Source organism: Dendronephthya gigantea, unplaced genomic scaffold (genome assembly GCF_004324835.1).
Source record: "Dendronephthya gigantea isolate DGI-Jeju-01 unplaced genomic scaffold, DenGig_1.0 000009F, whole genome shotgun sequence".
Taxonomy (NCBI): Eukaryota; Metazoa; Cnidaria; class Anthozoa; order Malacalcyonacea; family Nephtheidae; genus Dendronephthya; species Dendronephthya gigantea.
The window spans coordinates 744649-1033006 of NW_021163019.1; the positions used below are offsets into that span (position 1 = coordinate 744649).

Consider the following 288358-nt stretch of genomic DNA (forward strand, 5'->3'; position numbering starts at 1 on the left):
ACAGGGTGTCTCAAAAAAAAAGAAAACTATTGAAATCACTCATTGTTAAAATTTGAATGCCGTGTTAACGAATTTTAGCCCGTGGGGATATAATGCAACTTATAAAATGCTAAACACGGAAAATTTAAAATTGTGTACATGATTAAATTTAAATTAGCCTTATGATTGCTTCGAATGAAAAAGGTACAGCTGACCGCGGAACAACGAGTGTTTATTGTGATAAATTATACGCGCACCCAAAGTACAACGGAAGTGCGAAACGCTTTTCGACAAAGGACAAATTGTAAATTTTGTTAATAAATATTTTTGCGTACAAACAAATTTTACTGCATCGTGCATAAAAATGCTAATGGAAAACATTTACACGCTTGTGGGTCCCAATAGAGTGCTTAGGCATTCAAACTCTAACAATTACATTGTTATGGTTGATTTCAATAGTTTTCGGTTTTTTTGAGACACCCTGTATATTATTCTAGACAATACATGCCCGCAACAAGGAACAATGCAGTGTGCAACAGCTGTTAAAACCACCATGATTAAGCATAAAATATTGATTGCTCTCTTTTCATTTAAGAAACTGTTATACGCGGTTTTCTTGCAACTTGTGATGCTATTCTACTTTTGAGAGATGCAAATTTACTGACAACTACGAAATTTTATGTTTATTTCACTTTTGCTAGAGATAGTCAAATGACATGATAAAATATGAGCCTTCTAAACTCGTACAATTCGCATCTGTACAAACAAATATGCAGATTTGGTGTTTCAATTCACTGACTAATTTAGCCATCGCGTCTTTCTGCTGCTTGACGTTTCCTATATGAATATTAATAGGTGACGCGTCTTAAGTTGTTAATTCCGACAACTCTTTACAGTTGTATCACGAATGCTTTGGCACTATGGGCCATGGCATTAAATCGAATTTTGTTAAATCATAATATTTTATAACATCAGTCGAGATCGGTAATTTTATTTGGCATGGGAAACTGGAAAGAGATGGCAAGTAGCTGTTACAACCACCATTAGGCATAAGATATTGATTGCTCTCTTTTCATTTAAGAAACTGTTATACACGGTTTTCTTGCAACTTGCGATATAATTCTACTTTTGAGAGATGCAAATTTACTGACAACTACGAAATTTTATGTTTATTGCACTCTTGCTAGAGATGGTGAAATGACATGATAAAATATGAGCCTTCTAAACTCGTACAATTTGCATCCGTACAAAACAAAATATGCAGAGTTGGTGCTATTTTAGCCATGGTGTCTTTCTGCTGCTTGACGTTTCCTATATGAATATTGACAGGTGACGCATCTTAAGTTGTTAATTTCCGTCAACTCTTTACAGTTGTATCACGAATGCTTTGGCATTATGGGCCATGGCATTGAACCGAATTTTGTTATTTTATAATATTTTATAACATCGGTCCAGAACGGTAATTTTATTTGGCATGCGAAACTGGAGGCTCTAAACGCTGAACCATCCCCTCTTCCTTCCACAGCCCCACTACACAAGGGCAATTATTCTAGACAATATTTAATGAACGATGCAGTGTTGCGAAACGCTAAAATACCACAATAATCAAAAGAGATGTTGTGTTCCAATCTAAGGATATTTCTGTAATGAAATTATTATTTTTCTATGAATCAACTGGCAAATGCTATAAAAGTGGAAAGAGTTGGCGAGTGGCTGTTAAAACCACCATGATTATGCATAAAATATAGATTGATCTCTTTTCATTTAAGAAACTGTTAAGGCCCACACCGTCAGGACGCGAATTGGCAACGCGCCGCGAATTTTCATTGCCGCTTCGCGTCCGGTCTGTGCCAACCTTTATACACGGTATTCTTGCAACTTGCAATGCTATTCTACTTTTGAGAGATGCAAATTTACTGACAACTACGAAATTTTATGTTTATTGCACTCTTGCTAGAGATGGTCAAATGACATGATAAAATATGAGCCTTCTAAACTCGTACAATTTGCATCCGTACAAAACAAAATATGCAGAGTTGGTGTTTCAATTCACTGACTATTTTAGCCATGATGTCTTTCTGCTGCTTGACGTTTCCTATATGAATATTGACAGGTGACGCATCTTAAGTTGTTAATTTCCGTCAACTCTCTACAGTTGTATCACGAATGCCTTGGCACTATTGGCCACGGGATTGAACCGAATTTTGTTATATTATAATATTTTATAACATCGGTCCAAACCGGCAATTTAATTTGGCATGGGAAACTGGAGGTTCTAAACGCTGAATCACCCCCTCCACAGCTCACTACACCAGGGCAATTATTCTAGACAATACATGCAATGAACGATGCAGTGTTGCAAAACGCTAAAATACCACAAAATTTAAAAGAGATGTTGTTTTCCAATCTAACGTTATTTTGTAATGAAATTATTTAGTATATATGAATCAACTGGCAAATGTTATAAAACTTAAAGAGTTGGCGAGTGGCTGTTAAAACCACCATTAGGCATAAAATATGGATTGCTCTTTTTTCATTTAATTGGCAAGTTGTTAATTCCGTCAATGGGCATCGCTCTCTTTTCATTTCAAGAAACTGTTACATGGTTTCGTGCAACTTGCAATGCAATTCAGCCTATTCTACTTTTGAGAGATGCAAATTTAATAACTAAGACATTTTATGTTTATTTCACTCTTGCCAGAGATATGCCGGGCGGGAAGCAGTGTATTTGGATGATAAATATTAATCCGTATTACTCTCATATCAAATGACTTGGTAAAATACAGCCTTGTAAACTTGTAAAATTTGAATCCGTACAAAACAATAGTGTTTCAATTCGCTGACTGTTTTAGCCATTGTGTCGTTCTGCTGCTTGACGTTTCCTATAGAATATGAAAAGGTGACGCATCTTAAGTTGTTAATTTCCGTCAACTCTTTACAGTTGTATCACGAATGCTATGGCATTGAAGCAAACTTTGTTATGTTAAGGATTAGGGCACTCTGTGAGTGCGTTATCTGGTTTTGCCATAGGCGGCCCAATGGTTTTCTTTGAAGTAGAAATGTACTCTTTGATGAAATTCATACATATGTAATTTATTTACTTGCTGATATACTTAAATCCTTTACTTACAACGGGCGACTTGCATGTCCGACAAGGCAATGTAGGTAGCTATTATATGGTATAAGACTAGACGTTACTATCGCAAGTGAAGTGCTGCCTCACAGGCAAAGGGTATAGCCACAGAACACAAGCAGATAGAACTACAGCAGAACAATGTACACAAAAGTGTTTACTGTGATGTTTGTTCAGAGTTATCAAAAGGAGTATTAAGCTCTGAAAGTACCATCCATTCTTCTTTAGTATTTTCTTGCCCTTCGCAAGGTTCATCTTCTGGATCTTGTTGATTCTGAATAACGTTTTGAAGTTTGTCAAACCAATCTGGAAATTTTTGTAACTATATGGTGTTTGTAGGAATTCGTGCCAATGACTTATAAAGATCTCCTTGACTTATAAAGATCTTGGTCCTTTTGGGTTTGGAGATTAAGTTGGAAATAAACATCACAAGTGAACATTACCGTAATTGTCGTTGAAGACCTAATATATTTGGACTATTAGAGGAGTACTCCAAATGTTTTTATAATTGCCACTTGGGAAATTGTTGTGTTAATTTTAAAAGTAGTTAATTAAAATATGTATTATAGAAGTTATGCTATATTTTGATCCACTTACGTAGTATTCGGTTATTTGTGCAAATGTATCTTTTCTCCCTCACTATAATGATTAATACATGTCTATGCGTCCAGCCGTGACGCCGTCCATTACGCGTAAAAGAACTTGCAAGTTCATTGTCAATATACAATACCAATGATCTCGCATAAACGCGGAGAGACACATTTACAAATCGATATTTTGACTACATACACAAATACATACGAGCTCATGATCAATAACAATGATAACAAGAAATGTGAGTCGTGTGACGTTATGCAAATGGTTGCATAAATTTCGCATAAATTTACGCGGACAGACAGACAGACATTTACAAATCGAGGTTTTGACTACATACACAAATACATACGTCGCGCTAAAGACTGGGTCGAATGAACTCTGGCGAAATGTTAGCCTACCCTGCCAAGAATAGGAAGCTGCCTTCGGCAGCAAATATATGTTTTATATCCTCTTTTAATGCTTCAATGGTCAAATGCTTTTCCTATGTAAAGTTGCAAGCATGTTTCGTGCTCATATACAAACATTAAACAATACAACCATTCTTTGGTTATGATGTCAAATATTTTGATATGGATAACCACGCTGTTTTAATGGTCAAATACTTGTCCTATGTAAAGTTTTAAGCATGTTTCGTGTCCATATACAAACATTAAACAATGTAACCATGCTTTAATTATGATTTCAAATATTTTGACATGGATAACCACGCTGTTTTAATGGTCAAATACTTGTCCTATGTAAAGTTGCAAGCATGTTTCGTGCTCATATACAAACATTAAACAATACAACCATGCTTTGGTTATGATGTCAAATATTTTGATATGGATAACCACGCTGTTTTAATGGTCAAATGCTTAATTGTCCTATGTAAAGTTGCAAGCATGTTTCGTGCCCATATACAAACATTAAACAATATAACCATGCTTTGGTTATGATGTCAAATATTTTGATATGGATAACCACGCTATTTTAATGGTCAAATGCTTGTCCTATGTAAAAGTTGCAAGCATGTTTTGTGCACATAAATAAACACGAAACAATATACCTATGCGTTGGTTATGAAATCAAACATTTTGACAGGAATAACCCTTCACGCTGTTTTAAAGGTCAAATGCTTGTCCTATCAGTCTTAGTCCAGTGTGAAGGCAATGGTCTCCTAACTTTTAGGTCGGTGATTTGAATGAGACGAATATAGCTATTTTCACTATGACTTTGAAAAGGGATTTAGGTAAAAATAAATAAATGTAGCCTTTAACACCAAGTGCTGATGATGCTCTAGTAGCTAATACTTTTATGGTAATTAGAAATTTGCAGACATGCGTCATGCATGTGCGCCCACTGTTTTTAATTATCTACGTTTGTGATGTGTGCACGTGGTTCTCCCCCACCATGTGAACTATTGCACTAAATCAACGAAATTTTAAATGTTCTTCATTCGCTTCATTTCTTAACTAAATCAACCTTTTTTAGCTTATAGTAAATAGTAAATGCAGTGAGAGAAAAAAACCACTTTACTGTTATTAAACATGCTTAAACGCTGTTGCAAAAAAGATAAAAAGTCAAATTTAGTATAAAGAAATCTCGGGCAGTCGCAGTAAACGAATATTAATCCCACAATCACCACATAGAGCAATGTGATTTATATTAAGCCTTCGGCCTTTGCGTTCGCATCCACCGCGTGAGTTGACTGGTAAGTTGATGGTCCGAATCCATAACCGTTTTTCATTATGAACTTCGTGAAAAGGATAAAGTATATTAAATAACCACTGCCATTCAGCACAAGATATCGTAGTCTCGTGGCGAAGACAATCGTTTCGAAAAAATTCAAAATAAGTACTAAGAGATACTGCGCAATCGCAGTGAACAACTAATAATCCCACAACCACCACAATGAACAATGTCGTATATACTAAGCTTTCGACTCCTTGGCGCATCTTAATCCGTCGGTTCCGAATCGCTGGAAGAATGTTTTTCATTACAACGTTGAAAAAAGTGTAGGCAAAATAGAAAACACTGGCCATGATACCAAAGGCGAATAGTCTCGGGGCGACGACAATGGTCTCGCAACTGGGAAATTGAGTTGGAATCCTGCATGAGAAAAGTGTTCTCATCATGAACCTAAAGGAAAGATTCAGCTAAGATAGAAAAGCAATGCCATTAGTCTTAGGATCTGTTGGTCTTGTGGTGAAGACAATGGTTTCGCATCTTTAAAGTTGGTGGTTCGAATACGCGCAAGAGTTTTTTTTCATTATGACATTGAAAAAGGATAAGGTAAAATAAATAAGTGTAGTTGTGATGATGGTTCGAATCTTGGAGGGGTAAAATGTTTTTATTACGCGTATAACCCAAAAGAAAAGATTTAGGTCGGAAAAACAAACAAACAAACTGTGAATCACAAAGACTCCTTGGTCTAGCTTAAGTCGGTGTTTGGAATCCCCGGAAGATTGTTTTTCATTATGATCGAAAAAACGATTTGATAGGAAATAAATAAAGGTAACCCTAAACATCAAGTGCAGGTGGTCAAGTGGTGAAAACAACGGTATCGCAAACCGTCAGATTATGGTTCGGGACGGAAAGCGGGATGTTTTTTATCATGCTAACTGACTCCCAGACATGCGTCTTGCGACTTGCATGTAAATGTATTGTTTTTAATTATCTACACATATGATGCATGCACGTGGTCATTCGTGCACTGTGTGGACTATTTCATGATGTCAACAAAATTTTCAATGTCCGTAATTCACTTAATTCCTTGAAGAAATCGACCGGTTTTAAGTTGAAGTAAAAGCAGTGAGTGAAAAGAATACTTTACGTTTATGAAACATACGCAAACGTTATTGCAAAACGAAAAAAAAGCCAAATTCAATGTTAGGAAACCCTGCGCAGTCGCAGTAAACGAGTAATAATTCCACGATAACGGCATTGAGCAATATCACATATATTAAGCCGATGACTCATGGACTCATACCGATTTTCAGTACCCACTTTTTTGTTGGGTTTTGTAAATTAAATAACCATAGCTGTTCAGCAGAAAACCTCGCTGTCCAGTGGCGAAGACAATGGTCTCCCAAGTGGTACGTCGATACTTCGAATCCGAGTGTACCAGTTTTTCTTTATGCCCTTCAAAGAAAGGATAAAGTAAATGAAATAATCATAACCGTTCAGGACAAGATACAGTGGTCTAGTCGCGAAGGCATTGGTTTCCAAAGTGGTAATTCGGTGGTTCGAATCCAAGTGTCGCTGTTTTTCATTATGTCTTTCGCGAAAAGGATGAAGTAAATTAAATAACCATACCTTTCAGCACAATATCTCGTAATCTAGTGGAGAAGTCGATGCTCTCCCAAGTAGTAAATGATGGTTCGATTCTTATTATAACCGTTTTTCATTATAAATTTCGTGAAAAGGATAAAGTAAATTAAATAACCATAGCCGTTCAGCAAAAGATCTTGTAATCTAATGGTCAAGATGTTGGTCTCTTGTGTCGACCGTCAAAGGTTCGAATCTCGTTTTAGATGAAAATTTTCGTTATTAATAAAATATGGTAAAGTTATGGTGAATAAGTTGGTGTAGGCTTCCAACAATCACCAGTTAGCCTTGTGGTAAAGTCCTGGACTATCAAGTTCAAGATCGAGGTATCAAGAACTGCATGGTAAAAAAAGAAAAAGAAAGAAAAAAAAGAAAAATAATGGTAGGTATGTTGGAGGTTTATACTCGGTTAATCTTTGCGAATCAAAGTTAATCTTTAGGGAAATCAGGGAATAGATAGGGTGAATGAGGGGTATATGAGTACAAAAAGACTTAGTAATTGGGCGGCCTCGGCTCCCGGGGCAAGACGGTCTCGGCTGCCGGGGCAAGGAAAAGGGTATAGGTGAGAAAGCAGTATATAAAATGTTTAAGTCTTTTTGTACTCATTTAAACCTCTTTACCCCTATTTATCCTTCTATTTACTCCTATCTATCCCTACTTTTTCCTATCCTCACATACCCCCAATTATCCCATAACACAATTAAATGTTTGAAGAAAGCTTGCTTTGAAAGTCAGGAAAGCCGGGGGAAAGAGAACCCCCCTCAGTCTACTCCTCGCCCAAGGCGAGGGCATATTCGCCCTCTCGCACTACTCCTCTCACACTCACAAATTCTCACTTTATTACCTTGTTCTTTTTCGGTTTATCCAGGGCTTGAACCATCGACTGTATACTTGGCAGATCATCGTCTTCACCACTACACCACCAGTTCTTGTGGTGTAAGGCTAGAGTTTTTTAATTTACTTAATCCTTTTTTGAAGTATCTCTGATGAAATAGAAGAAAAAAACATTCCCATCTGGGGCGCGAACCTCCGCCTTTAAACTTGGAGAGCACTGCCTTTACCAGTAGACCACACGATCTTGCGATGAAAGGCTGTACTTTTTTATATTACTGAATACCTTATGGTAGGATCTCAAATGAAATAACAATTTAAAGGAGTTCTCTTTAATGTTCATGATTTATTTTCTCGTCTAAAACACGCACACAACTGCATCTTATTCGTAGCTTGTAACCTCATTGTAGCCATTTGTGTTCTCGCTATAATATCACATGCAAGGTATGAAGTGCCTTAAAACACTATTGTTTCCATAAGTTAGTTATATGCAGCGCGAATGAAGCTAATGGTTACGGTTCCATTTTTTTGTATTTTTAATGAAGTGAAGTCAAAGTAAAGTACAAGAGTTAACAATGCATTTCAAAATAGGTTTAAAAGAAAAAAAGTACAAGAATTAAGAATGTATTTCAATGTGTATAACACGAATAATCATGAGGCAACAAGCATGCACCTCGTACTTCCGTAGATTACATCAGTCTGAAATCGCAATTGAAGCAAATATCCAGTTAAACAGATATTAACTATTTATCTCAAGACTTTGTTGTATAAAGAGTCGAAATACTAGCTTGTCTAGCATGCAGGTTCGTCGAATATGAAATACGTTAAGAAAAATGAAGTTCAGTTCTAAAATGCAATTTCCGCAGTTAACCGCGGTAACAAACAAACAAACAGCAGCTCTACAATATTACGGCAACGAATCATAATTATTCATTTAAAAGTTCTTCGAAGAAACGATTAAGTCAAATAGAGAACAATAGCTTATCGACAAACGATGTGGTTGTCAAGCAGTTGTTAAGCCATTTGTCTCTTTATTCCAAAGGTTTAAATATTAGATTAGTGTATTTTATATTCGACGAACCGGCTAGACGAAGCAGCTACAAACAGTGTTGAAATAAATATTCAATGTCAGTTTAACTGGATCTTTGCTTATTTGCAATTTTAGATGTAATGCTTGTTGCCTCATGACTATACGAGTTATATACATTTAGTCGAAATCATATACACGGGAAACTCATTAAAGACGGGACACTCATCGAAGACGGAAAACTAGTCTGGAAGAGAAACTCGTCTTAAATTCGCATTTAGACGGATCAGTAAATCAGACAAGTTTGAGAAATATCAGCACGGTCAAGGACGGAACAAGGCTACGGAAAATAAACACAATTATTAACGCAATGATTACGCATTACCCGAACCATGCATGACACGTATAAATTTTCCAGATCCCAATTCACATTCAGACGGGTTTTTATGGTTATCAACTTCCAGTCTCAGTAACATGAGTATTCGGCTTTTCTTAATTCTTGTACTTTACTTTGAATCTACTTCATTAAAAATACAAAACAATCGCACCGTAACCATTAGCTTCACTTGGGCCCCATATAACAACTAACTTATGGAAACAATAGTGTTTTAAGGCACTTCATACCTTGTATGTGATATTATAGCGAGAACACAAATGGCAACTATGAGGTTACAAGCTACGAATAAGATGCAGTTGTGTGCGTGTTTTAGACGAGAAAATAAATCATGAACATTAAAAAGAACTCCTTTAAATTTTTATTTCATTTGAGATCCTACCCATAAGGTATCCAGTAATATCATCGCAAGACCATGCGGTCTACTGGTAAAGGCAGTGCTCTCCGAGTTTAAAGGCGGAGGTTCGGGCCCCAGATGGGAATGTTTTTTTCTTCTATTTCATCAGAGATACTTCCAAAAAGGATTAAGTAAAATAAAAAACTCTAGGCTTACACCACAAGAACTGGTGGTGTAGTGGTGAAGACGATGATCTGCCAAGTATACAGTCGATGGTTCAAGCCCTGGATAAACCGAAAAAGAACAAGGTAATAAAGTGAGAATTTGTGAGTGTGAGAGGAGTAGTGCGAGAGGGCGAATATGCCCTCGCCTTGGGCGAGGAGTAGACTGAGGGGGGTTCTCTTTCCCCCGGCTTTCCTGACTTTCAAAGCAAGCTTTCTTCAAACATTTAATTGTGTTATGGGATAGTTGGGAGTATGTGAGGATAGGAAAAAGTAGGGATAGATAGGAGTAAATAGAAGGATAAATAGGGGTAAAGAGGTTTAAATGAGTACAAAAAGACTTAAACATTTTATATACTGCCTTCTCACCTATACCCTTTTCCTTGCCCCGGCAGCCGAGACCGCCTTGCCCCGGGAGCCGAGGCCGCGCCCAATTACTAAGTCTTTTTGTACTCATATACCCCTCATTCACCCTATCTATTCCCTGATTTCCCTAAAGATTAACTTGATTTGCAAAGATTAACTGAATACAAACCTCACCAGAGCAACATTCCTACCATTTTTTTTATTTTTTTTTTATTTTTCTTTCCACCGCCATGAGGAACGTACCATGCTGTTCTTGATACCACGATCTTGTTCTTGATAGTCCACGACTTTACCACAAGGCTAACTGGTGATTGTTGGAAGTCTACACCCATTTATTCACCATAACCTTACCACGTTTTATAAATAACGAAAATTTTCATCTAAAACGAGATTCGAATCTTTGACTCTCAACACACGAGACTAACATCTTGACCACAACACTACAAGAGCTTGTGCTGAACGGCTATGGTTATTTAATTTACTTTATCCTGTTCACGAAATTCATAACGAAAAATGGTTATGGCAGGATTCGAACCGTCGATTTACCACTTGGGAGACCATTGTCTTCGCCACAACACTTTAATGACTTGTGCTGAACAGCTGTGGTTATTTAATTTAGTTATCCTTTTTACGAAGTCAATATTTTAAAAAATGGTTAACGTGGGATTCGAACCATTGATTCGCCACTTGGTAGACCATTGTCACAACCACAACACTACAAGATCTTGTGCCGAAGTTCTGTGGTGATTTATTCACGAGTTAAACCATCGACTGTATACATACCAGATCACCTTCTTCGCCAGGATCTCAAATCAAATAACAATTTTCATGCGTTCACTTTAATGTTCATGATTTATTTGCTCGTCTAAAACGCCCACAACTGTATCTTATTCGTAGCTTGTAACTTATTAGGCTTCCAATAAGTTAGTTATATGCGGCCAAAGTGAACCTAATGGTTACGGTGCGATTTTTTGTATTTTTAATGAGAATTAACAATGCATTTCGAAATAGGTTTAAAAGAAAAAAGTACAAGAATAAAGAATAGCCAAATTCATATTAGGGACGGAAAACTCATCTTAGACGGGAAAGTTGAGGTAAAAGCCATTCCGAAAATGAATGGAGATATGGATAAATTTATCATCGTTGTCGATTAACCGACCCATTATACGTGGTCATCAAGCTGTTGTTAAGACGTTGGTTCAAATACAAAGGTTCAAATATTAGATCAGCGTATATTATATTCGACGAACCGGCGAGGAACAATCTTGAAATAAATATTCAATGTCTGTTTAACTGGATCTTTCCTTATTTGCAATCTCAGATGTAATGCTTGTTGCCTCATGACTATACGACTTATATACCTTTAGGCGAATTCATATACACGGGAAACTCATTAAAGACGGGAAACTCATGGAAGACGAGAAACTCGTCTGGAAGAGAAACTCGTCTTAAATTCGCATTTATAGACGGATCAGTAAATCAGGCGAGTTTCAGAAATATCAGCACGGTCAAGAACGGAACAAGGCTACGGAAAATAAACACAATTATATCGTAATGATTACGCATTACCCGAACCATGGATCAGACGTATAAATTTTCCAGATCCCAATTCACATTCAGACGGGTTTTTACAGCTATCAACTTTCCAGTCTCAGTAACATGAGTATTCAAATGACCCATGAAGATTAAAGTGAACTTATATTTAAATTGTTATTTCATTTGAGATCCTACCAAAAAGGTATTAAATAATATAAAAAAGTGTGCCCTTTCACACCGCAGGTTCGTGTGGTCTACTGGTTAAAGCAGTTTAGTTCTTTGAAAAGGGTCAGGTCAAATAAAGAACAGTAGGCTTTCGACAAATGACGCGGTGGTCTTGGGCTACTGTGTCAAGCCGATTTACCACTTGAGCGGCTACGGTTATTTTATTTCCTTTATCTTTTTCTCAAAAGACATAATGAAAAACGGATATGGGCTCGAACCCACAGTTTGAAACATGGGAGAGTATTGTCTTCACCACTAGACCAGCAGAACCGCTGGAGAATTACTGCACCATTTTATTTTACTCAACCTTTTTTTCGAAGGATTTTACATAAATTTATATTTTACATAAGTTTACTTTGATGATGATGATTTATTTTCTTGTCTAAAACGCACAAACTGAATCTTATTCGTAGCTTTAACCTAATAATATCAACATTTGTGCTGACGCTAAAATATCATATGTATGGAGTCCATTCAGCAAAGGAGCAACATTACCTCGGCTCGGAATAAGCTAGTTATATGCGGCTCAGGTGAAGCTAATGGTTACGGTGCGATAGTTTTGTATTTTTAATGAAGTCAAGTCTGTTTTCTCAGTTCAGAAATTAAAATTTGAGGAAAATGGTAATTCAGATTCATTAGAATGTTTCAACATTTGCCACTTGTTTCACAGCTGAAATTGTACTCCAAATCTGATAACAGATATGCAACAGATATGAAACAACTCTACTTCTCTTAAGCTGCGTTTACACGGTACCATCCGCTGGTCACAACATCTTCGTTTCCATTATGAAGCAACGATTAGTAAATGCTTATTAGTTTGATAGATTTGGCATATTTATTCAGGAAATTCAAAAACTGCACTGTCATTCATTAACTTCAAAATTTTAGCCAAAATGGTAAGGGCCGTAGTTCATTTTCTGCTTGTTAAGACATTTCAGAAAATTTTCGAACATCGTCAATTTTGGCCAAAATGATAGTGATACGTATCCGTCATTATTTTGCCGAAATTATATTCTTGAATTTTTCAATGCTCCAAAACAAATATGCTCAAAAACGAAATAGATTCGAAAATCGTTAAATCTGGTGGAATCTTACAAATTTTTCAATGTTTAGAAAACAAATCAAATGCGTTTAAAAAACGAAAAAAATCGTCTTAGTAAACATTTTAAAGTATTTTCAGCATGTTAACACATTTTAGAAAATTTTGGAAAATCATTAATTTTGAAAGTGAAAAAAAACAACTTATTATGGCATTATTATGGAACATTATTGATAATTTGATATTATAAACTGCTTTAATGCCTTAAAAATTACTGCCTTTTCTCGATTCCTTTCCTGGAAATTTTATGAAAATTTATTGAACCATAATAATTATATAGGCGAAGTAAACAAAGTAAGCGCAAAACGCGCGCGAGATCACACACGCAAGTCAAAGTCTGGCCTTCCTATTGCATAGGCCTGAGCCGTTGCAGCTAAAGACAGGAATCTAGCCTGGGACTGACTGCAGAGATTCTTAAAGGCTAATACAATTAAAAATAAGCCTGTCCCACACCGTAAACCCTAAAACTAACCACGAGGTATTGTAGATTCAATAATGAAAAAGTAAAAAAAAATTTTAAATGTGAAAATAATAAAGACAATTCCAAGGACCAATTCCGACCAAACCGAGATATTCCGCAAACAGGGCGGGTTCGTTACCTTCCGACCACCGGGACGCTCCTAAATCTTCCCGTAGTTTAGCTGTATTTCATAGTTCTCAAACACAAAAAAGGGATCAAACACACGTGGTTACAAAGCTAGACAATAACAAGCCGGACTAGATTCCTGTCTTTAACTCATTGACATATTATATATACCTGGTCGTCATTAAAAATGCGTGATTCAAAATGGCGGCGATTATGAGAGTGTTTGCTCATGAAGTTGACCATTGACCAGTATTTTACTCTCATATTCGTCAGCCGATATGTGTAATTTGCCAAGCTCATCGCTGATAATTGCAAGAAGCAAGCAAAGCCTACCTTGTTGGTCTGTTTGAAGACACTAAATCTGTGTACCATCCACGCTTAGCGAGTCGCCAACATGCCAAGAGCTCCCCCCGGTTTTCTCGTAGCTATTACTCAATTATAACATTTCCCAGGAATCCTTAGTAGATGCAATATAGTGTATTAATTACAATACATACCGCAGTCGTATTGGGTCGGTGAAGCGTAGGACTGATGTAGACCATCGAGTTCAGGAAAACAAAAATTTCGCGGAAAGTCTCTACAATAAGGTAGTGTATTAATATTTTCCAAATTCTTACTCAGATATGGCTGGGAAAACCAGCCGAAATTCGCGTGATTGTTGTTGACCTCGTTGAATTAGTGCAGTCCATTGTCGCTAGCGCATCAATTGGAGACTTTGAAAGCTAACCTCGCCGAAGCCCTAGTCAAGCTTACTAATAAACAAGCCACGGATATTTGTGCAATAAAATTCTAAAAGTCTGTCTTTTATAGAGTTGTTTATCCTAGAGTTGTAAACATGCGCTACAGACTGACTCGGCATGTTGTTTTCCACAGCTGTACGACATATGATATCGTAAAATTTTTGTAGGGACATGCCAAATGGCGAGTTACAAAATATTCCCCCGAACATTTTCGCTTGTTTGTAGATTTAGCTCCTCCGTCAAACTTGAAGTTTGCTACTTTCCAATAATATTGCTCTCTAAGCATACCCGTTCACTGACTAACTATAGTCCATTTTCCTGATTGCCGATTGCCTGTCAGACCTTGATACGCTCATAAACTTAACTTGACCTTTTATATACGATCTAACATATTCCATGTACTATTACAATTTAATTTCAATTTTTTCCAGCAAAACACGGAAAGAGCATCACTTTGTATGCGTAATATGTCATCTGAGATTCTGAAATCGTCGAGTTTCGAAAGTATACAGAAATTCGCATTCAAAACAATGTGTGTTATTATTAGCCCATTGTAGAAATTGCTTCCCCTTTTACATTTAATAAAATTGCCTCATCTTTCAACGCCGATTGGGTGTAATGAAAAACAGAGGTTACTCACACAGCCAGAGTTTCAGTGATGACGCAAATACTTTATCATGAAATACAATTGTTGGATCTCTGCATGGAATAAATTTTTTTAACGCCTGTATAGATCAATAATGAGATTTTTTGTAAACAGATCCACAAATTAAAGTGATTTCATACCCGTGATTTTATACTCTTCTGACAGTTAATTATCAGGTATAAAATCGAGTTAAATTTATGAAAAGCTATTGACATAAAACAAACAGAGAATACGTTTTGAGTCACTATAAGTATATTTTAATTATTCCGGTCCCAACACTAAGAATAGGAGTTCTAACGTTGATAAACAAGCGATTAGTTTAGGTCGAAGTTGAGTTTTTGATTCTTGTTTAGATATCTAGACACAATTAAAGGAGGATTGATCGTTACAGTAAAAGAGAAATTGCAATCATGCTTTCAAATATCCCATGCAAAACGTTGGTATTTCTGGCTTGTTTGGTGGCCACATCCTCTGGTTTGCCAGTAAATGACGCCGAGGTGAGAGTTAGTACTCTCTTTGTTAGATTTTATTATTATAGTTCTGGATTATTAGCTCAATTATAAGTTCTGGATTGTATCCAAGCCTGAGCGTGCGAAAATTTCGTGTTCTTTCCAGGAAATACCCACAATATATCTGTCTGTCTGTCTGTATATAACGCGTATGTTTCCATTTACTTCAAGGTTGATAAATTACAGAAAAAAGTTGAAAATATGGAGATGACTGTCAAAAATCAACAAAATAGCATCCAAGGTTTGGAAAGCAAATTTCAAAGTCAAGAAAGAAGAATCCAAACACAAGAAAGCCAGACTCAAAATCAGAGCAAGATTATTCAAGATCAAGGAAATGCGATTAAAGAGCTTGAAAACGAATATAGAGGTAATGGAGTACAATAATTCTTTCAAGATATTTACGAAGTTCAGCTAATTTCATACTTTCTAGCCATTTTTTAAATCCATTTTCTGTACATCAATACAAGGTAATTCGGTTCACCTCCTCCTCTCTTATAAGCAAGATTGTAAACGAAACCGTCATAGTTGCAGAGTCTACATAAGAAATGGTTATTTTGTAGGTATTCTCGACTTCATTCATACATCGCATTATGCGACGTGTGCAGTATTGAAACGACAATCATCTTCAACCTCAAATGGAATGTACAATCTGTACCCCACAAGCTCACGTTTGCCTGCCAGAGTCTACTGTGATATGACGTCAAAGGGTGGTGTTGGTGTGACAGTGATTGCACATGACAGTCAATCGAGGACACTTGTGAAAGGATACGAGGCCGCGGGTTCCTACAGGCGAAATATTACATATGATATCTCAATGGAACAGATTGTTGCCATTATGAAGCGGTCGAAGGGGTGCGAGCAGTATATAAAGTACGAGTGCTATCGTAGTATGCTGCTGAAAGAATCTGACGGTTGGTGGGTATCACGTCAAGGTTTAAGGATGAATTACTGGGGTGGAGCGCCAGTCGACAGTGGGAAATGTGGCTGTTCGCAGGGACGTTGTGCCGGCTTGCGAGGTTGTAACTGTGACAAAAATGATGATGAATGGCGTCAAGACAGCGGATACCTGACAGACATGAGGACGCTGCCTGTTACTGAACTCAGATTCGGAGACACTGGCGGAGGTCCAAGAATATCGTGGTGGAAAGATGAATCGGGCTATCATACATTGGGAAAATTGCGTTGCTGGGGTTAAGATTTGAAATACGAGACCAACATATTAAGATTCTTGACTTTCTATATATCAAACTGTTACTTTTTTTATAGTGATATAATTAGATATAGAAATACGACATAAATCACAGTGTATTCAACCGTTTATTCAATCGTGTAACATTTGGTAATTGTGTAGTTAACGAGGCTTTTCAACTATGGTCTAGGTTGTTATAATTAAAAAGAAGAGCTTAAACACGTTTTCTGTAAATTTGGTTTTAGAGAATTTGTCTACACCGTGTTTAGTGTGAAGAAATAAAACCGTGCCCTTTGGAATTTGAAATCATTTTAATGATTTGCCCTTGCCTGGAGAATCTCAGCTCCATTAGAGCCTAAAACTTCCAAATAATATTCGACATTTGAAAATTTCTGGATGCTGCTTTCCTGAGAGCAGTACAATTATCGACATATCTGTAGTCTATTCCTTTTCAATCTTCATGAAAATGCAAAAAAAAAACAATGCCATCGTAACCAGTACTACAACATTAGGCACCAGGCACCGGCCATATAACTAGTCTAGGGCAGTGTTTGCCTTCGCTTTCTCTGTATTAACTTTCTCTAGTATTAAGTTTGACGGATGAGAAAATAATCGGGTTTTGACCGAATTAACAAGAAGCCATGTTTAAAGTCCAGGAAAAAAGATATGATATATAACATGATATATTAAATAGATAGCTTTCAAGCTCATGAGCTGACTGTCTAGTGGTTAAGAATATGGGCTCTAAATTCTAACTCGGTGGTTCGAGTTTGGGAAAAAATAATTTTCATCATGAACTTCGCTGAAACGGTAAAGTTAAAGAAATAACCATCGGAGTTTGGCATAAACAATCAAAACCTCGTTCGTTTAATTTGCTAAAATTCACTTTAATTTATCGTGATAACTATTTGGTCCATGTATTTTAAAATTAAAAAAGTCAAAAGTTTGCGAATAAATCTTTAGAAAAACAAAACAAAACAAATACGCTTTCGCTTGAGCATAAAATATAGGATTCCGGACCGTGGTCAGATATGGTAAAATTCCGCCCGCTGCTACAGCCAATCAGATTGCAGAAAAGGCTAGGATTCCGCCCGCTGCTGATTTGTAAAAAAGTAGCTAACAAAAATTACGTATAACAGAATTTAGCGATTTTTGATTTAGCGATGCGTGATCGATAAAATTTACTTTCACACAGTGCCTTGTAACAGTAAAATCCCTCAGAGTGCATGTCAGTATAAGAGCATCGAATTTTCACCGCCATTTTTTTGCATAGTGCAATTGTACTGAATGCGTTTTACTAGAAATGTTTTTGATAAATTTTACTAGAAATGTTTTTGATAAAAATTACAGATACCCTCTTAATTAATCTTGAATGATGATAGAACTGCATTAATTTTTAAAATTACTTTAAATTAAACAAATTAGCTTTTGAGAAACATGATATTATGATACTCCTATTGTCTTGATGCTATATATAATTGTTATCATTCGCGATGCGTCGATGAGACATTGGCGTTATCAGATCAGAAAAATTCTTCTCTGGAAAACTTGAAAACAACAGGTTAGTCGAATGATAGGATTTAACTTTTTAGAATAACAGGATAGACAGCATTGCACTATACGGTTGATTAGTGAGACCTACCATTTCTTGTCGGTCTGTTTTTTGTTCCGTTTGTTATTGACAGTGATAATGTTGACCTTTACTGATTTCAGGCAGTCGTTGTTTGCCAAGCACGTAAAATTAGAGAAACTAGCAGCTCGGCAGCCAATGTCAAGCTTAATAGTAAATGCGCTATGGATATTTGTACAATATGCTTCTAAAAGGTGATATTTTAGCCTGTAATATATCCCAGAGTAGAGAACATGGAAGCTTTATACAACTGAGTGCTCCCATCAGAACGACATACGATATCTATGAAGTTTGACTAATTCACACATGTATACGAATGACCTACGCTAGGGTTTTCTCGTCTATTTGAGCATTCGTCTTTCGAAACTGCTTTTAAACTCAAAGCAACTATAGGTTCAACATTACCTATAATACTTCCGAATCCTCAATTTACAAATGATAAATTTACCCAAATGCTTGTCAAAGTCATTTTGTCAAAGTGAATTTGACCTAATATTTATTAGTATGGTTCAAGTGTGATTTTATCCGAAACAGATGCTGTTTACTGGACATTCGATCTACAATTTGTACACGAATTTTTTCTCCTCTTTTAGTTTTTACAGTCTTTATACAGAGAAATAGCTTAGTTTTCGACTCATATTGCTTATGAGAACTTAACAGAAATGAAAGATATGGCACACCGTTAAAAATTTCGGCGACAACGCAAAATATATATATATATATTAATATATATATATATAATTATATATTATATATATATATTATATATATATATATATATATATATACATAATACATTATAGATCCCGATTGTATTAACCGTTTCCTCATATGGCAAACGGTCACTTTATAGAGAATTTGGTGCAAGTTTCAAGCCATGCTGGGTTCCACTGAGCTAACCAACTGTCCCATATAAGATATTTAAAAAGTAATCAATATTCTACCGTCGTCGTATTGGTACATTGCATTAAAAGCGTACAGATTAATCAAGTCGGTTTTCCACTAGGCGAAACTTTTCAATCGATCGAAAAATATCGCCTAGTGGGCTTCACCCTGCACTCCTACATTTCGATGGAAAACACTCAAATCAGAACGCAATTTATTCTGAGAAAGCTCATGCACGTCAAGTCAACTGGGACAAGGTTCAATTTTAAACGCAACGGGCACGGAATATTTCTATGACCTAATCACTAAAAATGATAAAGAGAGGCATATTATATACCACAGCGAGAGGTGTGGAAACGTGGTAAGATTTACTCACGAGTAAACCCAAAATTGCCCTGCCAGTGTGAACTAATGCAAGTTGGGGTGAATTCAATGGTGCAAATTGCAATGCGCAAAAAATATTTCACTACAAATTCGATTTAATGTTGATATTCGCGGATGCAATTGAAAACAAAAAATACTCTTTACAAATTTCGTTAAATATATAAACAGATATTCTATTAATATTATATTTTACTTTCTTCAAGACGGTAAAGGGAGATCAATCTTAGGTGAGAAGGAATAATCTTGGTCCAGAAGAAATTGCAGGAGAATCATGTTTTCGAATGTTCTGTGGAGAATTCTGATATTTTTAGCCTGTATGATTACCATGAGTACCACGACCAGTTTGCCTAAGAGTGACAAGGTTAGGTTCTAAGGTGCATGTTCTAAAATTACCTAATAATATGGGCATCAAATGTATATGAGACCAGTTATGTGCAATGGAAATGGCCAATGAAGAAACCTATATTCCTTGCTTATTTCATCATTGGCATTGTTAAGTGATACAGGCTCCTTGCCCTTGTATTTACACATGATATTGAACCTGTATTTGAAATAATTTCCGTAATTCAATTTACACCAAGGTTAATAAATTACAAAAAAGAGTTCGAAGTCTGGCAACAGTCATTGGAAATCAACAGAGCAGTATCCAAAGTTTGGAAAGCAAAACTGAAAGTCAAAGAAAAACAATCCAAACACAGGAAAGCCTTGCTCAAAATCGGAGCCGGATTATTCAAAATCAGGCAAATGTGATTGAAATGCTTGAAAACGAATATCAAGGTATTAAAATAGCATCGCATTTATAATTCTTAAAAGGCGTTTACTTGTCACGTTCTGGACTTTTTTAATGCATTTCTCTATGCAGGGTACATCAAAAAAGTTTGCACATTTAATGTATTACTTTTTAATGTATGCAAATTCGTCGTAACTCACATGCCGTAATTCGTTGTTGTGCATTTGCAACTAATTACAAGATATGAATTACGACAAATTTTACTGGAATTTTTTTTCAAAATCCATATCGTGGAAATATGATGGTATGGTTGTTATAGTTCGAAATAGTATGGAAGTTTATAATATCCATACTAATTGACATTTCCATACCAGTAGATGTACTACATATACATAGGCCATAGTACATATGCATAGTCCATATGCCGAAAACGTCAGGTCATTATATAACAATTAGGTTAGGCACATGAAACATTCGACGTCTGAAACAGGCCTTATAAAATGAATGCATATTTTGTAGATATTCTCGACCTTGTTCAGTCGTCACATTCCGCAACATGTTCCATGTTGAAACAAGAATTCCCTTTAACACCAAATGGAATGTACAAAAGAAACCCCTTGAGTCCAAGCAAACCTGTTAAAGTCTACTGTGACATGACTTCAAGGAATGGCGTTGGTGTGACAGTGATTGGACATGACAGTGAAATAATAGCGCATGTTAAAGGATACGAAGCGGCCGGTTCGTACAGACGAAATATTACATACGACATTCCCATGGAACAGATTGCTGGCATTATAAATAAGTCCGCGAACTGCGAGCAGTTTATAAAATACGAATGTTTTCGTAGTGGGTTGCTGAAGAATTCAGATGGTTGGTGGGTATCACGTCAAGGTTCTAAGATGAATTACTGGGGTGGAGCGGCAGTCGACAGCGGAAGATGTGCCTGTGGAATGACCAACAGCTGTGCAGGTAGGAAGGGATGTAATTGTGACAAGAATGACAATGAATGGCGTGAAGACAGTGGAAACCTGACAGACAAGAAGACGCTGCCTGTTACACAGCTGAGGTTTGGAGACACTGGCGATACGGTACCGGAGAAACGGAGAAAGGAATCTGGCTACCATACACTCGGGAAATTACTTTGCTGGGGCTAAAAGACTGCTAAACTTATGTAATTGATAATTATATCTTACATATTCGTTAACTCGGTTTGAAATGATTTATCAAATTTGTAATATTAGACACAATTAGACTGATGCATGCAATATTTCATAGACTGTGTATAAAACCTAGGATGATAAACTAAGTATATCTTTTTACCATTATATCCATAAAACTATAGGTTATACGTTGAATACAATTGCATTATCTGAATCTCTCATCTATTTCATTCTTTCAACCAATCTCTCTAGCCTCTACAAAGTCTTCCTTTGAAATTAGTCCTTCGCTGTAATCTACAAACTTGCATCTTCACCTTTTTTTGTGTTTTAACTTCTGGTTGTGTGAGACAAAAGTGCAGGTTATAGGTTTCGTATGCTTGAAATGCCAGATATTCAAATCTTTATTTTGTTTTAGTGTTTAGTAACGCTGTATATTTTAGATCCTTCGCCTGTTAACCGCTGAAAACTGAGCCTGCTGTGCTGGAAATTCAGTAGTTCTGACCGAGTGTGGCTAGAAATCTCATATGGCATCAGTGAAACTGAATCACTTCACGATGAAAGCGCTAATAAATTTATTTACTAAAGGCCATGTTACACGGTGCAATTTTTCTTGCAACTTGCAATGCAATTCTACTTTTGAGAGATGTATATTTGAGAACAACGAAACTTTTGTGTTTATTACACTTCATGCACTTTTCTTCAATAAGACTCTTCACTAATTTACATCTCTTAGAAGTAGAATTGCATTGCAAGTTGCAAGAAAAATTGCACCGTGTAACATGGCCTTAAATGAATTAATAAAATGAAAATATTTTTCACAATCATGAACGTTCATATGAACCTGCTTGTTTTTAATACTTTCACCACTTTATATACAAACATTCAGCCCACAATTGTCAATGTCGCCATGAAAACATAACAACAGGTGGAACAAAGAGTTAAATATGGCATTACAATAAAACCACAGCATAAATTATTACCCATTTGTGTGTTTGTGTGTTATTCAAAAACACAAAAAACATTTGTACCACCGGAAAATTAACACCCGAGATTTAGTAATATAAAAAGACCTCTGGCAGCACTGGAGTCGACAACCCTGAGTCTATAAATGCTATCAACGCCGGCCGGATGAAGCAATGTCCGTGTGAATAACAAAGTGTACTATGCCTATGATGATCTATAAAACAACAAATATAAACAGGTGGTAAACCATAACAAAGTATATGCGCTCGCAATGTACAAAGTTCGTTACCAAGCGTCATATATGGCAAACGTCCCAACACTTTGGAAGTAACAACATTCCAAAGCCCAGCTGCGTACAGTGTGCTGAACATTTGATGGTAAGTGATACATTTGATACCTTTGCAAGTCTGAATGTACAGTATAAAGAAACATTCAAATCATTTTAATGCGCTTGCTTTTTGATAAAGAACGTTATATTCACGCAGCACTAGCTTAATGATTGTATTAATCTCGCGTCGTAGCCATCTCGATTAAATTCAAATCAGGGCAAGTGTTCTTGTATACAGGTTTGAAATATATGATTCACAGTTTAGTAAGACTTCACAAATGTATATAATTATATACATTAGAAGTAATCAAAGATTAGCAAGTGTTTCAATGGTCGGGTTCCTCATCGTTAAAACACTGCAAGATACGAATGTTTTGATAAGAAACCTCAGTCATATTTCAAAATAATATATACAATTCGTACAACTTCTTAATAAGCAGGCGAATACGAAAGCCCAAATGTCCAGTTCCAAACGACAAAATACGGCAAGCACATAAAATTAGGACGTGACGCGAAATTCAGGAGTGGAAGCAAACGCAAAAACACGAAAGCGAGGCAAATGCTAAACAAGTTAGGAAGTGATATAACTATATACATAAAGATTCAACCCTTTCTTATACAGAACGAAGAGGATATATAATGAATGGTTTCGCATGCATATATATTTGATTTCTATATACGAATGATGCCGTTTATTCTTGCCCAGAAAATCCGACTTGATGCAGGTCACGAATTTTTTGGCGCTTTAATTTTTGTGGCCAAAGTCGTGAAATTTTTTTGTAGAGGAAATAACTGATTCATGATCGATCCATAAAATTTGTCATATAAAACCTATGATATTTTTGGGGAGTTAAGTTCGCACAGGGTAAATCCAGAGCAACTGAGGGTAGATGCCTGCATGAGTCCACTGTCTTTGCACATCTAGAATCAAGCTAACTTTGCAAAGCAAATTACGACATCATGAGCTTGGCTAAAATAGCTTTAAATAGAAGATTCTTTTGACTAAACACGATGTCTGTTTTAGTTTTTAGATAAAGAACAAAATGGCCAGCTTATTTTTATTGACATATCTTCTCAAAGTTGTAATTGTACTTTGTCATTCACTCTATGGGCAAAGTTCTGCGGCTGGCGGCAGCTGTGGTGAAACTCTTTCCACACGAATGGACCGGCACGTCTTCCATAAACACAGATTCTCATCACGGGTTTTTGAAAGTCGGGCAATCAGTACCCCGCTCGAATGCTATGCCAACTGTATGAAAAGCTGTCGTTGTCTTTCCTACAACATTTGCAATGGCGGTAAATTGTGCGAATTGAATTTCGAGACGAAAGCCAGCAATGCCTCTCTTTATAAACAGCATGAAGAATGTGATTACTACGAATACGAATTTAGCAAACAGGTGCATCTTCAGGTTTTTCTTCTTAAGGGCTTCTTCAAGTGAAGTGGTAAAATTTAGCCTAGAAGTATAATTCAACCAGAATAATACACCTAAGTTTGATATAACCTTTATTACACCCACTACCACTGCTATGCCTAGGAAACATAAAACCAACCAAATTCTATAACTGTAACAGATTAACCAAAGGCAATGACGAGCGCGATTAGTATGCTCAAAATAGGTCAAATAAAATTAGTGTTACATATATATATATATATATATATATAATATATATATAATATATATATATATATATATATATATTATATATATATTATATATATAATATATATATATATAGGCAAAAATGTTCTCCGTGTTTACCATACTTACCCTTGACGGGCATATTCAAACCTAAGAATGTAAATTTGTCCCTTTCCCTCACCAGCTCACTCATTAGGAGTGCCTAGGCCTTGGGACCCTAGGAGGCGGTTTAAAAGGAGAAAGGAACAAATCGATCTCTCACATTCAGCTGATTAACGCTTTGGACGGACGTATGGCTTGGGTTGTGTGTGTGTTCCTTTCTCCTTTTAAACCGCCTCCTAGGGTCCCAAGGTCCAAATTTACTTTGGAGCAAATCATGTTCAAAATATATATATATATATATATATATATATATATATATATATATATATATATATATATAATATATATATATATATATATATATATAAGTATATATCAAATTTGTATTTAGAATCATATATGAGTAGAGTGCTCGATATACCAAAGTATAGAGCTAGTATAAAGATAAAATAAAATAAACTTGGTTTACTTCATAAGATTTTATTCACTACAAACTTGTTTCGTATGACTTGTTTTGTCATACGAAACAAGTTTGTAGTGAATAAAATCTTATGAAGTAAACCAAGTTTATTTTATTTTATATCTATATATATATATATATATATATATATATTAATATATATATATATATATATATATATATATATATATATATATTACTCAAATGATTACTAGGATGTTTAAGGCATACTTTCATTCTCTCACCCCTCACGCTAATGCATTTTTTCCACTTCTCTTTCTTTTCTTAGTCACCGTCAGGAGAATGTTTTGATCCATGTTGTACAACATCTAGCACTTGTTTAAATGGCGGACGATGCCAAGCCAGTTGTATGAAAAACAATAAAAGATTCAATTGTGATTGCCCCGATGGTTTCGGGGGCGACAATTGTGACATTGTTGCCACAAGCTGCGCCTCATACACCCAGTCCTCAGACAAGACCCCTGGTCTTCGCACCATCTACGGTCCAAACAACCAAAACTTTTCAGTATTTTGTCATTTCACTACCGAATACGCTATGACCTTGGTGATGTCGTACTCCAGAATTAGCAGTTCAATCTATCGAACTAGGGGCTTAGGAAAAGATTATCCAAGAAACGAGGATAGGCAAAATTGGGGAGACTACAGACTGTCTTTACCAAGGATGAAAGGCATTCGAGATGATGGATCTACGCATTGGATATTTACTTGCACCTACCCGGAACGTGGTGTGAGTGATGTCGACTACCTACGCTCGAAATTCTCCGAGACGGATATCATTACCTTTAAAAGTGCTAGTGAAACACCGTGCACACAAAAGTTGGAGTATGTCAACATCAGAGGAAAGTCTTGTGAGGACTGCAGTGTTACACTTCTTCAAAGTGATACAATGATATTCTTTGTGAACGCAGCAAACATCGACTGTGGAGGTCTAACAGGACTGGATGAACCGAGTTGCCCGCCGGTAGCTGCAAAATACTTTGGGTACTATAACTGCCGAACATACACACACAAATGCAGTGAGAAAGATGATTCTACAACACAGTTATGGTTCGCACATTATATTGGCTGAGCCTGCAGTGACTCTGTGCAGCTCCTAAAACACACATTGATTTACCACGTTCTTATAGCTATCAAATTACGTCGACATAATTTGAGCAAAGAGTATAGTTAAAGAAGTTTAAAATTGATCTGGACTCTTCATACGATTTAAGTTAATTAATATTACTATAAAACTGTGTATATATTCTGTTTTCAATTTTCCAGTGAAATGAACAACAACATGCATGTTATACGACGAGCAATTCAGCGTATTAGCAATTTTAGGCGTTTGGCTATAAAAAAAACTTGATCACCTTCGTCTTGGACTATTTTTTACACAAAAGTTTACAAATTGATGCCTATGGGCGACTATTATGACCACACACGGGTCTTTTTATAGCGGAACTCTGTATAGACAAGAAATAAAGACAAGCATGGCCATATTATGTTTTGAGTTTCGGTTTGAGAATTAGCAATCAGAAACTCCATGCTTTGATTTTTAATTTAAAAACACAGATTTAAAAGACGGATAGAAACTTGAAAATTCAGATCAAAAAAATATTTACGCGTAAATATGGGACTTCGTTGCAAATAATTTAGCCAGAGTACATATATCTCATAGTGCCAATGCAAATATCTCTCGGTATCATATGAACAAGCTTGTTTGATTTTAAAAAGTCAATTTTGAGCCATAGTTATGCTCAGTCTTCTTTCCTCAAGTAACGAAACTTTTGTGTTTATTACACTTCATGCACTTTTCTTCTGCAAGACTCTTCACTAATTTAAATATCTTAGAAGTAGAATGCATTGCAAGTTGCAAGAAAAATTGCACCGTGTAACATGGCCTTAAATGAATTAAATTAATAAAATCAAAATATTTTCCACAATCATGAACGTTCATATGAACCTGCTTGCATGTTTTTAATACTTTCACCACTTTATATACAAACATTTAGCCCACAATTGTTAATGTCGCCATGAAAACGTAACAACAGGTGAACAAAGAGTTAAATATAGCATTACAATAAAACCACATCATACATTATCACTCATTTGTGTGTTTGCGTGTTATTCAAAGAACACAAAAAACATTTGTACCACCGGAAAATTAACACCCGAGATTTAGTAATATAAAAAGACCTCTGGCAGCACTGGAGTCGGCAACCCTGAGTCCATAAATGCTGTGAACGCCGGCGGGGAAAAGCAATGTCTGTGAATAAAAAAGTGTTCTATGTCTATGATGATTTATAAAACCACAAACATAAACAGGCGGTAAACCACAACAAAGTATATATACGCTCGCAATGTACAAAGTTCGTTACCAGGTCACCAGGAAGCGTCATGTATGGCATAGGTCCCAACCAGTGAACTCATTCCAAAGCCCAGCTGCGTACAGTGTACTGAACGTTTTATGGTAAGTGCTACATTTGATACCTTTGCAAGTCTGAATGTACAGTATAAAGAAACAATCAAAACGTTTTAAGGCGCTTGCTTTTTGATAAAGAACACTGTTCACACTGCACTAGCTTAATGTATTAATCTCGCGTCATAGCTATCTCGATTAAATTCAAATCAGGGCAAGTATTCTTGTATACGGGTTTGAAATATATGATGCACAGTTTAGTCAGACTTCACATATGTACGTTTATACTAGAAGTAATCAAAGATTAGCAAGTGTTTCGGTTTCATACTATTTGATAAGAAACCTCAGTCATATTTCAAATACTTCAAGATCAATATAATATATTACAATTCCTACAACTTCTTAAGAGACAAGCGAATACGAAGCCCAAATGCCCGGTCCTAAACCACAAAATACGGAAAGCACATAAAATTAGGACCTGACGCGAAATTCAGGAGTGGATGCAAACGCAAAAACACGAAAGCGAGGCAAATGCTGAACAAATTAGGTATAAGTGTATATAAAGATGAAACCATTTCTTATACAGAGATGAAGGGGATACACAGGGTATCCCAAAGTCCGTTTTATTGAAATGAAGCTTTTGTTGGAATTTCAATGCATGATCAACGCAGTATATGTGTAAATAGCATAGTTATTAGGTTGAGGCATTAAAATAGAGCTTCTTGCTTTCAATTGGGTTTATCATAACATCAAGGCAATCAGATTCTAACGAAGGCTTGATTTCAATGGAGGGGACTTTTTGGGGACACCCTGTATAATGAATGCTTTCTTTATGAATGATACCGCTTATTCTTGCCTAGAAAATTTGACTTGATGTAAGACACGAATTTTGTGGCGCTTCCATTTTTGTGACGAAAGTCGTGAATTTTTTTTTAGGGGAATTAATTGATTTATGATCCAAATTTGTCATATAAAACGATATTTTGGGGGAGTTGAGTTTGCACATGCAGGGTAAATCCAGAGCAACTGAGGGTAGATGACTGAGTCAACTTTCTTTGCACTTCCTGCATTAAGCTCAATTTTCAAAGAAAATGACGACATTAGCGTTGACAAAATACGCTTTAGGTGGAAGATTCTTTTGACTAAACACGATATCTGTTTTAGTTTTTAGATAAAGAACAAAATGGCCAGCTTATTCTCATTGACATATCCTCTCAAGATTTTAATTGTACTTTGTCATTCACTCTATGGGCAAAGTTCTGCGGCTGGCGGCAGCTGTGGTGAAACTCTTTCCACACGAATGGACCGGCACATCTTCCATAAACACAGATTCACATCACGGGTTTTTGAAAGTCGGGCAATCAATACCCCACTCGAATGCTATGTCAACTGTATGAAAAGCTGTCGTTGTCTTTCCTACAACATTTGCAATGGCGGTAAATTGTGCGAATTGAATTTCGAAACGAAAGCCAGCAATGCCTCTCTTTATAAACAGCATGAAGAATGTGATTACTACGAATACGAATTGAGCAAACAGGTGCATCTGCAGGTTTTTCTTCTTAAGGGCTTCTTCAAGTGAAGTGGTAAAATTTAGCCTAGAAGTATAAATCAACCAGAATAATACACCTAAATTTAAAATAACCTTTATTACACCATGCACTACCACTGCTATGCCTAGGAAACATAAAACCAATCAAATTCTATAATGTAACAGATTAACCAAAGGCAATGACGAGCGCGATTAGTACACTCAAAATAGTTCAAACAAAATTAGTGTTACATATATTGGAAGTCAAACTTGAACGCTAAAAAGCCATACTTGAGAGTCCGGTGTTTCGGAACATAGCTACTTGGTAGTAGGATGTGAAGGGACATCAAGTAATATTTTCGATATTTTTATAATCGAGTCATCAATATATTTTACGACAAAGATACGAACCCTTATTTGAACATCAGTAAAATATTCACTCGTTCACATCCATCAAAAGAAGAATCTTGCACATAAAATCGCAGTAAAAATTGTATACAGGGCTAAGGATTATACTCAAATGATTACTAGGATGTTTAAGGCATATTTTCATTCTCTCACCCCTTTCTAATGCATTTTTTCCACTTCTTTTTCTTTTTTTAGTCACTGTCAGGAGAATGTTTTGATCCATGTTGTACAACATCTAGCACTTGTTTAAATGGCGGACGATGCCAAGCCAGTTGTATGAAAAACAATAAAAGATTCAATTGTGATTGCCCCGATGGTTACGGGGGCGACAATTGTGACATTGTTCCCACAAGCTGCGCCTCATACACCCAGTCCTCAGACAAGACTCCGGGTCCTCGCACCATCCACGGTCCAAACAACCAAAACTTTTCAGTATTTTGTCATTTCACTACCGAATACGCTATGACCTTGGTGATGTCGTACTCCAGAATTAGCAGTTCAATCTATCGAACTAGGGACTTAGGAAAAGATTATCCAAGAAACGAGGATAGGCAAAATTGGGGAGACTACAGACTGTCTTTACCAAGGATGAAAGGCATACGAGATGATGGATCTACGCATTGGATATTTACTTGCACCTACCCGGAACGTGGTGTGAGTGATGTCGACTACCTACGCTCGAAGTTCTCCGAGACGGATATCATTACCTTTAAAAGTGGTACTGAAACACCGTGCACACAAAAGTTGGAGTATGTCAACATCAGAGGAAAGTCTTGTGAGGACTGCAGTGTTCCATTTCGTCAAAGTGATAAAATAATATTTTTTGTGAACGCAGCAAACATCGACTGTGGAGGTCTAACAGGACTGGATGAACCGAGTTGCCCGCCGGTAGCTGCAAAATACTTTGGATACTATAACTGCCGAACATACACACACAAATGCAGCGAGAAAGATGATTCTACAACACAGTTATGGTTCGCACATTATATTGGCTGAGCCTGAAGCGACTCTGTGCAGCCCCTAAAACACACATTGATTTACCACGTTCTTATAGCTATCAAATTACGTCGACATAATTTGAGCAAAGAGTATAGTTAAAGAAGTTTAAAATTGATCTGGACTCTTAATTCATACGATTTAAGTTAATTAATATTACTATAAAACTGTGTATATATTCTGTTTTCAATTTTCCAGTGAAATGAACAACAACAGCATGCATGTTAATACGACGAGCAATTCAGCGTATTTAGCGATTTTAGGCGTTTGTCTATAAAAAAAAAACGTGATCATTTTTTACACAAAGTTTACAAATTGATGCCTATGGGCGACTATTATGACCACACACGGGTCTTTTTAGCGGAACTCTGTATAGACAAAAAATAAAGACATGCATGGCCATATCATGTTTTGAGTTTCGGGTTTAAAATTAGCAATCAGAAACTCTATGCTTTGATATTATTTAAAAACACTGATTTAAAAGACGGATAGAAACTTGAAAAATTCAGATAAAAAAATATTTACGTGTAAATATGGGACTTCGTTGCAAATAATTTAGCTAGAGTACATATATCTCATAGTGCCAATGCAAATATCTCTCGGTATCAATTGGACCAGCTTGTTTGATTTTAAAAAGTCAAATTTTAGCCATAGTTATGCTCAGTTGTCTTCCCTCAAGTAACGAAACTTTTGTGTTTCTTACACTTCATGCACTTTTCTTCTGCAAGACTTTTCACTAATTTAAATATTTTAGATGTAGAATGCATTGCAAGTTGCAAGAAAAATTGCACCGTGTAACATGGCCTTAAATGAATTAAATTAATAAAATCAAAATATTTTCCACAATCATGAACGTTCATATGAACCTGCTTGCATGTTTTTAATACTTTCACCACTTTATATACAAACATTTAGCCCACAATTGTCAATGTCGCCATGAAAACGTAACAACAGGTGAACAAAGAGTTAAATATGGCATTACAATAAAACCACATCATACATTATCACCCATTTGTGTGTTTGCGTGTTATTCAAGAACACAAAAAACATTTGTACCACCGGAAAATTAACACCCGAGATTTACTAATATAAAAAGACCTCTGGCAGCACTGGAGTCGGCAACCCTGAGTCCATAAATGCTGTCAACACCGGCCAGGAGAAGCAATGTCTATGAATAACAAAGTGTGCTATGTCTATGATGATTTATAAAACCACAACTATAAACAGGTGGTAAACCACAACAAAGTATATATACGCTCGCAATATACAAAGTTCGTTACCAGGTCACCAGGAAGCGTCATGTATGGCATACGTCCCAACCAGTGAACTCATTTCAAAGCCCAGCTGCGTACAGTGTACTGAACGTTTTATGGTAAGTGCTACATTTGATACCTTTGCAAGTCTGAATGTACAGTATAAAGAAACAATCAAAACGTTTTAAGGCGCTTGCTTTTTGATAAAGAACATTGTTCACACTGCACTAGCTTCATGTATTAATCTCGCCTCATAGCCATCTCGATTAAATTCAAATCAGGGCAAGTATTCTTGTATACAGGTTTGAAATATATGATGCACAGTTTAGTAAGACTTCACATATGTACGTATATACTAGAAGTAATCAAAGATTAGCAAGTGTTTAGGTTTCATACTATTTGATAAGAAACCTCAGTCATATTTCAAACACTTCAAGATCAATATAATATATTACAATTCCTACAAATTCTTAATAGACAGGTGAATACGAAGCCCAAATGCCCGGTCCTAAACGAAAAAATACGGAAAGCACATAAAATTAGGACCTGACGCGAAATTCAGGAGTGGAAGCAAACGCAAAAACACGAAAGCGAGGCAAATGCTGAACATATTAGGAAGTAATATAACTATTTATAAAGATTAAACCCTTTCTTATACAGAGATGAAGCGGATAGACAGGGTATCTCAAAGTCCCCCTTATTGAAATGAAGCTCACTTTGCAAAGAAAATGACGACATTAGCGTTGACAAATAACGCTTTAGGTGGAAGATTCTTTTGACTAAACACGATGTCTGTTTTAGTTTTTAGATAAAGAACAAAATGGCCAGTTTATACTCATTGACATATCCTCTCACGGTTTTAATTGTACTTTATGATTCACTCTATGGGCAAAGTTCTGCGCCTGGCGGCAGCTGTGGTGAAACTCTTTCCACACGAATGGACCGGCACGTCTTCCATAAACACAGATTCTCATCACGGGTTTTTGAAAGTCGGGCAATCAATACCCCACTCGAATGCTATGTCAACTGTATGAAAAGCTGTCGTTGTCTTTCCTACAACATTTGCAATGGCGGTAAATTGTGCGAATTGAATTTCGAAACGAAAGCCAGCAATGCCTCTCTTTATAAACAGCATGAAGAATGTGATTACTACGAATACGAATTTAGCAAACAGGTGCATCTTCAGGTTTTTCTTCTTAAGGGCTTCTTCAAGTGAAGTGGTAAAATTTAGTCTAGAAGTATATAATTCAACCAGAATACACCTAAATTCAATATTCAATTCAACCTTTATTACACCCACTACCACTGTATCAGATAAACCAATGACTAGCGCGATTAGTAGACTGCAAATAGTTACTATTGTCTATTACAAATCCTACATTCTGCTACTCAACCATTGTCTATTCGTGATGGTGAACGTTTGGGAAACATTCGCTCACACCTTCAAGCTAATGCATTTTTTCCACTTCTTTTTCTTTTTTTAGTCACCGTCAGGAGAATGTTTTGATCCATGTTGTACAACATCTAGCACTTGTTTAAATGGCGGACGATGCCAAGCCAGCTGTATGAAAAACAATAAAAGATTCAATTGTGATTGCCCCGATGGTTACGGGGGCGACAATTGTGACATTGTTCACACAAGCTGCGCCTCATACATCCAGTCCTCAGACAAGACTCCGGGTCCTCGCACCATCCACGGTCCAAACAACCAAATCTTTTCAGTATTTTGTCATTTCGCTACCGAATACGCTATGACTTTGGTGATGTCTTACTCCAGAATTAATTATTCAATCTATAAAACTCAGGGCTTAGGAAACGATTTTCCAAGAAACGAGGATGCGCTAAATTGGGGAGACTACAGACTGTCTTTACCAAGGATGAAAGGCATTCGAGATGATGGATCTACGCATTGGATATTTACTTGCACCTACCCGGAACGTGGTGTGAGTGATGTTGACTACCTACGCTCGAAATTCTCCGAGACGGATATCATTACCTTTAAACCGAGTGGAAAAACGTGCAAAAAAAAGGTGGAGTATGTTAACATCAGAGGAAAGTCTTGTGAGGACTGCAGTGTTCCATTTGCTCAAACAGATACAAAAACATTTTCTGTGAGCGGATCTGACATCGACTGTGGAGGTCTAACAGGACTGAATCAACCGAGGTGCTCACCGTCGTTATATGTAAAATACTTCGGGTTCTATAACTGCCGAACAGACACACACAAGTGCAGCGAGAAAGATGATTCTACAACACAGTTATGGTTCGCACATTATATTGGCTGAGCCTGCAGTGACTCTTTACAACCCCCCCCCCCAAACACACATTAGTGAGCTTAAGCAAGTGACGTTTTTGACAACACGTACGTTCACCGGAAGTAAAGTTTTTATTTCTCACCAATCACAATCCTTGACCCAGTCTTTTTATGTTACTCATGCCGTTTGTGTAGTCAAAAACGTCACTTGCTTAAGCTCACTATTGATTTACCACGTTCTTATATAGCCATCGAATTTAGGTCAACATAACTTGAGCAAGGTGTATATATATAGTTAAACAAGTTTAAAATTAATCTGGATGCTTCATATTCAAAGATGTCAAGCCGATTTCAGTTAATTAATGTAACTAAAACTGTGTAATATATTCAATTTTCGGTCCTTTTTACAAACAAAATTTCGACTTTAAATTTTAAAAATTAAATTATGAGATATCCTGTGGAACTACACCACAAGATTTAAAAAGTCTTTCTATTTATAAGTCTTTATTAATTTCGATAAAGCATGCAAAATAGGTAATATAGGCACTATATATATACTATATTAAAAATAATAATACTCCCACGTAACTTTTAAAAAAATATACGTTAGTTAGGCTCACTTTTTGTGTGTGAATTTAAATAATTCATTGAGTGTTCGAAGATGAAAGGGCTCGAAAGATATCCAGCATTTAAACAATAAAAGTTGTCGTTTAAGCTACACGCTTGTAGAACTATCTACAAGCAATTTAGCTAAAATACCCACATCAATTCTAACAACAATAATATAAGCCCGATGCTAGCGATATTTGACTGAATAAACAGCGTGCAATGTGAGGCAAAAATACGCGATTCGAGCTTCTGAATCAGCCCTCCCCGCTACCCCACTTCCTGAACAGCGCAAATAAACATTTGCAAGTTCCTGCATGCTCTATAGTTTTGGAAGCTTTATAAAAAAATTGAACTATTCCGTCTTAACCAACCCTCCAATTATTCGACTTTTTAATTATTAAGCTAAGGTTAATTCCACGGGATAAAATGTTTAAGCGAAACACGAAATATTTCACCAGGTTCTTTTCAATGAAGCAGACTGATGAATTTATTCAAGTAGTCGAAATTCAAAAGAAACAGGCGAAATATTTCGCATTTCGCCGAGAAAAAGGGTCCGTGGAATTAGGCCTTTAAGGTTTTTATATCATGGTCGGGAATTTTGATGTAAACCGACAATAAACTCACAACAAATAAAAATAAAGTATAATTTTTTTCTCTAAAAATATCACGTGAATATATGAAGATTGCCAAATTAACCATCTTCCGCGGCCCTGCATGCTTGCCTGGATTGTGGGAAAAAAAAGTTTCATGTTATCTATAGGCCGAGTAAAAGAAATTATTTTTATAGTGCATGGACTCCCTAGGGGTTGTCAATTACTATAGAACTCGTTCGAAATATTAGGTATCCAATAGAAATGGTGGGATTTTCTATGACGACTTCCGCGTATGGCGTCACTTGCAAGTGACAAACCGGCCGTAAATTATAATCTATACACAAATATCTGCATCGCCAGTTTAACAATGGCTGTCTTAGTAAGCATATGTGCGTTAATTTTTATCTCAAGAATACTGCAGCAAGGCGATTGTTCAACCGTCCAAGTCTTCTTTCAGAAAAAACCTGGAGAATATTTAGCAAATCATGTCATCGAAACAAAGCAAGCTGAAACCGAGCTAGAATGCAGTAGTCATTGCGTTGACCATGGATTATGTGTGTCGGTTAACTACAAAACCTCTGGAATCGGCAAAGGTCGATGTGAGCTCAACAGCAAGACCCTTCAAGACGATGATGGAAATATCCGAAACACCGACTTCGACTTCCTTTATATAATCGAAAAGGTCAGAAAATATACAAGCAATTATTTTTGCGAATTTCGCGCAGGCTATTGGCAATTGTGATCGTTTTAACTGCATATGGTAAATATAAAAATGAAAATGGCGCATATAGGAGTATATATAGGAACATTAATAATTTTTTATTAACCAAGCGCGAGGTCTTTACCGAGAAATATCGGACCGAGGTCTTTTTGAACAGACCGAGCTCGAAGAGCGAGGTAATTTGTACAAAAAGATCGAGGTCCGATATTTCTCGTTAAAGACAGAGCAAGCGAGCAGGGCCGTAACTAGAACGATAATTGGGGGGGTGTTAATTCATATATTCAGTTCTGCCCGACGGATTTCTTTTGTAAGTGCAATAGCTCACAATGGAAATCCGTCGCGCAGAACTAAATATATGAATACACACCCCGCCTCCCCAATTATCGTTCTAGTTACGGCCCTGCAAGCGAGGTTAATAAAAAGTTTATTATATAGTATAAGTCATGTATTTGCACTTGAAACAAACAAGAAATGCATGAATTCGTAATAGTAGCCGGGTACGCATTTGATAAAAACAAAATATTGAATTATTTAGTTTACCTAAACTGTCTGGAGACGTCTTATTAATTTCAATAGCAATTAAATTGTTTCCTGACATTTATATGTGCCTTATTCATACAGAATTTCTTTGTTTTTCACTCATAATGGATCGCCGGTAACGCGGGTCCATTATGGGAAAGTGCCGGTCTATTACGGGAAAGTAATGACCGCTGAAAATTCTTCTCAGCCAATCACTGAGCTCCATTTCACCGGAGGTGACGCTTCCCATATGATAAATTGTAGTTAATAGGGAGTTTACGATCTAAGACGCGGTTAGCTCGACGTCGCTAGTCAATCATTTTGCTTGAAATGAGCTACAGGAAATTGATTATGCTGCTAGGACTCTGAAATAAATCATACAAACGTTTTAATTGTGCAAAGAACCTCCTTTATCTGCTGATATTGCAGTTTCATTTAAGCTATCACGTTGCCGCTGCTTTCATGTCATTAAGAGGCCGTGAAAATGCTTCATTTGAAGGCGTCGTACGAATGACAATGCTGTTATGGGACCACAAATTATGCATAGCTATTGTCTCGCGTGTGGAGTTTCTTTGTTTTGCAAGCGCGTCGCCGGATCGAGCTGGCCGCGTCGTGAATCGTAAACTCCCTAATATATCTCTGCCAACGATCTCGCGGAAAAATGAACAATTTTAGTATAATTTTAGTTTTACAATATGCAGATCTGAATTTCGGGAACAATAAGTAAATTATATTAATATCGGAAATATCATTTTATAGTGCTGCATGTTATTTTGAGTAATTTCAAAATAAATATTTCAAAATAAGAGTAAAGCAACATTCGCATCAGCCTCCCGGTGGCTTTTGAATATAGGCTTTCAAGAGGTATATGTATAATTACTTGCAGTCACGTTATAGTTCCACGCACAGCTTCACGCCCACTTTGATAAATTATCTATATATACCATATTTATGGAATGTTAAACCATTGCTAGAATTCTCATATGTTTGTCGTTATCCATGCACTTTACATGCACAATTTGATTCAGTGTATGGTTTTTCAACACTGATATCATAAATAATAATTTAACGAGAAAGTGTTCACTGTCACGTTACAGGTGCACGCACAGCTGTCTACTTTGATGAATATTACATAGGGTATGGATTATAAGAGATGCGAGAATTTAACAAAGTTCTATATATCGTATTACCGATATGCATGTCAATACCGAACAGATGAATAAGGAATTGAGGAGAATTAAGGCACGTTCAAAAGGTACACTGACACTGCACACTGCATGATCTGCATGTCTGAACGATTGTGAAAATGTAATTCTAATAAAAATATACTTAGAATTCGCAAAAAGGTATTTTTTCCCTATATATATACTTTATACAATTTGATTCACTGTATGGTCTCTAAAAGCTGTTTTCAATAGAAAATTCTAACGTACTTAAACATCACGCATTTAGGGGGCTGATTACATGGAGTCTTTCAGCCCGGGCTGCGTGAGTCTCAGCTGAAACTTAGAGTTGTTGTCATGTAATCGTCAACAAACTTAAACGCAGACAAAAAATTCGCCTTGACAATTCTTTTTGGTTTGATAATAATAATAATTATAATAATTTTAATAATTTGTAAAGCGCTTTTTACATTAAATGATCAAGAGCGCTGTTATATTACAATATAAATATAAGTATATGACTAAAAATATATTAAAATTATATTAAAACTAATTTATGTAGGCTAATTTAAAAAGATGGGTTTTTTGACTAGTTTTAAAAGTACTAATAGATGTAATGTCACGAATATCTTTCGGTAACTCATTCCAAAGTCTAGAGGTGTCCATCAATCGGATGCAAATGAAAATATATACTATGTCCACGAAATTGTTTGACTCCCTATAGGCCCAATAGTCGCATCGGGTGGAAATTCCCTAGACTGCATGTCCCAGGAGTCATATTCCCCTAGGACTTCAGAATGATCGTCTCCGGGGAGGTAAAATGGAGTGATAATCCACAATGTACGGCACTGTAAATAAAATGCGGTATATACATGCATAATATGAGCCATAACTAAATTGCGTACTTGAGTCGGTAGATTGATGAGGCGTCTTCGTCTGAAGCATGCATGCATACTCCTCGGCCCCTTATAACTCTATGGAAATCTTTGCAAGCAAAAACATGATGCATGCATATGACCACAATACATAAAAAGGAGAAAATTGAGCTTCGGACTAGACAGCTCTAAGGTTAAGTTGAGTTTGGTGAATTTATGTTCGTATTTTTTATATAGATATTTGAAGAAAGAGTTCCTGATTCATGCACAAGTTTACGAACCGAAAATCGTTCAGCTGAAAGTGGAATGTGTTCTATAAAACCACAAGGATTTAACTTCACGGTTCGAGTGTTTTGTGACATGACTTCGAAGGGTGGTGTTGGTGTGACAGAGATTGGACATGACAGTGAATCGAAAACGCTTGTTAAGGGATATGAAGCTCCGGGTTCTTACAAGAAACCCATTAAATATAACATTTCCATGGAGCAGATCGTTGCCATCATAAATCAATCAAAAGGTTGCGAGCAGTTTATTAAATTTGACTGCTTTGCTGTCAGACTTTTTGAAGAACCGTCAGCATGGTGGGTATCACGTCAAGGTTCAAAGATGAATTACTGGGGTGGAGCTGCAGTCGACAGTGGGAAATGTGCCTGTGGAATGACCGACAGCTGTGCAGGTGGAAAGAAATGTAATTGTGACAAGAATGACGAAACATGGCGTGAAGACAGTGGATACCTGACAGACAAGAACACGCTGCCTGTTACTGAATTGCGTTTTGGAGATACAGAAAGCCATGCATTTGAAGAAGGGTATCATACACTTGGAAAGTTGCGATGTTGGGGTTAAGATCGGCAAAGATATTTCGCAGTTTTTAATAGGACTGGCTTTGCAGAAATAGACTTGACATCTAGACATCAATTGGGCGAAAGACTTGTAAAGCATTTAGCATTAATAGTAGTCAAGCAGTGTATAGATGTATGACATTCATCAAGTAATGAATGCACATTTTGTAGAACTTAAAACATTAAGCAAACAATCAGGTATATACCTGTAGGACTTTCGGCAATGCATTGTAGGATAATTCCTGATCAAGGTAAACACGAGGAACATTAGTGAGCTTAAGCAAGTGACGTTTTTGACATCACAAACGGCATGAGTAACGCCAAAAGACTGGGTCAAGAATTGTGATTGGTGAAAAATAAAAACTTTACTTCCGGTCAACGTACGTGTTGTCAAAAACGTCACTTGCTTAAGCTCACTATTGATTGTATATAATGCATACTGCATTGTAGGATATTAATTGATCAAGGTATACACGAGAAACATTGATTGTATATAATGCATACTGCATTGTAGGATATTAATTGATCAAGGTATACACGAGGAACATTGATTGTATATAATGTATACTGCAGTGTAGGATATTAATTGATCAAGGTATACACGAGGAACATTGATTGTATATAATGCATACTGCATTCTAGGATATTAATTACTCCGCCTGCGTATGCGCAGCGGAGTCTTAAAATGCCATGGTCTTTTTTCCTTTTCGTAGTCGTAGTTTTGGGCGACAGAAGTTGGCATTTCCACAGGTAACCCAAAACAACTTCATTTTTGACCGAGAAGCCCTAGGTTACACGGTCCACGGATGAATTATGTACATCAGTTGGCATGCAGGCGAAGTGAACGCCTTGAGCAGGCGTTTTGTTGATCAAGGTTTACACAGTACACCAGTAATCATTGTATATACATTATATAATACACTATGCATGCTACATTTATCATTGAGCAATCAATGCTTACTTGCAGGACTTTGGACAATCAATTCTGCATGTATATACTTGAAGAAATGCATACTACCACATTAAATAATAGTATATTTAGTAATATTTGGTATAGTAGAGCTATCATTGTATATTTCTAGGACATTATAATTAATACTTAGCAAATAAAGTTGTCTGTTCTCTTATAGATATTCAATAAGTTGACTACTGAAGATTTTTATTTGTCAGTATATTCGTCAGTAATGTACCTGCAAGTCAGCAAGCAGTCAGCAGTGTTATTTTGTTTGAATATAGCAGCAGTTGCGGCTGTTAATTATTTTATATATCCGCACAAAGGCTGGGTTCAAATTTCAATACCCGCACAATGGCTAGGTTCAATTTCAACACCCGCACAATGGCTAGCTTCACTTTTGGTACGTGGCCTTTCATGTAAATAGTACCCTGGTCTATGATGACGACCAGTGCGAGCAACAATGGCTCCGGGTTTTTTGAGTTTTTCGATACGTGCACTCTGACACGTGGAGCGCCAGACTAGATGATGCAGTGCAGGCAAGATTGCCCCGTATACAATGAAATGTACGCTTGTAAAATCTGATTGTAGTCGAAATTGCTCGACCACAGTAGATAAATAAGCGATTAAAATAACAAAAACCAACAAAAAGCAATATAGCTCACATAGTGGTTACCCGCGCATGCGCAGCGGCTACCCACAAAAACTGGCCACAGGCGCCAGAAAGAGTCAAAATTTTGCAAATATCACGCGTGCATGATCTTTAGGGTTGAAGATATGCTATTAGTTAGCTAAAACGTGATGTGCTAAAATGTGATTGGCTATAGTTGAAATAGTTCATTATAATTTATAAAACAGGGCAACTTATTACTACCATTTGCCGAATTATAATTTATAAAACAGGGCAACTTGTTACTACCATTTGCAATAAGGCAATTAATGTATTTAGTTTAATACCTGCTTGTTAGTTTAATACCTGCTTGTTCACAAGCAAGAAATTGACTGGTGAAACATTGCATTAAAATTTATAAAACGGGGCAACTTGTTACTACCACTTGCCGAATTATAATTTATAAAACAGGGCAACTTGTTACTACCATTTGCAATAAGGTCATGTATTTGGTTTAATTAATAGCTGCATGTCCACAAGCAAGAAATTGACAGGTGAAATATTGCATTATGATTTATAAAACAGGGCAACTTGTGACTACCATTTGCCAAATTATAATTATAAAACAGAGCAACGTATTATTACCATTTGCAATAAGGTCATGTATTTGGTTTAATAGCTGCATGTCCACAAGCAAGAAACTGACACGTGAATATTGCATTATAATTTATAAAACAGGGCAACTTGTTACTGCCATTTGCCGAATAAGGTAATGTTTTATTTATTTTCTATTAGTGTAACTTTGTAGTTGTAGATTCAACGCTCACCGATCACCGCTTTTTCGTCTTTAAAGTACTCACCTTCGCTTTAAAATTTTGCAAACGTATTAACGTGACTTCGGTTGCTTCCGTTCTGCGAAAACAACGACATTTTCCGGAAGTAGAAGAACCATATGCAATCGTAAAACGAACGTACCGTTCGTCATCTTTCGTATATCCGACGATTGCCGAAGATGTGGCACCCACAAACATACATCCGGACACTTTTTCGACTACATAGTGGTTAGCCGCGCATGCGCAGGCTACCCACAAAAATTGAACTATTCCGCACGACTTTTTAAACTTATTATTAAGCTAGGGCTAATTCCACGGGCTAAGTAAAAGTAAAATAATTATTTTAATAGTGCATGGACTCCCTCAGGGTTGTTTATTACTAGAACTCGTTTGAAATATTAGGTATCCAATAGAAATGGTGGGATTTTCTATGACGACTTCCGTGTATGGCGTCACTTGCAAGTGACAAACCGGCCGTAAATTATAATCTATACACAAATATCTGCATCGCCAGTTTAACAATGGCTGTCTTAGTAAGCATATGTGCGTTAATTTTCACCTCACAAATACTGCAGCAAGGTGATTGTTCAACCGTTCAAGTCTTCTTTCAGAAAAAACCTGGAGAATATTTAGCAAATCATGTCATCGAAACAAAACAAGCTGAAACCGAGCTAGAATGCAGTAGTCATTGCGTTGACCATGGATCATGTGTGTCGGTTAACTACAAAACATCTGGAATCGGCAAAGGTCGATGTGAGCTCAACAGCAAGACCCTTCAAGACGATGATGGAAATATCCTAAACACCGACGTCGACTTCCTTTATATAATCGAAAAGGTCAGAGAATATACAAGCAATTATATTTTTGCGAATTTTGCGCATGATATTGGCAATTATAATCGTTTTAACTGCATATGGTATATATAAAAATACAAAAAAATGTGCAATTCAGAATTTCGGGAACAATAAGTAAATTATATTAATATCATTTTATGCATGTTATTTTGACTAAATTCAAAATACATATTTCGAAATAAGAGTAAAGCAACATTCGCATGCATCAGCCTCGCGCAGTGGCTTCTGAATATAGGCTTTCAAGAGGTATAAGTATAATTACTTGCAGTCACGTTATATAGTTCCACGCACAGCTGCATGCCCACTTTGATAAACCGTAATGTGCATGTGCAATGCCTAGTTTGATTAATTCTAATACAGAGTATTATAATGTACCCAACAGATGAAAAGTAAAAATCGTTGAATTATACTTTCGTTGCTTTTACCAACGCATTTATGTATTTACGTAATTATACACTGGAAATATTTTTCAAAATCCATATTATGGAAATATATGGATGCAGATGGAAATAGGATGAAAGTGTATAACATCTATATTAATTATCTATACATTTACCATATTTATGGAATGTTAAAACAAAAGAATTCTCACACTTATGTTTGTCACTATCCATGTACTTTACATGCACAATTTGATTCACTTATGGTTTTTTAACACTGATATCGAAAACAATAATTTTACGAGAAAGTGTTCACTGTCACGTTACAGGTGCAAGCATGCACAGCTGCATGTCCACTTTGATGAATAATATACATATAGGGCGTGAATTGACGAGATGCGAGAATTTAACAAAGTTCTATATATCGTATTACCGATATGCATTGAATACTGAACAGATGAATAAGGACATTTTAGGAGAATTAAGGCACGTTCAAAAGGTACACTGTACACTGCATGATCTGCATGTCTGAACGATTGTGAAAATGTAATTCTAATAAAAACATACTTAGAATTCTCATAAAGGTATTTTTTTCCGATATATACTTTACACAATTTGAATCACTTTATGGTTTCTAAAGGCTGTTTTCAATAGAAAATTCAAACGTAGTTAGACATCACGCATTTACGGGGCTGATTACATGGAGTCTTTCAGCCCGGGCTGCGTGAGTCTCAGTTGAAACTTAGTGTTGTTGTCATGTACAATGGTAAACAAACTTAAACCCAGACAGAAAACTTCGCCTTTACAATGCTTTTTCGTTTGTTTATTTCATTTTTATGTGCAATCATAGTCCCTTAAAGGTCAAGTTATTGTCATTCGGGATTTTAAAGCGCTCGATGAATTGAAATAGGTCTACTATACCAGCCTTTACAAACTCATGCAGCCCGGGCCGAAATTTCAGCCTGGGTCTTAAAATATTTCTGACTTGTCATAAACACAACACGGGCTGGAACCTGCCATGTAATTGAAAAATACTTTAGGCCTGCTTTGCCTTCCGGGCTGAAAGTACACCATGTAAGGAAATACTTTTCTGCTAGAGATATGTCTACGATGTTAAGCCTCCTCAAGTCTTCCTCAAGTTTCTCTAACAGCCTCTTAGCGTTGCTATATACACGCTTGTGTATTGCTGATTAGAATTCGCATTTTATAATATTTGTCTGTTCACACAACAGCAATATATGTGCAGTATGTTTTATCCCTGGATGTGTTCTCTTGCAAGTAGGTCTGCATGCATAAGTCTGCCCCATGCTGTACATTTCGCAATGGTTAGGCAGTGTATATTTCGTTCAGCTGCTGCATGCTATCAAAATTTGTTGTCAGTGGAATTCAACGTTTCGAAGTGAACAACGTCTTCTCATCTGTACTTTTATATCTGTTGTTTGTAAATTATGTATACATATTAGAACGAAGATGATAAAACTTTGTGTTAATGAATATTTCTTTACGCTAAATGTCGTTTGATTTATTGCTATTGTTGTCCGAAAATTTAATGATCAATCAGCGTTATTGTAGTTCTTTCAGCGGTATTGAAATACCAATAATTTTAATGTTCTTCTCATTTCTTTAAATGTCATTGCTGTCATATTCAAATGGCAAATGCTGTAATGCACTTATAATCATTTATGTCTGTTGGGCTGCTTGGAAAAAGCATGTTATACATATGCTTACAATTTAGGCCATAATGTCATGCAAAGAGATTCCTAATCCCCACATGACTAAATTTCATTATTTATGGCCCGTTTCAGTCTTTCAGACGTCGAGAATTTTTCACGTGTCCATTAATCGGATGCAAATGAAAATATTGCTACTAAGTCCACAAAATTGTTCGACTTATAACAGGCCCAATAGCAGGATCGGGTGAAAATCCCCTAGACTGCATGTCCCAGGAGTCATAATCCCCTAGGACTTCAGAATGAACGATGATAATCCTGTTTTAGTAAAGGGGTAATCGTCCCCGGGGAGGTAAAATGGAGTGAAAATCCACAGTATATGTCAGTGTACGTCGGTCTATAAATAAAATGCGGTGTAAATGCATAATATGAACCATAACTAAATTGCGTACTTGAGTCGGCACTTGAGTCGGTAGATTGATGAGGCGTCTTCGTCTGAAGCATGCATATTAATCCACAGTGTATTGTACGTCGGTACTGTAAATAAAATGCGGTATATACATGCATAATATGAACAATAACTAAATTGCGTACTTGAGTCGGAACTTGATGAGGCGTCTTCGTCTGAAGCATGCATGCATACTCCTCAGCCCTTTATGACTCTATGGAAATTTTTGCAAGAAAAAACGTGATGCATGCATATGACCACAATACATTATGCATGCTCGTATTTTTTATATAGATATTTGAAGAAAGAGTTCCTGATTCATGCACAAGTTTAAGAACCGAAAATCGTTCAGCTGAAAGTGGAATGTATTCTATAAAACCACAAGGATTTAACTTCACGGTTCGAGTGTTTTGTAACATGACTTCAAAGAATGGTGTTGGTGTGACAGAGATTGGACATGACAGTGAATCGAAAACGCTTGTTAAGGGATTTGAAGCTCCGGGTTCTTACAAGAAAACCATTAAATATAACATTTCCATGGAGCAGATCGTTGCCATCATAAATCAATCAAAACGTTGCGAGCAGTTTATTAAATTTGACTGCTATGCTGTCAGATTTTTTGATGAACCGTCAGCATGGTGGGTATCACGTCAAGGTTCAAACATGACTTACTGGGGTGGAGCGGCAGTCGACAGTGGAAAGTGTGCCTGTGGAATGACCGACAGCTGTGCAGGTGGAAAGAAATGTAATTGTGACATGAATGACAAAAAATGGCGTGAAGACAGTGGATACCTGACAGACAAGAACACGCTGCCTGTTACTGAATTGCGTTTTGGAGATACAAAAACCCCTGATTATGAAAAAGGGTATCATACACTTGGAAAGTTGCGATGTTGGGGTTAAGATCGGCAAAGATATTTCGCAGTTTTAAATAGGACTGGCTTTGCAGAAATAGACTTGACATCTAGACATCAATTGGGCGAAAGACTTGTAGAGCATTTAGCATTAATAGTAGTCAAGCAATGTATAGCTGTATGACATTCATCAAGTAATGAATGCACATTTGTAGAACTTATAGAACATTAAGCAGACATTCATGGGTATATACCTGTAGGACTTTGGGCAATGCATTGTAGGATAATTCCTGATCAAGGTAAACACGAAGAACATAATTGTATAGTAATGATAGTATATAATGCATACTGCATTGTAGGATATTAATTGATCAAGGTATACACGAGAAACATTGATTGTATATAATGCATACTGCATTGTAGGATATTAATTGATCAAGGAATACACGAGGAACATTGATTGTATATAATGCATACTGCATTGTAGGATATTATTGATCAAGGTATACACGAGGAACATTGATTGTATATAATGCATACTGCATTGTAGGATATTAATTGATCAAGGTTTACACGAGGAACATTGATTGTATATAATGCATACTGCATTGTAGGATATTAATTGATCAAGGTATATACACGAGGAACATTGATTGTATATAATGCATACTGCATTGTAGGATATTAATTGATCAAGGAATACACGAGGAACATTGATTGTATATAATGCATACTGCATTGTAGGATATTATTGATCAAGGTATACACGAGGAACATTGATTGTATATAATGCATACTGCATTGTAGGATATTAATTGATCAAGGTTTACACGAGGAACATTGATTGTATATAATGCATACTGCATTGTAGGATATTAATTGATCAAGGTATATACACGAGGAACATTGATTGTATATAATGCATACTGCATTGTAGGATATTAATTACTCCGCCTGCGTATGTGCAGCGGAGTCTTAAAATGCCATGGTCTTTTTTGCTTTTAGTAGTCGTAGTTTTGGTTGACAGAAGTTGGCATTTCCACAAGTAACCCAAAACAACTTCATTTTTGACCGAGAAGCCCTGGGTTACGGATGAATTATGGGAACGGATGAATTATGTACATAAGTTGGCATGCAGGCGGGCGGAGTGAACGCCTTGAGCAGGCGTCTTGTTGATCAAGGTTTACACAAAGAACACCAGTAATCATTGTATATACATTATAATACACTCTGCATGGTACATTTATCATTGAGCAATCAATGCTTACTTGTAGGACTTTGGACAATCAATTCTGCATGTATACTTTAAGAAATGCATACTACAATATTAAATAGTAGTATATTTAGTAATATTTGGTATAGTGGAGCTATCATTGTATATTTCTAGGACATTATAAATAACACTTAGCAAATAAAGTTGTCTGTTCTCTTATAGATATTCCGTAAGTTGTCATAAGAACAAAAAACTGGCCACAGGCGCCGGAAAGAGTAAAAATTTTGCAAATATCACGCGTGCATGATCTTTAGGGTTGAAGATATGCTATTAGTTAGCCTAAACGTGATGTGCTAAAATGTGATTGGCTGGCTGAAAGAATAATAAAGCTATGTATGACTGATCAAATTCTATTATGAAAACAAAGTAAAAATGGAGCTAAAAATACAAATTTTATATTACAACAACATCAATGAAATGTCGGAAACCGTTTAACCGAAACATGAAAATCAAATATTTTTGCAAATATTCAAATAATTCCGCTATTTGTTTGTAATTTTGAACAATAAATTTTTGTGACATCTTCCGTGCCTTTGTCAAGATCGTGGCTCTCGATCAGGCAGGACATTAATAAAAAAATCAGTCTATATATACCATAATAATAATAATCATAATAATAATCAAACAGTTTATAATACTTGTAACACAGGAAAGAAATAAGAAAAACTTTTAAGGCGCATAAAAGCGATTTAAGGCACCCGTATAGCAGATTAAATAGGGACCTTAAGGCTGGCGCACACTAGAGCTATGTGCTTGGCAAAAAGTCATTCGTGGCCATTGGCGTATGCCAGTTGCTCTCGTGTGCGGGCGACTTTTCCGGCGACTTTTGGCACGAATGACGAAAGTCACTGGAAAAGTCTCCCGCACACGAGAGCAACTTGCTTACGCTAATGGCCACGAATGACTTTTTGCTAAGCACATAGCTCTAGTGTGCGCCGGCCTTTAAGCATGTAGGACGGCAACACGACGACGACGTGGTTGGAATACTCTAAAACTTTATACTTTACGTGGTTGGAATACTTTAAATAAATGTTATGGTAAAGCGTTGTTCTATATTATTAACTGTACCAATTTAATGAGATATAAGACGTTGAAAACATTGTGTTTACGTTTAGGGACAATTCTATAGGGCTAATTCGAGGTAACGCTCACTGGGTCCTGAAATGCAGACGTTTTACATAGGACGTAATAAATGACGTTTTGCCGTTGTAAACAGAACGTAGATCACGTCTAAAACTCCCATAGGTATTTAATAATTCATTTACTTTCAATTAAGCATTGTATTGATAGCTGCCGTCGTCGTGTTGTTCCCGTCCTACATGCTTAAGGTCCCTAATCTAACCGTACAGAGGCCAGCATAATTTAATAAACTGACTTTAAAATAACTTCAAAGTTTGTCGGAAAAACTTTAAACCACATTGAGTCAAATAACGACGACAACGCGGACGATGTTACGCGAGGCTTTTTCATTATAACGTCAAGCGCAAAAAGCCCCATGTCACACGCACGCGTGGTATTAAAAACGTGGGTACATAAGAAACGTCAACGAAGTCTGGTGGAGTGTTTAAACACAGAATCGTCGAGACGGTCCGTGAAGTGTTTGAAATTATAAAAGCAACCCAGAATAAAAAAAATATATATAGTACATCGATTATTATCTTTAAAATCTTTAAAAGATTTTTATAATCAGTTCGTCTTTTTTCTGAACAAGTTTTGCTTCGAAAATATTTTTAGCGTTCGCATTAACATTGAAAACTTGAAGATGCATGAAGCACTTGAATGTTCGGTACACCAGAATAGGTTTTCAAATGTGTGTGTCTTCTTTACAAAACAAATTTTGTAAAAAAAACAATTCGCAACTGTCGCATTATATAATATATATATAAATTTAATACTAGTATAATTTCAGTATTGAAGAATGGCTTTCGAGCATTCTGATCGGCTCCCTCGCCAGTAACTATGAGGCAATAGTTGCTGCTCAGACGGCTCTCAGCAGCAACTATTGCTTTTCAAGTATCCCAGCATAAAAGAACCAGTTTAGCCAAAGTAAATGAGGTATAATATCGGTTCATTTATGTGGGATTTCAGTCATTTCACAGTATTTTCTATTCAATACAAATTGAAACGTGTTCTGCAGTGGGGAAGCAGAATATAGATAAAATATTAAAATATTCTATTCTCTCGCACACCGCAATAGTGAAAGAATACTTATCGTCCAGTTAATACGAGATCAATTGTGACGTCATCTTCCTGGTTGAACCATGCTGAATCGTTTCACAGTCCCGTCATCTGATGACGTCATGACAATACTGCTATCCCTGATATGATACATACAAAAGAATTAGGGTGACAAATAGTAAATGTAGAGAACAATCCGTTGATTCACATGCAAAGCTTTGTATTTAGTGGCGCAAATCTTTTGTTAAAGAAACTAGAAATATGTGGTAAGATTTTTGTTGTTGCAAAGTACGTGACTACCAGTGCGATTACAAGTACAAAGTTCCTGCACACACCTGCAGAATGCCGTATTGTTTTGTCGGACACAAAAACATTAGCAAAATACAAAAAGTGAGACTTCTGGTATAATGTCTATTCTGTGCCCAAAAGCTCGACGACTACGGGCTTTCACTGATGGCGTAAGCAAACAACGCGTGAGAATGACGAATCTTGTACTCGTTGTCATTAGAGAGGTTAAGATACCCCGATTTCGGTATACGGGTACAGGTAGCAATATTTTGTTCATTGGAATTTCTTGTTGTTTGCACGTTTCACGATACAAATAATACTTATCTCAAGAGGCTAAAGTCTACTGGAAAAGAATTGTCGAGTTAATCTTCGAAAAAATTGAGAAACATGCACTGATGGAAATTCATTGAACAAAATAAAGCTACCCGTACTCGTACACCGGAACCAGGGTATCTTACCCTCTCTAATGATAAAACTCTCTAATAAAGTAGATGCTTCTAATGCCCTATTTTTACCCCTCAAAACAATTCCAGGACTCCCTGGGAGGAGATAAATAAAATTTAAAGGACCATCTAATTTTTTTATATTCCATGATTAAGCACTTTTAGAAATACCTGTGAATTTGTGCTTTTACAAAATTACCGCCATACCTGCTAACTGCAAGGTCTAATATGGGCGCTCTGTGGCCGTGCCATTCCCGTTCGCAATTTCCCGACCGCGCGTCCCACAACCGTAAAATACCATCCAAGCATGCTGTATAAATAAGAGAGTCGTCCCAGTGAAGTTGAGTAACTCCAGCCTTAAAACGAAAATAAGATCCCGATGGTTGATCCTCATTTTAAGTTTTGGTCGAAAACAAACTAATACTGAATTCAGATATCTACTTCCAAGGGAATATTATAATGTATCTATTAAGTGGCAACGATTTAACACCAAAATACTACACTTAGGTAACTGTAACTGTAACTTTTTGATGATTGATTTTTTTACACAGAGATTTCTATACGTGTGAAAATTTTCATATAGGTGAACAAGAAATGGCACCATGGCTTGTTAAGCTTTCTAACCACGTCTATTCCCCATAAATGACAATCGGTTGTAATCCCATGTTACGGCCACGAAACACTATCGCGGGTTCAAGAAAAAACCGCTTAACATTTCCTTGCCTGTAACCAACTGATCTGAAAATAAGTGATTTAACATTAGAATATAAATACCGGATGTTGGCATTGATGACGTAATCTCTGCGACGCGACATCCCAGATTCCTAGATTTCCAGACAATGAGGCGGTTGCAACAATCGGCTGCCTTGAGAATGACAACAGAATATCAATGGTTAACACAGACGACTGTGCCTGACTGCACCTCGAAAAGATTTTAGCACGTATAGCATTGGGCGACTTACTTCGAGGAGAATCCTACGGCTTCAATAGAGACATCATTCTCTTCCTTGGTTAAAGCCGCTTCAACGCTTCCAAGAAGCTTCAGTCAAATGGAGAGAAAAACTATTAGATGTCGAAGTTATGATACGCTGTGGAAACGAGTACATGAATTATTAACTCCAGCGAAAGTTGGTTACAGCCGTCTCTTCCTAAGGGCTAGGGAAAATGTAAAAATCCAACGAATAGAAATTACATGGGATTTCTTTTCATTGTGAGGAAGTGTCATGGTAACAGATAGACTTCCGTTCCTCAAGACATCAATTAATTTGCACTACTCATGTACCGGGTGTCCTAAAAAAGTACTTCGGTTCGATTCAAAATAGCCCCTTATCGAGTAAAGTTATCGAAATGAAACAACTTTCATTAGTAAGAGGAAAGACTAACTTTCATATGTTATAATTGTATTTTTAAGAAAATTTATGGACATACTGCATTACCTTTCAAAATCGGTACGTAATTCTTAACTGAAGCACGCACTATTAACAGTAGACACTTAACAAACTGTTGCAATATGCTATACCAAATTCGATAATTTATTGACATGTAAATTAGGATAATGTTCAAATGTTTCTTAAATTGCGAGCAATGCTTTTCTCATTGTTTGTTGCAATGCCACGATTTTGCATAATTTAGACACATCTATAAATTAATGCTATTAACTTTGAACACTAATATCCCCGTGAATTCTTAGGTAAAATTGTGAATATAAAATTGTAATATACTAAAATCTAAGTTACGTTCCCTCTATCTAATGAAATTTATTTCAGTGTAATGGCTTGACTGGTCAGAGTTGCAAAAAAGCTGCGGGTACACGATGTACCACCCGGAGGAAGGTTTGCTTTGAATGAGGTTTGTGAGGAAGGTTCAAAGTTGAACACTCTAATTGATCACATGGATGTACCACGTAACAAATATTTCTTTATGCTGGTTGCCACTTGACTCGGTGAGGTAACATCATTTTGAGGAAGGCTTTCAAAACTTGAAATCCTACTGGAGGATTTTTTTTTTGGAACTCTGTGACTGGTTAAAAAGTAACAATCAATCATAGCGGAGTTCTTTTTGGGGACACCTTGAGCCGGTTGTTCGAAAGGCGTTTAGCTTAAACGGTGGATAAGTCAAAAATAGAAAACCAATTTATCTATTTATTGAACAACTGAGCTGAAATATTTCGATGCAAATAGTTTAATTGTCAATGGACGTACATATTGAATGAATAAGGTGAAGGTTCAATCACTCACAAGATATATAAGAGTATCTTTAAACTTTGGCTTATCCACCGTTTAAGCTAAACGCCTTTCGAACAACCCGCCCCTGGTAGCTTTTACAACTTTACAACGTAAAAGTGCGTTTTGTCTGACCAATATATCGGTCTGCAAACAATCTCGGAAAAACTACCTTCCCGTTTCCAATGTGCGTCAGTTTCAGCACTCCATCCTCGGATCCACTGGCGAGAATAGTGTTATCTTCATTCACGTCAACAGAAGTGACTGAGTGATCGTGTGCATATGCACCTATGAGGAATATGAACATGATTACATTTGAACTGGAAGCCGTGTTCTTATGAGGCAACATCATACACTTAATGTATGCTCCCGAGGGAAATAGTGAGTTTTGTTTTCCCAAAAGTATGAATTTTGAGACTCGAGGGAAAACAAAAATCACTATTTCCCGAGGTGTAGCGAACATTAAGTGTTTTGTTATACATATAGGAACAAAAACATACATGTTACACGACAATTTCATTTCAAAAAACTTTGTTATGATAATATGCGGGCAAAAATTTTTCCACTTGTTTCCCTGGCGGGAAACATTGCATTTATTTAAAGTCATGTGACTACGAATGAACCAATCACATGTAAAATACACAGCACCTACGTATGTATATAAAAAAATTATTTAAACCACCTGTTACATGGAACTCGTGAGTGCCTCCTTTCAAATCCCACAATTTTAGGGTTCCGTCTCCATAACCTACGCAGATTCGTTTACCTTGAAAAGGAATAAGTTGCAAGATTGGTTACGCATGCAGTAAAGGTGGTGAGGGGCATTAACGGCCGTCACAACAAAAAGGCCTGCGAATACGTAGTGAAGTCAATGGAAAATGATAAACTCGTATGAAACAACGAATTCAGAAATGATTGAGTACGTTGTTCGGACAAGTTTAGAAATTATTCATCTTAACATAAAATGATTCGATTTATTGTGTTATAATTCGACTAGTTTTGCGTTCATTTAAAGAATAAAATGTGAAACAACCCGTGACATAATATTTTTGTAAGTTTGCATGGTGACATCAAATAGGTAAATTAGCTTGTACGTAATTAGCATGATAGCATCAAATGTGGTATAACAATTGCCTAAATAGACAAAACACTTCTCGACGTTTCGACCTGAGGGCCTTCGTCAGGAGAGTTAGTACTAGTTAGAGCTACTAACTCTCCTGACGAAGGCCCTCAGGTCGAAACGTCGAGAAGGGTTTTGTCTATTTTAGGCAGTTGTTATACCACATTCGATGTTAAGTTGTTTGAAGATGCTGCCACGCTGCTCCTTGGTTATATTGTACGTAATTAGTTTGTATTGCGCTGAAGAGGCAATTGAAATGGCTTTATTAGTTTGCAAATGATACATTGTGTTTTAAAGCCGTTGTCGGGTTCTGAAAAAGTCCAAAAATCATGTGACCACATCCCGCGCTGAGACCGCACAAATTACATCATTGGAAACATGTTTAACACTGACCTATATATATATACTATATGGCTCACTGAGAAAAACGGGGAAAGCTAATTGACCATAACGAAAAAGATGGCGGATGTACATCTAACCAGAAATGCATTGCCGTGGAAAATCGTTTAAAAACGTGCATGGACGTCTTTTAAAAAACATGCATAAAACAGGAGGTTATTTTCTTCCTTGTGATAAATTTCTACGTCGTTAAGTGCTTTCTTACCATCTTTTTTCTGTCATTTATTCTTGATGCCTGCAAGCTGCAATGCATTCTGGTCAAATATACATGCAGCCATCTTTTTCGCTATTGTCAATTAGAATTGATGGACATTTAGAGTTGATAATGATGGGTGCATGGATAAAATGTAGTTATTCATACCGTCTTTTAGGAGACGTGAGCATGTGGTTTTAGGTCCATGGGACTGGTAGGTTTTGCACGCTCCATCGGGAATCTTCCACATCCAAAATTCCCCGTCCGCTGTACCAGCAAATAAAACGTGTGCGCTATGATGCCATTTCAACCACTGGATGCATGTAAGATAGAACATAAGATTGTCTTGTTTACAATATAACCTCATTTAAATCGCGTGTTTCTGTTATCCACGCGGCTATGATTATTATGTAGAATTAAGTTTACAATAGGGGGGGGGGGATCTGAAACATGCAGTCTTCTCCTTTTTCTGATATAAATTTGAAAAATATCCTGATATGAAAATGTTGCATAATTATATGACTCTCTAGTGGGTTTTACTGTCGGTAGTCGAAATATTTATTTCATAATCATCGAAATATTTAATAATAACATAATATCCAGCTGACATTTTGAAAAGTTCAGGTATGATAAATAGGCGTTCAAGATTTACACTGAACAAGATATGCAAAGTTATCACTTCAAGTAGCCTTAGTGTATATAGTTCTGTGTGTTTGCGTGTGATGTGTGATCCAACATACACACTATGGTGTCACTAGTGTCACTGCTGGTTTACCAACCTCTAAATCAGATGTTTCAAAGGACCAGACTTCAACACCACTTTTAACAGACCATACTTTGATGACGCCACTCATATCACCTGTTGCAACGTAATTTGAATCATGGCTAAACACAGAGCAGGTAACAGAATCTTTGTGACCTTGGAAAATAAAAGTATATCCTCTTGTCAATTTCATATTTGTATATAAGTATTACATAAAGTACACTGGTGAGTCTTCACAACATCTCAGCTTTGCACAATGATTCACTGTGGACAAGAACAGCCCTAGCATTTCTGGAGATAATTATACCATTACCATTGCATGTGAATTCAATCTTTCCATCAGATAACTTCCAAAAAAAAGCCTTGTCATCTTCACCACCTGATACAACATGACTGCAGTTCAAAGGATCCATGGATACACAAAATACCGATGCTGTGAAAAAAGAAAGTATTTCATGGCTGACTTTCTACTGTTCCAGTACTATATAAATGCATGGTCTTGGGAGTTGGGAATATTTAAAAAATTCTAAGGGGTACATGTTCTCACAACCCAGTTTTGGATTCAATGTAAATTTCTGATAAATGCAGTTTTGTTAGTCTCTTAGCTTGAGGTATATTATGCAGGGGCCGGTTGTATCAAGCCCGTTTAGCTTAAACGGTGGATAAGTTCAAAATAGAAAGCAAGACTGCCGTTTTATTCAAGAAGCAAACAAAATGTTTTTAACCTTAATACAAAGATATTGTTTACAACTACAAATTCAGTGCATAATATTCAAGTTGACTCATTCAAGAGAGTTGTAAGAGTGTTATTTAATTTTGACTTATCCACCGTTTAAGCTAAACGGGCTTGATACAACCGGCTCCTGGAGGATATTGTTGATATAGTTGATATTGTATTCACTGTTTTTTTCACTTTACTTCCAAACTAAAAGGTAAATTAGATCACACAATTCCAAATATTTCATAAATAAATGCAAGAACAATAGGCAAAACACAAAATGACTAGTCTATCTGTTTTTGTTTAGCTTATAGTTATATCAACCTCATACCCAGATTGTAGTTATATTCAAGTGATTGCCATGGTTAATGATATGGAATATTATTATAAACTGCAAAAAAACTTCTTGGTTTATAAGTCACTGGCTACCTTAATTTGATATGCTATTTATCTAGTTATGAATATAATTTTAGTTCACATATGAACTTAACATCCTCTAAACTTCCCAATATTTTGCTTCCTAGCTTCCTTTTCAGAGCAATGCCGCACCTGGATTATTGCTTGTTATGTACCTGCATGCTGTGAAAATGTCAGATCAGAGTCATCTCTTTCCTCATCTTCGGCATCTTCATCAAATTCTTCTTTAATTGGTTGATCGTTATCAACAGTCATCTCTTCAATGTTGTATGCCAACTCTAGATTGGAAAAACAAAGCATTGAAAAATTATGCTTTATTTCATTGGTCGAAAGGCCTGACTGGAAAATACTGAGATTGAAAAAAATACTAACTCAAAAAATACTAGTAAATATATATGGAAGACATGAAAATTGCATGCCCGATATTGGTTGTGCAATGCAAACTTTCCACACTGGTCGAAAAGTAACCCTGATGACAGTCAAGCAATAGACCTTTTCATATAATGATGTCAAACACGGAAAGTATGATGTTACAGGTTTGATTGGCTCGATAGTTTTGTGGACCCAATCAAATTCTATGTAACATCAAACTTTCTGCATTTGATGTCATTATCATTGGTGGAGCCAATCAAATTCTATGTAACATCAAACTTTCTGCGTTTGATGTCATTATCATTGGTACAACACAAGAAGTTGTTTAGTAATTAATGTAAAGATAACCACTACCCATATACACCGACCTTGTTTATTTCACAATTTATGGTTGTTTTGCAAACTGCACGTAATTCGACAGTGCTTCGCATATGACCAGTTACTAATAATGAGCAATTAGACTATGACTAATAGTTCATTATTAGTACACGTGAGTAACAATTACTGAATTACATTATATTTTTACTACATACAATTCTTTGAAAAATACCTGCGTTTTCTCCTTCATCTTCAAGTTCAATTTCCTCAATAATTTCAAAATTCTCTTCACTGTCATCATAATCTTCCTCCATGGTAAAATCCGAGCTATTTAAACAAAATAAAATTCAAATTTTGAGCGATTCTTTTCATTTCAAATTTGAAATTTCTTGAACATTTTTTTATCCCGTTCCAGTTTCTTAGGAATTTCAGCGCGACCAAAACAATCAATCGCAAGATGGCCGACAAAAAATCATCAAAACAAGACGAACTGACTAGTTCGAGGTCTGAAAAGTCGGAAAGTCCAGGGGATTTTTTAGGTAGTTCTTAATTATAATAAATAACTACTATCACACTATTTGAAAATAATTTTTGCCGATTTATTCTGCTGAACTAAAGCCAGGAATACGCTATTATAAAATGCTAAAAAGATAGACAAAAAATATAGTTTTATTTAAAACCTACAAAACAATACAGCAAACTTGGTTTTTCAGGCTATGTGCACACGGGCGTTGTTGCTTCTAGAACGATTTCGTCCTTTGAATCGTTTTGACGCTACGCTCGTGGTACTTAGGAAGAAATTATTAGAGGTATATATTTCCTAAATATTAAATTAGCTTCAAATACAAATGTGAAACGTAGTATTCCGCATTTTCTTCCTTTTTTTTCGTAAAAACACGAATGAAAATACTCGAAAGCATTATTGTGTGCACTGTGCACGTAGTTCTAACGTTTATTTCATTTTCAGCGCGGGTCGGTGTAACGCGTCAGATGCAAGAGGTTCTTTCTATAATATTGGAAAATAGGCCAGATGATCCTGTAGCCTATATTGCTGAGTAGTGAGTGAATAACTTATATATATTGAAATCAGTACAGCCTAATTTAGGATATGGCCTACATGACCACGAAGGGTGTATAGCGGGACAAAACTTTGTTTGGCATTTCTTATATAGTGCAGTATTACTCCATTCAGCTAACTGCACCAGTGCACATTGGGTTATTGTCCCTATTAGGACCATACTTTTTTTACATGTCTTCCACCCACTTGAATATCATAAGATTTTGTGAAGTGTTGCATTTAATGATTGATAGCGAACATTCACTTGAAGATGAACCATATATAAGAACAGTGCTTTGAAAACTAAAATTTCTGAATGTGTTTATGGTCCAAGATTCAAATTTTATATATTATATAATTCATAGTGTCATAGTGTCTGCTACTAACTGGAACTGAAATTTAACTTCTCTTACTAGTTTCTCAAATGTTGCTGAGCATGTATCCAGTGTTACTCAGGCCTATCAATATTTGTGTCTGAGTCACCACACCAAGCCTTCTTATGAGAATAATCTCTTGAAAGCCTACACTGTGTTGAACAGACAGAAATGTGGTCAGGGTCTGAAAGGACTGATTGGAAAATCATACAACGAATTGTTGGCTGTGTTGTGCAGGTACATAATTTTTGGGCACTGGCCCCTAGTGCTACTTTTTACACTTCAAATTAACAGAAAATCCCTCCCCCCAAAAAACCTTCCCCAAATCAAGTCCTTCCACCCTGTTATATACAGGAATGATGTCCAGTTTAGAACATTGGTTTAATCACCTTCACTAGTGTAGCTAAAAATTATCTAAATCACCAAATCTGAGCAGAACTAAGTACCGTATTATTTTCTTATGCTATACAAACAGAAAAGGAATTGGTTTTGGCAATTCTTGTTTATCAGAGTACTACCTGCTATTTGAAAATTTGGGACAGTAAGGATTTTGCTGATAAACAAGACATTGTCAATATTATATATCAAATATATTTGATGTTGTACGGGAGTGTATTAAGTTATGACCACATGCCCATTCTTAGGGATATTTCATCTAATGAATCGGATACCTTGTTGCAGTTGCTACAAAAACGAACACACGAGTTGGTTAGGTTTAACGATTTTTCATCTGGCGTCACATGCTGCTTTTTGCTTAAAGGTAAGTTGCAGGATCGTATCATTGGAATATTGTCAAATCGAAACACTAAGTCTAATCCAGCAAACGTTCAGCCCGAACCAAGGATTAAGCCTATAAAAAAACTTTATTAAATCATTGATATGGTATCCTAATAACCTGAACTATATAAGTAATAAGGTTCAAAATTCAAAGTTCTTTCCTGGTAAATTTTTCCTATAAATTTAAATCATGTTCATTATACATGCAAATACTAAAGCTACATCATTAAAGTTAAAACTATGCTCATCATTACTATCGATATAACCATAGACAATCCAAAAGACATGTCATAGACAATGATATATAGACTATGATAAGACATAACATTGTAGGAACAAATTTTTCGAGGCGAAATTAGATATCAGACTGTAAAACATCGTCCTCACGCATCATTGTCGTCATCATCTTCATCGCCTCTCACTTCGGCGATAAGTTTCTCAGTCTTAAAGTTATCGAAATTCCGTTGTTGTTTGTAATCTTTGTGAGTTACGATGTCGGCGAGTAACTCCTCGGATTCAATATATCCTTCCCGGCGAAGAATTCGCTGTGCTCTTCCGACGAATTGGACAAAGCGGGCAGGCGATGTAATCTTATATGTAATGGCAGCAATACTGATGGGCGGGTGATCGAAGCCTTCTAGAAGTTTTCTTGCAACAATGACCAGACTCAATTGGTTGTCTTTTAGTCGACTCATAACATCTTCTTGTCTTTGTCTTTGCATTTTAGAGTGGTAGCAATCGGCTGATTCGTTAGGGTAGGAACTTTGCCAAAGTTCAAGAAGTAGCTGTGCTTGTTTAACGTTGTTACATATAGCTATGGCCATATGCGGTGCATCGCGAAAATTTCTTCTTTTATCGTCCAGCAACTCTTTTACTTTGTCGAGGATTGCAACCGTTTTACGTGCGCGACTTTTTTCGGCGTCTGTGTAAGCTTCCGGATTCCGAAACCTAGGCTCACCTTCTGCATCAATTTCATGGAAACTGCTCTCACGTATTATTCTTCCATTAACTGCATCGTTTAATTTAAGATGATAAGCAATACCAGTCCCGTTTTGTTCCCCCAACACTAACTGCCCGTCCGTTCGAAATGGCGTGGCTGTAAAAAACACAACGGGGCATTCTGTGCTGCGAAATTTATCAACAATCCGTTTCCATGTGGCAGCCGGATAATGATGGGCTTCGTCTACTATGAGAAGGCGAAACAAGTTACTGTCGAAGTCGTTCATCCAATCTTCGCCCACGAATTTCTGTGCATTCGTGATGATTAATTCCTTGTTTCGGAGATTTTGTTGGTCACTCAAATCATCTTTATTCTCGATCTTCATCGCCGTAGGAAGAACGTCGTTCCGATCATCCGGGACGATGTTTCTTCGTTTTAAAAATGGCGTTTTAGGCGTCAATAGGGTTAACTCTTCTACCAGTTGATTTTGTATTGCAAGGTCAGGAGCAACTACTAGAATAGGTTTGTCGAATGGGTACCGCGGTTGACCGTCCACTTCATAAATACAGCCAAGACAGTATGGCAGGCAAGCGATAATTCCAGTCTTACCTGAACCGGTAGGCATGCATACCAAAGCTATATCGTTTCTGATATTTTCCCCACCAAACCATTCATAAAGCCTGTGGAGGGCCGTAATTTGATGTTGCAGAAGGCGACCATGTTCCTGACATTCTATTTTAAATTGGCCACTCATATAATTTATTTTCGGCTGTACTCTTGGATAAGGCATTATTGCTAACGATGTTGAGTATAGCGAACTTTATCATCTGATGCACAATATATGCGAGTGCAAACTGGGCAGGAAATTTGTGACTGGTCACACGGATCATACGCAGATCGGATCGAGGTTGTCGAACAGCTGTCACGTGAATATAATTATTGATAATGATAATAAAACGAATGGGAGTGCAATTTACCATTGAAATTCCGGCTCAATTCGTTCTATTATTTATTAATTATATATCTTCTGTAAGAAAAAAACTGATAGGTATGCATTGCAACGCTGGCCTTTAAAGAATTGGCCACAAGAGAGCTAAGCCTTGGCAAAAAATGTGCAAGTTCTGTTTACTGTTATACAACTATATCATATTACAATTGATGCGTTTACTACTAAGGGCAATTTGCATTATAGCAATGCATCATGGGGAAAGTGGTAGGCATCACTTGCAAGCGAAATGGCCGCCGATGAGCGAGCATTTTGAATGCGAGGGAAATTGCTTGTTTTTAGCACTTTGTCGCACTTTAATATCGAATTGTCGATTTGGTGCAAAACGAAGATAAATATGTAGCTTCTTCTCAACGTTTTCAGGTGAGTACGCTCGGCAATCGCCCGTGTCTTCACCATTTTTCCTACATATATGCGTGTGTAGTTTTTGGATTTCGATCTCATAAGATGGCAAAGATCGAGCGGTTCGTAAGGATTTATTCCCTTCTTGAAATCGACAAACGCAAGTCGCGATGTTCGTTGCTCGTTCGATCCAGCATGGTTTCCAATGCAATGTTTATATATATTTTGGCGCGAAAAGAAACTAAACCAAACCAACCTATTCATAAAACCGGTTTTTTGAGGCCCCGGCTCTGTTGCATTATATAAACGCCAAGTAAAAAAGCGTTTGAGCTGTTGTTTTATATTTCTGCTTCCGTTGTTGTGCTAAACTCGCTTCCTGTCAAAATAAACAGTAGGTTTAGGTTGTTAAATTGTATAAAATTTTAATATATCGGTAACTTAATAGTTTTTAGATCAATAATAAATTTGTTTTAGGCGATTTTTATAAATAAAGTAATTATTAATAAACTTGTATATATATATATATATATATTTTAAATTTAGCAGTAGGTATTTTAAATTAAAAACAGGCAGGTCCTTACAAATTTAATATTGAAAGCTAGGTTAACTTAACATTAATAAAATTTGATGCCTATTTGACTTGGAAAATGAGCCAAGCACTTCTTCGGAGACAGATAAAAGTTTAAGAAAAAGAATGTTGTAAAAGAAAGCAAAAAGGTGGTGGTGGAACAACCTGCTGTATGCCAACCTGTAATAGCAATACTAAACGAAATCCAGAGCTGTCATTTTATAAAATTCCATCAGATAAAAACCTGAGAAAGCAATGGTTACATTGGATTTGTAGAGCAAATTTTGTGCCAAATAGTTATCATCGTGTTTGTTCGGAACATTTTGTGAGTGGCAAGAAAACTTGTCTTAATAATCTTCCAAAACTTATGGAAAAACCCTACACCAACGAAACCCAGAACAACATCCAAATGCAGAGAAAGAGATTACACTGGCGAGGATATTCCGCAAAATGACCAACCAAATGAGCTTACACTTTTAAGAGATAAAACTTTAGAACTTGAACATATTGTTCAAACACTTGAGACCAAGAACAAAGAGCAAAGAGATGATATTTCTGTTTTAAAGGAGAAGGTTCAGCAACGTAGTTTTTCAATTGATCGTTTTAAAGATAATAGCACTGATTTTGAGTTCTATACTGGATTCCCTAACTACAGTACATTCAAAGCTTTTTATAACTACCTTAGTCCAGCATGTGAAAGGCTTTAATATATTGGGTCATGTAACAGCACAAATAAAGGAGCAATGGATGATAAATGTGGGCCAAAGAGAATGCTTTCCCCAGAAGAGGAACTATTTATGTGCTTGACACGACTAAGACTAGGCTTGTTGGAGAGAGATTTGGCCAATAGGTTTAATCTTTCAGTATCCCAAGTATCCAGAATCTGGGTGACATGGCTAGATTTTTTGTATAGATGGGTGAGGACCATTCCTATGTGGCCATCGCAGAAGTATGTGAAAGAAAACATGCCCCAAAGTTTCAAAGAAAGTTATCCAAACACAAGGGTTATTGACCGTACTGAGGTTTTTATAGAAATGCCCTCACAACCAAGAAGCCAAAGTGCTACATTTTCGACGTACAAAAATCACAACACCGGTAAAGGTTTGGTTGGGATTTCTCCACAGGGTGACTTGACCTTTTTATCTTAACTTTATGCAGGCAATACATCATACAAGCAACTGACAATTGACTGTGGGATCTTAAAGCTTCTGGAGAAAGGGGATGAAGCCATGGGTGGTAGGGGTTTTGAGATTGAGGAGGACCTTCCCTTGGGTGTTTCATTGAATGTACCCCCTTTTCTTGGTGACCAGAGGCAATTTTCTGAGGCAGATGAATTAAAAACAAGGCAAATTGCCAAACATTGAATTCATGTTGAACGGGCTTTACAAAGGATCAAAAGCTTCCACATCTTGAAACAACCCTTGCAAATATCAATGGCTGCAGACCTAAACAAAATATGGGTTATTTGCTCATACCTTAGTTTATTTTTCAGGCCATTGATAAAAGAACATGAGGAGTAGAACTGGTAAAGTTTTTACTAATTCTCCAGTTTCACTTTTTATAGTATGTTATATTGCAAAATATTGTTGTTTAACATTGTGTTTTCATTCCACATGAATGAACAAATACTTAACCACTTACAACATATTGGTTACAACAGCAAGGAAACTATTAATTGTTAATTGTATTATTCATTAAGTAAGAAAAATAAAATGTGGTTAGCTCAGATAACCTATCCTTCCTCCATTCCTCATCATTGAAATAAATTCTTTCCACATGCAAATCACACACTGTATAAACCACAAAATCCAAGAAATTTAACTGGCATATTGCCATGACACCTTGACATTGGTGATAATAATTGACATGGTTTTCCATTTACAATCTCCAAATAGAAGGATTTGTCTTTGCATGCTTCCATGACATTCATGCTGGCTTTGGATGCTGGGCATTTTACTTCCACTGCTCCATACATAGACTCTTCCTTCTCATAAAAAATTAGGGCATCAGGACTTGTCCCAAGCCATGGCCACTTTGGATTAACAACTAACCCACAGGACAAGCAAATATTAACATGCTGTTGACGTCATCTTTATATTTGTGATATTTCACCACGCATTTTGTTCATTCTTAGTTCCCCATACACTGCTTGCAGGCACAGATTGCAGGTTTTATTTGGCGTGCGGGTACGTGGAAAAGCAGCCATTGATACGTCTGTTCGACTTTTGCACTCACGCTTTTGTTTTGCTACTCTTCGGCAATAATGGCTTTTCCCCTGTTTTAGTATACTTTCTATCTTTCACTATTCTATGCAGCAAACAAATGATAAACTTTAGGCATAGCACTTTTTTAAATCTAGACAGTCTTACAAATGTTCGTTCTGCAGCCAGTGTATTTCCGTTTGGAAGTTATTTTTTAACAGCATGCACCTGGATCGTACTTTTCTTTGCATTTCTTGTTGTGGTTTCGAATGTGAAGGCCATCTAGTGATAGTTCCAAGGCGGTGACCATGGCAACTCTTTCTTGCAGCTCTCAAACCAACCAGTGACGCATATTGTCATAGGAAAGAAATATTTGCATCAATTCACTGGGTTGATGGTTTTTCAAACTACGCAGAGCCATGTCATGATAATGATGATAATTCACCTGACTTCACCTTGTATAGATTTCATTTCTGAAGCCAAGTCACTTTTTCAAGAATTAGATCTATCAGGCAAAGGTAGGTTGTCTTTTTTTCAATTTTGGATAGCTAGATGTGCTACCTGTTTTCATCTTTACCAATTAAGTGGCTGTCTATATCACTACTGAAAAAAGCGTTGAGTATAACCGACTTTCAGCTTCTTTTTTCTGCAGATTAATTACAAATGTTTAAGCTGTTGCAATGCAATAGCTGAGCCTAGATATAGTCAAGCTATGAAAAACTTTTCAAATTTTATATTCTCAGGTCATGCGGATTACACCCTTTGTATAACAATGCTATCTCAACTGACGACTTCAGTATCGCGTACAAAAGAAACTTCTGGTCTCAGGTAAAATTAGGGCTGCTTGGTTTACACTATAGTGTATATAATCTGAGATCAGCCTAAAAAGTTTACTACAGTCATAGGAATCCCAATAAATCTTTTTGAAATAATAAAAGTTAGCCCAGTTGCGTTGTGAGTTCAGTGCCCTATGAAAAATTCTAATACAATTTCCGATAAAAACCTTTTCCTGTTTCTAGTATTTTAGAAGCTGGCGTTTCTTTGAGCGCGCAGAATGTCGATATAGCAATGAAAAGGGTAACTATTTATAAGTAATAGCATGGCTTTGAGGTCGATTAGCGATTAAATGTCCCCGAAAGCCGAGGCAGGTTTAGGGCGAAAGCCAAGGGACTTTTACTATAAACCTGCCGAAGCTTGTGGGACATTTAATCGCATTTAATTTTATTAAGGCGGATTTCCACTTACAGCGAAATCGTTCGCTAGCGAAATATTTGCATATTTTCTTTTGAATTTTAACAGTATAAATAAATTAATTCGACTTGACTGTTCTCAATTCAAAAGAAAATATGCAAATTTTTCGCTAGCGAACGATTTCGCTGTAAGTGGAAATCCGCCTTTATACAGGGTGTCTCAAAAAAAAAACGCAACACTTAATATTCTAAAATTCATATTGTTCATAAGCTCAATAGATTTTATGCCCCTGGGATTTTAAAATGGCTTCTAATCGTACAGTTCAACTGCTAATAGTCAAATCAGCTAAACTAATAATGGTGCAGCTAACAACCGAACAACGAGTTTTTATTGTCGTGCATGATAACTTGAATGCTAACTGTCGACCTTGTAAAATAAATTGTAAATAAAATCTTACTCGTTAAATACTCTCATTTCAGCTCGTTGGTTTACGCACCCGACTTTGTTTACCGACGATTGTGCCGCTAGAATATGATTACAAGCTTTCTCGCATTCCAGGGGCCAAACGTCTTTTGTGTTGTGGAACAAAAAGGATATTCATGAATATTAAGTGTTGCGTTTTTTTTTTATACACCCTGTAGTTTGTAATATTATGGCTACCGAGACAATAGGAATACTTTTAAAGTTATTCGATGTGCTGGGAGATAAATAAATAACAAAGGCGGGTATTTGGCATAAACATTAGGGACGATTAGTTAGTAATCGTTCCTAATGTTTATGCATCGGGTTATTTAGTTGTTAATCGGTACTAGTAAAACAAAGGATTTCGAGGCAGCCATGATATTAATATGTGTAAACAACAAAATCTCAAGTCATGGAAGTGTTTTGTTATTCTAAGTTCTGAAATGTTCCTTAAAACTTTCATTTTAAGGCGCTCGCTGACAGTTTCTCTCAAAACACTGGGAAAACGATGTCGTTGGACGAATTTGTACATCAAGCTGGGAAAATTTTCTTTTCAAAGGTTTCCAGGAAATATGTGATGCTTAGACTTAATTTTTATAAATTTTAATATGATGTGATCGAGGTCGAACAAAATCTGCAAAACAACGATTATAACCATGGCAACACTGAAACGAATAATTTTTTTCAGCTACCGATGTCGAAGAACCAGTGAAATAACTTGAAGAATGATATCCAAACAATAATGGATTCAATGTTGTTAACCATTACCCAAGCGACAAAGGCAATTAAAAAACTGTAAATGTGTAAAAATTGTATATAGACTATTCCATGTTGTAAAAGACCCAATTACAACTAATCTTTTATTATTTATGATTTTTTTTATAACTAGCCTATTTCCAATCTTCCTCATAGCTAACTACAGGCTGCACATGTTATTTTTGTCTGGACACAAACATGCACGGTTTTCTAACTGATTTGAACATTACTCCCCTCATAGTCTATAGGGTGATTGTTTTGACCTAGATTCGCTACCATCTCGGAAATCGCAATTCGCCACTTCCATGCAAGGGCCTCAATAGACCTTTCTTATAATGACGTCAATTCGTCAAATGCGAAGTCTGATATTACACGAAATTTGATTGGCTCCACAAAACTCGGATAATTTCGCAACAATCACCTAGGCGTTATTAAAATTTGTCCAGTCACCTGTTCATGTTTGTAAAAAATATTTTTCAACAGGTTGGGTTTTCTCAAATAATCAGCTTTGTAGTGACTAAATGCAAACTAATTTTTTGCCCCAAGCTTGGTGAATGAGAACTTCGATTTCCTCCCGTTTTCAATTCAACGATATTCAGCGAAGGCAAATTGTTGGCTCATTAGCCACTGTCTCTCCTCCGTTAACTTAGGCCCTGTTTACACCACAACTGATTCGCATGATCACGACATGAAAATTAGCTATGCCAAAGCGAGTTTTAGCCCTAAAAGTATGATAGCATGATTGTTTTAACATGAACTGCCGAAAGGAAAAGTTCTGGAGACAGAGTTTCCGACCGTAAAACAACTTATAGGGTCTACTGATGTCGTGACCACGTGAATTCGATATAGTGCGAACGGGGTCATATTTGCTTGTCTACATCTACCAAAAAAAGAATCGCAACTGAACAAGTGCAAATGAGCCTGCATGAACTATATATGATCTAACTAAGCCTATACACAACCTGCAAACATGAAAACTAAAAATCAGCTATCAAGCAGCCGCGGCAGTGGATGTACTGAACCCTATTAGTATATCAGAATACGCGTTCTCCCAAATCGGAAACCGCACGGAACCGTAAAACCAACTCCGGTTATGAAATGGTAATTTCATAAACGACAGTACACGAATAAAACCACTAGCCAGCAATTCATCATCATATGACGTGTCATTTAGCGAAAGGTCGCAATACCGCGATCCCAAAACGCATCCTGGGAATTTAGAACTAAACCGGTCCGCCATGAAAGATCCTTTGCTACCCCAAGTCATCATAGTCGATCCACATTGGTCACAAATATCTCCCTTGGTATGATTTGTCTGATTAGGTTTCAAAGCGTTAAAATTGTCCTGTTTTGAGTTCAATTCATTACCCGGTAATCTCGTTCTCCGTTTTCGGACAGTTTGTGAGATTTTTAAGGAATATTCAGAGTGTCCTATTTTCGGCATAAACGACGTGGATGATTCCGATCTCGGAGAGAAGAAAGCTCGCGAGTTTTGACGTGAATGATGGTCTTTTGCCAAAAAGCATGCAGAAGCGGAGAAAAGTAAGGCGACAGATAAGGAATAGGCCACAGTGCAACTGAGAATTGTCTGGAAGAAAGAATTTGTTTCCATTTTAGACATACAAAGAGCAATCAATGTTTACAAAGACAATGTTTATAACACTAGTTTAAAGGCATATAGATCATAACAAAAATATCTCTTTTACTGTGAAACAAATATTTCAAAGATTTGAAGTGAACAATGCTGATACGGATTAATTTGTGCATTTAGGAAGTCCCAGAGAATTTTACCCTTTGCTGACATCATGGGATTGAAATCAACCTAGATATACTATTAGGTTTTGTGATCTGTTTGTTATAATATTCTTGCACCTGTTTTGTTTTTGATCTGTTTATTATAGCAATAAAGTACATGCATGCATGTACAAACTACACAGGCTACAGCTCATCTTAATTTTCGAAAAGAAAGTCGTCAAACCGATCAATCTGTCTTTAAAGGAGGCGATCAAAAGGCCCTAGCAACCCTAGCACTGTCGAAGTTAATCCCCAAACACCACACGCCGTAAAAAAAAAATTTCGCGTGTGCACGGTTAGAGGATACGTAAGGACAGCGGTTATATGCCATCAAAGAAACCGCCATAACGAGGGCCTTAATACTTTATCGGACAACCTTTAGCAACGCTTATCGTTAAGCTTTAGCTCAGCAAGACTGTGTGCGCATTAGCGACTGAAGGGGCGCATGTGCAACTGAGGCTAATACGTAGAGAAGACCGAAATAGTTCAATCTACAGCTTTCTGTATTTTCCAAAGCGCACCTGTAGGAGTATTTCATATGATCAATGACTTTGATAATATCACATATAGCTGTTATAAATCAACCACAAATTTACATTCAGAAAATGACCGGTAAATTCGCAATGAAAAAAAGATCTCGAAAATTCAAATAAAAACGCATTCATTAATTAACTTTCCACGAAATTTTGAAGCTATCTTTGGAAAGAAACCAGAGTTATGAAGAGGAAAAAAGGGTAATATACTAACCTTCCCAGTTGATTTCAAATATTTAGTGAGAAAATGTCGAAACATCAAGTTTTCTAAAAGAGTGTTCATGTCCAAATACGAATACCAACCACGTTCTTGTCCTTGATCCAGCGCCACCCTGGAACATGAAACCAATATCATTTATGTAACTGCTGGTATTCTTAATAAGCCAATAAATAAACCATTTGCAAGCAAAGAACACTTGCTTACCTTGTTTCCACTCTGTTAACAAAGTCGAAAAATTCCTTGCAGCTAACGAATATTCTCCATTCCTTTAATAAATGAAATTAATGAACACTCTGTCACCACGAGTTTGTGCCTGTTCTTACAAGCAAGGTTTTTCGTAGCGGAGTGGTAAAGCGCTGCCCGGATTCACACATGCAGGCTTTTGTTGGATTCATGTCGGGGAACCTCACTCACAACCACTCGGTTTTTATAACGTAAAAGTCAATTTGTATATTTTTCAAACAATCGGGGGGAATGCTGGGAACACTGGTTCAAATTTGCCAAGGGTCAGTGTCTTTTACCATCGCCCAGGGCCCTACCATGGGTTCCAGTACATCATTAAAGTTTGCTAGTGTAACGAGACAGTATACTGTAGTTTTACTTACAATTGAGCTCAGGAACTCTCGCTCCAGTCGGTTCAGATCGCGAATATGGTAATTGCCTAAAAAATGAGATTCAAATTAATATAACTATTGCCTGGTTTTTAGGGGTTGGAGCGCGGAGCTGCAAGTCCTCACTAAGATTCCATTGAACCTCTTCTGGAAGGCAAAATACCTCTTCCACATGAAGCATGCGCCTTCCCAAGTGAAAGCAAAGTTTGATGGTTAGTTTCGTATTGAAAAGCCTAACGACTACGAGTTTCGTCAAATGGCGTAGGCAAATGCATCGAGTTTGGCGGGAAAATGACGAATACTCGCAGTCGTACTCATAGTCACTGCTAAAGTCACCTTTCGGAAGCCCACCCACAACAAATTAAGACTTCAATACAAACCTGCTTTACACCAGTCATAGTTATAGGCATCTTCATCCTCGCCATCATCATATAGATATTTCGAAGCAACAAGCTTTAAAATACAACACAAATTTGCGAGTCAACATGATTACTGATTGAATTTATAGTATCGATTAGGAATGGAGCGCTATCAGAGTTGGTCAAATTCTGTCAAAAGGAGACTGTTGCTACGATTTGGGTTCGATATCTGCCTAAGAAAAGATGTCAAAGAATGAATTTGGCTGAGGAATCATAGCTCAATACTTATATAACTTATCAACTCGTTCATCCTTTAAAACACGACAATCCTGAATTCATTTAAATATACGAAAAACGCAGAATCGACGAAGTAGTGACTTCATTTCGAACCTAGTTGGGTTACTATAAATACTTTCTTTCTGAAAATTAAAACTACACACATACCATGGACACCATAAACAGGTCAGATGAAGAAACCTTCTTAAGGTAGCTTGGATTGCTCTGTGCAAGTCTTTCTGTGTACAAAATGCCCATCATCAGTGCACATGGAGAAATTCTAGCACGTCTATATAAAAAATACACCTACAAGTCAATACACACAAAATACCAGTGTCACTTGTATGTACTATTAAAATATATGTTATCATATATGTTCTAGAAAAAGATTCTGCAGTTATCAAGTAATGAATTGTTTGTGCTAACTCAGAGATAGACAGGACATGCTATTTGCTTGACACCTCAAATTTTGTAGGCTAAACATTCTTCACACCTTGTTATCCTTGTCGCTTGGTGTTTATCCAAAGATTTCTTTCCACTTGTTTTGGAATTGATTAATCTCACAGCAACATCTGTTAGAACAAACAAGATACATCTTCATACATTGCACGCTATTTAGGAACTAAAACTACGACTAGGTACAGTACAAACTAAAAAAAAAGCTCAAAATGATCCTTTGGAATCATCCAAAAAGTGATAAAAACTGATGAAATGCAGAATTTGAATACCATAAATTGATGAAAATGCTGCTCTCATTGTGCCTAATGAGCGACATTGGTAAATTTAATAAGAAATGAAGGATATGTTCATGCCCGAATCCCAGTACTACAGCTTTGTTTATGGTGTCTTTCTAACATGTGACATCAATTTAAATGCAGTCTAAACATTTTTGATTGAAAAATTGGGTTGTGCAATAAAGAAAGTAAGAAAGTTTTGTTATCTTAAGCTGTTTGTATCCTGTCAGGTTATGAAATGACTAGAAGATTTCCCATGGTCAATGTAAAGACTTTAGAAAGTTATGTAATAGCACGACTTTATTTATTTGTACTGTGGTACAAGCACTCGTATCAGTAGTATAACAAACTGTTGACAAAAAACAGAAGTAGTCAAGATTAACCCCTGAGAATTATACTATGCAGATCTCATAACAATGATGTATTCAACATCAAGAAGGTTGAAACAAAAACAACATTTGGGCCTAACTATTCAGCCCTATGAGCGTTTATATACAAATCAATTCATGGTACATTATCTTCAAGAAATATCCTGGTTTCTGTTGTGATGATAGTGTGGATAAAAATGGTGGTTGCATGTAAGAAAGTGGTCTATGCACTACTAAACCCCAATCTTACCTGTAACAATTGGTGATGGCAATGAACCATCAGCATATTGACCATAGTATAGAGTTTTCCTTAGTCGTTGATGAAAATTAATGTGACTGTCATCTACATAGATCTGTTGTGAAGAAATTTTGAATTAACAAATCTTGAAATACTTCATTTTTATAATAGTTTTACAAAAGATATAGCACTGCAAGAGGCTTTAAGTTAGTATTTTTTTGTTCCAAACATATTTAATTAATTTTGTAATAGAAAATCAAATTCAATCACTATTGCCAAATAGATTTACAGGCCAAATATTATTGCTAGCTCAGTCTAGCTGGATAATTGGAATGCTTAAAAGAAAATACCAAATTTGGTTTCCTAATAAATTAATCACAGAATTCCTGACTGCTCAACTGTGCATGAACATTTCAATGATTTTATACCTATGTATTAAAGCACCCCAATCCATGAATGATAAATCTGCACATTTCAAAAAGCAATAACTTTAATTTAGGCTTGAGAAGGTCATAGGACTGTGTTATCATTCAATGTCCACTGTCCAATAAACTGTTTAGTAAGCATATTTACCAAAAATATGAACGTGCACCCATGAGACATGACCCATGTAATTACTGACATTTTAAAAGAAGAATACAACGCGTTTTCTCCATCAGAAACTTACTTTATCGCTAGTATAAGCATTATTAACGTCTTGAAAACCTTTATCTGTGAACATCTTGAAACTTTTCAAATTCATTTCATGAAATATTGTTTTAAAAAATTGTTTTGAACATAATATGCTGCAATCCTTGTTTTCTGAATAAACATTAAACAAAGCCCGATAAGTCTTATGGGAAATACCTCAACGGAAAGTGAAAGGACTGGGCACGAATAAATATTTAATAGAGACGAGGTCACGAGAATGGGAAATATCGAGAAATGGTACCGGCGTACCGCCCAGAGTAAAATACAAGATAGCACTGTAAACATTTACGATGAAAACGGTCCTATCAGGACAAAAATGCAATATTCCTGTAACTAATCTGTATGATTGTACTCACAATTAAAATGTTTTCGAAGTGCAATCTAGCCATTGTTATATTTGTGGCAGCAGCGTTTCACCTTGCTGCGACACATTCCGTTGCGTTCGGCGTTTTTCTGGACACCCTTACAATGATAACAGCGGTAAATTTATTATACACTTCTTATCAGTTTATAAATGCGAATGTGCAAAGAAAGATTCAACCTATTCTAAGGAAACTGCTAATATTGTTTGAACTTTTTTGTTCTTCGCTTTGATTAGCCAATCTGAAAACTTAAAAACAGTGTTCGTAAAATTGTTATAGAACCGGAAGGCAGAGCGTTACAAGGTGAAGGAATAAAATTACAATGTGTCCAAAATCGAAAAAGGAAACATTTAGATATCAAGCAAATCAATTGTTCAAGTCTTTTTCAGTGACTAATCGAGAATTCATAATGATTATGAATTCAATGTTCAAATGCTAATCAGCAACAGTTGACGTTGTGGTACGAAATTTCAGGAAAATCCTGTTTTCTCCGGGTAAATTTAAACTATTTTAGCTATCTATATTCCATTGTTCATGCTTCATGCAACACGATTTTATCCAATGGCTAACTATATCCACTGGATAGCAGATTTATCCGATAGATATATAGGATTTATCCATCTTCCAAACAACTGGTCCTGATCTATTCTATAGGCGTTTTTCACGTATCTACAGGTTTATATGTTCAGTTGACCGATGTGGAAATGTTAAAAATTTCAATCCTGAAAATTCAAGCGATTGGCGAGTCATCCTTTCGTCGCATTTCTAATCGCAAAAAGCTAGGGCACCTTTCTTAGATTGCGCAAATTCATGCCAACCTCTCAAACAGTGATAACTGTTTCAGTCTGTGAAAAAGGCTGCTCAAATGTTCATCAACAATGTTTTGTTGTAGCATGATGAAAAAACATTAGCGGGGGGAGTGGAAAATGGCAAAAAATTATAACTGATATCGAGTAACTGAAGATTTAAGGCGGGTTACAGTCGGTGATGTAAACAAACGCTTTGTTTTGATACTGAATTGCTATATCTCTAAAATATCCTGTCGGAATATTTATTACCATTTGAATTTACTATATTCCTAAATGAATAAGAAATTGAGTTTATGTTCAAAGAATTCAAAACAGGTGAAACTTGGGCAATTTCCAAATAATGGAGTCCCCTATGAGAAGAGGCGATGCGCAGAAGCCGATTTAGTCCTCTGAATCTGATACAGCATACGGTTTAATCTAGTTTTAATCCATTATGCCAGTGTATTGATATGTCTTTCAAAGACAGGATATAATGTTTGTATTATTATTGTAATACTGATTGTATTATTAAGGTTTTGTAATAATACTGATTGTATTATTATTCAACTTTGCGGAGTATTTGGACCCTCAGGATAAAATCTAGTTATTTCGCCATGAATTAATTAATTTCTTCACCGAAAAACACTGATTGTAAAGAGGTAGTTTTGAACGACAGATACACATACATCACATACCTATTTTTAGGTATAATTTATTAGTTGGAAGACTTTTTATTGACTGAATGACACAGTGTTATTTCTGCGCAAGTGAATTCACCTGTTACATTTGTTTAATAGTGATTAGTCATCGATTACCCCAGGCTACGTGAACGACATCTCGCCAGACCAAGGAAGCAACAGACCGCGAGATATGAAGGTTATCTATTACGCAGCGACTTTCAGCAATCAATCTTGAAAAACACACAGCAGACATTACGATGGGAAGCCCTGAAGTCGATAGCTTTAAAATTGAATTAAAAACAGTTTAAATCTCTGCAGTGTGTAAAAATCGTGAGTTCCTGGCGCCCCGCCCAGGTTAATGTTCTATTCACTTCATTTTCACCTCGTCAGCTTTTCAGAATGTGTTATGTGTAATGACTAATTTTGTAACCGCAACAACCAAAGTCCGTGCACTTTAAATAGAAGATGACTGGACTGCCTTACGAGGCAAAAATCTTTCCTATTATATCACAAATAGTCACATATTGCGCGCCAAATATTTTAAAACTAGTCTTTCATTGTGAGAATATTGGCTGTGGGGGGGGGGGACCGAATGCCTTTACAGATCGGACGCCAATTCGGTCAACAAACTTTTTCGATTTTATCAGTTTTTCAGACACAAATATAGCTAACCCCTTTCAAAATATAAGGATCTTCAACGATCGTATGAAACTTTAATGATAAAATAAATGCTCTTTTAGTAAGGAAAAGATCTAGTAGTCATAAATTCGCATCAGGGTCGTCTTTCTCACAGCCATCTTGATCAAAAACACTAGTAACCGACTGTTCTTCCTACGAGCTTACGAATACGGCATTAGAAAGCCATCTAATATGGCGGCCAAAGGTTTAACTCGTATGTCTAGCACATCATCATCATATAGATGTCACCGTTTTAAGTGTGCTTTTAGATAAACAAAAAGACTATGATTTGTGATTATCTATTGGGCTATAGCATGCAATTGGGCACAAAATACGCCCCTAGAAATATCCATTACGAGCGGCAACAAGCTGCTAAGAACCATGGTTTCCTATTGACGTATTTTCGGGGCAATAATAGGGAAGAAAATATCCTTCTTCGGAACAGACATCAATTGAAATAATGGCGGGACCAACCATTCATCTTTTTCAAGTCGTCTTTAAGTATAGATTAGCGCCTACACAATAATTACGCTGGAAACCGTAGCAAAGGGCCGCAAAGTGTAATCATCTTAATATCTGGAGTTGCATCACCGTTTCCCGATAGTATAAAAAGGTCTCGAACCAGCGCAAATCTACATTGGGGAATTTATGCAAAATCGTCTTATGCCGTAGGTCGATTAACAAGCACGGGAGATTTATAGCTAAGTTTATGACTTGCATAATTACATACGCATAATGGTAAGTAATTTAAATGTACGTATATACAATTATCATTTTATATATATGCTATCTTAAAGGCAAAAAAAAGTGTGACAGATAATGAAGCAAACATTCTCCAACCGTTTTTAGGTTGGATTTCCCAACCATCATCCAACATGAGGTATCTGGTCGGTAATAATCAACTTGTAAACAATTTAGATAATCTCAGGGTTTAAAGATGTCTGAATGGTGCTAGTCTTCGACTTGCATGCAAGCGTCAAGTGTTAATTGAGTTGAAAAACCTTTAAACCAGAGTCTTAAAGAGAAAATCTTAACTGTTAACATAAATATTTCTCTTCACGCTTCTATCGCCGGTATTTGAATCTTTTCCGTAAAAAACTATCAACATGCATGTTATATGTTTAAGACTTAGTGAGCTGCGATTAAGTTTGGTTGATATAGCATGTGCACTGTGTTAAAAAACTGAAGTGATCTTATAAAATATCTATTGATTCTGAATTAGAGAAAAAACCCTTAACGAATGAATGTTAGAAATAAAGATTTGCGAATTTATATCTGAGCCTGCAGCCAAATTGACCGCAAATTTCGTTTGAAAAACAGGCCCGTAACCGAGCACGTGTCCTGTAAACATGCAATCTAATGGACGATGGACTTTGGCAACAGCGCATAGACATCTTTTCCCGTGTAATTGCAGCCGTTTGTCTTCAGATATTCAAGATTTGTCATGCACAGCTCAACAGCCCAGATTGGCAAAGTATGTGATGACATCGATTGATTTGCGCTTCAGCAAAACTGGCATGCATTCGGCAATTACGATCGTGAAATATACTTTTCCGAGCGCTTTCAGTCTCCTCAGAGCATCTGGATGTAATTGAGAGTTCATGTTGCCCGACCTGAACTGGTTTTGAAAATCGTCAAAAGATCCTTGAGATGCTTTGCATATTTTTATATTGATTCTGGTGAATAAAATCCCGCGGGACGGGTTACATATATGCAACAAACTATATGTATAAATACTTGATATGTATTTCGTCCGCAAATAGGGTGGAAACCCCAGAAAAATTTGATGATTATGTAGTTTTTATTGCATAAAATATTATAAATATTTGTGTGAAGATACAATTATAGAGTATATGCAAACACATCAAGACAATTTTGCTATAAAAATTAGGTGATGTGGGAAGTTTTCGTGAAAGCTTGGGTCGCAACCGAATATATTTAGCTACTTGAATTCTTCGTTCAATAAACGAATATACATTTATCAGTGATCAAAACGTCTCATTCCATACGACAGTTAGTTAAATCCTTGATTCAAGTATATTAGCCGACTACATGACACCGGCGATTATATGAAAAAAACTCAAGTCACATTTACGGTCTCATCAATGTCTGTCCGCGTCGAACGCAAATCCGAGTGTGCGTGCTATTTAGAAAACGGGTAAAGTTAGATTTATAAATATAGGCGCATCAAAGTGACATAAATGATTAAGACAAGATAATTAGGTACTGGAGTCATTCAAACCAAATGTTTTTTTCCGGAAAAAAAAACAAACCTTCATATCTTTCGAGCAATCTCGAATGAAACACGCCGGAAAACTCAATCGCGAAGATTTTGTTGTTTTAAGACAACAACTTATTGATGAGATAAGCTTTTGTGAAGAGATAAGAGCTGCCTTGAATGAAAGCCTTGAATTGATTCAGCGAAGCAGGGCGCGAGCCTCGCAGATACGTGTGTATGGCTTCTTAATTAGCAAAAATTAAAGAACTCGTAAACACATGTCCGTTGTAGCCACCCATGCAGGTGAATCTTGAGCAGTTTTCAGCCAGGTCAGTCGAGGTTAAACTAAACTCCTGGCTGAAGATAGGGTAAAGGAAGCAGAAACGCTCGCTAATTGTGATGAATCTTGTTTTCCGCTGCGGCAAAAGTTGGTTAGCCCCAAAAGGAAGTGTAACTCCCGACATATTTTGAAAGTGTTTTGAATTTGTTAGGGCACAGAAATCACCTCTTGTTTACTGTTTTTGTTTCTCTAATTATTCGAAACGGCCGAAAAATTTGTTTTATGTTTACCGAAAAAGTGGACTTTAGATAAAGTATGCTCGACAAATATTGATAATATACGGACTTGTTCAAATATTCTTGCATAATGCAGCTACACGGCGATTCCCTCTTTCTAGCGTATGTTATTGAGTGAGTTATGTACACGGTTGTTGATGCTTTGCGAAGCCAAGGTAATCTACTCTGGTGAATTTACTCGATAGCATACACTGGGAGGAGGCTTAATGTTTAAAAGCGCACATGCTCGAATCATCAATAATAAGTTTCAAAATCTGTACTCGATGAAAAAGGGGTCATGCTTATTTGCATGGGTAATTTACAAAGAAGCACTTGCGTCAACCTGCGTATTCTTTTCATCACAAATGGTATCACAAATCCTTCTTTTATCAGGCTGAAATCTACCAAGCAGTGGATCAAACAAGGATATCTTTAAGCCGATGACAGATGACACAGATAACTTGCTCGTAGCCTCGTAAACAAAAGTCAATAGAAATTAGTCGTTTAGCTCTATCAGAGTATCGCCAGATAAGAAAAGAAACTCGCTCGAGATCTGATCAAAATATGCATACAAGTCGTGCAGACGTGAAGAGTCTACCCACTACCATTTATACAGGGGCTGCATATTCACATATCCAGCTTATCGATCTTATATACAAGATTAAATCTATAGGAATTGAATGATTTGGAGGCATTAAAATAAGATTTGTTGAGGTATAGAGAAGGCAATTAAACGCTGTCGAGATCAAACAAGTAACATTGGCCAATATACCTCCCTTTACGAGGCTTTTAATCTCGGGTAAGAGATCAAGATCACGTATAAACAATTAAACCCTTGCTTTCGTATCTCACTCATCAACTCATTCGTCAAATCTCATTAATTTTTTGAGCTGCATGAGCTTTTGAAAGAAATGTAAAAGTTGATGACGTCTGGTAATGTCCAATCATTGCCTGTAGCCGGGTCCTTATTTGGATGAGTCGACGGTTCAAAATGAGTTTTCGAACAGGTAGGTCTTTAGCCATCCAAAGATCAAATAAAATTTTCGAATAAAATTTTCTCCGTATCAATCACACTGAAAGGAATATTACACCGATCAGAATTTTCCTTCTGTATCGATTGGTCATAGTGTAAATTACACGCATGACTAGCCGACACGTGGAAGCACTGTTAATAATAATAACTGATAATAAAGATCGTTTGTTTGCCATCTTATATGCACACACAAATGATATTTGGTTGAAGTAAACCACAGTTTTCTAAGATCATCAACAAACGTTCAAAAACAAGGAACGAAAGTAGCTATCAATTAATACAGTCAACGTTAGTTTATCAGCATACACAACAGCAAAGCCATGACTTGGACGTTTATGAAAAGATGACGAAGCTTTCTATACGTTTTTGGGCGTGTTCGTTTGTTTATTCGCCCAGAAACGGATGCAAACACTCTAAATTTACGACAGACATGGGAAACAAATCAATATATTGCAAAGATATTGATTTAAGGAGTAAATTGTGAGTTTGAAAGTGTTATAGTTAGTTATAGCCGGAGAAACAAGAAGACCACAAGACTTCTCTGTGATTGATACTAGTGCGCTGTGATATGTTAAAATGTAGCTATAGTGCATTGCAAATTATGTAATATTTAGTGTAAGCAATCATCATTATAGTCATTGCATGCTGTGTCAATAACAATGAGCAGGGACTAAAATAAAGGACAATTCTAGATTTAAACGAAAAGAACAAACTTGAAAGTGTGTCTTATATACAGAATAGGTGAAACTGCAAAATTTGGTTGCAAGATCCGTTGTAAAATGTTGGAAATATCGATAGCTCTGCAAAGTATGCTACAGTGTAGAAGAATGCATTTTAGACCCAAAACTGCTTCGATCTCATCTCGTGGACGCTCCACATCTTTTTATTGGAGCTATATTAAAGATCTGTTCACACAGTTCACTCATTTTTAACACGAGCGATTTGAATCCTGCTTGTTGACACAATCTATTTCATATAGTCCATACCCATCGAATGGAATCGCAAATCAAGGTTCATTCCGACATGCAGCGAACACTGAGCTTCAGGAAAGGCCATGCAACGGATCTCATTTTGAAAGGACCAAATTGCCTTTGTCCTTGGGTAATTGTAGATGATTAAAAAAACACGTAGCTTAACTTACAACAAACCTGAAATAGAATACCTGACAAAGCATTCCTGTACCACGGACGCCAATGAGTCGAAGAGCTGCTGTGTTGAAACATATTGACTCTTTTCTCACGTCATTTAGTGATTTAGGAATTCCAAGGCCACCTAGGAGATATAAAAAAAGGATCGTCTCTTAGTTAAGCATTAGACTGAGGACATATCTCGGTCAGCCGGCAGTTTGAAACTTCCTAAACTCGGAAAAGCAAGGAAACGTAACGAGATGAAGCAAGTAAAAGATTACCATTGTATTGAGTTCATGGAAATAGAAAATACTTTCCAACCATAACTTTGACAACATCCGTTTTTAATCGTTAAGCTATATGCGAACGCCATGTAAAAACCTGTACGTGTTTATATACAGTGGTACAATGAAAAAACCCCGGAAAAATGTACACGTTTTTCCAAGGATACAACTTGTGTTAAAAAAATATTTACTCGCATGTATTCAGTATAAGGTTATAAGCAAAGTCGTATAATTCATGCAAGAGTAATTGTATATACTCTATTCAGTGGTACCTAATTATTGCAAGGCCGAAGAGAAAGCACCACGCTCAAAGCCGGCTTGTTTGCAAAGGCGGCCTTTCTGTGACTCTCCAGGCGGGGGCATAATTAGCGAAAGTCGGGCATTATTGACTCACGGTTTGGAAAGGCGCATCGTACACCGACTTTATTGTGCAAAAAGGCCGAAGATGGCGACAGACTGTTTGTGTCAGCAAATGTCCGTGCTAAATTCACTCGCATTTCTTCGCCATCTACCCCTGGTTAATTCGCGCCCTAATCGCCTTTCAACACCGTTTTAAACACCTTCGGATGGTAGATTGCCCGAAACAGGTGTCCACGGGAAATGTGGACGGGAAACTGCGCGATTTTATCTCACGTTTTTCGGCCCGATTTAAGCTAAACAAAAAATTGAAAGGGCATTTACTTAATTGGAACGGTTATCCGTTTGTTACAGCGTACTACGAACTTGGTAATTCTTTTTATATGTGCATGTCTGGAAGTCACCTTTTGAAGCTTTGAATTTTTATCGTTTTGACGACTTAAAAGAAACTAGTGTATATAACCAGGCTGTATATATCGAATCCTATAGTTATATACAGTCGATAGTATTATTATTATTCAAAGCGGTTTATACCACACATGTCTGAACTTATTTCGAAGGTGTAAATTATCGTGTAGATCATAGTTGGGCAATTTTTTTACATCAATAAGTTCGGCACATTGTTTACGAGGAAAGCAGGCGGAAAATGACGATCCCGCTCGATTTTCCCAGTTTGAAACAACCTGTTCGTGGTGAAGTGACGAAAATAGGCCAGTTTTAATGCCAATTAGAGCCGTAATCGATCACTAGAGCACTACCTTCGCGCACGGCAAAATGGACAGAAGTTGTATAGTAAGGAAACAATTAATTAGTCACGCACTGTGTAATCACTTTAATTTTGTCTTGTCATTTCATGCCGATCGCGAGAAACAATCGCCTTTGAAGCACGCTTTTTGGAGAGGGCAAACTTGGCGAATGGACAGCGCGATGTGTTAAAACGTTTTCGAAAACGCGATGATCCTAGCGCTCGCTCGAACGGCCAACAGCCAATTTTCGGGCGTGTTTATGTTTGCTGTATCGGTTACGGCAGCCATCTTCCCTTCCCGTTCCCGCGGAGTTCGAAGGGTCTTTAAACAATTACATGCAATTAACTAATCATAGGTTTTATTTATAATTATTTGACGTTACCCGTTACGCACTGCATGGGCACAATTAAAGAATGAGAATCGGTGAGTGTGCAAACAGTTCGCACTGAATATCTGCCCTGCCGTTTCCACATCTCGAAGGTGCCGAAAGACCTCGGTTTTTACAACAAACGAGTTGCTTTGGTGAGAAATTTTAACACAATACCAGAGCGAGAGAGCCGCTTTTCGACGGATCAAAGGTTTAAGAAAAATTAAAAAGGCGATATGACGGCACTTCTAAAAGCTTTAACGATCTTCCTTTTCGCTGCTACGCCGATCTTGATCGAAGCAACGGCCGGCGGATGGTGGTGAGTTAAATCTACATCAAATATTTGGATTGTTGTGTTTTCTTTTAATCAGCATGTTTGAGATTTGTTAAGATAACCGTTGAAGATAACGATTACGCCTTATCCAGTGAAAGCCCGCGAGGTGTTCCAGATGGTTTGAACGCGGTCAGTTATACCAGAGAGAGAAGATCAAAATGTTCAATAATTTCATTTCGCATTTTTCATTTGATGCGGTCTTGTGATAGTGGACGATTTAGTTCTGGCTTAGCTGGATAAGAAGGGTTCCATCCACTTTCCTATATAACCATATATAACACTGTGGTTGTACGCGCAGTTAAGTTGTCGCAAGGACTGTTCATCAAAATCTTTGTATTTCAAACAGGGTCGCAGTTTCTTTCGTTGCAAGCTCGACAGAGGACAGGCCTCAAGGCCCAGTGAATATCATCAGCTCTGCTTTATCGGAGGCGCAACAGAGAATCATCAGGAATCAACGTTCCCCTAATCTGGTTGAGACGATCGCAAGCGCGGCACAAATGGCGATCAATGAATGCCAACGACAGTTCAAGGATCGCAAATGGAATTGCTCTTCGACCAATCCGTACAACGTTTTTGGTCAGATTCTACAGAGAGGTAGGTAATAGACTTGGATATGTTTAGAAAACTTGTCGTCTTTCCTTTCTGAGTTTCTAAATGTTAAACCTGATGGGTGTCGGTCTGGTTTGCGTTGCGCGGCCGAAGGTTGCTTGTGTAGTAGTGAAGATTTTGCCTGGACTTAGATTAGTATAGATTAACAAACTATAAAAATATCTCTGCGCTAGGATCTTGCTCATATTTGCTTCCAGTTGTTGCACTCCGTGACAAATATGCAATATTCTTATTTTCATTCAACCTTTATCTAACCCGCGCGATCAAGTCCTTGCTGAGTAGTCACCAATGATTACTTTTAGTATATCGCCACCACAGAAACTATAAATGGTATACCTATCAGGTTAAATTGCTTATCTATCAGTCGATTGAACATAAAGTATTTAAGTATAGTTCGTTTTCCGCTTCGAGACCGCAGCAGCTTGACCAAAATCCCGACTTCATGAAACCTAGCTGTCAGCAATATTTGTGTTTGTATATCGTTTTTCTGAAGGAGCAATATTGTGCCTATCAAAATCAAGTGTTTATCAATCAGTCAAGAGGGTATTAGATTTTGAGTGTTTATAAGTGTAAATATAATCTCTGTATAAATCTATAATTGATTGGCTAATCAGGCTATGAGCCAAAAAGCGTCGTGTTAGGTATACACAAGCGGTTCATTTTATAAACGGATTATAGCATCATGGATCATGGCGAAAAGGTGTCGCTAACTTGTACACAGTCCATGGTAAAACTAATTGTATATCTTTTTATGATGAATGATATGGTTTTGAGCTGGAATTTCGTCTAGTAATATATGGGAACAGTTTGACTTCTAAACATTGCGAAGCTCACTGACATTAAACTATATATATAGCTGTAAGGTTATCCAACTAAATCTAGATTCAGTCTTCTATTTCGCCGATAAATAAGACAACTCGAAATGCTGGAATCCGAAAGCATGTATGTACGGTCAATATTTACAAACTTGAATAACTTCAAAGCATGTTTATGTTAATTAAATGGTTTGGTTACATTCAATAACGCCCCATGCAAACACACCAAGGCAACATGACATGTATGTGGTGTTGTGTGTAATCGCTGCGCTGTTGTCACAGGTCAAATATTATTTAAAAAACAACAACAAAAGCCTTCGTAAAACTCCTTCGACTTTCGTCAGTAATAGCTTCTGAATCTCCTTGTTTAGATTGGTTTGCCGCAAAACACACCCATGCACTATGTTTGCGCTGCGAATTTCTAAACCGGCATCCGTAAAATTCGTGACAAAGCAGATTTAAGTCGCCGAACTGTGTTTTGGTAAAATTATGGACGGATGACTTTGCGATGTGAGATAGCTTTAGGAGAACGTATCGCTCAAAAGGCGCTTGCAGATATACAGAATCTTGCATGTAGGTTTCACTTGAGCTATCACTTGAGCTATATGACGAATGATTTTTTGTAACATCAGACTAATATCGAATCGTATAGACAGTTGGTTCAGAACTTTCCAGTTTATCGAAACAATTGATTGTAACCGTTTACATTGTATATGTTTAGTTTTGGTTTCAGCCGTCTGAGCGGTCTACCCACGCATACCGATAAAATGATGTTGAAATAAGTTAATAAACTATGTAGTTCGTTATCCTTTCCTTACATCAAGCCTGACAAACCCTAAACTCGCGAAATATATTCGCTCGCGGTCAAATACAGTTTACTCAACTAAAAGACTACGAGCTATGGACAATGCATGGCTACTCTTAAAGTTATTTTTTATTCATATCAAAGTATGATTCGTATAATTTCGGGTCGATGCGAGGCTTTTCATACCGCGGAGTAAAACCTAATTTGTTGAAAAGACTGCTCGCAAACAAATTGTACGAGAACGACGAATAGGCAAATGCTTTGAAAGTTCGAATTCTTTCGAGAAAGACAATATTTTGTCTCTGGAAAGCACTATACCAAAAGTTACCGTCATTTGATACAAAACTTTCGGAGTTTGGATTGACAGAATGCGCCAGAAATTAGACGCCATTTTTCAACTCACACCCTAAATCGCTTATAAATTCAAAGTTGAACACAAGGCTAATAATATGTGTGCGCTGGTCGGGCACTGCTGATGTTGCGCTTATAAGTTGATATAAAATCTTAATATCCTATTCATTTACATATATACACATATATAGGCTATATGCTACATATTTCGCGGTTACAGAGAAACCAGAATGTTCACGACAGTCATCCAACGTCAAAAAACATAGAAAATGATGCCTTTTATTCAACGTTTCTGTCCACGTAGTCGTCATACAGCAGAAATGATTGGGTTTATTTACGCGGAAATCATCCCAATGATGACTAAATAAACTCGAAATGCCAAAAACAGATGCCTTAAACTTCATTCAAAGTTAGATATCCTTGTTTCGTGTTTTACCAAAATATTCAAGTACTAGAAATTTTGATTCAATTTAAAGTGGTGGTGTTATATTTTAAGTATTCACTTGGCTATATTCCCGACTTTGGAAAATCAAACTGAATCATGCATGCAATAATTCGATTAGGATACACTAAAATTTTACTCGCATGTAGCTATTTTATATCTTTTGCTGTAAACATTTCAAAATGACGGGATCTAATTTCTTATAACTCAAATGGAAGTAAAGACGAGCTCGAAATGAGGGTTTCGCGATGGCCTAACGCCGTATAAAAAAATTGCATTTACAGTCGACCACCCAGCAAATGAACAAATTAAACGTTGCGGGCCCCAAAGTGCTCTGTAATTGAGCGCCATTAGAGGACGTATACAGGGCTATTAGCTTTTCAAAAACCCGGTTAAGCAGTAATTCTTAAACAATGACGGCAAAGTAGCCGAGGGTCGCCTTCATATAAGTGAAGCACTTTTGTAGAAACCGCAGCAGCGGACGCGAAATTATGTGTGTAGAGGTCTAGAGTTTGGACTTCGAGGTACATGATCAAATTGATACATTGGCGCGATTTGTGTGTACTATAACTAATCCATACAAGAATTTATAGGTGAAGCTTATGTTTGAACACATATTCCCTTGAAATACCAAACGCAAACTGATCCAAATATCCCGGAAAGTGGCTAAAAGGCTTCATTTTTAGCATAGCACTTTTGTAACAGATAAACTGAGCGAATTAACAAAGGATATATCTTGTGAAAACGCGTTATTTGAATCTTTTTCTCCTATATGAAATCGTATTTAATCGAAACTTTATCGATCACAAATATTGTTCCCGCGGCTCTACTCGAAGCACACCATGATCAACAACCATAATTTATTATTCTAAGATGAATACGAATCGTTTCTAAAACAGTTTCAAATGTATTTAATCTTTCACGCAATGAAAATATTACTGAGCGACATATATAATCATTTAGATATCAAATAGTAGTTTGAGAATCGTGCGAAATTTCCTAAAATGGTCTCCATCCAGCAAAAACCCACTGATAGTTATCTTCATCAAGCGAAGTGCCGAAAAGTATATTAAAATAATTTAGATTCACATTATATTTTGTAACTCATAATGACAACTTGATAAATTATACTGTGTCACGGATAACTATCCTTTTCGAATAGATTTCCTGGTATTTCAAATCAAGCACTTTTATAATTGAACGCGTCCGCGCTTTAAGTTCCTGTTAGTGAAATCGGCACGAGCAGGCTATTCAAGGCCGTGATATGCGCGGCAAAGTTGCCTGTGCCCTTGCCAAATTTTAACAAAGCAATGTTACAGTTTAACGTTAAACAGCGTAGGCACCAACAGTGTTAAGATCAAAACACCTTGTACCGACCAGACACGGAATTTTAAGAATTTCAGAACTTGCACGCGGAATGTGAAATTCTGACCACATCATGCAAAATGATGTTGTTCAATTTGGCAAATTCGGTAGGTTTTCAAAGAAAATATAAACGCTATGTAAAAGCGATAGTTGGTGTACGGCTAAATGAAAAAAAGTTGCATGTTCTTCCAAAATATTAGACATTAAACCCCAAGCTGGAACGAGGTACTGTTGTGGATTTCCTATCGTTACTCGTTAACTTAGAAATTAAGCTTGTAAGAAGACCCAAGATTTTTCTAGACGCAAATTTATAATTAAAAAGAGCATAACGGGTTACAAACAGTCAACATTTAGCGCTTAAATTCGTATCAAGGCTTACTCTCTTGACAGACGGTTTTAGTAAATCGCTGTATGATGCAGTTCAAAGTGGCTTCCCTTTAAACCACGAAAAAAACGATCATGTATGTTGTAGCTACCTTGTGTTTTTAGCATTGGTTGATTTAAGTATTTATATTTACTTCCATTCATCGAATGGGTAATCAAAATTGCCTCAAATTCATGCGTGTCCAACTGGTTTAGATTTTTAGCAGTTCACGCACATGTAAGGCTGTCAATGTTTCCGTCATGAGTAAATCTTAACTTAGTTAGAGAATTTTCAAACATATCAGGCAAACAGCACAGCGTTAATTACACTTGTAACTGTGAAAAATAGACAGTGGTCCTTTCTGTTAAATCACAATTGCTTGATTTCATAATTCATAACCTAGTCTACCGGTGATTTTACCAATTTTCATTGCTAAAACACCGATTTTAACCACAATTCATTTATTTTCTTAACATATAGCATGTCGTGAGACCGCATTCGTCTACGCGATAACTGCGGCCGCGGTCAGTTACTCCATCTCTCGGGCATGCGCAGACCGTCAGCTTAGGTCCTGCACATGCGACAAATCGAACGAGGGCGTGGTCGACAAAGATGGATGGCAATGGGGAGGATGTGGAGACAACATTCGTTTCGCCGATAAATTCGCGAGAAGATTTCTCAACTCGGCGGAAATCCACAAAGACTTTCGCGCCAGAGTGAATATGCACAACAACGAGGCTGGAAAAGCGGTATGAAATAGATTTTCAATCATTTTCATGTCATGGATGTGATTCCTGCAGTTTAGTCTTGCAGACTTTTCTCAGTATACAGGATAAACCGAAGGATTAATTTCTAGGTCAATGGGCAGGGAAGTGGGGTGTCAAAACGTCCGCGGCAGTGGTATGAAGAGCAGGGGGCGAGGGTGGGGAGGAGTTGCAGGGTGTGACTTATGATGCATTTAGCAAATCCTTCTCGGTTCTTTGGCCTTTCGGCTACGTTTTGTAGAAACGTTTAATGAGACATATATAATGCATTACTGGCCAAGTCATATTGTAGTTGCCCGTCTTTGGTAGCTGAATGCGAAAGATAGTGGCGCCCCTAGAGCCCTTCGCTCCCTGCTCATGCACCTGTCCGCCATCCCTGACACACCCAGGCCGGGCAAAACTTGTGTTGTCAAGTTGAAACACTTTAAATCGTCTCCCATCCCGCGTTTAATCGGCAGAGAAATTATAATCACACAAGTATTATATGCTACTAAATGAAAACTCTTGACATAGTTCAAGGTGTATTCGTGGACTAACCATTAATAACGTTATACTAACCAACCCGTCCGAAGCATTTTGCAGTGAAAAGAGTTCTAGATATTTTTTCATGCAAACGAAATAGATTTTGCCACTATAAATAACCGCAGGAGCTTTTTAATTAACTTGGTATCGGCTGGCCGACTCTTTATAGAAAAAAATATATGTATATATATTGGGCAACGTGTTCGACAGGAAATCGGGCTCTTGAAATTGATCGTTGTTTAAGCATGCGGTGCTCTGTTTACAACAAAGCAGTGGTTCTGGGTGGCCGTGAGCGAATTTGCAACGTCAAAACCGCTCAAATATTGCGTCAATGCGACAAGGTTGACGAGAGCATTAGTGTCAGATATTGCATCAAGATTTAATCAATTTAACTGGTAATTCCTTAGAATTACTCCGGTTTAATTTTTCCGTATACAGGAAAGCCATTAAGTTATCTTAATTTCGTATTGTGTTCACTTAATACAACTGTTCCGTGGTATTTTCATTTATTTATCTTCATGTTAATTAACCACAAGTTTCGGGTGCCGACACACCAAAGTTTCAAAAACAAGTCACAAAACAGTTCTGATCAAATTCAGACACCAAAGTTAAGCGGGTCCATGCTTGCTCGCAACTTAAACACTTTAAACCTGAATGAACTTTTTCGAACTAATACGATATATGCTAAGTTATCATTCGAGATATAATCTTTTGCTAATTGATTGTTGATATGATTGGGCTGTCAAAGCCGGGTCTGATAAAACGTATCCGAAAGAAGCTGCTATTCATGATGGTGTAATGAATCGATTCTCGAATTTACGAGTCTATTTTCACCTTAGACAAATCTTGCGACCGACATGCACTGTCAAGAAGATTGTCATTCATTTAATAAACCACTTGAGCGTGTCGCTATTCATCGATTTTATCTCAAATCGCAAAGGTCTCGAGTCTACACGCAAACAATTCAGGGTAGTTATCCAATGACTTTCCATAACCGAAAACACGTGCTATAACATCCAACTATATAATGTACGTTACGATATTACACTCGGGGAGCAAACAAGCAGATTAAATCAGGCCTAGACAATGTTGTATCGCACCCCACGAACACGGTTGTATAAACAAGTTGCAACAAATTGTTAGGCTTCAACAAGTTTTAACAGCACTGTTGACAATCGTGTTCGTGGGGTGCAGCACAGCATCGTTCAGTCTTTTTTATCAATCGGGAACAACTTGTTCGCTTTTATTCGTGTATAAGCGCCGTACATTTTCTGGAGTCGTTTGTGTCCTGTCACCTCGGCTTCTTGGTCGTCAACAAATACTTTAATCAAGTCAACACTCGTTACTTCATCTTGTAGGAGTATTTTGTATGCGCGCGAATATGACCCTAAATCGCTTGGCCTGACCAACAAGACTTCCAACACACTAATAAACTCGTGCTTGAAAACGTTGCTCACCAATTTTGAAGTAAAATGCGATTTCTTGGTCGTCCTTTGGCAAAGTAGCACGCAATGAAACCATATTCCTACCAAAATGGATTAGGTCGAAAGAGTCGAACAACACGAACATTTTATTGACACTGCACATTCCATAAACAGTGGAAGCTCTAAGCCGGCTATTAGCATGTCCTAAAATTAAAGACGGAACGTTCCAGCGTTGGTTAGTGCTAATCATTTCAAACGCATACGACAAATGAAAATTCGGCTCGTTCTATTATACACTGCATGAAAATCTCGCGGCACTTCGGACGTGTGAATTACCACACTCGGCGAGATTTCTATGTAGGTGCGTCAAAGGTCTTTCGAAAACGTTTTCTCGAAGATTTTTGTTCTACAATATCAATATTTAATTGCTTAAAACATTTCTTCTTCAAATCTTTACACTGAAATAAAAACACCTTTTATAAAGATGGCATTTACTCGAAAATATATAGGATCTGCTGAACCCGATAAGGATATACGTGGCCAAAACATCAGTGACCAGTTTTATAAAACTATTTAACAACACGTTGCATAGTTAAATCCTAGTTAAGTCAGAAATACACAACTCTGATTGGCCAATTCTTCCCTTAACTACAGTTAAAAGATAGCCTAACTAGCCCTTTATACAACTGGCGCAAGTTCAACTAACTATAAAACTATACTTTTCATGATCCAAGTATTAATGTTTATCTGAAATGATATTAAAAGCGCAGCAAGCAACACCCATGCAATCAAGCCTTGATTTGAAGGAAAGGAAATAATTTCAAAGAAATAATATTTCACTAGTTAAATACATGAAGCATGCAGTCGGCTGCAATGATATACGGGACCAATGATATACGAGTCCGGCACAGCGCCATTACACGCAACAGAATATTAGCCAAATCAAATAAAATCAGCCGAAAACAAGCGGATGGCGAGATAAGAATGAAAATTAAAGTCGTCGATTTTTTTATTTTATATAATTTGTCTCTCAGGTTTTTGTCTATTAAAAGGTCAGTATTATGAGTTATTTTTACTGTGTAATTAGATCTGCTCAACTCACTTTGTGAACAAGGATCGCGGAGCCTGTTTAAAAGTGGACGGGGGTGGTTATCATGAATTTTATCCGATAATCTTTCTGTGCGAGAAAAAAGTGGGAGTCTTCTTCCCCCCTCGCACCCCTTTCCTACGCCCCCCCGGTCTTGGCAGTCTATAGTCAAACTGCAGCTATCAATTTCACAATGTTTTATGTTTCAATGCAGTCTATTATTTTGAAATGGAGTATAACTGAACATATTCGATCTTAGTGAACATATTCGGGACTGAAGAGGCTACCCCTCCCATACAGTTACAGGAAACAGTTGAAAAGTTGTGTGATTGTTAGAACCGACATCAATAATTGCGGCTGGTCAAAAATAGAGATAATAAATAAAATAAATTAGGTCCTATAAAATTTTGTACATAGATTTTTATCATAATCAAACACTTATGTTTCCGCTTTTTTTACTTTTTGCTGTGTTCGAGCCATAAAATAGTCCTCGAGCGCTGCTAAAGTACGAAATGGTCGAGCTTTTAGGCTACGCGTTTCACGGTTAATCTAAAGTAGCCATGACCTAAGGGAGTGGGTATACGTACTTATGAATACTAATTTAGCACTAATATAATCATAACACTATGAAACAATTCAGTCTTTGGGCGAGCGTGAAAATGCTTCCCTTAATCAACTCCTTAGCAACAGGGTAGCAACGGTGAGGAAACAAATACTGGACATATAATCCTGAGTTATTCGTCAATTTCACCAGCTTTTTAAATAATAAAAGCGAAAGATTCTTCTAACCGTTAAGGTTCTTTGTCACGTTAGACGAAGAAGAAATCGTGAAAATGCTGTTGCTAAAGACTTGGTTAATCGCGGTACAATGTCATGATCTGATGTGAAATTTCAATTACTTTCATAGGCCGTAAAAAACAACATGGTTCGTCGTTGCACCTGTCACGGTATTTCCCAAACGTGTACAGTTAAAACATGTCGAAAAACCATTCCGGACTTTGAAACTGTGGGGAGGATCTTAAAGAGAAAGTTTGACGGTGCAACGCGAGTCGAGTTAAAGCAAAACAGTTCTGGGAAAAAGATTACATTCACGCCTGTGAACAAGGAACACGCATCGCCCACAAAGAGTGACCTTGTCTACTACGAAGATTCGCCCAACTTTTGTTCCAAGAATTCGAAAGTTGGCTCGCTGGGAACTGTGGGACGGGAGTGCAATCGCACTTCACAGGGCACAGACGGTTGCGACTTGCTTTGCTGCGGTCGGGGATATCGCAGCGAGTGGAAGACACTCCTCAAGCCGTGCAATTGTAAATATTTTATTAAATCCTGGAAGGTGAAATGCGAATCATGCAAGGAAATTAAGAGTGTTTATCTGTGCTTGTAGCATAGACACGTGGACAGTAAAATATATCACGTGGGCACAACAAGGACGGATGTGAGAATCCGGGGGGCATGATGGACCCCGCTGTAATTTAGAGCAATCGTTAATATTTAGATGCTTTAGGTTAAATAGCCAATTTGTAATTATAAGTTATTCTATGTATCTTAATTGTATTATAGCGTTTAAATAGAGCACTGATTGTTAGGGCTCTTCCTTTCTATAAATTTTAACAACGGGCAACTGGATACTTGGATAGCGTGTCTGATCACATCAATGAGCCAATTTCGAATAGGGTTATGAAGCGAATACACTTTCCTACGTAGACTTAACATGACAATTGTAAAAACGAGTTTAACGTATTTAACAGCATTGAGGACCTTGATGCAAGCGACGTTTCCAACAAGAAAACGCTGCTTGCTTTATCTCTACGTTTGCCGCGGCCTGATTAAAGTGGTTTTGCGTAAATTCGAATCATTTAGAAAAGATCGACCTATATAAGTCGCTGATTATTGACCACCAAAATTTCAGAAGTGACATTTAAGAAGGAATGGTTTCATGAATTCAGTCATACGTCATCTAACGGTCTTACAAAGAGATTTCTGTTCTGATCGTGGGCTCGCTCATTTACGCATATCAGATGCACTATCCAGTTCGCCTTTCGCCTGGACCCAAGCTTTGTTTACTGGACTGCTTTGCAGACTTAATTACGTTGACATGCGCGGATGTTAGCATTGTTTACGCGCCTCAATAGATGTATAGATGTATACCTAGCCAGAAAGATTCAATCAGTTAAGTTAAATCAAAATAATATACCAGGTTTCGTTATCAATAAAAGTATTTACGTGAAATATTTCTTGTGCGTCAATATAGTTTGTTTTCATTTTGACTGAAAAAGCAACGGTGAACTCTAAAAGAACTTGGACGATTGCCTGACCGCCTTCGTCCTTTTTTATTGCTTTTTGACTACGATGTTTACAAAAGCGTATACCAAAATTTCCCATGTTTTGCGTAAATTGTCGATTACAATTTAAAATATCGACCAATAGGTAGCTGATTATTTTGGCGACCAAGACTTCAGAACAGACACTTACAAGGCATGGTATATTCTCATTTGGAAACGGTTATCCTAAAAACCTGATTGCTTCATTTTATTCTCCCTTCTGCGCTGCATGCATAAATGACCTTAGATATCCAGTCACGGGTGCAGTGGTATTTCGGGTATTCAAAACGAGCCGGAATTAAAAATATTAACCAATCTTTGAGAAGATTTACTCAACTCGGAGCCGTAAAGGCTATTGCGCAGGTCAGAACGAAAATAAGTGAGTGAGCATCATTGGAATCACAATGATCACAATAGAACTCCTTGAAGCAACTGCCAGGCCTTAGCAGTCGCTTGTAAAAAAAGGTAGTTCACCTCAGGTGCAATTTGTAAAAGGTTTGGCCAATTAGGGCCATGTATTTTAGGTTAAACCACAATTTAACAATCAAAGTGTAGTTTATTAACAGATTTATGCAAAGAGCACTAAAAATGTAACCGCTTTTTGCGATTCCCTTTAGGCTGTGAAAAACAACATGCTTCGCCAGTGTAAATGCCATGGTCTTTCCCAAGCCTGCACGGTCAAAACATGCTGGAATAAAATCCCGGACTTCAAAGTCATCGGAAGAGTTTTGAAGCGAAAATTCGACGGCGCATCGCAGGTGGAACTGGAGCAGAATAGCCCGGGACGCAAGATAACATTCACCCCAGTCAACGAAGACCACAAAGCGCCGACGAGGGCCGATCTAATATACTACGAGGAGTCACCGGACTTTTGCAGCAAGAACTCAAAAGTTGGCTCGCTAGGCACTGTGGGACGGGAGTGTAACCGCACCTCATTGGGCACTAATGGTTGTGATTTGCTATGTTGTGGACGGGGTTATCGGAGCGAGTGGAAGGCTGTCGAAAAGCCGTGCAAATGTAGATTTGAATGGTGCTGTAAGGTGAATTGTCAGACTTGCAAGGAAACGAAGAATGTGCATTTGTGCTTATAAAGCGATGTAAAGTATTACAGAGTATATCGCGCGGGCGGGATTGAAGACGGGCGCTAAGAATCGGGCAGGAAAACCCGCAAAGAAATAAAGTAAACTTAGATGCCAAATACTATATAACGAATCTATTTATGTAATAAGTTATTCTATATATATAAATATATGCTATGATAGTACGATTAATATTAGTTCTAGCATAGAGATAATTTAAAAGGTGATGACGGTTATCCACTGACCTGAATGAATGCTGTCGCAGATTCTATTAGACGTGCGCGGCAGAAGACTCTTGGGTCAGCGCCAAAATTTCCGGTTATATCCAGTGACATCTTAGAATAAAGGATTAGCATTTAGTGCGGTAGTTTACTACAATAGAATAGAACTGCGTAAAACCTGTATTTATAAAAAATCTATGTGCGTGGAGTTTGTGAGTTTGAGAGTTCACTAAATCTAAAGAAACTGGAACAATATGATTTGGTATAATGATTCCATTTTTCAGAAAATAGCTTAGATATAGCTATGGGATAGCTTCTGTTTGTATAGGGTCTAGATCAATCTTGAAGTTGCACGATATAATATTTACTCCAGAAAGGTGCAGCATTTCGCTTAAGGGCTTGGCAATCTGAATCAATTCGAAATCTCTGAAGCTTTTTCATGGGTATACGGTTAAAATATATACAGCTAGTGTGTTCTAACACCAGTGTCTAAAAGCCAAAGATAGTGACTCAAATTCCGTTTGCTCTCTGCAATGTCAGATTAATATTATGATTTCCTATTTCATATCTCTGATAATGGTTAATAATTTAAAGAAATGACAGCCAAGAAAACTTTTCTTCCAGATCCAGTCTTCTTGTAATTTGGATGTGAACCAGTGATTAGATTTTCGGATCGAAACTTCATAAACATCAATTCTTGCAGAGTTTTTGCAGTGCATATTTTAGAATAAATTGAGGGGGCGTTGTTATAGGTAAAGAGAACAAGGTTTCCACAACTTGTTTGCATTCGACTGCCCTCATACGGGGATAGCAATGACAAAAAAGAGAAACAAAGAACTTTTGAAAATATTGCATAATATATCCTATTAAGACAGATCCCTCCCTCCCTTGTTGTTGTCAATGGACGACTTGCGCTTTAGACTAATTTCTTACCTCGGCGACGAAAAGGACATTTTCTCAAAGAGCTTACTAAAATTAGTAAAACTGCCAAGTTTGGCTGCGAATTGTGTAACTAAAAGTGTGTAATAATCAGTTACACATTTCCGCACGTAATACAAAGTATACAAAATTTGCCAACTTCGCGTGGCTATATTTTCCGTATGTTACAAAATTTCGCAGCCAAACTTTGCAATTGCACTAATTTAAGTAAGATCTTTCTAGCTGTGATGATTTATTTTGTTCCAGTTACTTCGATCAAAAATTAGTCTAAAGCGCGAGTCGTCCATTGCATTGTGGAAACCCTGAAAGGCTGAAAGAGAATGGAACTAAATGGTGAGCATTTCGGAGCAGTGGCATAGCCAGCCTGACGATTTAGTCATGCTATGGATATTATCATTATTCATTTCTTCTGAAATTCATTGTTTTCACAATCAATAAACACCAAAATATTAGCATAGCATGATTAAATTATCGGGCTAGCTACGCCACTGCTTCGGAGTCGTAAAAAATAGGGGTAAGTAACATAATCTGGATCCGTGAAATCAATTACTAAGCTTTATGAAATTGGCAATAGCCTGATTTTCAAAGGTCTTTTTGATTAGATTGTCTATGTAGTTTGAAAAACCGGCACCTAGAAAAATTGTCGCAGAATATTCGAATATCCTTAATATATCTATTTAATTTATTACCAAGATATTTTATATCGATTCAAACGTATTTCATATATATATAGAGATATGTATATACTATTTACAATTTCAGAATATCAGCTTACTGCCAAGGCGTGGTTACACAGTTGCAATGGTCAATCATATTTTAGCTACGGAACGGTGGTTCAAAATAAAGTAAGTTTTCTAAAATAGTAAATTAAAACACAAGTACATTAGGCAGTATTAGAAAAATGCGATCATCTGCTATCTTGTTAAAACACAAAACTAAAATCGAAATTAATATCATCTTCTCTTTTAAAAAGCGACCTGTTAGGCTGACCGCATAAATAGCGGGCTCGATAATTATTACTCGCGTATTGAGCCCGTGATAAAATATTTTACTGTACAGCGGTTATTTTTTCTACTCGCGCCACAGTAATGGGAGACGATCACTACTGTGTCGGGGTACCGTAGATTTTAACTGCCATGCTATCAATGATATATTTCGTGCACGCCTACATAATATTATAACAGAACCATCAAAATATTCCGTTTGCAATAATCTAAATCAAAACTAAGCTAAACAGCGAGAATGCCAGCACTAAAAAGAGCTTTAATGATTAACTACAGGTTCATATAATAGGTTAGTTTTCGCGAAAGTTATATAAAATTTGACATTAAACTGAATGAGATTTTCAAAGTTAGTCCATTGCAATAAAAATGCTTTCAGCTATATGTTGGCTCATATTCTTCAAAAACGTTTAAAACTACACTTAATACTCGAGACTCTGGAACTCTGGCTTTAAGCCTGCGCTTGCAATATTCACACAACGACAGAGAGGTTTGGTTCACCTCAACTTTTTCACGAATAAAATATTCACTCGAGCGCGAAGCGGTTAAATCCGAGGCAGCTCCGATGGTGTATATACACAGAGGACCGTATAGTTCTATAGACACGTGTTTACAGTTTTCCCCTTTCGACATGTCTTGCATTTTACCTTGCAACACCAGCGGAACCTGCAGTTACAGGACGTTTTGATGTATTCAACACTTGTTTTGTAGCCTCGATCACAGCACATGATATCACAGCCGTCGGTGCCCATCGAAGTCGCGTTGCAGTAGCGCCCTTTCGTCCCAAGCGAGCCAACGGACGGATCTGGGTTGCAAAACGTTGGCGATTCACTTGTGTAGACAAGATCCTCTTGTGTCGGAGGCTTCATGGATTTGTCGTAGACTTGAAAAGACTTGCCTTTGTTGCCGAAGGAGACTTTTGAGGCAGAGTCGAAGCGTTCTTTCAGAGCTGCTCCTACAAGGCTGAAGGATTGCGGTAGTAAGAGCCAGCAGGCCTTTTGTGTGCAAGCTTGACTGTAGCCAAAACATTTGCACGTCTTCTTCATCATTTTCCGTAAAACCTAAAGGTACAAAGAGAAATTTCATCAGCAAAGAGAAGGGGGTTCTCAAAGGTAAATATTACCATTGCGAATGGGTAACGATTGGCTTTATTCAACCCCAACCCGTTATTCGAAAGGCGTTTATAGCTTAAACGGTGGATAAGACAAAGTTTAAAATACTCTCATTCATCTTGTGAAAGACTGAACCTTGGTCGTATGCATTAAATACCTACTTCCATTGAAAACTAAACTATTTATATCAAAATGTTTCGGCTCAGCTGTTTAATAAATAGATAATTGTGTTTTTCATTTTTAACTTATCCGTATAGTTTAACCAAAACACATTTCAAACAACCAACTGCTAATATAGAACAGATAATAGTTTAGCTTGAGGTTCTAAAAACTCATATTTAGATGTTAGACTTATAGTGTTATCTATTGTAGGGGGCCCTATCCTAACCATGTAAGGGGCGTTGGCTCAAATGTCAAAAGTTACGTATTGCTGGGTAAACAAAGCAAATAATCGTAGTCAAATTTGAAGTTCATCAGCTATGTTCTTTAGTCACCGCCTGTCTGGGTATCATCCTGTAATAACACTGGTATATTAAGACTGACCTCATAACAAGAGTCTAAAGTCTGCATTCCACTATTGCATTTTTCAGACGCGAGAAATATTCAAAGTACTAAATATTCTGTATTTATAATGTTGCTGTTCAAAAACTGAACTCGATTCGCATTTTTTTCGTGTGTATACGCGGCAATGGAATTAAAGAAAGTTAATTAATATTTTTTTAAGTGCGTATTTCTCCAAGGTCACGTCCGAAATAACTGGGCGTTGCAGTCAAGGTTAAGAATAACCCATACTAAGTAATAAACGATTTTCCATACGTTGAAATTTAATCTACAACGCATATGGGAAATGACATGACTAAAAAGCGATGAAAATACTTCAAGTAAAAGGGAGGCTCTCACTGAAAACCTCAAACGTATTGTCTTTAGTATTCTAGTGCCCATCAATACAGATTGAAAACTGAAATTAATTAATTTGAATGCTCTCAAACGAGACTTCTCCATTTCACTAAAGGTCCAGTAAGGTCAAGCTTCCTATACATTGATACTACATGAAACCTAAACTAGTACCACACTTCAACGAAACATCTGGTTTAAAAAATCTTCTTACAGTGAGAGCCGGCCCACCCGTGTAGGGAAGTAAGAAAACTTGAACATGAACAAAATTCAAAATTGATCGACTATTTTCATCAGTGTAAACTATTTTTTTTTGTACTGAACAGCGCTTTCTTTATCATTTTTATACACGAATGAGGTGTCACATATTTATACCTTGGCCTATAGGTCGTTACCTGTGTATAGCTGAAATATCTTTAAGTAAACTTAAATCAATCTTATTTTACCGTTACCGGAAAGTTTTAATTGCCACTAGTAATTGTTATCGATAGTGGGTCTTTGTTTTTCGTGCGACAAAGTTTACGGATGTATAAATGCAGATGGAATCAATTATACGTTAGTCACGCATGCAGTGAAGTGTTAACTGACCGACTGTCCTTCCTACCAGTTTACGAAACAAGGATTTTCAACCTTAACCTTGGACATAGCATGTTGAAAGTATATTAAAACGGCGGCAGGAAATTATGAAGAGTTTAAATGTTTATTCAAATTAGATTTTAAGGACTGCACTGAAATACCGGAAGAAGTCTGGTCAAATTGTTTGCAAAAGGAAAATGAAGAGAAAATGATAAAAACATATGAAGGAAAGTATAAAAATTAGGCAAATAAGTAAACACAGGTAGTTATAAGGTCTGTGATTAGAGTATCGTTTATATAGAGATAATAAATAACTCCAGAGGGGGTACCTAGAACACAATCTAAGAGCGTGGTACTAAGAAGCAAATTCAGTTCCCGGATGCGAAATCCCCACCCACAATGCATGGGTGGGACAGCAAACACATCAACATAAATACGCAATCAAGGCGCAAAACGTAAGCGCTGTTTTCCACTTGGCAGAATTTTGCGCGCGGAGATGAATTTTTCATCGTCTTGCGCGCTTCCATGCAGAACAAATGTGAAAAAGACAAAGAAAAATTCCGCTCCGCGCGCAAAATTTCGCCTAGTGAAAAACAGGCTTGATGAAAGTCTTCATTTTAGGTTTTTCACTTTAAATATTTTTAGATTTTGAGATTATGCAAGACAGTTTGTCTTTTCGTTATGATTATAAATTGCAAGGATAAGTGGCAGCACGAGATATATGCCCTTATAATATATCAAGACAAGAGCCTCTGTTGACAAGGTATTCTCGTGTACAAAAGACGATGAAATTTATAGTAAACTATAAATCTTACTTAGGAACCCACAAGTGGGTTTTCGTGTTTTTTTAGACCCTTCAGTCATCATAATTTGCAAGGAAGTCATGATGGTTCGCGTTAGAAGAAATATTTGAGAGCATAAAGAATAAAAAACCTAAAATATATTTTCTTATTTAATTGAACTTTCGGGAGTCCACTTTTAAGTTTTCAAAAGCAATGACCCTTCCAATGTTATTTACAATCTCAAAGGTGCCGAGAATGGCTAATTCGCCATAATAAAAAATTGAGCAACTGTCAATCTTCGAAAATTTTCTAGCGAGATGCCGTTGTCAATATTTCCGTCAGTGCATTTGTTGACAGTTTTTGCCATCAATACTCAAGGTAACTCAAGGTAAACGACTGCACTACCTTCCAGACGCAAAGCTTGCCAAAAGCTTAGCCCACAAAATTGTGATAACTTATCGATGACCTTGAAAATTTCTATCGCAACCGATTTAACTGCCGAGGGGCAAAATAATACAGCCTACCCTCCGACCTAGGTAGTGCATGGAGGTGTCTGTTCTCGCTATGGCATCAGTACACACACATTTCCCTTAGCCTGACAATGCATCGGATAATTTAGAGTGCACAATTCATGCGTGCCTGCAAGGCTTAATTTTGCTGTCAAATGAGCCGAAAATATCATCGTTCTCAACTATGGTCTATTTTTTCCACGTCTGAGGCGATGTATCAGGTCAGGCAATATATCAAATTTAAACCCTGGGTGCTGTTTGTCAACGAATTGACATGGCATTCGCAGGCCAGATAACCATATTATTCCAAGAATTCACTTGAGATTACGGAAAAGATTAATGATTTCGAAGCTTAATCTCATTAATTGATTAGTTCTATCCCAGCGTCATTCACGCCCATAAATGTCGACCGAATTACTCTGGGAAATATTCAATGATTAGTTGAAGTGGGTGAGAAAAGATAGAGCAAATATGGCCGATGTTTTCCCAAAGATTATTTACATTGGTAATTGTATGAAAGAATTCAGAAAATCAGGTAATTCTAGAAAAATGGTCGATCAACGAGCCAGATGTTTTAATAACAAAAACATAGACAGATTTTATAACAAAAACATAGAAAGTGCTGGTCGATTCTAGCGCAGCCAATAGGAAACAGGCCATTCCTTACACAAGCCCACTGTCTGTCAGCAAAAAAGCTTTATGTCTAGGAATGTGTTTCCTTTATGCGTCGAAGTGAAAGCTCTATGGAAACTTTACGAGCAAGTAATTTAAGCTATAATTGCTGTTATTTGATTTGAACTTCTTTACTTATGATTTGCACCAATTCAATCACGAAGCACGAGCTGCCATATTTTGAACAGAATATAAATAACACAGGTAGTTGCACAAGCCTGCATCTTATAAGCTATGATCTACCTTACGTAGTTACGAAGTATGATTCGGTCACATCCTGCATGAATCGCAGCAGGTTTATTGCCTAACTGTAAAAGCTCTGAACTTAAAGTCAACTTTTTTTCAGACTAGAAATTTAACACCACAGCGTGAGCATATAGCACGAGAATATAACTGTCAAGTGTTGTTGCGAAATAACCAAAGAGCTATTTTAACGCTATATCATGAACTTTCCTGATGAAGGCCCTTAGCATAGCCATAGGTCGAAACGTCAAGAGGGTTTTTGTCCAATACAGGTAGTGCAATACAATATTTGACATGGGATGTTGCGAAATGCTGGGCCTAAAATATGAAAGCATCGCACTCCAAATTTTCGCAAATTCTGATTATCTTATAGTTAGTTTAAAACCACTTCTTGTTGAAAATAATTGCGTTTATCGAAGTCAAAACAATTTTGTGAACCGTTCGCAGGCTATACACAGTTGAATGCACTTTCTTTACTTTCTTAACTTCTGTTTCAGAGCTCTCAACTGCAACCATCTGGAACGAATTTCTCAAATACAAAGCAATAAAGTCGCTTCGCGCGAAAAATATCGCTAGTGGAAAACCGGCTTTACTTGTTCTTTTACTTGTTCGGTTACTTGGGGATTTTTGTCGGCCATTTGCTTAGTTCTATCCAGGGTCTATCCTCATTGAGTGAATTATGTGCACAGTTGACTACACGTTTGACGAAATAAAGTAATGTACTATATGTAGTACATCGTCTAGTATACTATGCTCAAAAGCATACACCAGGAGATGAACATCATCGTCAAAAATCGCGTGTGTGGACAAAGCTTATGCTTTTTTCGGTTTGCAAGTGCACGGTGTTGGATGTCGTGGAAACTGACGAGCCAATATCTGGAACTATCTATTAACGTTAACTTGCAATTTCCTAATTAAGAGGTATCAACTACAGGCTGTTTGCCAGAGCAGCTGCAAAAAAAAATACAGGAAAAAAACCTAATCATCAAATATCCGGGGAGATTCAGTTAGAACACATCCCTACAACATACAGATGTATCTTGCACGAGATGCGAAAATCTTCTCTTTACTGATTTTCCCCAGATATTAACTTCAAGATTACTGAGATTTCTAGTTATTTTTTTGTTCTCGACTTACTACACGAAGATATTTTTTTATGGATATGCCAATTACTATATAGATAAAACTCGCTCATAAAATGTGTTTTTCAAGATAAGATGTTTGTTAATCCAGAAAATCATGTTGTTTTCGATACATAAGCTGAATAATTTCATGCGGACTCTTCCGTAAACAGGCGTAAACTTAGCCAAATGGTGATAAGCCATGTTTGAATGAGCCAAAAATTCGTACCTTTCACGATACCCGTGTTCAATTAACCTGAAGAAACGATATCATGTCCGGTTTCGCAATTTTAAAAAACCACCAATTTTTTTATGCAGCTTAAAAGCAAATATGGGTCATGCACTTGTTTCATCGTCTGGCCATGGTTTCAGCTTAATCCAGCAACAAATATTTCAGGAATGGCTGAAATACACTCAACTGTTTGTATGCCATGCGGCGAATTTGCGAATGATTTTTAAAATATGCATGTTAAATAGCTATTTGGCGTAGAATCAGGCACTACTGAATCGTTGGTTTAGTCGAGGTCTCTTTCGTTTTAGTTTAGTTCAGCAAGTGTTTTTATTGTATAGAGTTAGCTCAGTTTACTTGTCAAATATGCGTGCAGAAATATCTATCAAGTTGGTTTGGTTCAGTTTTTTCTTTAGTTAGTTCAAAAACGTTATCCAAGAGAATTATAGATTAGCTTAAGGTTTTTACGTCATCACAGCGTTAAGCTCAGTTCAGTTTAGTAGCAGTAGTTTACTAGTTTACACATCACTTGTCTAGCGGAGGCATCTAGTGTAATTAAGGTGGCTCCCTACAGTTGCTCGAAATTTTTAGATCCATATTTTAAACAAGGATATTCAGTATCTAAACGTTTGACTAAAGACTAAAATTTTATATACCTTTCTGGCAACTATTCAGAACTTGTGCTTGGCAGTCGTTGCTATAGCAACAGAGACGTTTCAAAATGGCCGCTAAAAAGCATTTAATCAAGCATTGAAAAAAATTCTGTCTAGTGCGATTTTTTCTATTGCAAACTAACGTCATTTCAGCCCTTTAAAAAAATCGCACTTGACAGAATTTTTTTTCAAACTTTACTATCGATAAAGCAACTATAGTGTAAAATTTTGATGAAAAAAAAATTGGGGGTCACCGAACTCGCTTGCGATAAAAACTCAATTATATAGATGCTTTTAGCGGCCATTTTGAAACGTCTCTGTTGCTATAGCAACGACTGCCAGGCACAACTTCTAAATAGATTTCGGCTCTAGGTATGTTACCATTTCGGCTCTAGATATGTTTTGAGATATCGGTCCTACTACTATAAGACAGATCCAGTAGGCAGGTGCCTGCCCCTGGGGAAGTAGTACGATGCGGAGGGGCAGTCCGGTCTGGAGAAGGGATGCTATGTTTTCCTTTGTAATAAAATTAGATGAACGATGCTCATGCGTCGGCGGAATTACTAAACATTCACACTGAGGCAAACCCAAGATATATCTCACCTTACGTCCAGCTTCGAAATTCCATCGTATGAGTAAAGTCCTTGCGTCTACAATTGCGGTCTTATCTGTAAACGCGATTTGCGATATCTCTTCTCCAAAATTAATATTCCTGTCGCACACCCCCCTGTCGGCGAATCTTTGCGCAATTTGCCTGCTGGCTATTTTCCTCGATGCTGTTGTCATTCCTTGCCGATACTTGAAAGCGTCGCAACCGCATAGATCCAAATCACCGAGCGAGCATGCGCGTGTGACGACATAGGTAACCCCTGCAGCATGGATCGCAGAAAAGAACGCCGACTCGCGGAAATCTGAAAGAAACAAAGACCATTAACCGAACTGCTGTCTCAAAATATAGTAAAGCGCATAGCGATTTTCAGTGCGATTTTCGTCTTTTGGCAGATACAAATGTGTAAATATTCGATCTTTTGAGACTGATGCGGTTCTTAACGTCTAGGGAATGAGATTTTCGTCAAAAATCACGCGTTTCCTGTGTCAGACAAAGATTTTAGTCGAGATGGCTTTTATCTTGGCTGTCTTGGGTAAACAATTTGAATTTTCTAGAGCCATCTATTAGAGCAGAAATTCACTTAGTTTAGTATGATCCTGGCTGGATTTCCCGGAGAAACAGATTAAAAACTTCACCCAATTTTCGCTGAGTCAGTGCTCGGAAGAGATAATTCAACTCGCCCATATCAGAGCGGAACAATATATTGTATAACCGCACGACTGTTGAATTGTTATGTTAGTACAAGAGCGTGCGTAAACATTGCTAAACACACAAACTTCGCAACAAGGGAAAATATAGTTTCAGATGATAATTGTTCAAGGCGACACGAGAATAAACACGAGTGTTTTTGTGTGTGTGCTTATGATTTAGAGATATGGTGCATATTTACCCTTCGTCTTAATTTGGCGCAAGCAAAGGTTGATATAAGATACGGAGTTTTGACGGCCACTCAAAGCCGTCATTGTGATATTTGACAAACGCCTATTTGTCCTACGCGTTCGCTGCCGCCTACATCGAAAGTCGAAGTGATTCTTTCCGAAGGCTGCTCTGTTTAGAAGTATGGAGTACCCGGCAAAACCTGCGGTAGCCAAATATATCAGCTAGACTGACTTCAATCGCGTGAGACTAAGCAGAAATTATTTTAAGACAACAAGCGTAATAAAGGTTTAGACACAGGTGAGAGGAATGAATGACTCAATGGTCATTATAGTGGGGGAGGGTTATTGCGAGGACAGGATACTTTTTATTAACATACTGTTATTTAATAATAAATAATTTGCTGGTAAATGCTGCGAGGTTTTTTCGATTATTTTGCTTTACAGGGTTCCTTTATGATCGATGAGTGGCTTTTGTTTAAGATGATATTATCACGCAGCTTTAATCCCACACCGCTGGGGCTAATATTGTATAGCACTCTGCTAGAGCATTCTGTGATGATTAAAGTGCAACTGTGAACTATGTTTCATGCGATGGGTATAATCGTTCAACCTCGAATGCCGTAGAAATGCATTCCTTTTAGGCTATGCTCCATATCAGAACACTAATTGTGATGTTCGAAGCATTAATTGACTTAACAGCTTACATCAACTTTCATTACCGGCTTCCTAAAGTTATCGACCACCCGTTCCTAATTAGAAAGCTAATTGCAATTAGTCAAACTTGCTTGCTTCGGCTTTATCAACTTCACAGCTCGTAATTAGTTCGTTGCGCGTATGCAGTATAAGCTTTACGGGACGCCAGATGGTGGCCAAATCTGTTGAAAAGATTTTCGGAATGGCAAAATTAAAATACACCTCGAAATTTCGATCCCCATTAATTTGCGATCACTGTTGTCAACCTCACTACGGTCGGTAAGGCATCTGGTGCTTCAGCGAAGCTTCCATTGCACGCAAATGTCTGTGCCGTCCGTTGATCGAAATTTTTCGCATGCTTCTCAGACCGTTTAGACAGAAAGCGTCAAAATCTGATGGGATTAGACCAAGTAGATAATGTTCTTCGTGTATACAAGATTGCATGGCTAAACTATTCTCGTAAAGTGGCCACAAAACGCGTGAAAAATTCGGTGTTTTGGCCTTGTGCGGAAATCTGGAGTATTTGCATGCGGACTCGCGTTTTCAGTGCGACGTGAAAAGGTTTAAAGGATCGAGGGGTTAAGTGGATTTACACATTTACAGACTAATCTTCGCGAGCTAACGAATAATTCCCCTAAAAACTGCCCTACGAAACTTAGTTGTTCGCAACACCTACATTTGGACACCTACATTTCGGTAATAAACAAGTCTTATTTCACACGAAGTATAATTGCTTTATCAATGTATGCATGTTCCACGGGGCAATTGAGCTTGGTCATCTTTCAACTTCTAAAGTGGGTTCGAAACACAATTGATACTGATACACAAGTAACAGGTGATTTGGAAAACAACACCCTTATTTTGACCGTGAGATCAAAGTTACAATTCTGCACGTGTTTTCGGACGTAATTTCGAGACTTTTCAACCGAAAACTCAGGAATTCTGAATTTCATTCAAGAGCATATTCTTCCTTAGTACGGAACTCGGCATGAATGTTAGTCACGTTCGCCTAGAAATCAAATCTAACCCGCTGATATTTCTCTTGAGTCCGGCTGTTCGGTGTAAATATGCTGGTGATATTTAGGCATAGACATAGATAGCATTGCGCAGTAAATATTGCCGTGCCCCTAGTTCGGATCCAAGTTCGAGTGCTGTTCTTTTAATATTTTGACAAGATTGTTCGCGTGATACTGCGTATCAAATGGAAAAACAGGACGAGCTATAGATTGCGGTTAGATAAATAATTACCGTGTAAGGAAGATCTATATCGCTGGATAATATTGACCTTAGAGTCTTTATATATACTCAGAAATCGAGATTGTTTTCAAAAACATAGAACATTATATTTCCCCTGCGCAAGCCCAACATCCGATAAACGCCTCGTCTTGTTTACTTGGGCGATCAAGTTTAAAAAGGATTTCGTTAAACCCACTTCAAATTTCAAGATGTTTTCCGTTTGTGATTTATAATAGGTATTGAGATTTATACAAGGCCAATTGGCTCTTAACACGTTTGTGTAAGAATTTAGCGCTTTGTGAATTATTACAGCATCCTGTATTCTTAAAAATCTAAACTAAGAGGAAAGGTAAAAGCGAGAGCAAAAGGACATTGCCTCAAGGCTCAAGCGGTTATTTACCTAAAACGTTCGGGGTTTCCGTAAACTTGTACATCGTGTTTTCCCGTTCGACAAGGCGGCACGTTTAAGAGGGAACATTTGCCTTTGATGTGTTCAAAAAGGTGTCAAGCCGGCAAAAGACAGGGTTAAATTACATTGTTGAAAGAAATTTTGAATATTTCGGCAAGAAATTGTAATTAACTTGAACGTAAAGTTAATGCGATTAAACGTGTACCATATCTATCTACACACCTAACCATAGGTCCATGAAAGTAGTCTGAATTAGCTACATTAGACTAAGCTCCGCTTGAAAAGGTTAAAATATTGGGCTAAGGATGAACTGTACGGTTTGAATATTTGTATGCATGAACAAGTAGCGACTCAAATGCTGGTCTCATGACTCATGTTGTGAAATTTAGTTTAAAATAAATCAGTTAGTACGTTGAACGTTGAACCAGTTGTGACTACATTCAAAACGGCAACAAATAGAATGGGCAAAACATATATTTTTTAAGATAGAATGTTCGAAATTTTATACTATATATCTTGACGCACATCTTTTGTCGACAGAATTTGACCCGCGTCCAACAATTTTGTCGACAAGCGAAGTATATTTACCTAATCATATTGTCAAACAAAAAAATATATCGGTGACACTTTGTAAATCACTTATCGACTGAAATTTTACGCTAACTTTATGTTGAAATGAAATCTACCAAATCTGACTCGGTAAATAGGCATGTACATTTTCGCCAGCTGTATACGCAAATTCGTCAATATATACAACACACGAAAGAGATTTTTCACGGAAAATGGTCGAACGTTATTGACAAAGACCAGAGCTTGTGCGCCAGACACGTATGAAAAACCGACTAAACTGCCATCGTATTTTTAATTCATAGCGCAATCTATGTGGTAGCACGAAGCACGAGCAGACAGCGACGATAAATGTGTATTGCTCATATTTATAGCGTAACCTATCTACGTGTATAGAATATGTGTAGTGTCTGTCGAGAGGTTTTTCGCTGTCGCACTCAGAAAATGCATGTCAAGTATGTTTATAATTAAATTCTATATATATATAAAAGCCGCCGCGAAAACAAAGACGAATCTTGAACTGTGGAAATGAAAGGTAGCCTTGTAACACTGGTGTAAAAAATTTACAGGGAAAATTCGAGCAAGGAAATCCCGCGGTTCTAATTAGTTTTAGAACATGGCTAATCTAACATGGCGATAAAATGTGTGATTACAACCGACTTACCATATCGCATGATCTTTTCAATCGAGCCACCTTTCTCCGTACAATTCCATCTCCTATTTTTGAACTGTTCTTGACATTCGTTCAGCGCGACTGCGAGGCCTTGCTGCACATGCTCCATTACTGAAGGCTTACTTCGACATATATCGTTACGACAGATGCTGTTCTTGCTAAATTGCAATAGACTACGAAGAAAAAGTAAAGATAAATGCTACATCAGACAGCCAGACGACACAGAGGGCGGCCGATTGTTTAAATAAGGCGAAATGTAACATTTCATTCATATACCGTATCACATAATATGATTTATCGCTTAACAGGCAACCAACTGTGGTTGAAATTATATACACAATTATACAAGAATAAAGTGGGACGAACCACACTTACCTTGTAAAGGGATAGCCGTCGTTGTCTGTAAACAGCAGCGAGTAAATAAAAGCGACAAGGAGATGTCTGATCTTCATTCTTGTCTAATAGAAATGTTTATCGTGGCTTCTAATTACAGGTTGTTAGCGTATGGTAAGACCGTCGGAGTTTGTACAAGTCGCATATACCAGTCACGTTTGAGTGCTCGCATACAAACACGGCAATCAGGCCACAAGCGGGGTGCCTCGCGATGTCATTTAGAGCAATTTTAAAACTGTCAACAATTATTGAAATATTTAAGCACATAAAGAGCAAGAGGAGAGGGTCTATTTATAGACTCCTTACTCAACACCTACGAAATTATCAAATTGCTTTGCCATAGATAAAGCAGGAATGTCGAAGCGCGGTGCCGTACACTCGTCGCAACACCAGAATATCACCCAAGGGCCATGTCAACCCCGTTCAACTAGAACAATAGCACTGACACTTTGAATATAGTTATGTACATGAAACCTTAGCATAAATATTGACGGATATGACGGATTGACCGCGATATTATTAAAACATTTTATTCGAGTTTTGGTCTCAGAAAAACAACACAGCGCCCACTTATTCTAAAAAGGCTGGCGGCTTACTTTACTTGTATATACAGGGGAATATGTGGAACATTTAAAGTGGTTAATATCGAAAATACGCCGAATTCGGATTGGCTAAAATAATTTCCCATATACAAATAAGACTAATATTTCAAAAACAGCAAACGCGAGAAGATTGGGGACATCCTATCCTGTGATTAGGATTTCCTTCGTAAGTAAGCCTTAAAGTTGCAACACAATGAATACTAATAAAACTTCTTTTGTCTTAAAGTTATAAAACTATCATTTCTGCCCCTTTGTAGCGTGATACCTTTTATGGAGCCTTCAAACGAATAATAGCACGTATTTTTACGCGAAACCGATTTGGTCCGGAAATGCGACTAATATATTTCAGATTAAAATAAAAAAGTACAACAGTTTGTTGTTTTGCCGGAGTTGTTAGGGCCGTTGGTATGGTTGCTTGCAAGCTGCCGGGTAAGTGAAGGTGGGTGTATTTTTTAATTTCAATGTCGGATTCCGATTCAAATAACTTTCAAATAATGCTTGAATGTTAAATAATAACCGGCACTGCTGTTTAGTGACCAACCTGGTCTGAACCACACCTAATATGTAAGCGTGAATAATCATGACTGCATCAAATGAGAATTGAAATAGCAAAATATTTAATCTGAATATCGACTTTTCATGTATAATTTATACCACTCAAGTAATGCTACTGTACTATATACGGTACCTTTCCTTACCATTTTTGCATTTTTCTACTGTCATAAGACCCACCTAGCTTTACACATGCGGCGGAAATTTTTGATAGTTTCAAATTGAAAAAATTGAGAAGTTTTTAATGGCCACTCCCACATGCAGTGGGCCAGATCAGCGAGATCGCGTAGGCCAGTAGGATCCACAGATTAGTTGCAAGATAACCGAGAAAGTTGTACAGATAAGGAATGTTATGTGCTGATCACAGCCGACTACATGACATTTGAATTGGTTTATTGCCTGTGTCTATCACTCTGTGGAATAATTTCCCATGCAGGCTTTTGTATCTTGTGTTACAGGTCATTACCCAGAATCGCTAACGGAGAAACGTTTAGAGGATTCACGTCAGCCGAGACAGTTTTTTCTCATATTTTTCAGACTGGGCGTTCAAATCGATCGAAAAAGTCTGGCTACCGAACACAGCGGGTTCAGCCCTAACAAAACTTGCGCTAATTGGCTAATTGAGACTCTAAATCATCGGTACATGCAAACAGTCGCGTTTCATACGAGCACAGCCGTCTTTAAATTTATTCCGTCCACTTAGGGTCACTGTCACATACAAAAAACGGCAGTAATAAAACGTGTAAAAAGCCACACCAGGCTTTATATATAGAACATCAAACATAAAAGAAGCTACTTTAGGCCTATTTTAGAACATTTCCAATAATGCTCAAAAATTTTTAGGATCAAGTATTGGGGTTTCAAATGGAGAAAAAACGTTGTCAAAAAATAACTTTATATGGTAATGTACTGATGCTTACCTCGATGTTTAAGCAAGGTACTTTGAAAGCAAAATCTTTGCCAGTAACAAAGAGAATTTCGGGAATGAATGCTGAAACTTTAAGACAAAAATTTGAATTGAGTAATCGACAAATAAGTGGCATACCAAGAGCATATATTTATGGAAGGTATTCCTCTTAATAGCTAGGCTCTCTGGCTAAACGACTTCCTGAAACTGTTATAACTTTATTGCAGATAATTATGGTTTCCGTGCATCAAAGATGGTTACGTTAAGTTTCGGCAGTAAAATGTACTTTTATTGTATATTATTGTGCCTGTTTTCAGAGTTCTATCCAATATCACGTTAGAAGGATGCAAGTTATCATGCGTCTTTCAGTGCACATTTCGTTCAGTTTTTTTATGCAGCGAGTATATAGCCTATATTTCATTTCCCAATTACCTGATGGTCTTTGGGATATTCTTTTCTTCAATTTCCAAGTGTGACTAGTCACGAGACTAGTCATGCACTTGGTTCGAAAGTTGACTCAATTAGGGTTCGATCACGTTCTTTAAAAATGTTCAACCTTGAACTTTTGAGAGACAGGAAACGATGGGTTTTTACCTGTAAGGTCCCAAAAGTAGAAAAGATCTTTTGAGAGATTTCTTTGCTCGCATGTGTCCACATTATTGCTACATTCTTGCAATGTTACATTTCCTCTAAATTACTCTAAATTAGCAATATAAGCGTGCTCGAATATAGATAAAGCTGATGTTTTGGGGGGACATCCTCGATTAAATTAGCTTTATATCGGTCTATAAATCATTTAAGTGTACAGGTTTTAAATATAATTTCTGCTATAAGGCTTGGTGAATTGCACAACACGGTTAGTCATGTTTTTGGCATGGCATCAATGATGCAATTACGGCATGAAATGCTATGTGACAAGGTTATTTGTTATCAGTTAGATCATTAGACTACAAAAACAAAAAAACAACATGCAGTATGCAACTATATAGTTCACCATCACGTGCAGATATGGCATATAAAGACTCGTATAATGGCCATTAGAATATCCGCTTTGTACATTACAATTCCCTGTTGTATAAAATACCGCCCCCCCTCAACAAATTCACATATATATGAAAGAATATATATTTATGATAATAAATGTACCTCTTTCACATAACGGCATATATGAACACATTAAAAACTTAATTCTTAATCAACGTTTACATGTATTGGATGAGTTCTTTCAATTTCCGCTATAAAGTTATCAAATAGTGTACTACAGCCGTGTGTATCGAAAAGGCAACACTAAATATTGATAAATACTCGATCTTTTGTCCTAGAATATAAGGCGAATATCCACGAATACTTGTTGACTGCGTTTCTCTATATGCACCTTGTATACGATATGACTTAAGTTCTTTTGAAAATCGTTGCACAATAGCTATTATTCAAATGAATGTAATTTTAGCCACTTGTAGTTCTATTGGTTTGTTTAGTTATATAGAGAATCTTAGGTGAGCGAGTGCATGCCTTTCATGAGGGTGTCCTTGACATGATTACCAGAGAAGCGTGGGAACATTAGAAATAAGGAATGTTGAACTTAAGTCCAAGAGGGTCATAAAGTATGTGCACATGCATATCTGTCAGGCGAAGATCGTCGTTTTCGATAGACACACTTCATGTAACTGCATGTGTTTTATTTATATTTAGATTCGATCGTGATGCAAACGTTTTATTAATACAATGAGATGTAAAAATGTTTCATTTTTGAACTGTTTCCAAAATTTGACAAAGAGGGAATCTTTGAATCTGACTTATCTGAGGGAATCAAGGGGGAATTACTTATTCAGAAACTTTAAAGTATATATGTATAAGCATGCAGCTGCCATGATGTCTGAATTTTTTCAACGTTGCTACGAAACGCCTAACCAATGGCCCATAGAAAATTGTGCTTTAAATATTTTTTATAAGTTGAACTCTTGTCTTTCTCATGTGAACTTATAGGAAATTTAAGTTTCAATGTGATTTATTAATGGTTATATAGACATGGTCATACAGTCGTGTTTGAGATTATGATCAGCGGCGGAAACTGCATGTATAGGCGACTGAACAAGTCGAAGGAAATGGAGTCGCATGCAACATGTTGTACTCGGCACGGGAATTCTTCAATTAATTGATGATATATCTCAAATTCTCATTCTTAAATAGTCCTTGAAATGCATGTAGATACAAGATGTCAGACGGAACACTTCAATAAAGGAGCGTGCAATTCATCACAGTCCTATGTTATTTTAAGTCTTCTTTTTGTGTCCTTAGAAACTCGCAAGTATGTATGTACAAAAGATTTAATTGAATGTGGGATGTACCGAAAGTTAGCAAACAATTGTGGTATAGGATCTGAAATATATATAGATGAGCAATTGTCTATTTGTATGTCTAGACGTATGTATAGCGACGGGAGGGAAATATAAGTTCTGAAAATGCAACGCCTACGAGGAATCTAAGTTTCTATAGGAGGTGCGATCATGCCGCTAAATTAAATATAGTTTAAGTGATTAATTTTTCGGTACTTGTACGTTTCGCCTATAGCCTTACTTCGAGGCATCGAGATTATACACAACCTGTTTTATGTCAGGTCTTGAGTAGCGTTATACGAAGTATGCTGAAGCGTCTACGCCATCAGACGGGGTATAATTAGGTTTATCGATGTTGTTCGAGGTAATTGAGTTTGATCAAAAGATTTTTAGATACAAATCTAAAACAATGTTGACCATGCAAGCTCAATTTCAAATAACAGTGTCTTGTAATTCTGCACACAATAGAGCTATATACAGCACGGTACAAAGGCTTTTAGACATTCCAACAAAAAATACAATACAACAATCTGCTCGACCGTCTGACTGTCTCTCTTACTGCATCAATATTTTGATTTTATAGGGAATGGAATGAGCTTCTTTGGCGAATAACTCTACAAATTTGAATCGATTCACAGTTTATTTAAAAGTGGCACGCAATGAAAGACAACGGCAAAACATCGTTCTTCAACACATACATATAAAAATGAATGTATTTGGATGCATGAGCATCGTTTGAAGGCTACACAAAAAGTATCCTATAGAATATAATTCATGTATCAGCCAGAATTGTTGAAGCTGGTTCTATGCAGACTTTGCACAAGTTTCTTCGCCACCATTTTTTTGAAAAACCACTAAGTAACGATATATTTCTCAGCAAACACTTTTCATTGCATTTTTAGCAAACTAACTGCAAGACTGTGGAACTTGTAAGTCAGATGAAGTTGATGTTGCACGACCCAGACCCCGAGAGATGTGCTCCGTCGAGCCAGGATAATCCTAGTTTTATCTGTTGCCGTGATTCTCAAAAATCTGGCAAAATTTTTAAAATCACCACTATAACAAACCACGTAAAAAGCTAGCTATCTAAAATCAAGCTGGCTATCTAAAAGACCTTGTCATTTGTACTGTATATTGGCAAATGGCACGCATTTTACAGTAGCTAAGACTATCGAATGGGAATCGTATCGGGATATCAGTTGACGAGTGAATGTATACAAAATGGAATATTGTACAGATAAAATTTAGACAAAATTGGTAAAGCGTTCATTTTTCTCTAATTCCTGTAATAAAATGGATGAAATATGAATTCAATATTTAAATTGATGTCTGATTAAGCTGGGCCAACTCATAGAGGATTTCTAAGCAACTTATATAATTACCATGTACGCAGATTTGTTGTGTCGCGACAAATATAATTTAGTTGAAAATATAGGACCGTTTAACATCAGCAAATTTTGCGTAACTACACTGTTTAATTGGTATTATACATTATTATGCATAACGATTGATACAATTCTCTCGAACATAGAAAAAGTTTAATTTCTTGCTAGTAATATCTAAGACTCCAACATAATATATAGGTTTTTCTACATTATACAATATCTCGTTTCTAGATGTTGCTAGTTAATAATTGGAATGTTTATAAGTTAGGCCAGTTAGTGAGCTAAACTAAAGTCTTTGTTTTAAGTTAATTTGCATTCGATTCAGCGCATGAAAACGTTCGACGTCTGAAACGGACCTTATGTGTGTTCAAATGAACAAGTTATCACGGAAATGTTCCAAAGTTATGTCCATAAGTACGCAATATGCATGGCCCATGTATCATGGAAATTAGATATACACCCAAATCGGATTTACAAGGTGTAAGATGGGATAAAATCGTTATATGGCCACGGTGGTCTATAATTCTAGAAAAAAATTATCGCGTCCACCTATATATGGAGTTAAAGCTTCGCATTCACGCAACAGCCTCGAATTCGGCTTAGCCTGAACAAAATAGATAAGTCCAACCATACTGTTTGTGGAACTGAAATATCGTGCAAAATAACTTGCAAACAGGTTTCTTTTATTGTATTTCTTTGGTTCGTTTGATGCATGAGTGAACACGCTTGATGGATATTTTCGCCTTATTTGCGGTTTTGTCTAAACGGGTTTCTAGCATATAAAATAGCGTGAGAAAGGAGTGCTGCAAAGTATGCTAAGTCGCTTTAAGTCGCATTAAGCCTAATACGCTGAAGTTGTTGTGAATTGATAAGGTGGTTTAAGCCGGAATATGTTGGCGATATAGACAGTGCATGCAATCCTTGTGAAGTATGCTAAGGTGGTCGAAGTCGAATGGCGATAGCACACTGAAGTTGTTGTGAATTGATAAGGTGGTTAAGTCGGAGTATGTTCATAATATGTTAGCTAGCGGTATAGACGGTATCAATCGCGGTTGCAAAGGTGGTTTATAAGTCGATTTAAGATATAGTTATACACTAGCTGAAGTTGTTTTGAGGTAAAGCGTGGTTCAAAGTCGGTATATTTGGCAATAGACAACATACAGCCATGCATTGTAAAGTCTTTATACAAAAATGGTCTAAGTTGTAAATGCTTCATGAGGTGGTTGAATTTGGGATAAGTCGACGAAAGACCTGCAGCATGTCGTTTTCAAGTGCATGGCTATGGGTTAGAGCTTTCTTTTTGAAAGTTGTCGTAAAGTGCCTACAATTTTGCAATTGGTGGTCGATTGATCAGCTGAATGGCATAGATTAATGTTATTCGACACTTATAAGCTATATCATGTAAGGTGTGGCTAAAAAAATAGATATATGGGCTATGTGACATATCTACTAGGTATACGCGGGTTTTAAGGTATATATTGATCTTGCGTGCAAGGAGTCTCTATAGGAGAATAAAAATTACTCATAATGTATCTATTTACGTTCTATATATTAAAATTTATAAATATATAAAGATTTCATATTTGCATGTGATAGATGTTGATGTTACAGTGGCAACAAACAACCGATATGCTATATTTAGGACGGCGCACTCCTGAAGAAAGCCGTATTCGGTAGATCATAAAAAGGTAAGCGAAAATATATAATATCTCGCGTGGGAACAACTGCATGTCTAAAACATAGACAAAAAAGTCTGATGTTTCCACCCTTCCGCCCTTATACGTCACGAGACTTTTTTTTGTCTATTTGACGCAGTTGTTATATTACAATTATTAAATTGATGAGCAGTCGCCTAGTTGTGCTTGTTGGTTATACTTAAATGCATGTATCTACTCTATAAATAATGGTATATATAATATCTTTATCTGGTCAGATATTGACAACCCTCAGGGGAAATGGAAACAAGTGTACGCGCAGATATTCAATTATCGTCATGCAAGCAGTGAAATCGTTGTACACACATCATGATTGTATGGAAAATGCAGCAAACCGCGCATCTTTGCCTATGGCACTATTACGAATACGACATATACACAGGGGTAAAATATGACGTTGTGGCAGGTCTATTTATATTAAGATTCCGCATCATACCCACTTGAATACACAGTATTCAATTCAAGTGGAGCCATGACCTTGCCATTTATTCCCTAATTTTAGAACTTTGTTCTGAAGATGTTCAAGAGTTAAGGAAATTAAATCAACCAGTGGCTCGTAAAATTGCTATAGTGGCAAAATAGAATCGACGTAAGTTTGGATACCCCATTATGAGAAACCGCTCGATGACAAAAACAAGATAAATAAATGACTTAAATAGCTACCTGGTTCGAAATATAAATAGAACTTATCTTAATTCATACCTTTTTTTATAGGTCTGATAAAGAAACTCAGGCTTTGTCAATTGAGGTTTAAAACAGCACAAGAATATAGTGCAGAGGCTGGTGGTGTCACCTTGAACGGTGCCGGAGAAGTAAAAATTATAAATAACACTCTGACCGCATCTCTCTTGAATGAGTCGACTTGAATATTATGCACTGAATATGTTGTTGTAAACAGTATCTTTGTATTAAGGTTAAAAATGTTCAATTCGCTTGTTGAATATAGACTTCAGTGCTTTCTATTTTGAACTAAACGGGCTTGATACAACCAGGATCAGAGGCAGAAATCTCTTGGACAAATTCGGAAATATCATTCCTCAGTATAATATCGCACCAGGACGAAATTGAAAGAATATTCCATTTTACATGTCTTTATAATTGCTATAATTTGACCAGTTGCTATTAGATCTAATGCATGCATGTATGTATATATAGATGCTTCACTTTTAACTTATTATGTATATTTATAACAAATCTTCGGTAGTAGAACTCGACGATGGAATCCGTAATAAGGCCTTGATTCGAGTGACGTTTAAAAAAAACCCTAAAGCAAGATATCTTTTTGCGGTGTTCTTCTTCACTTTGTGGCTGTGAAAGAATGCTGAGAATTTCATGATGACGCTATATCCTGACACAACGATAAAGTTTCAGTTAATTGTGGGAAAATTGGGTGTACCCGTAAGATAGCGATTAGTGAGGGGCGGTGCGGTATAATTGTGGATATAAAAAATTGAAAGAGCTTTATCTGATTTCTGTCACATGCTAAACATTTCTCACCTTTCTGGTAAAATCGGATGGATTTCGTGATTTTCATCTGTATACAAAGGATGATTAATTGTTGTGCAATATGTTATTGGGGAGTTTAAGAGTGCGTGGATTTCGTCTCATTTCGAAAGACGCTTGTTGTGCAATCATTTATTTCAGGGTTAACGGATGGTTTTCATCTGTAATACGAATTACGTGCAATATGTTATGAGTGAGTTCAAAATGCCCGCAGAGAATTTATGGAAAACAATGTCATCGCTAGAAATTACGAGAATGAAGCCTGTCACGCGCCAGCAAACGTTTCTCTGAAAGAACTGTACTTTCATGGCGCAGATGAAAAAAATAGTATTCTGTATTCCACGCAATGCCTTTAAATGCTTCCAAAACCCAATTAACAACAGCCAACGTTGCCACAATACTTTCACCCATGCGGGGTGAAATTTTTAAGCAAATTGTGTCGATTTTAAAATTAAAATCGGCTTAAAGACAGTCTGATGTAAACCAAAATATATCTAAATTATAGTGTTTACGTTATTCCCTTGGGAAAATTTCTTACGCAGTGCGCGGACGGCCGATGTTCCTACTGATTTCGTACTGATTTCTGGCGATGTCATTTCGAAGACATTCGTATAAAATGACTGTTTTGTTCTTTTTCAATATCCCTATTCACTGGTGTGAAGTCGATCACATACGCCAGGGTAAGAATCGTTCGTATACGACAATAATCGCATCATCCGCATGGTAAACGGGGCCATATTAGGATCCCCGTTTCCCAAAAAAGTGTTTCAATGATAAAGTAAAGTATTCGTATGGAAAAGGTTAACCCTCGAGGCTCGTGAATTAAAATAATACTATCATTATTATATACTCCTGATAATCGATACAAGTTTAAATGAGCTCCCGTTGGTGTCTCATGTTGATTGGCTGCTGTCTTCGATTGTTTACCAATAATTAGAAAATAGTCTTTATGCAAACAATGCTAGCGCGTTCATATTCTTTAAATGAGAAATTATAGTGCACTCCTTAGCACCGACGATAGGAAAAACAGTTTTAGGAAACTGTGCTAGTTGGAAAAACAATTACCGAACTCTTTCATCGACGTGGAAAATATGGAACTGAAGTCACGCATATGAATAATTTAAAAAAAACGTATCTATGTCGGTAGCAAATGTGTGCACGGTACTATGATGAAGATAACAAATGTTACCATATGTAGAAATACAATTGTTCATGAAATCATATAATTTTTATTACGTGAGAAACAAAATATAAAATAGATTTGTGATTCTGTTAATCGATATAAATGAAAAATATTTCCCTTTCCATAACAGAAAACACCAGCATACAGCTGAATTTCGGTTGACACTATTTTGCCTCAAAACACATTCATCATCACACCCTATAATACTTAGTATAATTCAAGGTTAATTTACGCAAATATAACCAAGGAGCCGCGTGACAGCGTCCATGTATTCAAATACCTTCGCATTAACTGTGGTATTTTCCGCCTGAAATAGACAAAAACACTTCTCGACAATTTGACCTAAGAGCCGTCGTCAGCAGAGTAGCTACATATGAAAGTAAATGAGAGAGAGAGGGCATTTTGTAGAAGGCTAAAACACGTTATCAGAAGGATATCCACCAAAAATAAAAATTCTAATTTCATTTGTTTCGTGCCTCCTTTTTGTCTATTTTCATGAAATGTTTTGCCACCAAAACATATGTGTTTTTTCTTTTCTACATTTATACTAACTCTTCTGACGAAGGCCCTTATGTTAAAACGTCGAGAAGTGTTTTTGTCCATTTTAGGCAGTTGTTATACAACATTTGAAGCGTTATTTGCGAAACTGAATAATATAGTATAATTTCTCAAATCGTTGGGCTATCCGGAAATAGTACCTACGCATGGCTCAAGTATTAAGCATCACTTTGAACCATTTTCGTGAAATCATTGCATGTTTAATGATTTGATGAGAAAATGAATTAAATTGCAGGGTGGGACCCTCTCGAAATTCCGTCTACTTGAAATTATATCAATTACTTTATGGTATAATATTCTAATTTTTTATTATAATGCATAATAGCAATTAAACACACCCATTATGTATTATTTAAAACCTTACGTGGCTATTCAAGGTCACGATCGTAAGTATGGCAATGTATAATGTTTGCAATTACATACCGGGAATTATATATCTAGAAAATCGCTTCAGGTTATAATCTAAGTGACTGAGATGAATGTAAATGCATGTGACAATATAAAAATTACATACCATCAAAATTAATAACGATCCAACGGATACGAAAGATATGATTTTCCTAGTAAGCATGGCAGCACTTTCTTATGTTTCCTATAAACAAATAAGATTTTCGTGAACATAATGGTCTACTCTGTGCTATATTAAAATTCATCTCAAAATTTGGCTCTTCGCCTGGTGATATAATTATTTAGTTAGCATCAAATGTGGTATAACAACTGCCTAAAATAGACGAAACACTTCTCGACGTTTCGACCTGAGTGCCTTCGTCAGGAGAGTTAGATCTAGGTCGTTTTGTAGTTTAATTATGAAGCATTATATTCTTTGAAAGCATACAGCGTCATGCACAGCTAATCGACAGGTATTATCTACTGTTTCACGTCTGAAATTAGTATTGCTGGTATCCTTAAAAGTTCATTTGAACTCACTGAATGCAACTCAAAAAGTGCTCGTTAATTAATGTTGTGAAATTTATGAATAATGAATGAGTCTAATATGCGCAGTATTGTTGTGATTCTCCTTAAGGCCCGATTTTTGCTGCGATTTTATGTGCAATTTTCTTCTTTTCATAGATGTTAACGAGTGAATTAGATACTGATATTCAAATAAGCGTTATTCAAATAAACCAGGGGCTGCTTACATGATCCCGCTTAGCCGAGGTTCAAAGAAGCGTGAGTTAACTTTAAGGTACTGAAATAAGTTTTCATGACACCAAACAAGCACATTCATGCAATTGCTATGATAACAACAGGATTCCCAGAATCATGTTATATACTCAATTCATACCTAAAAGTCATCTCGCGCTTCGCTAGCTGAATCTCGGCTAAGCGGAATCATGTAAACAACCCCTTAGAAGCAAGCATGCTTTCTCCCAAACTACGTCTCGATGCAGACTATTCACTGAAGTCAATAGGTTCGCATAATATCCAAATACAAGCAACAACGCTTTATGAAAGTAAATTTAATAACTTATTCCTCGAGGTTTGATCAAACAATTAACAAAATAACTATTTACTACATGAGTATAATTATTACAACGGTTGTGAAAATAACTTAAATAAATTATAATTAAAATGAGTAATAATTAGAATTTACTGATAGGTATCACATATATACATCGTATTTTATACAAAGTGAAAAGATTTTATCTTATATATTTACAAATGTCATACACTTCTTGCAACTTAAGTTAATAGATACAAACTCTCTAGTGATCCCTCGTTTTCTTTTACCAAGGCTTGGACAATATTTCACTTGCATCGAGTCACCAATTTTCGCTGACTGCATTTTTTACACCGCACAGAACAGCACCACAGAAATTTACACTCACAATCCGTTTCCTCCGTCACCAAGAACTGGTCATATCCCTTACCACAGCACAAATTTCTACAACTGTTCGCATGAGAGGGATCCTTGCTACATATCCTACCAAAAACCCCCGGTATCCCTAGCGTAACATCGCTGTCACAGAATGATGGAGAGACTTCAGTGTACGTCAGTTCGCTTTTCGCTGGAGATGCCCTGACCCTCGTCGATGATTTATCTGTTACGTCTTTTCTAACATCCACAAGAACCAGTTTCAACTTACTTCTTCGTTCGTTCTCCGGTTCAACTCTTTTTGCATTTTTGAACATGGTTTTTATAGTATTGCCAATGACACGTAAGCCGGAAGTTGTTTTCATACAGGTTTTTATACTGCACGTACCAGTAGGGCCGTGACACTTACATATTGTCTTTAATGTGTCGGTGAAAACCTGAAAAAGACGAGACGGTATAGAAAGAGAATTTCATTGTGAGATTGATTTATCAAAGTACATATGATTGATATGAAAGTAATTCTTAATAAATGAAAATTGAAAATGTGAAAAAGAGACTGAACTTCACAATGTAAAGATCAATTTATGTAAGAAATTACTCATAATTATTAACATGTGAATTTCTAGTTGTATAAAATTTCTAGTTATATGAAATTTCAACTTCATAATTTATGAAATTCCGATGTAAAAATTCATGTGAAATACCAATTATTAATGAAACTCGAATTTTGTTTTTATAAACGTTAAAAAAAAAAAAACTATAGGCAATAAACTCGGCCATCGTTATAACCGAGTCAGTTTTGATTAAAAGTGTATTACTATACGAATAGACTTGAAACAGAAATGAATAAATGGACTTCCACCATTACCGTTCGTCCAGCTCTGAAGTTATGCCTGTTGACCACGCCTTGGAGGTCGTAGCTACTCTTCATAGAATTAAGAAATTTCTCAGAAAAATATAAACCATGTGTTATCGCTTCGTCGTGGATAGAATGCTCCTTCAATTTTGCTCGTCGTCTTTCCTAGAGCCCAGCCTATCACACGAAGACATAACGCCCTTGGCACAGTCAAGGGACACGGACTGCGCCACGGCTGCGGCAACTAATGCGTGAACGAAAGCGGCTTCTTTAAAACCTATAAAAATCAAGTTTTTCAAAGCTCAGTTCATTATTTTACAATATTTTTACAATGTTAATATTGGCTTGCGAATTTTGCAAATTTCGTACGGAACACGACAAAGATGACAGAACAGATAAAAGAATTTCGTTTTAGACCAAACAGCCAATTTGTTTACATTATCAATAACCCAATCAAAATGCAAAAATTTACTACTTAAGGTAAAAATGTACATTATTCACTATTCACACCTAATATTTCAAAATTTATGCACCATTTGGCGTAGCTTAAAAAACGTAAACGTATACAAGATAATCTATTCCAGTTTTTTTTTTCAAGACCAAAATCCTCTCACTGCTTTCCAGTGTACAATTGCATTATAGTCATCTTAAAAGATTACTATGAGGTTCATTTGCACACTAGGTTCCCATCAATTTGGCTGAATTCTTGCAGATGGTAATGACGAATGTTGTTAGTTGACGTCGATGTCATAGCTTATGTCGGAGCTTATAATCAATCCACGTCAATCCACCTGCTTGCCAATAAACTCTCTAAACCTTTAGCCCAGTACATGCACCAAGCCCGAAGGCATAGCTAAGTTGCCATTGCCCACCTATTGAATGATGCATTCTGATTGGCTAAGCCTGAAAAATGTAAACCAATTTGCCGATTAGTTTGAAACGAAGTTCCTCCTTACTGGGCGCAAAAAACCTGATACCCCTCGTGGCGGGAAAAGTGATACCAACACTCTACGCCAACCACAAAAAGTATGCAAAAGGCTCCGAACTTTGTTGGACTATATATTTTCCTTAAGCTGACCGCAACACTTTGCAGTGAAACTTTTTTGCATACTCAATTTCGAATGTTCTTACCACGATTCATTAATTTCGTCGCTAACGGCTGTACAGCTCCTCCACGCATTCTCACAAGTGAGCTGCAGTTCCATCGCTCATTACGAAACTGGTATTGGCACTCTTCTACTGCATCGCGATAAGCACGAAACACAGCGGCAACTTGCAGTGGGAATTTATAACACATTTCTCGTTGTTGTCCAACCAAAGCATTATTCATGCAAAGCAAGGAAGCTCTTGCTTTCCTGTCCTCTTCTGTTTCGTTATTTTCTAGCCCAGATTCATTCGTGGGCTTTTCCACTTCGTAAAAACGTTTCGTCGTTATTGTCCCCTTAGTGTCGATTCTAAATGTATATAATGAGATAATTCATATGGCTTTAGATGCTATGCACCTGGTTCGACTATTAATTTTATTTATTATTGTATCCGACAACTACGAACTACATATTAGCTATAGAAAAGTGCATCAAGGCTAGTTCAGTTTAAATATAAAGGGTCAAAATATAGACTTCTACATATTCTTTGCTACAAAAATAGCGTTTATTACTTTCAAAACATCTTAGTGCACGGTATTTAAACTCACTATATAACGTTTGGCAAAATCAAGCGTTGTTTCCATTTTGCCGATATTGTCATGAACAGGTTATTTTCCCTGATGTAAAATAGTCGAGATGAAATTTTGCTTTTATTTTCTGGATAGTGGATACTCAAATTTTTCATTGTTAACTGCGTATACAGCAATATTCTAATACATTAACCAACTTGACATGTTCACGACAAGAACGACAATAAATGGATACCAAGGTTTAGCTACAAAAGTAGCTTTTAATAATATCCGTAGTAGCGATATTGTGCAACTCTATTACAAATAAAATATCTTATTTTCACCAACAAAAAATGAAACATTTTGAAGGAATGTGAACGAGTAGGCTAATATAATAATAACTATCAATATTAATATATATTTACATAAATCGTAAATATAATACACAATTTTCTATGCGATTATACTTATAGTTGAATAGTTTTAAACCTCATTTCACAAACTAAGAAAACATTACAAATACAATGTTGTTTAATCAATACTTCAACAGTAAGGAATTGTTTGTCTAAAATAATGAACTCTTTTGTCCTAAAATTGTTAAAATCTTGCATTTTTTCAGAGAAATAACGAGACCAAAACGTAATTGTCACTATACTAACGGTAATCGGACGTTAATTTTGTGAACAATTTCTATATATCATTATATAATTATGTTCATTTATGTGTTTGTGCAGTATAGGGCAATTTCAAATCAATCTAGTCAAAATCAAGATTTGGACACATTTCACTGCATAAAAATTGTTTGGAGTCATCTTAATTTTTAAAAATTACTATATAAGGTTAGTTTGCACACTATATTCAGCGCATTTTGGCTTCTTGCAGATGGTAATGACAAATGTAGTTAGTAACTGACGTCGTCATGCTGACTGTGTTAACACGAAATGATTATCAATGTTCACCTGAATCAGTCTAACAAAGATTTGCTTATAACCGGACCTAGATTCAGCGTAGGCATCGGAAAGGATAGTCAAGAGCATTGACGTCTCGCGTCTTATTTCAGATCAAACATGCATGGTTCAAAACAGTGAATTTTTTGTAATTTCAAGCAGCTTTTATAATACAAGGTCAATCCAACGAAACTATCTGCTTGACCAAAAAAGCCTTCAATAATCGATTCGCCCATACAGCTCATGCACGAAGGCTCCAAAGAATGTAGAAGAGTTTACAGCAGGGGGTCTCAATGAAACGGACATAATTATATAGATATTCCAAATTATAGCTTTATGTTGTTGAGAATTAAATAACAGCTATTGAATTTCTATTGAAATTAATCAATGAACAATGTTCCGTTTCTTCAGGACACACAGGATATTATGCACGTAAACTTGGAAACAAATAAGGCTATATATAAACTTAATGAAAGGCAAATTCACATTCCTTGGCACGCCAAAATTTAGGTGGTTATAATGCACCATGGTCATAATTCATATTAATCGCGAATAATCAGGCATAAATTATAATTCATAATAATAATTGTAGCTATACGAAATTATGGATTTGGATCATAGAATTACTTAAAAATGAATTATGGATGAAAGTAAACTATACTAAACCCATGACTACACTTTTATATCATGCTTGCGTTATAGACCATTACCGGGTTATACGGAAGAGTTTAGAGTTGTAGAATGCACGTCGAATATAACAATAGAATTGATGTTCTGTATTACTATTATATTAACTTTGGAGGGCAATTTTTGTATAAAACATTATGCATAATATCTTCTGATTGGCTTAGATCAGTGGGCTAAAATATATTTCAGCCCGGCAAATTTATCATTCAAACTAGCTTGCAAAATACACCGCAGGGCCAGCTACAATTGACTGCGCATTACCATTAGGGAGGCTAAGGGAGCTTTGCTAAGTACGAGTGCAAGTACGAGATTCGTATTTCTGGCTTGTTCTTTGCTTACGTTAGCAGCCAAAACTCGTAGTCGTCGAGCTTATGAGTACGAGTTCGTTGTTAATTTCGTATCGAAAGGTCCAACGACCACGAGTTTCGTCAGATGGCGTAGCCAATAGCACCGAGTTTGGCGCGAAAAAGTCGAATCTTGTACTTGCATGTACTTGTATAGCCGTACTGCTAAAGCTCCCTATCAATGCAAGGTTTCAATACCAATATATGGCTACTGTAAGGCGAGATGAGAATTTTTGGTCTTAATGCTATAAAATATGCTATATAATTGCTAAATAATAGAGTTCAATATCATTCGGATTCAAGTTATTAAACATTCCTATCATATATGCACACACTTTTTTTACAAGTGACGTCAAGTCAGTTTTAAAATAACGAAAGCTAGATAACAGACATAGATTGAGTTAACCCAATTACTTCAAGCTAATACCATTATTTACTGACGTTATTTACTGACGTTATTCACGTCAGCTGTCAATTGAACAATGTACATGCGAAAATACTTCTGATGGTGAGCCGAGTACCATTTTTCAACAGTAAGCACGTGCGTTCGAGTTCTAATAAACGGCTTCGCAAGTAAATTGAAATTGTTTAATTTCCTTGTCTGGTTCTCATATCGAGAAAATATAGTTCTATAGACACGACAATAATCCAAAACTATAAGACCTGTTAAGAAATCTTTAAACAGAAAGACACTAGTATAAGATGGCTACTTAGCCCAGCACATCTCTACGTAATTTGCTTTGCCATTGACTTATAAATAATCCTTACTCTTGATAATATATACCAATAGTAATTACATACATCAAAGAATGGTAAAGTACATAAAAGCTAGAGCTATACAGTATACAAACACTTACCCTATCGATTCCCCTCTGTACACCAAGCAAAATACCAAACACCATATAACATTGCAGGAATGATGAAACATGGCCATCTTCGCAACAGAACAAGTCTTAATATGATTATCATCATACTCTTGCTTCGGGCTTTTATAGGTAACGAAGCATGCGGAATTCGATCTCTTTTTAATTTCTCGAGAGTTTAAAACAGGAAACGCGCGCCAAACAACGATAGTGTGTGCTATGACCTATAAGCCAGCTAATATATTCTCCATCAAGATGAAAAATCGATTAGTGATGTAGCTTGGCGTGAATAAAAAATGGAGACCGTGAGAAATGTTGTACATAACTTTCTATTTGTGGTATAGCGTTCAGAAGCTGGATAATTTATCTGGCTATATATAAATAAATATCTCGCTATAGAGTCAATTAAGGAAATAATATCATGTGGCCTAATTTCTATCACAACTTAACATTTCCTGTATTTGAATGCTAATTGAGATTAGGCTTATTATGTTGTTATCTTTGATATTGGTAGAAGTTATATATACAAACAAAAAACCACACATTTATTGTGGGCGGAACAGCGTCTAAACCCCCATATACTATTCTAAAAGTGCTGCATGTATTCACTGCATTGTTAGGCTTCCGCATTTACTGAACATGCGTAGGGATTGGTACAAATTTTATTCAATGATACAAAGCAATTAAATCCTTTTGAATTGTATCCTTTTTGAATGCAATTAGGATCTCTTTCCTTAAGGCGAGAAAGCATTTATATAGCTAGTCTATAAATACTCGAGTTAAGTCTGTAGAGACGACATGCGATTACAATAATGCGACACCTTCGCAATACACCTTCGTCTATCTTCGGGGTCATAATTCAGTATCGGCCTCTGCCGCATGACTATGAATGTTTTTGGACAAAAATTGGCTTTGCTTCCAAAATTGCGTTCTCTTTAGTACTGGTGGAAAACAGCTGCAGGCATATAATCCATGTTCAATCCATCAATACGTGATGGAAAGCCGGAAAATCGTGGTGGAACGGGCAAAGTGTGGTTTTTGAGTGTTTTTCAACTCGCCGGATATCACAAAATTCGCCCACTCCTTGTTTGTAATAAGCTACCATATCCTTGAGTTTTTGTAAAAACGTATGGCCACCCCCACAATCATCAGAGTACAGGAACATAGGAAGATTATATAACGATATTAGTGCGAAAAGATTGCGAAAATATCATCCGGTAGAAAGTTGGGGGAGACGGGTGGAATATACCGTCGAGTTTCATTCCCCACTCAACGTCGATGAAGACACGGTTGAACATGAATTATCTACACCAAGGGATAAAAATCCGGCTACTTTATTTTAATAAGATTTATCTCATCCGCTTTGAACCAAATTAGTAAGAGTAAGTTCTCGCCAAACCTGATACAAAACAAATGAACTGCTTAAAATAGACAAAAAAAACCTAATCTCGATGTTTCGACCTAAAAACTCTGTCACGCTATCGTGTATCGCACTAATGATACCTCGTCTCAGCCAGGGTTCCGCACAAACATGCCTCAAAAGGTTAATTGTCGGTGTGCATTCGTTGGGTTCATACGACAAGCACTAGGTTCTCATATGCTGCGTGGTATTTGTATGTTTTTTAGGCCGTGTGAAAATTACTATATCAATCTCCATCTTCATTGATTGCCCGTGATCTTCATACTTATCTATGGGCGTACGTAAAACGTCTCGTGACGAAAGCCACGAGTTGGAAACGTCTAGAGATGTTTTAGCCTATTTTTGGAAGTTGTTATGCATATTTCATTCGAAAACGCTGCCACGCAGTTCCTTGGTTACGTGTTACCACAGTATGTGTGACTCTTAACCTAACTCTTCAAAAACAGAGAACAAATTCATCCTGATAAAATGTATCGTGTAATCGTGGTACTCAAATGAAACAACAGTTCCCAGCTGGTTAAGTGCAGCGTTTATTGATAGAGAGTTTGGGCGCGTTCCAACGCATAGGGCTTTGATTGGGCGGACACTGGCGAATAGTTCATAGTAATTAACCTGGGGCCGGTTGTTCAAAAGCCGGTTAACGGTAACCCAGGGTTAAAAATGCCTAACCCAGGGTTAAATTTTAAACCTTGGTTGATTTGCGTTGCACAAAGCTCGGTTAGCGTTAACCCTGTGTTAAAATTGACAAAAAAATTAACCCTGCTAGCTAGGTGGGTTAACTTTTTAATCCTGGGTTAACTTCGATTCAAAATGGATGAATAAGGAGCTGAAACACGTAAACACGTATAATTCGTCATGAATTAAACACTTTTGAAAGGTTTTACGAATAATTTCGACAGCAAAGAATTATTTAAGTTTGACTTCGTTCGATTTCAGCTGATGTATTGATTTATTTATCTTCGCTTCAATGCAATACACGATGAATGAATACAACCGTACAAATTGAAAGATCGTAATCGAAATATTTGTTTCGCATACCAAAATTTGATTCTTTTGATTGGCAGCAAGTGGTAAGGCTACGTTTGTTCCTGAATTTGAATAATCAAAGAATGCCTAAAATTTTCAAAATAGATTGTTTATAATATGCATTGCTTAATTTTGCTTCACATCGCGACATTGTTTATCATACAACATTTGCGAATTTCGAATCTTTCTAAAATTGCATGCACGGAAATTGCGGTTCAAAACAACGTCCCTTCGACCCTGCCCTCACGGCATATAATCTTTCGACTGACAATATATCCTCGTCGGGTAAAGTTTTGCCGCTCGTTTATTGACCAATTGAAAACGTTCTTATATCCAACTTAGTCGTTAAAATACATTTAATCTTAGGTTAAATATTTTAACCCTGGGTTAACTAACCCTACCGCTAACCCAACTTTGAACAACACAGTTTTAACCCAGGTTTAGCTAACCTAGGGTTAAGGATTTTAACCCAGGTTTAGCACTAACCCAGGGTTAAATTTAACCTGCTTTTGAACAACCGGCCCCTGCAGTCCAGTATTAGATAGAGTAATTAATCTGCAGTCCAGTATTAGACAGAGTAATTAATCTGCAGTCCAGTATATTATTTTGACAGAGTAAAAATACTTAAAACGATATTCACACGAATGATACTTTGTGTGAATGACTTTGCCAAAACAACTGCCTAAAATAGACAAAAACGCTTCTCGATGTTTTGCGTTCGTCAAGAGAGTCAAACTTTTTGTTTACGCTTGATATTTTGGTGTTTATCATGTTTATTTGTTGGGTTAAGAAATCTAATCCTGGCACGCAATCAAAATGCGTACATGCGCAGATGGCACATTATATATGCATCCTATCACACAACATTTGCACTAAATTGCAATATATTTAGGGTGTGTGACGACTGGGTTGAAAGAGAGGATTCATTAAGCCATATAATCAGCATTGAGGCTTAACTTATTATAACTATAAATATAGTTGTAGCAAAACATCCAGCGTAACATGCGATTTCTGACATAATCTTCGGGCCAAAAAACTAAACTAGATTTGTGTGACACCTTTCCTGACTAACTTTGATCTGTGCTTTAATTTGTTAGCTATATGGAATGAATATTCCGGCTGAAAAAATTGCATGACTAAATAGTTTGCACGCCACGGAAATTTGAGATTGGGGACAGTCGAGGGGACAGTTTTGACCTCTCAGGGACCCTAGGAGGCAACTCTCATCAACGCTTGAATCTGTCTAGTGTTGTTGTTGAAATGTTGAAGTGGCAAAAAATGATATAAAGGTAATATATCTCTCTCATGTAGTCGGAAAACTTTACTATACCACCTACTGCTGCTGTCTCGTGCTTGTTCAAGAGAATTTCAGGTAGCTAACTCAAAAACAGGAAATTACAAAAACAAAGTGCTTGAAACAATTGCGGTCTCGGTCACAATGTCCCCCAATTAACGAGCCAATCCTAGGCAGCTACGAAAGAGATGACATGTCGTTGCGGTGAAATAAAAAAACGTAACACTGATAAAGCTACCCCTGATTATTTACACGCGGGTGTGAAAATTTGCACGTTCCAAGAGATTTTTCCCGAATACACGTCCTGCACGGGGTATTTCCCATTGGCTAATGACAAATAGCAACATACATCTCGATGAGTGGATTAAACGAAGGAAGCCTCAAGATGTACATCCGTTCTGTTGAAGTGTTTTTCCTCAGTCTGGCAAACTCTACAACTTCCCAAAGGTCTTATTAAGCCATTTCTTTATATATTATGTTGGAAGGTGCATTATCATCGGAGCATTTGTTTGCTAATCCTGCACATGCGACTTGACGCGTAACTATTGTAGGTACTTCGTTATTCGTATTCAAAGAATGCATCAGTTCAAAAGGTCGAAGAAGTATATGAGGCATTTACATGCATATGCACTAACCTGTCATCGAGACATAATCGATTGCCGTCACAATTTTCTACACAAATGAAAAACAGCAAGTTATATAGGCATGCCGTCGTCCAGAGTTCATGCAGAACTATATAGTAAGGTTGCAACAGTCTCACAAAAACACAATTAGAGAAATAAGAGGTTAAATGCTCGAATCTCTTTGAGATAAACACATTCAAAGGCATAATGTGCAGTGATACATGGGCATGCAAGTAACTTAAATCTTCGGAATGTTTCAATTTAAAAAAAATCCTCGCGATCTTTCCGCACTTAATTTGCAATTTTTTAAAAAAATAAATAAATCAATTTTTCGAACTCACAGTCTCACACTATGGCTATGTATGGCAATGTAGTTTGTCTCGTGGTGCAAGGCTCCAAACCCATAACATGTCGGTATTAGGTAATATATAGAATTCTTGCAACTAATCTTAGTTTGTTGGTGCTGTCGTGGTGCTCTTGTTAATGCACATACTTCTGGTGTTTGTCTGTTTCCTATCATCTTGTTGATTATTTGGTATGCGTATTCGCGAAGCGATTAAAACAGAAACTAGACATAAATGTCAGACTGCTGATATAGACCACCGTGTGTCTTAAGATTAGGCCATCGTGTGTCCTAAGATATATATCCATGCAGGGCCGTAGCTGGACAACTTCATTGGGGGGGAGGGTGTTGTTGTATATTCATATATTCATGTTTATATACCGTAGGAACAATAGCGTACAAAAGAAATCAGTCGGGCGCAAGAATATTAGAGGAATATATGAATATACCCCCCCCCTCCCCAATGGACCGCTTGCATGATAGATCAACTTGTGAACTAGGTTAGAAGAAGCGAAAATATCAACACAGCTAAAGAGAGCATACTGAAATTAGTATAATTGCCAAGTTTGGCTGCAAAACATCGAGTAGTACGGAAAATGTAGCCATGCGAAGTACGCAATTTTTGTATACTTTTGTATATTACGGACAGAAGTGTGTAATTAATTCAATTACACTCTCCCGGCTATGATACAAAAGTATACAAAATAGACGAACTTCGCCTTGTTATATCTTCGCTTCTTTACAATATTTTCCAGCCAAACTTGGCATTTTTACAAAGTTTAGTATGTTCTTTACGGAAATCTTCTTTTTGTCGCCTGAATCAAAAGCTGGTCTATTATGCAAGTGGTCCAATTAAGCTTCCAGCTGCAGCCCTAATATATCGTATCGAGTGTCACCTCATCGTGACGTACCAGAACAAATGGAACACGGCACGATTTTCGTTAAGACTGCTCAGATATGTGATGAAACACGGCTTCTAAAATCTCAAACTAACAAGTAAAAAAAATTGAAAGAACTTTAAAAAAATTGATCATGAAACTCGGCATGACGGATAGATGTTTTTCATATACATCCGGTAAGATCATGCATATATGATGGGTTATTGACCTCCCTTGTGTTTATCTCATGAGCTTAACAAGAAAAAAAACGAGTAACAACTACAACGTATGCAGATAATATCCAAGATGATGATAGAAATGTGCAGAGGTTTTGCTTGCAAATGTTTGCAGTTTGGGGTATAAAACTCATAGATTAGTCTATTTGCACTGCTTTCGACAGTTTCCAACGGAATCGCGTGTAGATGCTTTTAATAAAATGCTATTCTAGTACTCAGACATAATATAAAGCGCCTATGTAATCTGCTTACAATGTGAAATTATCAACCATGAGCAAATCCAAGGTTTAGAGAGGACGTCACAGAGGTGATAAAATCGGAGGTCGTGAACCCAAGACGCACAATAAGCCAAGAAAAGGATTTTAAATCAACTAATTTGCTTTGTAGCGCATTCCGCGTTTCCACCGAATGCACTAATGTAGGCTATAAGCCCACATTACGGTAGTTACATTGACAGCGTATAGCCGTTGCACTTCTAATCCAATCATCAAACGTCCATCTGCGATATTTCGTGGGCAAGCTGCATAACAAGGGCCGATTGACCCAAATGGCTAATGAGGATGTTTTTAATCAGGAAGCAATCCATTTTCTTAGAGAACACTTCTGGAACAAGTCATCTTACACAATCCGATTACACTTGATGGCGTGAGCAGGAACGACGTGGAAAGCACGAGAGTGTTTGACTGTTTCGACTGTTTTGCCAGAAATTAATACTTTCGAGTCTTGTACTGTTATTCTAAGTGAAACTAAATGGGCAAACGGAAATGATATTCAGATGTTCGACTATATTTAAAACGACTATATTTTCTATTACTAAAACACTAGGAATTAAATGTTGCTCAATTACAGGTATAATTAGTTTGCAAGCCCAACTGAGTCAAGTTATATTGACATATCGAAACGGATTCTATAGTTCCACGATTATCTGTAAAAACGGACACCGCAGAAATTGGTGTTTAAGACGTTTCAACCCGAAAATCTAATCGCTGGTTCACAATTGTGCATTTCTGTATCGCCCTATCAAAGAGAAACCTTTTGAATATCTTAAAAAAGTTCAATTTTTCTTCTGAATACGCATTCTGCAATCTTTTGACAGCTCATCATACACATCTGACCGCTGTGAAATGGCCATTTTGAGGCTTAAAGTATACACAAGGTTATTAATTCAGACGATTCGTTTTTACCGTGAGCAAGCTTCAAATCTTTTGTGCAAGACATATTTTCTTGAATATTTATAAATCTTTTTCCTCACCAAGTTTGAAGTCTAAGTATCGAGAATTGCGGCTAAGCCTATACCAATTTCCGCGGTGTCGTAAAAACTGGGATGTTAAAAAGTTTAAATGCATGGATAGACGTTACCCCAATTACAAGACACCGCTTCTAAGAGCTTTGCTCGAAATCTCCCTCGTTAACGATAATAAAATAACAGCTATATCAGCTATAGATTTTTCTAGGGCTGCACCGAAATATGTATATATACATGTTATGATAATTCTATATAAATATTTAAACATAATCCTCCACTATATTGGCGCATGCAATTCTGGATGAGGATAGAAAAAGTCGAAGGAATTAGAGCGCTTCATCGTAACGCATTCCTGTCTGAGGTTCTAATCCAAACCATTAGTTATCCCCAGCGCCTGCCATGGGTACGAGAATGCATGATAAAGAGTTTTAGTTAGAACGAGGAGAACACATCGAGTACCGTTTGGAATCATACAAGTGTTTCACTTTGAGGTATAGAACCTGTTTAGGCTTCGCAAATGACGCCTGAAGCTCTTAATAGGATATATTTAGATATTCAACTTACTATATATTACAATTGAGGCCCGATTCACGTGCACGATCCAGTCTTGACGGATCAAATTCACTTATGAGGTGAGGTATTCAGTCTGTTGATTAGTCATAATCTGCTTTACTCACGATTTGATGCATATATGTATACAACATTACGACTTTATGTATATATTTATATCACTACAAAACATCCATCAAAAGTGAATTAATTAGAAGTCCATATTTTGGAAATCAATTAATTCATAAAAGAAATTTCCTATATCTCTGGAACTAATTAGGCTAAACGAACTATGAAGCCATCAAAACTAGGGGACATGCATGGATTCGAGTTACCAGTAATAGGAACTGAATGCTATAAAGACTCTATTAAAAATAGATGCATGCTTTTATAAATTGGTATATATTTTTAACAGTGTTTTATATGTAAATAATATATGTAAATAATATATGTAAATAATATAAGTATATTTCATAAGTGTCATGCAAATATAGCAGCAGCGAATTTTACTATATTATTTTTAAAAACTCACTGTAAACCCAAACGTACGTTTTGAGTATCATTTTTCTGTTATAAATAAATACTACCATGTGTATCTATGTGTAAATAAAAATTACTATTGACTTTGATGTTCTTCCTTTACCACAAAAAATAGAATTCAAAAGGCAAAGCTACATTTTGTTTTATGAGCACTTTTAAGCCGCGTTTACACTGCGCGTGCTTTGACCTGGTCTGGACCAGGCCTAGGCCTAGGCCTAGATGTAAACGTTGTTTATCGGTTTATCCCCCTAAAACCAGGCCTGGACCTCCTCTAGGCCACAAAATCCAGGCCGACAGTAAAAGGTGGCCTGGACCAGACCTGCACCTGTCTTGGACCACGATTTTGGTAATGTGAGCGAGATTTACCTTGTCCTGACAAACTTAATAAACTCAACTTAATAGTATATGATTTCTATAGGATCCAAGCTAGTATTAGCACTCAGTTTCGGCGTGTTTTTGGTCTTGTTCCAAGTATTTTGTCAATTATTTTGGCTATCCGATATCATCCATCAAGAAATATAGTCTTAAACCTGGCCAGATTTAGGCCTCTAGGGTATAACCGAGAGACTCCAATGCACTTGACTTAAAGCAAACATCAGACTCATATAGCCGATCAGTATTTAAGTCCAATATGGAAAACCGTGTTAGGGAAATACCCGGTATATTCACGCTATGGATGATGAAGATAATGGAGGCCTCAGTTAAAATACAAATATAGTCATCCAACATTTGGCTGTCATGGAATATTCAAGTGATAACGGCTGTAATCATATTAATAAAGAACTCGATCAGCGCGAGGCTATATTTTCGCGACAACGTATAATCGAATTACTTCAAATTCAAATATTGTTTGCAGCAATTATCCGTAATTAAATATGCTTTCCACTTGAGGTTTCTTCCCATAGGCATAGGAGTGTGTGTGTACACGCATGAAGTTAGAACTAAATTTCTTCGTAAAACTTTACATGACTACATAATATCTCAACTAACGCACATTAGATGATACAGAGAACTGAATTCGGTCAATTTGTTCCGTTAGGTAAATACGAACAGTTTCAATTGAATTGCGTGCGTTCGTCAAGCTCGCTTAATTACAGTGTATATTGAATGCAATGAAGTCCTCTTAATTGCTTTTTCAAAACTGCATGTTTGTTATATGTATGAGAGTATGAGTTTATTTTTACACACACAAAACTGTGGTCGTTCGGTTCGGAAAAGACACATATAGTTCAGAATTCTTTGCCAAAAAATACGATCAGCCATCGCCCCTGGACAAATGTTTTTCAAACCTCAACTTAATTTTAACTGCAAGCGGTGTGAATACAGGGGTAAAAAATACATGACTATATGCATGATTGATTATATGCCATTTTGTCGAACAAATAGAATGTGTAATTTACCAATATTGACTATATATACGAAACGTGCTTTCAATACATGCCAACAATAGATAATTATTTAACCGTAGACCGTTGTCATCAACACCTTGATCGCTCTTGTTGACCACTCCACCGTACTAAAAACGTATCACGCACAGAAGTAAATGATCGGAATATTTAGTCGAAAAAGCAAATAAGGTATGCTATCTCATCACGGTTATAATGGGTGAAGGTGTTTCTTCATGCAAGTGACGTCGAAGAATTCTAAATCGAATCGCAGTTAATTGATTGATGAAGTTATATTTCCAGTGCTTAATTTATCATATCAGTCCAGTCGCGTCATTCGTTTGCTTCGCGTCTTTTGCATATTTACTTAAAGTGAACTAACGTGATAAAATGATCAAGAGAATAAATTTCGTTTCATGCTTCCTGTGTTCATTTCCCTGCCCGCTGTTGAAAGCGATGGCTGCCTATATATAAGAACGAAATCTATCGTTTCAGTGTCATTCACAATTGTTGTTGAGCTCGTGAACTAGTAAAGGTATATATAGTTACTAAAATAATGTTTCTCAAACACGCTTTAGGTATCATCGTGGTATTGTTGATCGTCACAGGTGAGTTGCTTATAATACTTTGATTCTTAGGATAGGAGTGTAAAATGTTGAAATATTTACGGCTTTTACTCTGGTTACGAAAGACAGAGAGGCCGGAAAGAGACACCCATTAAAAAAGTGCTGTCGATCAAACTAAGAAATTGAAAAATTTTTCAAAGCGCTTGCAACCTATAGTTTTAACTTAACCTATAGTATTTGACTTGTTCACTGCGATCAATATGACTCAATTCCGAGAAGCTTGCGTTTCAAACGTCGTGCTTCTAATGTGCCTATAGTGCATTAAAAACACGTGAACACACGAGCAAATAATACTTCACAAAGAGTTGTTGTCAATCAAAACTTGCTCGCTGTACAGTTTTCAAGGCAAACCTGCTCGCGTCTGTATACGGAGCTTTATGCTGTGCAATTAAAAGCAGGTGCTTTTTTCTCTGAAGTTTCGTGTTCACTTGTCATGCCTCGAAATTATTCGCTCCGTTAACTGATGATGTACATATACAGTACTGGGTAGAAATAACTTAACAAAAACCGCAGTTAACCTAGGTCAAACCTCGGTCAGATCGCGGTTGAACCGAGGTCAGACCAAGGTCGAACCGAGGTGAAACGGTTGACATTTCGTTCGGAAGCGAACGGCCACTGCGAAGGTATTTTTTCCCTTGCGGTCGGCTGCGGTTCCTATCGGTCGACCGCAACCGAACCGCGACCGAACCGCAACTAAACCGTAACCGAACCGCAAACCGAACCGCAAACGCAGTTTTAGGTTATTTCTGGATAGTACTGTACTACTGTAGTATTACATGCTTAAGTACTTCGCCATCTATAAAATATACTCTTATACAGCACATTTTCTCACTCATCAAAAAAACCTACATGCGAGCTCACCTGCACAACGAATGTTTGCTTGCATCTAAAGTCAACAAAAAAGCATATGTTTGTATAAGGAGTCTTGGCGATGAATAAAGCGGTTTTCCAACTGGGATGATTTTCGTATGAAGCGACATTTAACTTTCGTTTCAGAGCTGTCAACTGCTACCATTTGGAGCAATTTAGCTCAAATACAAAAGAATAAACTTGCTTTGCGCGAAAAATATCGCTACTGGAAAACCGGTTTAAGGAAAACCATGACATTTGTCTCGTGGAACTAAGATACATAAAAAAATTTTTTGATATCTTTTCAAGGACCTCTTGCTGAAAGCATAACTGTCGAAGAACTTGTAAACACATTTTCTAATGACTGGAATGGGGAAAATGACAAATGGACCACGAGTGAGGAAGATGAATATGGTACTCTACAGCAAGGTGGGTCGACCCGACCTGGGAAACTAGATGGAGACAACGAACCCCCAGAGGAATCCGATGTTTTGCCGGAGGAAGATGAGACTTTAGTACTTGAAAGGTCAGATAATGAACCTCTAGAGGTGCTAAAAAGGCGACTTGGACTATTTGATTTCCAAACAAGGCGACCTGGACGTTCCGAAATGCAGACAAGGCGGCCTGGACGTTCAGAGATGCAGACAAGGCGGCCTGGACGTTCCGAGATGCAGACAAGACGGCCTGGACGTTCCGAGATGCAGACAAGACGGCCTGGACGCTCCGAGATTCAGACAAGACGACCTGGACGTTCCGAGATGCAGACAAGACGGCCTGGACGCTCCGAGATGCAGACAAGGCGACCTGGACGTTCCGAAATGCAGACAAGACGGCCTGGACGGACGACCACTCTCGCCAAGGTTTTAAAACTATGAAAAAGATCGATAAACTCCGAAATTCGAAAACCCCGCACTAGATTTAGGACAAGACATACTTTGGAAAAATATTTCACAAAATAAAAAAAAGGCCAAAGTAATATCATTATAAGTAACCGATAATTACAGCTAATATCACAAAATATTAATGTAAAGTTAGAATATGAAATAAATATAGCAGCATCATAATAAATGATTGGGCATTTAACTATATGGCTGGGCATTCAACGGGAACCAGATGCAATTACATGCAAAATTCCATTCCGTTACGGCAAAACCTGAGCTCAGGCTGCAAAGGCTTGGGTCTAGTTTCCGCTTTCCAACTTTTAAAAGCCTCCGAGAAGTGAAATGTACATAAGTGCATGTCAGTCAAAAAAGTCATGGAATTCAGTCATCTGTTGCACGCGAGAATGTGTAAACAGTTTTGCATATTCAAAAATGAGTAGGTAAAAAGTCATGCGTGCGTGCTGTAGCTTTTCCCCACGCTAACATTGGCAAAATTTCTTTGATGAAATTACTATTTTTCGCAAGTGCTTCCACACAAATCTAAAAAATGCAGAATAAATCCGGTTTTCCACTACACGGCATTTTTCGACCGAACGAAATTTCAGTTCGTTTTATTAGACAAAAAATTTCGTGCGGGCGAAAAATTCCGCAGAGTGGAAAACCGGCTTTAGTGTGGATTTTCATTTGTGGAGTTATAGTTCGCTAACGAAATATTTGCATATTTTCTTTAGAATTTTAACAGCATAAATAAACCAGTTCAATTACTGTTCTCAATTTAAAAAAAAATGCAAAACGAACAATGCGAATTATGTCTCCACAAGTGAAATTCCAAACTAAAGATGCTTGAAGATATATTAAACTAGACTAAAACGGACCTCCAATTTAAAGAAACCTTATTTCAAAATGACATATGATTATACACGGCCTTTTTGGAAGCAAAAAGTCACAATCACAACCGACCCAGGCAAAATTTCAACGATATAAACGTAAGCGGGGTTAAACATGAAAGAGCTTATCTATCACAGCCTCGTCAACAACGTGTTTCACTTGGATACTGCTTTAAACAGACACCTGCTAAACATGCTATAGGCGACCGCGAGTTTGATAAATTATTAATGCCTGTCATAAAACAACATTCTTCTATAATATGGATGTTAATCCTACTCAACCCGTCGGTTTTCGGCGCAATATATTTTCCTTATTTAAATAAAGATCCCGTCTACTAAACAGTCGTACTTTCTATGCGAATACGATTGACAACGGAGCCTTATTTCACGGTCAAACAAAATTTAGTTGACATTAAGACATTTTTGTTACCCGGGTAACTAATGCAAAAAACGAAACAGCTGTACTTTGTTATCGCATTTAAAACTTTTCGGGCTTTTGAAACCACTCAAAATCGCCCAGGACGAAGATATCAGAGCTTAGTTTGTTCTAGACCTTGATAATGAAGCTGTCTGTTCCGTATAACCGTCCTTATTTATACGTTTCGCGGTTAGGCAAACTCATTAGCATAAGTGCAGAGGTGTTTTTAATATGCAAACCTTCATTAATATTTAACAACGGTAACATTTCGACGTGAGTGAAAATTGGAAGGTTGCGACTTTTGCGTTGAAAGAAAGCTTCAAATTTCTTCAGCGAGTTGTACAGAATTACCCTAGAAAATTTATATAAAGAATCGGACGTCATATATCAGAAGAATAAAGCCCGTTGAAAGAATCGAAACGTCATGAACGCGTGGATATTCTTCGGCTTGCTGGCCTTCTTCTCTTCAACTACGTATTCGGCAAATATCACAAGTAAGAGCTATTGTTTTTGTGTGTATCTAACGAAGGCCGCCTTTAAATTCCGAAAGCTCTGAACGTACGTTTTGATTCGAACGAACCGGTTTTTAATTCTCGTATCTCTTGGTTAACTACATGCATGAAAATTTAACCTTGAACATAATTATATACAAGTTTAGCTCGAGATTTAAAAATTATCAGTTTGGGGCAGCTTTCTGAACACATGCACTCTCGTCGACACAAATGAAAAGACACCGTATTGTAGTGTACGATCGTCAGCGCTGAGATGTCATGCCGCTGTTACCGAGCTGAACGAAGCATAGAGAGCGCAACCAAGTCATCATAATACAGCATATGATGATATGCATATTCACGGTGTATCAAGTCGTAGTTCTATATTTAAGTGCTTACTTTGAATAATATTTGACTCTGTTATACTCATGTAGTGTTAATCCGGTTCTGCATGCATAGCGCCGGAGCCATGAAAGGTGCTATGAACATAAAGTAGTACATACTATCAAACTAGGACTAATATGGATGCAACTAGCGGTTTGCCGATAGAATAGTCAGCTCGCCGGTAGAGTCGTGGAAACTAAATCTTCTAGATACAGAATCTGCACAAGATCGCCGTGAAATAAACCTCTAACGCAAATGCTATATTATAACGGAAGGCTCCGATCAGGGGCAAAAATTAAAAATATCTATATTACCTATATCATATTGATAGTCGAAATTAACAAACATTGGTTTCTCTAGCTCATTTTATACGTTCTGCACGCAGAACGTCTTTCTGAATAATCACTTTTAGAGCGTGCAAACACGCAAAGCTACAAAACTGTTCATAGGGAACTTAGGATTTAGGATGTAAACGCGACGTGAGCCAAAATAAAGCCCCTAAAATATTAGGCAGAAAAGAACTGTGGGCTGTATAAAACTTTTATGATGCCCTTTTGTGGACGAGGGGAACTCAACCAAACCGAGTTTAAAGTTGCACTGCTTATATAAACCTATATACTCCTTAGATTTTATGCACGCGTTCAACACAGTATGCGATTTTGTGGTTTAGCGTTTCGTAGCATAGCGAGAAACTACGTTTAACACTCATTGGAAGTTTAAATATTTAATTCACTCATTATTAGCTGCCAGTCTTTTACGCATGTCGTAGGTCTGTAAATTTGAAAGTTTAGCTGGAAAATGTTGGAAAGTTGACTAAAATATTGACGTGCGTTCAGATTTCTATTATTAATTAGTATTGCGTGCGAAAAAAGCGTCACCGGCTTTTTGAAAATATTTACTAATGAATTTTTCCACAAAAAGATCATCCCAAATCTTTATCCGGTTCGACTGATGATGCAAACGTGAGGAATCAATACAAAATACATGCTAAAGACGTGTAAAGTTGATTTATGTTTAAGTCTTCGCTCCATTAATCAATATGACGTCTGTCTAAACTGTAACCTGTTCCTTCTATTATAAATTATTTAAATTGTACTACGTCTAAATCCGACGAAGGCACATCGCTTGATATATAATTTGTACAACGTATTTGCACGATTATCAATAGTATAATCTGTGAAAACATTTCACTAGCTTTCCTTGATGTTTTTGCTTTAAAGTTATATTGAGGAAAAGTTCGCAGGCTATAATTAACTTTATTGTGAATTATTAATACTAGGATAATTCGAGATCTGTAGAGCGGTGTTTGTGAACGTCAGACCTTAGCTATATATTAACAACAAATTTACTAATAAATTTTAATCGCTAATCTAAAAGCTGCCGCGAAGCCCAGAGACCTAAATGAGTTTTACCGCGTAGACATTAGTTTAATTTATGACAAATGAATTTGTGACAAATCGTGCGTAAATTCCTCGAGCCCTGTTATAATTACACAGTAGTGCATGCGAGATGCATGAGTTGCGTGAGCCAATTAATAACGTATACAGGAAATTAACAGCCAATAGCAACGCGCGTATACGTGTTTTGAAACGGCGAATTTCACATGGCAACGGCATCCAACAACGACACATGGCAATTTTGTAAAAACGTATGTTTGCATGAAAAAACCGTTGCATACAAATTCAGTAAAACCATCTACCTTTAAAAGCTGACTTCAAATTTGATGAGCAAAAAAGATTTATAAATGATCCACAAAATATGTCTTGCACTAAAGTTTTGAAACTTGCACTCGGTAAAATTGTCTGAATTTATAACCTTGTGTGTATATTCTCAAACTGGCCTTTTGAGCTTTTAAAAGATCACACAGTACGTATTCAGAAGAAATTTGAATTTTTTTATCTTATCCAGTAGGATTTTCATTGAGATCAAAACAGAAATGCACAAATGTGAGCCAGTGATAAGCGGTTTTTCGAGTTAAAATTTCATGAATACCAATTTCTGCGATGTCCTTCTGTGTCCTATCTATAACCGTCCTTCTGTGTCCTATCTATAACAGCCCTACCCAAGCCATCGTACTGCAAGGACGACACGTTAAAGGCGCAATGGTGGAGTATTCCTCCGTACATATACAAGGACAAAGATGGCAACATAAACGGAATCTTCAAAAGAGTTTTAGACGACATCGTTAAGCACTGCTGCAATGGCCACACAAACATCACGTACGAGCCACTTCCACTTAACGACTCTGAGGTTGTCAAGGACCACATCGGTGAAAACGGAACAGTCATCAGTTTTCCAATATACGGCGAGATGAAAGATACAACATTCCAGAATTTCCCGTACATGCCTGTGGTGGAAGCACCGGGAGTGGTGTTCATCATGACCACCGAAGATTCTGCGAACGCCGCAGAAGCGGTGATGGGTGCAGTCTTTCAGGGATGGCCTGTACTCGTGCTTACGTTGGTGATGGCTGCATTATCTGGGATCATCATATGGGCATTGGTAAGCACCGCTTTGGGAGGGGGGGCAATAAGTGTGGTCGAGAGGGGAGAGGGTTTTCACTAGCGTCCACCTGAATAGGGCATTAAGAATGATAAAAGGGGGAACAAAAGGGAACAACAAAGAGGTGAACAACCACCTCATTGGGTTGGGCGTGCTAATAGGGAGCGCATCCTGAGCTAAATTTTCCGTCATTTTATCCTTTCAGGATACTTATTGGAACCCAGACGAATTTCCGCCATCGTTTTTCCAAGGAGCATGGGAAGGATTCTGGTGGGCTTTCGTGTCGATGACAACAGTGGGGTAAGTGTTTAACTGACGGTAGTAATGACAGCGTTACCACAGATTACCACACATTACCACACATTACCAGGAGAGGGTTTACCATCACAATAATGCATTAAGCTTTTGAGAGCACCACTAGTTGCTTCAATTGGCCATTCCCCAAAGTACTGGATGGAAGTACAAATCTCTTGTTGCATAAAAAGACATGAAATATGCCCGCCACAAAATTAAATGGCTTATTAATTGTTTTTCTACATTCTTTTGTAGATATGGCGATCGTTCACCTCGTTCATTCTTCGCACGGGCTTTTTCTTTTGTATGGATTATGATTGGTCTCGTAATCATCTCGATCTTCACGGCCACCGTGACCACATCATTGACAGCAATCAGTTTGAGCAACGAAATCAAACTCTATGGATCCGACGTGAGTATGACGTAATGTTGTATGGTTCTGCGGGCACAACATTTGATGGTACTTCTTTCAATCAATACTGACTTTGAACCAAACTTTATCAGGTTGTCGCTCTCAAGAACACAGAAGAGCAAAGATTTGGTGTGCGAAATAACGCTAAAGTTGGAGGTAGGCAGAATAAATATAGGAGAGAGATCGTGAGTCACGTATTCAAATAGAAATATACAGTAAATTTGTAGTTCCAGCAATTAGGAAGCTGGCACAAGCGATTTTCTTCGCCTAGAGGATGAAACTTCTTGACAAATTCACAGTAAATCCTCGCTAGTTTGACAATATAAACAAAAAGCTAAAAGCAAAAAGTCACATGTATGTACTGTCAATAGTACGTCTATTAAGAAAACAAAAGCGCATTTGCAATTGGTTTGAAGGTTTTAGAATGTTTTAAGATAACCCGACTTTTTCTTCTTGAGAATATTTCGGGCTAATAAGACAACTTCTTCACCAGCACACTAACCGCTATGTCAACTTTTCATTTTAGTCCGTTTTACAGTGGAACAAATGAAGAACGCCATAATCAATAAGGAAGATGACACGATTGGAGGCTTATTGGACAGCTACGTAGCAGGGTACTGGGCACAAAACAAAGACAACGTGGCACAACCTTTGGCCGACCCGCTACTGCAAGTTGGCACAGTTTTTGATCATCAGTTCGCGTACGGATTCGTAATCGCGGCAGGGTACGAGAAAAACGAAGAATTTGAGAAGTGCACCCGGAAGAAGTTGAACAGCATGGAAACAGAAATTACGAAGATTATTCAGGATGATGCAAAAACGATGGAGGTATGGACACTTCTTACCAGCTCCAAACACAAATTAATTTTCTAGGTCTGGTGGCAACCGTTGATATACTGCAGGGAAGTTGGGTTGCGCAACCATACACTAGGCCAGGGTGCAGGGGAGTGCAAATTGGGAGTGCAAAACCGCACTGCCCATGCAGGGATGGGCAAAGCAACGCAAAGAGCATAGCCATTAGTCTGGATTAGAAAGCCAGAAGCAAAATTTTTGTGATCTCAGTTGGAATTTTGTTTTGCGTAGGTAACTCGGACGTTTTCACAAAATGTAATCTAATTTCAAACTGACACTGCGAAGCTTTACTGCTTTAGCATTGTCAGCAAGGCTACAATGTGTAGCCAGAACCAAAAGCGGCTTACTGCGGTATAAAGAAAGATATACTAACCTCTGCTAAGTTCGGCTTTAACCATGGATCCTCGTCATTTTCTCAGGAATCAGGAGAGAGTGCCGCAGTGCAGAAAACACAGAATCTCTTTGACCCAGAATCTCCAATATTCCAAAAAGCAATATTCTGTTCGCTTGGTTTGGTCGTAGGTCTGACCTTGCTGGGTTTGATTTGGGAATATGCATACTGGAGACCAAGACAGCCAAAACCTAAAACCACAGGTGAACAAAATCGTTTTACCACAGACTCTGATCCCCATACCCTTGCAATTAATGCTCGCGTGGGGAACTTACTGGGCCGACACCCACATCGTCAGTATTTATAGATACTTCTCGTGTACCGATTAATGATCTAATAATCAACTGTCTGACCACTAATCGCACGCGATTCATCATTGACTGCATCGACCGAAAACGTGCATAATCTATATGATTGATTGCACAGATTAATGACTTTAATCAGTATGGCTTTGGTCAATTGTTTCAAAAGGATATCAATCTGATCCCTCGAAGATAATTATTGATTGAATAATTGATTGTATCAGTGACCGATCAAGTGTTTCTGATCTCTTTCTGTATTATCCATGTTGAAAAAATCATTAAAAACACGTGTATAATTTATATTATCGATTGCATAATTAATTGATTATATCAGTGCATGATCGGTCAATTCTTTGGCACCTTTCCAATCTCTCCCTTTCATATCCAAGAAGTCAAAAAGATCATTTCACACACACGCATAATAGTGATCGGTCGGTTTGGCATCTTTCTGATTTCTCCCTTTTTTTCCAGAAGTCGAAAGGGTCATCACACCTCACACGTCCTATGAAGAGCTAGTGGCCCAACAAAGCGCGGAGATTGAAGAGATTATGCGCAACGAAGTGCAACGGTTCTACAACAGCTGGAACCAGAAGCTGGAAGATCTGAAATTTAGAAACAGCAAGCTGAAGGCCGCGGATGAGCTCAAAGAAGACCATCATGAAAGGTACGATGAGGAAAAACAGAGGCTAAGTGACGACGAAGCTGAAGAGATGGAAGAGATGGATGATTACAATGATGTCAACATGCAATCAAGGAAATCTCCGTTCTCGGCATCAGATATCTAACTCTTTTCTCTCAAACAATGCACTTTTTAACGTTTATGTTCTTTTTGCAAACTTTTCGAAAACCTCAAGCTACGAATTTCTCAGTTTTTTTTTGACAGAAAATTTTATCTTACTGCGCAAGTGTCTTATACTTAATATATAATCTCTCGAAATTTGAAAAGAAAGTTTCCGATTTCTCACGATTTGTGACAAGAAATACGTACATTTCAATTTGAAAATTTGATCATTTAATTTCGTTTCAAAACACTAGAAAGCAGTACAGATATTTAGCACAATATCGCTACTTCGTTGATCTTTTGCGAATTAAGGTAATGCAATGCATGGATGATTAATAGATCGTTATATAATCGTACCCCGGAAGAAATACCCTCTCTAGTGCCAGTGTTACCAAGGCAAGGTGACGATACAGCACAGCGTGTCAAAGAGGCAGGTGAACAGGAGATTTTCGGAAGCAGATCAAGATTGTGGCGATTTGAAACGGTTGTTCGGTTTGGGACTTTCGGCAACCCTGGTAGAATTTTTTTTACCTTAATTTATACGAATTTTCAGGATAGTATACTATTCGCACTGTATTATCCGTAATTATCTAAGAGTGTATCTGCTATGTATCTTATATGCTTGTGTATATAGCTGTAATTAAAATAAGTGTGAAAAAAATTTCAGATTACAACTGCATGGTTTATCAACAGAATTTATCGACAGGTTTATTGAGAGTAGCAGTTATACTCCACTTGTTAAAAGTTACCCCCGAAATTTGGCCCTATTTTTGGACAGAAAAAGAACCCCCTGTTCTGTGGTAAAAATGAAACCCGTAAATTTATTCTTTTATTGGGGTAAGGATTTTATCCCTTCTTTGAGAGGAGTAAAAGTACCATCAAAATACCACTAATTTTTTCGAATAAGCGCATTACTCCGTGAAATTAACTGCGGAGTTTACATTATCAATCTTGGTTGGACAGAAAGGCCTATAATTCCTGGTGTGACCCAATCTACACATGCAGATTCTGTGTGTTGCTTAGGTCCAACTTGGAAAAAGACTATATTTTAACAGGGAAAGCTGTAGCCCTCAAAGTACAGGGAAACCAAAACAAACTTAAACTTGACGAGTTTGTCAAGCACATCTACAAGTATAATGTGAGATCCAAATGGGTACTCGCTTGCCCAATATATAGATCAAAATTGCACGGCAGAATTACGCAGAATCAAATGGTAGGGGTGAGGGGTCTATCAATTTTTTCACCTGCGTTCTCTAGTGTGTCGTCAAATCTACAACATAACTTTCTAATCCAGTCAAGGGTCGATAGACTTTGCTCTTCGTTTACATCAAAACAACTTCTAAAAGCGCTTAAATTTGTACGAAATATTTGCACCAAAAATTGCTAGCCATATAGCTCTTTTATATAGGTTAATAAGTTCAAAGTTTACCAAATTTCAATTTTAGCTATATATACTTTAGCTCCCAACTGACTGAACCGGACAGTTATAGTGTACACATGGATTATTTGCTGCGGTTTAACGCTATTGAAGGACTAATCCCTCACACTTGTGAAGTGTTAAAATGCTAAATAATCTTATTTATGAAGATCAGTCGCCTTCTTTTCTTTGTGGAACGGCTTATGGTATTTTTTGCAGTACGAATTCCCAGTCAATTATGAGAGTAATTTATCAAGCTTGTGTACGGTCAACCGCTGAAGCTGGATCAAATAAGCAAATGGATTCGATCATTAGGCTCGTAATCGTCCAATTTTGTTTGGAAAGGGTATTTTTCGTTCATGTTATCGACTACGAGGCATTTACGGGTATTAGCACCCTTACTGGATCAAAATTACAATGTTTGTTTTTCCGCTCGAAGGCTTTATTGCGGGGGAGAGCAACTTTTGAGCGATGAAATTTATAACAAAGTGGCGAGACCATGGATGACATGCGTTGGAGGGGCAAAAAAAAATAATTAGAAAAAATTATCGGCTCTATGTAATTAATAATATCTGTTGAGGCTCATCGAAAGGTCTTCCAGGCTGTATTTAATTCCTGTATTTAATACGATTGCCATAGTAACGGATTACTTTTAGATCCTGTAGTGGGGAATTGCCTCAGACATTTTTTTCAAATCTCCAAATAAATATATTATACAAAGCAATTATTTATATGCTTTTGTTTCTACTGTACTCGATCAAATACTGTAAAGCGCCAAGATATTTTGCTAAATGTTGCTAAGGGTAACTGACTACAAACTGATGCCATGCGACCATCGACTCTAACTTAATCGTTTCTAAACAGTCATTCAAATCGAGTCCATTGAGTGGCCATTTTGAGTCCGTCCTGCGTCACTACAGGGGTAAACTTGACTTGATCGTTCAGTTTCCTGACTGCACATGAAGTTCTTAGTTAAAGTACGGTAAGGGCTTGAGTTGGTTCAATATTGCATATGCTATAGCAAGCCGATCAAAGGCTTAAATGAAAGAAAAAACGTCGATACTTCTAATAGATTATTCCTTTAATTGGCTGGAAAATTAATTTCACAACAATGCTATATAAACCTCTCAACAAAGAGCCAAAACTGGCTAGTCTTAACCAAGATTAACCTATCAAATTTGTGTGCAGCCTTAAAGTGATTACCACCACATCATTGCATCGACAATAATAGATGAAGCGCCAGTTTGTCTGTGGTATCTCTATATAACTATCCTACAGGATTAGCTCTGGGATTAACGACGATCAACGAGCTATCAACCTCAACACAATGACACAATTTTCAGCTTAGTGTCCGCTGGTAGATAAGCTTGTGTCCCATTCACCAACTATAGTCTGGCTCCTGCGTGTCTCTAGGAGAACTCGCTATAATACGAAAACGACCTATTGATTTATAAGATGGGCCAAGCGATAAAAAATCGGTTGAAGCGCCGCGCGCGCTCTCTGGAACAAGGTATTCCAACTGACAGGTTAATATGAGTGTTTAAACACGAGCATAATAGACGCAACCGGTCTGTTTGCGATACTTATTTCTCTACGTGGATTTTGTGTAAACTAATTCGTCGATGCGCACGGGTTTATATATTTAACACGAACGTATTTACGCGCCAAGGTGCCCTAATGGGCGTAGAAATTCACCTGGCCCGGTAAATCATCTGCTCCGCAGTAAAGCAATTATCTAGTGTACCCGTTGCGCGCTTGTGACATCCAGTTGTGGCGTTGGACGGACAAGAGAAGGACGTAGCATGGACTCTTTGAAATGGATTACTGATGCGCATGCATCAATTGTTTGCCAGCCGTAACCTCTGCATACTGCTTTTGATTATGTCTGATGAGTGTTCTTAAAATAAAACTTTCGTCAAAGACTCGTGTAGTCAATCTCGTGTAGTCAGAACTCAAAACATTCGTTATATAGTCGTGTTTACAAAACAAGCTGTTTTCATTCGATGATTTTCGGGAAGGTTTGTCAAACGGCTTTCTGCTCAAAGAACCGGCTCAATGAATAAGCAAACTAAGCTAACCAATCATATTTCTCACTGATGACTTTGTCGGGGCTTGAGATGTTCTGCCCAGACATTCAATATAAGCCACAATGTTTACACCTACCGCGACATTTGCAGTTTGATTGTTCTATCAGTAAAAAATTACTTCAGAGGTCACGCAAAGGCCATGTCGTTGCTATACACATACATGCAGCTAGCTAAGTAGAACTTGGAAAAACGTATAAATTAAACTTCTAGAGCAGCTTCACCTTTTCATTTAATATATAAAAATTTGACAGTGTTAATTGCAGCCCTAAACTGTTCCCGTTAGAGATCTAGTCAGCGCCTGTATCCGATTCCCCTAACATCTAAGAGGTTCTAGTGATGTCCTTAAACGCTGAGCTTTTCTAATCTGTGCTTGAAAGATCTAGGGAAGTGGATTATTCAAAGAAGGAAGTCGTTGAAATAAATTTTGGCTTTTAAACTTTAGGATTAGCCAAAGACCTTCACCATGCATGCCTAACTCTTACGAGATGATCCATATTAGGCACATAATCTACACTGCCAATTTGAAATGCCTCTTGCCGGAAAAGAGAAAGCAGGAAAGGTCTTGGAGAGTCCGTTGAACAGTCCATATTCCAGTCGAATAATCCAATCGCACTGAGGTTTTACAGCGCGCCACGAAGGAGACGGGAAGTTGGAACATTGTTTACACTAATGAAGCTGTCCATAAGTAAGGAATTATGAAATTTATACCCTGACAGCTATTCAATTGTGTAAACACTACTTATGAAAGCTAAATACAGTTTTCAGATTAACAGTCAGATTGGAAAAACGGACAACTGTGGTGCGCGCGTGGGGAGGAAAGATTATAAACTTCTCGGAGTGAGGTAGCACTAATCCACTCTGGACACTGAGCATGACACAACAGATTGCTGAAGGCATTCGAAACATGGTACTCATCTCCAAGCTAGCAGAAATGACATCCGACTGCCAAAGTGAAATTGCAAAGCCCTTGTCTGATTTCTCCATAGATAAAATACTAAATGGGCATTTTAAGACTGAAGAGGAAAGATTAATGAAGAAACATGAAATGAACAGCCGAGGAATTGGGGTCTCCTTACCTGAGTTTAATTGGTTGAAGTTCACCAGGTACAATCCGCCAAAACTGCCAAGTAAGTTGGGTAATTCTCTATATACTGGCTGCTTCGCGATGTAGAGAAAAACCTAGAGGGGTGCATGTACATTAGTGCAGAGATGTAACCGAGGTATATTGGTCATAGTGCTGGCAGTGTTTCAATCCAAATTCTATAGAGAAATTGTGACAAAATCGTCAAGAAAGTGGTTCATTTTGAATTATTTGAATTATACATTGTAGCATAGAGGCATAGCTTTGCACGATGCGTGTGTACTGAACAGTGGTGTTTGGGAGTCATTATTTCGATTACTTAGCGAAAAGGCGACGTCAAAAAGGGCTACTGACAATACATCTATAAGCTTGGAACTGTATTCCGATAACTCACGGGCACAGTATGGATGCAAGTTTAAATGAGAGTTCTGATAAGCGTGAATATACGTTCAGATTACACAACCTGCATGCCAAAATAAATACGAGTTACATAGCGTTGTAGATCGAAATCATAAATTAGGGATTGTACAAATGTACACTCTGATACACGGAACTAAAATAGGATGCACTGGGGGTCGAATCTTCGATCAATGGAAGCCTCAATATAACTATATGATTAACTATATGTCTATATGGGACGAATAAGCAAATTGAAAGAGCCCATGCAGCTAACCGGCACGACTCAATGGAATTAGACTTCTCCAATTCCGTCTGACTCCGTGACCGTTGTCATGCTCAACTCTGCCGATCGAATTATTGGCAGCAAATTCGTAAATTTGCAACAACTTTGCTGAGGCACTTGAACGCGTTAAAACGACCGGACGAGGATTAAAACAACGGGCAATAAAGGAAGTACGCGATGAGGCGATAATGATAATCGTCTTTATGTTGCTTTTCTTTCACGAGCGAGAATGAATATATTCCCCGATATATAAACATACAATTAAGAAAACAAAGCCGTGAAATCTAAGCCGGGTATGGATGTGTTTGTGCAGGCGAATGATTTATACAGAGCAATCAATGAATTAAATCAAGCGGAGGCTGTTATTCTGTGCATTATTGAAGTGAGTGATTAGAGTGGAGCCTATACGTGCGATCTTTATAAACATTTCAAAGCTAAAAGCTAGGACTAGGTATAGATACATCATCCGAAAATTATAGTCGCATGTATGAAACCGATTAGCCGGTATCCGATTAGTACTCCAGTAGATATTAGCTTTTAAGGAACGGTTCTAGCAAAGCTGTAGAACAGAAACGACAAGAATAAAGAAATCGGGCATTTCTAAGTATCTTCAGAAGTTCTAGCAGTATTTCGAGTACGTTTTTACAATCGCGTTATACAAATTTACTGCTGGCCAATTGAACCTATATACAACAATATATGAATATAGATGTCTTGAATGAAGCTCTCATATTATACAACCCCTAGCGATAGGTTCGGTCAACAAAGTCAGCACTGAGGTTCGCTTTCCACAATGCACGCGGACTGACAAGGCGGAAAGCTGACGCGGAAGTGATGCTCCATGATAAATTGCTATCATCGTAGACATTTGCGTTAAAATATTGCCTGTTTAATAGCCGCCAGCTACAGAAAAGTGGTTCAAGCGCAACAGTTGCACGCTTAAAAACTTAACCACGGCCGACAATCCCATCCGACAGATGCAGTGACTTATTAAATTATTCCAATAACTCAATTCATGCGAGGTGCGCCAGGGAGACAAACGCGCAAGTAAGCCGATTCTTGCCGCAGTAATCAGCACCCGACATTTCACCGACTTGTTCCGACTTTCATCAAGCGTTCCTTATCGTTGCAAATTCTCTTCGCGTTTTGCCGTTATCGCGCCGAAACTGATCGTATCGTATGGTCGACAATCTAATTAACATTGAAAATCGCGATGAAATGTATCATCGAGCGCCAATAGTGCACTGGAGACTTCAGCCATGTCAATGATGAACACTTTTCATACAAGTCATATGCCGTTGGCAAGTCTGCGAGATAAATGTCTACTCTAACATGTACATACAGTCATACAGTCATACACCGGCTAAACAATTCATAAATAATGTCTACAAACGCTTCCTTAACTATATTATATAGCTACATTAAAGACTGCGAGAAAGAAAACTCTAAAATACTAAATAATGAAATGAAATTTCTAGCCGATGATATTGTAAAATATCATTAAATGAGATAAACTCCAACTGGTTATCTATATGTTGGGTTGAAGTTACTGCATGCAGTTGGAGTTATATTCAGTACTCTATATATAGTGTTATGCCTGAATGAATGTACTGTCTAAGCAAGGCTATGTAAACCAAAATCCTACAGCTGACTTAACACAACCCGAACCGGTTATTGAAAGTAGAATCTATAGAATTGGGACCGCTATACCAATATATTATTACATGTGATTAACCCCTAGATAGAGATTTTTTTTACAAAGTGTCGGAATTCCCGTGCAAAATAACCTTCGCGCAAGTTTTTTAATATTTTCAAACAGTCCGTTCTGTACACACTTTAATTAAAGATCCTCATACAAGGTAATGTCTATGGTCCATACGCACAGTTCGGCCGCCAGAATGCTTAAGATTTAATCATAATATATCATAAGTCACGAGATTTAACTTCCGCAATTTTTGTGTTTTGTCAATCTGCGCTTTATTGCAAAAGTTTATATTGCTTTGAATATGAAATTAACGCCGCAGTGTATTGGATTAATTATTGCTCATAAGAAATCATACAATTATCATGTACAGCTTATGAAACTTGAAACTTCAAGACAGGCTAAAAACTCTTTGAAAAAATCACATTTGCTCTAATACTGCATGGCCTTTGTAGTTCAACATCATATAATGTTTTTATCACAAAATGGATTTCTTAAAAAGAATATAGCGGCACAGATGTTGAGATTGTTTGCATTAATAATTCAATTTTTGCACACTCAATCGAGCAGATATATAAATTTTTCAATTTCGCCCGGTAAATGTTTAAATGACGTGTATATACAGCGGCGTTTCTGTCACAATCGAACTTAATTAAACTTTGTCGTTTTCTTTTTAAGTCGAATAATTATAAGACTAAACAATAAAATATCATCCTGCTGAAACACTGTTGTTTGACACTGAGATTTCAAGCACCTTTCAAACAGAGCGCTAACTTCAATAATTATACATAGATATATCCCCGTCAGTATGTCTTAAACGGTTTCTTTAAAATGCGAGTTATTTTTTATTTTATTTCACCGGTCCGCGAGACCGCGAAGATTTATTGCTCGTCAAATGAAGTTTCTTTCAAATTAATATGAATCTCCAAGGACGAAGCCCCTTAAATCGCTAACCATGACTGGAAATCTTAAAAAGATGCTTCCATGGAATGAAAAAGCCATAAAATCGGCTCCCACACCCCGGGAATTCAGAGATGTTAGGTTAGACCAGTGGGTAAGACGCATATAACTATACCTAGAGAGAATTAAACTATAGTATAGCTAACTATTGCAAGCTATAAGTAGTCGTCTCCCACAAACCTCATCGCGCTAAACCTTAAAGCTAAGCCTGAACCTTAAATCAAAGCGCGCATGCAAAACATTGGGAAATACTGATGTTTAAAATGTTTGCATTGAATGTTCTGACATATAACCGTCTTAACGCGCGGCTGAGGAGTTCAATGTCCATACGCATCATAACCATCTATAATAACTATACAGTTATCTCGAACGCGATTTGTCAGGATTTTTGTAGATTCTTTGTTTGAGGCGTGGTATATAAGCAAACGAAAACTGACATCGATGCCAAATATTCTACTGCGGTAGCCCACTCTTCCCTAAACTCCTAGTATGCATCACAATGATATCTTTCATTAGAAGTTCAAGAATTATACACCCGATGAGACATGTATTAACTGTAATTACTGTATAGTTATAGTTGTATCTCCTAGTAGGAACAAACGGGTCCCGAGAAAAAGCATGCATCTGAGAGTCCCACTATGCTTGACCCATACACGGCTGCAATTATTTTAAAGGTAACTATATATAGCTAGTCTTGTTTGGTACAATCAGCTAGGTTGTCGTGTATAATGCACTATATATAGCTTGGTCATAAAAATTTTTAATCATAAAATCTGCTCAGTAACTGCTGAAAATATACGCTGAAGAAATCTTCTCACCCTCTTGGTGGCAAGGGCGTAGTATGGTAGTATCGCATGCCAACATTCCTCACGAGGCCCTTAAATTTGAAGGCCAAAAATATCTTAGTTAGGCCTATTTCCTGAACCACGTTTGATGTGGAAGAGACAATAGATAACTTAGACCGCAGTGTAGATATCCGAAGATGCGAGTTCAAAGCCGGCCATATTCAAGTTCAAAGCACAACATTTTTCGTTATTCTCTCTGCAGTGTCAGATTATGAATATGATATTTCATATATATCTTTGAGCATGCATGTTCTGATAACCGTTTAGATAGCACTTATTGATACATCATATAGCTATTTGATTATCCACTCCATAAAGCTCTGTATCCTTTGTATAGGGTAGACGATACAGAAAAAAATTACCATTAGGACAGGCATGTTACATGCGCTTCCAGTATACTAAAATAGTATATTTCACTGAACCTATGTGAGGTAAGAATGCAATTCTACGGATCGATTTTCGAATCGTGGTTTCTTTATAGAAACCGAAATATGTCTATGAATCCAGATAAAGTTAGATAACCGCGTCAATTAAGTGTCGAAGCCCGAACACAGATTTATATCAGTTTACAAGATAATTACTGAAAAGCATCATACCCTAAGTTAGACGTTAGGAATCAGGGAGAAAGTATATGCTTAAAATGGTTCATATAGTCATGAACAAATTTTACAGAAAAAGGAATGAAAATTTTCCTTTTATAATCTACAATTAAATAAAGAAATGGTTCAAGGATTTTTCTAGAGCCGGGAACTTGAGCCTTTATACATACGAATGAATGTTATAGAGGTTTTAAACGGTCTTAATTTCGAGTGGAATGATACACACTTCAAATTCAAGCCAGGAACAGTTGATGGAAAAATGAGTCAACTATAGGTCCTCCGGCAGGAATCGAACCTACGCTTTTGCGACGCCGCTGCAATGCTCTTGCCACCGAATGAGTGTTAGTTGTAGTTATAGGCACAATCCTTGCAATTATATACATGCATACTTATATGTATATGTTAATCATATAGTGACATAAATATGGCAATAGTTAAAAGGTGCTCATCTAATCAAGCTGTTGTTCTATTAATAACGTTTTACAAACTTGTTTCAGACAAGTTGTAATATTCAACTGTTCCGTCATCAGGGTAATGATGTGTGAATCTTATCTCGCAGCTCAAGAACATGTTGATTACTCAGTCAGCGTATCGCGATTACGTAGATTAAAATAATGCAATTTGTAATATAGCGCAATAAACACTGTTGATTTTATAGTTATTTTAGGGTGTATGTCACTATAGCGGGGAGATATTACCTGCAGAGAGCCTTCGTTGCCTAGGATTAATCTATTCTGCATGTAAATACTCTTGCTGGAATTACCACAGCCCCGTGTTTCAAGGGCAAGATGGGTTAGAGGGTTAAATGTGTTTAAAATAGTCAAGACGCCGTACTAGACACACTTGCTATATACAATACACGGTCAACATCAGTACGCAGTAGAGAAGTTTTACTTCACTGTATCAGAATATCCACCATTGTATGAATCTGAATCAGTGAGTTAAAGTTACATATGAACAAATATCACGCGAAGTATGGTTGTCACTCGACAACTCTCTTGTTATATCCGATATCAATTACAAAAGAGATCAGCCAAATGCCGCATGACCGTAAAATGGATTTTTATGTCTCAGTCCTGGTAATCCGAAGTATAATCGCTATAAAACATAACCCGTAAAACAAATATAATCTATATAAGCAAAAGATTCTGACATATGTATAATTATAAAGGTATGTTAATGAAAACAGCCATGATAAAGACTTTGTATAAAGGTATGTTAATGAAACAGTCCAATCAATATAATTTCACGCGAGCGGCCTCTGAAAAGACAATCACCTTTAATTTATATGCAATAATTATTCGTAAGTTATAAACATTAGCTATTGCTAGTATAAAGTTCTTGAAAACACGAATGCAACACATGAAATTCCGAGGGAAACTTGAATTATAGTAGGGAACACGGATACGTCTAGAGTGGGCGAAGCCGCGATAGAGAGTATGTTATATCGATTTTGAGATGACAAAATGATAAGCGTCCTTAATGTTGATATTCTGCGCTCATTGAGATAAGAGAGAGCAATATCATTACATCAGCCGTTTATAATTGGACGACAATTGAGTTCATTCGTAATCGTTCTATAAGACACGCATTATTGCCGATCAGTCGCATGTGTTGAATGCTTCCAGTCTGACGAAGCTCCAATCGTCTCGCTCGGTTTTCACCAGGACCAGAATTCATGCATTATGGAGGGCACCTTTAATGGCAAACGCGGAAGCTTTCCGCAATGTCACTTATTATGGAGTTGCACGGAAAATCCTACTTAATGCTTTCCCTTCAAAATTCAGTTTGCTACCTTAAAAGGGAAACTAAGAACTAAAAAAACAGGTCGTGGTCGGAGTGCGTCAATGTTTTTCGACCTAACCCCTATATTGGCATAGCTTTTGACACGTTATGACTTCGACACGAGAAGAAAAACACTTCATAGGTTGCGTTATTTACAAAAGCTAATGATCCCACGAACGCTTGTCACAACGATAATGATATATGGCAAATTCATATGTTTTTGTTTCAAAACATCGGGTCTTTACGTGTAAATAGGGATACATCGAGATGGCCCTGCAAGCACCTCTGTCGACACGTAGCAGAAAATTCAATTATGAATTGGAATAGGTTTGGGCTGGCACGCGGTTCCTCATTAAGACGATTGCAACAGTTTATTATTGTAAAGTAATAAAACATATTTCAGTCGACAGGTTAAGAATCGTAATTATATATTATCAGTCATGGGACAGAAATAAAGCATGAATATTTAGCGAAAATATGTTTTACCTTTGGCTATGTAACTTAAGTACAGAGCATGCAACTATTGATCGAATCACTCTCTAAAATGTTGCCAGCTATGTATATATAATTTCTATATTTTTGGGAATTCCATTTTGGGAGCTGACACATGCAGACATGTTGGAAACCAAGGAAATTGCTTGTAGTTTTGACTGATTGTGAAAATAATATTTTTTGCACGAGTACAAATGAGACAAACGAGACGTAATATTAATAACACCACCCAACTTCCTGAATGGAAGAACAGTTTCGAGGTAATGATTGACTTTCAAAGATTATCACAAAAATCCCCAGCAATTTGCATATGAAATGGAGCAATAGGAATTCAGCAGTTTTGAATCACAAAGACTCTATATATGCACGTTCATAACGTAACTGCCTTAAGAACAACACTGTTTTAACATTAATCAAAATTTATCTTCAGACACCAATTACTCTGCATGTATACTAATAAATCTAATGTTTAATTTAACTCCTTTACACATGGAAGTATTCATCGCAAAATTAGCTGGATTAGGCCAATGACAAATGTTCGCCCAGCACAAATAGTCATTGTTTAGGCGTTCTTAGCCAATTCGGCATAATCCCACATACAGACACAGAGGCTGGAGGTGATATTTTAGAAAAGTCCGAAGTGTTTGCGGAACACACAGGTTAATCTCTCATAAAAAGCCAAAAAGCAATTCATAAATGGATGTTAATCGCATCTCAATGTATAAACAGACGGCTAAACCACCCAAAGCGTTGACGCTTTTACAAGTATAATAAATCAATCTGGGTCACTGCAACTGTTGACTTAGCCAGAAATCAGGCACGCACAGAAACACATACTGTATTGCGCTTATAAAGCAATGTAGGAGGTTGAAATTTAATATAGCAGGCAAAAATTTTGACAATAAGATGAACTATTTGTATGAATTCTTAAAGTGGTACCAGGGAATGGCACATTTGAGCTTGCCATGCATGCATGGTATATATTTAATGTAGCCTACGTTAGCCGGTTGTATATATATATACAAAGAGTAGTTGACTTTAACTAGTTGGTGGCAGGATTAGGCCAATTAGATTTGTGTATTTTGAGGTTAATCATGATTTGACTCCCTGAAATGCAATTCCTAAACTGATGTAGTGAGGAGTACAATTTGGATTTATCTGAGATGTCATCAAATCCTATTTCCAATCGAAAATATCAATGAGCAACACTTGATTACTCGTTCATTTTTATGAGGGTCAGTTTTGGGTAACTTTCCTACAAGGTCCTTCACATGGGTTAAATTGGCCAATAACCGAAATCAGAGGCGTGGGTTCAGTAAGCATTAGGAGAATCAAAGTTGAAAAGTTTTTTTAATTTTTCATTAAACTGAGATGAAATCATGTCAGCGAGATATTGACAGAATAATAAAACTTGCGAAGCGTTAAGCGTGCTATGGACGTAGGACCGGATACATTACACGAGGTGGCATCCATCGAAGCATGGGATGGATGCTTGGCAACGTCTCTGCGTTTACCAACATAGCATGATACGCCAAACAACGGCCACAAACCAATTAGCAGAATAATACATCATGCACAAGACAAGCCCTTCAAACTGTAGCAAAAGCTTAATCGTGCTGTAACATTGGAGCTTGTTTTCACACGGAAGTTGGACGCAAGCACTTTCATATCATGTTGTTAATCTTTTTGAATAAACCACATCAAGTCTTTTCATGATATATTAGCTTTCCTAGAGTTATTTGGATTTTGTCTGCATTTCGAGTAGTTGCAGTCGGGTCATGGCATAAGAATCATGTGAGAATATTTTTGCCAAATATGTTGGTGCATGGAAGATTGTGAGGTGTGTAAGTTCCGGACAGAAGGGCGAGCCACCTAGGAAAAGGTCAACTCACTTCCTTTTTTCGTTTTTCTAATGAGAAGCGTTGACAACTGATAAAAGGATTCTAGATGTTTGAAAGCGTTGTGGACTGATTCCAGTTTCCATGCACCCAGCGGAGTAAACTAATGCATCAATTTAGAATACGTATATAACTGGAAAATTTTTTAAATAAAAAACTAGTAAATAAAGTTTAGGCACAATTCCATACCAAGACACATTTCTCATCGACGCAATAGCGATAATAAGACCAAGATAATCTTGTTTTTCAATTTGAATGCAAACTTTTAGGTTCGAGACCTTGGTAGAGCTGTGTACGCCTTCCATGATATGAGCCATATAGGCTTGACCCACACATTGAGACATAAAATAAGAATAATTCAAGTTTGATATATGACTATAGAACCAAAGCTTTGGGAGTCTATATTTAGTTGAGAGGAACAACAAATATTTTAGATTGGATGATTAAGGTTTTAACTATAAATCTGTACCTTACAATAATAAATCCTTTATTAGCAGTTCTTCGTGAGAACTGCTTGTAGACAAGCTACCTGCACGCGTGGGTGTGATTAGTCGACAATCTCTTTTTTAGCAAAAATGCGATACTGGGAATCAGTTTGTCAAGCCATGATATATAAACAATAATTTGAAGTCGATAGGACAGTTTGAAAAACTGTTTCAAACTGATAAGCCATTCAGTCATTATTTTGAATATTCTCCAAAATAGTAACAGCTGATGTAGCAAAAGTCAGGGAAGACTTCCAGAGGAATGGTTCGGTAGCGAAATATTTGCATAGTTTCCTTTGAATTAGTTCAACTATATTGAGACTGTACAAATAATCTTTAGCAACCATGAATTCCTCTGCAATTGCAAATCCAGCCTTATGGAATAATTTACTGTGCACTTTTTTCGCTGCTTTCAGTTTTAAATTTTTTACAATTTTCCAAATGGTTCATTAAGAAAACATGGAATTAGAACTTAACGACTTTTTTTGAACAAAAACTCACCATCCATCTTTTTTTACTTCCAGAATCCAGCAAACGGCGGCCAAAGCAGAAACGAAAACCAGGGCGCAATCCCAGAGTGCCTTTCACGCCGAAGCAGTTGACCACACTAGAGAACAAATTTCAAGCGATGAAATACTTAACAAATGACGACGTTAGGGCCTTGTGTAATGAGCTGGGCTTGCCGGAAAATAAGATCAAGATATGGTTCCAGAATCGCAGGGCGCGCGAAAAAAGAAAAACGACACAAACTGAGGAGTACATCGATGTCATGACCGTTGATGGTCTCTGAATCGTTCAAGACTGGCATTTAGACTAAATTATTCAGAGTAAACATGCTGGTCCCCTTATCGACACTTTCATGTCTTCAAGAGCCTGTTGCTGTAAGGAGCTTTTTATTTATGAAGAAAGAGTTAAAATGCTTTTGGATATTTTTCCTCCATATTGCTAGCTAGCCTAGTTAGCGAGAGTCAAAAGACCAAATGACTGACGGAAGAGTGAATAGAGAAAGATTTTGTCGGGAGTTATTATTCTGTGTATATATTGATTTAGCAAAATTTATAACATTCTCAACATTTATTTTTGGCCAAATATTTCATGCATGCTTCCCGTGACAGTATGCAAGTGTCGTAACAGAGACAAAAATGCACCAGCATAGACCTATTCGGAAGAGAGCAAGAGACCTTTTGCAAGTTACATGAAACCGAGGCTTTTAAATTCTGATTGAAAGAAACTTTGTTTTTGTAGCTTGTGACAGTTCCAGCGAAAAAGTGTAAATATGTTTTTTTAATTCGAAAAAAGAAAATCTGACTAGCCTCGCCTTCGTGTACCTTGCCACAGGCCTCCCAATTTTTCTTATAGACCAGCAGGCCAGTTTATGAGCAAATTGTGATTATGTGGCGGGAATATTCTTATGCAGCTTGTCGACAAGTAGTTATAAGGCCTTTCACAACTTGCTGCAAGGTGCTTAACTGTCGAAGGATTTGGGTGAAAGTTGTGCCAGGATCGATATGTAAACGAGTCGTGAAAGACAGCTTTGCAACTTAATTGCTAAATTTGCAACATAGCTACATAGCTTGTCGACACTCCTGCTACAAGTTCGTTAGGTTATCATTTATTGTTGGCAGTTTTTTGAGTACTGATAAATGTATAAAAAATTAAAATCGCAAATCAAGCTAATATAGTTGAATTTGTATGTCACAGTACGGCGCAGAGGATGTACATACTCGAAAAACCTTTATGAAATATACAAAAGCGTTTTGCTCCACAGTATGGAAGGGTGAAAAAACTCGCAACAGCTCCGTGTGCGGCTCATTGAGCAAACGAACACATGCACGTCGGTACTTTTATACTAAGAATGAACCATAATATTCATAATTATTTACAAGAGGCAATTACTAGCTGCGACTTTAAAAGTAAAGACTGTATAGTGATATTCATGTAGACATTACGGAAACGTGTAAATATGTAAAACATTGTGTCAAAACATTAAATTAATATTGGGAAATTGTGTGAGATAAGTTCAACGCTTGCAACAAGTATAAAATATCTGTACTCTGTATAAATGCGCTATGTGTGGGGGGGGGGGTTGTTCAGGTTGTCGGAAACAATGTCAATGTTTTAAGGAATTAACAGAGCTGAAACTGAGTGCTTAGATGGTATGAATATTCATACATTCATCTTAGGGTGCGAGTGATACTTTGGAAAACGCCATGTTTTTACAGTGTGCAGATATTAATATCTTACTATGTTTTAGAAGTTTTGGCGTTTAGGCAATTCAGATTTATTGTGTCATTTTTAAAGTGTTTCCAGAATCTTGTGCGAAAATCATTGAGACACTCCTTTACCTGAATATGGTATATTCGACCTTATAGTAAGGTCGTCCTTGGCAGGTCGACCTTGATATCAAGGACAAGGTCGAATATACCGGATATAGCAAGGTCGAATATACCCGAATATGGTATATTGGACCTTGATAAGGTCGTCCTAGATAAGGTTGAATATACCGGAATATGGTAAGGTCAAAAATATAATAGCTACGCCTACGTAAATTCGTCCATGGTCGGTCCACCGTAAGGTAAATTTGACCATGGTAAGGTCGAACATACCGGAAAATGGTATATTGCGCTGTAGCACAACGCTAATGTGCAATGGTTCGTGCAACTCCAGTTGATGAGTTTGGATTAAACCGATACAAGAGACAAGACCTATTAAATACAAGAGACCAGAGGAATAATGCTCAGGCAGCATTATTAAGCCTTGTATTATATCGTTATACAGATAGACGTTGCTAGTGTTAACCGATATCTCCGTAATTTTGTCACAAAGACACAAGTGCCAACTAAAACCTGTATATCTTTATATACACTCAATATAGGCATAAACAAATACCAAAATAAGAATGGGAAAAAAATATAAAAAACATTCATTACTTGTTCAAGATGATCTTGTACTGCATGTGCTGTTTCGTCGTTTTTTCTATCGCAGTAACAGTCGTTGTCAGCAAAATATCGTAAGTTGAATAAGGCACAGTTGTCATGCAAGAAGCCATTTTGTTTTGTTTTAAAATTTTCGCGGGCTTTTAATAGCCGCGCGGGAGCGTGGGTTTGAATTTACTACAAAACTATAAAAATAAACTGGAATGATAACCGCGAAGTAAATATTTGCAATTTGTTTATATTACATAATTTATGTAATACTTAGCAAATGCATCAGACTGTCCCGAAATATACATATAAATATAAAAATACGAAGGATAATAAAAAAAATCCATTCTTAAAAGTCGGCACAAACACAATTCACAAAGCACAATGAGAAACTCTCATATACCAACGTAAATTTAGGCGCATTAAATTTTAAATTTATTGATTATTGCATAAACATTTTTGCACTTATTCTTCGCGCCTAATTTGTTCGTTCTGTCATTTCCGTACACTTTAAGACAAAAATTGAAAGTATCAAGTTATGAAAAAAAGCAAAAAGGGTTTAACCGGGTGAAATGATTGTTCAGTATATTGCAGACGTAAAAATGATGCCGTTATTGTATTCATTAATTATTAACGACTCAATAATTTAGGGCCCGTTTATAGCCTTGCCTTGGACTTTCTCTAAGGGCCTGTTTACATGGAGCGAGTTATCCCGGCTAGGGGAGGTAAAAAGCGCACAGTTCACAGGCTCAACTTTTTTGTGACTGCTCAAGAAGCGATTAGGAATGAAAATTTCTGGGTAGATTTAAGAAAAATTCACGATTTAAGACAAATTGCTGTACAAAATAATTTCTCCCTTTTGCATGTAAAACTTTTAATTCTCCGTCTGTTTGTCGAAATTTACATTATACCTTTATGACAGTGGATCTCGTTAATGAAAAAGCTCTAACAAGCAATATGTTTATTTAATTTATAAAGCGTAGACATGTTTAATGAAATCAATATATACAGTTAAACAAAATAAAATATGAACTTGTCGCAAAAAATTGCATGACGAAAACTTCGCACCTCAATTAAAGAACTGCACGGTGAAAATCTAATTCGAGTTTCGGTAAAGAACCATCTTTGCAGGATCAGGTTTTAATTCATTGGGTCAAGCTTTATTTCATATATAATTTATACAGTATATGTTTGTCACAGAACTACTCCATCATGCTTTACAGCGATATTTTCATGTCAGGAAATAAAGCATTTTAAGCGGGCAACGGGGATTTACTGCAAAAATGCAATGCATGCTCGCTCTTAAAAACGGCAAAATCGTCTGGGGTCGGTAGTATCAAGCCCGTTTAGCTTAAACAATGGTTAAGTTCAAAATAGAAAGCAAGTCTATCGTTTTATTCAACAAGCAAACTAAATATTTTTAACCATAATACAAAAATACTGTTTACAACTACATATTAAGTGCATAATATTCATGCATGTTGACTCATTCAAGAGAGATGTATTAGAGTGTTATTTAATTTTGACTTATCCGCCGTTTAAGCTAAACGGGCTTGATACCACCAGCCCCTGCATATAAAAGCCTGTAGTTTAATACCGTCATGCCAGTAAAAACAACACTATCGGTCTTTTAACTGTTACATTTCATATATTGTAATAGATTAAATATACATGCACCAATACGACCTAGTTAAATTTCATGCTATATTGATATTTCTTTCTAATTTCTGAAATATAGTAATTGAGACATATTCTTGCGGAATTTGTAACTACACCTGCATTCAGTCGATCTCCATTTAACAACAAAATTATGATGTTAACAATTTAAATTATTCTACTCTAGTAAACACTTGGCAAAAATGTTTAAATTTGGATGCCTAGCTCATGTAAAAACAAGAATACACACAGGCCATCGCTAGATTGCGACACGGTGCATATTCATATATTCGACCTGATCGTTTTTCGAAAATGGGCATCGAATATGCGCCCTCAGGCCACAGCCCAGTTTAGTTTTTTGCTACAGTCCTGAATAAAGACTGCCTTATTTAGTAAATTGTTGAGTCGTGGTTATTTGGAAAACTCTAGACTCTAAAGGAGGCCCGCACCAGTTAGGCAGACACTGCCTTACGCCAAGCCGAAAATCTCTATGCCAGTAAATTACCAACAAGGGATTGATCACTGCATTTGAGAACATCAATGCCTCGGCCCAGGGATCAACAACAAAGGTCATTGTTTGACTAACAGAATCACTGACCGCGAAATACACCATGGCCATCAACGCTGGAACATAACAGAGTAACACTGATGTAACAACAATGTAACTTGTTTTGGTGTTACGAAACACCTGCTTGGTATTGCTTCGCGACTGATCATCTGAAGGTGTTTGCATCGTCTGTATGGCTTTTTTGTGCTTACGAAGCAATCTGTGGATCCAAATCCATATTGAAATGACAATCGCAAGACCGGTGAAGTTCAGTAGTGCGCCGATAATCAGTAAAATAGAGTCTGGGACTAAACGCAGATGGGATATCACTAACAGAAAAAGTGTAAGCCAAGTCATGATTACGACCAATCTCAATCGAGGCCGTGTCAGGATGGTTTGATGTCGGTATGGATAGGCTAAGGTTATGAATCTCTCTATACTCATAATAGGGATTGTTAGAAAAGACACCCCACAACAGAAATATGTTATAAGTCGACATGCGATCCACAGGGGACAACACGAAGTGCCAAGAATTTCCAGCACCAATTTGGCGGCGTACACTGGATCAACCAGGAGGGAAATAAGAAGATCGCTGCAAGCTAGCGCCACCATCATCATTGATGGCACGGTGCGTAGGCGAGAATTCTTCGCGTAAGCCAAGATCAACAGTGAATTTAGCGCAACACCAAACACCGCGAGAATAATCAGAATCGGGACCAGAATCATGTTTGTTACGCGATGAGCGCCATCGGCAGCCTCGTTCCAATAGTAGGTGACAATAAATTGGTGACACAATCGTAGTTTGCCTTCGCTAGACCCAATTGTCCCGTTAGAGTTGCCTTCTTCCATGCCGTTCCCCAATAATGAAAAAAGGCCAGCTGTAAGGTCAATATTTCCTTATCATAAGACAGCTGGGTTGTTCGATAACTTCCGATACACCGTAAATTTTCAAAACATAAAATCCAAAAACACGATTCTTCAAATAGTTCACGCGAGTATGAAGATTCTAATGGATTATCTCCGTATAAATATACACGTCCTTTATTTTAATTTAAAGAAAATTAACTTTCTTCCCCAAGTTAATGCTCTATGTGGTTCCTCTTAGGACGGCTGTAGACAGATTATCAAGCCGTTTAAATAAAAAAATGTTCATAATATGAATTCTCGAATTCCTGAGTAAAATTTATACGGAGTCGGAGTAAAAACTAAAAATTCTCACTGTTCGTCTGTCTGACAAACGGGCGTCACTAAATTGCCGTTAAGACGTATGCTACGCTGTATCTCTGTTTATTAATTTTGTATGGATATTGCAGGGTAATTGCAGGTTTTAGTGAAAATAACAGCCAATAGGGGGACGCGTAGGAATATAATATATATCACAAGCGTGTGCTAAACAAACCTAATATTTATTTATAGGCAACTATTAATTTTGTGCATGTATGTTTTGTTCTTTACAGGCATATATATAGCTATATCGTTCAACTGTTTGGATATAGCTCGAAATAAGAGAATCGCCCAGGACCAGAATTTCTCGTCTGTAAACATTTTGTATGGGCCTTTTAAATTATCGCGCTGTATAGGCTTTAGGAAAACTTCAAAGGACTCAGACCACTTAGGACGAACAATCCCCGCGGTAAATATACATATATCATCTGTCATTATGGGCTGTTGAAACAATTTTATATGAAGAGGCATCACGATAGACGGTCTATGTGCCAGCATTGACTTATTTACATCTATATATTTGACCCGGCAAAACCTCACAATGGATTTTTTTACTTTTAGAATTTAAAAAACGTAGATTTTATTTAGAATTTTTTATTTACAACTTGTTTATACTGTGCTGAAATATCCATTCAAAATATAAAACTACGCCAGTTACTTCTTGAAAGTCCACAAGCACAATTGAAAACACATTAGCTGATCCTCGTTTTGTTTATTAAATAATTATTTGATAATATACGTATGCTAATGTAAATTCGCGTGTGATAAAATCAGACGTTTAGTGGTTTAGTTAGTGCTCAGTTGGGGAATAAAATTCTTTGTGCTGCTTTAATGCCTTGAAGGTTTAGTTATAGTGAAGTATTAAATCTCCCTTGAACTGTGAAAGTCTATAACTGCATGCAACGTAATGCTGCAGGTAAACATTAAGCCGTTGTTATTTAGAAGACTCTACACTTCTAAGGGAGGCCCGTACCAATTAGGCAGATACTGCCTTACACCTCGCCGAACGTCTTCGCGCAAGTAAGTGCCATTTGAGCACATGCATCAATGCCTCGGCCCAGGGATCAACAACAAAGGTCATTGCATGACTATTATGACTATCAGTGGTGAACGCAAACGGTGGTGAACCATGCATGAAAGCTGGAACATAACAGAGTAACACTGGTGTAACAACTATGTGACTTGTTTTGGTGTTACGAAACACTTGCTTCGTATTGTTTCGCGACAGACCATGCATATGAAGGTGTTTACTCGGTCGGTATGGCTTTTTTGTGCTTCTGAAGCACTCTGTGGATCCAAATCTACAGGCACGCCGGAACATCGATAATTGGGGGGGGGCATATATTCATATATTCGAGTTCTGCATTATTTGTTTCTTTTGAAATTAATTGTTTTTACGGTCTGTGAACTTGAATATATGAATATATGCCCCCCCAATTATCAATCTTCCGGCGTCCCTGCAAATCTATATTGAAATGACAATCGTCAGACCAGTACAGGCTAAAAATGCGTAAATAATCAGTAAAACTGAGTTTGGAATTATCCTCAGAACGAAGTATCACAAAAATAACCACTATATATAAGCCAAGTCATGATTACAATGCTCTCAATCGAGGCCGTGCCAGAATGGTTTGATGTCGGTTATGAATCTCGACTTGCGGTCCACAAGGGACAATGGAAAGTGCCAAGTATTTCCATCACCATGCATTCTGGCGGCATTGAATGGATCAACCAGGAGGGAAATAAGATTCGGATCGCCGCAAGCTAGCGCCACGTACGATCATCATTGATTGCACGGTGCGTAGGCGAGAATTCTTCGGGTAAGCCAAGATCAACAGTGAACGGGAACAGAATCAGACTTGTTACGAGATGAGCGCCATCGGCAGCCTCACTCCAGTAGTAATTGACAATCGTAGCATTACACAATCGTAGTTCGCCTTCGCTAGACACGTTTGTCGGAGAATTGTTTTTTTCCATGGCGCTCTGACTAATGAAAAACGACCAGCTGTATAAGGGGAATCTTTCTTTATCATATATATAAACAGCTGGGCTGTTCGATAACTTTAAGTAAACTTTCAAACAAAAAACTCCAAAACACGATCCTTCGAATGGTCAGCGAGTACAAAGATTCTAATGGATTATCTCCGTATGCAAATCCGTATTATTTTAATTCACAAAGGACTATACCTTCTTCCGCAAGTTCAATGAAGTTCGCCTCAGGAGTGACTGAATGTTCATTTGAATTGCAAAGTAAATAAAGTGGGAGTAAAAACTAAAAATTCGTACTGTTGTCTTGTTGATCTGTCCAACGTCATGCACTAAATTGCACTTAAGACGTATCTCTTTTTATTAATTTCCACATGGAAATTGCAAGGCATTAGTAGGTTTCCGTTAAAAAAAAAAGCCAATAGTGGAACCTATAGGCCCTATATTATCTCCGTATGCAAATCCGTATTATTTTAATTCACAAAGGACTACCTTCTTCCGCAAGTTAAAGTTCTATCAAGTTCCCCTCAGGAGTGACTGAATGTTCATTTGAATTGCAAAGTAAATAAAGTGGGGTTAAAAACTAAAAATTCGTACTGTTGTCTTGTTGATCTGTCTAACGTCACTAAATCGCACTTATAGGACGTATCTCTTTTATTAATTTCCATATGGAAATTGCAGGGCATTAGTAGGTTTCCGTTAAAAAAAACAGCCAATAATGGAACCTATATAGGCCCTATTTGCGTTATACTGGATTTGAATGGTCACAAGATCAAAATCAGCTATATCAAAGGGAGTTTTAGTCCTAAAAGTTTGAACGCGTAACTGTTTCAATATGATCAGCCGAATGAAAAAGTTCTAGGGACGAGATACCGCAAAAAAAACATGTAAATCCGGCATAGTGTATATAATATATATCAATATTCTTGTAAGTTTGCACGGTGACATCAAATAAGTAAATTAGCTTGTAAGTACACCACGTAAGTATTTAATACTGCAAAGCTTTCGGTCCGTTAACCCGGGCCTTCATCAGTGCAATATGTTCCAAGGCCAAGGTTAATGGACCGAAAGCTTTGCAGTATTAAATACTTATGTGGTGTACCTACAAGCAAATTAAAATTTAATCTTATCTATAGTTAAAATAAAATTGTACATTGTCAGACCCGCGTAAAATAGAAGAAATTCAGTATGAAAACAAACGGTTTCTTTACTTTTTGAGCCTGTAAAGAACGGTTTCTTTATTGTATCATTTTATCTTTATTGGTTCTTTATTCTATCATTTTGAACCTGTATGGCTACTTTATAAAATTCGATGTGCTGTCTGAATATCTAACGCTATTTAGGTTCGCTACGCTTCTATAAATGAATATATGAACTGGAGTTCTTGCTCATAAGAAATTGGAAACATGAGAAATTTGGGCGATTTTAACATTAAGGGCCCTCACGTTGTTATGGGCAGAACCGATGAGCAAATCGTATACTAAACTTTCATTGTTAATATTCTGTATGAGCCTTTGAAATTTTCGCTATAAACTTTAGGAAAACTTCAAAGGGCACAAAAGGACTGTTGAAATGATATAATATATAACTGTATATGTCGCAATATTGAATTTGTAGTCGTAGCTACTATATCTTACTCCCTAATTTTACAAAAGGATCTATATATACATTATACGTATAGATGTGGGTCGCCAAACTAATCCAATTTTTTATGTGTATATATAGCTAAGTAAAATAGAGAAATTTAGGTGACAATAACGTTTTAAGGGTAAAGCATATACGTAAAAGTGCATATTGATTTCAAATGCACATGTGTCCTAGCTGTCTAAAAGCGGCAGACATTCAAAACAAAAAGTTTGAGAAATAAAATTCATATGTAATATTTAAGGCATGCTATACTGAAAACGCACGTAGCGTAAGGAGTCTCGATATTTTCCCCTTGCTCCAAAATCCCTGCCTCTCTCCTCAGGGAACCAATTTGTTGATGACAATTAAACTAAACTTTTCCCAAGTGCAACGGTGGTCTCGTCAAAATTTCATTAACTGTTGTCCTAAAAGAACTTTTCCGCCAAAATAGAAGACTTGGATTGAGCAAAGAGTTCGAGAACATCACCGTCTCTACCCAAGGAGCTACAAGGAACAATGCTACAAAATTGTAGTCCTGTGTTGCGTTGTATGCAAGCATTACGAGAGTTGGGAAATAGAACACCAATACCGCTCCACAGATGAGGTAGCTTGTCCTCGTTGCGCGAAAGCTTGCTTCTTGGCGCTTTGAATGGTTCTGCTTTTCGCTTCCAGGAGTTTGTGTGGAGGCTATGGCAATATTATGGCGTTTCACGAGTCGGTTCACCCAAAGCCAAGTAAGACATACTGTCAAAATGGACAAAACTATCAGCGTATTTCCAACTGATGAAAGAACGGTGTACGAGACCGGACCAAGGTGTAACGGCACAAATATTAGCACCGAAATCCAGGTTACAGCGACGATTAATTTCAGTCTCCACGGTGGTAAGATATTTTGGTAACGGTAAGGATAGGCCAGTGTTATGAAGCGCTCGATGCATATGATTGCAACAGTCAAAAGGGATAACCCACAGCAAATATACGACGACAGTCTGGCCGCAATCAAAACAAAGCAACTGTGTGCACCACGAATCTCGTTCACCATTCTTGCAATACCAAACGGTTGTACGACAGTGTTCGTCATGAAATCAGTAAGCGCCAGAACAACGAGAAGCATGTTTGAGGAAGTTCGTACGGATTTGTTTCGCCAGTACACCATCCAAACCAAGACATTGAAACAGATTCCAGTTGTTGACAGTATGAGGTTTACAATAATGTAGAGAATGTTTGAGTAATAGTGGAAGCCATTCGCTGGGGCATCCAAATAAAATGTCAAAAAGGAACCATTGCAACGAATCAACACTGGATCATTGGAATGATTGAAACTGTCACTCATTATGTTCTCTATTCAAAATACTGACTGAGCCTGAGACGGACAAAACGAGACAAAGCGAAATAAAGAGTTTGGTTATACCCAAAAGTCTACAGCTCCTTTGGAAATCCTTCTAGCTTGTAGCATTCGTCAAATTGTTGACACTGTGTTAACCTCGCAAATCTCCTTTCAATTTTAACATACGACGCACAGTAGTTTAAAATGTTAGAAGGCATATACAATCAGCTTAGAGACAATACATATTCTTGACAATCACATCTGGTTCAATTCTTCGTCGGTAGCTCGTATCATTGTCGGTGTATATTTTGTAATTTCGCTGACTAAGTAAGGCAATATAATAGGAAATTAGAATTCGTTAAAAATTTATAAGAAACACAATTACTTAACGAGATGTTATGTAAGAAAAAACGAAGCCCAAGTTATAACTTATAGTATACTCACTGTTTGTAGTCGCCTTCCTTACTCCATAATTCAGAATTGAAAGCAAATATTGGTCGAGAAAAAAGTCAAATTAGCTTCGACTTATAGAATCAGCTTACGCGTACTAGGCCTATGTAAATAACAATGTAACATTTGTCGCTGATTTTAGCATATATGTACAGTCTCTTCGATAACTGCTTCTTGAACTCGACTGCGGCTTGCTCCTCAGTTCAATTCACAGCTGAAAAATTATCTCACAAATGAAAGGAATCGAATCAAATTATGATGCCATTTGTCATATTCGTGACTGTAACATGCATGTACTAATTGACGCTAAAAACAGGAGTATATAGCGTCTGCGAGAGAAAATCATATATATTTGTCTAAACAACCTGATCAAAAATAATTTGGACGAAATTAAAGACACTCCATAACAATTTGTACGTAGCTAATATGTTTTAATTTGTTCCGTATAGTTCACTTTGAATATACAGTGTCCCAGTAGCAATATAATCATACGTTGCCTGGCTTAAATGTATATAGCCCGATATATATATATATATATATATATATATATATATACTCTATTGCCGCCAGGGGTGCGCTGGCCAACTGATAAATGGTTTAATTATTAAAAAGGGACTAGTTGATAAAAACAAAACGTGTATTAAGTCAAGTCTTAATTAAAACAAGTCTTAATTAAAGCGATAAGAGATGCGATGTATATAATATATAATAATAACCTTTTCTAGAAAACGAAATTTGTGTTCTATAGAATCTATTTTTTCGTCCATTTATATTCCTCCCGTTTACAGTATATATTTAAATAAATTTAAGACGGAAATAATTATATGAAACGTTGTAGTCGTAATGTCAGCTAAGCAGCTCTGGTTGAGAAGGACAGTTTATCAGTATAATAATACAATTTGGGTTGGAATTGAGAATAGTATATTAATACTACAACATTTCAATAAGAGATTCTTGTTAGTACATATACAAAATTACGAAATGTTTGCATTAATATAAAAAGCATATAATCAATGCTTTGAATATTGTTATTGTTACTACATTAAAATCCGCCTTCGATCGCCATAAAATGTCGGTCTATTTCAAATGTAAATAAGTCGGAAAAACTGTGTGTTTTTAATGACATATCAACCTGTTCGGGAATATTTAATACCTACTATAATATTAGAAAGTCAAAATTGTAAAAATTACAGGCGAATCTTATCGGTAAAAAGGCTATCTCGATCTTTAGTTTCCAGATGCACGATTTCGAGTCAACAAAAACACCAGATATGTGTGCATGCATGTGCTTTGATCGTATTATATATAATGCATATAGTCATTATAGATTATATGTAGTGATCGTGTTTACCATTATGCATTATTAACATTGAATATTGATATTTATATTTATATTTATAATAACAATAAATGCGCGTATGGCCGAATCAGTCTTAGAGGAACTTTTTACTATCGCCAATGTTTTAATCAAGCTGGTTTTCAACGTAGTCATAACCGTGTCATTCCGTGCCATTCTGGTTCTCAAATGTTTCTGACAGTCCGATAATGTTTTTTTACATAAATTTTTTTGGTCACCAGTTATCAACAATACTTAGCCGACTGTCGGCCATTACTGAGAGCAAGGCTAAAGGACCAACAGAATTAGACCCTGTATAGCTACACATCTCAAGCGAAGCTGAGTCCGCTTGAAATAAATAGTCAGTCTTTTCTCGCACAGCTGTGCAACTTACAAGTAGACAATTTTAGAATATTACAACAAAACGCCGCGAATGAAAGAGGATTAACAGCAGGGTTCTGAAAATGCAGGAATCGACAACCAAGCAACGTGTATTTAAATTTTGGACGATTTTAACAAATTCCCTATTTCATTAGGACCTTTATTAGAATTGTTTACAGTATCTATGAGTATGAATTTAAAGCGGATTAGGATGAAAAGATATGAAACTTTAAATGTACTTAGTGCTCTACACTTGAACCGTTGAGTAGTTTTAGGTCGAAGCGATTATAATAACAGTTACTGTTTATCCATAATATAATATATATATATTTTAATCAATGTTATTCTCATCACCTTTTATAGCGAATTCTATAGTTAATCTACACCAGTCTATAATATATTTCACAATCGCATCGTAACGCTTGAACGTATACACAGACTATAGTGAAATATAATTAATAACGGTATCGTGTTGAGATTTCTATCTTAAACAGGTGCATAATTCGGATAGAACTATCTACACTTTTTTAATTAAGATTAAAACTGAAATCAGCAGCATGTTTACAAGTGAACTTATACAAAACCTGCACGCATGCATGTTAATGGAAAAATTAAAGAAATTTATGCCAACAAGAGAGCGACAAGTTATATACGATATCCTAATGCAATTAACATGCCCATTGTTAAAGCGGTTGTTGTTCACTTGGCTGAATATTTCGATTGGAAAATGGGTTTTTCTTGATTTTCATTTCAATTCTGACATTGTGACCGGTGAAGGGATTTCGCTCTGTATGGGTGAATTCTCACAATTAAAAAGAAAATCGATCGAAAAATTTCTAGCCTTTCAGTTCGACTCGCGAAATAGGAAAGTTTCCAATGAGCGCCTAATAAAATGTTATATTCAGACCTATCTTAATGGGTTTGTTTGAGGAATGCACTGCTGCGATCGAATTTTTATTGAACTAGGGTACCGTATGGAAACTTCAAAATGAAAGCGAATATACAATGTTCAGCTGGAAGGCCGGCTGAAACTCTGAAACTCAGCTTGCATGCAAATTAACCATTTCAGATGTTGTGACAATGGAATAGCCAATAAAACTTAACTATTTCAGACCATATGATTTGAAATGGAATAATTTGCATACAAGCTGAAAAGGTCTATTGGGGGGGGGGGAGTGTTTATTCATATATTATATATATTCTGCCGGACGAATTCTTTTGTAGTGCAATAGCTTACAAAGAAAACACGTCGGGCAGAACTGAGTAATGAATAGGAATAAACATCGCCCAGTTATCGTCCTAGTTTTAGCCCAGTCAGCAGGACCTCAACCGGAACAGCTTCGCAAAGCTCCTTCGAAACAAGAGAAACAGCGGCCCTGCGAAAGCAACTGTGACGGGTACATGCATTTGACATGCGTTATATTGATTGCCTGTACAGAGTGTATTAAAAAAAGCCTGGCAACAACTTAACATTCTAAAATTCATATTGCTCTTAAGCACAAGAGATTTTAGGCCTTTGGGAACCGGGTTTACAATGGCTTGTCAGCGTAGTCTTTTCTGTTGAAAAACATTGGACATTCATGAATATTAAATGTTACCTTTTTTTATACATCTTGTATAACTGCTATATATGTATGAACATTGTTTATAGGATTTAATGAAGTCTTTTTACTATTTTTATAATTTGCTTTACCAAAAGTTGGTCACGTAAAGGCAGTTTTATATTTCATTTTCTAAAGGTCTTAATTTGATTCGTATATAGACACCCTAATGTGATAGACACTCGATAAGACTCGAAAAAATATGCATGCACGCATTTTCTGTTATTACTATGATTATATATTTGCATATAAATTATTTAGCTATTTGCCTTATGCAATATGTGTGTATAAAGTATTTGTTTTTGGGGGGGTTCCTGGGGGGGTATAAACTATTTCGAAAATTTAACAGAAAAGTACGAAATAACCAGTGGCAAAACTAGCATCGATAATTGGGGGGGGGTATGTTCATATATTCATCTTTACAGACTGCATGTAAAAACAATTGATTTGAAAAGAAATTAATTCTGCGTATCACGAATATATGAGTATACCCCCCCCCCGGCCCAATTATCTTGCTGGCTACGCCACTGGAAACCACTCACGTCAATGACGGGTTTTTTACACCTCTCAGCAGCATTTGTATTAGTGTCTTATTACCTTAGCCCAATACACAACTCACTCGCTGTTATCTTATACCATAATACCATAATACCATGATGCGTCTGAGGTATCCTCAGGGGCTGTTTACATGAGCCCGGTCAGTACCCGAGATTCAATGAAGCGTGAGATGATTTTGAGGTATTGAAATGAGCAGATAACATGATCCTGGCAGTCATATAATCACCACAACTATAGCATGTGCTTGTTTGGTGTGATAAAGACTAATTTCAATACCTCAAAGTCCTCTCACGCTTCGTTGAATCTCGGGTAACCGGGCTCATGTAAACAGTCCCTTAGAGCATGAAAAGCTCAAACATATTATTGAAACATGCATCTGTGATTGTTATTGATTTAAATATCCTCTTCCCTACGTTTCCACCTAAGCGCCCACGCCAGGTTGCTAGCATGATAAGTATGGCGTATATGGCGAATAGGATAAACAAATTAGAGCAATGTGTTTGCGACAACGCGTAGATTGTGCATGTGATTAAATGAAATAGTGAATAAAAGATAAGAATTGCATTGTTTAGAATGCATCGATTGTGTTATCGTACCCTTGGACAGGCGTATTTTTAATCCGGAATAAAGGAATCAGAACGTTGACTGAAATGTTTGGCTGGTGAACAGGTGATTTGACGTGCAAGCGTCAGCAAACGTCGGTTTTAAATGCAACGGACAGAACTTCATCTGTAGAACCAAATGTAAAAAATCTACTATGAAAATTAGGGAAGGGGGGTTAACGGTATGATTTTTTTAACCTTTGAAGTTCAGGAGATCGGCGACGTGACGCCAACAAAAGGAAGCTTAACTGGATTAGGCGGGGGATAACAATTTGAGGGCAAAGCTACAGTATCGTATTATATCCACCTAACTTTATACCTAACTTTATGATGTCTAGCTTCTTAGGTCTAGGACAAATTTCCCCTTTGCCCTCTTGAACAAGATGCATGGTGCCGCGTCTTCCACAACATCGATCAAAAAGCTTGACATGGGATCGCCTGCAAATGTAGCTTACTTCACAATCGCCTGCGCAACCGAAAAAACGCCGAACAAGTATACAAGAGGGTTTATTTATATAAGGGAGAATTTGACGCGAATATTTTAAAAATCTGCTGTAAAGGAGATTGACGTGGAATTTAGGCGAATTGGTCTGAGCAGAATAGGAGAAAATTTAATTTCCTATCTTTATTACACCTAATAAAACATAACATGATTTATAAACGTGTGACCAATCATATTACCTCGGAAATAAAAAATTTAATTTAACAACTAGAGCAGTTTACGTTGTAATATACATAAGTCAATGTTGTGACATGGCGGCGTTCCCTGTTAATGCAACAGATAACTTTTCTGTCGCATCTAATTAAATTTTAGATATTACGATATGACCGGCATAACAACCGTGATTCATGTTTTTGCCAAAATCAATTGAAACAAACATAAAACTGTACATTGATAAAATCAATGATTTGTCAGGCTAAAATCGATGATTTGTCGGGCTTTTCCTGCGCGCAGATCATTCACCGCGATAGTTAGTAAAACTATTTTCAATTCCAATGATATCACGCATATCTCTCACGCAACATTTAAGTTGGCAGATCAAAAGCCTAGCAGTTTGCCTGAACTCGCTCATCCTCCAGAAAACATAAAGGGGATGGAAAAAAGAGTGGTCGAGCAGGATCATTTCGCCCCAGGGTGTGAGAAGGTACATGGTCATAAAATTCGTTGATTCGGTGTAATAATAGCAGAGCATCAAAACCAGCGGGAGGTAACAGAGAATAAGCCCCACGACGATCGCACCGGTCGTCCGCGTGTTCCTGTATGTTTGTCGCGGGGTTTGATTCTTGGCCTCCGTTCCAATTTGAGAAGGACTCTGACTGGTAGTTATTCTTCTTTTGTGATTTCTTAACAGCTTGTAAATCCATGTCCATATTGAGAGTAGCATAACGATACATATGATCACAAGAAAGGCAGCCAAAGCTAGAAATGTCTTATATGGTATCAACGCGATATGAGACACCACCAAAGCGAATGTGATACACCATATCACTGCCAGAATAACCTTCATTCGCACTCTTGTCAGAATGTTTTGGTAGCGATAGGGATATGCCAAAGTAATGAAACGTTCAATACTTATAAAAGTCACTACGAGTAATGAAACTCCCGCTGAGAAATAGGACATGAGTCTAACAAAGGTCCATAAGACGCAATTATGACCACCATAAGACTCCATGACCATTCTAGTCGCATGAAGAGGCAGTACTACAGCTGTGACCAGTAAATCGCTAAAACCCAATGAAAGAAGCGGTATATTAGACTTCGTACGTAAACGCGAGTTCTTGAAGTAAGACAGAATCACGAGAATATTCGCAATGCTTCCGAAAAATGCCGATAATACACTTATGATGATCATTAATATGTTCGTATAAAGATGAAGCCCTTCCGCAGGTACTGTCCGGTAATAAGTGACGACGACGTTGCTACATCGTTCTATGTCATTGGTGCCGTTTTCAGCCATGAAATTTCTTGTCAAATGTCAACCAAACTTCTTATTACGAACGTGGTCGATGTTACCTGACTGAATAACCGATTATCAATGGGATTTGTACCAAGTTTATGCTGTATCAACGACATTTACAGATAGCTAATTCTGTCGAGAAAGAGATCAAGTGTTATAACTATAGTGTTAGTCCAATTTTTCCAGCTGAGTCCAATATTAACAATGTATACCAAGTGTCTGCTTCAATTGGAGAACTTGGATGTTGGATGACAAATTCTCAAATACGGCTTGTAAAACGATTGTTGGATACAATGGTGGTTTATTGAATTCTAAACCAAAGTAAAGCTGTTCCGAACAGAGGTTTGTGTATATACGCCACGTCTGATAATCGCCTCTTTACACAGGAATATTTAACACAAAGCAGATACATACGCCGATGAATTAATAACACTTAATAACTGACCTATGGATAAGCCCGTGTACAGACTTCCTCGTGGTCGAGCATACACTAACATGTTTTGATATAAAAGATATAACAACGGAGTTCAAAAAAAGCATGAACCAAAGTTTAACGATTCTTTAGGGTAATTTTCCTTTCAATAAATGATGATTCATCTTACGGGTTGTATTAAAAAACGAAAAACAGTTCTAATTACTTGAAAACACTAATGCAGTGACTGCCAATCAGAAGCAATTTGTATAACAATTTATGTTTACCCATATATTAAAACAGTTATCTTAACCAAACAAATGCTGTGACATTTCAATATTGAGATGACAATATTATTGATGGCGTATGTGCATGTGATTTAAGTACATACTGAAAAATTACAACTTGCAAATTAAGCTGCGATCAAAGAGGGTCCGAGGTTAGGATGTTGCATTTCAATTTGAAGTCATATCGCTGATTTGAACATGACATTAGATCTACTTTATTCTATGAAGAATACGGCATGTCCTTATGGATAAGAACTTTTCATGATCCAAAACCTGCCATGTCACGGGCTATGCGGCATGCGTAATGACCTGGAAAGGGAAACAAACCAATGAGATTTCATCTAATATTTACAATTAGGAAGCAATAAAAAGTCTTACAGTGCAGCGTAATTATAACCCGTCCGTGCAGCCATTATTGAGCCCACGAAACTGACCGCAATGTCCTTTGTTTAACTGTGTTGATATATCCGTGAACCGGTCCAGTGACATGCGTCAAATTCTCAAGGCCTGCCCACAGAGTACCATGGTATACAAAAAGTCATCTCCGTTGCTCTTAGCTTAAGCACTATTCGTTATGATTCGTCAATCAACAACTATTACAGAAGCATATTTCCGCACTTTCCAGGCGGGAACTCCGGCGTTGCACTTCAATCAACGGCTTAAGGAAGATCAATTCTAGACACTCGATCCACTGCCTTCAATATGTCTTTAGGTACACTTAAGTTGTTTAACATGAAGTATGATAAACTTTGCCGCCTGTTTTGAATCAATGACCAGGTTGGGTGCATTCAGTTTTTGCTAGGGAGCATTTCCTCTAATATTAGCAACCAGCTCATATGAACCTTGCTAAGATGCTTCAGCAATAAATTCTCATCATTTTTTTCTAGTTCTTAAGTTAATCAGGCATGATAATCGCAGTTAAAATATAACTGTAATCACACAAAACCGGCGATGAAGGCAAATAAACGACTGGGTTGATAATTATCTGTCTCACGAACATCTGCCGATCGGGTTGATACGAAATTGAGATAAATCTTGTCCACACGTGTCCTCAAACTGTTTGCCAAATTTGTTTTCCAAACAACTGTGATCATCTCTTTCCAATCATTGTGGTCATTGTGGGAAGCAAAAGACATGTAAAAAGGAGAAAATGTAAGTGAACGATTGTTCTTCTAAGAGCTGGTAAACTGACGAATTTACCAAACTTGACTATATGAGCAGATTATATGAAACATTTGAAAACCAGGGTTGAATACAACTGGGTTGAATACAACTGGATATTCTCAGGCTGGGTTTAGTGTATGTGAGTATCAAAAAACACGGACAAAAAAATCTTTACAAAATGCAACTGAATATTGCTTGCATAACAAAACATGAAAAGTAACGATTACATAACAAATTTCCAACCCCATGCAGTGTCGCGAGCCATGTGCTTTCAGCGATTTACTAGTTACAGCTGTAATACATCCACTGCATGCAACCAGGCTGGTCAAAGAAATTCAAGGCACTCACAACTGCATTCTTGGACCTTTAACAGGCTGGCGTCCTATTACCCCAGTGGAGTATCGTTGCTAACGGTGACTTTAATGAGTTTAGAACGCTTCGTAACTTTGGCATATCCGTACCGTTATCAAAGTATCAAGAGGGTTCGTATGAAAGTCATCATGGCGAATGTATGGTGTTATTTCACTTGCTCTCGTGTTGTCTATAATCTTCGGATGGGAACATACAAAGTGTTCCTAGGGCTCTGCGCTGCTATAGTGGTTGCATGTCTTGTTGTCGATTTGGGCATGCGTGTTTCAGCCTCTAAGAAGTCACAAAAGAAAACACCAACCAAACGCCTGGTCAAACACTAAAAACTGGTACCGACACTCTGCAACAAACGTGAAAGAACACGCGAACAAGTGGCGCTATCGTAATAGGCCTTTTATTGTGTTACATATACCCCTCGTTCTCATGTTTGCTTACCACTGGACAGAGCCAGCAAGCTACACGGGAATTTATCTTGTTACGCCGTGGGGAGAAACAATTGTTTTTTTACAATCTTTGTTTAATCCGTTGATCGTCGTTTGGAGAAAACGTGAATTCCGAGCCGAGACAGTTCAAATTTTAATTTCTCAAATTTCATCTCTGCCCAAAGAAGTAACAACAAGGAAAACAAAGAAGGCACTGTTCCGTTGTTTGCTGTTAATAACCTAGAGCTGAGATGGATGTTTACAATACAATATCCATTGTGTATTCAATAGCGTAGCCAGTCTGTCGATTTGTCCCGCTATGCTACTATTTTCGTGTTCACTGACTCTGAAAACAATAGATTTCTAATAAGACATGAATAATTATAATAACTCGAAATTTACATAGCGGGACAAAATCGTCAGGCTGGCTACGCCACTGTGTGCATTGTCTTAATTGTATTATGTGTATTGCTGAACTATATAGACCACAGATTTATACTTTAGAAATAAAGCGCCCGAATGGATTTAAACAACTTGTGCACATGGACATTTACACATATTTACAGCATATATATATAGTATTTTCGATGCAAAAAGCATTCATCCAACATTGCGACTAATAAATTGAATAAATGATTCGCTTTATTGTCATGTTTACGAATACTTGAGATGCAAATAGGCATGCAGACATGTTTCATCTAGACCTCCAATTGAGTCCAGTTTTAATGTCATTTTATCAGGGCCGTCGCTAGAACCCTAATTATTGGGGTTTCAAGGCTGGGTAACATTGTCAAAATATAAAGTATTGGAAAAGACGGACGCTTTCTAAAAAACCACACAGACTTGCAAATTTTATAGAAACTTATTCCAATCGAACGAATACACGCGTGAAAACCGTGCGTGAATGCAATTCTCAGGGTTTGCGCAGGTGGTCAGTATTTTATTAATAGCATATACTAATCAGGAATAATCGACTATAATCGAATACCCAAAGTACAATCGGTAACTAAAGATTACGAATCCTGAAATACTTTTTTTGGGCTGGAAATTTCATGGCTGAGAATAGTACAAACGAGTTAAAACAATGTAGCGATTTCGTAGCGATTGTTTACTGGACATTACCTGCAAAGGGCTTTCATTTTTATACGAACATAATACTGATCACAGTAAATTTGTTATCAGCACTTTTGGGAAGCATTGGCAACGTCCTCGTGATTTTGTCGTACTTGAAGAACTCCCATTTGCGTACGTTATCCAATATACCGCTTCTTTCATTGGCAACCAGCGATTTACTTGTTACAGCGGTAGTACAACCTCTCTATGCAACCAAACTGGCAGTCATAACTGTGTTTTGTGGATCTTCAACAGGCTCGCAAGCCATTTTTTTGGCGGAGTGTCGTTGCTCACAGTGACCGTGATGAGTTTAGAACGCCTAATAACACTGGCATTTCCGTATCGCTACCAAACTATCCTGACAAGGATTCGAATGAAGATCGTTCTAGTAAATATATGGCTCTTTACACTTGCGCTGGTGTTGTCAAATGTTGGGCTTGTAACATACAAAGTCTTTTTACGTTTTTGTGCTGCAATAGTCGTTGTATGCCTTGCGATATTGCTATCGACTTGGGCATGGGTGTTCAGGCTTCTAAGAAGTCACAAAAAAAGAATATCTACCAGCCAAACGCCTAGCCAAACACCGAAAAACTACATCAAATCTTCGCGACAAACGGACAGGAACACACGAACAAGCGGCGCAATCGTGACAGGACTCATAGTGTGTTATACACCTCTCGCCCTTATATTTGCTTACCATTCGGCGGAAACGCAAACCAACACATCCACACATCATAACATTTATCTTGCCACAAAGTGGGGAGTACTTATTTCTATTTTACACTCTTTTTTCAATCCGTTGATTGTCGTTTTGAGAAAGCGCATGTTCCGACAAACAATTCAGCATATGTTTCGTGTGCAAAGAAGCTGATCGAATCATTCAATATTTATTTATTTCCATATTCTTCTGCATTGAAAATAGGAGTTTACGATAGCTCTCGCTTTAAACGGCAAAACGTTTTAAACAAATTCTCCACAATAAAACGACAAACACGCTAAAAAATTGAACGACAACCAAGATTAGGTAATACGATACACTACACATACAATATGCAATAACAGGGCTTGGGGTAACGAACTTCTCGCGATGATGAATAATTTTATTTGACCAGCTGAATTTGGATTGTAAAGCTGACTTCATTTAGACTAGTCGTCGACTCGCAATTCTTAATGCTTATCAAAATCATTGGAACTACGGCCTTGATCGAACTTCAAGAGTAACTAAAATCCCAACCGTCTCGATTGTTAATTATTAATTATCACTTAAAATGAACAGCACTTGGAAATAACTTATGTAGAATGTCAAAATTCAGTAAAATTATCACTTGAAGTGTATCACTTTCTTGTTAAACCATATAGGTTCATATCTTATCTTATTATGTGTTCATATACCAGCCCATGCATGTTCCCTGCATCAGACATTTATACTGCTAACACTACATTCAATGATCTTTTACATTAGCTCTATTTTTAATTTCCTTCATATGTAATCATAAATTATTAGCGCTGTCCCGCTCTCTTCAAGCTGTGCAATCTCCACCAGCTTGCATCCTTTTTTCAACCTCTTTATATATATACTTTATCATCTGCTCTGCCAGTTTCTGCCAGCCGGGAGAGGGTACTAATTCCGCCCGGAGATTTTAATTTCGCCCGGAGATTTTAATTTCGCCCGGAGATGCAAATGCGAAATGACAGTTGTCCGCTATTATGTCAGGGACGTTGGGCGAGTTAAAACTGGTAACTAGCAAACGTGCGATTTGCTAAATTAAAATTTGGGTTCACGTCAACATAACTGATATTTTGAATTATAGCTAAAACTTTTTTTTAAATAATATTTTTCATTTGGATGGTCTTAAAAATATACGAAAAATTGACTCGTAAAATTGATTAAAATATAATGTAAAAGACGCCTTCGGATAGAAAAACTTTCATTCAAATGGATGGTAAAAAATCTACGATTTTGAAGCATTTTTGAAATGTTTTTGAACAGGAAAATGGGTAGATTTGGTATTTTAAAGCATGCAAGTATTTTGCAAGTTTAATATGTGGATTTATCAACAAATGTATGACACCTCTTTGAATTCATTCGTCAATTTCGTTGAAATTATTTTAATTTGGAAAGTATTTATTTTTCAAGTGAATCTGTTTAAAAAGTAATTGAAATTTCGCTAAAAATTGTAGTATTTAAAACTATTCGTAGCACAATTATGGTGATAGTGGAATTTGATACCTCGAGAGTCGACTTTATAATTGTACCAAGATATAGGATTTTACTTTACGACTTCGATCATTCAGCAGAAACGAGTATTATAGAATTTCAGTGATGGAAATATATATTTATTTGCTTCAGGCGAGAGGACGTTGCATGCAATGTATTTCTGGTAAAATAACTAGAATGAAACACGCAATTTGATTGGTTCGTAGGCGTGCAGTATTACGCAATCCTGCACGGAAAACATGTAGCTAGTATTCCTTTATTAATGTATTTTACTTTCAATTTTCGGAAGTCAGTTTGAGAGATCCAAAATAGCAGTCTGAATGTTTACACTAATTTGCCTGTTATAAACTTAGCCAGGGTTCTTAGCAGGGTTCAGCTAGAACGTTAATTGGGGGTATTTATTCATATATTCAGTTCTGCCCGGCGAATTTCTAGTGTATAAACTTTTGAACTTACAAAAAAACATCTGTCGGGCAGAACTGAATAAACAAAATTTTCTGTTACCATGCTATCTGAAATGAGGCTCGCACACAGTCGAAGCATATGGGCATGATTATCGCTTTACCGTCTAAAGACATGAATATTTCATACAAACTCTTATTAGACTTGCAAGCGTTCTGTATAAATTCTCAAATTCATCTCAAATTACATTTATGAAATGCTAGCAATATGTCTAATAAAAATCATCAACGATCAATAATCAACGTCTAATTTTTCAATAAAACAAATAAAATATTATTTTCCATAAAACTTTAATATACTGGAGGATATATATGCTTACCCAACCATATATCACAAGCCGACAAAACTTGCATGGCAAGCAATTGAAAACAAAGACACCGCGTAAAGTAGATTCTTATATGTAGATGCAGATGATTGATAACTTTAACAAATATAATAGTTAAAATACAATAACTGATCGAATAAAGCTTGCGAAACTTAAGAAGTCAAAGTACAAGAATTGCATGGCTGAGAACAGTACTGGCAAATTGATGCTATGTGGGGATGTCGCCTTAACATATTACTGGACATTACCTGCAAGAGGGCTACATCTTTATACAAACATAATACAGATAACAATAAGTGTATTATCGGCACTTTCAGGAAGCATTGCAAACGCTTGTGTGATTCTTTCGTACTTTACGAATTCGCGGTTACGTACGCTGTCTAATATACCACTTATTTCATTGGCATTTAGCGATTTATTGGTTACGGCAGTTGTAACACCGCTCTATGCAACCAGACTTCTTAAAGAAATTTATGGCAGTCACGATTGCGTCTTGTGGACTGTTGTCAGACAAACGTCTTACTTTTTCGGCGGGGTATCGTTGCTAACCGTGACGGTGATGAGCTTAGAACGCTTCGTAACTTTGGCATTTCCGTATCGCTATCATCTCATCCTGACAAAAGCGCGTATCAAGATCATTCTTGGAAATATATGGGGCATTACACTTGCTGCGGTGCTTTCTAATCTTTGGTTAATAACATACATAGTTTTTCAGGGTCTTTGCGCTGCAATAGTGGTTGCATGTCTAATCGTGTTGTTATCGACTTGGGCTTGGGTGTTCAAACTTCTAGGAAGTCACAAAAGGAAAATATCTACCAACCAAATTCCTAGTCAAACACCAAAAAATAGCATCAACTCTTTGCGAAAAACGGACAAAAACACGCGGATAAACGGTGCCATTGTGGTAGCGCTTTTACTGTGTTACATTCCCATCGCTTTCATGTTTGCTTACTTCTGGACAGAGCCTCGAAGCTACACCGGGATTTTCCTTGTGATACCGTGGGGAGAAACTTTTTGTCTTGCCCACTCTTTATTCAATCCGTTAGTTGTCGTTTGGAGGAAACATGAGTTTAGACAAACAATTCAAAACGTGATTCGCGGACAAAGAAGGTGCGGCAACTAATCATCTTCGAAATTTATTCCGCAGCAAAGGAACACGAACAACGAATACAAACTTTTAACAAAATTCCTAGCAATTAGAAGTGAGAGCACCTTTAATTGTTAACAAAATTTTTAAGTTTTTTCTTTTAAATTTCGCCCAAAATTATTATTAAAATATTACTACATTAGAGTAATATATTATGCAAAACAGTAAGATGTTAAACTTTAATAAAATCACCACATTTTACCACCTATTCTTTTAATAATTCAATTGATGAGACATAGATGATTAAAGATATATAGGTTAGGAGAATGAAGGATTAGAAGAAATAAACTGTAATGAATGATTTCAGAGATTTGAGTTGACACTGGGCCGTTTTATTGTATAACTGGGGCTGGGCCACAGGCTATTTGCTGGACTCCAACACCTCCTATCCCTGAGCCACCTCCCCTCTTCCCATCCCTCTAACAACACCCTCTCCCACACCAGCCCTTCCTTTGTCCTCCTTCCTTAAAGTAAAAGTGCCTGATGAGTTTAAAATAATATTTTCAAAATATTGATGTATAGTAGGCAGTAATGATATTCTTTTAAAAAACCTTTCTCTACCGATATGAATTGATCAGTAAGTGTTCTCATAAAATGCTGCTGTAAACGAGATGGAAGAATACAAGAAATTTTCTAGGGGAGGAAAGACCCCTACTCCCGGAAGTCCTCTTGAAGTCCCCCGTGAATTGCAGCGAGCACATATATGCTATATTTATCATTCCATCAGTAATGGATATGACAACATATGGCAATAGCAGGTAGATATATTGTCCAAATATTTTAAAGAATGTGAAAATAATTGTTTCATATTCCCTAACCAATATTTCAACCTTTAAATCAGTACAACCTCTGCAACAAATTAACCTCTTGTTGGTTAATAGAAGACTAGACCATTCTGGTCTCTGGATAGTTTGTTTTCTAGTGACCAACATTTAAATCAGGCCTACATTTCACTCTGATATACAACTTGCTCCCAAATTGGGGCAAATTTTTATTCTCTAGGCAACCTGTAAATTAAGTAATGCTACTGGAGAAGGTTCCAGGTTGCATATATCTCAGAGTGAATCTGGAATATCACCTGACCAGTTCCACTTTTCCGATTTCTCTGCGCATGTGTGTGGAAATGAAGTGGGTTTTTTTCTTGTGAATGGTCTAAACTCTAAACTACCTCCAGGGCCATCGATATAAGCTTAATGAGAGGGGAGTCCAATGCATAGTCATATATTCATGTTCGAAACAATAGCTAGCAAAAGAAATCAATCAGGCATAAGACGAATATATGAATATATACACCCCCAAATTAAGCTTCTAGCGACGGCCCTGATACACTCACATACATTAAATATACCACTCGGTCTTTTAATGTTTGTCTCAGTAATCAGAATATTGAAAAAACTGTCCTATCATGACATTAAATATATATCAATGTGGGAACAAATTAGTCCTCTCGCTCACCTACTTTCAAATGGCCGCTCTGCTTTCTCTGCAGTGTTTCACCTAGCTTGGCCTTTCCAAGCAAGAATTTGGGTCCATCCTGGTTAAAACATAGTTAAAAGCTACGGCAAAACTTCGGCAACAAACGTACATGTCAATACTACATGTTTTGTTATTTTTTTATACAATTTCAAATCAATTCAGTTCTTCGTAAATTCTCAGTTTGATTTCGCGCCCTTTTTAGCCACGGCTTTTAAAACGTTATACTTCATGTAGTGTAAATAAAGAGATCGTACATATTGAGTATGTACAACAGTAAACAACTGGAAGCTGGAAGGCTATCGATTTTCTCATTTTTTTTTTCAAAAAATTGGGACGCTAACGTAAATTAATTCACCTTATAGTAAATGATGAACGCTACACGTACATGGCAGTCTATTACAGTAACATATCATTTTGGCCAGTCGCGTAGAGTCAAGTCAACTGATAATTTGGTGGAGGGATGCTCCAATTTGCCGCCCCCTACGTGCAATCTAAACTGATAATAGCACGAAACTTGACAGCTGTAACAGACTCATGACCACGATGCTAGACCTCATGTCACGTTCATGAGGCGCCGCAATGGTTGGCGTCGAGGGAGAAATTTTCGGATTCAATTTGATTGCTTTAGTTCCTCCGGGGATAGCTATTAAAAAGACAGTAACACTTTATTTCCTTCCTTGCGGCCTCTCTTTAATAATGAATGCATTGTCTTCGATACCTTGTATGCAAATGCTCCCGCGATTGGTTGTATTCAAGATAAGACAAATAAGTTAAAAAAAAACAAGTCGAGAACCATACTGAATCATTGAAAAATTCATTAACGTTTGCGTTTTACCTATCAACACAATTTAGAAACAATCCATTCTGAATAAGGCGTTAAACAGATGACGGTTACACACTACTCTAGTGTCCTTCGATGAGTTATAAAATCTCGAATCACTACCTTGTGTAAACATTGTGGTCTTTTGTACGCATTAATAACCAAACATGTAATAACGAGAAGTTCATTTAAATATGGCGCCGACCACTCTTCAGTGTCCTTCAATTAATTTTATCGGTTATTTAACATATTTTCGGTTTGTGGAAGATAAATGGCACAAGGAAAGTATATAATTAAGTTGAAAATCAGCAAGTCTGTTATGATTCCGGATTGATTAAAACGAATCGACCCCCGCATAAACAAACAACCAGATCAAAAGGTCATATGATAAGATTAATATGGCATTATGACACACAAGCTTCAATAACAACGTTGCATATATATATAAAGTAGTTGTCGTGTTGGGGCACCGCGTTTTGGTGAAAAGAATTCTCGGGATGTCCTTTGCAAGCTATGCTTACGTGTCAGTAACCCTACTAATTATGTTGACCAATATGTCTATCGTTATGCCCAAAGCTATGCCCAGCTCGCTCAAACAGTGTAATTCTACAGTGCCGTTTCCTCTCCTTGAAAACGTAAGTGGACGCGAAGGTAACTGGTCGCAAGTGTGCAACATTACCCACAACAATAGCGAAGTAAGTATATTCTGAAATTATTCTAATATAGTTCATTTTCTTTTAATAAACTCCCCCCCCCACAAACACACATCAGGGTGACATAATATACTTTAGCTACAGTTTTCGTAGTTTATATCAATTTAGCCCAGAAATGTACGACCTTGATTGGTTAATTCTGTCTGTTAAAAGTTAACTATCTTTGAGGTTTCACAGCCGCCCGGAAGAAAGGCAGTTATCAAGAGTTTTTGACACACTGATTCGGCACACGAAAAGTGCGACCTTTTAAAATACGTTCCGACAAATCTATTATATCTACTAAATCTACCGCCTCTTCCCACCTCTTCTTCTTTCCCTTTCTCTCCCCCAATAACCATCTGTTCGGTGAAGTGAAAATTCGTACAGAAAGTAAAGCTAGTTTGATAGATATAAATATCAGGCTTGCCTGATTACTAAAAAAAGAAGCCAAACATTATTATAGTCTGCTCTTTCATTTCTTTGTTTCAAACAAAGAATTTGGCAAATTTATTCAGTAATCTGGCAAGCCTGATAAATATAACCTTCGCGTCTTCTGGCCGAAGAAAGTCGATCATTTAGCGAATCTCGTTGTGAAACCAAATCGACCACGTTTGGCATTTATCACCAAGTTTGGTGCGGACATACCGGCTCTTTTGAAAAAGTTGCTTCTCTGCATGCAGTCTTGTCTTTCTGTCAACAAAAGTTATAATTTATGGAAAACTGAAAGTTGGCGTAATGTTGAAATCAACAATGCCGTTTCGCGAGAGGAATATCGTACGCACGCATATAGCATTGCCACCGAACATTTTAACCTTGCAGAAACAAAAGTGAGTCGAACGGTAGCAAATTCTTGTCAAGCAATTGACATTAGAAAAATGTTTACTTCGACCAAACATAGAATGAGAATTGCCCGATTGTCGAACATGCTAATTGTATGTGTCCACACTATATAAATTACCATATCCACGCAGTCTCTTCGCCATGGGAACTATTTTCATAGGGAAATTTTTCGTCGACAATTATCTGTTTTTGTAAACGACGAGAAAAAGCAATGAATTGCTACTGAGATCGAAATCATGCTTTGCGAAAGTTACTTGCGTTCTCAAGTCCGCAACACCGTTCGCTTCCTATTCCTAGATATGTGTCATGTGAGTGAATGTTTGACAACCGATTCCATGAAGGGGTATAGCTTTTTAATTAATATATATCATGAAGGCGACGATTGACAAATTTAATGCCAAACTAAAATCCAATTTGGCTCTCGTGAGGTTTTCATCTATGGAAGAAATGTTTTTGAAATTCTGCAGCCCATGCATCGTGCATAATGACACTTAAATTAAATAGACCTACACACATACATAAATACATAAAACTTTATTTCAACACGCTAGCCCCAACAACAAAGGTGATTTCCATTGGGGGCGTGCACAAAAATAATTTAGCAATCATTACAATTTTTACAACCATGCCAAATAAGGAAGGGAAACGATGATTTTGCGACGCTTATTTTCAGGGTAAATCATTCAAGATGCACGATTTCGACCGAAATCAAGAGTAAAATCTTCATTGCAGCTATATCAAGCGAATATCAGGCGGCACTTTATTATTATCTAGATTAAGCGTGTTTTATGTAATTAAATGACTAATACACTTAACTGTCTTAACATGTCAATTTCCCATTCCCACATTGTGCCTGGCAGCACAGAATAAGAATAGATATCTATCTCATCTACTCGGAGCGGACGACTAATCGTTGCCTGCAAGCATCGAGCCAAAGACAAAAAATTTTGGTTTTAAAAAAATTTTTCGCTGTGATAAAAGGGCGTTTCATGTAAACCGCCGCAAGCAAGTCTATAAGCAGCTGACTAATGTTTGTTAACACCAGCTGGAATATGTGACTTAACTTCAAACTTCTTTAAAAAAAAACGTGATAATCCTGGGAGTCAAGACAGCGATAGCTTTTAGAAACATATGTTGGTATGTAAACTGTGGGCTACAGGCCATTTTTCATGTCATCGCGTTTGTTTTTTCCAAGTGGCACATTAATGGGGCCTGATGCTGCATTAAAAGCGATCACATGCACGGCGTGATGGAACGACGAAAACTTTAAATGAAACATGCATTATAAACCAGTAGGTGGGCTTTTACCAACAAAAAACTATCGATAATAACTTCTAATTTGTTGAATGCTGCATTTTGACAGTAGCCAGGACATAGTGGCACCGAACTCGTTTATGATATAAACACGATAAAACCCTGTTTGGCGGCCATTTTGAAACGTCTCTGTTTCCATGGTAACGGGTGCCCGGCAAAGGTTCTGAGAATATTTCCGCTCTACATATGTTTCCTGCAAAGTATATTAATTTTTAGCCTTATAGTGAAATATTTAGGTTAATATCCCTGTTTAAAATGAGCCCAAAAAAAAATTCGAGAAACTGTATCGAGCCACCTTAATGGCAGATCGCGTCAAATAGACACAATGTTCATAAAAGATTAGAAAACCATTTAGCTTGGCACTTTCACAAAGCAACACGAGTTGTCATTGTAATAATGCACAAAATATCACTATGCATTAGCGATTTGTACATGGAGCCCAATATAGCTGTATTCTGTATTTTATATTCTGTATATTCTTATATGGACTCCTAATATAGTATGTATAAGTACTACCGGTATAGTGTACTTAAACAGTGACAATCTAGGGACTTGCACGTTATAGTTAGAAATTCGTTAATCAGTCCTTAAACGCTTACATAAAACTATAATTGCCAGTAATCCCAATAATCGCTACGTCGTTGTATTCTTACTGCAAAATTTGCAAGTCCGCCATGTTTATTTTAATACTCTTCTCAGAGACAGAGTATTTTATGTTGTGTGTATGTATTATAAGTCCCGTTAGCCATGTAACTGGTGTAAATACACCCTGTAAAGCCTGGTTAGGTATTTTTGGGGTACGGGTAAATGTGAGGTAAATGTCAGCCCCTTAGTGTAAACACGGCTATAAATTGTAACAGTAAAAAAATATGGCTTTCATGCCATGTAGTGAATTGTGTGTTGTGCATCTGACAACACCTTAATTGCTATAAGTTAAAATCTGAGGCATCTTCTTCAAATTAATTTCACTAACGAAACGGGCCGGGGTACCGAATATAAGCAATAGAAGAGAAAATATTTGTGATTACAGGCTGATCCTTGCGCGAGGTTATAGGCAAGCGTAACTTTATTTAATTAATTTTCATCGGCGTCTGAGTTAATTTTGTGTATTTATCGCGCCTTTACCTTGACATTCAGACCGTAGAACTTCAGGGCAAAACAATCATTTTGGAATGAAAAATGTAAACTTGGTGTTATATTTTGTAACACGAAAACAAAACATTCCATGTTTGTACATTTCAACAACGCCACGACAAGAGAATATAGGCTAACCAGTTATGCAATCTACACAATACATGTTTATTTAAAAGCTATATAAGTATATACTATAGCATGTGTTTTCAGCTTGCAAAGATTGGCGTCTCCTAATTAAACTTCAATTATTGCTTGGCGTTAGACGTTAGTTGCCTTGAAGAGTAAGTGTAATTACGAACATGCATGCAAGCGTAGGTTTCGAAAAATTTCATTATAGTTGAATGAGAAAGAGTTGGGTTACATGCAGGGACATGATAGATTTTAACAGGCATGGAATGCCGTAATATATTCGAGTTGTTCAAGCTGTTAGCGCTAACCCCGCGGGTGATTATATTTTATCTAGTTGTAGTTCATTATTCTTCTGTGACGCTGTACATTCGTTTCAAATTTTACAAAAAACCAATTCTATTGATCCAGAAATATTCACGCAGAAGCATTATTTAACTTATGAACAAATGAAGTAAAAATTTAAGTTAACCTCGATTAAGGTAAACCGCACAACTGCTGATTACTTCAGCCTGATAACAATCACTCAATTTAGAAACATCGCTATTTTATTAAACTGATAGATTATAGATATGTGGGATCCTTGACTTGGATAGAGGTGGCTTCGCTTAGGTATAGTAATGATATTAAATGAAGACATTCCCTAGTTTCGCAAATTGTACCATGTAGAATTTTGTTTTGGTTGCAGACGTAGTCACGCACCGACCGCCCTGTCCTTTCCCACAATGCAGAACCTAGAGTGAGCTATATATTGCATGCGACGATAGCGTGTGCCAGCAAATATGCCCCTTTGAATTAACGGATTGGCGAAGTCTGTCAAAAAAAGGAAAGATCATCATTTTATGGTCAGCTAAATGTTAATACATATATCTATCAAATTCAGTTCCAATTCGAACATGTCGTGAAATTTTCATAAAACACGTCTTAACCTTGAACAGATATTTAATATCGGCCGGCGCCCGAACAAACAAGATATGTCATTTCACCACAGATGAACATCTGGCTGTGTCGTTAATAAACGTGCGTGTACATCAATTACGTGTTGAGTCGGGTCATAAGTACGAACAATTAAAACACTGTCCGTCATATGCAAATTTACATGAGTATAAACAAATATAGATACGACATCTCATCAAAGACATAAAACGAATTGCCTTTGACTGCTTTATCATTATATCACTATCAGTTTTGCCGAGATCAACTTGAAATCGAAGAGGGCACTACAAGAAATAGTTTTAAACATCGCAAATTCTATTAGCATTACGAGCCAAGCAATATATGTGCATTATCGCCAAGTCAAGGATGGGTTTTCGCGCGAATGGCATTTATCGTATTTGCCTCATCGCAGTGTGCCTGCAAATGTTTACCTCTTCACAACAAAGCACAGAATCTTCAACACGAGATATAGAGTCATTGGTAACACTTAACTACACTACCACGTCAAAAGTATGTAATATCATATTCTTTTAGTATAAACTAAACTGTTGCAACGTAACGTTCGTAGATCACAGCGTAGTAGTATATGGTAGAAAGAGTTATTATTTCAGCCAAATTTACGCTTTCGTAAACAAAATATTTTTTGGGAGGAGAAGTTACTTTGGAGCAGTTTAACTAGGGCTATAGGTAGTGTGTTGAAAACCAACAGATGCCGGGAGATGTCAGAAGTGATTGCCTTTTCAATGTAATTTATGTTTTGAAAATTGCATGCAAATGAAAGAAATGAAGAAATTAACTGTTCGTAGAGTAGTAAAGGTTTTGAAACTGTGAGATACGATGGCTTCCTTTGCCCAGGTCAATTTTTTCTTACATATATGAATATATATATGAATATGATATTATGATATATATATATATATATATATATATATATATATACATATATATATATATATATATATATATATATATATATTATATATATATATATATATATATATGTGTATATGGTTGGCGGTGATTATATATATAATCCATACAATCTCGGCAGTATATATCTTTATGTTTGCCGGTGATTTTAGGGTTAAATACATATCCGCAAATATAGGCAAATGCAATGAATAAAATGTATCGCATTGAAAAGCAGGATAAACAGCTTTTCACGTAGGCCGTAGCTGATATCAAATCGATTATCGGGCCGAAAATATTTATATGCTCACATGTCAGGGATGGCGATCAGATAATCAGAACTCATGCAGATAATTCAAATAATACCCCATGCATATATTTACAAAAGAATATATGTTCAAATGATGTTCAACAAAATATTTTTGATGTATTATTACTACAGCAGGAGAACACGCCTTCAAACAAGGCAAATGGTCCATATTATTTTTTTTGTGAAAAAACAATCGAAAGAATAGATTCATAAGAGGCGATTGATTACACGACGTTTTAAGAGCTGCTTGGCGTAACTGGGGGTATAGTAAATTTAGATAGATTGTCCTTTGCGGTCACGAAAATAACCCAAGGGTTACATATAGCTGATCTCGTTTTTTCGAAAATCATTTCTCGGTTTCTCGGTTTTTGTACGCAAATCGTTTAAGATATTTTAAAATTTGAGACATGCAGGATTGAAGGATATTTCAAATTTCAATCTTCGGCTTAATTATCTTCGCAAACATGGAAATTGCGTCTTAATAAGCGCTTGTCAAACAAGCAATTTCTACTGTTGTAATAGCTGTGTTGCGCACTTCATCATTAATAATTTACGAGAGACATATAGCTTTCGTTTTATTTTTGTGAGAATAAGGCGATTCTGTGAGAATAAGGCACGAATCTCAAAAGTCACATTTGTGAAAGTTTTCAAGCAAAATGTATCGTATTTCGTTCGTCCTTGTCCTGCGTGCGTGATTAAACTCGAGTGGCTACTGGCTACTGATATGAAAATGTAAATCATGCAAACAAGCCGTGTACAACTGTACATATAATAGTCTTTGTATGCATGAACAATGTAAGTCCTGCACTCAAAATAAAGCCTGCATGGTTTCCATGCATATGACGCATATGACGATTGACGCATACAGTACTGCTCAGAAATAACCTAATCAAAAACGCGTTCAGAACGCGTTCCAGGACTTCGATACAGTTTGAATGCTGTGTTGTCGCCGACAAGGAATGAAGTGCAGGTATGAACAAACATGCAATTGTTAACTGAAATAGCTCAGCTGAGAGCACGGGTCGATCGTTATAATTCAGACCTTCGTTTCACAATATGGGAACCTCAATTGTTTTACATGTAGGGCACAGTATGATATGAATAAACGAAATACGGTAATTACCGTGACTACCGTATACACTGTTTAAATGTATACAAAATAAAAACTAAAAACAATGGTTTAACTACCGAAAGTTTCTTTGATCAAAGACGGTGGTAAGACTCATCTAATTTTAACAGCGTTTTATTTCCCAGCCAAACATTGGCTTTGGTTAAGCATAGCATATCCTAAGGCCATCAAGTCAGAATTTCTCAAGATGCTACTTACATATTACTATCATTTTCGAATGAGATAGACAAGTCACACATGCGCTTATTTTTACGCGAAATAAAATAGCGCTTTGCAAACTAAAAGCGGAATTAACGAACTATAGCATAAGCATATTGACTGGCTGTTCGATATAATTTATTCGGAATGTCCGAAGGCACACGAAGCGTCTAAGTAAAAACACTGGAACGCGTTCGGAACTTTGCGGCGCTTGTGTGCTATTAGCCTATTACCGACCGTCGACCGACGTCGTGTTTAACCAACCACCTTGCCAAAACTGGGGGTGTAGCAAACGTCTACAGTCTCAGCCTTTGCTTTAAAACAAATTCGCCGTAGCAGGTGTTGTAATGAGATAATAACCACATTCGAATGTAACTAGGTCAGTGTTAAATACACACTTCCCGAATTTGCTGAAGGGGCTGTTTACATGAGCCCAGACTTGCTCCAAGTCTGCCTCTTAATGGTATAAAATTAGTATACTGGCACCACTCTCCTCCGCAGAGGCTTTTAGCATACAATATAATAGTGGTAATGTAGGGATAGTAGAGGAGATAATGGCACCCTTTTTAGGGTGCCATTAAATTTTTTTAGGGTGCCATTTAGGGTGCCAGTATACTAATTTTATACCATCAAGAGGCAGTCTAACATGAGCCCGGTTACCCGAGATTTAGCCTGAGATGATTTTGAGGTATTGAAATGAGCCGATAACATGATCCTGGCATCCTGGCAGTCGTATAAATCACCACCAAAAAGTCCTCTCACGTTCACGGGTAACCGGGCTCATGTAAACAGCCGCTACGTGCACTCAAAATAACAGCTTGGAAATGATGCGAGCAATGAAATCTAGAGTTAGTAGGATGGTTTTCATTGCCAATACAAAATCTGAAAGTGTCTATTGTTACATTTTCCATTTTTAGACTCTAAACAAAAGTGACGCGGGTACGAGACACGAGGGTACCGTACCGCATACCATTACGATCATCGTGGACGCTATCGGCGTACTCTCCAATACCCTGCTGATCCTCGCCATCCTGGTCGACCCTCTAAATCTCCTTCGAAAAGGGGCGTGGTTCACCATACTCAACCTGTCGATCGCCGACTTCACTGCTAGCCTATCCAACTTCCTCATGGTCGGTTTGCAGGTCCATTTCAACCGACCGAATCCAGTAGTCCTTAGGACTTGTCGTTTCTTCTGGTATTTTGGCTCGGGTGGATCGTTCCTGCTGCTCGCGTTACTGACCGCCGAAACGTACGTCATCGTAAAATACCCGATTCGAAGTAAGACGATGTTAACTGCCAAGAAAGTCCGTCTTCTCTGCGCTGGAGTCTGGATCATAGCTATTTTATTAGGTATAAGTAACGTCCAATACGCAATCTTCAAGACGCCTTTTGAACGGGCAATGAAATTCTATATAGCGCAAATAGCCGTCTTGGAATTGGCCGTAATAGTCCAGGTGTTGCTGAAGGTGCTTATAATTCGCGAAATTCTGAGAAGCGAACACAGCATAGGAACAAACTCTGAACAGCGGACCAATAAGCACAAGGAAATAGCTAAGACAATCGTAATACTTAATGTTATGCTGATCGTCACGGCTTTTCCTTACTTCGTTGCCAAGCAGATCGAGTATCTGTACCGGTTGAAGGTGATACGCGGAGACGGATTGGCGAGGTTTTTTTCCTACTACTACCAGCCTGTCGCTGTGCTGAATTTTGCACTCAACCCCATTCTTTACTCCTTACGTCTGCCTGACTATCGACGCAGTTTATTCGCGTTGCCTTGCCACTGCGAAAAACGCGTGTTCGAAAGTGGTTTAGCAAGTATGAGGACAGCATTGTCCTGAGGTCGCACGTCGTCTCAAGAAGCCGATGAAGAATTGACGAAGTTTTAAGATACACAACAAAGAATGAAGCAGTGCCCGTACGCAGGGCACAGTACGGCTAAAATGGTACCCTGCATGTTCATATGAGATGGGCCAGCCCGGTTTAGCCGGCAGCTCTGCTGCTGGGATCTCCCTTCACATATATTTCACTATATATTTGTAAAATTGCACTACTGGCCAGCCCGGCTCTGCGATATCCACCTGAACGAAACGAGATTCGCCTTAACGGGCTCATATGAAGACATCAAGTTGGCCAGCAAAAGCGAGCTAGCCCGCGGCTAAACCGACTGGCCCGTCTCATATGAACAGGCCCTTAATTATGAGGACAATTAAATATAGTTATAAAAAAATAGTTCCATGCACAGGGCGCGGGCTTTTGGCTCAGCTGCGAACATTTTAAATAAATTAGTTATCATACAAACTATTTTAAGATATACAAAGTATATCAAAGCCATTTATGGTCTACGGATTAGTGTATGGTTGTTGGCAAAACTGACGGAACCATGCAAGGAGTTTTCTTTGGTTAAGACTGCATAATGCAATCACTGCCGTATATAAGTTCCAATATAACCAAGGAGCAGCGTGGCAGCGTCCTCAAACAACTTAGCATCAAATGCGGTATAACAACTACCTAAATAGACAAAACACTTCTCGACGTTTCGACCTGAGGGCCTTCGTCAGGAGAGTTAGTATGGAAATAGATGCGAAATTGAACTCTCCTGAAATTGAACTCTCCTGACGAAGGCCCTCAGGCCGAAACATCGAGAAGTGTTTTGTCTATTTAGGCAGTTGTTATACCACATTTGATGCTATAGTGTCAGTATAGGGTATAAATAGGCCCTTACGTAGACAAGATGTATAAAAGATAGAAAATAGAGTTAATTCCATTAAAATCACCTGATTCTTATTAGCGATAGCCTATAAGTGTTCACGGTTTTGAAAGCGTTCGAATATACGATGCGGTCGCGGTAGCGATCAATAAATCTTCACATTCATTGAACCCATATAATATACGTTACAGTATTTTTTGGGGGAGAACAAAAATTCTAAGAAGTCAAAGATGTAAAAGACTAGAAGAATCATCAACATGCAGTTATATCATACAAGATAGACAGTGAAATACCCTGTAACTTAAATATTTTGTCGCACAATCCGACAACAACAATATAAATACTACATTCGGGTGTAAAACATAACGAGTGTTCAGCTTGAACTGTCATCCTCGTGCGTGTCTCGAAATTCTTGCGCAAATATCTTACAAACTACGTATACCCTCCCGCCAGCCAGTACCTATGTAACAGAACGTTTATGAAGTCTGAATTGAGAAGCCACATCCAAAACATACAGCATACTCACTTGCATCAAGGCTGTATTGCCAATGCGATGAACAGGGTGTCGTCTTTTAAAAACTGTCGTTTGCACAGAATGGAGTGTAACACGTATTGTGTACAATCAACACCCGAACTACTCTTCAGAAGTATCGGTTTCTCATTTTGTTCTTCCTCATCGGGATATAGTTTCATTTGATGATTTTTAACATATTCACTATCATCTTGTTGATCAACGATGATAAATGTAACTATTTTGTTAAAAGGCCATTCTACTTTATCGTCATGATCCCCTTCCAATAAATACAAGTATACCCCCATGTATTCCGCTTTGCCACTGGGTGCTTCATTTAGGTTCACCTTCAAAACCATCCTGTATCCATGATAAGTGTAAAATGGAACGCCAAAAATCTCTCCGTACTGGTTGCTTGATTGAGAGTGACACAACTTGCGTGTAAAATCTGGTATTGTTAAACCTATCGACACCGTTAGGTTTTTTCTGAGCCGGTCTAGCGACTGCAATGAGATCGTCGGTAGCGAAGTGTATCTCCCAAAAAACAAGACTTGATCCTTAAGAGCCTTAAACTCTTTATCGTGCTAAAAGAGTAACACACGTACAATAAAAAATTCTACCCCTTGACTGATTTTTTAAAAAAAAATTCCACAGAACGAAAACCGATACGGCGCTATAGATTTTGTATCAAGGATTGGGTTTTTTTAGTTGACCTACTAAATATTGCACCTGCTATATGGTAGTGAAGATGAAGATTTTTCGTACAAAAAATGCTGCATTTCTGTTGCAAAATGAAATCGCCATAAATCTTTTAATGAAATGAAACCTTTTAAATCGTGAAAAAACATTGGCCATTGTCATTCACAAGGAAACCAAGACGCTTAAATACGCGTTAAGCAACCGCATTTCAATCACGTTTTCAAAACAAAGGACCCAGAGAGAGGGGGCTTTTCCCACTGCGCATGCGTAGTCATTGCTGCTTAACGCGGCTAAGTTGAAAAAAATGCTGACTTAAAGTAAAATTCGCTTACTTCACTCTTGAGGTTGTGCAAGTCAGTTTCGTGCTGTAAGGAAAATAAGAAGATTCTAAAACAACCTCAACCAGGATAACTTATACTTTTGCAACAGAGCCAGGTAAGTAAGTAAAGACATTGCGCGAAACCTCTGCCGCTTAAAACCGCATTAGTTACATTGCTGCCCGTCACGTGCCTAGATCCTAATTTATCCGGCCAAGCGTAATTGGGTACAGGTGACCGGCTAAGAAGCCACAAAGGTACTAAGGCCTGTTTTAGCTTTAACTTTTATGTACTGAATCGAACGCAAATATTAGCTTAAAACAAAGACTTTAGCTCGTTGAAATAAGGTTCAGAGCATAAAAGGTTTGACGCATAATGGCGGCTTCGTCAAAATTTACCTGGAGAATGTGGCCCGCAACTTGGCAAGTGTTTGGTAAAAATAGCTGGCGATTTTCAATTAGGTCAGTAGAAAATTAACGGGTTTTTTTTTAGTTTAGGGTCTATTGTCTTATCTTCGGTTATTACTTAAGAGTTTACTGTTCTAAACCTTAAATTAAAAACAATAAACAGGACATCCGAATAAACAGGACATCTTGAGAGTCAAAAATAAATATGAATCTCAAAAGCAAGACAAAGGTTTCACTATTAACTAACCTTTTCTCTCATCGCGCTAATTTTTTCCTCATGCTACACAAAAAAACAAACAAAAAATAATGTTTGCGTTTCCTCGCTTCCTTCAACTAATTTTGAAAGTTGAAATATAGTAGGTATGTAGTGAAATTATATCGTACACTGATCTATTGGTTGCGTTTCATCAGTAGGTTGGTTGTGGGAATATTTCAAGCATTTTCGGATTTTTTGGTGTGTACGCCACGATATAATTATTGTGAGTTGAATAGCGCTGAATCAAAGCCAAGACGAAGTCGGGTTTTTATTCAGCGAAATTCAGCGAACCTGAGGTGAATATCTCGTGCCTTTAGATAGAGTATTTTCATTAAAATAACTTATGATGTGATTAATGTGTAAATATAGTGCGATTGGGGAATTAATCACCCTATTTTTAACCAATCAGACTTGAGAGAAACACCATTGATTTCAAAATGAATATAATAAATAATTTTATTATACATTATAGTAGTAAAAGCAATTTGATTGGCTAATAGTTGACAGATAAATCGCGCAATCACGCAAAATTCAGTTACCGTATCTGCTAGCAGATAACTGAGTTATCTGCAAGTGAGCCTGCGGTGGTTAACAAGCGGTATTCATTTCAATGTACGACAAGATATTCAGCTTCGGATTCAAGCGAACCCGGAGCAGGAGTGGCTAGTTTTCAAACAAATCGATGATGCTATTAAATAAATTTATAAGGTTTTTCATTCTTTAATACTATGTTTACTATTCTTCCAATGTATCAGTATAATAAAACACTTTGATTATTGAATTCTGTTAACAACGGCTTACTTCGTCTTCGACCATGATAACTCTGCATATCACAAAAACGTCATCCAATAATTGTTTAAAATTTGTCTCCAGACGCTTTTAGGTAAACCAAATAATGCAATATTTTGTTTTTGTTTTTGTTTTTATCAAATACGTAGTACCAGGCTACTAATACGAATTCACGCATTTCTTGTTTGTACCTTCAAGTGCAAATACATGCCTTACAGTATGGCATATAAAAAACTTTTTATTAAACCTCGCTAGCTCGGTCTTTACCTAGAAATATCGGACCTCGATTTTTTTGTACAAACCTCGCTGTTCGACCTCGTTCTATCTAAAAAATACCTCGGTCCGATATTTCTCGGTAAAGAAGACCACGATTAATAAGTTAATACATTTGCTTGAAATTGTCAACACGCAAATCGCTCGTTGTACGAAACACACTTTCAGTAATTCCTAAGTAAACAAATGACGTATCTGTCAATTTCATCAAAGTAGCGACGGCTTTATTCATACATTTTTTTCTCAATGTTTGAGGGCATTTTTATTTCGAATAAATCATTCGAATGGCATGCATTGCCTCCGCCATTGGCGAATGCAGTACTGACGTGTTTTTACAAACCTCAAGTTTAAGTTGTCTGAGTTCCTCATCACGCTGAAAAAGTCTAAGGTGAACTTTCTCCATTTCATTTTTGTGCTGCGATGAAAAGTAAAATAAAAAAGTTAAACATGGTTTGGTTCTATTACTTCTATAGTATTTAAATCAATTGTCAAAGGTTGACAAACCTCTGCATCAACTTGCCTCATGTAGTGTAGGTGCTATTAAAAGAAGATTTGTAATTGTATCTCCCTTCAAAGGTCCCTTCATATGAAGTAATGTATGTGCAAAATATCCAAGATTTCAGTTTTTCTGTGACTGTGTTGCAAATGTATGCACAAATAATAGTGATAATGATAGTGATAAATAATTTTAGTAATATGTGCCCTCAATGTATTCGATGTATTCAATACTATATATAGATCTATACCCCATTAAATACATGCAGCTCATGCAGATACAGGTAGGAGCTAGTTTGAATCCTAGTTATAAGTTGTGCTTAAAGCTGAATACTTTACGGTATTTAAAAAAACAATTCACATGGTACTTATAATGAATTATACAGATTTATACTTACCACACTATTTAGGCTATTTACTGATGAAACTTTACACTCAAGATTTTCAATTTTTTTTAGAAGGTTAGCTATAGCATCTGATTGATCAGCAATATTCTTGTGGTCAATGAGAAAGTTGCAGTTATTCATGTGACTCTAGATTGGATAATTTATTAATCTATCAATTATCATGCACTGGATATACCATTTTCATGTTGTGTGGTTGGAAGCTTTTATTCATTACAGTATATACAGGTACTAACTATAGGATTTAACAATGCAAAATGTTTAGTTAAATAAGTTATAAAAGCAGCACCTGAACTGTTATATTTTTGAAAATCTGACAAACTGTTCGTATAATATATCTCATCTCATATATTATTTTTTGCTATATGGTTTTAAATGAATTCAAGTTAGAATCTTAGTTTAGAAAAATCTGAAGCATGCAAAATTTAGACAATTTTTAAATTTGCAGGTACCACATGCATTGTTATGAGCAGAGCTGATGCACAATGCAAACCCAACTGCACAATACTTTAAATTTAAGTTAAATGAAATATCTGGTATTTGATCAGATTATCCAGCCCCAACTTTCCTAATTATTATAGGCAAGTTCTGAATATCGTTGGATAGTAAAAATCACTATCCTATGCACCTTTACTATAGACTGTATTGAATAAAGGTTTACCGTTCCATTATTAAGCTTTTTGTGATAATTTGGGCTTCCCAAATGAGGTTTCTAACAAGGGTTGTTCAGTTCAAACTAAAGACATTCAGCACTGAAATAATGTTTTAATTGGCAAGCAGTGTAATGATCAATCATGGAGTGGCTTGAAACTGATGATAGATAGTGAACTGTAATATATTGATGTTATGTGATCATAAATTTGGAGGATATATACAACTGTACCTTGCCTAAATGATAATAATAATAAAATGTACCTCAAGCAGAGAACCTAAACTTCCAAACCAACTACAGCCGTCGTTGCAGCAATTTACATCCAAATTTTTTATCAATCTTCTTGCTGCATGATCTTCAAACACCTTCAAAATGAATAACTATTTCAGAAGGCATCAAAGCTTAAATTTTCAATGCTAACAATATTAAGGTTAACAGGCGCCGCTTACATTTTCTTGGGATATTCTAATTCTGCACGATGGACAACGAGGATCACTTCTGTTGAGGTAATAATATGTGTTAACATGTAAAACCTTGGTCAAACAAAGGATTTCGTGTGGGTTCCGTTTTATAGCTGTGCGCCACGTGCAAAATTTGATTAAACGGACTAAACTGGATACAATATACCCTTGCTACCTTTCTATATTTTCTAATTTTGAAAAACCCTAGGCTTCGTGAGAATCTCAAATCGATTGTTCTGTTGTTGTAGTGTTGCATTTCAGGATGGGCAAACAAAGGATTTTACTCTAATTTGCCTTTCTCGCAATGACGTTTTCGGCGGGGTACTTTCAAAGGGGTTTAAAAAATTATAACCACATGAAATATTTTTTTTAGAATCAACAGACCATTTGAAGAATAACTCCAGCCCAAAATGAAAGACTGTGGCCGTTATGTACGCGTAAAATACCCCAAAAATGGCGGCATATTCGTCATAGAGAGAAAGGCTAATTGCCACTTCCAGGCGTATGTGTATTGTGTATTCATTGTAATGTTTAATTAAACGTTTACAGTATGAATAATACAAAACAACCTAGAATACACATATTAACACTACTGATTTAGATTGAAAGCCTTACTCTAAAATATCCTCGGCACATTTTGCGCAAAATTGGTGTCCACAATCCCCAACTTGCACGGCATCTTTCAAAACCTCCTGACATATTGAACATTCGAATGAACTCCTCACTGTAACCTGATCTTTAAACCACTTGAGTGGGTAGCCTGAATGACCGTTTGTGTGCCGGGCGGTACTAAGCATCAAGGAAAAAGCACTAGTCGGTAAAAATACCCGACTGTAAAAACTCAAAGAAATCTTCTATTTACGTGTAGTTCTGTAGTGTCTCTACGAATGAATATATAATTTCTTTGCGATTTTCGCGCAATCCTGCATGTCAGGCGGCCACATGTCATGTCAGGTGCACACCAGATCTTAACCCGAAATCCAGGCCTGCATAACGAATGGTTTCACTTCTCTATAATAAATTAATTTAATTTGGGGACAAGAACAAACACAACCCACGAGCCTGGTTGTTATCAAATTGCCCAACATTTTGGTTTCAACAAGTTGATGCAAATTGTTAACATCCATGTTTGCTGGGTGCAGAACAACATTGTTCAGTTCTGTCTTTACAACCTCCTTGAACACATTATCCCATTAGGGCGCTATTTTCTATTATGATTGACCCCAACCAACCAAAGCGAAACATAAAACCACGACGCTTTCCACTTACGCATGTTTTAAGCGGAAAACTTTGAATGCTTTTAAAAATTTTATTGGCACATGAAAAACGCGAAAGTGAAAAGCAGTCTAAAGAGGTAAGCGCGGAGAAAGGTAAAAGGCGGGAAAGTGGGTAAGGCGGGAAAGTTGGTAAAAGGTGGGATCATTGAACTGTAAACAAACATATAAATGTTGTATAGAGTTCACTGGGCGGGATAGTGGGTAAAAGGCGGGAAAGTGGCTAAAAGGTGCTTCCACTTTTCCGTTTCCGCCTTTTGTGCAAGCTCGTATTACCCACAGCTCATGTGACGACTGAATGACTGTATTTTGTCCAAGCTCGTATTACCCACAGCTCATGTGACGACTGAATGACTGTCTCTTAAAGCCGTCTTAAGCGTTGTATTAAAACTAACAATTTCAAAGAAGAATGTTTGCTCTCGGCGATATTTCGAGATTCGAAGGCGATAATTCCGAAAAAGTCACGTCATTCAAGATTCTCAAACCAGTATGGGATGTTATTACGGATTATCTTGTGATATTCCTGGCAATGTTGTCGATTGTGTTCGCAGGTATGGAAGTCACATCCGGTAGATTTGAGTGTTTAGCTGCTGTTAATTGCCCTGGTATATCCAGCTCAAATACGAGCAGTTTCTTTTTATCGCACATGAAATATCATAATGTTTGTAAAAGCTTTTACAATTCTCAGAAGACAAATGTGCGGATAAAGGGAACAGATGTTATGACAGACCTTAAGAGCAGTGTTCAATACTCTAATTTCGTGAATTCTGAATGCAGTAAGAGCGCAATTCCCAACTTTCTTGCCTACTTCTGGTTTTTGATGTTTATCGAGGCATTTGTGCTTATTATACTCGACAATCTGTGGCTTAAGCTCCCTACCACGGCGGCGACGATTGAAAGTTTTGTATCACTTGTGATGGCATGTTATGCTTCGCCATGCTCAAATTTAGAGTTAACAAAGGCGCTTTCAAAAGTGCCAAATCCTAAAGTGGAAAATTCCGCTTCTGATGACAGCGGCAGTGACAGCGATCAGGGCCATGAATTAAGTATCTTGGATGATACTGCAACTGTTAGCGCGATTAGAACCTTATATGAAAAACTGGAGACGCTTAAAGAGATCAATGCCACATCGTCAGACAAACCAGACAAAACAGACAAACCACACAAACTAGACAAACCGCGTGTTAAAATTTGGATGTTATATTTGTTTCAAGCTATTTTAGAATCCATATTTGCCTTAATATTTTTCACACTCAATATTTGTTATATAAATGACTTAAAAGAGACAATGAAATGTACAGTGGCACAGCATATTCCGGTTCCTCATGACTATTTCATTTGTTCACATAGCCTTGCGCCCGCATTTCGTTTGGGGGTGTATATATATAGTTCAGTGCTTGGGCTTTGCCTTCTGACTTACATTTACATAACAGGATGGACAGTCGTAAAGGTGAGGAAAAACAAATGCGAATATAACTTCAAAAAAGAAAAGTTACCTGCACTGGTAGGGGAAAAATTGTCTGATATGAATTCTGTGAACGGAGATTTCGGTTTTCTTCTCCACCTATTGCACTCTTATAGCAAGTTGTATGTTGTTCGATTAGCCCACTATTTATCAAAAAGCAACAAGAAAAAAACGCTAGCAGAGTTTTTAAATAACAAATACCATGTTTCAAAGTTAAAAAGACTACTTAGAAAAAATGAGAAAAAAATCACATTTAATAGACTTCGTGGAATACCGCAAACCATATTTCAGCTAGGCACCGAAATTGTTACACTGGAATTGAAACAATGTGAACTAGAAATTGAGGACTTTGATAATTTCTACCAACTTACTAGTTTGCGAAAGTTATCTGTTATTGAATGTGGTCTTCAGTGCATTCCGGATGGTATTTTGATGATGGATTGGCTGGAAGAATTAAATCTTAAAGGAAATTCGATAACATTAATTGATGAAAGGGTGTTGAGTCTGAAGTATCTGACTAGTTTGGACTTATCAAAAAATAAAATAAAAACCATAAAGGCAGGATCACTGGAGCAACTGAAAAATCTTTTCACAGTTGACGTTACAGGCAACTCAGGATTAGGAATACCTGGATTAAAGGTTATACTGGCTTGTGAAAGATTGTGCATTTTGCGCTGTTCTAATAAACTTTCAGATAAAAGGAACGATTTGAATAAAACAGAGCGAGAGAAATTTGACGCAGTCACATCTGCTAAGATAGAAAGTTTTGTCATTCCATACACTCCAGAAAAGGCTCCTCATATCGATGTTCAAAATACTCAGAAAAATTATAAAATGAATTCGCAACCTAAAGGAGTAGCTATTATTATTAACATTAGGTCATTCAGTAAAGACATTTACCCTTATCGACGAGGTAGTGAGAAAGATGTTGTCAAGTTAAAGGCATTATTTGAAAACATTGGCTTTGACACTGTATGTAATCCTATAGACTATACAGCTGAGGAGGCCAAGAAATTCCTTAAAGAGTGTGCAAAAGAGAGGAAGTACGAAAGTTGTGATTGCATTGTTGTGGCTGTGATGACTCACGGTAATGATGTAGGTCTTATTTTTCATGACGGCGAAGAGGTTCCTGTTCCGGAAATCGTCGATTGTGTTCAAATGTCTTCACTGTATGACGGAAAGCCAAAGTTGTTTTTCCTCCAGTGCTGTAGAGGGCAAAAAAAGGCACGTGGGCGTACCACTTTTAGTAATGTTCCAGTAAAAACTTCAACCGATCGCGATTTGACGCATTCCACTGAACTCCACGCTGGTGTAACTGCGACTGATTCTGTACCTGCTTATTCTGAAAAAAGCGAAACTGATGCGTCACCAACACCACATGTTATGTTTGAAGCTGATATACCAAACGGCGCCGATGTTTTGTTATCGTATTCAACAATGCCAGGCTATGCGTCATTCCGTAACGTCTCCAAAGGTAGCTGGTATGTGCAAGTATTAGTCGAGACGTTCTCCCAACACGCTTTTGAGGAAGATGTTCTGAGTCTGCTTACATTGGTAAACTACGAAGTCGCTCGTGCCTACACTTCTGCTAAATGGAGGCAGGTACCATGTCCGCAAAGCACTTTAACGAGAAAACTATACTTACTTCCTGGTTATCCAAAGCCCAAGCAGATTAAATCTGACCAGCGTAATACATATGTGTAACGTACAATGGCGGTTTCATTGTTTCCTGATATGATGGTTCATGTCAAGATTATTGTACAGGAAAGCAAATATATAAACAAGAAAAACAATTTTAGCGACTGTGTAAATGAACAAGTAGTTTACTCTCTGAATATAGCAATTATAACTATCGAAATCATAATTTATGTATGGATCGGACAGTTTACAATCGGTTTGAACGTTATTAATTATTTCGTAGTTTAGCAATTGTAGTGTAGAGTCATTTCATGGAAAATGAAGTTCTTGCCAATAAAATACATAATTGAGTAATTAGGGTCACCCTGAGGGTAGGAACATCCTGTTTATGAAAGAGGGTAACTCAAGTGGTAGGGAACACTTTTGTCAATGTAAACACGGTTTTCCCACCTGCGCGTGCGCAATAGCGATGGAAGCTTTTATTAAGAACGACACTATCGCTTGCTTCTTCTTGCAATTTGTCTCATGATGGGAGTTTCCCTGGTTCCCGAGGTCATACGATTAAAGAGTGCTCAGTGCTATTATAATGCCTTGAAAATTCACCTTGTTTCTTTTGCATTACGTTCAATTATGAGGCGTTAAATATTTCAGAGGTTTGTTTACTTTCACCCACAACGAACGCTCGTGATGTATAGTCAACCTTGGCCGATCGTGAGATCTCAGATCAGCTGCTGTGATCTTTATACAGTGGCGTGGCTAGGGGCGTTTTTCAGTAGAGGGCCCGCTACAAAAATAAACTATTGGGCAAAATATTTTGACATAGGTTTTAAATTTATCTATTTTTCCTATTACTGTATCAAAGGGAGCACAAGTGAATTATTGACGGGGGGCACAAGTGAATGATTGACGGGGGGGACAAGTGAATGATTTACGGCGGGAGGCCCAGTGAATGATTGACGGCGGGGAGCACAAGTTATTGATTGACAGCGGGGGACACAAGTGAATGATTAACGGGGGATGGGGGGGGGGCGGGGGGTTGGCAAACGAATGATTTACAGTTGTCCCACAACAGTCTTCGCTTTCTATATATCTCGTAAAGTAGTATGGTATGAATTTTAAGGGGAGATATTATTTATGTAAATGTTGTTCTTTTCTGCGATCATGCCGTTTATTGAATTTACACAGGCTCACTCGAGTTCTTTACATTAAAGAAATTGCAAAATACCGAACTGAAAGCAATCTATTGATACAGCTATGCAATGTTTTTATAGAAAAGAACGCACTAGTTGAGACGTGGCCCAACGCCTTATTTGTAATTAAATGTCGTGTATCTCAGCTGAACTGCAGTCACATCGGAAAGCTATTTTTATGTGATGCATGCATGCATGGCCCATTTATTTTGGAAACAGCAGGTTAACATCTTAATCCGCGATTTGTAATAGGTCGCCTTTTCACTTCGAGGCTAAGTCTATTCCTAGCTCTCAATTAATTTTTGAACTCTTGTCAGTCTTTGCGAGGCCCGAACTCAAAAGTCTAACCAAAGTCTTACAAAATTCAAAAACTGTAAAATTAAGGTTTCAATTCTTGGGGCCATCTAACCACTATAATCCCCGTTAGGCCGGTTATACTTATGAGAAACGTACCAGTGAAATCATCCCTAGGGCTTGATGAATATAGCAGTGAAACAATTTCAATTTCGATCTATGAAGTTTCAGTGAGCGGAAGATGATGAAGAAATAAATACGAATAATACAAAGCAAATATGATTAATCAACTTCATCTTAAACCAAAGTCACTCTGGTATAGTCATATGCGTATTGACGGACATTTTTGATGCTTCTAATTTCGCCCTTTTTGAATTTCATGCAACACGTCAAGAAACAAGAAACAAGAAGCAATACATTTTGGAATCCATGCGTTTATTCATATCTACATGTAGTGTTTAAGTTTTCTAAATTTCCCCTAATCTATTCTATCTTTAAGTATTACATAGTCAAAAATCCATATGCCAAGTCCTTATTTCTTATTTTATTCATGGAGTGCATACACCGTTACAACATTCACCGGTTGTACATTTTAGACAGTCCTTGTTTGCGTTCATCTCTCTCCTCATATTTTTGAATTCGTGCTTGTTCCCATTTTGTAACAAGCACGAGTAATTGTTCCCATTGCTTGTTCCCATTTTGTAACAAATTCCGAGTCATCGACATTTTTATCATTAATCCACAGACAACTCGGCTTGGCAAGGCTTGCGTGGATCACACACAGCACAAACAACAAAACTACGAACTTCGTCAAATTCTTCATATTGTCATCAAACCTCTCTCCAACCCCTGCTCCAACCAAAGGTACTTCCGTGAACTCGCCTTTTTCTTTCTCTAAGGTCTTCTCTTCGACCTGGCTGATAGATCTATGGACACGATGAAGTGCCTGTTCTTTGTTGGAGAGTGCTTATATATTAGTTATATACCTGCGTCTTTTTGCCAGATGTTTTATGCGACCCCCAAAAAACGTTAGCTCGTTTAAGATCATTTGGAACGGCAGCATTTTCGTGTGCATTTCTCATTCTCTATTCTTATTCTCTGCGCGTTCGGCGCGTGCGAGACACGTTTGAAGCGAGCCTCATAATTAAATGCGTTTGTAAAGTGACCGGGCCTTGACTCCTCAAAGACTCTGCCTTTGCGCACACACCAATATAAGTCTGAAGTCCTTAACACGTTTTCTGAGCGTTTGCCAATTCTCCCGCATTCCGTAATGTCAAATCATTCAACATCCTCATTGTCTACCCAAAATTACCATTTTCACCCTTTCCGGCTTCGAAGCAGACCTATAACTCGCACCCCGCGAGAGCATAACAAGGCGACATATATTTGCAACTCTTCGTCTTTGATCAAATATCGTCGCTAATTGCTGCGCGTGGTATAAAACCAATTAACCATCAAGGGAGCCGCTAGTAAGTTTAGTTTTAAACGTTCTTGAACAATATATGTTGGTTATGACATTTACATACTAGCATCAGCATCATATATTTGAGATATGCCACAATGTCTATGTCTAGTTCCCCAAAACAGTTCTCAGACATCTCAAACATCTAGCTCATTTGAAGAAAAATCAGACAGTCAGTGGTCACCACCTCGACAATACTGAGTTATTGTTTCCTTGAACTCTTTCTTATACGTGCATTTATACTTAAAATTATTTAATTAATAATTTTTCTATTTTCATGCATGCCAACTGGCACATGATAAGCACTGCATGATATAGACTATGACTGGATAACATCGGCAATAAATAATTGAAGCTAATTCTGCATGGCCATGTCGAATGGCCATTAAAATTCAATTTGTTGTTGGAAAGATGTTTTAAAGCTTCAACATTTCTGCCAAGTTAGTAGGAAAAATAAATTGTCCCAGATGATAATCTACTCATAAATAGCATTTCCCCTCCTGAATTTGCATGTGAAGATATAAGTGGGCCTACATCATTACTGTAAATGTTCTAATACATTATATGTCGTGTTTGAAACATGATAGAACAAACATTACTATATATGAAATTCACATCTTGACTCTTTTGACCCTGAATTTCAAACATCACCCGTACTTTTTATCCCTAATTGTACTCGCCTTCGCCTCATTACTCATTACCCATATTTACAAAAATATTTTAACTGCATTTCATGCGACGTATATGATGTAATATTTGCTTCACGGCATTCCGAATTAGCCGATTTCATTGTGAGTAGTGGGAGAGTGTCACCCTCTGACATATGCATCCTTCGACGAATATGCAGTCCAGAAGTAAGCCATAAGTAGCACCCTAGGTAGCCCAAAGGTATTTGTGTTTTAATCTAAAGCGTCCATCCAGTTTAATATCGCGGTCTGTGACGTAAACACCAAATTGGTAGGACACTGCGATTATTAGCAACAAAGTATATAAAGGCGATTTCTCATTACCATCCGTTTCACCTGCACGCGTTAGGCGGCTTTTGAAAATGTGCCCACGCGGGTGAAGCGCGCTTTGTTTTTAAGGCTTGGCATAGGTCAGAGTTTGACATGCACGTTAAAATATCTGGTCTCAAAAAATTTAAAATCCGGTCACTAAATGACTCGTTTATAACGTGATGACACATGACGTCATCGTTTCATATATCAACTTGCATCTTCGAACTGAACGCCTATACTTTGGTTGTTCGTTTAAATCAGTTTTGTAGCGTTTTCACACGAAATAAATTGTCAAAACATATGTAAATATACATACATGAGGCTTTTGAACACAAAGGTAAACAGAAAACGGAAATTATATATCTTACAGAATACACATATACATCCGTCATCTTTAAGTGATAGGAACTGCGTTCAAACTTGAATAAATTAGCGTAAAAAACGGTACGACCACAAGGGTTCGCAAACGGAAATGAATGATTCCTAATCTTCAAAATTAAGATTGTTTGATTTGCTTCTTTAGTTTTAGGGAAGGTTTTGTATAATTCAGGAACCGCACCGGCTCGTTTTGAGGCGGCACTGATAACTGCTATTAAATTATAAAGACCTCATTATCATACATGTCCAATAAAGTAGAAATTAAATTCGCATAGAATTTTTACTTTTGTTTATGTTAGTAAACACTGACTAATAACTAAGACTAATAACTGACATAATTACGTCGCCACGTGCTTTTAGTTAAAAAGTCGTTGAAGATTTTAAACCCCTGTAACTACCTAAATTGGGAAATTTTCGCTATTGTTACTCTATAACTATATAAGGCGTATAAATGTTTCAAGCGTCGAATTTAATCAAACTAGCGTATGTCACTATGTGCATAGGTACCTTTTTGAGTTGTTGGCTGATGTTCCTAACTAAGACGAACCCATGTTACGTTGAAAAACTTGATTCAGTTAGTTTTAGTTAAAATCTAGATCGATTATTCTGAGTCAATTCATATAGTTCTTTCATCCCAACCTCCATCAATTCTTCTTTTATTCTTTCCGTTTCAGTTTAGTCCTCACCTCCCCCACCTGTTGCTCGCTCTTCCTTTGTCTTTGACATTTTAACCTTATGTTTTTCGATAGGGTTTTGAATCTGTCCCGAACTGACTGAGAACTTACATCAAATCCTGGCATTGGGTTAAGAAGATCTACCACTTTTTGCCATGATGACTCTCGACCTCTGCTGTTGCATGGGTTTCTCGTGCATAACACCCTCCGCAGCAATCGCTTTCAGCATGATGAGATCTTTCTCACCAGATCAAATCATAGATGACCTTTACAAGTGACATTAGTGAAATTGAAATAACAATTAAGCTACAAAAGAGAAGTCATGCTTTTCAGTATTTTTAATTGTTTAGCAATGCTATAACAGCTATATGACAAGAAATGTAATATGGTTGAGGGTGAACTTTACAACACCATATGCTTATACTTTTTAATATTTGAACATACTTTTTCAGTTGCACCTCTTGGACCTCTTTCTCAGACATTCTTCAATAACTTACTAACTTATACCTGCATTTATAAACTATACGATGTAAAAAGATTAGATGTATTTATTAGTATAATAAAGGAAATTAATATCGAAGAGTTGGTCCTCGCTTGGTTACCCAGGCCGGGTATTTGGCGCAGGGGTATTTTTCCCCGTATTGCCGTCTCCATCCCTACCGATCCGCAGTGGGCAAAACAAGCTAGGTTACTATAGTCGCAGTATTTACTCAGCCTTGCCAGCCTTGTTTGTTCTTGTCTGAGAATCATTAATGTACGGCATATGAAACGTTATAATTTTGCTAAAATCCGTTCACTACAGGGTGTATCAAAAAAAAGGAGACCTTTAGAAATCAAGCTATTGTTAAAATTTGAATGCCTTTTCAATTGCATTTGCGCATACATGCAGGGTGTCTCAAAAAAAACGCAACCACTTAATATTCTAAAATTCATATTGTTTATAAGCTCAACAGATTTTATGCCCCTGGGATTTTAAAATGGCTTCTAATCGCACAGTTCAACTGCTAGTAGTCAAATCAGCTAAACTAATAATGGTGCAGCTAACAACCGAACAACGAGTTTTTATTGTCGTGCATGATAACTTGAATGCTAACTGTCGACCTTGTAAAATAAATTGTAAATAAAATTTTACTCGTTAAATACTTTCAATTCAGCTCGTTGGTTTACGCACCCGACTTTGTTTACCGACGATTGTGCCGCTAGAATATGATTACAAGCTTTCTCGCATTCCAGGGGCCAAACGTCTTTTGTCAGTTTTGTGTTGTAGAACAAAGAGGATATTCATGAATATTAAGTGGTTGCATTTTTTTTGATACACCCTGTATGCTGAACCGTAGTGCGTTAAATATTGATGGCATGCATGCATGCATACATTAGAAAATGAATTGGCGTTTGTACACAAGACGTTTGTACACTGCTCCTGGGAATTTGAAAATAACATTAATAGCAAAAGGAAAAATAACGACCCAAAAATATTCAAATGACTAAGCACACTACCAGAACAAAAATGGTTCAACTGACTTCGGAGCAAAGAGTTTTTGCAGTCTTAACTTATACCCAGCCTGCCGTCATCAGAAAAGCAGTTCGCGATATGCACAAGCGTACGGTAGTTTGTGTTGAGAGAAATGGAGGCCACACGTTGAAGGACATGGTCCATGACATTTTTTTATGTTCAATTTATCAGTAATTTTCAATCCGGATCAAAATGTCAAGTGAATCTGTGTCAGATCAAGTTGTAATTCATTCCTGACTCATGTAAACATTTTAATAGGCAGAGTTTGTAAAATGGGATGCTGAGCCATTCCGGATTCAATGTCAATTCTAACTCATGTGAACAGCCCTAATGCTCGCACGCAGTGTTAAAAATTAATGAACAAATGATTTGTTCATGTTTTGAAGGAACAGCTAAAGCAATTTACCACGCATACTGTTATCGCTTTTGTGCTTAGTCGCTTGTGCTTAATCATTTAAATATTTTTGGGTCGCTATTTTTCCTTATGCTATTAAAGTTATTTTCAAATTCCCAGGAGCAGACAATCTTGTGTACAAACGTCAATTCATTTTCTAAAGGTCTCCTTTTTCTAATGTATGCATGCATGCCATCAATATTTCACGCACTACGGTTTAGCATATGTGCAAATGCAATTGAAAAAGCATTCAAATTTTAACAATAGCTTGATTTCTAAAGGTCTCCTTTTTTTTGATACACCCTGTAGAATGGCTAAAAAGATCATATTTGAGACAATTATATTAGTGATATTCATATAGTGACAAAAACATGAAAGCTGAAACGTTGTATTTAGGTGAAAAAAGCATGTTAAAAAACACAAAAATATTATACAAAGCCCAAGGGAAAACCCGCTCGATTATTTGTTTTAATATTTTGACGAAATTATCCATGTGAAATTATCATACAATTGCCAAAAAAAATGAAATTCCTTGCCTTTTCAAAGGCAAACACCGAGTCTAAAATATGACTTCTTGAACACAACGCCAAATCATCTCATTTTACGTCCTCAAGTCAACAAAAACGCCGTCCCAGATTTGACCGGAAGTGCTAGCCACTTTGCCACCAACACGCCATTCTCGCGTCCTTGTCGACGTAGCGTTGTGTTTGCTAAAGGCGCAAACCTGTCTAATTACTAACCATTTCAAAGAAGAATGTTCGCTCTCGGCGATATTTCGAGATTCGAAGGCGATAATTCCGAAAAAGTCACGTCATTCAAGATTCTCAAACCAGTATGGGATGTAATTACGGATTATCTTGTGATATTTCTGGCAATGTTGTCGATTGTGTTCGCAGGTATGGAAGTCACGTCCGGTAGTTTTGAGTGTTTAGCTGCTGTTAATTGCCCTGGTAAATCCAGCTCAAATACGAGCAGTTTCTTTTTATCGCACATGAAATATCATAATGTTTGTAAAAGCTTTTACAATTCTCAGAAGACAAATGTGCGGATAAAGGGAACAGATGTTATGACAGACCTTAAGAGCAGCGTTCAATACTCTAAATTCGTGAATTCTGAATGCAGTAAGAGCGCAATTCCCAACTTTCTTGCCTACTTCTGGTTTTTGATGTTTATCGAGGCATTTGTGCTTATTATACTCGACAATCTGTGGCTTAAGCTCCCTACCACGGCGGCGACGATTGAAAGTTTTGTATCACTTGTGATGGCATGTTATGCTTCGCCATGCTCAAATTTAGAGTTAACAAAGGCGCTTTCAAAAGTGCCAAATCCTAAAGTGGAAAATTCCGCTTCTGATGACAGCGGCAGTGACAGCGATCAGGGCCATGAATTAAGTATCTTGGATGATACTGCAACTGTTAGCGCGATTAGAACCTTAAATGAAAAACTGGAGACGCTTAAAGAGATCAATGCCACATCGTCAAACAAACCAGACAAACCAGACGAAGCAGACAAACCAGACAAACCAGACGAACCAGACAAACCAGACAAACCAGACAAACCAGACGAACCAGACAAACCAGACGAACCAGACAAACCAGACAAACCAGACGAACCAGACAAACCACACAAACTAGACAAACCGCGTGTTAAAATTTGGCTGTTATATTTGATTCAAGCTATTTTAGAAACCATATTTGCCTTAATATTTTTCACACTCAATATTTGTTATATAAATGACTTAAAAGGGACAATGAAATGTACAGTGGCACAGCATATTCCCGTTCCTCATGACTATTTCATTTGTTCACATAGCCTTGCGCCCGCATTTCGTTTGGGGGTGTATTTATATAGTTCAGTGCTTGGCCTTGGCCTTCTGACTTACATTTACATAACTGGATGGACACTCTCTAAGGTGACAAAAAACAAATGTGAATATAACTTCAAAGAAGAAAATTTACCTCCACTGGCAGGGGAAAAATTGTCTGATATGAATTCTGTGAACGAAGACCTCGGTTTTCTTCTGCACCTATTGCACTCCTATAGCAAGATGTATGTTGTTCGATTAGCCCACTATTTATCAAAAAGCAACAAGAAAAAAGTACATGCAGAGTTTTTAAATAACAAGTACCGTATTTCAAAGTTAAGAAGACGACTTAGAAAAAATGAGAAAAAAATCACATTTAATAGACTTCCCGGAATACCGCAAACCATATTTCAGCTGGGCACTGAAATTGTTACACTGGAATTGAAACAATGTGAACTAGAAATTGAGGACTTTGATAATTTCTACCAACTTACTAGTTTGCGAAAGTTATCTGTTATTGAATGTGGTCTTCAGTGCATTCCGGATGGTATTTTAAAGATACGTTTGCTGGAAGAATTAAATCTTAAAGGGAATTTGGTAACATTAATTAATAAAAGTGTGTCCAATCTTGAGCTCGAGTATCTGATTAGTTTGGACTTATCAAACAATGACATAAAAACTATACCGGCAGGATCCCTGGAGAAACTGAAAAATCTTTTCATACTTGACGTTACAGGCAACTCAGGATTAGCGGAAACAGCTGATTTAAAGGTTATACTGGCTTGTGAAAGATTGCGCATTTTGCGCTGTTCTAGGGAACTTTCAGATAAAAGGGACGAGTTAAATGTAATAGAGCAAGAGAAATTTGACGCAGTCACATCTGCTGAGAGAGAAAGTTTTGTCATTCCATACACACCAGACAAGGCTCCTCATATCGATGTTCAAAATACTCAGAAAAATTATAAAATGGATTCCCAACCTAAAGGAGTAGCTGTTATTATTAACATTATGTCATTCAGTAAAGACATTTACCCTTATCGACGAGGTAGTGAGAAAGATGTTGTCAAGTTAAAGGCATTATTTGAAAACATTGGCTTTGACACTGTATGTAATCCTATAGACTATACAGCTGTGGAGGCCAAGAAATTCCTTAAAGAGTGTGCAAAAGAGAGGAATTACGAAAGTTGTGATTGCATTGTTGTGGCTGTGATGAGTCACGGTAATGATGTAGGTTTTGTTTTTCATGACGGCGAAGCGGTTCCTGTTCTGGACATCGTCGATTGTGTTCAAATGTCTTCACTGTATGACGGAAAGCCAAAGTTGTTTTTCCTCCAGTGCTGCAGAGGGGAAAAAAGGGCAGTTGGGCGTGCCACTTTTAGTAGTGATCCAGGAGAAACTTCAACCGATCGCGATTTGACGCATTCCACTGAACTCCACGCTGGTGTAACTGCGACTGATTCTCTACCTGTTCATTCTGAAGAAGGCGAAACTGATGCATCACCAACACCACATGTTATGTTTGAAGCTGATATACCAAAGGGCGCCGATGTTTTGTTATCGTATTCAACAATGCCAGGTTATGCGTCATTTCGTGACGTCTCGAAAGGTAGCTGGTATGTACAAGCGTTAGTCGAGACGTTCTCCCAACACGCTTTTGAGGAAGATGTTCTGAGTCTGCTTACATTGGTAAACTACGAAGTCGCTCGTGCCCACGCTTCTGTTAGATGGAGGCAGGTACCATGTCCGCAAAGCACTTTAACGAAAAAACTATACTTACTTCCTGGTTATCCAAAGCCCAAGCAGATTAAATCTGACCAGCGTCATACATATGTGTAACGTACAATGACGGTTTCATTGTTTCCTGATATGATGGTTCTTGTCAAGATTATTGTACAGGAAAGCAAATATATAAACAAGTAAAACAATTTTAGCGACTGTGTAAATGAACATGTAGTTCACTCTCTGAATATAGCAATTATAACTATCGAAATCATAATTATCCATTGATCGGACAGTTTACAATCGGTTTGAACGTTATTAATTATTTCGTAGTTTAGTAATTGCAGTGTAGAGTCATTTCATGGAAAATGAAGTTCTTGCCAATAAAATATATAATTGAGTAATTAGGGTCACCCTGAGGGCAGGAACATCCTGTTTATGAAAGAGGGTAACTCAAGTGGTAGGGAACACTTTTGTCAATGTAAACAGTTTTCCCACTTGCGCGTGCGCAATAGCGATGAAAGCTTTTATTAAGAACGACACTATCGCTTGCTTTTTCTTGCAATTTGTCTCAGGGGGTGAGTTTCCCTAGTTCCCAAGGTCATACGATTAAAGAGTGCTCAGTTCTATTATAATCCCTTGAAAATTCACCTTGTTTCTTTTGCATTACGTTCAATTATGAGGCGTTAAATATTTCAGAGGTTTGTTTACTTTCACCCACAACGAACGCTCGTGATGTATAGTCAACCTTGGCCGATCGTGAGATCTCAGATCAGCTGCTGTGATCTTTATACAGTGGCGTGGCTAGGGGTGTTTTTCAGTAGAGGGCCCGCTACAAAAATAAACTATTGGGCAAAATATTTTGACATAGGTTTCAAATTTATCTATTTTTCCTATTACGTATCAAAGGGGGCACAAGTGAATGATTGACGGGGGGGGGGAGTGAATGATTCACGGGAGGAGGCCCAGTGAATGATTGGCGGCGGGGAGCACAAGTTATTGATTGACGGCGGGGGACACAAGTGAATGATTGACAGGGGAGGGGGGGGGGTTGTAAGCGAATGATTTACAGTTGTCCCACAACAGTCGCCGCTGTCTATATATCTCGTAAAGTAGATATATTCATATATTCGTATGATACGAATTTTAGGGGGAGATATTATTTATGTAAATGTTGTTCTTTTCTGCGATCATGCAGTTTATTAAATTTACACAAGCTCACTCGAGTTCTTGACATTAAAGGAATTGCAAAATGCCGAACTGAAAGTAATCTATTGATACAGCTATGCAATGTTTTTATAGACAATAACGCACTGGTTTAGACGTGACCCAACAATTAATATTAATATTATAACAATTAATATTTGTAATTAAATGTGGTGTATCTCAGCTGAACTGTAGTCTCACCGGAAAGCTATTTTTATGTGATGCATGCACGGCCCATTTTTAATTTTCGAATTCTTGTCACTCTTTGCGAGGCCCGAACTCAAAAGTCTAACCAAAGTCTTACAAAATTCAAAAATAGGTACGCAATGCGTACATGTGGGTAGCCTGTAAAGCATTATTAATGCGATAAAGCTGCTATAGTGGCGAGTAAATATCAACTGATGCAATAAAATATTATTTTCTAGTCTTATGTTCTAATGCTATAGACAACGGAATAAACGCCCTATTGTTAGCTGGTTGAATACAGTTATAACAAAGTCGATTTATTACACAATCTATATATTATAATATTTTATTGTATTAAATACATTTTACGACAGATCAAAACATATATAAAAGCATTTTTACAAGAGATAGGAAATGAATTTTTTTAAGCAGAATAGGTGAACAGAACAAAAAAAAAGGTTCCAGGATGGTGGCACACATTGTGCTGGTGGCACACATAAAGCTTAGTTTAGAAGGATAAAGATCTTAACAAAGATTTCTTTGAGGATAAACTACTTGATTTGCCAGATCATTTTACAGTCACATAACAAAGAGTCCAAAATTGTTTCAAACGTTTCAAATTAACAATCTTTCAAGACTTATGTATGTATCTGAACAATATTTTAAAGATTTTTGATCAGTTGAAATGCACTTTTGTTTTTTGAACTCCAAAGCATTTGGTTTAATAGCCGCATGTCCACAAGCAAGAAATTGACAAGTGAAATATTGCATTATAATTTATAAAACAGGGCAACTTGTTACTATCATTTGCATTAAGATAATGTATTTGGTTTAATAGCTGCATGTCCACAAGCAAGAAATTGACAGGTGAAATATTGAATTATAATTTATAAAGCAGGGCAACTTGTTACTACCATTTGCCGAATTATGATTTATAAAACAGGGCAACTTGTTACTACCATTTGCAATAAGATAATGTATTTCGTTTAATAGCTGCATGTCCACAAGCAAGAAATTGACAGGTGAAATATTGCATTATAATTCATAAAACAGGGCAACTAGTTTCTACCATTTGCCGAATTATAATTCAAAAAACAGGGCAACATGCCAACTTGTTACTACCATTTGCAATAAGGTAATGTATTTGGTTTAATAGCTGCATGTCCAGAAGCAAGAAATTGAGAAGTGAAATATTGCGTTATAATTTATAAAACAGGGCAACTTGTTACTACTATTTTAAAGGCCGACACAGACCGGACGCGAAGCGGCAACGCGGCGCGAATTTTCAGTTTTCAGAAGCATATAAATTAAATTCTGGGATCAAAATTTGGAATGTATGGACGCTAGACCAATCAAAATTTATTATTTTAGTGCAATCTACATACTGGTTAGCCGCGCATGCGCAGGCTACCCACAAAAACTGTAAAATTAAGCTTTCAATTCTTGGGGCCATCCAACCACTATAATCCCTGTCACTATCCTATGCACCGTTACTTGGGACTATATTGAATAAAGGTTTACTGTTCCGAGCATAATTAAGCTTTTTGTGATAATTTGGGCTTCCCAAATGATGTTTCTAACAAGGGTTGTTCAGTTCAAACTAAAGACATTCAGCACTGAAATAATGTTTTAATTGGCAAGCAGTGTAATGATCATGGAGTGGCTTGAAACTGATGATAGTGAATTGTAATATATTGATGTTATGTGATCATAAATTTGGAGGATATACAACAGTACCTTGCCTAAATAATAATAATAATAAGATGTACCTCAAGCAGAGAGCCTAAACTTCCAAACCAACTACAGCCGTCACTACAGCAATTTACATCCAAATTTTTGATCAATCTTCTTGCTGCATGATCTTCAAACACCTTCAAAATGAATAACTATATCAGAAGGCATCAAACTGCTTAAATTTTCAATGATAACAATATTAAGGTTAACAGGCGCCGCTTACATTTTCTTGGGATATTCTAATTCTGCACGATGGACAACGAGGATCACTTCTGTTGAGGTAATAATATGTCATATTAATATGTGTTAACATGTAAAACCTTGGTCAGACAAAGAAAACAAAGGTCAAAAGTACAAAAAATGTGATTGCATTGTTGTGGTTTTGATGGGTCACGGTAGTGAAAAGGGCCTCATTTTCCACGATGGAAAAGAGGTTCCGGTCCAAGAATTAGTTGAAACTGTACAAAAGTCTCCAGTGTATAAAGAAAAGCCAAAATTATTTTTCATTCAATCTTGCAGAGGAAACAAGTATGCAACTGCCAATGTTAATGTTAATGTTAATGCCCGCAGCAGTCGTCCGTCTGACAGTCATTCCTATCTAGCGGGTGGAGATTCTCAAGATTCCGTGCATTCCACATCTACTGATACTGCCCTTGTAACCGATGGCGAGCCCTGTGTGCAAACAGACGCATTACCAGGAGCACATGTTATGGTCGAAGCTACTATACCAACAGGCGCTGACATTTTGCTGTCGTATTCCACAATGGAAGGTTATATTTCGTTCCGTCTCCCTGCCCATGGGACATGGTACGTGCAAACTTTGGTGGAGACATTTTCCCAACATGCTTGGGAGGAAGATGTTCTGAGTCTGCTCACACTGGTAAACTACAAAGTTGCTCGTGCATATACGGTGGCCGGATGGAGACAGGTACCATGCCCTCAAAGCACTTTACGTAAAAAGCTTTACTTACTTCCGGGTTATCCAAAACCAAATACCTAGTAAATCAAAGAAAAAATTATTTGGTCAAGGCAGTACACATACAGTTAAGTAGGATTCTCATCAGAAATTTGTGGCCTGTAACATCCGATTAAAGATTTGTTAATTTGTAATATCCAACTGAAGATTTAAACAGTATATACAATATTGCATATAAAACCATAGAATGTGAAGTCAATATTTTAAAGATTGCGAGCAATTTTTTCGCCGTCGATGTCGTGTCCCAGACAGTTGCGTGTAGTCCACGCGAGACGTGGCACGAGATATAATTGATATTGCAGTTTGATAAATTTAAGCCCCGTTTACACGACACTCGATTTATTGGCACGGCACGGCTAAAATAGGAACCCGTGCCCATACCATCTGTGCTCGGCCTTTGTTTTGGTAGCCTGAACACTAAACAATTGCGTACGGGTACCGTGCCGTTCCAGTAAATCGAGTGTCGTATAAACGGGGCTTTAACCGCCAGCTTGAAAATCGGGGATTGGGATGTGACACGGCAAAAAATCGACTCGTCATGTGGTACAAATACCGTTTTTCGATCGGACAATTTATATTATTTTGAAATATGTAAGATTTTCAATAACAGTCGTTATATTGTAAAGCGCTCTTGACTCTAGGCTATGAGATATGATGTGAAATTGTATTTGGGTTCAGAGGATGATTATAGTGAACTCCTCTGATGTAGTCAACACCGATTGTGACTAGGCCCGTATTGATAACATTTAATAACAGTGTAACTCAATATTTCTTAAAGTAGTACGATCAGGTAGTTTATAGCGACAAATTATTAGTTTAAATGGTTTTTTACCGCGATCGTGCAATTTATTGAATTTACACAGGCTCACTCGAGTTCTTGACATTAAAGGAATGGCAAAATACCGAACTCAAAGTAATCTATTGATGTATGCAATGTTCTTATAGACAAGGACACACTAGTTGAGACGTGACCCAACGCCATCAAGAGAAAAGAAGAATACATTTTGAAATGCTTTTATTCATATCTACATAGTGTTTACGTTTTCTAAATTTTTCCTAATCTATTTCATGCACATGCGCGTTTGCAGTATTACATAGTAAAAAATCCATAAACCAAGTCCGTATTTCTTATTGTATATATATATTCATGCATAGCATACACCGTTGTAACAATCACCGGATGCACAACTTCCACAGCCTTTCCTTGCGTTCATCTTTCTCTTCATATTTTTGAATTCGTGCTTGTTCCCATTTCGAAACGCCAACTCCGAGTCATCGACATTTTCATCGTTCATCCACAACCAATTCGGCTTGGCAAGGCTCGCGTGGATCACACACAGCACAAACAACACAACTACGAACTTTATGCAGCTCTTCATATTGTCATCAAACCTTTTTCCAACCAAAGTTACTTCGGTTTACTCGTTCTTTTCTTTCTCTATGGCCCTCTCTCTCTCTCTTCGCCTGGGCTAATACATCTATGGACACGATGAAGTGCATGTTTTATGCTTGGGAGTGCTTATATACCTGCGTCTTTTCACCAGATGTTTCATACGTTAGTTCGTTTAAGGCCGTTTGGAACGGCTGCATTTTCGTGCTCATTATCTAGTCTTGTTCTCTGAGCGTTCGGCGCATGCGAAACACGTTTGAAGCAAGCCTCGTAATTAAATGCGTTTGTACAGTGACCCTTAAGTCCTCCAACAAAACAGAAACCAGGCACTTCAGACTATTTGCCTGGTGCACACACCGAATATAAGTCTCAAGTCTTTAACACGTTTCCTGATCTCTTGCCAATTCTCCCGAATTCTCCCCTTTCGCATTCCGTAATGTCGAATCATCGTAATGTCAAAGTTGTCTACCCAAAATTACCATTTTTACCCTTTCCGGCTTCGCAAGCAGACGTATAAATAGCACACCGCATGACCATAACAAGACGACATATATTTCCAGCTCTTCATAATATTTGACCTAATATTGTCGCTAATTGCTGCGCGTGGTAAATCAATATCCATCAAGGGAGCCGCTAGTAAGTTTAGTTTTTAACGTCCTTAAACAATACTTGTTGGTTACGACATCAGCTCATACATCTGGGACAGTTGTTGATTTCATATACATGTGAGATATGCCCCCCATGTTTATGTTTAGTTCCCCAACACAGTTCTCATTGCAAAAATCTAGCTCATTTGAGGAAAAACAGCCAATCAGTGGTCACCACCTCGACAATACTGATTACTGAGTTAGCATTTCCTTGAACTCTTTCTTATACGTGCATGTATACTTGAAATTATTTAATAAATGACTTTTCTATTTTCATGCATGCCAACTAGCACATGCATGATAAGCACTGATATAGACTAAGAATGGATAACATCGGCAATAAATAACTGAAGCTAATTCTGGCATTGTCGAATGACCATTAAAATTCAATTTGTTGTTGGAAAGATGTTTTAAAGCTTTTACATTTCTACCGGGTTAGTAGGAAAAATAAATTGTCCCAGATAATAATTTACTCATAAATAGCTTTTTCCCTTCTGAATTTGCAGGTGAAGACATAAGTGGGCCTATATCATTACTATAAATGTTCTACTACAATATATGTCGTGTTTGAAACATGAGAGAACAAACATTACGATATGAAATTCACATCCTGACTCTTTTGCATGACCCTGAATTGCAAATATCACCCGTACTTTTTATTCCTAATTGTACTCGCCTTCGCGTCATTGCTCATTACCCATATTTACAAAAATATTTTAACTGCATTTCATGCGATGTATATGATGTAATATTTGCTTCACGGTATTCCGAATTAGCCGATTTCATTGTGAGTAGTGGGAGAGGGTCAGCCTCTAGGATATGCATCCTTCGACGATCAGTATGCGGTACAGAAGTAAGCCATTAGTGTGACATTGCGATTATTAGCAACCAAGTATAAAGGCGATTTCTCATTACCATCCGTTTCACCTGCGCGGGTGAGGCAGCTTTTGAAAATGTGCCTACGCGGGCGAAGCGCGCTTTGTTTTTTAAGGCTTTGCATAGGTCAAAGTTTGACATGCACGTTAAAATATCAGGTCTCAAAAAACATATTCTATAACTTTAAAATCCGGTCACTAAATGACTCGTTTATAACGTGATGACACATGACGTCATCGTTTCATATATCAACTTGCATTTTCTAAACGTCAATACTTTGGTTGTTCGTTTAAATCAGTTTTGTAGCGTTTTCATACGAAATAAATTGTCAAAACATATGTTAATATACATATATGAGGCTTTTGAGCACAAAGGTAAACAAAAAATGGAAATTATATATCTTACATAATACATACATCCGTCATCTTTAAGTGATAGGAACTGCGTTCAAACTTGAATAAATTAACGTAAAAAACGGTACGATCACAAGTGTTCGTAAACGGAAATGAATGATTCCTAATCTTCAAAATTAAGGTGTTGTTTGATTTCCTTTTTTAGTTTTAGGGAAGTTTTTGTATAAATCAGGAACTGCACCGGCTCGTTTGAGGCGGCACTGATAACTGCTATTAAATGATAAAGACCTCATTATCGTACATGTCCAATAAAGTAGAAATTAAATTCGCACAGAATTTTTACTTTTGTTTATGTTAGTAAACACTGACTAATAACTAAGACTAATAACTGACGTATTTACGTTAACAGGTGCTTTTAGTTGAAAAGTCGTTGAAGATTTTAAACCCCTGTAACTACATAGATTGGGAAGTTTTCGCCATTGTTAGTCTATAACTATATAAGGCAAAATGTTTTTAGCGTCGAATTTAATCAAACTAGCGTATGTCACTATGTGCAGACAGTGCAGGTACCTTTTTGAGTTGTTGGCTGATGTTCCTAACTAAGACGAACCCATGCTACGTTGAAAAAATTGATTCAGTTAGTTTTGTTAAAATCTGGATCGATTATGCTGAGTCAATTCATATAGTTCTGCTTTCGCCTTTATAGATTTTGCTTTCCTTACGTATAATGATTATTACAGTATAAGGAGTGGGCGTTGCGATTATATGCAAATACATATCAGATCTTATCACATTCTGACAAGTGATAAGTGACATCCCATCTTATAAATCTTCGCATTATTGAAATTTCCAAGCAACTGTGAAGTAAAAGGAAAGCATGTGATTTCCGCTCGGCATATGACGAGCGTTGGGCAAAAAGATTTAACATCCTTGTATATCGAAGACCTACAGCGATTAGGATCTCAAGACTGAGTATTTAAGCCCGAGATATCTTGGCTGTAAACGAACAAATGAATACTGCACTTTGTCTTTGCTGTTCATCTTAAACTCTACGCTTAAAGACAAAGTTGAACTTCAGGTGAGAATAACATATTAAGTAACCTCGTCAATGAGTCAATGACATTGCGAATATTCTATAGTTCAAACAAACATAGATACAAAAATATTGTGAATCACGTTTTCAATGTCAATGGTAAACGACCGGTTTTCCACACGAGATAACGTTTCTTGAACAATTTTTAGAAAATTTGCTCGGCGGATTGATTTAATGTATTATTATAATAAACACTCTTTACGTCAAACATCGCTTCCGACGCGGGTCATTGATTAATGAACATTTTAATTTAAGGAGAGATTATTTCGACCGTCGAAGATAAAATAATATTTTACAAAGACTCGAAACAATGTTCTAGTGAACAATTGTTTGTGTTCTGTTGCATGGTATTACAATATATATCATACAAAGTTTTCTTGTTTAACGTATGCACATAAAGTTTTGAAATTATTTGTAACTGTATATCAGACTAAAGCCAAGTATATGTCTATAAAAGAAGATTAATTTCTAATCAGATCTATTTTAAACGTAGATAAGATATGATCACAGCGTCAAAATTTATCCAATTATACACATACGTGCAGAAACATTCTCAAACTCAAAGTATTACATGTCTAGGTGGTTATAACTATATAATAACTGTATTTTTAATTTATTTCTGTTTTGCAAAAGTAAAACATTAAATAATACGTCTCTAAGCTGCATAAATAAATATTGACAAAGCTGATTTTGAATTTTCAGTGATTCAAAATTCAAATATTTGAATTTAACCGTTAAAACTTGGGATTAAGTTTAAAAAGTTTCGCTATTAGTGCTGGATCGCTTCAACTATAGACAATAGAATGGATTACCTGAAAAACGCTAAACAGTTAGCATATTTTATCCGTGATACCGTCAGCTGCACATTTTGTGGGCTCATATAAAATCAATTTCTATAACTCATTGTGTTTTACATTTACCATCAACCAATGGCAACAAAAGGTCCCGATCCATTTGTCCCAGAATCATGGACCTCATGGATTTGGTAGAAGATTGAAAAAGCGATAGTCGTACTCAAATTAGCCATTTCCTAATCGAGTAGGGTACTGGGTCTAGTCGCGAACCGCAAAGCATCTATGGACTGTTTTGAGGGGCAAATGATTTCAGACTTATATTTACTGTCCCTCCAAACAGTCCAATTGTAATGAATGTTTGCAGTAAAAGTAAAAAATATAGAAGTATATTCATCGTGGAATTTATTATCCGCTTATGAAAGGTGAAAGTCCGCCGGTTGTCGCGGCAACAGATTATTTGCTACGTATTAGACCGTATACCACGGGTGTCGCATCAACATCGCCTCGTCGATCTCTTTGAACGTTTCTGGTCCAACAAACTACTATTCTTAGCAAAAATGTCTGAGTTTGGTTAGTCTTGTGATGGCGTTTGCCATAAATCGAGAACGAATCATTCATGTACTGTTTTAACTTATAAGCAATATTTTTTTATCTCAAGACGTTAATCTTCGAAAATTTTTTTTTATCATATTGTTGACAGGCATTAGTTTTCATGTCTCCTTCAACTACTTCCAGCTAGCCTATTTTTGTTTGGCTTCATAAAACGAAATTGAACGGCGCACATTATCAGCCAATCGCAGATCTTTTGCTAAGACAGCTCGGATGAAACGATAGATACTATCACGTATTAACCAGTGAACTCTATAAAGACTGGAACGCTAACTGACTGAGTGTTATTTCAGATAGCATCTGGCCGCCATCTTTGCCGCCAAGCCTCTTCACTGTTTTTGTTTTCATGATCGTGACTGTCGCTCAATTTGGCTTCAAAAATGGCAGTTATCTTTCCAGTTTACATAGAGTCCTCTAGTATTAACCAGTTGATCTGAGAATCAGACATCATGAAACGCGTCGACAAAACTGAGCTATAATGCGCCTGGAGTCATATATCCCGCTCTTCCAATACTAATAGTACAAGGAGCGCGAAATTATAGTTTTAATAATTACAATTGATTGTAAATGACCGCGTTTCGACATTGAAATAATAATATGAATTACTCATATTTTTCAAGTGCCGAAGTTATATAAAACAAGACGCCTACTAGGCGTTATATGATCGCGTCGTTCACAGCGGCGTAGCCAGCCCAGCTATGCAAATTTTGTGTCGTAAATGTTCTTAATAATAAAAATGAACAATATACCGAACTATAGTCGCATGTTGAAAGCAGGAGAAACACAAAACAGCCCATTTCGAAACTGCTTGAAATCCTTTAGTGCAGGCTTACTCTGCTCGGCGTGTGCAGTTAGTTGTATGTGTAATGAGTGTAAAGATAAAGATAACACTTGCTAGCATTTTGATCGCTTTATTGATTCTACTTTACTGTTCGAAGTTCGAAGGTGAAACGAAATATGCCCAAAGTGAATACAACACGTGATATAACTAGCAACTTACCTGTGCGCAGGTTCCCGATTAGGGTGATATGGCCCGCAGCTAGCGACGCTGGGGGTCGACCCAAGAGGAAAATAAAAAAAAAAACCAAGCCGAAACTATAGATCGCTGTCGCTACGCGACGCGATCAAAAAAAAAAACCAAGCAGAAACTATAGATCGCTGTCGCTACGCGACGCGATCAATGAGGGTAATGGGAATTCAATTTTGTCGACGATCCGGCTTCTGAACAGTCGAAGGAAACTAGAGTTTTTGGCATATCTATGAAAACAACAACTGACCGATTTCCTTCCAATATTTTATAGATAACCGAACGGCAAATTCGTATAGACTTTCGGTCATGCTCTAGCATATGCACTGTTTGCATGTCATAACTAACGTGTTATAAGTTTTGTTCGAGGACTTTGGAGTCGCAGTACAAATATACGATAATTAAACTTACTAGCGGCTACCTTGATGGTTAAAATTAGTTTACCACGCGCAGCAATTAGCGACGATATTTGATAAAATATTATGAAGAGTTGTAAATATATGTCACCTTGTTATGACCCTGCGGTATGCGATTTAAGCCTCCGCTTGCGAAGCCGGAAAGGGTGAAAATGGTGATTTTGGACAGTCGATTGATGATTTGACATTACAGGACACGAAATGGAAGAATTGGCAAGCGCACAGGAAACGTGTTAGGGACTTGAGAGTCTTGAGACTTGTACGTAAGTTGTGGGCACAAAAGCAAATATAGACTGAAGTACCTGGTTTCTGTATTTTTTTGTCTGAGGACTCAAGAGTCACTGAACAAACACATTTAATTATAAGGCCTGCTTCAAACGTGCTTCTCGTGTGCCGAATACTCTAACAAGTATTCATAATGAAAAGTGTACACGAAAAAACCTACCTTTTGAAACGGTCATAAACGAACTAACGTTTACTTTGGGGTCGCATGAAACATCTGGCAAAAAGAAGCAGGTATATAAGCTCCCCACCAACTTCAGAATATGCACTTCATCGTGTCCATAGATCGACTAGCCCAGTCGAAGAGAAGGCCTTAGAGAAAGAAAAAAGCGAGTTAACCGAGGTACCTTTGGTTGGAAAGAAGTTTGTTGATAATATGAAGAGCTGCATAAAGTTTTTAGTTGTGTTGTTTGTGGTGTGTGTGATCCACGCAAGCCTTGGCAAGCCGAATTGGTTGTGGATGAACGATGAAAATGTCGATGACTCGGAATATGCGTTTCAAAATTGGAACAAGCACGAATTCAAAAATATGAAGAGAAAGATAAACGCAAGGCAAGACTGTAGCAAATGTCCAACCGGTAATTGTTATAAAGGTGCATGCGTAGAATAAGAAATACGGAATTGGTATATGGATTTTAGACTGTGAAATACTGCAAACGCGCATGTACAGTAAATAGATTAGGAAAAATTTAGAGAATTAAACACTATTTGTAGATTTGAATAAACCCATTCGAAAAAGTATTGCTTCCTGTCTCTTGATGTGTCTCATACGTCTTGTGAACGGCTCTACCCACATGTACTCCGATGAACTATTCACATTAAAATATTTCAGTTCAGTTGTTTCATTAATGAAAGGATGAATATTGAATCAATGAATATTGAACTTATCCGCCGTTTAAGCTAAACGCCTTTCGAACAACCGGCCGCAGAGTCTGAACGTGAGGCCTCAACTAGTGTAATATTCTGATCTTTTTGTTTTCCTAACAAACTTAAACATTGAAATTAACTCATTTTAAATTTCACACAAACATGCACATGGAAACATCTATTCATAATTAAAAACATTATCAGCAGAAAATTTGCTTAAATACACTCAATGGAAAAACCTCTGGGGAAGCATACTCTGGGGACATCGTCGGGTTTACGGTAATGTTTTGGCTTAAAACATTTTCAAATGAACCAAAATATAAACTTTATCCAATAGAGTCTTAATGTCAACGTGAACTTGCAGTTTGTTTCAAAGCTTTCAACTTAAGTCATAAAAAAATTTGTTCTTCGTTTTTACTTTAGTCTTTTTACTTGTAGACATCTATATCACATGACATAAACGCAGATATCTCCACGAAAAGAATACATAATTCATCTGTTATTCTTTTGTTTAGAGTTCAAAACAAATATTAAATAATGAACGGAACTCCGACGGCCTCAGCACTTTCATACTCGTTCAACACCGCACCAATCGTTTTGGCAGAATGCATATTTGGAGCGTTGGCAAATTCGCTGCTACTAATTATCATAATTCGCGATCCGATGAGAAATCTCCGCAAGCGAGCCTGTCTGACGATCGCAAACTTGGCACTGGCGGATTTGATCTCGAATATCGGTGGTATCGGGCTATGTTTCTACGACTACGAATCTAGATTAGATCCGGCAAACTTCTGGTCAGTGAAATCGTTCTATGCCACCGTCCACATTGGATTCACCGCGTCGTTTCTTATGCTGCTCCTGCTGAGCGTCGAAGTGTACATCGTTACGAAGCATCCGCTGACGGCACACCTCGTGTTAACCAGACGAAAGACTCTTTTCGCGATCTCGGTTCTGTGGTTCGCAGCCATTATTGTAGCTTCTAGTAATTTTTGGACGGAGGAGTATCCGTTTACCGTACTCAGTGTTGTCCTTTGCGTGTTCCAGATTTGTGTTATGGCTGTCCTTGTTTTTCGAATTTTAGTCATTTTAAATATGCGGAAAAATCGCCGAGAGCTTTCTCAACTCATGCCTGCCGGATCGCAGAATGATAACGGACTGACCGTGACATTTTTGTTGCTTTTCGTCGTGTTTTTGGTAACTGCGTTTCCGTACCTTGTCGCTGAGCAAGTCCATTTCTTATACCATATTAAACCAGAGTGGAACATAAGCTTCAACCACGATGTCATCACTTACACTATACCCCTGATGCACATAAACTATGTCATAAACCCTCTTATCTATGCTTACAGGATGCCTGACTATAGAAAAGGCTTAATTGCGTTGTTTACCTGCCGGAAACGAGCGCAGGTCAACACCCCGCGGACGCCCGTTTCTGATAAAGCGACGTCTCGGACTTTTACTGTCAACTCCGCGTCTCATGACAACAGCATACAAGTTTGAAATTTTGCTACAGTCATGGAGAAAAAACTTATTAAGGATTAGACGTTTTATTGTAATGCTCATGTGGAACTAAGGATACATTTCTTCCCAATAGGGGGAGGTGTCACACAATTGCTATATATATATTGATATAGATTATAAGCCTCTAAAGAATTTTATGATTCTAGAATAATTATAATATATTGGTATAATCGCCTGGTGGACCATCCAAAAGTAATACGGATATAGAATTTAGTGAGTAATAATATCTTATTGTACTTGTGTGGCCGATTGTGATGATTCTTGATTAGAATTATTTTAATGCGCGTTCTTGGTCTTTAGTCAAGAAGGAGTTGCAGCATTCTGACCGGAGGTAGACGCAGCGCGAGTGGCGTACGTACCGTGTGGAGGGGGTGCTGTAGTCGAGGTTTTGCCGGGCAAAGTCGTTTGTTAAACTTGAAGCTAGCGCACGAGTGTCGGGGGAAATTTGGCCTAAGTTGCTTGATTGCTTGCGATAGTTAGACATGTCCATCTCGTTCGTATGTTGGTAAATCGCTCAGTGAAGTAAAACAGATACTCAAAGTTTTCCGTGTCTTATCATTCCTTATATGGTACACTTAAAAGAATAACGAAAGGATATATAAATATGCCCCCTCTTAGTGCGCTCAAAGTGCCACGTATCTATCTGTAAAGCTGGTATTACACCCACTTGCAAGGATAACTTAGAAATTCCAGAATTAATAAGATATTGAGTTTACAAAACCACGCAAAACCGAAAGTGAAAGTTAATTCCTGGACTTCCAAGGATATCAATAAGGAATGCATGAATATAATTTAATGCTGCTCTTGTGATACTTAGCACTGGTGCCCAAAAATTGGGATTGAGATTAAGACTTCCTTCCGTGTCGATCTCAGCTATAATAGCATCGAGCCAATATACTCTTGGATGGCAAAACACGGGAGGTATAATTGAACTGTCAAAACAATTATGATTCTCCGATGAAACAATAGCTGCTAAGTATGACGATTAACCATTTGATCGTATCTTTATTAACAACGCAGCAGAGTGTATCAAAATAAAGCCAATCTTTCTACTTCAAATTAGTGATAATCTATTTTAGTGATCAATGCGACAACTTCATTGTTTTAGGACGATTGGCCTCACAATCAAAAAAACTATTTAAATACTTTGCAGTAAAAGCCGCAATTTAAGGAATGTGTATTTACAAATTAGCATGACAGAGCACATGCATATATACTGACTACATGTTAACGTAAATTTAGACCCATGCAGTTCTTTGAAAACGCTCCAGTAATGAAAGTGAAAGTAACTTTGTTAAAGTTACCAAATATTATGATAATTATATAGCTGGGCCTATTCTAAGGATTTTCAATACTACACATATAGATATCGTCAAGTATGAAGTAGCTAAACAGATATATAGTTACATATTTCAACAAAATCTATTAATTTTATTGATCAGTAATTTCATTATTTGGTAATTTCAACATCCTTCAGCTTCTCCCTTGGCCCACATATATTTTAAATTTCATTACATTCACATTCAATACTGCACACTTTCCTAACAATACGACACAAAGTGTTATATAGCCTGTTATATAGGCAATTATTAGCAGTATATGAATACAAAATCATTGGACATTTTACGAAAGCATGCACACAACTTTAATTCGATTTTCGGAGCTGAAATATGTATCATGCAGATTCTTTATTGCTGCGAGCGAAGCATGCGGCCCTATATTCTTGACGTGCATCTCGATTTCAGCGATTTTTGCTACAGGATCATTTTTTGAGCACACGTACCATGGTATTGCGGTTTCATCCTAAGCGAATGTGTAATGCTTCATATTCGCACTTATGTGCACGTTGTTGGCGTCAGCTAAAAGCACCGGCGTTTAATCGAAAGTGTGAGAATTCTCATAAGCATAAAACCACAATATAATATTTGTATATACGTTTATCATAATATAAACAAAATCCAGTTTTTAGACACGCAATATTGCAGCCATTACTATCCTGAAGACTACCCAAGAAATAATTTGAAAGATAAAGGCACTTTGTGTATTCACTCGCAGCAATTCACTTACAATTTGTATATAATTCTAGTTAGTAGTTTAAATGCGGCATGGTGTTGCTTTTTTTTAACTGTGCCTTACAAACATCATGTGAGTATTGTGAGCGATTTCACATCAACATGGTTTCAATTAATATTCAACCCCTGTGACGGCGTCTTCTTCAAATCTATGTAGCAATTATATAGTGTATTGTCTCGAATCTATTTTGAGGCGAAGCTCTTGTGAGCGCGTATGTGAGAGTTTATTTTCATTAACATGCATAACTAGCTAAATAGTAAATTTACGTGGTGTATCCTTGCACAATCTAGTTTTTTGCTCGGTGTTTCCGCCGTCTTCATGTCGAGATCAGTCAAAATTGTTTTGCAAGTAGACTGTAGAGTTAGTTAAATCATGTAACGCCTTATTGCTGCCGATAATAATCATTCATTAGTATAAACAACATGGGGCCATTTCCCTCCGTTTTAATACATCCCAACCCCGCCTCGACGATCATTCTTTAGATCCTCCTTCGAAGAGTCTGGATCAATGAAACTTTAGGTAAGAAGTTCTCAAAGGCATCTTTCATAATCTATTTGATATCAACATCTATATTATAACATTCTGATATAGTCGCGGTCGATATCATCAGTGAGTATCGTGATTCCTCTGGAAAGAAATTAACCAATTGTTCATTTCATATTTCAGTTTGCAAGAATAAAATTGCCTCAACAAAGCTAGTTAAACGTCAGCTGACTTATAAAAGAAGATTTCTAGGTAAAGCTAGCTATCTTTTACAAATATTTTTAACTATCTTTTACCGGTATTTTTAAAATATGTTATTGTTTGATCATTTGCATGTAACACACTGGTTTTAATATTTAGAGTGGTTTGCACTATCAAAATAAAACATATTATATATCGAAACACATAATTTTATAACGTTTTTAAAGAGGGATCTAGTGGTTATCACTGCATTAATGTCCCTAAACAGTCTAGAAAAACCTTCTTAATTAAGGGAAGGAAAGAAGCAAATCCAAGGTGGAAGGCTGATTTCACTGGAGTTTTTTTTTGAAAATCCATATCATAGAAATAGTGTGGATGCTATAGTTGGAAATAGTATGGAAGTTTCTAATACCCATACCTTTCCCCTTTTGGCGTTCAAGCGCACAATGCGTGACGGTAGTTTATTATCAAACAACTTTGAGTTTAGAAGCGATTTTGTTGGTACGAAAAACTTGCCGATTCTTTTTGCTTCTTTGTCAAACTAAATCGCTCTTGAACATGGCGAAATAACAACTCAAATCGGCCTTGATAATCAACTACCGTCACGCATTGCGCGCTAGAAAGCTAAAAGGGGAAAGGTCTATTGCCATAATGCCATTCCATATTATTGATAACAGTATGGGTGTAGTTGAATTTCCATAGAATGGATTTTGAAAACTATACTATATAAGTAGAGAGCTTTAAATACGCCGGCGCCGGTCGAAGGGTATAAGTAGCTTTGTTTGTTTTTTTAAAGAATCTCTACATTTTTTATGATGAAAATTTCGCTTGTCTACCGAAAAAGGACAATTAATGTCCGAGAGATATCACAAATAACGATGGAAGTGAATTAAACAAAATTAGGCTACCCGTACGCATTGACCAGCCCTTCCCAGGGAGATTATGCGAATTGGATCAATCATTTATATACTCAGCAAAACAGCGGAAGAGTTAAAGCCCGCCCTTGACCCTTACGTTCCCCGACGCCTGCTTTGAAACCTAGAACTTTTACTGCATGCATGTGATCACAGAATATATTTAAATATAGGTGTAAATTATGTGGGTTATTTGATGTGTACAATTAAAGTTTCGCTTTCCAAATATGGTAAGGGCCCTTTATTAAATGAACAAGATCTAATTTTCCTTCCAGGAAAACAACAAAATTCCATTCACAGCATGCGCTTAGGTTTAGTCTTGCTAATATGACGGCATGGAAGCGCATTCTGAGGTCTTTTATTTAGTAAAATATTGAATTGAATATCACCTAGGCAAAATAATTGTTATTGCCAAAGCAGCTTTGGCATCTGCATTTACCAAAACAAATGGAAATACATGGGAAGCACCGTGTCTTAACTAACTAATGATTGAAATATTTTTTAGAAACAACTGTGACAAAGCTGAAGTTTTCTAATTAGGCAAGATGTCTATATTTTCAAGGGTACGTTTAAAGTCTAATTATAAGTATTTTTGCTAGATGTTAATTAAAAAAGCAAGTGGAAGCCCATGGGCAATAATGCCCTGTGATTTAACGAGGCGGACTGGAATTTTAACTATGGCGGGCACCATGCATGGCTTGCAGATGCATAATTTACAACGTAAAATCTCTTTAAAACTACTGCAATTCATGGAACCACTGTACAGTACTGTCTACTAATAACCTAACAAAAACCGTGACTGAACCGAGGTCAGACCTAGGTCGAACCGCGGTGAGACCAAAGTCGAAGCTCGGTCAAACCTCGGTCTGACAGACATTTCTTAATTAAGATGTTTTCGATTTGATTATTGTGTTGTCGTTCTCAGCTGTTCATAACATTCCGTTCGGAAGCAAACGGCAACTGCGATCATATTTTTTCCCTTGCGGTCGTCTGCGGTTTCTATCGGTCGACCTCAACCGAACCGCGACCGGATCGCAACCGAACCGCAACCGCAGTGTTATACATACATACATCACTTACACGCTAGCCCCACTGCATACTTGTATTTCGTGTTACACCGCGGAAATTGGTTTGCATTTATATAGACTTGTAAGTCTTAGTCTTCATTTCATCGTGATTATGAACAAGTTATCCTCACCAATGAGAATTTGTCTTATCTCTTAATTCAAATCGGTGATTGTTGAGTGCACACACATAGAAACATTTTATCATATCAGCCACCTTGACATTTTCACGACACACACGACGATGGAAACTAGACATTAGCAGCAATTCTTTATACTTTTGACTATGTATTATTTGGTGAACAAAAAGATTTATAAATGTTCAACAAAAAAGGACTTGCACAGTTTCGAAGTGTGCATGCACACGGTTAAAACAAATCGTTTGAATTAATAACATTGGGTATATACGTAAGTCTCAAAGTGGCAATTTCACAGCTGGCTGATGTTTATGATGAGCGTTTTAAAGATTACAGAAAACGTATTCAGAAGGAAATTTGAATTTGTTTTAACTTATTATAAGTCAGTAGCTTTCATTCAGAGCAAAACAGAAATGTGCAAATGTGCATGAACCAGTGAGTTTTTTGAGTTAAAATTTCATAAATACCAATTTCTGCGGTGTAACTCGTGTACATGTATAGCTACGTACACTATGCATGTAAATTTATCAAACAAAGTCGTAAAAAGTCTGATTGTGGAATGCAATTCTATAATTTCTTTTATCATGTAGATAATGTCTTCAGTGATGGGAAGATTACTCGCTTTTTTACCTGAAAGAGGACCTTTTCTAGATATTCACCATGAGACACTCCGTGTTGTTGAACGTGATGATAAAGGTGCTGTTGTTGAGTTAAAATTCAGCTCTACGAACGTAATTATCTTACCAGGAGTCCCACCAGGAGTTCCACCAGGAGTTCCACCAGGAGTCCCACCAGGAGTTTCACCAGGAGTCCCACCAGGAGTCCCACCAGGAGTCCAACCAGGAGTCCCACCAGGAGTCCCACCAGGAGTCCAACCAGGAGTCCCACCAGGAGTCCCACCAAGAGTCCAACCAGGAGTCCCACCAGGAGTTCAACCAGGAGTCCCACCAGGAGTCCCACCAGGAGTACCACCAGGAGTCCAACCAGGAGTCCCACCAGGAGTCCCACCAGGAGTCCAACCAGGAGTCCAAACAAGAGTCCCACCAGGAGTCCGACAAATGGCAGGGGGAACGTCACTTGGTGCAACATATGAGGAACGGACAGGAAAATTAGCAGACATTGTATGGGTCATATTTGAATGTGTTGGTGGCGTACGAGGAGATCAAGAAATCGTGGATATTAGAGAGGGAAGTCTACATGTTTTACTTCATTGTTTCACGGACGAAAGATTTCTTGAAGTTTTAGAAGATATTACGTCTGGGAAAATGAAAGAACGTTTGCAACAGAAATTTTTAAAGATTGGAATTAAAACAGAAGAACCGACCGTTGAAATCATCAATAAAGGAGAAGTTGAAGAAAGAGAAGCAGCTATAAAAAAGAGGTGAATTTAGCAAATTGTCGCCAAATGACAAAAGACACGTGCAAAATACCACTTGATATATCTTTTTTTCTCTTTCTATTGCAACTTTTTATCTCCAATGTCATTTTTTGCTGTGTACTTTTTCCTTTGCTCGCATGGTTTTAAATATATTTTGTATATCAATTGCAACATATCTTAAATGGGCAGTATCACGAAATTCGGGGACAAGAAAAACGAGATCCACCAAATTTTTAAGTTTTGTATTCATTCACCAGGAACGATTCTGTAATGGACCGTCCTGTAACTGCTGTTGGTTCTTTCAAGTTTACCGTCAAAGCCGACAGTGCAAGTGTTACAAAGATGACAACAGCATGGTCTGCTTCGACAGTCTCGCTCGGTGCAATGTTTGCAGTATGCAAGTATGTTACATCAGAGGAACAGTTATTCAAAGAGGCTGTGATTGAAGGCTTTGGTGGCGACGAAGCAGATCTAAAAATAGCAGAAATTGAACCGGATTCTGAACATATCGTACTGTATTGTTTCACGAACGAAAAATTTATGAAGGTTTTAGAAGATTTTAAATCCGGAGGAATAGAAGAAAGGTTAAAGAAGACATTTTTAAACATTGGAATTGAAACAAAGGGACTGAGGGTTGATATTGAGAATATCAAACAAGTTGAAGATATGGAAGAAACTGTAAAAGGGTAATTCCATTTGAACAACTTTCAACAATTTCAACATCTTCAATAAGATGGTATTGAATAGCACGCAATGCTAGCTCAATGCATACTGTATCATTTAATGGCCAAAGCTTTGGGTATTAGCTATTTTCCCATAAAGCAGGGTAATGGATCGAGTCGCGAATTTTGAAGCATCTGTGGACTGATCTGATGGACAGGAAAAGCGAAAAGCGAGTAATTGTTTTTTTTCCCTCCAAACTGTCCATCGAAGTTTTACTTTTCCTGATCTTTCCGCTTGCACCGCTTTTACTGATAAAAACAATAAATTTTCCAATATACATTGTTTTTTAGAAAGCACAGTCCACAGATTATTGTTCAGGGTGGTGCTTATAACCGGCGAGCCTGGGATGATGATCAGGAAAATGAATATAAGAATGCTATCAAGAATTCTGCCAAAATAGGATCTGAAGTCTTGACAGTAAGTCGTCCTTAGGTTTCTTAATTTGACTTATATGTACGCCTAATATTTACGGTTGATGAGGATTTTTTGAGCAGCTGGACGAAGCTTACATTTTCTCTCGGTTACCTACCGAATTCTTTCTAGGTTATTCGACTATATATGTTGTTCATGTGCATATTATTATTATTATTATTATTATTATTATTATACATAAAACATACTCCCAATAGGGCTTTTCAGTATGTACTAACAAGGCTAAAAATAGGTATATTTCTATCTACAATTACGTTATTGACTATGCTATGTTTATAAAATATGTTTACAATTAAGAGAAATCCTAGTTATATAGTTATACTAAGATTTTAATACTTTAACTAAGATAGGTTTCCGTTAACGTTATTTGTTAACATATTTTTCTTTAAGTGCTTCTTAAATGTTTTAAAAGGTAGTTTTTTAAAATCTTTATCTAAAATGTTCCAGATTTTTATTGCTCTATAGCAAAAACTTCTTTGACCTGATGTTGTTTTGCATGGGGGAATGTCAAGGTCGTCTTTATTCCGGGTGTTCTTGTTGTGAACTGCATTTCGTTTTAAAAACTGGTCACATAAGTACGGCGGTGCAAGTTCGTTCATGCATTTATAAGCCATTAGTGTATCTCTGTACTGTAAATGTTCCTTGACTGGGAGCCAACCGATCGCCTGTACTGGTGTTATGTGGTCGTATTTCCTTGTATGATCCTACAAGCAAAATTTTGTACTTTTTCGAGTTTTTGTTTGTTGCCGATGTATTCGACCACACCGTAGAGCAGTAATACAATCTGCTCATCACTAGGGCATTGACAATCGTGTGGAGGGTTTCGCTATCGAAGCTGTCCTTTACTCTATTTATTTGGTACAGTTTTGCCATTGAAGATGATATGACGTGTCGTATATGATGATCATAACTTAAATAACTGTCCATGAATAGCCCTAGGTCTTTGGCGTAAGAGGAAGGTGTGATCTCTTTTCCTAGGAACGAGATAACCAGTCCTTCAGTAAGGTTTCCGATTAACTGTCGAGTGCCTATTAGCATTAATTTTGTCTTTTCAGGGTTAATTAACAGCTTATTTGCGAAACACCATGTTGCAATCCTCTTAAGATCCTCTTCTATGTTACTTTTTGCATCGATTATATTCGTGATTGGAAAGGACATGAATATTTTCGAATCATCCACAAATGATTCTAACTTAGCTGTTTTTGGTGCTGTTGGAAGGTCGTTTATATAGATGCAAAATAACAGAGGTGACAATATTGCCCCTTGTGGGACGCCATGAGTGATTGAAAGAGTTTCTGATACTGCAGAGCCAATGCGTACGTATTGCAAAGGTAGCTTCTAAACCAATTTAGAGCCTTACGAGATACTCCAATATTGCTTAGTTTTTGAAGCAATATTGTGTGGTCGATGCTATCGAAGGCTTTGGACAGATCTAACAGAATAAGGGCAGATAGCTCTTTGTTATCCATTGCGTTCAGGAAAAAATCGTTTACTAATATATTGAGGGTTTCCGTTGAATGGTACTTTCTGTTTCCACTCTGGTGTGCCGTAAGGTGGCCGGTCCGGTTTAAAAAACTCGTGAATTGATTTAAGGCCGCTTTCTCACATACCTTCGAGATTACATTGAGCATTGAGAGGGGACGGTTGTTGGAGGCTATTTCGTGATCCCCTTCTTTTAATATTGGTATGATTTCTGCTATTTTCCAGGCTTCTGGAAACGTATTAGTTGTAAATGAACTGTTGATGATATCCGTCAGGGGGCCTAAGATTACTTGGAGGCAGTCTTTAATAGTTCTCATACTGATTTTGTCGGGACCTGGTGATTTATTTGATGGCATAGATGTTAGTATGCGTTCAATTTCCGCACAGGTAACAGGTATGAAGTGGAATGACTCTTCGATCGGACATTGTAGGTTCTTGATTTCACAGGCAGACATGGAAGATATATTGATGTTATTATCTAAGGCCAGTTGCGTAGCTGTTTCGGCGGCTGTTATCCCTACTGACTGGAAAAAACTGTTAAAATCGTTGGCAACCTCTTCCTGGTTTTTGCTGTATATTGGGGTTGTTTTGTCTCTAGACGGAATGCGGCTATGAATTACTTTCCAAAGTGACCCAGGTTTGTCTTTATGTGTATTAACTTCAGTGCGGACGTAGTCTTTCTCTGCGACTTTTAAGGTGGATTTGATTGATTTTTGGACTGTTTTAAAGTTCTTCCAGTCCTCCATTTCTCGTGTCTGTTTGTATCGACGATGTAGCTGGTCTCTGTAGATCATTTGTTTTTTGATGTCAGCAGTAACAAATGGACAGGATCGACGTCGAATCTTGACCTCTTTAATTGGAGCATGGACAGCCAAAGTAGTAGAGAGGACATCATTAAGTTTTCTGAGTTTTGAATTGACATTGGAATCGAAAAAGATAGAAATGAGTTCTTGTGATCTTGTACCAAGATGGGTAATGAACTTTGAACTATCATAGCTTTTATAGCTTCGCGTCAGGATGCTCTGTACTGATGGCTTAGGAAGTTTCATGTTTAACGCGGTGTATACTGGTAGGTGGTCGCTTATGAGTGTGTCCATAACACCACTTTGATGGACAAGGTTGGGTGATGAAGTTATGATTACGTCGATTAGTGATTCACAAGTGTTTGTGATCCTGGTTGGTGAAGTGATCAATTGCTTTAAGTTCATCTCGTACATGAAGTTTTCCAATGCTGTGGTCTCAGCGGTGACCTTCATGGTGTTGCAATTGAGGTCTCCCAAAATAAATATGGGTTTGTCCTGCATGGCGGCTTGCATATAACTTGCTTTTAGGTTGTTTTCTAGGCAGGACGGCGGGCAGTCTGGTGGTCTATATGATACACAGAGCAGGATAGATCTTAACTTTTTAGTCTGAAGTTTGAGCCAAAGCTGCTGGAAGTAATCGGTGGAAACTGATGATATTTCCTTCAGTACGGTGACCTTAATATCACTCCGAATGTACGCAGCTACCCCTCCTCCTCTTTTGTGGAGGCGGTCTTGGCGATAAATTTTATAGCCCTCCAAGTTGATCTCGGCATTTGGTATGGTTGTGTTTAACCAAGTCTCTGATAATGTTATTGCCTCAATCCTTGTCTTTGAAACAAATTCGGCGAATTGGATCCAATGGGAGGTATTTCGTAGAGACCTTATATTTAAGTGTACCAGACGGAAATGGGGGACTTTGAAATGTTATAATTTTGCGGAGTGTCCCGTTCTATACTAAGGTCTTTCAGGGTCGAGTGTTCATTCCAAGACCTGCCTTCAGTGGTAGGAATGTCGATCATATTGGGATTTCGTAAAAGCTTGTTTTGCTTGGTATTTCGTTTGTTAATTAATTTAACATTGTGATTCGTAATCCTCACAGGTATCGGATAGACTTCATCAGGATTTCGTGAGGGATCGACGTGGCATGCATCGTTATCTAGACCCATGTTCCATTCTGGTCTACAGTACGATTGATGGGTTGGTAGGCTTGGCGGAAGTATTGTTTGTAAATGGGTGATTGGGGACGTTGGCTCAGAGTTGACTGCTGTGGGTGGTGTACATGGAAAGGCGGGAATTGGTTCTGGCCCAATGACTGGTAGGTAAGTGGTTTGTTTAGGCAATGTGATTGGTACGATGGTAACTTCCTTAGGTGTTTTACCTGATATGGTGGTGGGCTGTTTACACGTGTCCGATATTTGGCCGGTGTATGGTTTGTCAATCTCCGGTGAAAAGGAGGCCTGTTTCTGCGATCAGATTTCCGGCGGTTAGCGCTGTTATTAGTGTTGGCTTTTGGTGGGAAAGTCCGCCGGTTGTCCTGTCTACTCGAGCCAAAGGAGGACTTTTGGGATTTTGGGTTTTTTGTAGAAATGTGGGGCCGATTGGTTTGAGTGTAGTTACTGGATACTTTGGTTTCTTTTGGATATGTGTTCTTATGTATATCTCTGTGTTTCGCTTTATATGAACGTAGCTGTTCGTTCAGATGGTAGTGGGTGTATTCTTTGCTTTGTTGTTGTCTATATGACCTGATTTGCATCTTTTGATCTTTAATCGCTCGAGTATTGCCTTTGTTTTTATATGAAAGAGGGGTGGGTTCTTTGTGCATATGGTCGTTATCATTAGCCTGTTTGACATTTGGATTTGTGGGGGCGGTAATTGCCGGATTTTCCTCGGCCTCGTTAGGCTTGCAAGTTGAGGGTATCGTATCTTCGAGTAATATGATGTTAGGAATTTGATCTTTATCCGGATTTAGCTGTCGTTCGCCTGTTCCTTTATTGACCATACGTTTGATTTCAATTAGGTCTCTTTCCATCTGTTTTATTTTTCCTGTTTCCTTTGAGAATTCTTGCATTTGCAATTCAAATTTGTTAATGTTGTGGCCAGGGAATGAACGACCTTCTTGTACGTTTGCTAAAGATTGTAGGGCATCGGTTTTTGATTGTAATATCTCGATATCGAGTCTCCGTCGAGATCAGTTGTGATTTGAGTACATGAACACTGATCAGAAAGTTTTTTGGGTGGCTCGCTACTTGCTCCGCTCTCGTCATTCAAGCGTGGTAGGCCAAGGCCAAGCGTTGCTTCGCCCATTAGGATGTTACAAAACTGCTTTTTGATTCTATTGGCTTCTCTGCCACTGAGTTGGAGCTTCTTCTGTTTTCTCCACCACATTATTGTCGTTTGGCCATTGCTGTAGGATTTTCGCTCGTCTCCCGGTGATTTCCAAGTACCGTTAAGATCAATATTCAAATCTACAAATCGTTTGAGAGATTCGAAATCTCCTGACCAGGAGAGTTTCAAGTGGGAGTTTAGTTCACCACAAATGACGTTGTTATCGTTGTTTGATTGTGTAGAATCGATATCTCCATCCGATGGTTGGGAATTACTGTTGGCATTCGAGTTAATCGAAGAGCGCAAAATCTCCTGGCACTCCGCCATGTCGTGTTTGAATGGTTATATTATATCAGTTTGAATGGTATTATCTGTAAAAAACTCCTTCAAATGTCGATATTTACACAAGTAATTAATAAAAGGGTCAGTAACACCTACACGGCCAAAAATTAATCAGGTTCTCGTATCAGGGGGGAACAATGCTGTGCTGCATGCACCCTGGGAAATGTATTGCTAACAATGTTGTTGAACCGTAACAAGTTGCAACAACATTGATGATTCAACAAGCTTCAACAACGTTGTTAACAATACTGTTCTCAGGGTGCAGCACAACATTGTTCGCTCCTGTTTCTAACAACTTGCATCAACATGATGATTTTTACGCGTGTATATCACTTTATTTATACACGCTAGCCCCACTGTATACTTGCATTTATATAGACTTGTGAGCCTTAGCCCCCATTTCATCGTAATGGTGAACAAGTTATCTTCATCGATGAGAAATAGTGCCGGTGTAAATTTGTCTTTATCTCTGAATTCAAATCGGTGATTGTTGAGTGCACACACATAGAAACATTCTATCATATCAGCCACCTTGACATTTTCACGACACTCACGACGATGGAAACTAGATATTAGCAGCAATTCTTTATACTTAGACTATGTATTATTTAGTGAACAAAAAGATTTATAAATGTTCAACAAAAAATGACTTGCACAGTTTTGAAATGTGCACACGGTTAAAACAAATCGTTTGAATTAATAACATTGGGTATATACGTAAGTCCCAAAGTGGCAATTACACAGCAGGCCGATGTTTATGATGAGCTTTTTAAAGATTACAGAAAACGTATTCAGAAGGAAATTTGAATTTGTTTTAACTTATTATAAGTCAGTAGCTTTTATTCAGAGCAAAACAGAAATGTGCAAATGTGAACCAGTAAGTTTTTTGAGTTAAAATTTCATAAATACCAATTTCTGCGGTGTCACTCGTATACATGTATAGCTACGTACACTATGCATGTAAATTTATCAAACAAAGTCGTAAAAAGTCTGATTGTGGAATGCAATTCTATAATTTCTTTTATCATGTAGAAAATGCCTTCGCTGATAGAAAGATTACTCTCTTTACCTGAAAGAAGATCTTTTCTAATTATTCACCATGAGACACTCCGTGCTGTTCAACGTGATGATAAAGGTGGTGTTGTTGACTTAGAATTCGGGTCTACCAAGGTAAATATCCCACAAGAAGTCCTATCAATGGCAGGGGGAGCGTCACTTGGTACAATATATCTAGCACGGACACGAAAATTAGCAGACTTTTTACGGGCTACATTTGAATGTGTTGGTGGCGTACGAGAAGATCAAGAAGTCGTGGATATTACAGACGGAAGTCTACATGTCTTACTTCATTGTTTCACGAACGAAAGATTTCTTGACGTTTTAGAAGATATTACGTCTGGGAAAATGAAAGAACGTTTGCAAAAGGAATTTTCAAAGATTGGAATTGAAACAGAAGAACCGACCGTTGAAATCATCAATAAAGGAGAAGTTGAAGAAAGAGTAGCAGCTATTAAAAAGAGGTGAATTTAGCAAATTTTTGCCAAATAACAAAAGACACGTGCATAATAGCACTTTATGTATCTTTTTTCACTTTCTATTGCTACTTTTTATCTCCAATGTCATTTTTTGCTTTGTATTTTTTACTTTGCTTCCATTTGAACAACTTTCAACAATTTCAACATCTTCAATAAGATGGTATTGAATAGCACGCAATGCTAGCTCAATGCATACTGTATCATTTAATAGCCAAGCTTCGGGTATTAGCTATTTTCCCATAGAGTAGGGTAATGGGTTGAGTCGCGAATTTTTAAGCATCTGTGGACTGATCTGATGGACAGGAAAAGCGAAAAGCGAGTAATTGCTTTTTCCCTCCAAACTGTCCATCGAAGTTTTACTTTTCCTGATCTTTCCGCTTGCACTGCTTTTACTGATAAAAACAATAAATTTTCCAATATACATTGTTTTTTAGAAAGCACAGTTCACAGATTATTGTTCAGGGTGGTGCTTATAACCAGCAAGCCTGGAATGATGATGAGGAAAATGAGTATAAGAATGCTATCAAGAATTCTGCCAAAATAGGATATGAAGTCTTGACAGTAAGTCGTTCTTAGGTTTTTTAATTTGATTTATATGTACGCCTAATATTTACGGTTGATGAGGATTTTTTGAGCAGCCGGACGAAGATTTCATTTTCTCTCGGTTATCTACCGAATTCTTTCTCGGTTATTCGACTATATATGTTGTTCATGTGCATATTATATCAGTTTTAATGGTTGAACTGGTATTATCTGTAAAAACCCTCTTCAAATGTCGATATTTACGCAAGTAATTTATAAAAAGGTCAGCAATAACGATATGATGAAATTAAACAAAGGCTTGATAGCTCATTTGTTATGAGCTTGGGTAACTTAGGTTCGATCGGTTCAAACATTTCAGAAATCGCAGTGCATTTCCATTTTCCACAATTCACGCTTCGCTCTTACACTCCATTCCATGTATACCCGTTCCAATCTAATCCGTGCTCGTGGTCTTTCCATTTGTAGTCTTGTTTAAACACTAGCTTATTAAATTCTCCATAAAAGATGGCGGCATGTCAATGGAAAAGTCTGCACGGAAATTTGCGACCGTAATAGTTTGCAATGGCGTGTCAGGACTAGTTAACGCGTCGCGGTAAAAAGCCACTCTTGTTTCACTGGATTTATTTGGCATAAATAGCACCCAACTTTCTAATAATCAATATAAACATTTCTGTATCGTCAAATAGCGCGGTGGGACAGCAGTTGATGCTGTAGAGGCAGCACTTCGTGTATTGGAGGACAACGAACTTTTTGAAGCTGGCTACGGATCACCATTAAGCAACGACGGTGAAGTTGAATGTGACGCTATGATCATGGATGGAGACACATTGAAAAGCGGTACACTCTCCTTTTTGTTATACGTATAGTCATATTGGTAGAGTTTTTTTATACTTAATATGGTTTTCCATGCAGTCTAATAATTTGGTGCTGAATAATTTTGTTCGATTGAATCGCGCATCTACCATGAATAATTGAATGCATGCATATCGATCATATTGGAATGGTCCATTAAACGTCAATGAGGGGTGCGGCTGTATAAAGCTGTTAACTTTACACTTTAACTACCCAATTCTAATCACGCATAACCGATCAACATGCTAATTGCGAATTATAATCATGAGAAGAAAATGGGGAGCGCGCTAATGAGGGGCGAATCCAAGTCCCGGATGTTCACTCACTCACGATGTCCGAGGCCAAAATTAGTCGTTTTAAACGAATATTTTCTATTTCTAAATGTTTTTCCCTATGCTTCCTAAAGCTTCCTCTAGTGTTATTTATAATCTCTATGATTATAATAACATTTATAGTACGCGCGTGCTGATTGGTCGAGAAGCGTGTTTCTATGAATGTATAGAAACACAGGAATTTCCCCACCGAACTTGTCAAGCGAAGTAATGTAATGAGAATTTGTAATTGAATCGAATTATAATATTTGTACGAAATCTTTTTATTGAGCTTATATTATAAAAGAAATCGGAAAACATTTTTTCCTGTTTTTCTATACAGTTATAGAAACACGCATGGGAGTTTTGGAGAACGGGTGGGAAAATAATCAGTGGGAAAACGATCCCGTAGGGCGATTTTTTACGTTATTTCGAGAAAGGTTTTCCATTTCGTAATTAATGCTACCAAAAAAAACCGTTTCGGGTAACCTATGGTCATACATAAATCATTTCTGCTTTTAGAATTTGCCGCAAATGCTAAAACATTTTGGAACTAGTGACTAGGCAAATATAGTAAACTTTATCTACGTTTTTATACACTTGCCTCACAAAAAGTTAAGAGTGACAGTTGTTCTTACAATGTAACTTACTTTTCTAATAGGATCAGTGACTTCTGCACGCCATTTTCGCAATCCAGTTTCACTTGCTAAACTAATCATGAATAAAACTCCCCACTGTGGCTTGAGTGGTGAGGGAGCTCTGAAATTTGCTACAGAAATTGGATTCCCTGTGATTTCTGACACGAAACAACTGATCAGCGAACGCTCGAAAAAGCAGAAAGTTCCATGTAAATTTAGTGATCAATACTACATAAGGACAAGCTCTCAACGATTGCTCGTGCAGGAAGCTGGCTGGAATTCTGGTGGTGACACGGCATCTGCAGTTGTGAAGCATTCCAGGGATGACCCTAGTGAGACAGTGTCAGCTGTTGCCAGGGATGACCCTAGTGAGACAGTGTCAGCTGTGGCCAGGGATGCAAATGGTCATTTTGCTTGCGCGGTTTCAACAGGTATGTTAGCTAGCAACATTGCATGGTTACTACGGTTGATCACCGGTGAATCCGTGTTGAAAAAGTTGTCTTCGTTGACCTTTCGGAAAGTTTCTAGCGGTCAATGTTGTTTTATTTACAACTTCCAGGGAATCTTATTCGTTCAAGTTTATTATATCACGGTCATTAAAAAGTCAAAAACAGTTCAAGAATGCACAGTACTGTCCAGAAATAACCTAACAAAAACCGCAGTTAACCTAGGTCAAACCTCGGTCTGATCGCGGTGAGACGGAGGTTGAACCTCGGCCTGACAGACAAATTTTCGATTTTTTCGATTTGACTATTGTGTTCTCGTTCTCAGCTGTTCATGACATTCCGTTCGGGACATGTCGCAGTGCTCGGAAGCTTTCGTCTAATTGGATAATGCTCTTCTATGCTTTCTAAAGAACGAAGCTATGCTATTGGTTGAAACAGAAATGTATTGTAAAGTTCAGCTAATGAAAACCATTCTTGCGAGACTAGCCTTCCGTTCAGAAAAGAACAGCAACCGCGATCGTATTTTTTCCCCTGCGGTTTCTATCGGTCGACCGCAACCGAACCGCAACCGCAGTGTTAGGTTATTTCGTGACAGTACTGTAATTTATGCACAATAGTGCGCTTAAGTTAGGTAACTATTTTTATACACCCTATACATATTTTTACCAAATCGGTTTCAGGCGGTATACCAGGAAAATTAAAAGGCCGTGTTAGTGATGCATCGATGGTGGGTTGTGGGGGTTACGCAAATAAACACGGAGCAGCAACCGCATCTGGAGTAGGAGAATCCATAATTAAAATGACCTTAGCGAGAGAGGTCGTTTTCCGGATGGAAAATGGACGCAATGCTCAGGTTTGGTTTTAAACTCACCAAATTTATGCATAAGAGCCACTTTAGTACCAAATAAAATAGGTCACGACTCCCATATAAGACGTGAATATTCTTCTGGTAATTTCGCTATAGGATTCTGCAGAAGAGGCTTTGGAAAAGATGAAAAATTTAGTGCCAGACGTAGGTGGTGTCATTGCGATTGATGAAGAAGGAAGTTTTGGCAGGCATTGTAGTACAAAAATGATGGGATGGGCAAGCATCAAGGATGGCACAGTGCGATCTGGCTTGGATCCGAGTGGAAAAGACGTTCAAGTAGAGCAACTCAATGAATGACGTTTTCACGAACAGTCACAGCAAAAGCCAAATGCAAAAATAATAAACTACAAACTAATTTGATTTATTAATGCATGTAACCGTCAAGGGTAGTTCACACCTCATAAATAATTTTGCAAGCAAACTCATTAAGCAATCATATTAAGTATTATTTGGTTGTATAACAATAGTTCAATAAAGCACTTTCAAACTGTTTTTATTATTGTATCGCCATCTTGGGATATCACGAGTCATTTACCCCACAATATGCGATGAGAAGAAAATTCTAAAATCCTTGCAATTCACATGCTTTCATATTACAAGTGCATAAAACATTCAATTATTCATATACAAAGTATACAGTACTGTCCAGAAATAACCTATAAGACTGCGGTTGCGGTTTGGTTGCGGTTCAGACAAGCGCAAGGGGAAAATTAGGCGGTGGCCGTTCGCTTCCGAACGGAATGTTATGAACTGCTGAGAACGACAACACAATAATCATATCGAAAACATCTTAAGAATTTTCTGTCAGACTGAGCTTAGACCGAAGTTGAACATCCGTCTTCTCAGACTTCGGAAACTGATTAGCAGACTTTTTAAGGCCGATCTACACGATGCGATTAGTCGTATACGATTCTCATCCTGACGTATGAAAAAGATTGGTAACGTCACTCTGTCTGTTCATCAGTTTATAACGAAATTTAAAATGGGAAACCTTTACACGCATTTATTCGAATACATACGCCAGCATACGAATCGTATGCGACTAATCGCATCGTGTAGATCGGCCTTTACGTGTTATTTTTGAATGTGTTGGTGGCGTAGATCACACACTACACAATACCACATTTCGTGGGTATTTTGAATAAGCATAAAATAACAGAATCAAGGTACAGAATCCAGGTTGTTGGAGTCTTGTTTTATGCCATTTACCACACCCTTTTATTGTACCCCTATCTATTTGCTTGGTTCGGAATAATTAAAAAATATTCTGCTAATTAAACATAATTAGGAAAAATCATTTTATAGCATCTGGCCGCCAAACCTTTTCCACTGTTTTTGTTTTCATGATCGTGACTGTCGCTCAATTTGGCTTCAAAGATAGCAGTTATCGTTCCAGTTCACATAGAGTCCTCTAATATTAACCAGTTGATCTGAGATCAGACGTCATGAAATTAAACGCGTCGACAAAACTGAGCTATAATGCGCCTGGAGTCATATATCCCGCTCTTCCTATACTAATAGTACAAGGAGCGCGAAATTAAAGTTTTGACATTGACCGCGTTTCGACATTGAAATGATAATATGAATTACTCATATTTTCAAGTGCCGAAGTTATATGAAATGAAGTAATGAGAATTCAATTTTGTCGAGGATCCGGCTTCTGATTGGCTATTTTTTCCCAGATCAGCTGCGTCAGAAGAGTAGTACGGAACTAGAAATTGTGGCATATCTATGAAATCAATAACTGACCTATTTCGTATAGACTTTCGGTCATGTTCTAGCGTATGCACTAATGCCACTATTTGAATGTCATAACTAATTTGTTATAAGTTTTGTGCGAGGACTTTGGAGTCGCAGTACAAATATACGATAATTAAACTTACTAGCGGCTACCTTGATGGTTAAAATTAGTTTACCACGCGCAGCAATTAGCGACGATATTTGGTCAAATATTATGAAGAGTTGTAAATATATGTCGCCTTGTTATGACCCTGCGGTATGCGATTTAGGCCTCCGCTTGCGAAGCCGGAAAGGGTGAAAATGGTGATTTTGGACAGACGATTGATGATTTGAAATTACAGAATACGAAAGGAAAGAATTTGCAAGCGCACAGGAAACGTGTTAGGGACTTGAGTCTTGAGACTTGTACGTACGGTGTGGGCACAAAGGCAAATAGACTGAAGTACCTGGTTTCTGTATTTTTTTTGTCCGAGGACTCAAGAGTCACTGAACAAACACATTTAATTATAAGGCCTGCTTAAAACGTGCTTCTCATGTGCCGAACACTCTATAACAAGTCATTGATAATGAAAAGTGCACACGAAAAGACGCCTTTTGAAATGGTCATAAACGAACTAACGTTTACTTTGGGGTCGCATGAAACATCTGGCAAAACGACGCAGGTATATAAGCACTCCTCAGCATAGAACATGCACTTCATCGTGTCCATAGATGTATTAGCCAAGTCGAAGAGAAGGCCTTAGAGAAAGAAAAGAACCGAGCTACCTGAGTTACCCTTTGGTTGGAGAGAAGTTTGATGACAAATATGAAGAATTTAACGAAGTTCGTAGTTGTGTTGTTTGTGCTGTGTGTGATCCACGCAAGTCTTGCCAAGCCGAATTGGTTGTGGATTAACGATGAAAATGTCGAGGACTCGGAATTTGGGTCACAAAACGGGAAAAAGCACGAATTTAAAAATATGAAGAGAAAGATAAACGCAAGGAATGAGTGTAATTATTGTCCAAGCGGTGAATGTTTGTTAGGTAAATGCGAAGCATGAATACGATAAGAAATATGGACTTGGCATATGGATTTTTAACTATGGAATACTACAAACGCGCATGCATATATGTGCAGTAAATAGACTAGGAAAAATTTAGAAAGTTAAACACTAAACATATGAATAAACGCATTCCAAAATGTATTGCTTCCTGTCTCTTGATGTGTTTCATACGTCTTGTGAACGACTGAGCACCCATCTTATCGCATTAAATATGTACTCCGTTAAACTATTTACATCAAAATATTTCAGCTCATTTGCTCAAGGAATGGATAATTTTGTTTTTTATTTTGAACTTACCCGCCTTAAAAGCTAAACGCCTATTTCAAACAACCGGCCCCAGGGTCTGAACGTGAGGCCTCGACTAGTGTAATAATATTCTGATCTCTCAGTGTTTTCTTAACAAACTTAAACATTGAAATTAACTCACTTTAGCTTTAAATTACACACAAACATGCAATTGGAAACATCCCTAAGAGAGTTTTAGTTTGAGGTTTTGCCTTCAACCGCGAACCGCAAACCGCGGCTTGACGTTGAAGTTTTGTCGTTTGACGTTTGTGGTTAACCTCTTCAACCGCTGGATCGAGGTGCATTTTCACGTAGCTCATTTACCTCAGCGTATTGTCATTGCAATAGTCTCTCGTTTCACGTATAAACACTCCTAGTAGACATATTGGATATCGAAATTTTCTTTGTCGTAATTTTCCAGCCTGTCTTCATGAGTTTACCAGTTTTCTTTAAGAAAGTGGCTACCACTATTTAATAACACGATTGGCAACATGGCGGTTTACCATATCATAGTTCGAAAGTCGCTAATTTAATGGAGATTCTTTTCAACACAGGTGTAAACGAGATTTGATTTAAAAAAATTGAAGCATTAGAGATAGCTAGAAGCAGTTTAACGGCGAAACTGTTTACTGAATGCCAATTTTGAATCGTTCTAACATAAGGTATATAGGTAAATGACCGCAAACTAAAAGTCAAATTTGCAACAACGGCAACGATTAAATACAAGGGAAACGCATACTCTGGGAACATCATCTGGTTTACGGTGATGTTTAATGCACTCTAATTCAAAACATTTTCAAACCGAAATATAACTTTTTTCCAAAACAATGAGCTTAAAATAGAGTTTAATATCAACGTGAACTTGCAATTATTTTCAAAGCTACTTCAGTCATAAAACAATTTATTCTTCGTGTTTTTTGTTGTAGACATCTATATCACATGACATAAATGCAGATATCTCCACGATAAGAATACATAATTCATCTGTTATTTTTTTGTTTAGAGTTCAAAACAAACATTAAATAATGAACGGAACTCCGACGGCCTCAGCACTTTCATACTCGTTCAAAACCGCACCGATCGTTTTGGCAGAGTGGAACATAAGCTTCAACCACGATGTCATCACTTACACTATACCCCTGATGCACATAAACTATGTCATAAACCCTCTTATCTATGCTTACAGGATGCCTGACTATAGAAAAGGCTTAATTGCGTTGTTTACCTGCCGGAAACGACCACAGGTCAACACCCCGCGGACGCCCGTTTCTGATAGAGCAACGTCTCGGACTTTTACTGTCAACTCCGCGTCTCATGACAACAGCATACAAGTTTGAAATTTTGCTACAGTCATGGAGAAAAAACTTATTAAGGATTAGACGTTTTATTGTAATGCTCATGTGGAACTAAGGATACATTTCTTCCCAATAGGGGGAGGTGTCACACAATTGCTATATATATATATATATATATATAAATATATATATATATATATATATATATATATATATATATATATATATATATATTGATATAGATTATATAAGCCTCTAAAGAATTTTATGATTCTAGAATAATTATAATATATTGGTATAATCGCCTGGTGGACCATCCAAAAGTAATACGGATATAGAATTTAGTGAGTAATAATATCTTATTGTACTTGTGTGGCCGATTGTGATGATTCTTGATTAGAATTATTTTAATGCGCGTTCTTGGTCTTTAGTCAAGAAGGAGTTGCAGCATTCTGACCGGAGGTAGACGCAGCGCGAGTGGCGTACGTACCGTGTGGAGGGGGTGCTGTAGTCGAGGTTTTGCCGGGCAAAGTCGTTTGTTAAACTTGAAGCTAGCGCACGAGTGTCGGGGGAAATTTGGCCTAAGTTGCTTGTTTGCTTGCGATAGTTAGACATGTCCATCTCGTTCGTATGTTGGTAAATCGCTCAGTGAAGTAAAACAGATACTCAAAGTTTTCCGTGTCTTATCATTCCTTATATGGTACACTTAAAAAAATAACGAAAGGATATATAAATATGCCCCCTCTTAGTGCGCTCAAAGTGCCACGTATCTATCTGTAAAGCTGGTATTACACCCACTTGCAAGGATAACTTAGAAATTCCAGAATTAATAAGATATTGAGTTTACAAAACCACGCAAAACCGAAAGTGAAAGTTAATTCCTGGACTTCCAAAGATACCAATTAAGAATGCATGAAAAGAATTTAATGCTGCTCTTGTGATACTCAGCCATTTTCCTGGTGCAAAAAAATTGGGAGTGAGATTAAGACTTCCTTCCGTGTCGATCTCAGCTATAATAGCATCGAGCCAATATACTCTTGGATGGCAAAACACGGGAGGTATAATTGAACTGTCAAAACAATTATGATTCCCCGATGAAACAATAGCTGCTAAGTACGACGATTAAACATTTGATCGTATCTTTATTAACAACGCAGCAGGGCGTATCAAAATAAAGCCAATCTTTCTACTTCAAACTAACGATAATCTATTTTAGTGATCAATGCGACAACTTCATTGTTTTAGGATCATTGGATTCACAATCATAGAAACTATTTAAATACTTAGCAGTAAAAGCCGCAATTTAAGGAATGTGTTTTACAAATTTGCATGACAGAGCACATGCATATATACTGACTACATGTTATCGTAAATTTAGACCCATGCAGTTCTTTTGAAAACGCTCCAGTAATGAAAGTGAAAGTAACTTTGTTAAGGTTACCAAATATTATGATAATTATATAGCTGGGCCTATTCAAGGAATTTTCAATACTACACATATAGATATCGCAAGTATAAAGTAGCTACCAAGATTGAAACATTCAGGTTTGGACTTGCGATGTGGATCGTATAATTGAAATAGCTCACATATAGAAATACCGTTTTATATACATGTTACAACACAGATATGTAGTTACATATTTCAACAAAATGTAGTGATTTCATTAATTAGTAATTTCATTATTTAGTAATTTCAACATCTTAGAGCTTCTCCCTTGGCCCATATATAAGCGCTCTGCGGCAGGCTTTTTAAATGATTATTTTAAATTTCATTACATTCACATTTATATATTTATGTAATTTGATTACATACACACAATACTACACACTTCCCTAACAATACGGCACAAATTGTGTAATACTGCACGTTAAAAAAGGCCCTGTTGTATAGACAATTATTAGCAGTATACACGGCCAAAAATTAATCAGGTTGTCGCATCAGGGGTGAACAATGTTGTGCTGCACCCTGTCAACAGTATTGTTAACAATGTTGTTGTACCTTGTTGAATCATCAATGTTGATGCAATCACATGATTTAACAACAACATTGATGATTCAACAAGCTGTAACAACATTGTTAACAATACTGTTCACAGGGTGCAGCACAACATTGTCATTGTTCACTTCTGTTTTTAACAACTTGCATCAACATGATGATTTTTACGCGTGTATACGAATACAAAATCATATACTATACTCATTTTACGAATAGCACACAACCTTAATTCGATTCTCGGAGCTGAAATATGGATCATGCCAATTCTTTATTGCTGCGAGCGGATGCGGTCCTATATTCTTGATTCTATTCGTACCATCAGTACCGCGGTTTCATCCTTTGCGAATGCGTAATGCTTCATATTCGCACTTATGTGCACGTTACTGGCCGGTCAGCTAAAAGCACGTTTTGTCGAAAGGGAGAGAATTTTCATAAGCATAACTACGATATAATATTGTATACGTTTATCATAATATAAACAAGATCGATTTTTTTGACACGCAATATTGCAGCCATTACTATCCTGAAGACGACCCAAGAAATAACTGGGGAAGTAAAGGCACTTTGTGTATTCACTCGCGGCATTTCACTTAGAATTTGTAATTCTAGTTAATACTTTAAATGCTGCATGGTGTTGCTTTTTACACAAACATCATGTGAGCGATTTCATGCGCAATTAATATTCAACCCCTGTGACGGCGTCTTCTTCAAATCTACGTAGCAATTATATATTTAGTGTATTGTCTTGAATCTATTTCGAAGCGAACCTCTTGTACCATTCATTTTTTATGCATATTTGGCGTTTATCAGCAAGCCAGCGAAATAATTATACTAACAGCAAGCGTTGTTTTTTCGCACAATTAAAGAATTTCAACGACTAGCTAGAATCCTCTTAAATCCACATCAACTGATGGGAGAAAACGCAGCAAGAATTGCAAGTGTAAATGGCCTTTCAGTCTATAGAATTTTCCGAAAAACCTAGCTATCAACAAAGCAACAAATGGATTTTAAGAGAAATTTAATAGGTAATTTCTTGTCAAGTGTAGTGACTGCATACGTTTGGAAAACCCCGTAGTGCAATTAATTGGAAATTAAAACCCATTTTAATTTTCCGTCAAAAGATCTCTTCATACTGTTCAAGCCGCGTCGGTTTCGATACAGCTTTACACCGCTAACTTTTATAGCTACTGAATATTGACCAGCGCGAAATTAAAAGTACAGGGATCCGAAAGACAAAAGTAGGCATAATATGTTATTCTGTTAGTTTCATAACTTGTTTATTAATTAAATATTTAACATATATGAATGTCCTTTTTTTAATCGCAGTATATAGATTCCCACCAACATGTTGCCGCTTAATATTCCACCCCTGAGACGATGTGTTCTTCATACCTATATATATACGCATCAATTACATAGTGTGTTTTAAATAACCTTTTATACAAATTAGCCACCGCTTCTTATATATCAGCAAGAGTTTTTCTTAGCACAATTACAGAATCTCAATGATCAGAAACACTTTTTAATTTCAACAAACTTTATTTGGCTGCCACATTGCAATCGTGTGTCGATTACCTTATCGCGAATACCGTAAAAATGGGCAAAAATGTGTACTACATATATTTGCAATTCTAATAACAATACTTTCACTTTCGATGGTAACAGAAATTTGAATACACACAAACTAAAATTTAGGAATTTAACCTCAGTTTATGTATATATATATATTACGATTTGCGGCATGCAGTAGTTTATTTTAATAACAACTGAACAGTTCGTTTAAAAGTTCGGCGTTCTATATGTACATAATAAAGATCTTTTAAAACTGGGAATGCTAAGTGCTTTTTGAGATTTTGATCTATTCTATTTTAGTCTATTAAAACGGATCTTCGCGTGAAAGGTTTTTGATATGCTACATTTACCTGCACGGTGTATATCCTAAACATATATATATATATATATATATATATATATATATATATATATATATATATATATATATATATATATATAGCCTCCTACGAGTTCAATCGACAGGAATGTTTTACCGATATTCACTAATTTTTAGAAGGGTTTGTTTCAGTTGTATTTTGCACTTTTGACATGCCGAGGCGGGAGCGACACATAACAAAGATAATCAAATTTGATGCATTAAGCTATATCCTTTTGCATGCACCCTGAGACTTTTTCACGCTGAAAATCTTTTTCTTAAAGACCAAACTAGACCCATTTGTGTACATTGAATTTTCGCCGAAATATTTATTTTTATCTCGATGTTTTTATTGATAGCATTTTCTGGAGCACTAAATCAACAAACCATAAACAAATTGGCAACTGCGTATTTTGTATAGAAATTAATTCACGTTGAAAAGTGTGTTTATATGGTATATATGGTATGTGCTATTTATATGGTATATATATACCGTTGAGTGGGGAAGGACATATTCATATATTCATGTTTACAAAACCGCAAAAACAATCAATTTGAGAACAAATTAATAATTTTAAACACGAATATGTATATATATATATATATATATATATATATATTATATATATATATATATATATATATATATATATATATATATTTATATATATATATATATATATATATATATATATATATATATTTATATATATATATATATATTATATAATCTATGAATATATGCCCCTCCCACTAAGACGAGCTGGCGACGCCACCGACCTAGCTTACATGGTTGTGCCACGTCAAACTTCTTGCATTCCAACACAACACTCAACAGTGAAAGTTGACAACTTCACAATAACACACTAACTGAACTTTCATATCGAAATTTGGTCGTCACTAACTTGAAGATTAAAGAAGAAAAAGTAAGTATGATTATATACACATCGTTTTGTTTCTGAAATTCTTCTATTGGTAGATTAAACAAATGCATGTGTGATGGGTGAGTGTTTCACAGTTTAATTTATACTCATTGGATGGAGTTTATTCATCGGTAAAATTTCAGTCTATAGTGAAATGTATAAAATTTGCATGCATGCTTATATATAGCTACATTTATTATACGAACATGAGCGTTATATAGTGTTTTACGCCACCGAGAGAAATCGTATTTAAAACTGATATCGTATTTTTACGTGTAAAAATATCATTTTCGAAAGCCAATCAAAAACCGCGTAGGAAATATGTTTTACCAATCAAAAATTTAATCTTTAAATTTGCTGTTATAATTTGTTCATATAATAAACAGAATATATATAATATTCCATGCTTGCGCAGAAATATGGAATTTATTTCAAGTGATGAAGAGATACTTCTATATATATGTTAAGTGCGGTGTAACAGCGCTTCAGATTGGCATGTCAGCGTAGTTTAATGTCTTTAATGTCGTACACTAATTCGTAACGTTTTTCACGCCTTTAGATTGACCCTACCTAAATTGAAATAAAATTTAGCCCGGAAAAGATTGCAAGGGAAAAACGAATCGAAGAACGTCGTTAAATAGTGACATAACTGATTCAGTACACAGACGTTGCAATGCGCGGTAATTTAACAACATGAAAACAATAATTATATGCTTCATTCATCACCAGAAATACAAGACATATTACCATAACGCCAAGATTTCGCAATCAAAGATGGCTGCCTGGATATCGTAAAATTATATTATAACAAGGCCGTCTTTGATTGCGAAATCTTGGCGTTATGGTAATTTGCCTTGAATTTCTGCTGCCGGATATAGCCATAGTGCGCGTAATTATAAATCGTTATAAGTTTGAAACATATCAGCGATGACTTAGTTGGGTGCACGTGAAGCCTATATACTCGATGAAACGGGTCTTTATCTCTATTACAGTTTCTAAAATCTTGAAAGTTTATTCAGTGATAATAGACTTTCTCAAATATGAAAGTACGCCGCTTTAATCATATCTATATTTTTGTCAACTAGATATTCTATAATGACAGCGCAGAGTGGACTCCATGTTTCAGTTTCTGCTCCAGATTTTAAGTTTGTTATCGATGCTGACAGAGCAACTGTTAGAGACATATTAATAGCAGGAACTGTTGCGACAGTATCGCTGGCTGCAGCGTATGGAATATTCAAGTATGTTTTTTCCAAAAAACCTGACTTTGACGACTCTGTTAGGAATGGCTTTGGTGGCGATAGAGATGATCAGAATATGTGGGGCATTGAGACGGGAAGTCTACATGTCGTCCTGCATTGCTTAACGAACGAAAGATTTCTCGAAGTTTTAGAAGAATATAAATCTGGGAAAATAAAGGAACGGTTGGAGAAGGAATTTCTAAATATCGGAATTGAAACAGAGGGATTGGTTGTTGAAATTCTGAATATTGAAGAAGTCGAAAAGAAAGCAGCAGCCATAAAGACTACATTAAAATATATAAGGTGAGACTATTTTTAAAATGGTACCGAGTAACGCTTTGAAGCTTTACATAAACTAGGTACGCTTCCTTTATACGGTAAATATTACTATGGAATTGAGTTTCTGTTATTCCACAATATTAATTAATGTTTAACCAAATATTATCTGTCCAAAGTTTTTTGTACGCGTGGACTCAATCTCAACCTAATGGCTCTTTTTAAGCCCAACCGGCCCACAGATTATTGTTAATGGCAACGGTGCGTATTTCCGGCCAGTATGGAGGGATGTTCAAGATGACGTGTATGTAAATCTTGTTAAGGAATCAGCCAAGAAAGGAAATGACATTTTAAAGGTAAGTTTTCATTGTCATTTCATTTTCATTGGTTCCATGCTAAGTTGAGGGCCAACTTGTTCACTTAAGCCGCGTTTACACTAGAGGCCTATATCTCGCCTGGACCAGGTCTAGAACAAGTCTAGGTAATATGTGCCACGTTCACTTCCTTGTTGATGATATCGGATAGCCGAAGTAATTGACAAAATACTTGGAACAAGACCCAAAACTCGCCGAAAAGTGGTAATACTAGTATTGATTAATTAAACTATTAAGTTGAAAGTAGATCAGGATTAGGTAAAACCACTCACATTACAAAAATAGGGCCCAGTCCTGGTCCAGGCTACCTTCTTCTGTTGGCCTAATAAGGTAGCATTTTCAGTGCGAATTAATTTTTTTTTAAATTTCGATATATACGTACAAATCATTTGTACATCAATCAAAATTATCATCATTAAATCAAACAAATATAATAAGAGAAGAACACTTCACCATTCACATCTAAGGCGCTTATTTGCTATTTTTAAATACTGTTGACAGTATTGCGTTTCAGAAACACCCCAGTAAATTTCTGCCATAAGTTTGTTTGCAACTTTAAATATTGCACTGGTCAGTTTCATGAACTACTATTATCCTGAAATAGCATGGCGGAACAGCAGTTGATGCTGTAGAGGCGGCAGTTCGTTTTATGGAGGAGAGCGAATTTCTTAATGCTGGTTACGGTTCCATATTGACATGTGACGGTGAAGTTGAATGTGACGCTATGATCATGGATGGAAAAACTTTAAACTGTGGTACACGTATCAACAGCTATTTAATTATCCGAAGAATAGTAACAGGCAAACTTGGGGGGGGGGGGGTGAAAAGGGTAACCTTCCTTTTAAGAAATAGTATACGGATAAATGCAGTTCTATATCAGTGACTATATTTTGAAGAGCTAAAGGGAAAAATGAGAACCATTAAAGTCATTTCACGCTACGTTTATTCCCGAATAAATGCACGGGGTCATGTAAACAGTGTCTAAAGTTATTACGGTGCAAGATGGACACAACATCGATCCATATCTTGTTTTCATAATGAAATCAACCTTTTTGTATAGGATCAGTGACTTCTGGACGCCATTTTCGTAATCCAGTTTCACTTGCTAAACTAATCATGGAGAAATTATACCACTGCGGCTTGAGTGGCGAGGGTGCTTTGAAATTTGCTGAAGAAGAAGGCTTTGCCGTGACTTATGACATGGATGAATTGATCACCCAACGAGCCAGAAAGGAGATAATTTCCTATGAACAATTTGTAAAGAACGTAGACTATCGAATGCGGGGAGTGCTCGTTAGGGAGACTGACGGTAATGAAGGTGGCAACCTCTCGTCAGCTTTAGCTAGGATGGACTGTAGCGACACAGTGTCAGCTGTTGCTAAAGATGTCAATGGTAATTTTGCTTGCGCGGTTTCAACAGGTATCTACACATATTCATACTTGCTTTGCAAGTTTATTTATTATTTGGGCAACTCTTAGAAAAAAGATTGCACCTTGGAAGTAAAAATTAGTTACCCTTAAAAAAACTGGTCAACAGCCCAAATGAACGAATTTAATGTTAAGACCACATATTACCTATATTTACTAAAATTGGGCCGCTTCAATTTGATTTGGATAACATTTTATCGTTTTTTTATTCCATATACGATTAACTTCGTTGCAGGCGGCGTTGCGGGAAAAAAGAAAGGTCGTGTCAGTGATGCAGCGATGGTGGGTTGTGGGGGTTATGCAAATGAACACGGAGCAGCAACCACATCTGGACTGGGAGAATCTTTGATAAAAATGACCTTAGCAAGAGACGTCGTTTACATGATGGAAAGTTAACAAAATGCCCAGGTTTCGTTTCACAACTTTTCAAAATCATTTCAAAATTAACAAATTTATTTACGATCCGGGAGCAAAGGCGGGGTGCCTGGAGTTTTCACCAGACGATTCAACCTCGTACCAAGACCTGGGTACTGTGCTATTCTCGAGGCCCGTTGGTGACACTTCTACTTAAATAAAAGAATTTAATTTTTCAAAATGAAAGGTTATCTTTACCCCTGCGGGTAAAAAGCAGTGGCAGCAGAATAAGTCACGACTCACTTAAGACGTGCCTGGTTTAATATGTGAAGTTTATAAAATTCTAGTAATAACAAGAGGGAAAGAACACCAGCCTCTAGCTATAGGTAAACAGCAAACGCGGTAAATCGTATTTGATTACTGTTCAACTTTTGACTGTAGGATTCTGCGAAAGAATCTTTGAAGAAGTTGGAAAAACGAGTGGGTGACGTAGGTGGTGTTATTGCGATTGATAAACATGGAAACTTTGGCAGAGAATTTACGGCGGGTAAGATGCCTTGGGCAAGCATCAAGGAAAACACACTGGAATTTGGCTTGAAAAAGGGCGAAGTTAAGAAAGAGGAACTGTAGCAGAGTGATGATTTCATAAACAGTCATGGAAAGAAGTGAGATAAAATAATCTGATTCACTAATGTAAACCAGGAATTTATATCCTGAAAGTAATCGCATAGCTACATATTCATACGAGAAAAGTAATTCATGAAGCAATTTTATATTCGGTAGGATTACAGTTGACAAATGAAGCACTTTTATATACCATTTTATTATTCTAAGCACTTTATGTACTTATGTATACTATATGTATCACGTAAGATCTTATAAGCAGTGTAGGAAAATGAAAATTCCAGTATAAGGAATTTTCGATGGCACTATATGAAAAAATCAATAATTTCGCAATACTATTCCACTTATTGCTATAAATCAGGACTTATATAATATTCTAAAATCACTAATGTAAACACATGTTATAATGCACAATCTCAGTTGCATTTTATGTAAAAGTTGCTTTCTAAAATGGCGGTGACCTTTATTACGACATCAGTGTTTGTATTTTAACCATTAACGTAGGAGGGCTACAAGTTTATCAGTATGTTCTACTATTATGTATTACCCTCATAAAATAAAGTCTTGTATCAAGAACATTTAAGTTGTATCAAGCACACGTATCAGTAAAATTAATAACAATTAATTAATGAGCAGCATAATTATAATAATAATCAACAACGAGATGAGACATGCATGGTTTCCATTTAGTCGAGGTGTTTGATGTGATGGAATATTTCTATGTGTGTGCAGTCAACAATGACCGATTTGAATACAAATGGCCCGATTTATACTAGAAACGGATCTGTCTAAAAAAACTTGAGCAAGCAAAAGATAATTCATCTTCTAGTTCGTCTGTTTGTAAACTCGGACAAAGACAGATCCATCCGTCAACACGAATCTTTTTTGCACTCTTTTTACCACATAAATGATCTTTCTTAAATTAACTTTCTTCTAGCAGAAAATATGCTTAACTAATTACATTTTTGCCGTTATTTTGAATTTGGATTTCCCTGCCATGCACATTCTTTCCCAAATCCCACGCACTTCTGTTTCGTTTAAATAATTGGATCCAACAAAATTGGATCGTGTGAACAGATCTTAAGGTCACATGTTCACAAGTGACTTAACGGGTATAAGCTGAAAGAGTATTCAACGTTTAACTTGCGGCTTTAAAGGTTATGATGTGTAAGAGTTCATTTTATCATAAGAGTTCATATTTATAAGAGTTCATTTTATGCACGTTTTTATATAGTTCGGATTGCAACCTAAGAAACATCCTTTTTTAAGAAACAGTTTTAAAATTACCTAACGACTTGCCTTTTATTCTGCTAAACTTTACAGTACGAAATTGCCATTACAGCGTTATATAGCGACAACATAGCGATTAGTTATCATCTGCCTATATATCATCTATTTTAGGCAGTTGTTATACCATATTTGCCAATGGTCTATTCTTTTTTAAGTACTCTTTTTTAATATGAATATGACGCTTTATAACATATGTTTCCCTCAATGGTTGTGTTCAGTTAACAGGGGCAAGGCACAGAACCATTGAAATCAGGTACAGGACTGTATTTGAACAATGTTTATATCAGTGCTTAGTTTTCAATATTGAAAATTGTTTACGTCAACGGGACTCGACCAGCCAATCAAATTGCGTATTTGCCGTGACGTAGGGCAGGGAATTGGGATCCGGAAGGCTTTTCACAAGAGAATTGTCACATTAAGAGTTGCCAACCTTATGTAAACATATACATAATACATATTAAAGTGAAATACACTGAAAATATGCTCTAAAGTTAGGCGAAACTTAATAAACTCTTCATGTTTTTCATTGGAAGTACACTTCTAATTCTGGTAGTTCCAATTGAAAAAAGGATGTTGTTACTGACTTGTAAAGGCATGCAATATCGCCGAACACCGACTCAACTGATACCCTTACTCTACCCATGGCGGCATTATACTTCTTTTGTAGAGGTGTTAAATTCAGGACCATTAATAATCGAGATTTTCAACAAAGAGGACCCAATCCCTCCAATCCGCTGCAGACAGTACCTTACTGACAGACAACAATTTCGGGAATTTTTTAACATCTCAGCAGTGCTGGCAGATCATTTTTCTCAAACCGTAATTCGGTTGCATGGACACTCCATATCATCCCAAGTTTCTACATCAAACTCGTTAAATTTCCAGTAGGGAAAAAGTGGTAGTTATTATTATTATTATTATTATTATTGTCGACTTTATTAGGATCACTCATTAATACATACGGTAGAATACAAAATTAATACTAAACAGATAATGATCCTAAATGGCAAAGTATAAACGGAACTAGTGCAAGAACCATGCAAGATACCCGCCAAGAATTAAACATTAAAAACAATATCACAAACATAATAGAAATGATACAGTAAGTCACTATTTAGGATTTATGACACGAGCAACTACGAACAAGAGACCACGAACAGGGACTATCGACATCATATGTGTCCATTAATAAAGAGTACTTTCTTTTCAGAAAAGTTTTAAAAGAGTTAGGATCTGTGATGAGATCAAAGTTAATGTCCTTACAAAGGCAGTTCCAGGTTTTGATAATACGGTTATAAAAGGATGATTGAAAAGTACTGGTTTTGCACGATTGAGATTGGAGTATGTATGGGGATTTACGGCTTAACCGGGTGCGACCATGGTTGACAAACGTAACGTAGTTTTCAGTATCTACGTTTAGAAAACCAAACAAGGACTTATACAGGTGAACCAAGTCCTTAATCTCACGGTCGTAGGATAGTGGCAGCAGATGCAGAGCGACCAAACGCTCTTTATAGTCCAATTCTCCGCTGCAAAGAATCCACTTGGTCGCCCGTCTCTGCACTCTCTCCAAACGTCTCGACAGCATGATGTTGTTCGTTGGAGACCACACCTCTGTGGCATACGAGAGCTGGGATTTTACCAGAGAGAGGTAGAGGGTTCTGCGGATCTTTACATCGCGTAAGCCAGTGCATGTTCTCCTTAGCACGCCAAGCATTCTGTTCGCCTTAGCGATTATGGACGTGATCTGTAGGTCCCAAGAGAGTGTGGTGGACATAACGACACCGAGATCTTTTTCGCTGAGAACTCTTGTCAACTTCCGATCTCCAAGTGTGTAGTCGTGGATAATAGGTGCTTTTTTCCGGGTGACAGTCATTACTTTGCACTTGGATGCGTTGAAAGAAAGATGGTTCACTTTACTCCAGTCGTCTAAATTTGTTAAGGATTGTTGTAGAGATATGCAGTTATTGGTAGAAGTTATAGTTTGATGAAGTTTGGTGTCGTCAGCATACAGTGAAGGTTCAGTGTTAGGTTCTACAAAGTCTGGCAGATCATTGATAAAGATGACAAAAAGTAAAGGTCCAAGGATGCTTCCCTGAGGCACGCCGGAGGTGACCGGAGACCAGCTGGATGTCGCACCGTCTACAACAACTCTCTGGGTTCTACAGTTCAAATAGTCGGTAAACCAGCGGAATACAGCTCCGCGCAGACCGTAACCGTGTAATTTTTGTAGTAGAATGTTATGATCTACCGAGTCGAAGGCTTTAGAGAAGTCCAAGTAAACAATATCTGTTTGGATGTTATTATCCAGATTGTGACCAATATCGTGGAGAACGGAGAGGAGTTGAGAGACACAAGAACGATTGCGAAGAAAACCATGTTGTGCTGGGTTGATTAAGTGAGCTACGTGGTCATAGAGTTTTGAGAAAACACAACGTTCTAGGACTTTACTGACGATAGGAAGCAGCGAGATTGGTCTATAGTTACTAGCTGGTTCTTTGGATTCTTTTTTATGAATAGGAGTAACGTGCGCCGATTTCCACTCTGTTGGAACACACCCGGTACTTAACGAGAGATTGAAGAGTGCGCTAAGACTTGATGTAATTTGTTCTCGGCATTCTTTCAAGAGGCGTGCTGTAATACCATCGGGACCGCTCGATTTTGACACGTCTAGATGTGACAGATAGTCGAGAACGGTTTCATCACTAATTTTCATTACTGACAGTTCGGCTACAGTTCTCGACGATATCAAAACTTCTTCGTCACGTGGTTGAGATTTTTGGAAAACGGATGCAAAGAATCGGTTAAATAATTCGGCTTTCTCTGATGGTGTTTTTGCCAAAGAATCGTTGTGAGAAATAATTGGATTCTGGGCTGATCGATGATGGAATATCGCTTTATGATAACTCCAGAACAATTTCGGATTTTGAGTGAATGAGTGTTTGATTGTGTCAAGGTATTGGCGGTGTTTTCTTTTGATGAGAAGTTTTACTTCCTGAGTCCTAACTCTAAGCTTATGTTTCCGTTGTTCATTTCTCTTTCGACGAAATTTTCTCAGAGCCGTGTACTTTTTACGGATAGCATGCCGCACTTCGCCATCAATCCAAGGTGGTGAGTTCACATCTTTGATTGTTTTTGTTGGAACAAACTGATGCACGGCATCCAAAAACCATCCCCGCCATTCTACCCAGCAATCGTTGATATCTTCTGAAGTAAACGTTTCGAGCGGGTTTTCTAGCAAATGCAGTCGAAGTCCTTCAAAGTTACCGTGATTGTAATCAAAGATGGTGCGTGGAACAGTTCTGGTACGTCGGAAAGATTGTTGAAGTTGAAACTCTACCAAATAATGGTCCGTTGGGAAGTTGAATTCTGAAGGTTCTGATGTTCGAACATTTGTGATGTTTTCTGCGGCGTTACACAAGACTAAATCAAGAGTGTTTCCTCCAATATGGGTAGGACCTTTGATAAGCTGTTGTAGGAAATTATCATCAACCAAGTCACAGAACGATTCTTCCAGTCTCCCTCCGTTGATTGTTGGTGGATCGAGAGACCAATTTATTCCAGGAAGATTGAAATCACCGATCAAAATAATACAGCTGGATTCTGGAGTTGATAGCAACGAATGGTTTATTTGGTGGAAAACATCAGGACTGCTATTAGGAGGACGGTACAGGGTGTAAAAGAGCGTAGGTTTGTTGTATTTTGTTTGTTGTTTTATTATTATAGTCATACAGCTGGGCAAACTCTATACGTCGTCGATTAAATTGTGAGCATATGCTAAAATCAAAGCATCCCGGACAGCTTCAAGACCTCCAGGCGCCATGATTTTGCAATATGTGAGCAGCTATATTTTAAACCTTAAATCACAATCACAGAATAGGCATTATACCAGAAGCCTCACTCTTTGCATTTGGCGTCCGAGATTTTTTGAGAGTGTGACGCCACCTAACGCAAGCCAAATACGCGAGCACACGCAAGCATAATGGCGCTTGGATATTGATTGATTGATTTGCGTTATAATAAAAATGGTAAAAACTCTAAAAAAAGTACAGTGATGATTTTGCTTCCATAGGTAACCGCATTTCTAAATAGCTATAACTAAAGATTATTCTTAGACTTCAATCACACCATGTGCTCGTGCAGTCATGCTGTTGTGAATGTCTCTAATTCACACTTTCAAGGTCTGTTCACACGATCCAACTTTGTTATATCTAATTCACTTCTGATGGATCTTTTATATAGTCTGTTGACTTGCAACGTATGTGGGCAGCAACTTTAACCTAAACCAACGCAGTACTGCTTTATTAATAAATGACTACATTCCATACGTCAGAAGTGCATTGGATCCAAAAAAATTGGATCGTGTGAACAGATCTTAAGGTCACATGTTCACAAGTGATTTAACGGGTATAAGCTGAAAGAGTATTCAACGTTTAACCTGCGGCTTTAAAGGTTATGATGTGTAAGAGTTCATTTTATCATAAGAGTTCATATTTATAAGAGTTCATTTTATGTACGTTTCTATATAGTTCGGATTGTAACCTAAGAAACATCCTTTTTTAAGGAACAGTTTTAAAATTACCTAACGACTTGCCTTTTATTCTGCTAAACTTTCAACAGTACGAAATTGCCATTACAGCGTTATATAGCGACAACATAGCGATTAGTTATCATCTGCCTATATATCATCGAGTTTTGCGATTGGCATTTGCAACATCGTGTTTATCATCGTGTTTCATTGCTATCATCAATCAAAGCCAAAGCTTGCTCGTATAGGTATAATTTTGAGATCCAGGCTACGAACATCTGCATGCTACCATGATTTTTTTTTTGTGTTCATTTTTTCCCTTGGCCCCTAACTCTTTCTGAATTCCACAAACCCCCCGCGCCTGAAGAGCCACTTGCAACGGAGCGCTACGTTGCTTTAAGCCATGCCTTTATATGGCTTATATAGATTTTGATGACGATTTTACATTTTCAAATGCTATAGTTTGTACTTAATATATAAGACAATTGTTTACTTGTATTTTTGTCGAAATTATGACAATAATTGATTAAAGATCGGGGGCACGAGCGTGAGAAGTATGACACTTTCACCATACATGCAGAGGTATGTCGGTACGGCATAGGGAAAATTATTTATTAAAATTTAATTTTGGGAAACTGATTCATTCCTAAGTTAAACAAAAATTGAATTATTTATCCACTAAAAAACAGCACGGGGCCTTCATCTTTAAATGATGTTGATTAATGCCCCAACTGCGTATTCCGCAATTCGTCGTTGGAAGATCTGGATCCATAAAAAAGTAAGTATACAGTTGCAATGCATGCGTGTGATTTTTGTTGACTAGACTATGTCTGTCCACTGTATATAGTCTGTATAGCATTTTCATTCTTTCTGTCATTTTGTTATAGTGCATTTTCATTCATTCATTCTTTTATCGCATCTGAATTACTAGTTTTATCATCTACAATATTAGTCTCTAATTCTGATTTTACTTGGGCTTAGTTATTGTGCTTTATTTTTTAGAGATTAAATTGTAGCATCAGCAAGTAGGAAAATGCCAGTAGATTCGCTAAAACAAGATCCAGGTAAATGTAAAAATAAAAAACCACAAAAATAATCTACTCTGTCCTAAGCAATGGTCATGCATGCACAATATTGATTTGAAACCCTTCGGTTAATACACTGGCGGTCAAAAAGAACTGCTCAAATGTTGCTATTATCGTATGTAACAGGAATCGTAACAATCAATCTTTTATTGTACACTAGCGGTCAAAAAGAACTGTTCAGACACAAATTCATATAAAAGAAGCGAATATAGGAGAGAGCTTCATAGGCATTTTGGATAATTCTCTTATTCCAAGAAATATTTCAATAACATAATGCAACCTGCCACACTTCCAAGATATAGTCAAACAATGGTTTCAGGAAGAGGGAGTGACAGAAATGGATTGGCCTGCACAGTCAAAAGACCTTAACCCTATTGAAAATCTGTGGGACAACGTCAAGGGGATAGTGCAAGAAACGAATTCATTCATAAAGCGTCCATAATTTATGCGTTGCTGTAAAGACTGTCCATAGGATGAATTTTTTTTGACCGTTTAGATTACCACCTTAACAGAAAGTATGCCACGCCGGTGTAAGGCCGTTATCGATTATAGGGCCAAAGGAGGGTCAACAAAATATTAATATTTCATATAGCTTTGCATGTAATCTAGTCTATATTTACCCGTATATATTGTTAGAGGGACAGTTACGTTCATTTGAGAGCATTTCAACTTGTTTTGAGCAGTTCTTTTTGACCGCTAATGTAATATCTTTATGAAAATGTTTATCCATTAGTCACTTGTGATTTTATATTTCAGTATCAAAGACAAATTCCTGCTTGAAAATAAATAGTTTTGAGGTCCATGTAAAAACAACTTTGAAGGGAAATATCCGCAATCTAGCTTGTATTTAAGAGATAAATTTAGTAATGAAGCACTTTAATAATTTACATTTACAATTACAAACTTGCGTTCACGGCAAAAACATTTTCAATTTACAATTTACTAGCACTAAACTCTTCTACTAGAAAAAATTCAAAATCCAGCTCACAGTATGTGGTTAAGTCATGCTGATGTGAATTACAAGCGTATAGAATCTGCTGATAAGTCTGTTTTTCAATCACCGGTAAAAAAGAATGGATATACTGCAATAAATTATTTTATAAGTTTGAATGGTATGGATACCATTACATAATTGTCTGGCCTGAAAAGTCATACTATCAAATAATTCAGAAATAGAAAACATTTTCCGTGTTTCTATACATGCAGTTATAGAAACACGCGTGGGAGTTTGGGAGAATGAGAAATAATCCGTGGGGAAATGAGCCCGTAAGGCGAATTTTTCTACGTTATTTCGAGTTACATTACATTATCGCTCGCCAATTAAATTCGACGGGAAAAGTCCCGTGTTTCTATGCAGCGCTAGTTATATTATAACATGCAATTCTATAGATCAGCGGTTGAGAGAAATGAAATAAAAAGCACGAAAATTAGTTCTATTTTTATATAGGAGAATCAGAGAATCGAATAAGTCCACAACGAAGAATAAAAAAGCACTCGGGCACTTGGGCACACAGGTATAAAACTTATGAGTTGCATAATTATATGAGTCGCATGTGACTATAAAGCTATAATTGCATGACTTTGGCCATAACATACTGATAGCCTCCTCCGCACGCAGGCATCTCTTATGTCTTAAAAAAATGCATATTTGGCCTTGGCTAGCTGTTTGCGAACTAACGTCTAAGCGTCTTTAACCTTTTGATAATTGAATTAAATTAAATGAGTTAAATGAAACTAAAAGCGCTGTTACACGATGCACGGCAATTCTACTTGCGTATAAGTGTGTATACATAATTCCACTCGAAATTAAGACCCTTTAAACCCCTAGAATTTACGTGCGAGTGAAGTGCCAAAAATCATAATTTATTTACCCTGACCTATTCCCGGCATTACCATCCTATACACATTAACCATGCACGCTTGCTCTTGTCAGCTACCTCTGCAGTCAGTGGCAAGAGCATTGTAGCGGCACCACAAAAGCGCAGGTTCGATTCCTGCTGGAGGACCGATAGTTGACTCACTTTTCCATCAACTGTTTCTGGCTTGGATTTGAAGTGTGTATAATTCCACTCGAAATTAAGACCATTTAAACCCCTAGAATTTACGTGCATCGAGTAAAGTGCCAAAAATCACATACTATAACACTGAATAAACATTACATTTCCTTTAGCTATAGACAACAATTTCAAGAGACAGCTTTTAATCAAACTTGGCCAAGGTAAAGACCCATACTTACTTATTTACTGAGTGTAAAATGATGGAAAGGTTTAGCTATACATTTACGTCTGTAACGTATAGTTTCCGGTATTATGTTGAGATATTCTTAAACAAATACTCAGGACATCACAGTACGTGTCAGTTTTATTTGGCGTAAAAAGTGCATTATATGCGACACCCCTATTTTTGGACCTTGCTACATGAGCAAGAGCGTGGGTTTCGTGAAGTTAAAAGAGGTGAACCTTTAATCAATTCGCCTCTGGTTGTTTTGAGCGGAATGGACACTCATTAAGTGAATGAAATATACTTGGAACTAGGTAGTACGGGGATTATTCAATACTTGTAATTTTTCACTTTCAGAATCGACGAGATTGGAGAAAACCCAAGCTCAGGTAATACATACCACATGCACAAGGAAATTTCCTAAGAGCAGCGGAAACAGCTGAGAGCGGTGTATGAAAGAAAGAGTGTTAGGAGTCCTGCATGTATTTTTGTTCTGCATGAGTTTCACCATGTATTTGAAATAGCATTACGGTTTAATCTCAGCGTTTGTTTATGGCGTTATATATGCGGCGTTTCTTTACTCGACCTTCAATTCGATTTTTCATTTGTTTAAAAAAAATTATCTTCACAGGCCTATTACCGTATGCTTCAAAATCATTAATTCCAGTAATGTTTAGCATATTCCTCAACCTAAACACGCCCGGGAATACGTTATTAAGCATACTAATTTGCATCATTGTGACGCCTGCGATCATAACCACAGGGAGCTTCCGTCAGTAAACTATTGGCCCTCGTCTCAGTTCTTTTCCCTTAAACGGTTTCGGTTGCTGATTATTATCGAAATAATATTTAATTACGGTCAACATGACCAGCATGGTTCAGAATTAGGTCAAAACAGTCCCAATTACATTCTCTAAAGTGTTAAATTATCTTGTTCACACATTATTGTTTAGAAGAATGTGCTGTTGTGCCTAGAAAAACATTATATACCGGGGCGAAAGAAGTGTTTAAGGTAGGTTATGAGACTGTGATATCCTCCTAATTCTATAGATAAGAAAAATTTTAGCATATGTACTGAATAATGCAATACTTAGAATTTCTAAGTATGAGTTAAAATATGAAATCATTATAAAAAACACAGTTTGAGGTGGTCTAGTATAATGAAAATCACGATTTATCCTGTTTTAAAAATTTTCAGGGATGCAAACTTAAATATTTTCTTAATCGATCCTGAATATTTTTTTTAAAAAAATACATAAAGAATGCGAGAATTAAACGAAAAGTTTTACTAATTATTGTTTTACCTTGCTAACAAAAGAGGTACATTGGCTTATTCTATTGTTGTTTCGTTGCCTAAGTGTATTGTTTTCTATAATTTATGAGTATATAATTTATTTGAGGTTGAGCTCCGAGGTAAAAATATTTAGAACTAAATAAAACTAATCTCGTCGTTCCAGCGTCAAAACGTAGTTTGTTATCGTGTTCACAAAAATCGTCTATTTTCCACCATTTGGTGTGTTTGGTCTGGGTAACTATAGTGATTGAAGACTTCTACAAGTCTTTTTTCTTTCAGAGCAACTTGGCTTTCAATATGTCATGAAAAGATTGTTATATTTTTCAAAATGAAAGAAATTTTTCTAAATGTACTAGAATACCTTAAACAGTACCTATATTCATCACGGTGTATTTTCTTTACAAATTTTGTTATATAGTTTTCGAAATTTTGGACACAATATGGACCCGATTAACTTGTGAACTAAATATATAAAAACCTTTGATACTTAAATGTACTTCCAGCTGATCTCAGATCACGACCTCCTGAGGCGCCTCCACAAAACTGAGTTATCATGCGTTGGCGGTTATCTTCCAACTAATAATATAAAAGGCAAAAAATAATGTGCAGAATAAATTACCACAGCTTAAAATCAGAATCACATTGGTATAGATTTTAATGTAAAAATATTCTTTTCAAATCTGTAACCATTAGCTTTGTTATTAAGGTGTTTTGAATTTAAAATTAAGCTGTGTAATTTATTCTGCACACCCCTAGATTCGCCACTGTACCGGACTGTCTCGCATGGGGAATGTCGAACTGAATTAGACCTTTAATATATGAATATTTTTAAAATTTTCTGTGCGATATTGTACGCAATTGAAATTCAAAGCTGAACTGCCATTTTTTCAGTGTCGTAGCCATCCCGACAATTTAGTCATGCTATGCTAATATTTTGGTGTTCATTGACTGTGAAAACAATGAATTTCTAAAGAGATGAATCATAATAATAACGTAAAATTTGCACAGCATGTCTAAATCTTCAGGCTGGCTACGCCACTGCATTTCTAAAATAATGCCTCTTTATACAACGTGCGTCCGAAAAAACCGAAAGCTATTGCTGTAACTGTGCATAAAAAGTTTTTGTCGAACATTTATATACTTGGGGATCCCAACAGGGTGCTTAGGGAACAAATCTAACTATTACATTGTTTTGGGGGGTTTCAATAGTTTTGGTGTTTTTTGGGGACACCCGGTATTAACAAATGATCGATCCTCTGGTGTCCTTTCTTCCTTTCTCAGGGGATACCAAATGTTGTGGAAAAAACACAAGATGTGGAAAACGCTAGGTAGGCTTTGCTGGTCGGTTAAGCTTGTTTATCAAACCAGCATTGGCTATACAATCATAAAATAGTGGTGGACAACTCCAAGTCGATGCGATAATGCATGACAATAGAAAAGTTTGGGGAATCACGCAAGCTTTCAACTGCACCTCGTTTGACTGAGGCTTTTAACTCCTTGATCATAATTAGTAATACTAATTATAATATTATTCTTATATCACTAGTGTACAAAACAGTTCGTGTGAACAAGAATTATCGCTAGAGGAGGTACTGTATATCAATATGAAATGTGTATAAAAGCTTTGCAGGCAGTCGTCATTGAAGTGAACGTACACCTTTTACACCAATGCAATGTTTGAATGCATTGGCCTGTTTCATACTAGAGACGGATTATCCGTCCGGACGAATAATCCGTCTGACTGATCATTCGTCTGAGTATAAACACAAGACGAACTATCTACAGGTAGACGAACTATGTGGACGAATATGTCAGGCGACACAGAACCACGCGTTTAGAAACTGCGCGGGGATTGAAAACGAATATGCAGGGCAGGAAAATCCAGTAGATAATGCCTAAAAATTTCGACGGAAAATGTTGCCCTATTTTAGCAATTATTTTCTATATATTTATATCCATATATCACTATATATTAACAACATGGAGAAAGTTTGCTTGTAGAATAGCCGTGCATTCCAAACCCCTTTAAGATAACGCGCACTGTAAATTGAACACTGAACACACTGCATTGAACATTTTACATTACCGCGTTCTCCCACAAGCATTAACGTTCTCTGAAGGTTAATGATGAGAGGCGAGGACTGATTCGGAATCGATGATGTTTAGGCCCCACTCTTGCTGGAGTGTAGCAATCATACTTTTTGCAACACTCCGATTTGAACTGAATAATTGTAGGTATTTTCCTGTGTTCTCCTAAATAATTATTATGTTTTTTGTTATCTGCGCAATAAATTCGACCATTTGTTGAGGAAAGTAGTTCGATAAATCAAGATACACTGTAAATCTCGGAGTGTTGGCACAACACCGAAATCGGTGTAAAATCTTGCAGCAATATGAACACTAATATGGTGTTTATTTACGCTATATTTTGGGTTAATTTACACTATTCATGGGTAGAATTTATGCAGCTATGGGTACACTATGGCGACGTAAATATACACCATTAGCGTAAACTAACACCTCTATAGGTTTTCCTACACCTATTTCGCGTAAAAACGCTTGCAGCAATATGAACACCAACTTCGTGTATAAATACACCGCGAGAGTAAACTTACCCCTCCCAAGGTTTTTCTACGCCTATTTAGTGTAAACGTGCTTGCAGCAATATGGACACCGACCTAGTGTATAAATACACCGCGAGGGTAAACTTACCCCTCCAAAGGTTTTTCTACGCCCATTTAGTGTATACGTGCTTGCAGTAATATGGACACCGATCTGGTGTATAAATACACCGCGAGGGTAAACTTACCCTTCCAAAGGGTTTTCTACGCCTATTTAGTGTAAATATGCTTTCAGTAATATAGCACCGATCTGGTGTATAAGTACACCAAAAGAATAAAAATGCTCTTCTAAACAATGGCCCGGTGCCACGAAATGAATTAATTCTAGTGCAGTGGTAAGGTAAAAACATATTTATTTCTATATGACAGAATATATTACATTATATTATATTGTACATAACAAATTTACAAACCAGCTATATAACATGGACTTATGCCTAATACTTCATGTTCACTGTTCCAGTTCATTTAAGAATAATAAAACTTTGGTTGGCACTCTTACCCGGTCAAAAATATTTAGAACAGTACGTTGTAAAAAAAGGAACGTGTTAAAACACTGTTTCGGGTACTCTAAATTACAAACATAATACAAAAACAAAAGGGACGATACTGCTGAAAAAATGTTATCTGTTTCCAAACAAACTTGTTTTTCCCCTGCAACAAACATTTTGTTCATTATGTGACCATCACTGTCCTCCACGAAGATGATGAATGGGCTGATGGGGCTGGCAGCTTTCTTCAACAATACCTCTGGGTTTTCTGCTGTCTACATTTGAAATAAAATTTTTTTTAAAAAATCATAACAAAGTCTTCATATTAAAACTATTCATGATTGACCACTTAACAGACCACTAGCTTACACTTATCATGACAATACATTTTTCCAAAAGGTGGTGTAATAACATTGATAAGCATTGACAAGGTACTAAAGTATATTATACATACCTGATAAAGGAAATTTTCTGGATGTGGATTACTTTTTGTTTTCCTTTCCAAAAGGTGTGGCAAGGTACAAAGTGCCACAACAACTTTCTCATCTAGGAACAAAGAAAAAATTACATAATTAATCTTAATTATTGCTCTGACTGTGTTAATAAAGAAGGAGAATAATCACAATAGGGTGTATATATTGAAACCACACACAGCATAATAATTAACTTTTGATAGGAAAATATATTCATTTAAATGAGTATCAATGGGATTACCATCTGTCAATCTGTTCTCCTCATCCAGTTCATCCTCATTTTGTACGCAAGCTTGAACCAGTTCTTCAAGTTGAGGGAGTTTCTTCTTGCTGGCAGCTTTCAAAATCTTAGGTGCAAGCTCACGTAAGTTTGTAACAACCAAATCTTTAACACTACTGCCAGACACCAATCTTTCATACTCATCTTGTAACTATAAAAAATCAATATAAGTTATAAGAGTAATTTAAAAGTAACTTATCAATCATATTACCCAGTGCCGGATTATATGTTTATGCACAGATATTACTAACTATATAATACTAACCTGATCATGTTCAAATAAAAAAGGGTATTTCGCATCAATTTCATTAAGGGAACACTTCCCAGCATTTATGTACTTTCTTCTGAAGGAGAAAGTCAGTTGCATTTTCTGCTTAACGACTTCCATGTTTGGGTGCTTTTTTCGGTACTCCTTCTGCATCCATTGAACATGGGCTTTGTTAGAATGTAGGTCCTCACCATCAACAGCAGGAGGTTCCCAATTTATTATTCCCCTTCGGCTGCTTCCTGGCACCTTAGCTGTCAAATCCGAGCCTTCAATTGACTTTCTTTTTCTTGCTAGCACAACTGGATCACTCCTTTCATGCCTTAATTCATTTTTAACTTTATCGCCTAACTGACGATACCAGGTTTCCTAAGGAAAAATTATATGGTCTCAGTATTTTTCATTAATACATGGTTTCAGTATTAACATACAAAGCAACAGTGTTTTCCCCTTCACATGTAAATCATCTGGCATCAGATATCAGGCCATGATGGGATTTCAATAAGGCTTGTGAAATAATATTGGTACATGAACTTTTCACAATCATAGTCCAATACATAATAAGCCACAGGAAATGTTAAAAAAGAGCAAACAAATAATTGCAAAAAAATAATGCTAAATCATTAAAATATTACTTACATAGCTGCCACCAACATCTGCCAAGGAAGGATATTTTGATATAATTGCCCTACATACATCCGGCGTTGGTCAGGTGTTGGTGAACTAAAATGTATTAAAATGAATAAAATTAAATAACAAACAATTCAGTTTAATGTGTCCTACATAAGCAAACCTACATACTGTAGCCCCAGAAGTGCTGGTCACTTCACTTTCATGCAACACAGTAAAAATAAGTATACATACATTGTAAAAAGGCATATCTTGTCATAAATCGCCTGGATAAATTTCACACGAATCAACTTTGGTAAGGCTATATTCTTTGACAAGGCTTCTTGTACAGCTGGGGGAAATCGTTCAGGTAGGCAAAATGGTGTAACCCAGGTTTTTCTTACAGTGGAGCAATCATTCCTAAAAAGAATTAATTTTGTGGATAATTCGTTAAGTCTTAACCTATTAAGCATTAGGTGTGTTTACTGAAACATGGGGGGGGGTTAGGGGGTATTTACACACTGCTAGAAGTCACAGATAATTTGCAACTGTGAATTATGCTTTCAAAATTAGGCTAAACTTGCTTTACATGTTTTGAAATTGTTACATCTTAGTGAAGTAACGATCAGTTACATAAATAAGGACACCTGAATGTACTCGATTTATACACATACCTTGGTATTGGCGAAGAACAACGAGGCGAATCTTGATCTTTAGAGTTATTTGGGCATTCTAAATCCCAAGGCAAACGTGACAAGCTACCACTGTTGCCGCTTTCAACAGACTCAGAATCACTCCTAACCATCTTCTTAATAACGCCTAAAAGCTTCATTCTTGGCCCAACTTTGTCGACAAGAGACTCGAGTGCATTCTCAGATAAAAGAGCGAGCGCTTCACCGTCAACATCCTCTTCTAGTTTCACAAATACAAATACAAACAGGAATTTATATTGTGACGAGTGATATGAACGCTAATATAATCAATCGGAACAACAAATAAACTAAATTGAGAATTAAATAAGTAAAAGTGAACTAGCTCTGTAGGCTATAAACAACGATTAGCTTGGAGTATTTATCTCTATAATAAAACTCACCGATAAATTTATCACTAAACGTTTCAAATCCATTGAGTTTAAGCCATTCCGATACTTCTTCGCACGAATAAGCGATGGATGGGACCTTATCCATTATCGGAATTTCAAAAATTTTGTGATGCCGATATAAATAACAATGTTTCAACTTTCAACTGTCAAGAGTCAACACGTGTTGTATATAATCACTTATCTGTGTATATAACCCCAGTGTTTGTAAATAGGTTTGCAGTAATCACTATTGGTTTGAATCGCTTATTGGTCGGATTGTCTGCATTGTCTGAAACGTGATTGGTTTAGAATAGTGCGTTACGATTGGTCAAAGAAAATATCAACTTATAATTATCCTCTATTCAGCTGAAGCTCTGGCTTACAATATTTTTTAATTAAAATACTTTATTATCGTAACAATTTGGAACAAAAATGCCCTCGAAAATCGCAAGGTATTTAGGATGCTTTGTGACGTCGAACATATTATATTATACGAACATTATTATATACACAGCATAATCTTGTATCCACCGGCCCACTAGTGCATCCTCAGTGAGGGTCATGTTTTCGAAAGTGGAAGCACTGTTATTGTGTTTTTCGAACTTTTGCATAGATGCAAATATTATTTTAATTTTTTATATTATTTTATACCAGCATGGTTGGATAATGGCGAGTAGTTTTCTTTGTCCAAAACCGGAGTGTTTTCATCTTTCCTTTACTACATTCAATCGTTTTTTAAACCACCTACGCGATAATCACATTCATGAGCCAGGGTTCAAAATAAAATGTCCAGTGCAGTCATGCTTTCGCTCATATTCTGTTCTCTCCTCTCTAACTTCGCATGTTTCCCGTAAACATGGAAAGGAAAAAGTAATAAATGATGACGTTGGTTCAAGAAATCCCGAAAACGATGCACTAAACCGATTGGATAATACAATCGAATGTATACCGAAGACACCCAAGACAGGAGAGGCTTTCTCAAAGAGACATTTAGCTTTATTTGCCCTAAAGACGCAAGAATTAAATCAACTAACTGACAGTACAACAAACAAGGTGATAGATAATACAACAGAATTACTCCAACAACACGAGGCCCATGTTAAAGAAAAGATTAGACTGTGTTTGGATAAAAGTGGGATTAAAATCAGTGATATTGATGGATTGGGAGTTGTCATGAACTTGGAACAAACACCCAACATGGAATTCCTGAAATCCACTAAGAATAGGAACAATTATATATCTCAAGAATTTAAGATAGTGGTATGTATATAGTAATGTATTTTTATGTATGGTTGTAAACAATGTCTAACAATGTCTGATTAGTTTATATTAAATGCTGAGTGCATCCTTATCTTACTTATATTTAGAATCCAATTGAGATAGTCCTTGGGGAGAAATATATGTATGATGAGAATACAACGAATGGTTCATCGAAAGTGAATTCATTCCAGTACATATCATTCATCCAGGTCCTTCAACAGCTGCTAAATCAAATTGATGTTTACTCACAGGTCATTATTCATATAACAACTATAAGTGTCCTGGAAATTTATAATATGACTACCATAATAATATGACTACCATATTATGATATAATATATTTTAATTGATATTTTTTTTAGATTGAAAATTCTCATAGAAGTGTTGATGGGAAAATGAGGGACCTTTGTGATGGTGCTGATTTTGGAGTGGGCAAACATCCACTTTTTTCCTTAAATTATAAGGCTATCCAATTAATTTTATATTATGATGACTTCGAAGTTTCCAATCCACTAGGATCAAAAGCTGTTGTACATAAAATTGGTAGGTTTTTTTATTGTCACAAGATCAACAACTTTGCAATATTGGACTTTGATAGTTCAATTGGATTACTTTTTAAAAAAACACTGATCTGTCAATAAACATTTTCATTTTTATTTACATACTTGCAGGTGCCTTCTATTGGGTGTTAGGAAATTTCCATCCCAAGTATAGATCATGCCTAAAAAATTTGAATCTTTTGATTCTTTGTCCAGTCAAGTGGATTAAGATGTATGGTATGGATAAAGTCCTCAGGCCATTCATGAGTGACCTTGCTATGCTTGAATCAGTAAGTAATGAATTAATACAATACATTTTATTGTGAATATCACCAATTATCAATATATTCAAGATTCCCTATTAAAGAATTTGCCTCAAGCTTGCCAAGAAATATGAGTTATAAATCTAATGCATCTCAAAATGTAATTTTGCTACTTTTTTCAGGCATGGCGTACAACTCAATATAGCAAATCAAATTATTCCAATTAAAGGAACATTAAGTGTAGTAATTGCAGATAACCTTGGTAGCAATTCAATTGGAGGTTTCATGGAGAGTTTCAGTGCAAATCGGCCGTGTAGGTTCTGTCTGGGCACATCGGTGGAATTTCAAGAAAGGTAATTTATTAATCATATCACAAATTGCAATGCTACTAAAATATTGTGAATCATGGTATATTAGTACACAGTTTTTTGTAGGAAATGCTATTGATATCATGAGATTTTAATGGGTGTTAATCAATGTTTGTTAATGTATGTTGTTCAGATTTGATTATACCAACCCCAGTATAATATCCAACTATTTAAATTTCCAGTTTTCTGAAGAATTATTCACGATGAGATCCCGAGAAAATTATGCCAGGCAGGTGGATTTGGTTTCCACTGATCCAGAATCAGCTTCTGTATATGGTGTAAAAAAGAACTCAGCCCTAAATGCTTCTAAATATTTCCATGTTGTTGATGGACTTCCTTCTGATATCATGCATGATATCTTAGAAGGTGTACTTCCTTTCCAAATTAAAGCGATGTTGAGAAAATTCATCATGGTGGATAAATTTTTCACACTTGATCAGTTCAACAACGCGCTTTCAGCATTCCCATATGGTGTTTGTGACATCAAGAACAAACCAAGCTTGGTAAAGAATGTCAATCTTAGTGATTACCATTTACGCCAATCAGGTATTTAACTATTTATTTAAGAGTTGCCTTAAACCTGAGGATGACTACATCAACCACGGTCCCAAGTTCCCATAGTTCTTTTAAAAGTTCTTATAGAATCAGTGTTTAGTCAGTGTTTTGATATAATGCTAGCACTAATTGAGTTATATTTCAGCATCACAAATGTGGTGTCTTTCTAGAATCCTGCCATTTTTGGTTCACAAATGGATACCAGAAGGAAATGATGACTGGGAATTGTTCACTGATTTAATGCATATTGTTGATATATTGTTTGCCCCAGTGATTGAGAAAGGTACTACACTCTATCTTCGGCTCATAATCAGCGAGTATCTGGAACAGTTTAAAAGGCTCTATCCTGAAAGAAAACTTATTCCAAAACAGCATTTCATGGTTCATTACCCAAACCAAATTCTAAGGTATGTCTATATTGATCTGGTTCTCACAGGTGGTGGCTTCAATGCTGAACACCCCAGTACATTTGATAATTTTAATTATTTATTTTATATATTTTAGATATGGACCCCTTGTGCGCAACTGGTGCATGCGCTTTGAGGCTAAGCATCATTATTTTAAGCTTTTGGCGCAGACTGTAGGTTGCTTCAAGAATATAGCAAAGACATTAGCTACCAGGCACCAACGGCTTCAGTGTTACTGGCTTAGTGACAGTGATGGCTATTTAAGGAGTGATACTGAGGTTGGACCAGGTTAGTGAACAACAAAAGTGCATACTGGATATTAGCTGGAATTTTGTAATGGTTTTTAGGATGTTAAATGTTGTTATAAGTATCCTTTATTTCTACTTCATGTATTTATTAATATTCTGCTTAGGTAAAGTTTTTTATGTGAAGGATCTGGAAGAGAAAGAATGCACCTCACTGTGCCAGTTGGGCAACAATTTGGATCAGAATTCAACTGTGACACTGTAAGTTTGTTCTTATATATGGTAAAAATTATTTAAAACTGGACTGAAAAGTGAAAACTATATTCATATTCTAGGTTGAATTGGGTGAAAGTCAATGGTTACAAGTACAAAAAGAATATGATCATAGTCTATCAGCAATTAATTTTTCCTGTGTTTCTTTTTATACATAATGTTTTTTTTATGCCAAACATGGATGTTATGTTTTCTTGCAAGAAAGTAAATACAGTTGCTTTTAGCAGGCACATTCATTGCTATGAGGTTGAAGTTTTGGACGAATTTGTGCCCTTATTATTTTCTGGGATGCTAGATCATCATCCTCTAGATCTTTATACCATTATTGTAAATAGAGAATCAAAACACTTTGTAAGAATGAAGTACGACCTATCTGATGCTGAACAATAGTATACATATGTTAAAGAAATTATTAAACATATTAAAGAAATTCAGTAAATAAATGAATTGTCTGACCCATGATACTGTGCCTGCCTGGAAACATTTAACGAAAAAACTGCATGTGCATGCCTGCTTAGGAACATTTGACGAAAACACGTTTTCGTACCTGGTATACAAATTGTTGTGACCCAGGGTCTATTGGTCTCTTAGTATGTAGTCAATTCCCATTCGTTTGTATCTATACAACCATATATACTTTTATTTTGCAACAAATCAAGCATTTTCCGTCGCGGTCTTAATTTATAAGGCATTGAATTTTGTACACAATTTAGATGTAAGTTTACGCTCTTCAAGTGCAATTTTAAAAACTCATATCGGGTAAATATACACCGTAGACGGTAAATTTACAACGCTCTCGGTGTTTAATAACCTTGCTTTTACTTACACCAGATCACGGTACATTCACGTTTTTTTGGTGTATTAATACAAAAACCAAAGTGTAGATATACACTTATCGAGTGTAAGCATATCTTACACTAAATAGGTGTATACTAACGCAACCGTTCAGTGTAATATAACCTGAGCAGTAGGTAAATGTATGCCATTTTTAGGTAAAAAAACACCAAATTTGGTGTAACCTAGGTTTGTTTGTTTTTACACCGAGAAAGTGTTACAGAAACGCTAGCATAGTGTAGAGTTACGCTTTTTAAGTGTATTGCTACACTCCAATGGTGTTTGACTTGGCAAAACACCTAATCGGTGTTATCCTACACCAGTTTCGTGTTGGCGTAACACTGCGAAATTTACAGTGTAATCCTCAGTCCCTTTCCTTTATCTTATAGAATATCGTTAAAGCTAGATCATTGGCTATTCGATTCACAGTTTCTAATCCTTGCTGTGTTAGAGCAATACCGTACCAGAATTGCGACGAAGTAACACAGCAGAAAAGTTTTTTAACTATATATTTCTACGTGCACACAAATGGCAAAGGAATTTCGCAAGATCTTAAAAACGCTGCTAAAAAAATGTTTGTTAATTATCGAACTGAGTTTGTTGACCTTCAACAACGGCCATTTAGTAAAATTATCACCCATCTTCCCGAGAGTGAAAAAAATAGGAAGGAGAAGTTAAGCGAGTTGGCAGTGGTAATTGAGAAAAACCTTCACGTCTTTGAAAATAGATTAAACGTAACAGCTGTTCAAGCATCGTACAAAGTAACAGGTTCAATGATGAAAGATATTCCTTGCGTCACCGTGTATGTTCTGGGTAAAGGAAAGATTCCCTCAGGAGAAACTGACATTTCGAAAATACCGAAACTAAATGGCTATGAGTTTGATGTGGTCGAAGGATATTTTCTGCCATGTAGCGATCCAAAAATGTATGCATTTCCCTTGCAATGCGGGGTTGGAATTGGATTGGAAAAAATGACAAGTACTGTTGGAACACTCGGCGCTTTTTTAGAAGATGAAGACAAAAAACGTTACATTCTCTCATGTCATCACGTGCTTTGTCCAAACGAAAACGGCGATAATCCTAACCATGACATTGTTCAACCTGCTGAGCAGGATCACCAAAAGGAGGTTGCAAAGATTTTGTCACAGATAAAAGAGTACAGTGATCGCTTGAAAAAACAGGAGGAGATTATTGAATGCGCCTCAGACGATGCTGAACGTCAACGTTATAAAACCCGTGCAGAAAAAAACAAAAAAGATGTAGACTTATTGAAAAATCATCAGGCGGAACTCGAAAATTCGCCTCCAAGAATAATTGGAAAATATTGCTGTGGTTGGAAAGGAAATAAAAAAATAAAAATTCGTGATAATCAGAAAGATAAATTTTACGTTGATGCAGCGATTGCCAGACTCGAAAACAAAGAAGCTCAGGAACTTATCGACGAAAAGAACGAACAATCTAAAGAATATCGTTGCTCTTTGTTTGGTTTTAAAAAAAATTTGGAAGCTAAGTTCGACCCAAAAGGGGAAATTTTTGACATAAGCGAATTGGCCAGCCAAGATCGAAATGAATTGCGATTTGTGAAAATTGGTCGAACGACAGGAATAACCGATGGCGGACAACTTGAAACTTCAAACTTTTTTGCGAACCTTTCTGGATATGGAGAAAAAACATGTGGCGGTGATTTATCTCACGTTCCATTCCAGTTTTTCTGCGCCAGTTGTGAAACGGCAACCAATGAAAACAAAGTTGATATTAGTTATCTAAAAAGCGATCAGCAATGTTCTAAATGCGATAGTACAATTGAAAACAGTACAGAAAAAGTCAACACGGTGTGGGCACGCAACTGCTTAGCAATCCGTTCAAAGAAGCCATTTTGCTGCGAAGGTGATTCCGGTGCCTTGGTTTTTGACAATCAAGGTCGTGCTTGGGGAATGATATTTGGTGTCTTTGCCGCAGAAGGCATCAATTTTGACTTTGGCTTAGCATCGCCTATTAGCGCTATCTTAAAAGCACTCGAAAAAAAATTGAAAAAGAAGCTAGAGCTGTGGTAAGTTTAAATCACCACATCTGAAAAGAGCATACCGAAATTAGCATCATTGCCAAGTTTGGTCGCAAAATGTCAAGTATTGCGGAAAATATAGCCATGCAAAGTAGCTTTTTTTTGTATATTTTTTTACTACGGCGGAAAGCGTTTAACTAATTTAGTTACACACTTCCGGCCGTAGTAAAAAGTATTCAAAATTGTCAACTTCACATGGTTATATTTTCCGCACTTTACAATATTTTGCAGCCAGACATGGTAATTTAACTAAATTTAGTATGCACTTTTTGGAAATTTCCTTTTTGTAGCCTAAATCAAAAGTTGGTCTATTATGCAAAATATAAATACGTTCGTATTCGGCCTTCAAAGATATTTACAAATATTATAGTTGAACGGAAATTTGATGCGATGATGCACTTTCGATTGACATCGATATAAACACCGCTTTGCCTCCGGGGTATCTGGAAACATGCATTGATGAGAATTTGGAATGGTTGCTGACATATCTATATCTCTACATTTTTTATCAAAATTGCTAAAGATGGTAATTTTGCCAATATGAATTGTCAAGAACCGGTGATTTTAATCGCTAAATCATGCAAAGTAAAAAAAATAGTTTGGTCAATAGAAAACTAAAAGGAATATTTCACTTTTGAATATAACATATAAGAGAAATTTCGTTGAATGGTCTGTTTGATTAGAATAAAAAGTTATCAAATTAAATCACGATGAAATCTCGCCAATGACATGCATTGTCATCAATATAATATCCGTCGTAAAATTTACCGTTTTCTTCTACTTACACAGGCGTGCTGAACATTAAGAAGTACTGGGTATCTTTAAGCGGGGGAACGACTATAAAACTCAAGGTCCATATTAAAGTGTGCCCAAGCATACGTGAACGGAAGATCAGAACTTTTCGCGAAATGCCATCATGCAGAAAATTCACAACCGCGTGCGCAACCAACGCACACGCGTGTGCGTTATAGAATCGTAGTGGGTAGTAGAAATCCATTTTTAGTGCGCATGCTCGACAAGTTCCTGAGATTAAAATCATGAACAATTCTGAAATATATCTTAAGTGGGTAAAAGGCTATATAAATGGCGATAGAACTTTAATTATCGACGATATTTAGCAGTCGTTTACCAAGATATACAAGCCGTTTTGAACATTTCAGGCGCTTGTTGAGCATGCGCATGCAGTTGGCCACTTTTCGCTAATGCACACTAAAAAAGCGAGTGCAAGTCGATCTATGCTTCAATGCAAAAACACGGGAGGTATATTAGAACTGTCAAAACAATTATGATTCCGCATGTATGAGACAATATTTGTTAATTACCACCATTAATTATTTGATCGTACGCGTATATGTTTATAGTTAAAACAAAATGTGTATCAAAATAAAGCCAACCTTTCTAGTTTAAATTAATAATAACTTATTTTAGCAATCGATGTGACAACTTCATTTATTGAGGATTATTATAGCCTCGCAAATTAAAACACTATCCAGTAACAGCCGCAATGAAAGGATAAGGATTTACAAATCTGCATGACAGAGCGGATATATACTGATTGTTAACGTAAATTAAACCAAGTTCTTTGAAAACGCTCTAGTGGTGGAGTGAAATTAACCTTGTTAATGTTACTGAATATTTCGACAATTATATATATAATTTACAGATTATATACATAAGCATTTATTTGTAGCATATGAATACAAAATCTTTACACGTTTTACGACTGAATATTATAGCACACATCCGTGATTCCTCCGAGCTAAAATCTTATTAACTGTTCCCGACAAACATCATGTGAGGGATTTCTCACCAACATGGTACCACTTAGTATTCAAACAAACACTGTGACCCTGCATGTATTCGTTAAATCCGTTCAGCAATTAATTATACAACCTACTTTGAGCCAAAGCACTTATATACCATTCACTTTTATTATGCATATTCGGTGTTTATTAATCAGCCAGCGAACTAATTATACTAACAGCAAGCGGTTTTTTTGCACAGTTAAGGAATACATACGTGGTGTATCATTGCAAAATTCATAAACTGTATTTTTTTTTGTAATTGTTTTGGCCGTTCGGATGTCAAGGACACGTA

General features: G+C 37.1%; 30 protein-coding genes across 36 annotated transcripts; 20 read left to right on the forward strand and 10 right to left on the reverse strand.

The window, feature by feature from the left end:
• The first annotated feature begins 14054 nt into the window (after positions 1 to 14054).
• On the forward strand, positions 14055 to 17020 carry LOC114517594 (neurexin-4-like). The gene is made up of 4 exons (XM_028537382.1): positions 14055 to 14224; positions 15377 to 15520; positions 15704 to 15899; positions 16093 to 17020. The coding sequence occupies exons 2-4, from the start codon at positions 15434 to 15436 to the stop codon at positions 16725 to 16727; spliced, it is 918 nt and encodes a 305-aa protein (XP_028393183.1). The 5' UTR covers positions 14055 to 14224; positions 15377 to 15433; the 3' UTR covers positions 16728 to 17020.
• Positions 17021 to 18201: 1181 nt separating this feature from the next.
• Positions 18202 to 21687, forward strand: LOC114517838 (neurexin-4-like). The gene is made up of 4 exons (XM_028537664.1): positions 18202 to 18282; positions 19824 to 19981; positions 20202 to 20397; positions 20870 to 21687. Exons 2-4 carry the CDS (start codon positions 19892 to 19894, stop codon positions 21502 to 21504), a joined length of 921 nt encoding a protein of 306 aa, XP_028393465.1. The 5' UTR covers positions 18202 to 18282; positions 19824 to 19891; the 3' UTR covers positions 21505 to 21687.
• LOC114517837 lies at positions 18804 to 26471 on the forward strand. The gene is made up of 3 exons (XM_028537663.1): positions 18804 to 18823; positions 23853 to 24198; positions 25293 to 26471. Exons 1-3 carry the CDS (start codon positions 18804 to 18806, stop codon positions 26091 to 26093), a joined length of 1167 nt encoding a protein of 388 aa, XP_028393464.1. The 3' UTR covers positions 26094 to 26471.
• Positions 26472 to 28605: 2134 nt separating this feature from the next.
• Positions 28606 to 30476, forward strand: LOC114517766. Its single transcript, XM_028537584.1, has 2 exons — positions 28606 to 28962; positions 29557 to 30476. Exons 1-2 carry the CDS (start codon positions 28609 to 28611, stop codon positions 30355 to 30357), a joined length of 1155 nt encoding a protein of 384 aa, XP_028393385.1. The 5' UTR covers positions 28606 to 28608; the 3' UTR covers positions 30358 to 30476.
• A 1171-nt stretch (positions 30477 to 31647) lies between these two features.
• Positions 31648 to 33921, forward strand: LOC114517755. The gene is made up of 3 exons (XM_028537571.1): positions 31648 to 31729; positions 32412 to 32784; positions 33095 to 33921. Exons 2-3 carry the CDS (start codon positions 32431 to 32433, stop codon positions 33893 to 33895), a joined length of 1155 nt encoding a protein of 384 aa, XP_028393372.1. The 5' UTR covers positions 31648 to 31729; positions 32412 to 32430; the 3' UTR covers positions 33896 to 33921.
• Positions 33922 to 35226: 1305 nt separating this feature from the next.
• On the forward strand, positions 35227 to 41186 carry LOC114517798 (contactin-associated protein like 5-3-like). The gene is made up of 2 exons (XM_028537618.1): positions 35227 to 35748; positions 38582 to 41186. Exons 1-2 carry the CDS (start codon positions 35359 to 35361, stop codon positions 39188 to 39190), a joined length of 999 nt encoding a protein of 332 aa, XP_028393419.1. The 5' UTR covers positions 35227 to 35358; the 3' UTR covers positions 39191 to 41186.
• A 394-nt stretch (positions 41187 to 41580) lies between these two features.
• Positions 41581 to 47244, forward strand: LOC114517803 (contactin-associated protein like 5-3-like). Its single transcript, XM_028537625.1, has 2 exons — positions 41581 to 42417; positions 45228 to 47244. Exons 1-2 carry the CDS (start codon positions 42028 to 42030, stop codon positions 45834 to 45836), a joined length of 999 nt encoding a protein of 332 aa, XP_028393426.1. The 5' UTR covers positions 41581 to 42027; the 3' UTR covers positions 45837 to 47244.
• Positions 47245 to 48029: 785 nt separating this feature from the next.
• On the reverse strand, positions 48030 to 56888 carry LOC114517834 (angio-associated migratory cell protein-like). 2 transcript variants are annotated; one of them, XM_028537658.1, is made up of 11 exons: positions 56724 to 56888; positions 55957 to 56079; positions 54980 to 55099; positions 54683 to 54822; positions 54072 to 54216; positions 52874 to 52957; positions 52364 to 52479; positions 50932 to 51008; positions 50744 to 50834; positions 50177 to 50325; positions 48030 to 49378 (listed from the first exon to the last, which is right to left on the reverse strand). In XM_028537658.1, the coding sequence occupies exons 1-11, from the start codon at positions 56803 to 56805 to the stop codon at positions 49303 to 49305; spliced, it is 1203 nt and encodes a 400-aa protein (XP_028393459.1). In that variant the 5' UTR covers positions 56806 to 56888; the 3' UTR covers positions 48030 to 49302. The 2 variants fall into 2 exon arrangements, with proteins under 2 accessions (XP_028393459.1, XP_028393460.1); XM_028537659.1 differs by lacking the exon at positions 56724 to 56888 and adding an exon at positions 56542 to 56603.
• Positions 56889 to 56948: 60 nt separating this feature from the next.
• Positions 56949 to 66258, forward strand: LOC114517835 (tubulin polyglutamylase complex subunit 1-like). Of its 3 annotated transcripts, none has more exons than XM_028537661.1 (9): positions 56949 to 57030; positions 57459 to 57549; positions 57965 to 58159; positions 58567 to 58682; positions 64221 to 64274; positions 64500 to 64584; positions 64776 to 64833; positions 65879 to 65968; positions 66098 to 66258. In XM_028537661.1, exons 1-9 carry the CDS (start codon positions 56949 to 56951, stop codon positions 66119 to 66121), a joined length of 795 nt encoding a protein of 264 aa, XP_028393462.1. In that variant the 3' UTR covers positions 66122 to 66258. The 3 variants fall into 3 exon arrangements, with proteins under 3 accessions (XP_028393462.1, XP_028393461.1, XP_028393463.1); XM_028537662.1 differs by adding an exon at positions 57205 to 57300 and having other exon boundaries at positions 56951 to 57030; positions 65879 to 66258; XM_028537660.1 differs by having other exon boundaries at positions 65879 to 66258.
• Positions 58709 to 60525, reverse strand: LOC114517832 (putative ATP-dependent helicase IRC3). 2 transcript variants are annotated; one of them, XM_028537655.1, is made up of 2 exons: positions 59639 to 60525; positions 58709 to 59608 (listed from the first exon to the last, which is right to left on the reverse strand). In XM_028537655.1, the coding sequence occupies exons 1-2, from the start codon at positions 60427 to 60429 to the stop codon at positions 59083 to 59085; spliced, it is 1317 nt and encodes a 438-aa protein (XP_028393456.1). In that variant the 5' UTR covers positions 60430 to 60525; the 3' UTR covers positions 58709 to 59082. The 2 variants fall into 2 exon arrangements, with proteins under 2 accessions (XP_028393456.1, XP_028393454.1); XM_028537653.1 differs by having other exon boundaries at positions 58709 to 60525.
• Positions 66259 to 66275: 17 nt separating the features above from the next.
• Positions 66276 to 79806, reverse strand: LOC114517833 (protein CNPPD1-like). Of its 2 annotated transcripts, XM_028537657.1 has the most exons (10): positions 79711 to 79806; positions 79465 to 79574; positions 71311 to 71413; positions 70452 to 70530; positions 70127 to 70247; positions 69704 to 69776; positions 69318 to 69373; positions 68917 to 68978; positions 68707 to 68824; positions 66276 to 67753 (listed from the first exon to the last, which is right to left on the reverse strand). In XM_028537657.1, exons 2-10 carry the CDS (start codon positions 79474 to 79476, stop codon positions 67157 to 67159), a joined length of 1221 nt encoding a protein of 406 aa, XP_028393458.1. In that variant the 5' UTR covers positions 79477 to 79574; positions 79711 to 79806; the 3' UTR covers positions 66276 to 67156. The 2 variants fall into 2 exon arrangements, with proteins under 2 accessions (XP_028393458.1, XP_028393457.1); XM_028537656.1 differs by lacking the exons at positions 79465 to 79574; positions 79711 to 79806 and adding an exon at positions 71966 to 75957.
• A 1093-nt stretch (positions 79807 to 80899) lies between these two features.
• Positions 80900 to 94046, forward strand: LOC114517558 (protein Wnt-1-like). 2 transcript variants are annotated; one of them, XM_028537330.1, is made up of 4 exons: positions 80900 to 81502; positions 81864 to 82111; positions 86749 to 87017; positions 93004 to 94046. In XM_028537330.1, exons 1-4 carry the CDS (start codon positions 81420 to 81422, stop codon positions 93475 to 93477), a joined length of 1074 nt encoding a protein of 357 aa, XP_028393131.1. In that variant the 5' UTR covers positions 80900 to 81419; the 3' UTR covers positions 93478 to 94046. The 2 variants fall into 2 exon arrangements, with proteins under 2 accessions (XP_028393131.1, XP_028393130.1); XM_028537329.1 differs by lacking the exon at positions 93004 to 94046 and adding an exon at positions 90973 to 92724 and having other exon boundaries at positions 80902 to 81502.
• A 1273-nt stretch (positions 94047 to 95319) lies between these two features.
• On the reverse strand, positions 95320 to 130196 carry LOC114517724 (protein Wnt-4-like). Its single transcript, XM_028537535.1, has 8 exons — positions 130160 to 130196; positions 119132 to 119209; positions 110370 to 110531; positions 109951 to 110027; positions 107859 to 107941; positions 107475 to 107656; positions 103021 to 103328; positions 95320 to 96687 (listed from the first exon to the last, which is right to left on the reverse strand). The coding sequence occupies exons 3-8, from the start codon at positions 110431 to 110433 to the stop codon at positions 96223 to 96225; spliced, it is 1179 nt and encodes a 392-aa protein (XP_028393336.1). The 5' UTR covers positions 110434 to 110531; positions 119132 to 119209; positions 130160 to 130196; the 3' UTR covers positions 95320 to 96222.
• LOC114517725 (protein Wnt-7c-like) lies at positions 120338 to 121407 on the reverse strand. Its single transcript, XM_028537536.1, has 2 exons — positions 121302 to 121407; positions 120338 to 120870 (listed from the first exon to the last, which is right to left on the reverse strand). Exons 1-2 carry the CDS (start codon positions 121362 to 121364, stop codon positions 120367 to 120369), a joined length of 567 nt encoding a protein of 188 aa, XP_028393337.1. The 5' UTR covers positions 121365 to 121407; the 3' UTR covers positions 120338 to 120366.
• Positions 130197 to 135834: 5638 nt separating the features above from the next.
• LOC114517789 (cadherin-related family member 5-like) lies at positions 135835 to 137854 on the forward strand. Its single transcript, XM_028537611.1, has 2 exons — positions 135835 to 135932; positions 137109 to 137854. Exons 1-2 carry the CDS (start codon positions 135881 to 135883, stop codon positions 137672 to 137674), a joined length of 618 nt encoding a protein of 205 aa, XP_028393412.1. The 5' UTR covers positions 135835 to 135880; the 3' UTR covers positions 137675 to 137854.
• Positions 137855 to 139257: 1403 nt separating this feature from the next.
• On the forward strand, positions 139258 to 146243 carry LOC114517780. The gene is made up of 8 exons (XM_028537601.1): positions 139258 to 139479; positions 141917 to 142362; positions 142568 to 142662; positions 142912 to 143068; positions 143161 to 143224; positions 143595 to 143896; positions 144340 to 144514; positions 145085 to 146243. Exons 1-8 carry the CDS (start codon positions 139410 to 139412, stop codon positions 145396 to 145398), a joined length of 1623 nt encoding a protein of 540 aa, XP_028393402.1. The 5' UTR covers positions 139258 to 139409; the 3' UTR covers positions 145399 to 146243.
• Positions 146244 to 149169: 2926 nt separating this feature from the next.
• LOC114517559 (homeobox protein engrailed-2b-like) lies at positions 149170 to 160754 on the forward strand. The gene is made up of 2 exons (XM_028537331.1): positions 149170 to 150025; positions 159952 to 160754. Exons 1-2 carry the CDS (start codon positions 149770 to 149772, stop codon positions 160215 to 160217), a joined length of 522 nt encoding a protein of 173 aa, XP_028393132.1. The 5' UTR covers positions 149170 to 149769; the 3' UTR covers positions 160218 to 160754.
• Positions 160755 to 164392: 3638 nt separating this feature from the next.
• Positions 164393 to 165403, reverse strand: LOC114517622 (beta-2 adrenergic receptor-like). The gene has a single exon (XM_028537409.1). It carries the CDS (start codon positions 165401 to 165403, stop codon positions 164393 to 164395), a length of 1011 nt encoding a protein of 336 aa, XP_028393210.1.
• A 3586-nt stretch (positions 165404 to 168989) lies between these two features.
• On the reverse strand, positions 168990 to 171503 carry LOC114517602 (alpha-1A adrenergic receptor-like). The gene is made up of 2 exons (XM_028537389.1): positions 171162 to 171503; positions 168990 to 171040 (listed from the first exon to the last, which is right to left on the reverse strand). The coding sequence occupies exon 2, from the start codon at positions 170721 to 170723 to the stop codon at positions 169761 to 169763; it is 963 nt and encodes a 320-aa protein (XP_028393190.1). The 5' UTR covers positions 170724 to 171040; positions 171162 to 171503; the 3' UTR covers positions 168990 to 169760.
• A 4824-nt stretch (positions 171504 to 176327) lies between these two features.
• LOC114517570 (beta-2 adrenergic receptor-like) lies at positions 176328 to 177962 on the reverse strand. Its single transcript, XM_028537350.1, has one exon. It carries the CDS (start codon positions 177601 to 177603, stop codon positions 176602 to 176604), a length of 1002 nt encoding a protein of 333 aa, XP_028393151.1. The 5' UTR covers positions 177604 to 177962; the 3' UTR covers positions 176328 to 176601.
• Positions 177963 to 181309: 3347 nt separating this feature from the next.
• LOC114517623 (beta-1 adrenergic receptor-like) lies at positions 181310 to 185370 on the forward strand. The gene is made up of 3 exons (XM_028537410.1): positions 181310 to 181665; positions 184832 to 185048; positions 185338 to 185370. The coding sequence occupies exons 1-3, from the start codon at positions 181310 to 181312 to the stop codon at positions 185368 to 185370; spliced, it is 606 nt and encodes a 201-aa protein (XP_028393211.1).
• A 2923-nt stretch (positions 185371 to 188293) lies between these two features.
• LOC114517624 (lysophosphatidic acid receptor 4-like) lies at positions 188294 to 197247 on the forward strand. Its single transcript, XM_028537412.1, has 2 exons — positions 188294 to 188513; positions 196324 to 197247. Exons 1-2 carry the CDS (start codon positions 188316 to 188318, stop codon positions 197245 to 197247), a joined length of 1122 nt encoding a protein of 373 aa, XP_028393213.1. The 5' UTR covers positions 188294 to 188315.
• A 1224-nt stretch (positions 197248 to 198471) lies between these two features.
• Positions 198472 to 204165, reverse strand: LOC114517827 (TNF receptor-associated factor 4-like). The gene is made up of 9 exons (XM_028537650.1): positions 203996 to 204165; positions 203369 to 203417; positions 203183 to 203284; positions 202262 to 202396; positions 201873 to 201905; positions 201709 to 201783; positions 200298 to 200330; positions 199659 to 199691; positions 198472 to 199211 (listed from the first exon to the last, which is right to left on the reverse strand). The coding sequence occupies exons 4-9, from the start codon at positions 202388 to 202390 to the stop codon at positions 198648 to 198650; spliced, it is 867 nt and encodes a 288-aa protein (XP_028393451.1). The 5' UTR covers positions 202391 to 202396; positions 203183 to 203284; positions 203369 to 203417; positions 203996 to 204165; the 3' UTR covers positions 198472 to 198647.
• A 768-nt stretch (positions 204166 to 204933) lies between these two features.
• Positions 204934 to 205816, forward strand: LOC114517625 (volume-regulated anion channel subunit LRRC8D-like; the record flags this gene model as incomplete). Its single annotated transcript, XM_028537413.1, has 1 exon — positions 204934 to 205816. A coding segment is annotated over exon 1 (753 nt), but the record flags the coding sequence as incomplete, so codon positions are not given.
• A 14-nt stretch (positions 205817 to 205830) lies between these two features.
• LOC114517824 lies at positions 205831 to 208139 on the forward strand. The gene has a single exon (XM_028537648.1). It carries the CDS (start codon positions 205850 to 205852, stop codon positions 207821 to 207823), a length of 1974 nt encoding a protein of 657 aa, XP_028393449.1. The 5' UTR covers positions 205831 to 205849; the 3' UTR covers positions 207824 to 208139.
• A 7261-nt stretch (positions 208140 to 215400) lies between these two features.
• Positions 215401 to 218300, forward strand: LOC114517626 (volume-regulated anion channel subunit LRRC8E-like). Its single transcript, XM_028537414.1, has one exon. It carries the CDS (start codon positions 215415 to 215417, stop codon positions 218298 to 218300), a length of 2886 nt encoding a protein of 961 aa, XP_028393215.1. The 5' UTR covers positions 215401 to 215414.
• Positions 218301 to 231155: 12855 nt separating this feature from the next.
• LOC114517826 (adrenocorticotropic hormone receptor-like) lies at positions 231156 to 232195 on the forward strand. Its single transcript, XM_028537649.1, has one exon. The coding sequence runs from the start codon at positions 231177 to 231179 to the stop codon at positions 232137 to 232139; it is 963 nt and encodes a 320-aa protein (XP_028393450.1). The 5' UTR covers positions 231156 to 231176; the 3' UTR covers positions 232140 to 232195.
• Positions 232196 to 276519: 44324 nt separating this feature from the next.
• LOC114517781 lies at positions 276520 to 278457 on the reverse strand. The gene is made up of 5 exons (XM_028537602.1): positions 278405 to 278457; positions 277766 to 278134; positions 277462 to 277651; positions 277202 to 277293; positions 276520 to 277022 (listed from the first exon to the last, which is right to left on the reverse strand). Exons 2-5 carry the CDS (start codon positions 277919 to 277921, stop codon positions 276708 to 276710), a joined length of 753 nt encoding a protein of 250 aa, XP_028393403.1. The 5' UTR covers positions 277922 to 278134; positions 278405 to 278457; the 3' UTR covers positions 276520 to 276707.
• Positions 278458 to 280105: 1648 nt separating this feature from the next.
• Positions 280106 to 281694, forward strand: LOC114517719. The gene is made up of 4 exons (XM_028537521.1): positions 280106 to 280715; positions 280823 to 280966; positions 281078 to 281258; positions 281387 to 281694. The coding sequence occupies exons 1-4, from the start codon at positions 280122 to 280124 to the stop codon at positions 281578 to 281580; spliced, it is 1113 nt and encodes a 370-aa protein (XP_028393322.1). The 5' UTR covers positions 280106 to 280121; the 3' UTR covers positions 281581 to 281694.
• Positions 281695 to 281993: 299 nt separating this feature from the next.
• Positions 281994 to 283812, forward strand: LOC114517717. The gene is made up of 5 exons (XM_028537520.1): positions 281994 to 282431; positions 282586 to 282847; positions 282945 to 283135; positions 283260 to 283353; positions 283428 to 283812. Exons 1-5 carry the CDS (start codon positions 282008 to 282010, stop codon positions 283753 to 283755), a joined length of 1299 nt encoding a protein of 432 aa, XP_028393321.1. The 5' UTR covers positions 281994 to 282007; the 3' UTR covers positions 283756 to 283812.
• The last annotated feature ends 4546 nt before the right edge of the window (positions 283813 to 288358 follow it).

Excerpts from the sequence above, each read along its gene's own strand:
- LOC114517838 (XM_028537664.1), top strand. The coding sequence starts at position 19,892 with ATGTTTTCGAATGTTCTGTGGAGAATTCTGATATTTTTAGCCTGTATG. Across the intron at positions 19,982-20,201 it reads GTTTGCCTAAGAGTGACAAG|GTTAATAAATTACAAAAAAG; the intron begins GTTAGGTTCTAA and ends ATTTACACCAAG. Across the intron at positions 20,398-20,869 it reads GCTTGAAAACGAATATCAAG|ATATTCTCGACCTTGTTCAG; the intron begins GTATTAAAATAG and ends CATATTTTGTAG.
- LOC114517624 (XM_028537412.1), top strand. The coding sequence starts at position 188,316 with ATGTCCTTTGCAAGCTATGCTTACGTGTCAGTAACCCTACTAATTATG. Across the intron at positions 188,514-196,323 it reads TTACCCACAACAATAGCGAA|ACTCTAAACAAAAGTGACGC; the intron begins GTAAGTATATTC and ends TTCCATTTTTAG.
- LOC114517558 (XM_028537329.1), top strand. The coding sequence starts at position 81,420 with ATGACGGCACTTCTAAAAGCTTTAACGATCTTCCTTTTCGCTGCTACG. Across the intron at positions 81,503-81,863 it reads GCAACGGCCGGCGGATGGTG|GGTCGCAGTTTCTTTCGTTG; the intron begins GTGAGTTAAATC and ends TATTTCAAACAG. Across the intron at positions 87,018-90,972 it reads ACAACGAGGCTGGAAAAGCG|GCCGTAAAAAACAACATGGT; the intron begins GTATGAAATAGA and ends TTACTTTCATAG.
- LOC114517623 (XM_028537410.1), top strand. The coding sequence starts at position 181,310 with ATGGCTGAGAATAGTACAAACGAGTTAAAACAATGTAGCGATTTCGTA. Across the intron at positions 181,666-184,831 it reads GCGGAGTGTCGTTGCTCACA|ACTTCTTAAAGAAATTTATG; the intron begins GTGACCGTGATG and ends CTATGCAACCAG. Across the intron at positions 185,049-185,337 it reads GGGGCATTACACTTGCTGCG|AGCCTCGAAGCTACACCGGG; the intron begins GTGCTTTCTAAT and ends ACTTCTGGACAG.
- LOC114517798 (XM_028537618.1), top strand. The coding sequence starts at position 35,359 with ATGGCGTCACTTGCAAGTGACAAACCGGCCGTAAATTATAATCTATAC. Across the intron at positions 35,749-38,581 it reads TCCTTTATATAATCGAAAAG|ATATTTGAAGAAAGAGTTCC; the intron begins GTCAGAAAATAT and ends TTTTTTATATAG.
- LOC114517602 (XM_028537389.1), bottom strand. The coding sequence starts at position 170,723 with ATGAGTGACAGTTTCAATCATTCCAATGATCCAGTGTTGATTCGTTGC.
- LOC114517719 (XM_028537521.1), top strand. The coding sequence starts at position 280,122 with ATGGCGAGTAGTTTTCTTTGTCCAAAACCGGAGTGTTTTCATCTTTCC. Across the intron at positions 280,967-281,077 it reads AAATTGATGTTTACTCACAG|ATTGAAAATTCTCATAGAAG; the intron begins GTCATTATTCAT and ends TATTTTTTTTAG. Across the intron at positions 281,259-281,386 it reads AGCTGTTGTACATAAAATTG|GTGCCTTCTATTGGGTGTTA; the intron begins GTAGGTTTTTTT and ends ACATACTTGCAG.
- LOC114517834 (XM_028537658.1), bottom strand. The coding sequence starts at position 56,805 with ATGGAGGAAGATTATGATGACAGTGAAGAGAATTTTGAAATTATTGAG. Across the intron at positions 55,100-55,956 it reads GACATTTTCACAGCATGCAG|CATCGGTATTTTGTGTATCC; the intron begins GTACATAACAAG and ends CTTTTTTCACAG. Across the intron at positions 50,835-50,931 it reads GCCGTAGGATTCTCCTCGAA|GCAGCCGATTGTTGCAACCG; the intron begins GTAAGTCGCCCA and ends GTCATTCTCAAG.
- LOC114517803 (XM_028537625.1), top strand. The coding sequence starts at position 42,028 with ATGGCGTCACTTGCAAGTGACAAACCGGCCGTAAATTATAATCTATAC. Across the intron at positions 42,418-45,227 it reads TCCTTTATATAATCGAAAAG|ATATTTGAAGAAAGAGTTCC; the intron begins GTCAGAGAATAT and ends TTTTTTATATAG.
- LOC114517626 (XM_028537414.1), top strand. The coding sequence starts at position 215,415 with ATGTTCGCTCTCGGCGATATTTCGAGATTCGAAGGCGATAATTCCGAA.
- LOC114517827 (XM_028537650.1), bottom strand. The coding sequence starts at position 202,390 with ATGAATAACTGCAACTTTCTCATTGACCACAAGAATATTGCTGATCAA. Across the intron at positions 201,784-201,872 it reads TGAGGCAAGTTGATGCAGAG|CACAAAAATGAAATGGAGAA; the intron begins GTTTGTCAACCT and ends TTTTCATCGCAG. Across the intron at positions 199,692-200,297 it reads TTAGCGCGATGAGAGAAAAG|CACGAAACTGACTTGCACAA; the intron begins GTTAGTTAATAG and ends TTTTCCTTACAG.
- LOC114517755 (XM_028537571.1), top strand. The coding sequence starts at position 32,431 with ATGGCCAGTTTATACTCATTGACATATCCTCTCACGGTTTTAATTGTA. Across the intron at positions 32,785-33,094 it reads AATACGAATTTAGCAAACAG|TCACCGTCAGGAGAATGTTT; the intron begins GTGCATCTTCAG and ends TTCTTTTTTTAG.
- LOC114517559 (XM_028537331.1), top strand. The coding sequence starts at position 149,770 with ATGACACAACAGATTGCTGAAGGCATTCGAAACATGGTACTCATCTCC. Across the intron at positions 150,026-159,951 it reads CAATCCGCCAAAACTGCCAA|AATCCAGCAAACGGCGGCCA; the intron begins GTAAGTTGGGTA and ends TTTTACTTCCAG.
- LOC114517594 (XM_028537382.1), top strand. The coding sequence starts at position 15,434 with ATGCTTTCAAATATCCCATGCAAAACGTTGGTATTTCTGGCTTGTTTG. Across the intron at positions 15,521-15,703 it reads TGCCAGTAAATGACGCCGAG|GTTGATAAATTACAGAAAAA; the intron begins GTGAGAGTTAGT and ends ATTTACTTCAAG. Across the intron at positions 15,900-16,092 it reads GCTTGAAAACGAATATAGAG|GTATTCTCGACTTCATTCAT; the intron begins GTAATGGAGTAC and ends GTTATTTTGTAG.
- LOC114517826 (XM_028537649.1), top strand. The coding sequence starts at position 231,177 with ATGAACGGAACTCCGACGGCCTCAGCACTTTCATACTCGTTCAACACC.
- LOC114517622 (XM_028537409.1), bottom strand. The coding sequence starts at position 165,403 with ATGGAAGAAGGCAACTCTAACGGGACAATTGGGTCTAGCGAAGGCAAA.
- LOC114517835 (XM_028537660.1), top strand. The coding sequence starts at position 56,949 with ATGGCCGACAAAAAATCATCAAAACAAGACGAACTGACTAGTTCGAGG. Across the intron at positions 58,683-64,220 it reads ATGCTGCTTTTTGCTTAAAG|ATTTCATTTCTGAAGCCAAG; the intron begins GTAAGTTGCAGG and ends CACCTTGTATAG. Across the intron at positions 64,585-64,775 it reads AAAGAAACTTCTGGTCTCAG|TATTTTAGAAGCTGGCGTTT; the intron begins GTAAAATTAGGG and ends TCCTGTTTCTAG.
- LOC114517780 (XM_028537601.1), top strand. The coding sequence starts at position 139,410 with ATGAACGCGTGGATATTCTTCGGCTTGCTGGCCTTCTTCTCTTCAACT. Across the intron at positions 139,480-141,916 it reads GTATTCGGCAAATATCACAA|CCCTACCCAAGCCATCGTAC; the intron begins GTAAGAGCTATT and ends TATCTATAACAG. Across the intron at positions 142,363-142,567 it reads GGATCATCATATGGGCATTG|GATACTTATTGGAACCCAGA; the intron begins GTAAGCACCGCT and ends TTATCCTTTCAG.
- LOC114517833 (XM_028537656.1), bottom strand. The coding sequence starts at position 72,040 with ATGAATTTGAAAAGTTTCAAGATGTTCACAGATAAAGGTTTTCAAGAC. Across the intron at positions 70,531-71,310 it reads GCCATCACCAATTGTTACAG|ATGTTGCTGTGAGATTAATC; the intron begins GTAAGATTGGGG and ends TTGTTCTAACAG. Across the intron at positions 69,777-70,126 it reads ACCTGTTTATGGTGTCCATG|CTTGTTGCTTCGAAATATCT; the intron begins GTATGTGTGTAG and ends TGTATTTTAAAG.
- LOC114517724 (XM_028537535.1), bottom strand. The coding sequence starts at position 110,433 with ATGACTAGTCTCGTGACTAGTCACACTTGGAAATTGAAGAAAAGAATA. Across the intron at positions 110,028-110,369 it reads AATATCCCAAAGACCATCAG|TTTCAGCATTCATTCCCGAA; the intron begins GTAATTGGGAAA and ends TTTGTCTTAAAG. Across the intron at positions 107,657-107,858 it reads GACGGCTATCCCTTTACAAG|TCTATTGCAATTTAGCAAGA; the intron begins GTAAGTGTGGTT and ends TTTTCTTCGTAG.
- LOC114517789 (XM_028537611.1), top strand. The coding sequence starts at position 135,881 with ATGTTTCTCAAACACGCTTTAGGTATCATCGTGGTATTGTTGATCGTC. Across the intron at positions 135,933-137,108 it reads GGTATTGTTGATCGTCACAG|GACCTCTTGCTGAAAGCATA; the intron begins GTGAGTTGCTTA and ends TATCTTTTCAAG.
- LOC114517570 (XM_028537350.1), bottom strand. The coding sequence starts at position 177,603 with ATGGCTGAAAACGGCACCAATGACATAGAACGATGTAGCAACGTCGTC.
- LOC114517781 (XM_028537602.1), bottom strand. The coding sequence starts at position 277,921 with ATGCAGAAGGAGTACCGAAAAAAGCACCCAAACATGGAAGTCGTTAAG. Across the intron at positions 277,652-277,765 it reads TTTTATTTGAACATGATCAG|TTACAAGATGAGTATGAAAG; the intron begins GTTAGTATTATA and ends GATTTTTTATAG. Across the intron at positions 277,023-277,201 it reads CAGAAAATTTCCTTTATCAG|ACAGCAGAAAACCCAGAGGT; the intron begins GTATGTATAATA and ends TTTCAAATGTAG.
- LOC114517832 (XM_028537653.1), bottom strand. The coding sequence starts at position 60,429 with ATGCCTTATCCAAGAGTACAGCCGAAAATAAATTATATGAGTGGCCAA.
- LOC114517837 (XM_028537663.1), top strand. The coding sequence starts at position 18,804 with ATGCTTGTCAAAGTCATTTT. Across the intron at positions 18,824-23,852 it reads ATGCTTGTCAAAGTCATTTT|CTTATTTTTATTGACATATC; the intron begins GTCAAAGTGAAT and ends CAAAATGGCCAG. Across the intron at positions 24,199-25,292 it reads AATACGAATTTAGCAAACAG|TCACCGTCAGGAGAATGTTT; the intron begins GTGCATCTTCAG and ends TTCTTTTCTTAG.
- LOC114517824 (XM_028537648.1), top strand. The coding sequence starts at position 205,850 with ATGTTATATTTGTTTCAAGCTATTTTAGAATCCATATTTGCCTTAATA.
- LOC114517766 (XM_028537584.1), top strand. The coding sequence starts at position 28,609 with ATGGCCAGCTTATTCTCATTGACATATCCTCTCAAGATTTTAATTGTA. Across the intron at positions 28,963-29,556 it reads AATACGAATTGAGCAAACAG|TCACTGTCAGGAGAATGTTT; the intron begins GTGCATCTGCAG and ends TTCTTTTTTTAG.
- LOC114517717 (XM_028537520.1), top strand. The coding sequence starts at position 282,008 with ATGTTGTTCAGATTTGATTATACCAACCCCAGTATAATATCCAACTAT. Across the intron at positions 282,848-282,944 it reads TACCCAAACCAAATTCTAAG|ATATGGACCCCTTGTGCGCA; the intron begins GTATGTCTATAT and ends TATATATTTTAG. Across the intron at positions 283,354-283,427 it reads CAGAATTCAACTGTGACACT|GTTGAATTGGGTGAAAGTCA; the intron begins GTAAGTTTGTTC and ends TTCATATTCTAG.
- LOC114517725 (XM_028537536.1), bottom strand. The coding sequence starts at position 121,364 with ATGAAGAGTAGCTACGACCTCCAAGGCGTGGTCAACAGGCATAACTTC. Across the intron at positions 120,871-121,301 it reads ACTTCAGAGCTGGACGAACG|GTTTTCACCGACACATTAAA; the intron begins GTAATGGTGGAA and ends CGTCTTTTTCAG.